Source organism: Bradysia coprophila, unplaced genomic scaffold (genome assembly GCF_014529535.1).
Source record: "Bradysia coprophila strain Holo2 unplaced genomic scaffold, BU_Bcop_v1 contig_732, whole genome shotgun sequence".
NCBI lineage: Eukaryota > Metazoa > Arthropoda > Insecta > Diptera > Sciaridae > Bradysia > Bradysia coprophila.
This window is the reverse complement of record NW_023503972.1, coordinates 1-251,330: the sequence shown is the minus strand read 5'-3', so window position 1 is coordinate 251,330 and position 251,330 is coordinate 1. Positions and strand designations below refer to the sequence as shown.

Here is a 251,330-nt window from a genome sequence, read left to right as displayed (position 1 = left end):
ACTATATATCTCTTGTAATTCGTAGCTATTATTATAAAATAGTGTGATGTGATACAAAAAACAAAAACAAAATTAATTCTTAAAAAATTAAAAAAGAAAAAAAAATTGCGTTAAAAAATTGAAAAAACGGCGAATAACACCCAACTGCATTTTTAGTGTCGCCATGCACTTCCCCGGTCGCATGATCAGTTCGTACTCAATCCGAATCGCTCAATAAGCACTGAAAGGGAGTGATTATTTTACCTGCGAATCTAGACACCTCATCTTCCAGTTGTTTTAACTAGCGGAAATACCTATTTTAGCGTTCAAATATTTATCAAAATTAACCGCTCTGACTGCCCTAATCGATACGCTTTAATCAAATATTTTATTTTATCTCAAAGTTCAAATCGAAATTCCATAACTTTTTGCTGGGGAAAAGTTTTGTTATGTTGCCATTTACCTTTGCATTGGTCTCATGTTCATAAGTGGTTTCTCGTTAATACAGTCTCCATTGACCACTTCCATTACACACTCAAACGACGACAAATAATAACAAAGTTGGAAAATTGTTTGGAAGAGTTTTGTTGACAAGCACAACAGTTTACTGGAACAAAAAAGGTGCACTGGAAAGGTAAATTTCATTAGCATCGATGCATTACTGACTTTGTTTAACTTTGTATGTTCTTGTTCTTCTGGTGTACAAAGTGTTTGAGTGTTTGTTCAGATGGGGATATAATGGCACCAGATGAAACACCTTGTAAGCTCGGCTACTATTATGTGTGGTTCGGAATCAAAGTCAGACATGCGGTCAGGCAAATTAGTTGATGACAGTTGAAAGGGTTAGAACAAGCATCGTAGGGTTCACTTCTGATTTTGGTTACAGTGAACGACATCTCAAATGTCTCACTGTCAAATTTTTCTGAGAATTTTATTGTGTCATTGCAAATTCACAATGACATTCTCTGAAAAAAATGACAGTGAGACATTTGAGATGTCGTTCACTGTAATAAGGATATGACAGTGTGGAACCTATTCCAAAATTTTCACTGCCCAATACGAACAACGTTTGTTCTACGACGTTTTTGAGCGTTAGAAAGGTCCACCCTAAGAAAAGTACGATTAGTATTTGCTGCCACATCGTACAAAATCCAAATATGAAGGTGTCGGCTCCAAATGACTGTTGAAATTTAAAAATACTTTTTTTACGGGAAAATGCGAAAATTTCACTCCCACGCTAAAGTGAACCAGATCTCTTTACATTGAGAACATTGAAAACGATATGGAACAGATAAAGCTTGAGATCCTGGAGTGATTGGAACACCGATCTTCTGATTGGGTCACCATATACGAGTATGTTGAATTTCCCGATTCATGTACTTTTCTTAGGTCAAAGAAACTACCAAGAAAATGACATACCCAAATGCCCAAATTTTTCTTTGCACCTCTGGAATAGATCAAAAAGTGGCCTCAAAAATGAACTTCGATTCTATTCTATGAAGTATTTACTCAACGACTCAATTTTGTTGCTCCATTTTTAATCTACGACTGACAAAAACGTTAAATTTTTAATTATAAAAAGTGGCATAACAATCAAATATGTAGCGAATTGAAATCGGTTCTCAGCAGTGTTTTACAATAGAAACTAGAAATCAACAAAATTAAAATTTTGATGAACAATTTCACAGACAACAACCAAAATTTTAACTCAAAACCAATTCTTGGAATAGAAAAAAAAAATTGTGAAAAAAACATAATTAAATGAAACAACGATCTGTAGAAGTTACCATCAAAAATTAGTACGTATTTGTAATACACAATATAAATTAAACAAAAAAAAGGATAAATTAAATGAAGAAAAATAATTGAGTGAAAAATATATTTTTTAGATAAAGCTCGCTTGTTGCACTAAAAAAACCGAAAAAGCTCGACTCAAAAAAACTACAATGAACAAAGAATTTACAGATTGAGAGTCGCATTAAGAAGATGAAACAGAAAAATGAATGAAAGAAAATTCGTCATTGTAGAGTATTACTTTCATAAGATATTTAAATAATAAAAAGGAAACATTTTTATATCAATGCTTTATGGTAGAAGTCAGTATATAAAATAATAAAATTAATAAGTCAACAATGAAAGCCCAACCATATACCATTCAAGTTAGTCGCTAAATTATTTGTATAGTCTCGAAATTCGATATTGGCAGGAACATAAGTATTTGTGTTATAATAAAATAAGGGTCAATTCATGCCGTAAGTGCGCCTAAAAGTTCAACAAATTTTAACTGACCTGGTACCAACATATTTTTTGATTTGTTAACATCACCGCAATTGATTACAGCTGCAATGTATTTTATGATCAGAGCGAGAAAACCGAAGACTAGTTATTATAACTTGACTTGGGGTACATGTCAAAGTATTTGCTTCTCTTTCATCATAACACTCTATACATTTTTCTGACAGCTGTCAATCGCAGTAATTATGTGGTGAGTCTGGGTGAGATTACATTCGAAAACGTTCGAATACTTTGCTTACCAAGTAACGAGACCGCAAAGCCGTTCAGTTGTCGTTGCATTGGTTTTTGCGCTGGAAAAGAAAATTTTGTAAATCGAAATCAACCCCAGAAGCTATGCATTCACGCTACTTACTGGCCGTTTAGAGAGCAATGCAAAAGTGACAGATGCGCAGTTACAACTCCGAATTTCATTTGAAAATTATAAACGTAAATTGCGCACCTGTCACATTTACATTGCTCTCTAAATGGCCAGTTACATTATGTTGATTGTTTAAATTTGGTGGAAGATCCGCAATACATAATTTGGTTACTGGGGCGTGCAATTGGCGTCGACAGCTTTGCTCAAACGACATTACTGAATGTTAAAACGCACCTGTGTAGTAACATTACGAACTTATAAGTGATCTGCGTAACCCTTCATGTAAAACTTTCGTCTCGGACATGAATTTGCTTCAGCTGTTTGTCAGCTGATCCACACGAACAATCAAAACTGTTTATAGGTCTTTATACGGTTTTACCACTACCACGCGCGTACGTGTAGCAACTTCTACCGTATAAACGAGTATAATAAACAGTTTTGATTGTTTAACTCATGACATACGTTTCCAGATGATTACGTCAATGTAAGCAAACAAAATGGCTGTCATTATATAAAAACGACAAAAATCTCAGGCGTGACTAATACTGTCAAAAACATTGCGTTAAAATGATTGCGAATTCCGGAGGCAGACACTTATGGTATGAATACTAAAACTGTATAATTTAAAGGAAAAGGAAAAGATAATTTAAACGACAAAATTGTAAATTAATTAAAATATTAACCTGCTCTTATACGAAGACAATTGTATTAGAACTTAACAAAGAAAAAAAGTATAAAATTGCTATTGAATGTTACTCGAAAACCAATAAAATATTAAAATTCATTTAATAATTGAAAAGATATTACATGGAAATTATATCAACTTTCTTTTCGCCGAGAAAATTGCGTTGAAGGACGCGCATCGACGTATATAAATGCCATGATTATTGCATTGAAAGATTCAATGATTTCACATTTTGAAAATTTTGATCGAATAAAAGTTTGTTTTAAAACTAATATTTCAAAGTTTCGTAGACCGATGTTCCATTTGTTAAAAGTTCGTTAAATGCATACAAAAGAAAATGTTAATTTTGTTTAGTAAATGCTTTAAAAAAAAACAAATGAGAAGGAAAATGACTAAAAATCAATTTAAACGACACAGAGAACCGTACTTTAGGGGTGCAACATCTTTTTTTAAATTCTATTCATCGAGTGATTACCGAGTTGGGACACACCCAGTAGCAAATATTGTGGAAATGCCATACTAAAGAGCAACAATTGTATCCATGGATCTCTATATATAGATTGACTTTGGGCACTCAACGACATTATAAACAGCAAAAATGTCACCAGACTGAGATGGGTACGATGCCTACAAAATAGTAGACTTTCCAAAAGTCATCTAGTCTTCTTGCTCTATCTTTGGATATTAAATAACATATCGAGTTTTCCTCGAAGAAGATACAAAATTGTGCAAAAAAAATCAATTGAAGCGACAATTTGTTTGCCTTCCTTCCTGCCTCGCTATGGCATTTAGGTAAAAATGACTTCCGGGGAATGTTAGCTATTTTTGGTAGTCAAGGTCTCTTCATCGCTAAGGTTTTTTCGGACACTTACCATTATTTTGAACTGAAAATATATTATGGCGCCTCTGCAGGCCAATAAGTTTCCTAGTCTTAACGAAAGTACCAGAAGCGCTGATTGCGATTCATCTTCTTACTACTGCGTTCTCACTCAGCCCTGCTACTAGCATGAACATACAAAATATTCGGAGGCTGATGAAATGACAGTAAGCACTGCGTTTCTTTTGTATAGATAGATAGATTACTTCGATGTGTGAGTTAAAACATACAATACAAATAATCGTAAGCGGTAGCTCTTGTCACTACAGCCTCCAAATTTGACACTTGTCAAATCAGTGTTTATGCTTGTAGCAACGCTGTGTTGTTCTTCAACACAAACTCACGCACGAAACTAGAACTACTCGTATTTCACGCGTGAAGAACAATTAGCAAGCGTATTTAATGCATATTGTACTTCTGACAGTGCTTCCAAAAGGCGTAGTTGGATGATTGATTAGTAGGCGGTTGATAGTGACGAAAAAGGTACCATAAATATTAACTGGATACTATATGGCCAGGCCGACACTGACTTCCGATGACAAAGGCCATGAATGTTCTGTCGCATGTTTGAATGAGGATTTTGTTTGTAAAATATTTGTAGGAAATAACGGTTAGTGTCGGAATAAGTCGGAATACATTGAGCGCCTGATTTTATTGTGCACCTTGTTTCTTTAAAAGTCATAGAAGGCTAGGAACTAATTACTCCTCTGCAGTTTAAAAAAACATTTATGAAAAAAAGAACAATGAAAAATGCTGCCCCCTAGTATCTGATGTAAAAGATATCACAAAATAAAAAATGATAAAAAAATGTCAACAAAAATGATTTGTATAAAATTTTAAAAAAATCTAAAAATTTAGTTTTTATCTCTATTTCTTAGTTATGTTTTGTTTTGCAACAATAATCTAGTCGAATTTGTGCTAATATAAATAATCTCTAATTGTTATTCTATCAATGAAAATTTTAAATTGAGAAAAAGGGAAAGTTTTTTTTTCTTCTTCATTCTGAAAAATTGAATTGGAAATGAAAAGAAATTCTTAAATAATATATTTACACCCACTCACGCTCTATTATCATTATTTTTTATCAATTAATAAGTTTAAAAAAAGCAAAAGAAAAATATATTTACAAATTTAATTTACCATTTTTAACTTCATTATTTTGTAGTGTAACAACCCCATTATCCCAGTTAAATTAATTTATTCAGAACCAATTTATTGAATCCGTTTTTTCTTTGTTTATTAGTTATTGTTATAATTGTTTTTTTTTAATTTAACGTTTTCTTTAATCATTTTTATCTTAAATTATTTAATCAGGCAACAAAAAATTGGAATCAAAATAATTAAAATTAAAAAAATTTATAATTAAAAATACAAAAAAATAATTTTATTTTATTTAAACTTTTAAATTCGTAAGATAAGAGGAAAAAAGAAAAAAATTATTATTATAATCTAATGTATCGTTACTCCCTTTTATATCTATATAATCTGTGAATTTATTATTATTAAAAACAAACAAAAAAAAATGCTATGAACATGAAATTAGAGAAGAAAAGCAAACCGTTTACTATACACCTAAGTACATCTCTTATACTATACTCAAAATTCTTATGATCTAGAATATCTTTTAGAAAAAAATAAAAATAAAAAATGGAATAAAAATATGTTTTTTTGTAGTTTTGACGCAACATCGTTCGTAGAAATTCTAAAAAGTTTTTAAAAATTGTTAAATTTCCCCAAAAAATTGGCAATTTTGGGCCTTTGAAACAACACTCCAACGAGTATGTTTAGCTCGTTATCAAAAAACTTTTCCTCGCTGGTCTATAGATCAAAATGTTAACCACTGGCAGTACAATCGTATACCAAATTTTGTGTGCTAATCATCGATATAATATACTGTAGATAATGAGACACGAAGAACGAAATTTCGGAAATATACGAGGGGTAACCGACTGGCCGAAATGATGGCAAATCAATTACTAATTCCTTTTAATTGCTTCCAATTCCTTTTATTACTTCAATTACCGGATCAACACATATAATTGCCGGATTCGCCCTTCGATTCCTATAATTCCAATTAATTTCTACAATTCCACGAATCTTCGAAATAATTCCACGATATTTTCCGTTATTATTCGATTCCATTGCGACATATTTTCTTGTAGGAAATAGTTGGTGACTCACTATAAATATAGTTGTCAAATAGAGTCTAAAGTTAAAGGAGCGTTTTGTACTCGAATACCCGAATACTCCGGTAAATAATTGTAATTGATATTAGTACAAGAAATTGTGGAGTTATAAGGAATTGAACAGAATTGACTGGAAATACATTAATACATAGTAAGAGAATTGAAAGTAAATTAGACTAAATTTACTTTCAATTCCTTACAATTTTACGTATTTACAGCCAATTCCGTTCAATTGAGAAATGCAGAGTTTCAATATTTTCAAACAGTTGCATGACATTATTTCGCGCGCTTCTCAAAACGTAAGTTACGTTACACATAAATCCATGTGATCTTTCCGCATAAAGTTGCTTTGACATTACTTATCTACCCTATATTATATCGATGGTGCTACCTAACTAACAGCAAACTTCACCAAACGGGGTAATTTTTGAATTCATTTTTAATAAAACGAATGAACTGAAAATTACTACCTATTCAGGCATACTGGACATACCTCACACGACATTTTATGCCATGGTTTGTCGATTTTGTTTGCAAATAAAGTTGCAATTTTTGGTCGAAAAGTCTTAGTCGGGAATACTGACCAGAGATACTCTGCCAGTAGAGTGGCGACGTAGATCATCAACGCTCTTATGATATTTTATAACTGGGCCCTCAGCTTTTAGCTACAGTTAACAGTAATGCCTTCTGCTCCCAAATGCCCGATGTATTAGTCAGCAAAGAGTGCAACCTCACGCTACGACATAGTACAGCCTGGAGTAAGGCCTTTTAAAATAAAAACAAAATGAAAATACGACCAACCCTAATGGATATTGCTGGTTTTTTATGTCTACCATCATACTCATTTGTTGTGAAAATTTAAACAATTGGTGTCACCGACTCGAAGGAAATGCCGAATGGTTCCTGTAAATAAGAGCAAATAAATTACTGTATTATGAAGAAATGCAATATGAAAAACCACTTTTAGGTTGGGTGGGATTTCAAGGAAACTAAACAAGTAAGGCGAAAGGAGCTGTCCACAAACGACGTTATTATATCGCAAACCGAGGAGAATTTAGCTAAAGTTTTTGAATGTGTAATCGAAGATCATTCGACTTTACACTTGAAGAAAGTTTTGGAAGTCTCGATAATAATAAAAAGTGACCATGGCTTCGCCGTATCACTGCAACTTCTGCAACCTTCACACTGAAACTGATTTTTTTAATTCTTCATACAGACATATAGATCATAAATCTCTAAGTCTGAGGACCTTTCTGTTTCTACACTCAGCGTAATGCTGATGGGGACAAAAATGGAAAAAATTAACGTCTGAGGATGTGTAATCTGAAGTGAACATTAAGAGAATCAACACAAAAATATAAGGGAAAATGTTGCAAGATAAGTTTTATCTTTGTTTTAACAGTCGATTCATCTCTTCGTATTGCAAATTGAATGCGATGGACGAAATCTTCAGATTCACTAAATAATCAAACGATAGATTAATAATTCAAGCGCAAGTCATGCAGGATATATTCACCGTGCAACAAGAAAAACGATTTCATTTTTAATGATGAATCATTATGCACTTTATAAACTCCTACAAATCACAAAGTCTGTTCGAGCCACAAAGGAAAAAAAATCATTTCATTTTTAATGAAGTAGATACAACATAAACCAACATTACCAGCATTACGCGGACCGATCGTCCAGTTAATTTTATTAATTCATTTTAAAGCTTTTTGATTTCGACTGGGTTGAACAAACAACCAGCAGATGTTTAATCTTCGTCATGAATTTTTCATGATTTCAATGACAAATAGAGAAGCAGGTGGTAGATTACCACCTTCAACCAAAGACGAACAGAAAATTTATATATTGGTTTGAGTATCGACAATAAATAAATTTTAGGTATTTTCACCTAAAGACACAAATGCGCTGAAAATTGAAAATAAAAAGTGCGGCGGCCTGATCTTATTACCGCGGCGTTGGATCACAATATATTCTCATCAGTCGGGCCCCTTGTATTGTGTTCAACCGCACGCTCTACGTTTTTCGAGCTTTTCAATAATCATACATGATTGGAAATGAAAAGTTGTGGAAACAATTTTCTTTTTTCTTAAAACGGCTTTTTTATTACATTTTTGGCAAATGGAGCCATTTTTTCTGACACAAGGGCCTGGACTACATAGTAGTCTGGTTTCTTATGTTGAAAAAAAGCGTTCTGCTCGATTCAAAACTTTTTTGATTTTTGACGATTGGATATGATTGGGGGCCAGACTTTCCTAACTAATTTTTTTTTTGTGTTTTGAACCAGTAAGTACCGGTAAAAACCGGTTTTAGTGTAAAACTTAAAAGTGAAATATCTCGGTCAAAACTGAATATTTTTTTATGGTTGGACCGGAATCTCAATACCTAAAATCGCTAGAACAACTTTTTTTTGGAAAATTAAAAGTTCAGTGAGTTATCCTGGGTTCCCTGAAAAGTGTACCGGAAAAACCGCTAACTTTGAACTCAATTTCCCTGACCAGTTCTAAATAAAATTTGACGTTAGGGGACGCGTTGGAAAGCTGGTGACTATTACTTTCAGATCTAGCCGGCCGAGCTTGTACGTATCAGAAGAATCTGAGATATACCGCTATGAAGCACCCCCCTTCCCACAGACATTTTTCTCTAAATAAAATGAGAAATTACCTGAACTTTTCGAATGTTCTTTTATCATTTTACCCGAATGAATTACTAGAGCAAAGTGTCTTTGAATGATTCCCCACAATATGACAATGAATGTCCTCTAAGTGCTCCCAAGTGTTCCCAACGCTAGAACTCAAGGATAAAGTGAGCTTCCATCAGTTTTTTTCGACTGTATTTTGTTTTTTAGGATAGTTGAAGGTCTACAGAGGTCAGTTCCTAAAATCTCATCACTACTCACTGTCCATCTTGCTCCCAACGCTAGAACTCAAGGATTAAGTGAGCTTCCATCAGTTTTTTTTCGACTGTATTTTGTTTTTTAGGATAGTTGAAGGTCTACAGAGGTCAGTTCCTAAAATCTCATCACTACTCACTGTCCATCTTGCTCCCAACGCTAGAACTCAAAGATTAAGTGAGCTTCCATCAGTTTTTTTCGACTGTATTTTGTTTTTTAGGATAGTTGAAGCTCTCCAGAGGTCAGTTCCTATAATCTCATCACTTCTCTTGTTTACTCAAAATTCAAATTTTGCGGAACGCTTATGGCGTGAATTGAAGGAATCCAAATAGTTATCAAGTCAGTAATACAGGTATTTTCTCACACTAGACGTTGGTAGTCCACCCGAGGAGAAGTCGAGATTTGTGGAACCTAATCTTGTGGTATAGCCTTGGCACACCTTGTTCGAAGAATTTGTACTAATTTCCCGCTGCTCTCCAATAAAATATTTTTTTATGAAGATACCATCAAATAGGTTTAAGTTATGGAATCTCCAACGTTGTGTTGTAATGCTATTTCAATTCGTTCTAATCATTCCACATGCGATACCGACGTACGTGATAATATAATGTGAGGTTCCAGAACTGAATTTTCTAAAGTTCAACTAAGTTGCTCTTGAGTATGATTGAGTATGTGGTTTAATCAATAAATTTTCATTAAAGTTATAACAACAATTTTGTTTGTGTCGATTCATCAGTTCCCAGTTTGACTATTTTTCAAAATGTTGAACATGCTGTAAGCTGAATTTAAAATCTGAAACCAAAATGTTACTTGGAAAACAAGCACAGTGCAATCGTGAAGCCTACCCGAGAAAATGTTTCCAAAGTCAATGGATACAGTTTACCAACCAACAATTCACGTGGTTGTTTCAAATATTCCCCGAAAATGATGATACACATCTTCGTGGATTGCGGCTGATCTGTCCAATTCGACTCAAAGAGGCTGTATGACAGTTGATTGGTGGACAGCATTATTTCGTTCCCAAAGTATGTAATTACAAACAGCTCGCAAATGTTGTAAGAGAATAAGTAGACGCTTACTAATAGTCCCATAAAATTGTCACTGACATCCTGGAAATGATTGACTGTTAATGAATGGGAATGATTTGAGAACGGAGTTACGGTAATAATAAGTGTTCTCGATTGCCATTTGTTTCTTAAATTTTTTTGCTTTAAAAAACGTACACAACAAACTCGTGTAGGAATTCGATGGAAAAACTTAGGAGACCTAAATTCATGAGTGAAGATCAGATGAAGACTTCTACCATTTTAAAATGAATAAAAGTTGTACAAAAATTTCTACCACAGAAGGTGGTAGTCATGGGCTTTTTTGAAAAGGTAAGGTGATGTGGTGGCAGAAAATGTTTAAAACATTTGTTCTCTTCCAACTTTTGGATGTCTCCATCTGGTCACTAATGAACTTCAGAAGTTTATTGGACGCTGATTGTGAAATCTGCACATCATGGGAATGGGTTCGTGAAGATGATTCTTGAAAATTCTCAAAATTGGTAAAAAATTCCAGAAATTTATGATCACTATCGAAATAAGAATTTTGAGCGCCTTTCAAGAATTTTAGCAAATTCTCAATTTTCGACAAATGATCAAAAATTTCAAAATTTCGGAACTTCCTGAAATTCTCGATAATTGTCGGAATTCCCGAAAGAAATCCTGACAGTACGTCCTGCACCAAAGCTCACAACAAAATGAAATTAAGAAAAAAATAGTTTCGATTTTGGTAGACTGCTTTTCAGAAGAGTTCATCTCTAAATCCTGAACAATTGATATCCTCGACAATTTTCAAGAGCAGCTCCCAAATTCGTTTTAAAATTACAAATGCCAAGCAATAAACCGATCCGCAAATGCATACTCCGCTGGTAGCAAACTGAATAAGAAATAAATTAGCGGTATAGGACTCCACCTCGTCGATCAATCTAAAAAAAAATCGAAAGAATCAACCATAACCGCTGTTGCATTTACACCGTACCCTTTCAAATGCAAAAAATCTTCAATCGATGTCTTCAATTCCCGAAGAAAAATGTTTTGTTTTTCCTTCTTCGACATTTTACCATTTCCAGTATTCCGGCCCATATTTTGCATCTCTCGACCTAGAACTTCACATCTTGCGGAACAATGGAACATTATGTACCAAATCACAGTAGAAGATGTGACTATCAGGATCGCAAGGATCGATTCGCTGAAGACAAATGTACTTGCAATCAGGAACAAAATGTCACTGTTTTCATAGTCGAATGGAAACGGAATATCGACAAAGAATTTTTTCTGATTTCCAACGACAGGTAGAATTCCAGCGGCGGAAGAAAAGACGAAAGTTGCAGAGATGAATGAAGATACAAATTTCATCAATTTTCCTAATTTTTTAGTGAAAAAATTGAAGTCCTCTTCATGTTGGATCGAGAAAATACAGAGTCGATCCAGTAAATCCAGAGCTAGCTGCTGTTTCCACATCACAAACCAGAGTTTGATTAACAAAACGCCATTCACAAGACCTGTTTCCGCCAGAAACATAGACTCGTCCAGAGATTCATTTGTAACAGCTCCTACCAAGAATAAAATGATTGCAAGTGAAAAGTAGAAGCAGTAAAAAAGCTTTAATGCGAATTCTCTGGGCGTAGACACGTCTCCTCGATACCAAAAGCCAATTCGATAAAATACCAAAGATATTAGACTCATCACTGGGTGAATTCGTACGGAATGCATTTTGGAGGCGATGAAATTAGACGAGTGATTTACTCAATGGTTGTAGAAATACTGAAACGGTATTACATATGCAGAATGTATACGTCCCTGGTAGCTTATGCGGGTTCGTATTTTCTTCCATTCTTCATATGTAAAAGTTAGAAAGGCTATTGCATTTTTAATGCAATGAAATTTTACAAATTACACATTATCTGACAACGCGTGTTCTGGGCCGTCTTTAGTTTTTGGCGCCAAGGGAAATTTAAATAAAATTGCACTAAATGTTAAATGTGTAGGGTGAGCGTACCAATCCTCGGACAGGAATGAGTCCTCGGACACCTATTGTTCTCTCATTCATAAAAGGACTCATTCTTGTCCGAGAATTGGTACGCTCACCCTATGCTAAGCGCCAAATTTAATCGTTTTGATAGATTAAGATTGGCTCGTTCGGTATGTGTTTTGCATGTAGATCTTCAAGTTCAGTCTTTCTATGTTGCCCACATTGCAATGTCAAACATATGTACAAGGTCTTTAATTTGTGCTAGGTGAAGTCCTTTTTCATCAAGCGATCAGCGTAACCTTTCAATTAAAATATCATTTTTTATGTGTCGATGGAAGATAAACCCAAACTCCCTCTCCGACCTGATGCATAATGTTAGACATACCACACAGAGACATAAAAAAAACCAAAACCCACCAGAAACCGGTGGCGATCTACTTCTCAACGGACAATACATAAACAAATTCCTTAATCTATTGGCTCGTTTTTTCGTAGTGTGGTTATTTACCTCAACGTCGAAGTCGAGTCGAATATTCCGACTCTACACTTGTCGAAAAGACAGCTACCGAAGTTTGTTGCTCAAAAACACAAGAGTGAGTTTGCTTTTATCACAAAATTGTTACCTCATGCAATGAATTACTTTCGCATTACGTATTTGATAATTTAACACCAGTCGGTTTTGTAACTACCACAAACGATTTATCATTATTAATAGCTATTCACCTGCTACATGCATCGAAAACCGTACTTTTCATGTTTCAAGCAATAATCTCGACGCCCTCAGCATGATTTTTTTTACTTATTGAGACCTCCGTTTGGGCCTAGACCTTCTGATAAGGTGGAATCCGAACTACCACCGTCAATGTAAGCGTATTTTACATTGGGAGTCATTTCGACCTAAACGCTGGTATAGCTGAGTTACTGTCATTACTGACAGATGGAGCTGCTGCATGTTTTTCCATCTCTCTTTGACTTCTGAATTGCAATGAGAAGTCGATGTCTTTGATTTAAATTTCTCGGATTTCTTTGTGAGACCTTACGGCCAATATAGCTCAATTAGCAGTGACTAATCATCAGAGCCCGAGAACCTCTGTGAGAAGCTGTGAGTCCGACGCCCTACTGATTGAGCTACCTGGACACCACATTACACAACTCCGGATAAAAATGAAAAGTCTCGCCTTCATGTGCTTATTGACCTCGGCTACGCCTCGGATCAACAAAAGTCACACGAAAACTCTACTGTTCATCTTTATATCCCTAGTCATGTAAAATACTGATACGAGGGGCACCCTGAAAGTTTCGGGAATCGGGTATTTGCGGCGCGTAAAAGTATTTGACATGAACATACTCGTAAATTTCTATATTTTTTTGGGTAAATAGAAGACTCAGATAAAAAAAATTATACTTGGGCATTAGGGCGTATCATCTAAAAGTTACAGTACAATTTCACGATTTTAGCAAGTTTAGACCAATTTCACTATTGTTTGGATCGCAGTATTGATGTGATACCAGCATTATTCGATGAAATAGCCCTAGAAATAATTCCCTAAGGAATTTTAATACATTTCGTTACCAATTTCTGTAAAAATCTATAGAATTAGATTCACATGACATTTCACTACGAGAGCGGCCCCACCAGATGGATCAGGTTTTTGCGAAATCAAAATTATTTTACATAAATTATGACTTTTCTGATAGCTGAGAGTCCAATGAACTAGAAAAATACTTCAAGTCATGAAAATCGGTTTTTCAGGCAGACCTGGTGGCATTCAATGGGTCAGAAGTCGATGCTTCCACTTTTCGCCATTACTAAGAAGTGTCACAATTTGAAGGCCGCGTATATCACTCATTATTATCTTGATAGACCATCCTTTACACACAAACATACAAATTAGCAAAAAAAATAATTTATAAATGAAAAAAACCCTAAACCAAACATTACTACCAAAAATAAATTCCTCAATTTTCCAAAATGGCCGACAAGCCTTTTTATAAATGTTCCTCATTTCTCACTGAAATCTTTTTTTTGTGATATTGAGTCGTCATTGAACTTAGAAAATGTTGAAATTTACGAATATGTTCATGTCAAATACTTTTACGAACCGCAAATACCCGATTCCCGAAACTTTCAGGGTGCCCCTCGTACGTCACGAGAACGGAAAAGTTGAAAAGTCGAGTTTTCGCGTGAAGTTTGTCAATTGGTTAAATGAACGGTTTTCGGTAAAAATATTGGTTACACAGTTACGATGTGATTTCTCAGATTAAATCATTGCCAGCTCGATTTCTAAGCCTTGTGGTCACATTGTAAGCATCTCCAAACACAGACCACGGTATTGATCCTATGAGATTCTTATAGTGCAATGCAACTGCTAATTGGTGCTAGATTCAAGATTTATTTATATTTGCCTGATCTTGAGAACGGTGCGGCGATGAATTAAGATAGATTGAAGTACAAGCAACAGGAAAAACGAATTAATTTTTTATGATGTTTCATTGTGAACTTTTAAACTTTTACAAATCACAAATTCACCACAAAGGAAAAATCATTTCATTTTTAATGAAGTAAATACAGTGTATAGAGTACACACAGAGTTACACAAACAAACACAAAGCTTAAAAGTTTTCTTGATTTCAAATTTGCTAAACCAGCAGATGTTTGAATTTCGCCATGAATTTTTGATCATTTAATGACAAATTAGAAGCAAGCAATAGGTTAGTCCTTTCTCAACAAGAGACTCATGGAAAATTAAATAAAATTGGTTTGAGTTACCGTCAGCGTATGTGTTATGCTGTAATAGTATTTTTCGTCACAAGTGACGAAAAGTAGAATTTTTCAGGACTAGTCTTAAGCTTAAGGATCATAATGAGACGAAAAACAAAACAAAAACAAAAACGAATCCGAGTAGGACAAGCTTAAGACATGTCCTGAAAAAATTCTGCTTTCGTCACGAGTCACGAACTACGTTTTCTGTGCCGTAAGGATCATAATGAGACTATATTTTCAATATTTTCAATATAGAAGCGTTGAAATTTATAGTTCGATTCATTTGTTCACGTCGCACTTAATAGTTATTAATACAGCCGAGTGATAAATGCTTTTTTGGGCACTAGATGTGTAGATTGTCACTCGGGGCCGCAGGCCGAGTGTGACAATACACATTGTGTGCCTAAAATAGCATTTATCATCGAGTTGTACACAACGTTTTCCTACTTTTCGTCACTTGTTGCGAAATAAACATTATGCACCTGTGTCCAAATGTTTATCGGCACATATGTTCAAACGCTTATTTTGACGATTTGGATTATAATCCACGCCTTAGGATCACAATCACCAACTCGTCAAAATAAACATTTGGACACAGGTGCATAATATTTATTATCACATACGCGCGGTGTTCGGATGTCAAAATTACTTAACTAGAAGAATAATTAAAAAATTACACTTCAGGTCTATGTTGTTGTCTCGTTTCCGCTTATGTGATAAAATAGAGTACACACTTGTCACGAAGCAGTCGAGGCTTGCCGAGTAATATATAATATTTTTATTATACCTTCTAGGGAGTTTCATTTTACGCTTAATTTTCCTTATTTATAAATAATAAAAAAAAATCAGCGACCCCAGCGAGAATCGAATCTCGATTCTCTGAGTAGAAAGCAGAAATGCACTGACTTTTCTACACTTCTGATAGACGTAAACGTTATGGTGTAGTATTGCGAGCGTAGCAGTCGGGTGCTATGTTTAGTATATAAGAAAGAAGAGAAACTAGAACGCATTGAAATTGAAAACATCAAATTAGGATATATAAAAAATGCCCAAAGTCAAATTGAAATTGCAAATTTGTTTTGGAGAAAAAAAAAGAAAAAAAAATGAATATTCACTAGATTTGCGATACGGTTGAAACTTTGTCACTGTCAAGTGTCTCCTGCAATTATCTTTCCTTTTTTTCACATTTTATTTTAGGGAATTTTACAGTCAGAAGCAGTGAAATTTCAGCACGAATTTGCTTCAGCTGTTGTTCAGCTGATCCACACATGCAATCGAAACGGATAATACCTGTTTATAATTTTACAGTTGCTATACCTGCTATACGTACGCTCCTAAGACCGTATATAATGACGTATAATAGTTATTTATACTACAAGAACTGTAAAGGGTGTTTTATGTTCGAGGAATGGTAAATGGTTCGAGACGAAGTCGAGAATATATTTGCCATTTCGAGAACACAAAACACCCATACAGCTCTTGTAGAATAAAAATTTTTTAGATATTGAGCGCTTAAACACACTTTATTTGACCAAAAACAAATCACATATTCTGTGTGTATATAAACACATCATCTATGTACCTTTACAGTTCAACTATAAAACTTATATACTCGACTATAAAGTTTTTGTGTTGGCTTATGTATTTGATGTTTATACGCGAATCGCAAAGCCTTCTTTATATCGAGGTTTGCTGTCAGATAAAGTGCGTTTTTTAAGCGAGAAATATATATAAACAGTTTTTATTCAAAAACATGGGGTAAAGTAACTGTGGATTTACATAGCAACGTAAAAGTGACAGATGCAAAAATTTTCTCATACGGCAACTCGAAATTTCATTCATAATTTTAATTTTATGAATGAAATTTCGGGTTGCAGTATTTAAAAAACATTGCATCTGTCACTTTTACGTTGCTATGTAAATCCACAGTAACTTTACTTCACGGTGGCAAAACTTTACCTCAAGTTTTGAATAAAATACCTGGAATACTTGGCAATGGGGTAAATGATGGAAATGGTACTTCTTGTGTGTTTTAAACAAGAAGTATATCATTTCCATCATTTGCCCAATTGGAAGTAATGTATGGTTAATGTATTGGTTGTGTGGATCAGCTGATCAACTGAAGGAAAATTTTGTTGAAATTTCACTAAAAAAAAGTAATTTTTTGAGAACGTAATCATCATCCTGAATATGTTTTTAAAGAAAAAGTTTCCGAAAATAAAATCGAGACTTTGCGAGCATCTACCAAACCGGAATTACTGGTGTTAGTTCTTGATGTTTTAGGCCTCATACAGCGAACTATTGAGTTATTTTCATTCCAAGTGGCGACTTGTTTCGTTTAACTTCGTTATATTAATAAACTTAGAATTTTCACTAATCACGGCAACTGTTCATATCATTTTTTAAAATGTTGAAGAGTTTGAAACAGCCAATGGTATTTTTTGGTATTTCAACAATACATCGTCCTTACTAACGATCTACGATTCACAGAAGAAATATGTAATTTCCAAATTCCATACGTTGTTTCACAGCGCCATAATCTTGCCCTTCACGGGGCAGCTTATAGTTCAAATATAATAGCAAAGCCCCATGAACGACCGTACTATAGCAAACTTTATTGGTTGTTCACTCACATAAATTCACAGATAAACTGAAAAATCGACACAGATTTGGTATCCTTTTATAAAATACAACTGGCCGGTTAATTTTTTTTATGATAAATGTACCAACAGGAAGCCATCGAGATAAGAACATTTACAATGTTTTAGCCCTGTACGTATGTGGGATATTGGATGTTGTTTTATCGTACGTGTTACTAACAATATTGTATAAGAAAGCCAAAAGTAATGAAACATTGCTTTGTAAGAGAATGTCTTAATGCCAAAAAGAAAAACCTGTCCCTCAGCGCGTGGATAACATCATGGAATAATAAGAGAATTAGAAAGTGATTCAATAATAATTATAAATTTATAGAGACGACAAGTTTTGCTTCGTTTAGATCTTTTCTAGTTCACGCCGTAAGTGCGGTCGAAATTCAAAATATAATTTCATTTTCATACAATGAAGCGTTGAAATGTATTTTTCGGTTCACTTTTTCATCGAATCGTTCACTTAAAATTCAAATTTTAGGCACACTTACGGCGTGAATTGCACCACAAGTCAGGGACAATTTCTGAGAATTTGAAAAATATTTTAGAAAATTAGGAAATTTTTGAGAAATTCGAAAATTTAATTTTTTAAAGATTTAAACACATTTTGAGAAGCCGATCTCTAAAAGAAACCCTCCCTGCCACCTACAAGCGTTGTAAACGACTTTTATCAGGCCCATTTTTTTAGTCGGTATGTTTTCAAATGGTACTAACGCTAAGCCCTTGGTATAAGAATCGCACAAATTAGTGTCTAGTAAACAAGATCTGCAAGATCTTAAAGACGTCTAGATACATTTTTGGGGTAGTTCATAGAGCCTTCTTCTTGATCGAATCTGATTTCCATTGTGTTCCGTGTTAGTCATAATTGAAGCAGATAATTTTGCTTAGTAATCCTGAACGAAAATGATAACATGCCGAATGTTTGAACAGTCATTGCATCCAATTGTTACTCAGAAATTAATTCTTTCAAATTTCATAAATTATAAAGTGATTAAGCAGAATGAATGCGAATATAGTTCGAATATTCGCCATCTCCTCAACGCACTGGCTAGCAAGCCGGCGAGGACTGGAGGAGAATTTCGTTTTGGTTTTTAGGTAGACGACCACTTCTTTGTGACATCAAAAAAAAAACATCTAACGGAAGGCATTGTCGTTCCAGTCAGGGAAATTTTGTTAATAATTTCTTCTGGTAAAACCTTTGGGTTCCTTTTAATATCCAGCACTATTTTACAATGAAAACTAATATTACCAATAAAGAGTGCAGTGCATTCCCAATCATGTGAACCACGTGAACATTTTGTATATTATACTGAGTGCGAGTAGCCACGACTTCGTTTTCTTGTCTTTTCTGGATTTATAACACAATCTCCCCCGACGAATGCAGATAAAAGTTTTATCTCAATGCAGTGCAGCTGCGCGGATATGTGTGTTGGATGGTCAGTACGTTTGACTGGTTATTTTAAGATTATTTTTTATCACATTTTTGAAAGAGAGGAATAGCAATCTTTTAGTTTGAATTTCTTTGGAATTTCATTTCAATTAAATGTGAATATGGATGATTTTGCCAAGATGAATCGTAGCGTCAAAAAATCCTAATCAGCGCTCGATTTATTTAAAACTGATATCAGAGAAGACTAACATGGAACATTGAACACATAATAGTATAAAAAGAGGATAACGCAAAAAACAAGACTTTGCAAGTGATTTTCCATTGTGAAAGTTCGTTTGAAAGACAAGGTTTGAGTTTAAGATTTCTGACCGATGATAATTTCGTCGAAAGAACAGAGAAGAAAACAACACCTAAAAGTCCTTGGAATCTTAGAAGTAACGTAAGTTTAAGTAAAGCTCAGCTTCAACATGTAGAGCCGATTCGATTATGATTACTTATTGTTTTAGCCATGATTATGGTCGGTAACGACGACCGAATGCAAGGGGAAACAATAAACAAAATTTCGTAAACAAATCGTTTCATTGGTTGTCCACACAAGCAATACAAGATCAAGGAATTGATTGCTTCGAACCAGCTAAACAAACATCCATCTTTTATGTGTTGTTTTCGACCCTGTCCTTTGATGAACTTCTGTGGCTGTAATTTCCAAGATATGACTCACACAGCTGGCGCTTAAAAATGCTCATAGCTACAAAATTGGCGACTCCTTGATCACTCCTTGATCACTTCTTTAGAAACCTAGGTCAAAAGCACGCCTTTTTGGTCCTAATGACATAATATACTGAAATATCGTCAATTTCAGATCGAGAATTTCCTTTTTCTAACCATGTGGAAAATAACTGTTTTTGCCTTGGAATGGGTCGATAAAACAATCGCCATTTTTTTTAAACTTACGCTGCTGGTTTTCCTAACTTTTGATTTACAATGTAAAGTAAAGGAAAAATTTCTTTTGTTTTCACCTCTTCGCGCATTGTCATATAATAATGTCACACTCCCATTTTCTTGGATTGATTCATTTTAATTGCTTTTCGTTAAGTGACATGACAACTGTCAAAGTTCACGATCCATCTCTATTCTCTACCCATGTCTGCGATATGTTTAGCTTTGTCAAAACTGTCAAAAATTCGCTAGTGAACTGTACCAACGCACTTCAAGCGAAGTGCGATGACTGTACGCAAAAAGAGCTGAAAATCAAAGAAATTTTCCGTTAACTTGACACTTCTATCTAAATCAGCAGCAAGAAAACTTATCGAATGTCGTACAATGTACATAATTGGGCGCACTTACAGAAACTATTTTAGGGAAATTAAATTACCGAAAATTCCCTAATTTTCCGTCACATTTTATCTGTTTCTCTAAATAAAATAACAGTAAGTAACTGATGCTTTTATGGCTTTTCAGTTGTTTTTTATGCCTTTGAGCTAAATCCGAGGCTAAATCGATTAGATTTTTAATGGTACACATAAGATAAAAACCAGAATTCAGGAATTACCAGGAATTGAAAGGAATTCTACTCTTATCATATAATATGACATTTGAAAGTGTTCGCACCAAAGTGATTGTTAAATGTGATGTAGTGGACTAGGGTGTTTTCAAGGTTTTCCCACACACATGTGATTGAGTTTTTACTTTTAAATTAAATTTAAATTTTACATCGGGGTGATAATCACAACAAAGTTGCCGATTTCAACAATTTTTAGATTTTATGTATGTTAACTGTATAAGAGACTGTATAACTAACTAATGTCTGTAGTCTGTATACTATTAGTATCTATACTACGGACATTAGTGAGGAGTTATACAGTCTTTAATAGTATACTATTCTATGTACCAGAAAATTGTGCTAAGAACTTTTTCACACCGCAGGCGAGATAATAGTCAGTTTCTCCTCTCCGCTGAAACTTGGGAATCCCTTGTCAACTTTTCTTCCCTAGATCAACAAATGACTTTTCCAAATGAGAAAAAATTGACCAAATTTCATTTACACCAATCAACCACGTCTTCATATATTTTGGCGCCAAAAGTCGGTAAATGGCCGCTAGAGTTTAATATGCACGGTGAACATTAAAAGAGTAATACTCCAATTCTGCCAAAATATTGTGTTAGGAGAATCACTTCGAAATCATCGTCACGATTCCCACCAATATTCATTAATTATAAATTAAACGAAACATCAATATTTACCCGATATGCCACTACAACCATTTATTTAACTGTACTATCCCAGCTATTTAATCCACCCAACATTATTAAACACCATCACAGCCACACCCCTTTTTATATTTCAAACAACATGCCATACTACGAGTCTTTTACGGCTACGACTATACCTATATGGTGGGGTGACATATATGTATTATGTATATTTACACGGCAAGTCAACCCTGATTTTGTAGGTCAAGTATAAATTATAACATGGAAAATGTATCAATTACTTTCCCTATGACTTTTTAAGACTTTTTTTTTGTTCTTTGGATGTAGATGAACGCTTATGACATTATGTTGAAGGAAAAAGCAGAATTTTTGTTTTTTGTTTAATGATTTAAATGTAAAATCCAATAAATTGTGCCTTGATACTTTTCAAAGTTATATTAAAACTGATGAACGGCAACAATATCTCCAATTTCCACTTAAATTAACGACAAAACAACAAAATTATTTCTGGTGAAAAAATAAACCAAACTTTCCACAAATTAAAGACACAATTTTTACGCCGATTTCCGATTGTATTTTCCGCACAACGTTTGTTTTACACTCAAGAAAGCTGCATAACATTTCGAAACTTCACCATGTGTATGTGTGTGTGTCTTTAAATATTCGATTGAACAAGCTTCGTCCAAAGCTCTTTTGTCAGAAAAATGTGAAAAGCTTTTTCCGTTGGGAAATGTACTAGATCACCTAATCGATATTCTCAAGCAATGATGGACATTCTTCGACGGTTTCATAGTTGAATTGATAGGCTTAAAATTTTCTTTTTACATTTTTTTCTTATGTTCTTCATTTCAAACAGCAGCAGCCCACATAGGGCAAAACCGCCCTTGGAAATACGCAAGTATAGAAACAAATATATAACTGCCAAAACTGAATGCTGAACGAGGTTCTCGACAGAGGGACAATAATTGATTTTCTGGTATTTTAAGGTGAACTCTGTCTCTATCAGCCCATGTCCTCGAAGAATTATTTTGCACGTGTAACGGACCATTTGTAGGCTCGAGCAATATTGTCCTTCCATTGGCATCAATTGACGTTATAATCGAACCAACGAAAGGAAACATCACGCCAATAGATGTCAATAGTTAGGGAAGACGCAGGTGAAAATAGGCTATTGTGCCTATCACAAAGCAGATGGCCCGGGTTTCTTTGTTGATTTAAAAAAAGTAAAAAACTGATGTTTGTATCGACCTTTCGTGCCACTACACTTCTGATTCGGTTTATATGACATTACCTCTACCCATATGTATACCTTGGTCTGGATGCCAGTATAATTTTTGGAAAGATGGCATGATGGCCCTGTTATCGGTAAACATGTATGTGTGCCCGTGTAATTTTTGGGTGCTGATTAGCATGCCTCTCGAGTTTAATATTAAGTGTATAGAAGGACCTTGGACCGAATAGTAATAGACTGGCCTTTCATATACAAAAATAGCTTCAGTTGTACGTCTACACACTGCCAGTCTATTTCTATTTAGTCTAAGAGAAGGACAGTTTCAACAGTTCAGTATAAAATGGAGAAGTTTCCTTTTTGAAAATTTTATTCTGGTAAAAAATGATAAATTGAAGTTCTAAGGAGATGCGCAATTATCGTCGATGTTTGTCGACTCCACCACCATTGTTTCCCGATTTTCGTACGCCCAAAATTTGTGGAATTCAATTAATATTGACACGATCGTGTCGCCTTGCCCACTGAAAATGTGAATGAGTTGCAAATCTAATTTCAAAACATTTTAGGCTCTGAAAGTCTCACCTGTTGATCAAATCTTTCAACGTAATGCGCAACGGATCGGCCGGTCGACCGATCATGTCAAAAATCTCGTCCTTGACATCTTGGAAATTCACTTTTTCCGCTCGATGTGCCAGAATCTGTTCCTGTATTCCCTTGAAGAAATAGTTCAACGTAAACGACGTCAAGTATCCCTTGTGCTCAAAGTCTAAAATTCTGCAAAAATCGATGAGCCTTAGTAACTGCGTCAAAAACCAAAAAACCGAACGTCGACCTACCAACCTGAACAAGTAATGTAAACTTTGAGGCTCTTGACGATTTTCCAGGCACAGTACGAAATCCAGATACGTTTTGTAGTCCATCTCACCGTCGTATGTATGACATTCGGAGAACACACGATCTAAGAAGACGGATGTCAGAGTTCCACTGCCGTATCTTCAGAAGAAACGAGTGAAAAATTACGATGGATATGTCGTCCCAGAAACATACGAAGCAGAACTTACCCGGAAAGTTCCGATTTGCTAAGCATACCGTTATGGTCCTTGTCCAAATTCAAATAATGTCCGTACACACTCAACGCTGACGGTGCTGAGAACCAGTTCAATTCTTGTGAATCCTTTGGCGACTCATCATCCCGTAACTATATTTCGTGTGGAAATGATTCCCATTAAACCGAATCGATCGATTCACAACTCTGTGTCACTCACCTCCAGCAAATCATCGAGGAAACTGCACGATAAGATGTCTCGAATGCGAATTTTGCCGGTTCGCAGCGGATCCAGGAAAAAGAAAAATTTTCGAACGGCCGTGCACACATAGAAACTGTGAAACGACCGTTCTAGTCCTTCCAGTTGTGGCAGTGTGGGAATCAGTTCCATAATGTACGATTCCATGTCCTTCGGTTGTATGGATTGCGTGTTTAGCAGAGCCGGGTTAGAATTGAATCTTGTTCACTTACCGATTCCCTAAGGTATCCTTGTCCAGTGTAGTCGTACAACGAAAGGCCAATTCGAGTTTGTTGTAGCCAGACCTTCCTCATGGTATAGTTGAACAACGACATGATGCTGACGCGTCCTGGAAATCCACTAACTGATTGAAGCTTAGCGAACACTGAAGCGGTCAGATAACGCCTAGGAAGACATAGAATCAGAAAAAATGGTAACGTTCCCACACTCGTCGCTGACCCACTTGCACTTATCTCCGGCAATTCTTATGACGTTCAAGTAATCATCGTAGCTGATGAATTGTTCAGCATTTACCAGTGGCGGGGTGAAATTCTTTTCCAGCAGACCCCACAGCGCTTTCAGTTCGGTATTGTCCAGCAGTTCGGTGCTTCGCTTTTGCAGAAATAGGGTGCGAGCTTCTTCGCGCAATTTTTGTGGAACGTTTTCCCCATTCTTGGGCAGTTTGTGATAGAATTGCGGAATGGTTTTGTATGTGCTCTGAAGCGTTTCCGGTTGCGGTGTACTTATTAGCTCATCGAAGAACGTCTCGAATGGTGCTGGAGTTGTCATGGAGTTGTCACTGCTGTAGCACTCTGAAAGTTATGCCATTGTTGATTGAAAGTAACACATTCCGAGGTAGGAAAGGGAAATATTCGCTTCTAATAAGCTGACAGAGTCCTCACAAGCTTTCAACGGTCAAATAGACTATTAGTTTCCTAGTTATTCACTCGAACAGCTAATACCGTATAGCAACGTAACTCAGTGAATCACACAAATTATACACGTACCGATGTCTTCCGGTTCTTTTGTCGTTGACTGTTCCATGCCATCAATTGATAAAATTTTCTTTTTTGGGGGACAAACAAAAATTAGAAGGAAAGATTCCGTTTGGTTTGTTTACAAAAAAAACTTTTTTGCTTTTGACATCTGTCATCTGTCATCTGTCATCAGGGTTGTCAGTTTTCTGCGAGAAATATTAACGAAAGAACTCAAATAAACGCGGGAATCTATAAGGTTTCTTGGAAAGATTTCAACACTTTGAATTTTTGATTTTCTTGCAGCAACAGAATCATACTGTACCCATATTCATCCGATTCGAATGTATGTCGTGAGCGTGACCAATAAGTTTTGTAGTTATCACTCGTCACAACAAACGACGCCGTACTCAAGGTAGATATAGTGTGAAGGTAATGCCCAAGGTAAATATATGGGCGTAGGTAATGACATTCAGACGCGCGGCCTAGCACAATAGTTCGTTGCCACTGACATCTTTTTTTAAAATGGTTGACTAAGATTTACTTGTGTTTCATAAAATGTTGTGCCTATCACAAAACAGATGGCCCAGGTTTCTAAGCAATTTTGTTATTTTAAAGACAGGAGAGATGGCGTTTATAGCAAACTTTCGTGCCACTGCACATCTGATTCGGCTGTATATGGCATTACCTCCTCACTATATTTACCTTGGTAATGCCATTCAGACGCGTGGTCTAGCACGTTCGATGCCAATGACATATCTTTTTAAAATGGTTGACTACGATTTACTTGTGTTTCACAAAATATTTTAGCTATCCCATAACAGATGGTCCAACTTTCTATTTCATTTTTTGCTTTTAATGAAGGAATGAGATGGCGGACCTCCACCCTATATTTACCTTGGCCATACTCAAGGTAGGTATAGTGTAGAGGTAATACCATTCAGACGCACGGTCTAGCACATTAGTTCGATACCAATGACATCTCTTTTGTTATTGGCCGTAAAAGGCTGTCAGTGAGGTCTCTAAACGAACAAATTAAAATGAACCATATGAACACATCTATTTCACTTGAACCACTTGAAAGGAAAATATGTTATGACTTATGACAGACGGTGTGACAGATATAATCTCAAAGACAAACGATGTAAATATTTCATAATTCCGCGCATCTTTTCTTCATTCTGTCATTAACGTTAAACGACTCAAAAAGTGTTTAAAATGGAAAATAAACAAAAGAAATTGTTCACCTTAGTCTTTGTATTCGATGACGATAAGCAACGTCTGCTGCTCGGATTGAAGAAACGAGGATTCGGATTGGGAAAATATAATGGTTTCGGTGGCAAGGTCGAAGCAAACGAATCGATCGTTGACGCTGCAGCACGCGAACTGAATGAAGAGTGTGGACTTAGTGTGCGTGACAGTAATGCACTTACATTCGCTGGCATCAATTATTTCGATTTCATTGGTCATCCAGTCGTGTTCGAGGTTCACGTTTTCAAAATTCGTTTCTCAGATGTGAACGGTACCGTCACTGAATCGAATGAAATGAGACCGCAATGGTACAGGTATGACGAAATTCCATTCGATCAAATGTGGCCGGATGACAGATACTGGTTTCCGTCGCTGTTCAAAACGGACGTCAAGTTTACCGGTCGTTATTTATTTGAATCAATTGAGAGTGATGTTCTCGTTGAAGAAAATTTGGTGGAAGAGAGAAACGATACAACTGTTTTAAAGAGAAAGAATACAAATGTTGAATGTATCTCTGTAAAGTACAATAATTAAAAGCATTTTTGTAAGCTGATTAAACGGACGAGTTTCTAAAAAGCTGAGTGTGGAGCATGGTAAACAATTGGGAGAGTCTTATAGTTACACTTGATGTTTTGTGCAGACTATAAGGCAAATGCACAGAGCGAAAGAGAATCAATCCAAAGCAATCCAATCAAACAACAGCATTCGCCTTACAGGAGAGAGTTTAAGCCAATCAGATGATAGTATTTTCCTTACGGGAGAGAAGTTTACTGCTATTTGCGTTCGCCTTACAAATCCTACAAACATTTTTTACATCGGTTTTTTCCACGGCTGTAAACCTTTCCAAAGTTTACAGCCTTGGTTTTTTTTGATGAAAATAGCGCATTCGCCACAAATTTAAAGTCCGAGCCGGTTTTTAATTAGGTAAGTCATCTTTAGAGTCCCTATGTTTTTAGATCATGTTACGTCTCTTATTCTTATATCCTTTGTAGTCACCGTTGCATGCGTTCATTTCGGCCAGGAAAATTAATCAAAATTTTCTAGTACGAAATTTCTAAAGCCCGAAAGGAAATTTTTAATCTCAGCAGTACAGCAGTAAAGACCTAGTGGCTGGAAGGCCCGAACTGGTTCAGAAAAAGATTGAGATCTGGTACTAGTTCCGACTTCAGTTTAAATTTGTGTTCCAATTTCGTATAAAATTTTATATTTTCTCATTTTTATCCAATAAACTTTGGATGGTTTCTGTTCCTTCAATGTATTCGACAAGGGGTTCGCTTCGAGCTGAGATTATTTCATCCTCACACTTCGGCTCATCTTCAAATCTGAAGTATTTTTCTCCGATTTCGTATCCTCTGCAAATTTAGAATAAGAATTTGTCAAAGTAATCGTCGATCGTTTTTCGTTGCAAGTAACTTACACCATCAGCAGAAACACCACAATCTGAGTGAATAAGGTGAACCAAAAGATTCCAGCCGTTCCGCCGATGGTCAATATGTAAATCTGAAAACAGCAAATCGTTCTGTTACGAGGTTTTCCGGTCTTGCTAAAATGTCCCAACCATTTACGTACCCGAGAATAAATAACTCCACTAAAGAACTGCACCGAATTCGAGAACACTGACACCCAGGCAAACACTTTCCCCTTTTCTGACGCTTCCACCATTTTCGAGATCATCGATTTGATAATAGGTAACGCGACACAGCCAAGACTGGACACTGCACCGCCGATATAGAATCCAACGGGTGTTTCAGCCAAACCGAAAAACGTTCGGGCAATGATGTGTGATGTGGCCCCAACCATTGCGATGGCCTGTAAATTGAACATTTCATTAGCCTGACTTTTTGTTGGACTGATGAGCTGCACTAGACGTGTGGTTATGTGAATGTAAGGTGTGTATTTAGAGCCAAGACCAACAGACGTGTGGACGAGAAAAGTCAGAAGAGTTTGAGTATCAAAAATATATTTCTTTGCAGGGTTCTACACTTTAGTCCTAAGTACAAATTTCTCTTCAAATCACTAGCCACTAGAAAATCGTATGCAACAGCCGGTTGTGTACAACATTTAGATTTTCGCTTTTTCCTCAGTAGCGACCGCAGGCGAACTCGAACCACTGTCGGTAATCAATTTCTTCCCGGTTGAATCGACTTCTGGTACTTCGAGTGGTCGTCCGCGAGCCGTTAAGTGTACAATGCTAAAAAGAAATGAACACACCAGTTAAACGGTATCCATCCATCCGTCGGGCAATCAACTTACAGTATTAGCACAAAGACGGCCATTTGGGTTGCAATGGTTAAGTAAAATATGCCCGGCTGTTCACCCAACGTTGCATTGTACACCTGTTTACAGTGAAATAATTTTTAAGATTCTCATCCCCATTCGCAATATCATTACGATCGACTCACTTGCGTGTAAAGTACACCACTGAGAAATGGCACTGCATTGTCGCAGCAAGCTAGTAAGGCGAACACTTTACCACGTTCGTTCAGCGGCACCACCTTCGATGTCATTGATCTGATGACTGGACCAACCACCGGTCCTAGTCCGGATATAGCGCCTCCAACGTAAAATATCGCTGGACTGTTGGCGACACAAAAGAATACCCTTGCTACCATGTGAGCTGTAGCGCCTACCATTGCTATAGTCTAGAGAAGGTGAAAAACAATCCATTTAATTGGAATGGATGGAGGGTGACTGGACACTTTATGTTAAACGGAATCAGAAAGATCGATCACGGACCAACAATTTGGGTATTTGGTTTGAGGCGAGTGTTGTGTATGTGGTTAAAAGAGAGTGATTCAATTGGATAGCTTCCGCTGCCCCCAAAAGTATTCTAGTTAATCATTCGCTAAATTAAACAGAAGACTCACCGTGTCTCTGAATCCCAGCACTTTACTCATCAACGGTATTCCCGTCAGCATAACGATCACATAAGCCGATGACTGAAACGTTTTGAAGTCGCTGTACGTTTTCGTATCCCAATTGAATTTGAACTGAGTGTACAGATAGGTCATTGGTTTCTCGTCCCGCTGGAATGTATAGAACAGCATCGCTATCATGAACATCCATAAATATGCGCGTCGATTCATTGGTCGCCGTTTTGTCATCGTTTTCACCGACTGTATGACATGCTCCTTGTCGAAAAAGTCGGGCAGCATGCCACAGCAGCCCACCTCTGTGATCGAACGTTGCTTGTCGCTGGTTTTCCACTGTAAACAAACAAAGGTCATTACTGTCCCTTTGCACTTGATGAGAATCGTTACCTTCAACTGAAACATTGAATACAAAATTGCTGCAACCAAACAGGACGCGTTGATCGCAAACATAATAATGTACGAATGATTGACGACATTGCTGAATAAGTAGGAACCCAACGCGACTCCGATCGGCATCGTACTCAGATAACACACATCCAATATCGTGACACGTATCGTTCGGTTTTCCACGGTCGATACGTCGGATATATAAGCAAATGCAGCGGCAAAAATTGCCACATCCGCACCGGTGATAGCGCCAGGAATCGATGCTGTATAGATGATGTATTCAACTGGCCAGGTATCTGCAAAGGCGATTCATTTTCCATTAAAAATTGCGCCCAGAGCTTCTCCTACTGTAGTCGTATTGTACCTTGACTTGCATTAACCATTACCATTACGGAATAGATGAGTTTACCGAATAGTCCGAGTAGTAATGGAAGTTTTCTACCCCTACGATCAGACCAAGATCCGAGGAACAGTGCTAAAATAATCGGCACCACATGACCTGCGATGTTATTCCATTGATGGAAATTCGACACAGTTATCTATGGGTGCACGTGATGAAAGCGATTTAAATTTCCATCAATTTTCAACGGACAAAGTGTTTACCTGCACTTCTTTCTTTAGATCAACGTTGGTCGATATACCGTCGCATATTTCTTGTGTGTAATTATGGTTCACCCTGCAAGCTTTGTCCAGAAAAAAAGCCTGCTCCACCACAGACGTCAACATGAAGGCCAACATGTACAGGAACATGGTCGGCTCCACTGTTACTTTTTTGTACCATTTTTCGTGAATTACTTTTGGCGGCAACTGAAACGAATGGGAATAGTAGTTTACGTCCTTGTTTAAAACTTCTTCTCTTTTTGCCAAGTTTGGCGCTTCAGCCAAGTTCCAATTATTTACGGAAGTTGTTTTACTCAAGGTAAATATATTTACCTTGGTTTTACTCACTAATCCGCCGGGCTTAAACGCTCATGTCAAAATGACTCATTTCCCGGATGCTTAGTGAGTAAAGTAATATTGATTTGTTTGTCTATCTTGGATGATACGATGTTTTACATTTGTACGGGGTAATATCGTTTCGAGTACTTACACAACGTACTGGTTTGAAGATTTTTATTTTCACAACTCTGGCGTTTGTAGCTCGAGCCGAAGGCGAGCATCCACATAATCTTTCAACCAGTACTAGGGATGGGAGGCGTTCAAAATTATCGATAATATCAATCGAAAGAAATTATCGATAATCGATTAATCATATCGTTATCGATAATTTAATAATCATCGATAATTATCAAAATATCGAAATTCGATAATTATCAAAATATCGATATTTTGATATTTATATGAAAATTCATGATAATATACCGATAAATCGGAATATATCGATAAATATCGGATTTTCGGACCGAAATATCGATGTATCGATTTATCGATATCTTGATAATTATCAAAATATCAATAATTATCGATTATCGATATTTTTTGATAATTTTCGATAAAAAAAGTCGATAATTATCGATTATCGATAATTGATAATTATCGATAATCATTTTCATTATCGCCCATGCCTAACCAGTACGTTATTAATGTACTCTTTTGCAGTAATCGACATATAAATTCTTTAAAGAAACATTTCTCTTCCCTTCATTCAAATAAACAAATAGAAAGCCCTTCGAGCATCGCCCGAATACTCCAGAACGGTTGTATACGATGATACTGAAAATCGGTTCAACTGATTAACAAATATTGGGGGAAATTTCACTAGACTATCAGTGAGATGTTAAACTAGATCGAAATCCAACAATTCCAAAATTGTAATTCCATTAGCAGGAGATAACATATTCTCGTAAAGTGCACCTCTCAGCTGATTTTCCTCGAGTCATTCATAAAACCATAGAATTTGTTATCAATGTCTGATCGTTATTGGTGAAGTACAAGGTTACATCAGCAATATGTGAATTGTTGTTCCGTCAACCAATTGAATGGCTCCGATTAAATCTCTCAATTAAAGAGCAATTAGAAATTCTATCGAAAATCTATTGTCTGAACTGATATAGTGGCGCATGTTTACTGTATTTACAATAAAAACTATTTATAGCAAATGAAATATTCAAATTAATTGAAACAAAGTCAATTTCGTAGATAAGACTTAAATAAAAGAATTTGTGTAATTGGTGTCTAGTCTGCGACTGAGTGCCACCTGATGAACGACAACCAAGGAATTGTAATGCGTTGCTCATCATTTTGTTACATAATTCTTATAATTTTTAAAATGGGCCAGAAATATATGAGATTAACTGACAAACACTTGAGAAAAAAAATATGCCAAAGCGATAGCAATAATTTGAAAATAATTTTTTTAATTCTCAAGTAATCACAATTAACAAAGATTAATTAGTCTAAGAAGAGTAGTCACAGCTTGAGCGTGGTTGGATTGTCGGTATATAGTTGAAAAAACGAGTTTTCGTGTGAATTATGTTTATCCGAGGCGAGGCCTAAGTAATAATCTCAATCGTTTGCACGAACTACGAACCGAGAAATATATTACAAACCTAGAGTTGTAACCATTTCACTCATTTGCGCGAAAATTTTAGAGCTTTGTACATATTGTTACTGCTTTTGTTTTCCCTAAGGTCGGAAATTGCTTATAACAAACCCCTTGGGATGAAAAGTAAATTGACTTTATGCTCAACAGTATGTAAATTCCATTGCATAGCTCGGTCTAAAAATGAAAAGTCCATTTTTCGCGTGTTTGTTAACCTCGACTTCGCCTCGGATCATTTTGACACACACGAAAACTAAACTTTTCATCTTTTTACCCCTTGTTATGTAATAGTATTTTGTTTGCGTACCTGCGGGAAGATTTGCTTACTCACGAGGGGGAATCCCTCAGCTACGCCTCGATCGGTAAATTTCAAACTAGAAGTACCATTTCCATCATTTGCTTCATTAGTTGGTAGGTTTCTTTGCCGGTTGATCGAAATGTTGGTTTGTTTACATAGTCAAAACCAAAACAAATTTGTTCTTCTATTGTTGCTTATGCCACGATAGTCCACGTAAACAAACCAACGATTTGCTATTTGCTCCATTGCATTGGTAAGTAATGTACTTAATAGTAAGAAAACTAACTATTAAAAGATTTTGACCCTGCAGATCATATATAATTTTACAGGCTTATGAACAGTAAAGTGCACTTAACGTCACTATTTGTGACAGTGAAAATGCACTTACAATACCCTCTCCGAAACACCGAAATGGTTAATCGAGACGTAATATTTCCAACACAAAAAATGAAGTCGTTGCTTCATTTAATTTATTTTTAAAAGTGTAAAGTTTTCTATGACAGAATACAATGTACAGTTTTACCACCTTAATTTTCCTAGTTTGGTTGCTAGAGAGGGTATTGGCACTTACCAAGCAAAAAGCAAATAAAGTAACTTACGTAAATGCTTGTAAGTTATTGTTCTGGTTTGTGTGATTACTACACTTCCCTTCGACTCGTTCCGCAAAGCTCACACTTGCTAAAACAACAAATTTACAAGCAAGGACTATACTATTTTGTATCTTGTGTGAAGGACTAGAATTTGATTTTTCTTTATTTGAATTTTAATGTTAACGGAATCAATGATGCTAATTATGGGCAATGGATTCGTTCTCTTGCCAAAAGTCGGCGTTAAAACATCTCTTGATTTTTTCCTTTCTAAAATATCTGCTTGGAACTACATTGAGTTAAGCGAATAATTTTATATATTTGAATGATACTTGAGCGACTGATAAGTAAGTTTAATAAGACGGAGTTTCCGAAGCAATCAATTTTATTTTAATCTTTAAAGAGTAGAAGGGGGAAGAAGCACGATTTCATTGTATCTTAGGCGTTTATATTTACTCGATTTTATTTTTGTTTCAATATTTTTCCATTCCATAATTCGATTTCATTGTGCCTTTACGTTGCATTTCATTTTGAAAAGAGATGTTTTTTTATTCAATACATGGATAATTCAAATTGTGTGCACGCTGCATTAATAGGGGGTCAGACCAAAGCGTGTCCTTCATACATTTTTAACATTTTCCCTGTGTATTTTTCATGCTAGTAATGCTAGTAATTACCTAAAAATGCTGATGTAAATCGATTCATATTGCTTTCTATAAGCCGTCTCAGTAAAATTTCCCGTGTTTTATTGCTTGGTACTAGTATACTATAGCAGCTCTAACAAAGTCAGGCGTATACGGGGTTTTTACCAAGAGTGTAAAATTTGGGGAGGTCATGTAAGTTATGACAACTTTACATACTCACATCCTCTAACAGAGGAAATTCTTCATCGAATTGTTGCTGAATAGTTTTCAATTTCATTTACAGACGACGGTGATTCTACGAGAATATTTTCAATTATAATGTGCATAACTGAACTGTCGTTGTAACGTTGAAACATAAATACGTTACAATGAATTTTTTGTGCTCGGAGTCTGGGCTACTCACCCTACCTAGACCTTTTCGTATCATATGCAACTAAATTGATTAGCCGAATTTAACAGAGTAGCTAAACATAAAGTACAGAACTTTCCTTAAGTGACTTCGTCGATCCTCAATATTTCACTTGATTGAACATTTGCAATTGGAACTTCAATTCCATTAAACCTACCACATTCTTTGGAACAAAATTTTGATTCTGATATACTCTACCCTACAACGCATAAAAGCCTTACAAACCTCACAAACCGGTTTTTTTCGTGTAAAAAACCTGTTTGTAAGGTTTTAATACGTTGCAGGGCAGTACTGGTATCCCACTGACCGAAAAACACAAGAAATTGTTTGAGTTTCAAATTTAAAACTTAACGAAAGACGCGGAATTAGCGACAATTATGTTCTTAACCACCAATATATGCAACATATAAATAAGTGAAGAAGTCTTAAAGTGGTTCACTTCAAAGAAAATTGCTGATGATGCAATTGGTAAGCTAGTTTCAACACACAATAATAACATTCAATTGACAAAATGCATTCATTTAACTTACTTGGTTATCACTCATTGTTCATCCAGTGTCAATGTAAATTTATTTATTTTCAGAATTTTGTTTTTCTCTATTATGAGTTTATTCAAACTCTCCACTCACTTGCACTCACTTCATCACACAACATACCATTTCTAAGTAACTAATTTGACTGATCGGATAACAACAAAGTTATCAGCCTAAATAGACTGCAAGATGGTGCCGTATACACATGTGTTGTTCCGACAGCTGATATGAGTAAGGAACGTCACGGTGATGTTGTTGTGTAATGATGAATGAGTGAATAGATGGACTGGTTGACAAGACCTATTATTGTAGTCATATCCGAATAACAACAACGATCCGAATAGGAAACGAAAATTCACGATAAGCAGCGGAAAGTAATCCGATTTCGGCTCGGGGGTTTTCCTACAATTTTTGAAAAGATATGAGTTGCTCTGTTAAAGCGCTACGATTCCCTTTTACCACCGGAAAATTGCTTGTTACAACCAGAACACAAAAGCTATGGTAACCCTCAGTAAAACGACAGATACAATCATACATTAGATAACCTAATGGTTATATAGTGCGCATGACGAATGCTCAACGAAACAAAAACAAAACATTTTAGGTCTCTCCACTTATTGTTCGTTAAGTTTTCATAATCTCTTTGCAGAATAGAAGAATCGTGTTGTGCAGTTTGAACGAATTGTGATGCGGATTAAAAGGATATTTCTTTATTAGCGGGCGATCAAGTGGTTGACTGTAATTGTCTCTCGCAACCTTTCACAAATTTTTCGGGAATTTTGGCTTCTCTCATTCCGTTGATCTTAGCTTTGATAATCGTCTGAATATTTTTCACACGTTCCCTTTCCTTTTCCTGTTCGTTTATAAACTCAATGCGTTCTCGTCGTTGCTTCTCTTTTTTTTCAATTTGCTTCTGTTTCATTTGGTTGGTAATTTCTGAAACGAAAAATTGTTTTGTTTTCTACCAATGAAATCAATTCAGCCAATTTACCGATCCGATATTTTTCCTGTTCCTTCAGACTCTTTTCTCGTTTTTCCTTTTCCTTCGCTTCCTCAAATTTCAGTTTCTCCAGTGCAATGTCGAATTCCATTTTGTCTCTGGTCAGTTCAATAGCTTTCGCTTTCTCGAGTTCTTTGAGCTGGGCAGCCCGGACACGTTCCAGCTCCTTTTCCAATGCTTTCCGTTTGATTGCCGCTTCCTTTTCTCTACGTCGAAATTCGCGTTCCTTTTCTTCTTGATTCCGTCGAAGATTCATTTCTTCCCGTTCGTTTTTCGTATCGAGCATTTGCGTTTGCAACTTCAGCAATGCATCGGCTTCCCGTTGCTGTTGCTCCAATTTCAATTGTCTTTCACGCAAAACTGCCTTGTCTCGCGCCTGCTTTGCACGCATGTATTCCTGAGATTTCATGTCGGCAATGCGTTGCTCCTCGAAGGCAACGTTTTTTAAATATTCGCTCAATTCCTTAAACTTTTCTAATTCCTCTTTGATCTTCTGTTTCTGTTTCTTGCGCTGTCTCTCTTGCATCGTCCATTTCGGCATTTGTTGCAATTATTGCCTTTGTTATCTTTTTCGCTTCTTCTTCGATGCGTTCAGCTTCCAACAATTTGGCCAGCTCCCGTTGATGTAATTGCACCTTCAGCTCTTCAGCGACTTTAGCATTGTGAATCTTTTGCTTCATTTCATTGATATCGACTAATTTCAGCGCTTTGTCTCGTTCTTCCAGCATCATTTTGTCTAAGCGATTATCTTCTTCGCGAATTTCCCTTTCGATTTCCTATTTTGGAGAAAAATGTTCACATAAAAATGGTAGAAACTAATTCGATAGAACAGGGTCGTACATATTTTTCGGCTATTTGAGCATCCCGTATCACGTGACATTTTGTCGCCAATATCAAGCGGTTCGCTCTCTGTATTTCTTCGGTCTAAGAAAATTCTTAAATTTTAAAGAGGAGCGCAAAATGGAGTGCTGGCTAACCTGTTCATGTTGTGCTAGAAATGCTCGATCCAAAATTTTCCCACGTATGCTCTCACTCTCTGGTATGTCACTGGCACATTTTCGCTTCTCCTCTTTCATTTTATCCATTTCTTTCATCAACATTTTCCTCCGTTCACACTCTTCTTCCAATCGCTTTTTGTTGACTTCATATTCCCTCACTCTGGCCAGTCTCTCTTTTTCCGAATATTCGTTGCCCTCTGTTTTCATTCGATGTATTTCTTTAGCCGGAAATATGCTCGGATGTGCTACTGGCGGAAGCGGAACCAAAAGATCTCTGACATTTTCTTGCGATATAATTTTCAGCAATTCATTTCGATCGGAACATTTTTCACGCTTCAGATGAATGGAACGGCCATTGATTGTTTTTTCACATTTTGATGGTCTAGGGGTAAATTTTCTTGATAATTATAAAAATTCAATCGATCTATTTGTCACAACGTTACGGATGCATTGAATAAGTGCCTGGAAGAATCTGCTTATCCGGTTGCTTATTTACTTTGTAGGTAGAACCTTCCTTGACGAAATTTTTCGCGGTGTTTCGAGATGAAGCTGATGCAGTTTTTGATCGTCTCATTGTGAGTAAAATACGGGTAAATGCTTTCCTTGTTACGTTATAATAATTACTCAGCCACGAAAAATGTTTTGCTTAAAAATATATTGAACAAATAGAACGGATGTTGCTATAGCAGCATATTTATTGTGTATATTATGTATATAGTCACACGTAAAAAAATGTGTGCAATGCGTGTAAGGTAGTTTATTTATGACTATAAATATTGGAATATTGGAAAGACTTTAGTTGTTTTACCAGCCGACTAAGCCTTATAATAGTACATTATGTAACTGCTTATAATCCCACGTGTCAAAATAACAATTTGCAAGCACTTACATACTATATTTTATCTGATAGTGCGAAAAACCACTTTCTCTCCCTGTAAAAAAGACACATAACGTCTACTTTACGTCTCCGTTTTTCGCGCTAGCAGATAAAAGTGTTATTGTCTCAGTATTGTATTAGGGGAACGGACAATTTTCGTGAAGATTCTCTGTTTTTCAGCTGATCCAAACAAAGTTTGTTGAACAAACACTCAAACGGTTTATAAATATACCGCACGCGTGCGTGTATCAGCTTGAACCGTTTAAAAAATTAAAAACAGTTTTGATTGCATGTGAAGCAAATTCATGCTGAAATTTCACTTCCTCTGACTGTGGAAATTCTTGAAAATTCTCGAAATCCTCAAAAAAAAAATTGGTAAAACATTTTTGGTAGTGGAGTTGCGTCACGCCCGCTTACTAACGTGCGAGAAACTACCAATTTCTGCAATTTCCTTGTATTTTTGTCAATTCAACACTCCATATAGGGTGATTGAACCAACCCCCAAAAAAGTTTATGAATGAAAGAACAATAGGTGTCCGAGGACTCATTCTTGTCCGAGGATTGGTATAATCACCCTACCCATTTTTGCTATTTCTGAAATAAAATTTTCACAGTGGCTTTTTAATCCGTGCAGCGCGTTTGGGCGTACGTGTCTTTTCGGAAGCGAAATGATAAAAAAAAAAATATTTTTGGATGTTTGCTAACTTTTTGCGACATTATCTCCTAGTCTAGGACTTCGATTGTATCGTTACTTTCACAGTTATATTTAATCCGTAAATCGCTTTTGGGCTTATGCGTCTTTTAAGCAGGCTCTAAGATTGGGAAACTTATTGTTGTATACCCTTCATATACCCATGAAAATCTGTCTATTTCCGGTGAACTATTTCACGATATCCGCACCAGAATTATCCAAAATAAGCTGATTTTCATATCAAAATTACTAGCAGCTTCATCTATGATCTTTGAATGGAAGTGCATTCATACATACCTGTCCCGGATTTCAAGATATAAATGTTTGTCCTTACTTCATTAGAATGGCTAGCTCGCCGTGTACGCTCAACAGTGCAATTGAAGGAAAGAGTCTGTTCCTGATGATACTGTCTCCAAACAAATACATACTTTGTCTTGATTCCCGAAAGAAAGATCCATGGATGACGTCACAACATATAAATTTATTAATGTGCAAGAGGCCATGCCACAAGTCTAATTCATTAATATCTACCGACAATAACAATCCCTTTCTCTTTTGGATTTCCTTACACTTAACTTTTGATTTACAAAAAATAAATTAAACAAATTTCCATCAGTCGCTTATTCGCTGGTATTTTGTGAAAAACAGAAAAACTTGCTCCAATGATGTCTGACCCAACGAATAATCCGAAATCGACAATCTATCTTTGGCATCTTCCATCATTCCAAACATATCTGACCATTGAATGTTAGCGGTTGGAATGTGATAAGTCAGCATGTCCATGTACTGTTCCCTGTTGGATAAACAAACGAAAAATTCGGAAATCTGTTCGGCATACCACCATACCAATCTCATCTTACTTCAAAATGGCATTGGTAAAATTGGAATTGACAAAATCTTTAACTTCATCAATTTGCTGCTCCGAAGGATTGATGGTGGAAGTTTCACGCTTGATTTTAATGGTTAGGAAGAATCCTTCCGAAAATTTGTTCTTTAAATGCTGAGTGCTGCCCAGACACTTAAATTCACCATTTACCATGATCGCCTGCACGTTAGAGGACAGTCAAATTGTTGGAAAAATTGGGGAAAATAGATTTGACAAAAAAGAATTTACCAGACGGGTACACAAGACTTCACACTCTTCCATGCTGTGTGATGTCAGTACAATCGATTTGCCAGACTTCATGGCTTTGATGACCATGTTCCACAATTGACGACGGGCGCCAACATCCTAACAAGATCAGTATTATCAGTCTACACATAATTTCAAGCGTTTTCGATTTTATTTACCATTCCGCTGGTAGGCTCGTCCAAATAAATGATACTCGGATTTCCTATCAAAGACTACAATAACAAAATCAGTGATTTACGGTCTGGGAAGGCCAAACATTTCCGTCTTACCAAAGCTGTGCTAAGTTTACGCTTGTTTCCGCCACTGTACGCCGAAATGCGTTTGTCCAGATGTTTGGTGAAAGCCAATTCCATGGCCAGTCGCGTCGAAATCTCATCGATTTCGTCTGTCGGAATGCCTCGCAAGAGAGCGAAAATTCGCAACGTTTCCCGGCCAGTCAAATCATCGAACAAAGCATCGAATTGCGGACAATAACCGATTCTCTGGTGTACTTTGTTCATGTCCGATTTGATGCTGATGCCCTCAACCCAAGCTTCGCCGGATGTTATGGTTTCATCACCAGTTAACATCTTGAACATGGACGTCTTCCCAGCACCATTCACTCCGAGCAGACCAAAGCATTCGGATCTACGGGTGGAAATGGATGAAATGATGACAGAAGTGTTCGCAGATTCGGGTCATCTCGACGACATAGTCAAATACTTTTTTGTTTTCTTACTTTTTAACGCCGACGCAAATCTGATTCACGGCCAGTATGTTCCCGTAGAATTTTGTAAAATCTTTTACAATGAGATTGTTACTGCTATCAGCATATGCAGTGATCGACCGGATTTTATTCTTTTCATTCATCACGTCGGAGTCAACAGTGCCGTCTTCTGACTCCGGTATATCCTTGCGACTAAAAGTATTCAATCTGCATTAAGCCCGGGTATCCGACAATGATGTTAAAACTTACCGATTGATGGCTCTCAATTTGAAATACAAATTCTGCAGCCATCGGAATTCGATGACAAATAATATGACAAAGCTGACGACACCGATAACGAATAGTGCCACCAGCTGCACACCGACACCACTCTCACTAAAATCGAAAAAGTTCTGTTCGCAACACGACTTCTTCACATCGCAAATCAATTTCAAAGTCGGATCGATTATGTTGCCGCTACAATCAATAAGAACACTGTCGCAGAGACCGGCCACACCGACAAGACTGCACTGCGGAAAGTAGTCGCATTGTGTGTTGCAAATGTTGATGGTAGATTGTTTCATGTACAAATTGTTGATTCCTCGAGCCAGTGAATAATGCGGAAAGATTAGGAACAGCCAGCCGAGGGGTTCGGCGATGTATTGAAGTCCCAATGTTTCGTTGTTGAGTATGAAAAATGCCATGTAGGTGAAAACGCCGGAAACAATGTAGCCGATGGAGAGTCGAACGAGTCCAGTTGACGGAATCTGTCGATTGCAAACGTTATGCATTAACTGGCTGATCTAACTTAGATCCTATCGACTGAATCTCACATCAAACATGAATGAGCAAATGTAAGTGAACGGAAAAGCAGCAAATCCGAACAGAACCAAAATGGCAAAGTTCCTGCCCAACTCTTCGGCTGTGCTGAACGCATCCTGTTGGTATGCTGCCAATACGGCAATTAAAATCACGGAAATGAGAACGAATATCACATAGTCGACGACGAAAGCAGTAAACCAGAAGATAATTTTGTTCACTCCACTAACGAATTGCAGTAGCTTCGCCCGACTAACACGTTCTTTGATGTAAAACACGACGTACATCGCAGTCACGAAAGCCATCGCGAAACCGATGTTGAAGGCAACATTAAATCCTGAATTGTTTCCAATGTACAACTGAGCCATTTTTGAATCTTGAGTATATGGCAACGGCTTGTTTACCAGATTGATAGCCCTGGTTGCATTTCCTGATACACTCCTAATGAGAATTCAATGAGCTATACTCACCGAAAGCTTCAAAATTATTGCAAAATTGACTCACTTCAAAATCGCATTGTTTATGGTGTTGATAGCTAGCGGTGCCGTGTGGTAAGCTTGATTGTTGAACCATGCCTCAATTGCTGTACCATTGAAGGTCACACCGACCATAAACTTTAAGTTAGTGTCGGACAACGAATTTTGGTATTGTGCCAGAATGCCGTCCTGGAAGTCATCGCTCGTAACGTGCAGCGAGTGAACACTTGGCAGTCCGTTGATGATGTTCTCGTAATTCGTAGAGATACTTTCGATCAATGATCCACTAGCCAGTGTTCCGCGTGCCACTGTCGTAACCGTCTGCAAATATTCGCCGAACGAAATTGGTAACTCCGGCAAATCTTTGTCGCCGGTGTTCATCTGTTCCGTTAACATTGTGATGACGATAAATAGTGCCGGGATGACAAATTGCAGCAGCAGTAGAATGTAATTTCGAATGGAGTAGAGAACTTTTTTGGTGACCATGGCCCTGATTTGACTCCATTGCAGTTGGAATCCGGTAACGAGCCTTGACTCGTCCTTTGTCACTGAAAATAAAATTTGAGAATTATCCTTTCTGATCGAGTCGACAATTCTTTCGAGATGAAATTCATCGATTGCCTTACACTCAATGGTTGAATGGAAACCATTTCCATCATCATGTCCATTGTTATCACAATCTCCATTCAATTCTGGTTCCGGAGACTCTGATATAGGGTTCGTATCCGTTCCCACTCTGTAACAATAAAAGCGTAACATTCGAACCATTAGACCATTTCAGTCATTTTAAGCATCAGTCATGCCATTTTTACTTTAAAAACACTTCCTCCATTGTGGTAAGCGAAACACCGAAACTAGTAAGATTCAGCTGAGCCGATTTCGTTTCAAGATCAGCAAAAATTGTTCGAAATTGGCTTACGAACTCCTCCTTCAACACATACGTTAGTTCAGATCCAACGTTGGTTTCAACGGCTATTCCCGGAATGTGACTCGCCAAAAGGCTGGTGACTTTACTTGGATCACAATCAGCGGCTTTAACGCAAACAAGCCGATAACCGACTCCGAACTTCTTCTTCAAGAAAAACGACGAGCCAACGGTTTTCAAATCCCCATCGGCCATTATAGCGATACGATCGCCGAGTACATCTGCCTCGTCCATGAAGTGAGTGGTCAACAGAATGGTTCGACCTTTCTTTTCTTGAATTAGAACGTCCCAAAGCGCTCGCCTAGCTGCAGGGTCCATGCCACTAGCTTCAGAAGTAGACAATTTTGAAATTTTATTTAGAGATTCCGAGAAATTCTGATAACTTACTCGGCTCGTCGCACAAAACAATTTTCGATGAACCGCACAAAGCAATACCCACAGAGAGTTTCCTCTTCATTCCTCCGGATAAAGTTTTACTGGTTTTCGGAAAGATAGGTTAATTTGCAGAAAAATCAATTACAAAAAGTAGATCGCAAGTTTTATACCTCTGTGCATTCAATTTCGGCGTCAACTCCAACAGATTTACATACTTTCGAATTTGTTCGTCCACATCAGCCTGCTTTTTCATTCCCTTCAACTTGCTGAAAAATACAATGTGCTCTTTCACCGTCAGTTCGTTAAATAGAACATTGTGCTGTGGACACATTCCAAGCGAGCTTCGTATTGCATTCATGTCAGTTCGGATGTCGCTTCCTTTGATGTAAGCTGTTCCGGAAGTGGGTTGATACAGGCCGGTGAGCATCGACATTGTCGTACTCTTACCAGCACCATTGTGACCAAGGAGCACAGTTATTTGATCTTCATACATGTTCAATGTCAGGTTATTAACGGCAACTTTTCTGGCGTAGACTTTCCGCAATCCTCGCACTTGAATCCCTGCGACTTGTCCGTGCGGTTCCGCTTCAAACTCGGAATTATCTTTATGCAACGAATCCAGATCGATGGGGGCAGCGTTTACTTTACCGGTCCAAAATTTCGCTGTGAATGGAAAGTAGAATTTCTCCGGCACTCCGAACTCGCCTGGCTTAATCTTTTCCACGTATAGAGCGATTAGCATTTGGATTGCTGATGCCAAAATAAACATGACCATAACCGCTCCCAGCGTAAGATTGTTATCGGGAGAAACGGTTGAAAAGAGATTGTGCCATTGAATGCCAACGCCAGCAGTTTCGTACTGGCTCATGACGGCGAATCCGAATCCCATACCGGAATTGCATAGCAATGAAGAAGCTAATTTTGCACTGAGTGCAGCGTCCTTGTTTTGACCGATTAAGTTGTATGGAAGAAGCAGCACAAACCACATAATCGCTCCGACAATACTTGCTATGTTTGCCTTGTTAAAGAAAGTGGAGAACATAAAACTGTAGGTGACTGCTGCCACGGAATATAGGAAAAAGAATATCCAAACAATCAGCCAATTTGAGTGAGTAAACACTGCCAGTCCTTTCGTCAATTGAATTTTGAACATGACGGTCAGTACGGTAATGATGACCACTTGGAACAACATGCACTTGGTGAACCTGTTCAATTGTAATCATTTCTTTAAATTCACCCCGGAGGATTGATTTTAATAATGTCAATACCAAGCTATCCAGTGCATATAAGAGGGTAGTCCCATAATTTTCATTGTTTCTTTCAATTGCAACTCCTTTTCGACCGTAATGTACTTGATATTGTTGATGCAGTTGTAAAGGAAAGCGATTAAAAACAGAAACGGAAATGCAAACTCCAAAACGAAACCGATGATGTCTTCGATATAGGGCGGATACGGAAAACGTTGAATGGTAACATCTGGAATATCACCGGGTGTCACCTCTTGGATAATTTGCCGTTCGATTAGATTTTGTAGAGCAATGAAGCCTTGCTAAAATAGGTCACACTTTACTAAAATATTATTCGCTGTGCGTTGGTATAATGAATTAGTATACGGGAATATAGCCGGGAGGCTCACCGCCATCGTTGTCGTCTTTATTACGTGGTCCAATGGTAAAATCGCTGCCGAGTTTCAAATTCGTGGCCCAATTAGTGAAAAAACCATTAGCAACTGTTGTGTTTTGCCTTAATTCAGCAGGAAATCGCAATGCGTAATTGATGATGAATGGTAATTGGTCGATTGACTATGAAGAGATCAATATGCAGTGCATCGAAAACACATTCAACAAATCGTTTTTCCGTGGGACACGGTAAGTTATGGTTTTAGTGTATCACCTTCGGTAACAGCCCACGGTGAGCTTGCAAATTTTTTTATTCGACCTCCCGTGGACATGAAATGTTTTTAGAGGTTTTTGTAGAGGGTAAGAGTTACATAACAAGAAAATATTTCGATGGGAAAATTTTTATAGATCGATTTTTCGTTTTTTTTTTGGGACCTGCAAGAAGCTTCAGGAAACCTATCATTCGCCAAAAAAAGCCCTTTTACCATGCGTTGGGAAAATAATCAATTATTTGGACAATCTAAGTTGACAAAATTTAATGTTTGTGCCTTCAACTGTACCGAAGGCCAATGGGTAAAAATGTAGCAAAATCTTGGCCTCCACTCGTTCCGCCAACATTCACACTCAGATATTTAACACACTGACTCACACATTCAAACTCGTGTAATAATGACTGACTTGCTTGACCAAGATTGTAATATATCTCAATTTCCTCAAGTGCGCAAAGTTTACCCACCTCAAATGCACTACTAAAACTTAAAAATGATATTTACAAATCACAAATCAATTGTTCGGGTCTATTATTGGCTTGGTGTGGGTGCAGTTAGATTCAATCTAATCTGTTATTTTCGGCCGAGACAATACGATTGTTTATTTTTTGATCAGACGGCAAGCACATCATTAGCATAACTATCAACTTCATTTTTTTCTTCTGATCTAAGTGATAATACCTACAAACTGATGGATTATTTCGTGTACTTCATTTGTTAAAACGCGGATTTTGCTATACAAGAGCTAGAGCACCTAAACAGCTGACCTAAACAGATGTCAGAGTCGACTTAAAGACTACGAAACAAAACAAATATGAACCACTAGCAGCGTTCCGCAGGCCGAGAAACATGAGGAATTTGTTTTTCACAAAACCTCAAACCATCTGATTAATTCAATTACCTGCAATCCATCCTCAAATTCTACACTTGCAAACGGCTGCCTAGTCTGAGCCGCATTCAGTAACTCCAAAGAATTGGGTAATCCAACGACGGGCGACGTGAAACCGAGTTTCTCCGACACATTGCCAACGATCCGTTCCAGTACCGGATTCGTCGGAGAATAAAATAGTTGATGGTTCACATCACCATTGAACCATGTCGAATCCGGAATGTTGACCGCCGATACCGGTTCGTATCGCTTGGCTTCGTCGAATTCCTTAATATCGACTAAACCTCTGATAACGATGAGCAAAGCGCAAACGAAAATAGGTAGTAAAACTTCGAAAATCGTCTGGATTGGATGACGAATCTGAATGATCCAATTTTTCCAAGACAATAGCAAAAACTTGTCCCAGGCTGTTGCTGCCATTCTGAATAAACAAAGAGAAATATTCATTCATTGCCATTTTCACATGAAGATCGTTGGTTGACGAATGTATGTTTGACCCATTCGGTACACTGAAACGAGTGCTTTAACCGAGTGGAAAGAAATAGAAGTGTTCGCACCGAGATAGGAAAAGTCGACTTTCTCAGAAAGTCTTTCTGAGCAGCAGTCCTCGCTCCGCTCGTATAAAAAATTAGGACGTGTTCTAAAAATAGTTATTTTGCGCTTGAAGACTGAAATTCGACGGATTTCGACACGCAAACTATGATCGAAAAGTTCAAGTTTTCTGTACGTCTTAGTACTTTCTAAGTCCGAAAATGGATTTTCATATATTTTTCCGGTTGCGATCCGAAATGGCTGTAGAGTGATGTTGTTGTGGTTTCGTTTCATTTCAGTTTTCAAGCGCAAAAAACGTCGTTTGTGACTCGTGATGAAAGCTGAATTTTTCATCACTCGTAACAAAATGTTCTATTTGACAACGCAGGCGAGAAAATAGTCATTTTCTCACCTCTGTTAAAACTTTGGTAGTCTTTTTCGCGAAAAACGTTAAGCTGACCTCAGGAAAAAAAATTATGAAATTTCATTTTCTCGAGTGACAACACTATGCAAACGAAATTTCCAACTTTTTTTTCTCACTCGGTGAACAAATAACCATTCCTAACCACAGACATGTTTATCGTTTACTACATTACTGTTCCGAACTACTGTAATGAATAACTGAACGAAAAGTAACTTGAACTGATGTAACCGACACTCTTTATTGACAGTCTTTAAGTAGTTCTGGTATGACTTTATTATTTTTATTGTTCAGTCCAAATAAAAGATGAATCATCCACATACCTTTACACAAGATAAAGTCGACAGTCGATTAGTCGTATATGTTGTTTTCGGCTTTTCAGCGATGTTGAACCGCGTAAAAGTCAATCTATACTGGGCTCAATTGTTCTGTTTAATCGCTCTATTGTACTGTTCGCAAAATATTCGCTTCATATCTTTATCAGCAATTAATAAATTGAGATAACGAAGTGACTATACTACAGTCAACGTCATTTTCGCGGTATAGTATATGATTTGGGAACCAATATCTGGTTTGTTTTTTAATCTTCAATGATTTATTGGCACAACAACGATTGATATGTGCTATGCGCGGAATATTAAAGTAATTAATTCGGTTTTTAGTGCGTTCACGGGATCTACACTTTTTTGTGATTAGAAGTTTTGTTGTGAATGTAACATAAACGGTGTTCCGTGAAACGAAATTTCAGCTCGAAATCTAGAGAACTTTTCTTCAAGAGTGATATCGCCAAAACATCGAACAAAATCAGACATTTTGGGACAAGGTGTCGCTGATTTTATTGAGTTATAGCTCATTCGATTCGTTGAACTGATGCGAGTAGAACGTAGTACTACGTTTGATGAAATTTATTTTGTTGTCGACGATCGAGGTAGTGAAGTAAGGGTCTGCCAAAAGGGGCCCAATATCGTTTTTTTGCTCGAGTGAAACAAAAAACGGGAAAAAAACTTTTTTAGCTACGTTTGAAGGTCTTGAAGAGACGCAAAATTAGAGTATACTTACCACCAGGTCCATGTTCACCTGACGGTGATATTAATGACTTTAGATGAAAACATAGCTAACGCGGACCCGTACGAAACACCTATTCGTATCAAAAGCCTTTATTGTGAAACTCTTCATTTCTCTTACTTCATTTTCTTCTCTGCTGAAAAGCTATTCGCGCTTTAAAATCACTTGAATTATCCACTCTTTGCCTTGCAAATAAATTGCCGTAGGCAATATAGACAGCCCCGTACGAAGTCAAATTTCATAAATTCCTATTTAAACAGCTATATTTACCTATATTTTCCTATAAATAAACATTCCACAAATGAATTTGCTATTATATAGCTCTACATGCCTGTATATTGCTCAATATAGCTGTATATAGATATATATAGAAGTCCACATATGGGATTCCTAAACCCCCCCACACATAACCAATTACTTCTCTGTTAACAAAAACTATCTAAGTACAAATTTTACCACTTTATATCGTTTTACTAAAATCCAATATGGCCGCCGGCAACCATTTTGTTAGGAGACCGGAAATAGTACCGACGCTTTACATTCGTTAATACCTTTCAAACAAAAAAAAAATCATGAAATTCGGTCAAAATTTACTCGAGATATTGTCAAAATACACCACGTTCACTGTACTTCCGAGTAGCCAGATAAGAGCTCACTCCAAGAGACCTAGCTCACGCTCCGGAGAACATATTTTCATAAAAAAAAAATTCCCTGATTGGTACGGTCAATACCTATCTAATAAAGCTAAAACAGACGAAATATGTTCAAATGTGGCCGACCTACAAGCAAAAACTGCTTGCCGCCCTGTGCCTGTTCCACACCAAGGGGTCTAACTCACGAGTCGGTCATCCGATTTCCATAAACTTTTTTTTTGTCGATCGGTATTGTAAATACCTTTTATTTGACGTATCACGTACAAGTTTAACGTTTAAATGTCCGGAGATATCTTCGAAAAACCGTAAAGCACTTATTGGGCCACAGCTCGGGAGGGGTCGATCCAAAATCACTCATCTTCGAACTTAGCCTGTCTTTTGACATTACCAAACGGGAAAAAAAGAATTTTCAAAATCGGATGCGTTTTACTCAAGTTATCGTGCAGACAGACAGACGGACAGACGGACGGACATTCTTTTTCCGCGGATTTGGCATCTCTAGACAACCACAATAGGTTTCCCCTTTCTCAGGGAGTCCAATTCGACGTGTTACAAACGTATGCGTAAACCTATAAGACCCCAGTACTTCGTACGGGTCTAAAAATTGGTGATTTTCCGAAGTACCTGAGCGGCTGCAGTGACACAAGTCAAAAAACTAGGTATAAATGGTGAGAGAGTCTAGCCTCTGTAGAACCATAACATGCAAAAACATCCTTGGATAAATTTCACTGCAAAGGGTTGGAGCGACTTTAGTGGAAGTCCATCCCAAGTCGACTAAAAATTTTATCCCTTCTTTTCGTTTGTATTTCACTTTTTTGAGGTTTTTTGTGCAGCTCTTCAACATTTATTGCTGATAAGAGTGAGATCAATGTATTCGATGTATTCACGTTGTTCTTATACTCTTGGAACCCAAATTTCGATCTATTTGGACTATTTTCTATATAAAAGTGGGATATGAAGCATTTTTGGACTTTTTTGTGGCTATTCAATATTTATTTTCAATAAAATTGTGATTTAAAGTGAGGTAAACTATAATAAAGAGTTACTTGATATATCTACGTTGGTTACGTACACTACGATTTTCGATTACTGAAAAATAGTCGAAAATATATTTCATAAATTGCATAAAACGTTCGAAATTTTGTTTGAATGAGTGGACCAGCTGAAAAACGGTGGAATTTGAGTTAAAATTTAACTGACGTCGACTGTATTATCCGGTACAAAATCATGGTTCTTTCACAACAGCAATAATTTTATTTGCTAATCTAATTATATTAGTGAGTGCTCAACATAACTTGTTTAACAAAGATTTCGTTTCAAATCGTACGAATCAATTTAACTGCAAAAGCAAACTCGTGTAAATGTCTCCAGAGTTAGCGGGTACAGTTTGCCAATCACCAGCTGTTGCGGTTGTTTCAAATATTCACCAACTATTACGATGCAATTTTTGGCTGACTGCACCAGTCCGAGTCGAATAAGCAGTAGGAGAGGCGATTGCTAGATAGCATAATCTCGTTGCCAAAGTACGTGATCATAAATAGATCGGATATGAAGTAGAAGTAGACAAGGAAATATATAATCATTCCAATGAATTGTCACCAATATTCTATAAAAGATTGTAAGTACAAGTAAAAATGTTCACGAGTGTACGCGAGTTCTATACACACGAATGCTAGGCAATAAACTGAATTACAGATGCATAGGCCACTAGTTCCCAACTGAATGAAAAATAGATTTGTAAAAAAGGACTCCACACCATTCGTCAATCTAGAAAATAAAATTAAAATTGATAAGCCAGACAGCCGATAGCAATGTTAAAGGCAGGCTAAATCAAAATGATCGATTATGAGATTTTGAGCGAATCGTGATTTAAAAATGAGTATAGAACTAAATAACAAGCTTTCGATCGATTTGTATAACATTCACAATGTTTTTTCGGTGTATTGAGCTTGCGCGCGCACGTTTATACTTCGAAGTCGAGCTTATGATTGTGCATTGGAACTGTTTACAGGTAATAAACCTAACAAATGCAATATAAACAGTTCAAATGGGCGGTATGTAAGACTGTACTGGCTTTCAAATCTGGATACACTCATAGTCGATCATTTTAATTTGCTTCCACTTTAATTGGGAATTTATTTGTTACAAATATTAATATATTCGTGTCAAATATTTATATATTTGTAGCAAAATTGAATGAGATTTACTCGATTTATGTGCTAAAAACCACTTAGGGAGAGTAGCCCAATTTTGAAACTTTTTTGCCACCATTCTATTATCGGCATTCAATTATCTCTCAAATGAAACAAAAACTCTTGCAAAAACTAGCAAATTCATCTCCTTCGAAGTACTTCATACGGGGCTGACAAATGTGTTCACGTGTTCAGCGCTCCTTCGAATTTAAGGTTTACAAATTAATCATTCGGAATACGCCAAAACATCGGCTTTGCTTACGTATAGCTAAGATTAGAGATGGTTCTGAATCTCAGAGAGATTGAATTTAATCTCTTCGAAATTGTCCAAAAAAAATCTGAATTGTTTTCAAACTGTCGCATCATATGACTCCATCTATATAAAAGACATAATATGGTTAACGATACGTACAGATTAGACAGACTATACGTACAATAAAAAATTATGTGCTCTAAATTAATTGCCGTGTCATACCTCATGACTGACTCATTCATAAAACGGGTGACGATATAAGTCATTCATGAATCAGTTTAATCAATAAATAAAAGGAGTACAATAACTGTTGGAAGTAATTTTGATGAGTAAGTGTGTTAACGTGCCATTTGTGTGTTTTCATTTCCTCATTTACCGATTAGAAGCCCGTACAGTAAAGTAGGTACGTGGTTGCGAATTTCGGGTTGGGAACCCGCTCGTCAAAATAAAATTTTTGAACCGCAGGCTGATACTGCTATAATGTGCTATTATTGCAAGTGTGATCAAAATGGTGATGTAAAAGTCCTTCCAACGCTAGTTTTACATAGGGTAGGTAAAGCACACCTCAGGCAATATGAAAAATTGTATCATCGGCAGACCGCCACTCGATATGCGTTAAATTTTTAACTAACAACAATAACCGTCTTTTGATCATGTGATTGGACTATCTACGTTACCCAGTTTCATTTCAAGTCAATTAGTCAACAATATAGTTAAATTACCTGAACCAGGGCACCCACAAGTGCCTTCCGTGGGACTGTTTACAGAGAAATTACCTGACACCTTAGATCCTACCATCCAGTCGTTATTGTTTGACTCGAGGGAAATTAATGTATTGGGATTGGAGAAGAGATGATTGACATGCAGAAGGTCACGTTTTTTCAGTTTGGCACAAGATGGATGGATTGAACACGATTGAATTGTTTTGTGGATAAATTGAGATATGCATAGATGCTACTCGTCATTCATGCTTGTCTGAACTTTCACACGCTTTGAGATTTGGCCAGTTGCGGGACTGCATGAGTAATACCGTCGTACACCCGAAATACAGTTGGTATACGGACCAACTGTGGGCAGTGGGGTTACTCTTGATGTTCTTTTCGCCCAAAATACACTGATTATAATGTTTAATTGATAAAACACTGAGGCAATCGATGATATGAATATTTTATATTTTTCACCTTCACTTCGTTTCGTCTTATTATTTACTTTGTCATTTGTAATGATGCAATGTTTTAATAAATTATTTAGCAAAAGTGTCGTCTACTTTGTAATTAAGACATCCACTTTTCCGCTGGTAAAACCACAAACTTTTCTGGTGGTAGTGTGTAATTTGTAATATTTAATTTAACTTTGAAGGGAAGTGGTGGTGTAATAGTATTTTATCTGTCTAGAACGATAATCTCGAGCTTATCCCTCTAGGGAGTTTTTGTTTATCTCGATATATCTGTTCTCGACAGATAATATATATTATGTACCTGTTGCCAAGATTGTTATTTTGACGTGTAGGACATTATTGCCAGAGCCGAAGGCGTGGGCAGTAATGCCTACACGTCAAAATAACAATCTTGGCAACAGGTACATAATATATATTATCTGTCGAGAACAGATATATCGAGATAAACAAAAACTCCCTAGAGGGATAAGCTCGAGATTATCGTTCTAGACAGATAAAATATGATATGCACCTATTGCCAGACTGTTATTTTGACGTGTAGGCATTATGACCTACGCCTTCGGCTAAGGCAATAATCTCCTACACGTCAAAATATCAATCTTGGCAACAGGTGCATAATATATATTACATGACTAGGGATAAAAAGATGAAAAGTAGAGTTTTCGTGTGAATTTTGTTGATCCGAGGCGAAGACGAGGTCAATAAACACACGAAAACGAGACTTTTCATTTTTATCCCGAGTTATGCAATGGATTTTACATTCCGAGTACGTTGAAAGAAGTGCTTGAAACATGAAAAGTACGGTTTTCGACGCATGTAAAAAATGTTCTATTACAATACATACAAATTCATGAAGTGATCAATCAATTCGTGTCTCTGTTCTATTGGTTGGGTATTTGGCATCGCGTACCTACAATCAGGGAATTTAGCAACGGGCTATTTAAACAGTTAAATAGATCTAAAAAATAACGACAGACAATAGCTTCTTTCATTTGACCAAAATTCTATGTAGATCAAGTCGTTCCTTATACAGGACGTTTGGAATCACTGAAAAATTCCCCCGCTCAAACAGAAGAAATTACATGGACGCCTAATGTTGGGACAATGTTGTTCCCCGACTATTATACAGACCTTCGGAAAAATTGAAAATTCTCCAAATTGTCATATTTGGTGAAAATATTTTTTATATTTTTCGTATACAGATTAAGAGGCATCGGTACTTTTTCCTTCCACAAAACCCGAAAAAACGACCCGAAAACTGTCGATGTATCTCTTAGGAAGTCATATAAAATGATTCGAATATGCTTCAGAGAGGTAATGTGGACTTTCGCCGTTGGAATTGCGGTCTTACATTTTCCAGAAATTAATAAAATTTTAATAAAATAATGAAATTAAAGCTAAAATTTTCACAAAACTGCTCACTTTCCTGACAACACCAAAAATATCACACAAGAGCGTATTATATGAAAAACTGTCACTGATTCGGTTGGAATTGTGGTCACAAATTTTAAATTTCACAAATGTTAAAAAACAAACTGCAATAGGTTTAAGCATCATCAATAGTATTTTACATTCGCCTTCCATCGAAAATACGACTTTAAATCGAATTCGCATATTTAGAAAATGTCAAAATGTTCACCGCTAACACATAGACAAATTTGTAATCTCTAGGGATGAAATATTGGAATTTGTAATCTCTAGGGATGAAATATTGGAAATTGTTAATCTAGAGTTAACAAACTGGAAAGCGCCGTGTATATGATACAAATCGATCATAATTGTAGTAGACATAGCAAACTGAGAGACTTCTCTCTCTTCAAAAACGAATGCTGTCAAGAATCGTTGTCGTGTTGTTGCAATATTTTTGTATGCTATTGAAGTGATCGACATATTTTGTGTTTGTTTGGTGCTTAGTTTTCGATTAAATTGATAATTTTTGGTGTTTTTCGTGATTTTCGATGAAAGGCGAATGTAAAAGCCATTAAATGACTCGGGTCGAAAAAGATTTTTAAAAATTCTCGGTGTATGTGTGAGGCTCACACACTCGGTAAACCTCGGTTCACAAACACGCATTCTCATGTTACAATACCCTCTCAGCTCACACATACACCTCGAATTTTTAAAAATCGTTTTTCGACCCATGTGATTTAAATAACTATTACATAACTAGGGATAAAAAGATGAAAAGTAGAGTTTTCGTGTGAATTTTGTTGATCCGAGGCGAAGCCGAGGTCAATTAACACACTAAAACGAGACTTTTGATTTTTATCCCGAGTTATGTAATGGATTTAACATGCTGAGGGCTTCGAAAGAAGTGCTTGAAACATGAAAGTACGGAATATAATAAAATGGCGTCACACTAAATCGAATCATTTCCGAAAAATGATTTCAAAAATGATGTCATTGCGATTAAAATGCTACTTTCAGTAAAGTGGCCATATAGGCCAGCCAAATTTTTGATCTAAATAATAAAATAAATTTTTGATAATTTAAACGATTTCAGCCTTTATTATACGCTGATTACCAGTGCATACATTGTAGATGTTGATTTCAGCAAATAGGTGACAGAAAATCTAAAATCAAAATTTTGTTTGTTCAAATTTAAATTATTGCGCTTTTCCGAATTTCCTGGTTGTTTTAAGTTGTGATCGTTGGATGGAGCAAGTATCAATTGTTAAGAAGTATCATGTTGGAGTGTGTCTTAGGAGGAACAATTATGCCTCTTAAGGATCAAGCTATCGAATGCGCCATCTTCCGTGAAAATCCGGCACCATTTTCTTTTTCAAAGTTAGTCTATTTACACTGAAAATACACAATGATCTCATACTTTTGAATAGTATGTACGAAGTCTTTTATGTGGATTGAGAAACTGTGCTATGTAAGTGAAAGGAATATAAGCTTCTAACATAGCACCTAGACCGTAAATAAAAATTCTGCACTGACCAAATTTCGATCACCTCTAACCGTTTGGCTATTGAGAAATATAATCGCTGTGAACCAATTTTTGAAGCGTAGAATGTATGTTAAAGGTAGACTAATTTTTCGCATTTTAAAAATTCATTTTTCGCAGCTGATTGCAGAAAACTTTGTATGCAACACGTTGCGAAAGTGGTAGTTTTTGTGACACGATGTGTGCATAAATTACTGTTTAGAAACAATAATCGAATCTATCGACCAGATTTTCAAAGCTAAATAAATAAACTGGAAAGCTTTTCCACCACTATATACTTGAACTTTCCAATTGAAACATCAAACAGTTTTATTCCTATTGCATTAAATGTGTAATTTGTAAACATTTAATTAAACGGAATAGAGTTGCTACATGCAGTGACGTTGTAACTGAAACTTTAATCTATATAAAATAAATACTTATTAGAAAACCACGTCAGTACTTGAACAACTCCTAGCTAGTTCAGAACAGGCTTCAGAATGCATTCCATTGGAATTCATCAAGTGATCATTTTACTGATTTCTCTCTTCTATTGGATGGGCATTTGGCATAGAAATGATATACCCACAACCAGACAGATCAAAATTAAACTCTTCTATTGGATCTATTATTCGCTTCTTATTTGTTCATTGACGGTTGGAGCAATTAAGAGTAAAAGCATGGATGAGGCTATATTCATAGCGCAAATATCCATCATGACATCAATTTTGGCGGTTAAATTTTGGATTTTGATTTGGAAACAAAAGCAGATATTGGAATTGATCAATCGAGTTTGCGCCATTTCGTATCGAAATGATGAAGATCTATCCTTTTTCAATAACAAGATGGAAAAATTTATCAAATTCGTGGTTACATTCTTAAGCAGTGCTTTCATTATGTGTTCTTGTGCAATTATAATCGTACCGTTCGTTGGAAGTGAGAAAAAATTATTTGTCAGCATTGCGTTTCCGTTGGATTACAGAAACGATGCGATTGCCTTTTGGATTGCACACATTTTTATAGCCACGCAATCATACCTATCAGTTCTAATTGTCTCAACTTCTGTCCTCATTTGGTACCTAATGTTTCATTGTTCATTAAGATATGAGATTCTAGGAAGAGAGATACGGAACATGGGAAGCGATGTCGTTAACGGAAAGATGCCGCAGAAGGAGAAGGATAAAAAATTTTCCCAAGACCTGACAGCATCGATTGAAGCTCACGTTCACCTAAAAGAGTGTGGATGATAAAATGCTACTTCGTAATCGATTCACAATCTGATTTCATTTTTAGGTTGATAGAAGCAGTGGCATCATTTACATCGACCCTATTTTTAATTCAATTTGCGACTAGTGCAGTGTGCATCTGTGGATCAGTTTACTGCCTAGCCTTTGTATCAATCGATTCAGTGAACACAAACCGACATTTCTTAACACACTCGATTAAATTCCAGGATATCGGAGGGAACTTTGTGGAGCGGCTTATTCATCTTTACACGCTAATCTATCATATCGCCGAATTGTTTATGATAACGAACTTCGGCAACGAGATTATGCTTTCCAGCAGTCGACTCGCCTATTGTCTGTTTGAATCTGATTGGATAGGGCGGCCACAGTCAACCATCAAGAGCATAATTGTATTTACTGAATATTTGAAGCAAGCTCATGTGCTGCTGATCGCCAGAGTGTATCCACTAACGTTGGAAACATTTATCAGGGTGGCCAATTGTTTGATAAGAATGGTTTGTAAGGTTTTTTTACGAAGCGTTTTCGTTACAGATTTTAAAGTCAGCCTACAGTTTTTTCAACATTTTGAAAAACGCGCAGAAGTAAACTTCGAGGGGACATAGTTCTGTGACTGCCAGACATTGTACTCTGTTAAGAGCAACCCGGCTACTTATAGTCACCAATTAATGTAACATGTAGATACAATGTAATTAGGATTAAAACTGTTTGAATAAAGTTCAGTTCTGATTGCAAATTCAAAACGACAAGTTGCATTTATTATCCCTCTCGCTGGAGTGATAAATAAATGATTTATTTTTTAAAAAATGCGCTACCGTTCATTCTCAGTATCGATATTTGGTATTTTGAGTATTTCATCATTGAAAATTAATTCCCTTCACTGAAAGTCGTGGTCTTAGATACGAAGTGATTTATTGATTTATTTGGGTGTTTGTCTATTTCAGTTATACTGTGCCCAAAACGTTGTTCGTGCTGAAAAATCGTACGAAATATTATTCTTGGATGAAATAAAACTAGATCATATGCACACAGGCGACGTAAGTATCAAATTCACCCACTGAATAGCATAAATGCATGAATGAATGACCAAAAAACTTAAATGTATGAAAATGTGTGTCAGACTTAGTCATATCCTTGATAATGCATGACTATAGGTCCCAGCTTTTGAACGGGTCAGGTCCCTTGACTAACACTTTTCTAAAAGTATTTTTGATATATTCATAAAAACCTGTCAAATTTAATACATATATATTTACTATATTATTGACAGTAAGATTCGACTTTTTTTTTAAACCATCGAGCGTAAGGTGGAATGATTTTTGACCACTTTGAGTTCTCAAATTTTCTTATAAATTTTCAATTTTCAAGATTTTTAATCAACCGTAAATCATAAATAAAATATGACTTGTAGATTACGGCACTCGCTTCGCTCTGGCGCTGGCCTTAAACTTCCCACTCGTATGAGCTGCCCACTGTTTTATTGCCTTTTTGTTACATCAGAGTAGATGCGAAGTATGTTTTGTGAATGCGGAACGAGGACCTTTTCACACAAATAAAAATTGTGATATATGATCTTCTTTTACACTTTTGCACAAAAAATGAAGTCCTCCGGTACTTAATATGCCTTCACATGGTGACATGGTAATCAATGAACTTTATCAGTTTTTGGTCGATCGTTAAAAATAACTCAGTTTACCAATATTTTCGGTAAATTGGTACCAATTTCGACTCTATAATGGTTAGGGGACTTAAAATATTTGTAAAAGGAGAAATTTACTTGTAGACCGAGAAAACATAAAATCCCTCGAAAAAAATCCCATTCACAAAACCTTCAATTGTGAATAAAATATCACGACTCGTCTGAACGTCACCCTCCTAAAAGTTTTACAATATTCTCTTTGATTCATTTAATTCCATGTATTAAACGAAAAATCTTCAGAAATTACAGTGAACGACATCTCAAATGTCTCACTGTCATTTTTTTCAGAGAATGTCATTGTGAATTTGCAATGACACAATAAAATTCTCAGAAAAATTTGACAGTGAGACATTTGAGATGTCGTTCACTGTAGTTGAGATAATTCATCTTACATTGTGTGCAAAAATTTAACTTTTTTATTAATAGTATATTACATCTGAGGTTCCAAGTTGTGCATTTGATAAGTGTATTCCCCACTTATAAAATAAGAACTTGGAACCTCGTAAGTACAATGCTTTACGTGAAAGAAATGCAACGCCTATTAAGATTAGCCTCCAAACATATCTTATGTTCATTCTAGTAACAGATCTGTGGCCTTACAAATCAAATAAAAACAATTCAAATGGTCGGTATGTAAGACTATACTGGCTTTCAAATCACGATACAATCCTAATCTAAGCAAAGGTTTGCACATACGTTTGAACGTGAACAAATGAAAGTGTTTTCAAACCTTCATAAGCCACACATATGCGACTTGGGTTGACTCGTCTATAGATACGAAGTGTATCTGCATTTGTTGAATTTTCAACCACCATATGACTAAGTCATCAATTATATGTGGTTGAATCGAATGCTAAACATTCAGCACATCAACAACGAATCCGTGCCATCAGACAGACATAATGTCGAATCGAACACGGACTGACCACGAGTTAGCGGTGATGAGTTGAAATTTCATTTCGACTATGATTCGCTAGACTTGTTCGAGTGCAAATCGGTATAGTCGTCGATAGAGCATTGGATTGAGTACCACTGTCGCCATGGCCTGATGAGAGATGGTATTTTTATTGCCTATCCACCCGGAATATTGTTGTTACACGTGCATTTCCCACCCGCCGGAAGCGGTCGTTACATGTGGGAACTTTTTCATTACATCACAAGTGAAGGAATATTCATATGAAAATTCGTTACATATCAGGAGATTTTCAATACTTATCAGCAAAAATGTATCACATGAAATATTCTTTAGCACTGAAATCGAAACAATACTCGCTATGTTATTTTAGTTTTGATATCACAAACTTTGTCACTTGAATTAAGTGCACACCAATCTAAGCAAATTCATTAAAAACTTTCGCAAAAAGTAAAATTAAAAGCGCAAAAATAAAAGTGACGGCCATTTTATCTATAGCCATAATTTCACCTTCGACAAACACCAATGGCCAAACAATTTTAATTTTGCAATAGGTTTCTTCCATCGTACGGTGAAAACGAATTTTGACAGGCCGAAAACAACCGACCGTCATCCACAGAAGCAAACATAACCGCAACTTAAACAAATTTGTTCGTTAAAACTTCAAAGTGAGGTTGTGTTGGCTTCTCTGTGGATGACGATTGACATTTTGAACGACCTTGGAAGAAACCTATTTTCACTTATTTTCAAAAACAATCAACACTTTTGTCTTGATTATCATGTATTCACTTCACTTCACAGCAACATTTATTGTAACACCACCAAAATCGACAAATATTACGCAAAATACGAATATAGCACTTCACAAAAACAAACCAGTCGAAGTAGTTTGTCAACATGTCATCAAAACAGTAGTGTTGCCAGTGATGCTTTCGGTATAGGTTTCTTCCAAGGCCGTAGGTTTGTTCCAAGGCCATATGAATTGACAAATTTCATCCATATAACCATAACCTCAATAATGCCTCTGTGTAAATCGCGTAGGCTACGTTGGTCGATTTGTACGAAATATCAGGTAAGCGACGTTGCTATGGATGAAATTGTCGTTGTTCGGGTTGTCAAAGTTCGTGTTTACAGTTACTTGGAACAAACCTGTTCAAAATGTCAATCGTCATCCACAGAGAAGCCAACACAACCTCACTTTGAAGTTTTAACGAACAAATTTGTTTAAGTTGCTTTCCGTTTTTACTGTACGATGGAAGAAACCTATTAATGTTATGAAGAAGTGTGCGCCGATTTCATGAGCAGACTAGATTCGTTTATAAACGTTTCAATGCAACAACAGATTGTTTTCTTGTATCGGTATTTTTTATGTTTTAATAGTCTGGCTGTGAATGAAATAGCGCGACATAAATGTTGTGAAATTATACATTAGAATAATCTTTTGGTATTCAAGAATCTGCTAGTGTCTTCTTGAACACTTTTAGTTTTGAAATGGCAGGTCCTTGGGTGGAAAAATGTACTCGTAACAACAATATTCTGGGTGAATAGGCAATAAAACAGCATACATCGGATGCTGCTTGGTAGTTCATTACACTCGGAATCAATTTTGTGAACTCGCAAACTCACTCGTGTGGTTTTAAGCAACTCGCTTTGGAAACGGTTATTTTGACTCGTGTAGTTGCATACCTCGCCTTCGGCTCGGATACGCAAACTCTACACTAATAAAATAACCGTCCGTCTACAAGTGTATCCGAGCCGAAGGCGAGGTATGTAACTACACGAGTCAAAATAACCGTTTCCAAAGCGATTGGCTTAAAACCACACGAGTGAGTTCGGCTCATAGAGTTCTATGGTTCGGCTCGTATCACAAAATGTATCCCTCATGTAATGAACTACCCCCGCAGCATCCAATGTAATCTACTGCATATTAATGCAAAGCGTCGAAAGACGTATTTAAATTTTCTCTCAAATCGAAACCGTGGTCGAATGTCTTATGTTCAATCCTAATCTATCATTTATTTGAATTTATTTTATTAAAGTCCTACAGTTACTATACGGCCATAAGTTTAGGACATGTTGCCAATCTGTGAGACTAAAAAATTCAAAAGACGAGTAGCCTTCAGACAATATGAAACCTTCGGATATATTAATTTCGAAGGTTATGTTGACATTTTCGAAACAGTAATCGAATCTATCGACCAGATTTTCCACCACTATATACTTGAACTTTCCAATTGAAACATCAAACAATTTTATTCCTATTGCATTAAATGTGTAATTTGTAAACATTTAATTAAAAGGAATAGAGTTGCTACATGCAGTGACGTTGTAACTGAAATTTTAATCTATACAAAATACTTATTAGATATCAGGAAAACCACGTCAGTACTTGAACAACTCCTAGCTAGTTCAGAACATGCTTCAGAATTCCATTGGAATTCATAAAGTGATCATTTTACTGATTTCTCTCTTCAATTGGATGGGCATTTGGCATCGAAATGATATACCCACACCCAGACATATTAAAATTAAACTTTTCTATTGGATCTATTATTCGATTTTCATTTGTTCATTGATGGGTGGAGCCATTAAGAGTAAAAGTATGGACGAGTCCATATTCATAGCGCAAATATCCATCATGATATCAGTTTTGGCATTAAAATTTTGGATTTTGATTTGGAAACAGAAGCAGATTTTAGCGTTGATAAATCGAGTTTGTGGCCTTTCGATACAAAATGATCAGGATTTCTCTTCAACGACAAAACGGAAAAATTTATCAAATTTGTGGTTGCATTCTTATGTGGTGCTTTCATTATATGCTCTTGTGCATCTGTAATCGTACCGTTCGTTGGAAGTGAGAAAAAATTATTTGTCAACATTGCGTTTCCGTTGGATTATAGAAACGATGCGATTGCCTTTTGGATTGCACACTTTTTATAGTGAACCTATCAGTTCTTATAGTCTCAACTACTGTCCTCATTTGGTACCTAATGTTTCATTGTTCATTAAGATATGAGATTCTAGGAAGAGAGATACGGAACATGGGAAGCACTGTCGCTAACGGAAAGATGCCGCAGAAGGAGAAGGATAAAATTTTTTCCCAAGACCTGACAGCATCGATTAAAGCTCACGTTCACCTAAAAGAGTGTGGATGATAAAATGCTACTTCGTAATCGGTTCACAATCTGATTTCATTTTTAGGTTGATAGACGAAGTGTCATCATTTACATCGACCCTATTTTTAATTCAATTTGCGACTAGTGCAGTGTGCATCTGTGGATCAGTTTATTGCCTAGCATTTGTATCAAACAATTCAGTGAACACCAACCGACATTTCTTAACACACTCGATTAAATTCCAGGATATCGGAGGGAACTTTGTGGAGCGGCTTATTCATCTTTACACCCTAATCTATCATATCGCCGATTTATTTATGATCACGTACTTCGGCAACGAGATTATGCTTTCCAGCAGTCGACTCGCCTATTGGTCTGTTCGAATCTAATTGGATAGGGCGGCCACAGTCAACCATCAAGAGCATAATTGTATTTTCTGAATATTTGAAGCAAGCTCATGTGCTGATGATCGGCAGAGTGTATCCACTAGTTGGAAACATTTATCAGGGTGGCTACTTCTTTGTTAAGAATGGTTTGTAAGGTTTTCACGAAGCGTTGTCGTTACAGATTTTAAATTCAGCCTACAGTTTTTTCAACATTTTGAAAAACGCGCAGAAGTAAACTTCGAGGAACCACAGGTTTACCTTTACAAATCACTCGAAATGTTCACTATAATAATTGAAAGAGTTATTTATGTAACACAAATCGGCTTCGCCTGAGTTTGACAATCAACATCTAGTGCGAAACAGCACTCTTTTTTGGTCGTAGGTATGAAAATAACTATTTTGCACTCATTTAGCGTGCGATAAATTTTTGTCGCACTGATTTTCGGATGAAATAAAACTGGTTCATATGCCATTGCACATAGCGACGTAAGTATCAAATTCGCTCACTGAATTGCAAAACCAAAAACGTTAAACGTATGAAAATATTTGTCACAATTAGTCATTCATTTCCTTGATAACGCACGATAAGTAATTGTCATCGTGGAAAATGTAGATGGTGATATTTTTGAAATAGTTGTTCTTATAGAATGTAGAGTATCGAAAACTCTGCACAACTGGAGTAAGTGACGATGATCCAAGAGATGTAACTGCCGAGATTGCCAAACAGCGTAAATTTGACGTTTTGCATTATGAATATTTCCTATCTAGTCAACTGCCAGAACACATGCAACCACATTTTGTATCATTTTTAAATGAACTCTTTACGAGACTCTTAACGTCGCCCACGAAGCCGGAGCGGACACAGTAACTGGTGATGGTGGAGTCGAGGACAGATTGGCCGGTAAGTATAAGCAACATTCCACAACAGTTCACAACTTTCACACAATGTATTTGTGATACACAGGCTATCGTTGTCCTAACAAGTCTCAAACTGCGATATGTCCGAAGTTGGGTGTGGAAGCCTTCTTTAATAGGTTTAAAATTTAAAAAAAAAAAAAACGGGACACGGTGTTCAATGCTATGCGAGATTAGAGAAACTTTTTCTTTTCTTAAAATAATTTTTTTCTTTTATTTACTTGTTTCTTCTGAAAATCACACAAAGATATAAGTTAATTATTTTAATTATATAATACAGACACATTATCAAAATAAACGTATGTTGTAGTTGTAGTTTGTAGTTTAGTTTTAAATTTATTGCTTCAACCAGCAATTAAAAGCGAACAATCAATAAATTTGTATTTTTATGTAAATTCTGATAAAATGATTTAAAAAAATGGCTGTAGAAAAACAAAATCTGATTTTTTTTTTAATGTTTAATTTAAATTGTCAAACAATTTCAATTGTGCAGTATTTTGCGAGATCTCCTGAATTCACCAGCTGTTCCACAAACACACTCTCGTTGTATAGTAAACTGAAACATGCGAAATTGCGTTTCAACAATGAACTTGCAGAAGCTGTAAAACACAAAAGAATTTCTGCTTCATTTACCACTTCCCTCAAGTTCGAACAAAAGAATATTTTCCCAAATGATCTATAGTTGGACGTAGAGCCAACATGCATATATCAGTCCCTCGTTAGAAAAGAGTTTGAAACAGCGCCCCATCTAGCACCCTAGACCATTCAGCTCTTTAGCACCACTTTTTATTGACCAGCATAGTTAGGCAATTGTAAAAATTATACTTTTCGTTTACACTTGATGGGCCAATTGGTCTCAATGATGGTAAAAAAAACGAAATTAATGTCAAACGAGGGCCTTTATACCGCTCAAGAATGGAACTCGTAGAAAAAATAATGATTTTTGTGTCGGATAATTTACCGATTGGGCATAGTTTTCCAACCGTGGCCTTATGACGGACTAATAAATGTATGTGGCTTTAGGGTTTAGGTGTGTGTTAGTGGACCGATACCGGCTGGCGAATTCAACTGGAAACTGCAAAGACTGTTCGTACTAAATTTTCTTTTTTTTTAAGACAATTTTGTTCGAAATACACAAACGGAAAACGAGGTAACAATGACAAACTGATCCACCACCATAATTCACCACATAATCGCAGTAAAAAACAAAATCGACGAAAAGGTTGTTTTCTTTCGTTTTATAGATCAAATAGAGGTCGAAGCACAATCGAATTTCCCGTGAAAATGAAATTATTTCAGTGCTGCCATCTATAAATTTGAATAGGATTCCGCGTTACCGTTCTCTCGCGGTCAGTGGCACAATATTTTTATTTTATTCACAAAAGACGAGCCGCATCCAGTATTATCCACTATCCAAATTTGGATATCAATCATCAGGTTTGACTTACGAATATTTTTAATTTTTGGTTTAACTTGCATTGTGATTGTGTGTGTATGTGTGAATGGATCTCGGATTGACTACAACTGTGACTACCGTCCATGGATTACTCATTCGAACAACTGTAGATCACTTGATCACTTGTAGCCGTTTACAATTTTATAACGAAGAAACTGAGTCGTTCGTCAACGATTTAGTTTTTCTATCGTCATGTGATACTTCTGGCGGAACAGGACCAAGCAATATTTTTGAAGAAAATTGTTTGCTGAAGTCAATTTGGGAAACTCTTGGTAGAATTTTTTTGATTTGTAATTTAACTGAAATGTTCCTTGATTTCGTTTTCGTATCAGTCAGATTTTACTGATACTTCACGGGTTCAGAATTCTCAAGACATGCAGATTCTGGACTTCAGAAACGATTGGCTGCCATCTAAATAATAATTCCGAATGGAGGAATTGAAAGTCCGTTGTTCTCACAATAACTTGCCATAAATCGTCGATGCACAAAATTTTCGACATGGCAGTATCAAGAGCTAATGGTAAACTAATAGCAAGCAGACGCAGAAAACTGGTACTACCAACCACCTGGTACTGGTGAAACTGCCGAAAAACACATTTATTAGAATCCGAGCTCAATGGAAGGGAGAAACTGACGATTCTAATTCGCCAAATGGATTCGAAATGACATTGATGCGGACAGTTCGCTAAGGGAATTACAGCTAGAGTCAATCGAATGGCACTGAAAGAACGTTAAATCGGAAAATTTAACTATTCTTCAGGTCTTCGTGCCTCCAAGACAGACATAAGAGGTGACTTTCACTATTTATGACGTGACTATTTGCAACCTGGGGTTCTATTGAACGGTCATATTTGGTGGAAATGATCAAACTCGCTCATCCATGAACAGATCTACTTACAGAGACAAATAACGGTGGTCATGGCCTTTATCGGAAATTATAGTCATGAGTACTATCGACCGAGTGTTAAACAGTAAAATTTAGCCATTGGCTGTGTGAAATGTTCACAGAATATAAACATCTTTTCATCCTTTCCATCTTGTGTCCTTCGTTGCGATAAATTTATATTCTTAGATTGGAATGACAACAATTAAGTAAAACTTTTTTTTCTTCATTTTTTCACTCTCTCCCCCATATTTTTTCTCATTTTTTTTTTGGTTTCTTTCTTAAATATTTCTTTTAATTTTTACTTACAAATTTCACTTATCATTCGATCAAAATTTTGTTGTAATATTCTCTTTCGTCCTTTCACTCTCTCGCTCTCTCTCTCTCTCTCTACTTCCATATGACAACACAATGTTACCGTTTCCCAAAATATTAATAATTCTACTAGTTTATACGAATTAAATTTAAAATTTGTGAGGCACTGCTGCAGTATTTTCATTTTTCTTATTTTTCATCTTCTTTTTTTTACAATTTTATTTAGTAGCTGAACACACACACACACACACGAGAGTCTCTAATAAACCAAATTTATTTGATTTTTTGTCGTGGGTCGGGTGTCGGTGAATTATTCACAGAATTAAATTTCTTTGCTGGCGATCCATTTGTCAGGGGTCGTGAATTCTCTGAACTGTCGCTAATCTCACTGGAACTGGAACGAATATCACCTTCCATCTAAAATAAAACGAAGGAAAAAATCAGTCGAGTTAAACATCGCAAATGCAATGGGTGTCATTAGCGGAATCGTTATATTTGAACCAAAGGCTCTCGCAATCAGGTCATGAACCAGATTTATGTAATTTTGACCTGATTTGAAACCATTGAAAATTCACGGAAAATTCGACGACATGAGTATCGAAGACTTGCTTGGTGAGTTACTGAAGAAGTGACGATCGACGGATGTTTCTTTAGTAACTCATCGTTACTTCAGGAAGTCGTTGTTTCATTTCAGTGTTTCTTCGCGTCTTTATCATTTTGTACAGAGAAATGATAGGAATCATCGAATACTCGTCATTTGTTCAGGAAGTTGTCGTTTCTCCAGAATAATCGTCGATCGTCGATACTCATGGCGTCGAAGTTTCAGTGCAAATCTACAAATAATTCTATGATCAGGACTCCAGGTCAGGCTTCAGATCACCGGAAAAAATTTGAATCAAAATTTCAGGCAACTTCAAGTCTGAGCTGACCACGTCATACGAAAATCCGGCTCCAGTCGATCAGATTTTCTTTTCTAGTGACCTGAACGAAATACATCATTCATTGTCGGATTCGATCTGTTCCGAGCCCTAATTTGAAAGGTATCTGTCGACAGTACTCAAGTATTACAACATCGCTTACGACGAAGTTGCCGACTGTCTTCAAGTATTACGTCATCATCGCACTCTTACAATAAGTTCAACGTAAGTCCCATGTGATATGGGATCATTGAGGAGACGCTATACGATTAACAAGTTACAAACTGTTAATGGATCATCGATCGATCACAATGACAAATTGTCGACAAATCGACTGGTTTCTCTCGAATTTGTAAGCCTCAAGCTGAGGGCTTTAGTTCAACGATTTTCATATTGAGAATGGATCCCAACGAAGCACGTAAATAGAACCAGGCACAAGAACAGTGGTGGTTAGTCTTGTTAATGAAAATCGCTTTTATCTGGGGCAGATCTAATACAGACAAACAAAAATAAACTCCGTCTCACCTGTCCTGACTTGAGTGCCGTGTGTGCAATCTGCAATATGATATATGTCCATACCACGTGCAAACACAGCATTAGAATGAGAAGACTATTGAATATGTAGTAGGCCGGAAACATTGGAAGAATTTGGGGCGCCTCAACGGAACTGCTGTAGATGATGCGTGGATAGAAACCCAATCGAGTTATGATCCATACAAGGGTGAATGCGGCGAACAGACAATCGCATACCTTTTGGTATTTTGCGTATTTCGTAATTTTAGCGGCCTGTGAAAGAAACAAACAATTTTTTGTGTCAGTGTGTACGGATGATGGACGGACAACGTGTGTTTTTACCTCTAACAGGATGTCAGCACAATCGTGAACGACTAGGACTAGTGAACCAACGCGATGTAAATTACAGACCCAACTTAAGGCCATCAATAGCAGCGTAATCATGTGGTGTATGAACATTTGCCAGAAATCTTTTCGCTTGTTGTCAAAGAACTGAGTAACCGTTAGCGCCCAATAGAATGCCATTGATATCATGTAGTACCACCAGATATCTGTCTCAACCGACTGTAAACGAAGTGTTTCCATTATTAACTGTAATCAATTTCGAATAATTGATTAGTTACCTGATGAGGATAGCCGTGCCAGCAACTTTTCACATCCCAGAACCACGGTTTGTCCCACAAAACTATTACCCCGTACACAAAACTGTATGTGTAGTACAGTAATCTCCACACATTTTCGCAAAACTTCACCAGTGTTGACGGCTTGTCCTGAAATGAGGAGGATATGTTGATAAAACGATGAGCGCGTAAAAATTGCAAATAAATTTTACCTGCGCTCGTCTTCGCCTCCACCATCGTTCAACTTGTCGCTCTGTTAATTCTGTTTGTTTAACTAATCCTGTGGTCTGAAACAATAGCATTTGCGTTACGTTTAAAGTCAAAATTTATGATTTTATTGTGCGTAAATTATATTGTCATCGTAGTCGTGTTTTATTGAATTACAATTACGACGTGCGTCGTCTTTACATCATGGACTTAGTGTTGTTTTGGTAAGATAATACTTGACTTTTATATGGCATAATAATCATCGCGTTAAATGTATTCATAAATAAATCGGTTTGACGTCGCAATACAATGTTTCTGGACAAAATATTTACTCGATGAAAGACTAGAGTCAGGGTTGGAATGGCTACCAAAAAGCCCACGTCGTATGCGAAACAGGACAGGACCTACTTTTAGCAGTTAATCTTAAAAAATTTACAAAATTCCTAAATTTCGGAATTCAAGAATTTGGGAAAATTTTGGGAAAGTTTTGTGCCCTTTTTGAAAGAATTTTTAGGATTGCAGTCGAATTCAATTCCTAAAAATGGGCCTGATGCAAAATGAATTGCAAGAGTCCGAAAGATTGAAACTTTCATGCAAAACTAGGCCCCACCACTTGGGTGGGTCATTTCCCTTGACTGACTATCAATACTTTCAATAATTCCAGTCCCAGTTGTCTTACCATTTTTAAAAAAGCTGTTGTTTTGAAAAACACAAAATTATAGTCAGATGAAAAAGCGAAACAAGAATGGTCTCTTTGCTACATCATTAATTCACGCCGTAAGTGCGGTCGAAATTCAAAATGGAAAGTGCGGAGGTCTTTCTAACGTAGCGTCATTTTCATACGATGAAGCGTTGAAATGCATTTTTCGGTTCTATTTTCGTCAAATAGTTCACTTAAAATTCAAATTTTAGGCACACTTACGGCGTGAATTGAGTATCTCTTTTATTTTCAATGGGCGTTTAGAAAACTTAAAATTTATTTAATTTTCCTAAGAGCTGCGTGAGTCAAAGGTTCAGCGAGCGATGCTTTACATCCAATAAGTATGAGTACTTAAAAACGCTTTTAAAATGGCATATTTTTTGCCTACCTTTTGAATAAATTAAACTCGTGTGAATTACGGCCCTCGCTTCGCTCTGGCCGCAAAGTTCACACTCGTTCAAATATTCATAAGCCTAAGCATGGAAAATAGGAAATTATAACACGATGTGATGAGGAGAGGCATTTTTGAGTATGTTATACATATACATATAGAAGAATACAAACAAACAAACAATATTTACAACGATTGAATATTGTCTCCTAAAAAGCGCAATGAGTGGAAGGTCTAGCGAGGTACGTTTAACTCCTAATATGAGTCTCCTATATAGTCTACTAAAAGCGCTGAAAAGGTAGCGTATTTCTTGCCTACCTCTTGAAAAAATAAAACTCGTGTGAAGTTCACACTCGTTCAAACATTTTAGGAACGAAAAAAATTCTTTTAAGAATACGGATTTCACGCAAAAATTGTCGTATATCCCAGATTACTAGTCCAATTAAATTCCAATTTTCGAGTTTAACCACATGAATTACGCTACTAGTCGAAATTTATTTTTGAAGCCTCTGAGAATTACTCGAGCTATCGGTTTCTCAAGCAAGCAAAAACTCTTTTGGGAAGTACTTCTTAATTGTTAGACCAGAAATCCAGAATTTCACAACTCGACAAATAAGAAATTTTTCTGGAAATCCGTTGCAAAAATGTCGTGGTATAACAAGTTATGTTTACAAAATTTTAAAATTGGGTAAAAATTACTCAAGTTATCGCGCGGTAACAAGAGAAAGCGTCTGTGTAGAATTTCTCCCATCTCGTTGTTCGAACGGATAATGTTCTGCAAACTCAGCCTCAAGAGTTTCAATCTTCGTCGAATAACACAAAATCTTTGAAAATCGGATAAGAATTATGGAAGTTATCGCGGTAACAAGTAAAAAAATCTCTTGAGAATTACTCCCATCTCATTACTCCAATATTGCCCATCTACGAACTTAACCTCATGATTTTCATTCTCCGTCGATTAAAACCAAAATTTTGAAAATCGGTAAAGAATTACTCGAGTTATCGCGTCCACAAGGAAAAGCGTCTGTGTAGAATTTCTCCCATCTAGTTCTTCTAACATAATCCATCTGCAAACTCAATCTCAAGAATTTCAATCTTCGTCGAATAACACAAAAAATGTGAAAATCTGATAAGAATTAGGGAAGTTATCGCGGTAACAAGGAATAAAATTCTCTTGAGAATTACTCCCATCTCATTACCCCTATATTGCCCATCTACGAACTTAACCTCATGATTTTCATTCTCCGTCGATTAAAACCAAAATTTTGCAAATCGGTAGAGAATTACTCGAGTTATCGAGTCCACAAGTGTACGGACGTTTTCTGTATTTAAGGTTTTTTGCCAATGTAGAACATTTTCAAAATATCATAGTGAACTTAGCGTTATGGACATTTAAGGGTATTTTCTTTCATAAGACCCTGACTTTCAGTCAAGGGAATAAGAATAAGCCCTGCGGACGATGCATGTTAGTCCAGAATGACTGCTGGGTTTTTAGTAATAATAGGCTAACTTAGAAGCATCAATTTACAAAAATGTGCAGAATTTTCACTTAATTTTTAGTTCCATTTGGTCTCAACTATTAACCTACAGTTAGAGGCAGTGAAATTTATGCATGAATTTGCTTCCGCTGTTTTTCAGCTGATTCACTCAATCGAAACTGTTTAAACAGTTGAAGCTACACACACACACACACACGTCCGTAGTGGTAAAACCGTATAAAGACTGTACCCAGAAAAATTAAGAAAGTTGTATAATGAAGGCTTCTGAACTGAACATCGAGATTTTTGACGTAAAGAACCGAACCGCAAAAACGAACATTTTTGTTTTTAGTGTCTGTCTATGTTCATAGATAACGAATCCGCAATAAAAAAAAATTCTGTCCGTCACGTCGACATCTTGAGTAAATCAAATCCGATTAAAAAAAAATCCCTGAAAGGTAGTTAAACAGTGAAATAGTTGAAATATTTGGAAATGTAAACGGCAAACGATAGGTATTGTCGATACCAATTAAGGAAAAAAAGTTCATTAAAATCGGTTGAATTACTACTCGGCCCTAAGTGTATTTTGCATATAACTCGAGTTTTGATCGGATTTTGCTAATTTTAGTTTTATATGAAAGGTAATTGAATACCGAATAGAATGTTGTGGAAAAACATTTTAAATTTGGCTCCTAGGACTAAGGCCGCTCCTTCGACCCTAAGTGTATTTTGCATATAACTCGAGTAAATTTGATCCGATTTTCCTAATTTTCGTTTTATTTGTAAGGTAGTTGACCACCGAATAGAAGGTTGTTGATAAAATTGTATATTTAGGTTCTTGGACTGAGGCCGATACTAGGTCCTATGTGTATAAATAAATTAAAATTTTAGGTCAATTTGAAATTTATGTTACAATTGAAAGGAACGTCGTACGGGGCTTCGTAATTGCGCTATGCGCAATCTCTAAGATGTACACATTTCATGCAAAAGGCTTACGGGCAAAGTATAGTGACAGACGTACTAGGGTCACGTACACAATAGTTATACGGGTTAGTGCGGGGCTCAGTCGCAGCAAACGCTCCGACTGTTCTGATGGCTTGTTTAAGAACCGTAACTCGTTTTTTGATATATTTTTTAAAATCTTAACCGACAACCGAAAATTTTTTTGCAATAGCTCCGAAGCCCGGAAGTGACTGGTGAGCTTAAAGACTGAAAAAAATTCGCTGACCAAAACAACCAAGATAAATTTCTAAAGCAAACCCATCAATGTTTAGCTAAGCAATTAACTTACAGTTTTATGTCGAAGTCTGTTATTTTGATGATACGCCGCTTCTAATATTGGATTTGGTGTAGCACGTTTAGGTCGTGTGCTTTTTATGCCCATGGATTTTCCAATTGGTGATATCCAATATCTGAAAACACACAAGAAAAAAAACTGCAATTAACTTTGCATGTCGTGTAACCTTCAACGAAAAATTCGATACAGTCAGAGTGTCGCCGTTGCTTAATTGTTTCGAGTTTGGACAACATAATCGATATTTACGATTGTTGTGTTATGAGTGAATTCGTTTATGTGCAGCCATGAAATGTATAAAGAAATCCTTAATTGATCCTTAATTGGGCTGAGTAATGTCGATCATAATTTTGTAGAAAATTGAAATTCGCGTTGAGAGAGTACGATATTAATCACGCAACTTGCAACCGATTGTCGCCAAAGACGGTTCTGTTTCACCATACAGAGAATAGAGTTTATATCAAAACTGGTACCAAGTATTCAATCGAGGATAACGCTCATGCTATAACTGTAAATCGATTTGAAGTGACAGAAGAGTGGAGACAGCGCGTCATCGGTCTGACACACAATACGGTGTATATGAATCACCTATGAGCTGTAAAAAATTACAGAAATACCAATCATAATAACACAATCTGGATGAGTAAAAAATTGCTCGACATAATTTACTTTACTAATCATCATAAGAGTTATCAAATCGTACCTGGTGTTTATACAAGTTGAGTCATTTAAGTATATGAGTGACAGCTCGACTGTGATATGCATAATGTTATAGACCTTTACCTTTTCATTCAATGATCCTGATTGGTTAAAACAGTAAAAATGTAGACAAAACGACAGAGTGATGACAATTACTACGGATGTCGATCTATACTTTTCAATCGATTTTAAATCAAGATGCCTAATGCTTACTTTCCTCTTACCAAAAAAGTACTCCGTGTGAGAGACAAAATTGAATTTTTTCAATTTTTTCTTTGTTCATTTGACAGCTCGCTCTCTCACGGCTCTCTCACGGAGTACTTTTTGTTGAGTGGAATGGACACTAACGGTAACTTGGTACCGGTAATGAATTTTCTAAAACGTGCCAATTCCATTAGTTTACAAAAATGATCCTGGAGAACAGCCGACGACGTGACACTTGTACATAACATAGAATCAATGATCAGCTGTGATGTAATAAAAATTCAAGAACAACGCAACATCAATCAGCAATGAAAGAATAAATTCAATCGAATGCAATCGACACAAATTAAATCCGAAATAAATTTATGCGAAATGCGTTTCCGACAGCTGATTTATATAAATTGTCAAGTCTAGTTGATGAAAATCTCATTTGAATTTGACATTCAGAAGTAATAAATATGTCAAATTCCTTCCTAAATTAAACCGTACGTCTGATGCAAACTAATTTTGACCAATAGAATGAACGTGTAGGACATAAGGCCAGAAACACAAAAGCAATTTTGTGTTGACATGACAACGCTGCGCTTTTCTTTGTAATCCGAAATTGACCACATGCTAAACAATGGAAAACGCAGCATAACTGTAGATACCATCACAACAAAAATTGCTTACGTGTTTTTGGCCTAACACTTTTGTCGACAGTTTTTAGCGCATTTCAATTAGCAAAGGAACGAAAGTTCAGCGACCCTTCCATTCAATTGATACGTAAATTGAATACTGATAATTACGCACGGAATAATATGAAGAATGTCTGTTTTCGCTCTTCGCAACTGTTGTACACCGTCTTAATATACCATACTGTCATTTGTTTTCATGCCAATAAAAATCGATTGACATCAACATCAATTCTCACTTACGAGAGGAAATGTTTTGTCAATCCAATTTTGCCCTTAAAAAAAATTGTCAACTTTGAAAACATATTTCGTTTTTGCTAGAACTCAGCACTCTATATTTACAAGAGGAAATGTTTGGTAAATCCGTTTCGTGTCAATATTTCTTGTCATCGCTACCGGTAATACGTTCAATGATAAAGGGGCCGTTCATAAATTACGTAACGCTAGAGGGGGGAGGGGGGGTATGAGGCAAGCGTTACGGTTCTAACAAAATTGGGTCAAACTTGACCCTTTTAGCGTTACAGACCCGGGGGGGGGGGTCTGAAAAATGTTGATTTTTGCGTTACGTAATTTATGAACGGCCCCAAACGGATGATATGTTGACTAAATAAAAATGTATTCATGCTGCAAATACACCCAGTTGTGTACAAGGTGAAATTGTAAACGTAATATAGCTATTCTGATGAGGCCATGTTCCTATTAGTTACATTAATCAAACAAACAGTAAATGCCGTAACGTCGAGATACATGTGATAATGGAGTTATCAGTTCAATAAAACAATAAAAATGAAGTTCTAAGGGGTCGTTCACAAATGACGTCACGCTGATTTTACAGTTGTTTTGATTCGGTAAAGGGTCAAAATTGACCCAAATTTGTTAGAATTGGTTTTTTTAACACCTTCTCGCCTAAACGGTGTGACGTCAATTGTGAACAGTCTCCAACTACTATCAGTTAAGGAGTGTTCACAAATGACGCTGATTAATTCTTGAGTGAAAAATGCAGCGATCTGTGATTGCAGCCGGTCTATTTCAATTTGTACCTTAATATTTCGTTTCGGTGGATTCCACGTTCACGTTCTACTGGGTATGTGCACAGGCACCAATGAAATGTTCGCACTCTTATCTTTCTTTTGACAAATGTGTCTGCACGGTGTATGATGTAAAGAATATATGTAAACCTAGATTAAGTCATCATGACAACAAACCTGTCAACAGCCCATTTCCGAACGATAGTAATGTTACCGATCTTCTCAACTATGAGTTGGTGTTCTTCTAAATGAAACATTTTCCATCCCGAAATAGATTTGTATATAAATTTAACGCATTCTAATTCATAAAATGTAAATGGAAAGTGGCAAAATTGTTTGAGAACTTCGAATAACGAATTTTCGTTGAGCGGAATTTTGTTTTGATGTGAAAACCCAGCTGGAAATTTTGTGGAAAGAGATGAAGAAAATGCGTAAACAAATAGTTGGAATGTGAGAACAAATACGAAGCTTGGAAAACCGACACTCTTTATGTTTATGAAACAGAAAATGTGTCGGTTTTCAAAATTCCGAGAGTGCAGAAAACTGAATTCTCTTCACTTAATTATGTATAATTAACAAAAATTTTAATTTTTTATCAATAATCTTGTACTAGATCTGCAGTCGATGAACTGACCAGTCATCGAGAGGTTATTAGAATTTTTTTTAGCGAATCTGTCGAAGTTTACTCAGATTTACCGAGTTCACATATCGATGAATTCAGTAAATTTTCGGTAAAGAAAAGTAATTTCTGACCAAATTATGAAAAAATCCACGCTTTTCATTTGGCCAAAAATATCGTGAAAAGTACGCCATCATAGAAATGTCGATTTAAAGAATACCCTGGCCAAAAATAAGTCACTGAGGGGCAATTCATAAATTACCTAGCTCTATAATCTCCTTTTTCCGATGCGGCGGAACGACTCTGGTCATTGGGTTGTGGTTTCCGCCATTTTAAGAAGAAGAAGAATTGCGATCAAGGTATATGACGCTCGTAAATAAGACATGTATTCTGGTTGTTTATGTTTTGACTCGGCCGTAGAGTTTGTATTGCTTAAGTAAAATTACAAAATTATTCCCGTTTGAGTAGAAATTACGTGTGAAATTCGAGAAAGAAAATTACAAAGTTGGCGCTGGAGTCGATTTTTGCGGCTAAATCTGTAACTTCCATCACAACCCATTATCCATGAAACAGAACGGCACTGTTGTCATGATTCACAGCAAATGTGGTGTCGATGAAAGCTGGGACTGCCAGCATTGTAGACTTAACCCGTTTAATTAAGAAGAAAATGTCATAAGTGTCTTTCGATGAGCTATGCGACAGTGTCCAAATATCAAGGAAAAACCTTGAGCTACTGTCGGTCTCTGAGTGGGCAGTTTCCAAAAAAAGTTTGCTTTGATAATATCCCTCTATTGCTACGACTACTAATAAGCTTCATCCCTCAAGTACCACGCCTGTATGACCTTTTGAAAATTATTTTTTTTTAAACTTTGGCGTGTTTCTGTCGGCTTCTTTTGCACTCATCGGACCGAATTTTTGCATTAGATTTCGAACCACTATCGATTGCGACCCTGACACGTTTTCTATAATTCTCCTTGTAGGCTGGATGGCATATGTTTCACTGACACCGATGGTACGCATGAAAATCAAAAATATTTGTGGAACCTTGTTCAGGGCTCCGAGGTGACTAATAATATCCAAAAATATTGACCGTGAAATATAACCGTGAAAAGTATTAGACTTTTCAAAAAATTGTATGGAATGTTACTCATGCCTTAGACCCCCATACAACCCCTGTGTTACGTAATTTATGAACTGAAACTAAGTTTTACGATTCTTTGAGTAAATTTTGGTCATTTCGGTAAATGAACTTACCAATAAGAGGCCCTGACTCGTTCAAATATGTATTCGTAGGACTATATTTTCGCATTCCCATCGACAGTCATATTACACTCATAGAAAGCTTTTCTGTAATCGATTGATAATAACAAATATTTACCCTGTTCTTTAATCTCAACTAATCACCGAAACCAACCGTACGCGTGGTTTGGTATGTTTCATACTCAATGTCATTATTTGTCAATTGTGAAAAACTGTAATTTACTTTTGACTGACGCCGACATATTTCTGAAAAGTCGTTATCATTTGTCTACAACTATTTGGTCGACCTAAACGTAGCGTAAACAGAAAACTATGAAACAAGTGATCGATTCATGCATTTTGGTCTATCTATCTGTAATAATATACCTAAGGTAATTCAATGAGTCTAGTTCAAATAAATTTTCATAAATAAATTATGCATTTACTTCATACATGGGTACGTATACCTAATCAACACTTTCAATTTTATTCTAATATAGTGTTGTTGCTTACAAAGTAACTTCAATTTACAGAAGACCTTTCGAAAAACAAAGACAAACTGATCTTTCAACTATTACCAATTAAGTATTCTAGTTCATATGCCGAGGCGGTAATTCTAATTTTTATCGCATATTTCTGACAGCACCGTAATATATTATAATGGGTTCCATTGACGAATATTTGAATAAAATATTTCAAGAAGACTTACTGTGTATTACACAGTGCTTTATAGTTGAATTACGACTGAATGAACCGATCAATCACAGCAAAAAACACATTAGAACTTAAAGCAAAGATTATAAAAATGAGAATAGGACAAGTAAAGCTTTGTGTTCGGTGTCGGGACACATGCCGATCATTTTTATCGGATGAAAATTCGACACGACAGAAGCTTCCATAAAAATGAGCCGGTTTCTACCCCAGCCAGGCCAGTTGTACTGTATCTTTTAAAGATTGTAATAGCGGAGTGGTTGTTTTCGAGAAAGCACCACCAGGTTCTGGTGTTTTACGACCACCATGAAACGATTTACTATTCGTTTGGTTGCGGGACAATTTGGACGGCGGAATACTTGTGAAAACAGCCTCAATGAAGTGAGACTATCCCATGTGTCTGTCGAATGGGGTACAGGGATTAAGTAAAATTCAGACCGAACCATTCTAAACTGGAGTCCTTTTTAATCGTGAAATGCAATAGTAAGACCGGATAATTTTAGATATAAGCATACTGCTTTGCCCACGTAAATAATCCCTCTTTCGCATCTAAGCTAATTCTGCTGTTCCTCTCCGTTTCACTGATTTCTTTCATTCAGAAAACCAAGAAAAACAGCTTAGATTCGAAGGTGGAACTTCTTATGTGTGCAAAACAGTATGATTTTTCATGCAAGCATTGGTCTCAAGTGATACCAAGAAACTTCCTCGTTCTTGGACCCATCAAAAATGTCTCTTGGACACCAGATTTCCATTCTATTCTCATAGATTGGTAGTCAATGTTGCATACACAATTCCACTACACGCATAATACAAATCGCGACGGCGACGTGGGTATATTAGAATGACGGTGATATAATCTTAACTATGCAACATAACAGCAAATCATACAATTCAAAATTGATGAAATTTATTGGAAGAACCTTGAGAAGTTTTGAATATTTTTTTTTTCTATTTTTCGTTCTCAATTCAATACAACAAAATATTTTTATTTTTAATGTTGTCCATTAGGTAGGTAGAAATATATTGAGAATATTATTGAAGAAATGTAAATATAACATTCGTCACCATTGTCCCCAGCGATAATGCAATATCTTTATTTATGTCAATAGATGGTATTTGTCGTATTTGTGTAGAATGTTTAATGGTTTTTATGTGAATGATGTATTTGGGTTACTGATTACAATATGTGCATCGCTTGAATAAATCTGAGCGAAGCGAAAATATATTTTTGCTTGAAATTTCAATTTTATTTGAGATGTTCAATGCCAAAGATAGTCGAAATAGATTTCTTTAAACAAAAACGTACCGGAAACGGAAGCCATCTACCAGTCATTAGTCTTGTCATTAGTTTGATATTGGTCGCAAATGTTGAGGATGAAAAACGGTGCTATCGTTGCACACTCTTTATTCAGATAGCTCGGTATTACTGGTTAATGGAAATATTCAAAAATTTCCGATTTGACTTAGCGGTAGCTACTTCAAGAAATGATGGGTAGCCTGTGTGTGCACTTCTCTGAAGTCACATCTCTGTCGTCATCGACAGTCATGGACTTTATTTTACCACTTCCCCGGTTGTATTTCGATTGAGAACTGTCAATTCGCTATGTCCAGTCAACGTACAACATTTTACTAATTACACCCCGGAAAATGAGTCATTACTTCATTAGCATGAGAGTTAACACTCATTTAGTCAAAAACTTGACGTAAAGAGAACTTTAAGGTAAATTACATCAAGTTTTTGAGTAAAATATCTTAATTGTAGTAGCTTACCGACCTTGTCTTCGCCTCGGATGGGTAATTTCCACACAATTGGCTCATTGATAATCAATGTTCTATTCCCGATTGCTTAATGACTAACTGATGTAATTATCTGGAACTTTCTATTTTATCTTGTGTGATTACAGTCGTTGCTGATTTTTTGTTGATGTAAAGTGTCAATAACTGTTAGTATCGAAACAACTCATAGATAACAGTTCATTTTGTAGGCACACCGCTGAACATAATCGATTCGACGTAAGAAAAATCATAGAAGTAACTAATTTACCTAATTCATGCGCAGATCAACGTGTCAGCATTGCATTTGCAAATCCAGAGTTATTTTAAGAACTACTAAATTTGTGATTGAGAGACACATTAAACTCGTTTCAAATATTTACTTTGTCATCTACAAATCTGTAGCAGACGTTCAAAAACGAATTGTCTGATGATTGAAATATGTATTATGAGTCAGTCAGCTTATAGGTTAACTCAAAGGACCTTATCCAAAAGTGAAAGAAAATCTTTCTAAAACAACGGAAGATTGAAAACGATAGAAAATCAGAGTGAAATTTCGGGCGTTTGACAAATTTTAAAGGCTTTTCCAAACCCACAGCTCTGCTCGGCTCAGCTTCTAATCACCGTGGCTTCGCTCAGACGATCAGGAGTGTTAGTTCCGATTTTTCAAAAATTTCGATTGAAAGATTTGGTTCAGTTAATTTGTAATTCGTTAAATTTAGGGACCGTCCATAAATCGTGTTCTCGTTTAAGGGAGGGTACGACAAAAGTGGATCATGTGTGCTATAGGAAAAGTGCATTCAAGTTAGGAGTGACAACCCAAAAATCTGCAAAGAGTTAGGACGAGATTTATGAACGGTCCCCCCTATGAAAACTCTAAAATATTTATTCTCATTATACTAAAAATGTAATAAAATGAATTAATTGTGCAGTGATATGGTGAAGCTCATTAATAAATTCATAAATTATTCCCTGACCGGCAACAAATACTCATAAACTCCAACAACTTTTGTCCGACATATTAGTCGTAATTACAACATTTGAAATAAAAGTCCGAGTAAAAATCACAAAAATTCAATTTAACGTCTCAATTATAATAAAATTAACGGCCCGTATTATAATATATGGTAGCGTCCACGCTAATGTTTACTGTCTGCAGCCCAATAAACACAAATTATTACATTATTAGAGAGAATTGGAATGAGGGGGAATAATTCTACAGCCAATGTTCTGACCTATTCCCACCAGTCGAATGTCCATTATCGACGATTTGTGATTACACTTTTTTTGTTCAATGAATTTTTTCTTTCTGTATACATTATACAATGCATAATTCATAATGAATTAATTTATTACAAATTATGAAGTTGCTCAAAGCGTTCGAAGTTTCGTTGTGATTAATTATTTACAGTCGCGTGTCAATTCTGTATTAAATTATCGGTATACATTATAATATGCCTGTCTACCTGTCGTGTTCATATGTAGGGATTCATCAAACTTCGATGATTAAGAGCAACTAAATTCATTTCACGCAAAACAATCAAAATCTTCACCCCTCTACGCGATTCCTTTTTTTTATTAATTTCAAATGCACGGCTTTAAGGGAACTTTGTATTCAACGTCCACCCTCTTATTTACAGTAATATGTAAGGTTGGCTGATTATTGATTTTGATTTCAATCGCTTTAATGCCTACACACACCCTACAAAACCACTATAAAAACAGCCCCAGAACCTGTAGTTCACTCAACCAGCGGTCATCCATAATTATTATCCATTGCAAATAACAAACTGACCAATTCAATGGGTTTCATTGAGCAATATGTCCAGTTGATTATAAGGCGACCAACAAACGACGTTTCTACTTGACTGATTCGACGTAAATATTTATGCATTTGTAACGCTTCCCAAAAAAATAAAATAGTTTCTTGTTTATTTTGCTTACGACATCAAGATCGTTGTGCCATCACCATTTCACGTAGTTATTAAGTTTTTTTTTTTGGATTAGTGTGATGTGCTCGGTTAGTTATTCGATAGTCACGTGTAATTTCAGATATTTTCTTTTTCGTATTTTTAGATCGAATGAACACACGAATTAAGTTGGTATAATGTTCCCAACAGTAATAGCCCTTGTCGATGCGATAAGAGAGTATAAATGGAACGTGTTATTTATCGTACGCCAGCTGGCAGCTGGTTCCGTTGCTTAGTAAGAGTAAATTCACTGCTCAGTGCTCAACGAGCTTTTTTTCGGATTATTTTTAATGGAAATCGAAAGAAGTTAAGTGATATTCTCGTACACTTAAAATATTTACAAGCTTAGGAGATGCATCGTCACGTGACCCCTCAACGTACTATTTATTTTCCTGGCATCATTCCCGATTAAGTTATTTAAAAAGTAAACAATGTTCGGACATACAACGGAAACATATTCAGATAAATGGCTCACTATACCTCTCGGGTAATATAAGCAATTATACTGTCACTGCTTCAACATTATTTGAGTAGATTGACGCGTCATAAAGTCGTAAAACTGTAAAGCGTAGTGGTAGGTTTTGGTAAAGAAAAAAGAACACACACCGGGAACCGGCTTTTCGTTCAACTGACTGAATGACATTCTTATGAACAATTACATAAAACAAAAAGAGGATGACGTACTAAGTCCAAGACGCAACCTAATAACCGATTCAATCAGATGTCAATATTGTGAACATCAGCCGGATGAAGCGAAGTATTTGTGTTGCGGTTGAGTTTTGAACCCACTACTGGCAATTCAATAATTCAATGTGAAGTCTCTTGTTTTTTTTTTTTCGTATTAAAATTGTCTCATAGAACGAGATGGGAGAAATCTTACTGCCCAAGGAGCTATGTGACAGGTTCCTTCAGTTCAGGAGAATACGTGACACATATAACGATACTCCGAGATAGCGATCAACTGAGAAGCGAAATAATAGATGTTGCGATAGTAGTTCATTAGATGAGTTTTGTGATAAACGCATACTCACTCGGGAGTTTATTGAGTCATAAGCTTCGGTAACTGTCTTTTCAACGAGTTTTTATTTCAGAGCCGAATGCGAGGTTTGCAACTACACTAGCAGAAAAAACAGTTACCGAAGCAAATTGGTCAAAAACACACGAATTAGCTTGCGAGTATCACAAAGTTTTTTCCGGATTAATGAATTACGTAGGATCATCCAAATATTCTGGTATATGCCCAATGCGAAAGTTGATTATAACATAAACTCACGTCAAATGAACCGGAAATATTTTTGATGAAATCGATCATTTTCACAGGGGGCAACTGCAATGTAATGGTCAACTTTCGCATGGGGCGAAATAATTTCTCATTTTGTCGTTGAGAAAAATTCTTATTGACCTTCTTCATCTCATTATCCACACATGCTATTGACATAGAGACCGAGTCCAATCATTACAAAGTGATAGAAAGGTAGAAAAGTTTAGAAACATCACTCGATTAGGTAGAGCTAATCGAAAACAAAACGACGAATTACATGAATGATCTATGAAAAGCGTTTTACTGTATCAATCTCTTCTCCGTTCTAATCTGAGACTGTGATTTAACTTGATTATGGAACATTATTCATCGCACAATTTCTGTAAATGTTTTACAATGAAACCATTTCTATTGTGTGGAATATTTTGCAAAAATTAAAAAAAATTCATTGAGTTTCGTGCCAATTGAACCCAGTTCAACTGTGTTATCGAAAAGTTGAAGAAATTTGTAAAGAAAACAAAATATTTTTGTAGAGAAATAGAACACAAAAATTCCCGGATTCTTATTTGGTGTAGTCTGAAATCGCTCACTTTGCAATAAGCATATTGTCTGCTGATAACACTAAGTGATTCATTTTCGGCTCCTTAAGTTTGTTTACATAACACAGAACAAAAATATTTTTTTAGGAAAAGAAATTTACGAGAAAAAACAGTCTGATTTTATACATTTCATTCACGAAAACGTCTATTGTTTCAATGTTTCATCAAGTTGCGGTGATATCAAATTTAAAAGTAAAAAGATGAAATTGATATGACAATCATTTTAAGCAACACATAAAACTCATGTTAATTGTGGTCAATATGCGGTTAGTCTCGGTGATTTGTATCGTTTTCCCTTATAGGAATTAGCCAAATGTACAGTGTACACTACGTTGAACACGTTAGACGTGAAGTTATATTTATTGAGAAAACAGTAGATATACAGTGCGCATTTTCAACGTACCAAAAACGGCAAATAAGTTAGGATAGTGGTAGAAATCGTTTGAAATGACTTCAAATATCGAAGGCAAACTCGAATTATTGAGTTAATATTACATAAAAACGTGAAGAGGTACCCGTACGCTGTATCTTTCAATCTCTAAATTTAAACCGTTTTTTTTAATTATCTCCCATCCTATCACGTTTTCCTAAAAATAGTCCCTGCTATATACCACCATACCGATATTTAACTAAAACTGGACATTTGACAGCTAAATGTAGCTCAATATGGCTGCTGTATATAAATGAAATGCATGAAACACGCCCATCACATGACCAATCACTTTACTCTTGACAGCAACTCTCTAAATTATCATTTTTGCTGATGACATATTTCATTATGGTACTAAAGTCTAATGTCGGCCATTTTGTTATACACTGATAACAATACCGCTGCGTTACAGTCTTAACAGCTTTTCAATAAAAATTCATAAAACTCGGTTTAGGCGGCGTTTACTATCGCAGCTGTAAGGTGTCTTAACCTGACCTTAAAATATATTGGACATAGTAAGGCTCTGAAAGGACACTTCGTGAGTGTCTTAACAAGTTCTATCGGAATCTTGGAAATAGTAGCAAAAACACTGACTATGGTTCCACGGCGGCTCAGAACGTAAATTATAGCCACTGATCACTTGAAGCGATTTTAACAAGTTCTTCGGATGATATGGTTTCATTATACTATGTTCAAAACGGTTTTTGGTTTCTGCAGACGAAAAGCCTCGAAAATCGCTCCAAAAGAGCACTTTTCGGTCCTATATCAGCAACCACCTGACGGGCTTTGCTCGTCTTTGAACTTAGACTAACATTGACCATTAGCAAACGAGTAGAAAAACAATTGCAGAAAAAGGGTCAGGTGACTTTTCTGAAAACTGTTTACTTAACTGAAGTGTTATGTCTCATTGCTTTCCATCCTTAGAGTCGAAGGCAGTGAAATTTCAGCATGAATCTTCTTCAGCTGAATTTCAGCTGACACACACACATACAATCAATGGTAAACCGTATGGAGGCGTATCAGTTTTGATTGTTTGTGTGAAAGTGTCAATTGAAAAGGTACTGGTGAGTTTAGCTTAGAAGTGGGGAGCAGGCAATTGATTTATCTTGAACACATTCATTATTTATGTCAAAATAATATGAAAACGAGTGCGTTTGAATCCTTTTTTTAAATCGTTATGTCCTTCGCGGTGACATTAGACCATAGTTAAGAATCATTGCTAAGTGCGCCTAATGGCCTAATAATTTGAATTTTAAGTAAATGTTTTCGTGAATAATAATAATAATCTATGTCTTAACAACTCCCAAGGGTTGAAAAGAACACGTAATACACACCCGCGAATGCAATAGATCTGTGTTGACCAAGTTTACACTCGAACGAATCTGCGATTATTTAAGCGAAATCAAATTCTGCTATAAAATCGAAAAAAAACTCTTTGAGAGTCACTGATCACATGCAGTACAGCATGAAAAAAAATATTATCAATCACAAAACCAATCATCAAACGTTTGAAGTGCACAGAAGCAAACATAGCTGGTATTTTGACCCACAATTCCCTGGCTCAACAATGGAAAATTGGAGCGAAAAGTGTGCATACCACTTGTTGCAATCTTATTGTCATCATTTTTCACTTTTTCTCGCAAACATTTTTTTTCTCTAACTCGTTCTCCGTTTTTTTTCGCCGCTGCCATTATTTAATATCCACTTCAAATCAACTGTGAAATATTGAAGAAGGCAAGCACTCTTAATCCACTATCAACATCGTACCATAATATTCATTTGACCCTGAGCCGAATGACTAACAACCATTTACACGAGTGAGGTGATACACAACTTTTTTTTTCAAAAAAAAAAGTCCATGTTCTAATCTGTACGAATCACACACAAAATACTCGATACACATGTTGCTAGTGATTAATATGGAACGTATCTTACAATCTTATCGCAATTGTATATTACAATATATATGTAGCTCTCTGGATGTCGTCGGCCCAATTACGTTTGTCTATGTAGAGAATTTCGACTAATCTCTTACGGCACCTGCAGGTATAGAGTCAGGTAATTAGTTTTGCAATCGGTCTATATTCCAAAAGTCATCCACATGTTTTGTGCATCATCATTTTTATGGGTAACCGTACAACAAGAACAGTATATTCATGATGCACCGATGATATTACGAAATGAATGGTGAGCGTGAGATAATATAAGCAAGAATCGGAACGAAAAGTTCACGGCAAGAAACTGGGAGCAAGAAAATTACAAATTTCTCTTTTAAGGAAAAAAAAATCGAAAATTTCTCAAATCATGCACTCACTACCCTCAACAAAATTATTCATTCATCGAAGGGCGTTTCCAACATATTTTGAGGTTATGTTTACGAACGACGAAAAAAAAAATTGTAAAAAAAAGAAAATGCAAAATCTCTTACGTTTCCAATAAATACCGAAACACAATCAATACCAGTGCCAATGGTAATGGCCAAATGAGATCTCGGTAATCGGCATGCTGTACGTCTGGCCGTGAACCTGGGGCAATATCGGCCCAAGTTGTATTCGGCGGTAACCAAACTCTAGTCGACCAAAATGTATCCGAAAAACTTCGAAACAGCTCCATTCCGATGAATTCTTTTAAATTTTATTATGGTGAAATGTGATGCACACTCGTTAACAAAAAAAAATTACTCTACAACGGCACACTTATAAAGCGCGAAAAGAATATGTACACGAAACACCTCACAATGTTAAGCTAATCTGGAAAATTATTCTCATATTCCAAATAGTAGAGACAATTCAATATTTATTATCACAATTTTTTTTTCTTCTCTTATTTCATTCACAAATTGATAACATTTTAAGCTATGCGATATCTCGCGTGGTTACTGTCTAACTGACTGTCACCGAAATCATTTTTATACAGAAATGTCAAGTTGTTTTAGAACATAATGCGGCATGGTTTACAATCCACGTTGAAGTAGGCTAAATTTTTTTAATGGCCGTTTACACTAAATCGTGTTAGAGGGGTATATCCAAAGTATGAATAGACACACCGAACGCTGTGTTGAACAACTAGAACATAGTCAAATATACAACTGTCATTTTTACAAAATATAGTAGATTTTTATGAATTTCCTTTGTTTAATTTTAATTTTTGATGTTAGCATTTTCAATTCGATGTTTAAGAGGAATCTACCCATGTCTAAGTTGTTGCTCACATTTCGGGGCGAAATTATTATTACTTTGATGAGTTAACACTTTGCCGGTTACTGTGACTTGTCGACTTTAGGCACCGTGAAAATCAGTAAAGGAGTCGAGGAGCCTCCAATTAAATTTTTTGAAAGCAAAAATTAAATTTTAGATTTTCTTTAAATTTTATTTGGAGGTAACCCTCGACTCCTTTACTACTTTCCAGGGTGTCTAAAGTTCCAACGTGCGCATTATTCTTCAATGCGAATTTGTTAGCTTTCAGTAAAACTTTAAATGTTGGTGGTGATGTAACCTCAGTCCGAAAAAACTCAATATTTCACGAAAATTGACACATATTTTGAGTTTTCTCGGAATGAGGTTAAACCCCTACAAACATTTAAATTTTTACTGAAAGCCAACACATTTTAACACCAAACGATGAACGTACCTCTTCCAAAAAGGATGCGAGTCCAAAATTATCATCAAAATAACAATAATTTTACCCCCAAATGTAGGCAACAATATAGCCATGTGTAGATTCATCTTAATTGGACGTTTTATTTATATCAAACAATTTCTACCACAGACAGATTTGAACCGATCGTGAGGTTCGTAAATAAAACTAAGCTCACTGAGTAAGGGTGTAAACTTCGGGGTGGTCACACAGATCGCCAATTTATTAGATACGCGTCAACATGCAATTTTTACGTATGTGTCTCACTTCGTCCAAGACATGTAAGAACGTATATGTAACTTTTCATGCAAAGAGTTGCAAATCCGAGTAAATTTTAAAGATGTCCTCATTTTCGGCCCCGAAACATAACAAGCATATGGACAACAATAAATCCGCAAAAACACACGGAACAATGCAAAATTATTACTTTCGGGTGAATTCACGCTGTAAGTGCGATCGAAATTCAAAATGGAAAGTGCGGAGGTCTTTTTAACGTAGCGTTATTTTCATAGCGTTGAAATGTATTTTTTGGTTCACTTTTTCATCGAATCGTTCACCTCGTCGTTCACTTAAAATTTTAGGCAACATTTACGGCGTGAATATCATGTTTTTATTGTTGCACACAAATTCGCTTTGCACCATAGAGGTATTCTAGAGGAATTATGACCAGAAATTCATTGACCACCAACACGAAAACGTCAACTTTGCTTCTTTTGACGTTATGAGTGTCCCTTTACTTTTGACATTACTAGTCCCTTTTTACACGAAACTGCCACACACATTTAAATATATGATTTTTCATTTTAATTTGTCAATTTGTTCAATTCTTAAAGTGGGTAAAGTTATCAACCACAAACCAATTTTTTTCTTTAAAAGTAAAACATTTTTGCTTACTTGTTTTACTTGAATATTTTTGCGCACAAATGTAGGCTAGAAATTTACCAAGGGGTGAGCGCTCTTAAACCGTTCTTTCAGAACCTTGCTATTGAGAGTGCCCTTGCTTTGCAACACATACCGAAACCAGATACTAAAAAATGCAGTTCCAACAACATTATTACGCCAAACGCCACGGATGCTACTTCTTTGGGGACACATACCTTTTCAATACAAAGAAATGCACCCAAAACGCATCTATATATTACGTTGTGACTTTTAGGAAAGTGGTGTGCCATTAATCTTTTACCCCTGACACAGTAAAATGTTTTGGTAATGAAAGTATCTCCAAGAGTGGAAATATAGAACCATCCGCATATGAAACTAGTATGGTAATTATGTAGCCCCAAAAACTAAGAATAAACACTTAGGCGGATGTTAAGACGCAGATTATTACTATTATTAGTCGATAGCCGTAAGTGCGCTGAAAAATTCAAAATGGAAAGTATAATGCTGTCATTCATTCACTATAAAATTCAAATTATAAGGCGCACTAAGGGCATCAATTACTTCATGTTGAATATGATGACGCGTGATAATTGGGGAGGGTCGTCAAAAAATCCGAAATTTTGCTATGACTTCAGAATTCCAAAAATTGTTTTTAGACTTACAAAATTACAACTTAAATTGTCAATCGAAAGCGAGCCGCGATATGGATAATCCGTGCCTCCCTTTATAACTCTCATTATAAACACTCCCGCGGTTTTCGTTTTGTTTGTATAAATCAGAATCAGCTGTTCATTCAGACAATATATTGTTGGGAGACAACACAATAATAATAATGTCTCCTTGCCTGTCGAAACCAAATTCCAATCTATCAGCAATAACATACTTCGCTAAATGCCATCCGAGTGATGTTTGCGGCATAAACGGCCTACCACTCATTCCGAATTCAATTGCAATTTTCGGTCGAGGACAAATTTTGAAGACTATTCGTCATGCCAACCTGTGCGAGTTATTAGATATTATTCGATCGAAACATGGTACGTAAGATAGTGTATCCGCCCCCTGAAGCCTTCAAGGGAACAGTTAAATGTTTACAGAGAGAATTATCATCGTCTCCGAATACTCGGGACGACCGCTAAATGAATGTGGCGGTGTTGGCGATGAGAGAACTGTACGGAAAATATTTTACCAAATTGCACTGGCCCTGGATCACTTGAACCAAAATGCGTTTGTCTGCCATAACTTGGAACCAGCCAATGTGCTTGTCGACAGCGAATCGAATGTGAAACTGTTCAACTATGGACTGTTTCACATGACCAATGCCGGCGAATACGTTCCGTTTCCGATCGGGTAAGCTGCTTCCCTTTGTTCCGATGTACTGAGGGTCTTTGTCCTTAAATGGTATGAAAATATGTTCACAGGAATGTTCGTTATTTACCGCCGGAACGACTGCTCGGCTCGAAAAATAATTTCAAGAGCGATGTATGGTCGCTGGGAGTGATAATAGCAGAACTGGTATTCGGTTGCACTTTATGGCCAACGACGAATATTGCACAGGTGGGTCTATAATGTATCTAACGAAACCATAACACAAACCTTGAGCCGTGCCTTGAGCAAAGATACAGCTAAAACGACTTTCAAGTGGACAAAACGTCCAATCAGTTAAACAGCAATGCCTACAGCAGGTTTATCTCTTTTGCTTTTACAGACGATGCGTAAAATATTGAGTCTTTGCAACACTAAAAATGTCTTGGAGAAAATTGCCAGGGATAACAACTGTCTGGATAAGTATCAGGTACGTAGCATGTCCCAATGTGGCTCCATTCTCCCTTCCAGCAACAAAAGCTAAATGGCACTGCATTTGCTACTCATAGAATCTGGATCCTTCCCTACGACGGCTGCTTGAATCGTGCCTAACGATTTCGACGAAGGAACGCATCTCTACCTGCGATATCTTGTCCGACCTATACTTCACTGACATGGACTCAGTGACGACAAATTCCGACGAGAAACCGTTGCTGTTCGAATGTCCATTGAGTCACATTTATTACTGGTGGCAACTGGCTGGTGGTGACGTTTACACTGAATTGAAAAACGAAGGACTGATTCGGAGCGAAGCGCCGATATTGATTATGCCCAGGTTGGAAGAGTTAATTATAGCGTAACAGAAGGCCTAGTCTTTATGTCGGTTCTTGACCTTTGCTTCAATCAATTTCAGTCTGGTTCCACTGAGTGGAAAACCAATTTGTCCGCCGAAAAGCCAAAGTTCGTTGCTGGACAATCGAATCGTAATGCTGAGTTTGACTAACCTGATCGATCGCCTTTCTAACATCAAACCGGAAGCCTATTTTCCACTCATCCATTCGCCAGAATTCCGCATCAATTACGGAACCGAAATGGAAAATCTACCGATTGTGATACGGGAACGGGACACCGAATACCAGTTCCATCGGGTCATTTTATTCACTCGATTGCTGAAGGGTTATCCGTACACTCGAGACCTGATTGTGAAAGAAGCCGAAAAGGACATACCGCCGCTGCTTCGAGGACACATCTGGGCTTGTTTATTGGGCGTCATTGAAAACGGAAGCTACGAATCAATCGATAAAGTTACGCCGACTGCGACTGATAGACAGATTGATGTTGATATTCCGCGCTGTCATCAATACGATGAGTGAGATGGTTTTGGTTTTGTTGGTTCGCATTGTGTTTTCAAATGAAATTTTTTCTCAAACAAACCAGATCACTGTCATCGCCAGAAGGTCATCGTAAACTCAAACGACTTCTCAAGGCTTGGGTAACACACCATCCTCAGTACGTGTATTGGCAAGGATTGGATTCGTTGACGGCTCCATTTTTGTATTTGAATTTCAACAACGAAGGTAGGCTGTCCAAAGAAAATGAAATCTTGTTCATCTAACGATTTTCTCATGTCCACAGAACGGGCCTTCCTCAGTCTCTACAAATTCATTCCGAAGTATTTGCATTGGTTCTTTCTCAAGGACAATTCGGCGATAATTAAGGAGTACCTCAGTAAATTCTCTCAGCTGACCAACTTCCATGAACCGGTACTGGCGAAACATTTGCGTGACATCAATTTCATCCCGGAATTGTTTGCGATTCCATGGTTTTTGACAATGTTTTCACGTGAGTAACTAGCACTCGTAAGGACATGGAACCTAATAAACGCAACGGGAACCGCACAATTAAATTTTCAGATGTCTTTCCGCTCTACAAAATCATTCATCTGTGGGACAAGCTAATACTGGGCGACAATTCGTTTCCGCTGTACATTGGCATATCGGTTCTGAAGCAACTGAAAACAACACTCCTGTCATCCGGCTTCAATGAATGCATTCTCCTATTCTCCGATCTGCCCGACATTGTAATGGAAACCTGCATGATCGAATCGCAAAAGATGTACTCAACGACACCGAAAAGTGTCGCATATCGAAGGCATGTCTTACACGAAGTCGAACCGGACGAATTTGTAAGCACAGTGTCGGGATCTCAGTTTCGTCTTTGTTAAAAACGAAAAATTGTTTCAGGATGTTTCAGGATTGGAATTGAGCGATCTACAAAACGAACTTTGTCCGCGAATCAGTGTGAAAGATACCGTTCGACTACTGGTCGACAGTCCGGAACGGATCTGCATCGTCGATCTGCGTTCATCGTTGGAGTACAAGCGAGCCCATATCGAGAACAGTATCAACATTCCGTTCACGTCGGTTGCATTGGGCGACGTTCGATTGGAATCGCTGAATGTGCCGGGTCTGGAGAAACTGTTGGCCAATCGCATTGTTGTCGTTGTCAGTTTGTTGCACGAAAATGCGATTTTATTCTCGAAGTTTCTCGTCGAATGCGGAGTGTATCGGGTGTGCACATTGCACAACTGCTTCAACATATTTTATTCGGTCGTTCCGAATGTACTGATTTCATCCTAATCGAGCCTGGCCTGACGTGTATTGATGCATGAATATAATTCTACAGAATTCCATCCAGAGTTTCGTTTCTGTTGCGGAGACTTTAAAGCAAGAACTTAAGAACAGTGGCGGATCAAGTCCAAACCTCGACTGATTAATGCAAACAACCAACCATCTTTCACTTTTACGCATGTATTCCAAGATGTTATTTAGTGTGGGAAAAAATTACACATCGAAAAATCTGTTTCATTTCTCCACCGATTTTAAAATAATGATTTCGGCTCCACTGGAACACCTTCATCATCAGCATCACCCATATCTTATCGCATTTTACAGTTAAAGTCCACCACGTCCCCTTCCGCCCGTATACTTTTCCGGGAACGTTCCGCCTCTTCCAGCCTGTCCACCTCTTCCTGGCGGTCCTCCTCGACCTCTTCCACGCGACGCTAAAATGAATAAAAACCGAATATTAGAATCAAAAACGGGAATTTGTGTCATTGTAAACCATACTTTGCGCTCGTATCATTGCCGATTTGCCTCGGCCGGCTGTACCCGATTTAGGACCCTGTTTCTTAAACATCGGGGCATTCTTTAACATGTCGGGCAGTATCATAAACCGAATTTTCGATCCGCGAATGTAAACATTTTCCAAATTTGCCGTTCGGCCATCGCGAAAAGTGACGGTTATCTGTGTCATTTGGCAGTTCATGTTGTCCTCAGCTTCGATCAATTTGCCTCGATACACTTCGCCGGTGATTGTTTCGCAGGTGACAATATGCCCTTCTGCCTCGTGCAGCACTTTAATTGGAACTCCGATCGACATTTTTTGTGATTAATAATTCTCCGTTGAAACTGAAGCGTTATCCGCGAATGGCTACAGATATTTCCTTTGTTTAATCAACAAATACTTTCTGTTCGTTTGAGGAGTACTCTGGAAAACGTTTTTATTGGTTAGCAATTGTAAGCCGCGTAAAAGGACGCAAATGATTTTGACATTTGCTTTTGTTCTAAAGTAACGACAGGCAGCGTACTAAAAAATAAATTGTGATGACGTTTAATGTTTGGACAATATTAGAACAAAAGAGACATCTGGTTCATTGTGAGGGAAATATGCACTCAATTGATGATTTGAATCTCAGAATAATGCGCGCACTGTGGGCAAGTGTATACAAGCAATAGAAACGAAGGATATTATAGATCAAGTCCAAGTGAATGTAATCCTGAACACTGACAGCTACAGAGTCACCCACAGAGAACCCTAACCACATCAACTCTGTAGTCAAAATTGAAATTGTTGAGTGTTTTGGAACAACAAAAATGTTAAATTTCATAGACTTCCAATGTTTGAAAGGAGAAATTATAATTGTCTACACGATGTGTCATACATTTTCACTTTTCGCAACATCTGCTTGACACTGTATCTGACAAATAGTACGGATATTTTCAATAGGGTATGAGACCTAAAGCACGAAACGCATTACACTTCGTTTATTCACCGTTTACGCTTTTACAATGGGTTGTGATGAAAGTTCATGGTTTGACCGCCGAAACTGATCGCCAGCGCCAATGTCAACATTTTCTTTTTGATTTTTCACTTCAATGATCTATTGAAATTGAGATATAGACTCAATAAACCAATTTATTCAACGTATGCCTGAAACATAAAGCGAACTACGTTTTCTGTGCCGTAAGGATCATAATGAGACGAAAAACAAAACAAAAACATTACAACAATTTCAGCTCTTCTTAGCAATCACTTTTCGTGCAGGGATAAAAAGATGAAAAGTAGAGTTTTCGTGTGAATTTTGTTGATCCGAGGCGAAGCCGAGGTCAATAAACACACCAAAACGAGACTTTTCATTTTTATCCCGAGTTATGTAATGGATTTTACATGCTGAGGGCGTCGAAAGTAGGGCTTGAAACATGAAAAGTACGGTTTTCGATGCATGTAGCATGTAAAATACTATTACATAACTAGTGACAAAAAGATGAAAAGTAGTTTTCGTGTGAATTTTGTTAATCCGAGGCCGAGGTCAATAAACACACGAAAACGAGACTTTTCGTTTTTTTATCTCGAGTTATGTAATGGATTTTATATTCTGAAGGCTTCGAAAGATGAATTTTAGCTAGTTTTCGCATAGTCGTGTCAGGATACAGTAATAATGTCTTAAACTCTCTGAAATCCGTACGTTGATTCTATGGACGTCTCTTAATTTTACTGTATAGTTTCACATAACAGCACAAAGAGACCTAACGCAAAAACTCTCGGATTGAAATTGGTCACATCCTTTCAGTCGATAAAAGTGGTATAAAATGGAGATGGGTGTTTCCTTTTCGTCACAGAATAATCGTCTCTTAATTTCAAATAAATAGTCTCCAAATTGTGTTATAAAATCAAGCACTTTTATTTGTAAATATCTACATTATGTAACTAGAACGCGAATTCTAATCCTTTATCCACCTAAGACGATGGCTTAAGTAACAGTTGAGGAGCTAAAATGTGTTCTCAAAAATGAAAAATTACAATAAATTTATTGAGTCTATAATAATGTCACTGGAACTGTACATAAAAATTGTTTATAACAACATCTCTACAAAATCGTTCATGTAACTGATTGGGAACACAGATAAGTGGTTGACCTTTTTTTCCTTAATAAAAATAATGGAAGATATAAATAGGATTAGAGCAGAAGATAGAGACAGGCAAGATATGTGTCGGAGGACAAACTTCCGCATTAGAGTTTTTCAGGTCGAAGCTTCAGCTCAGAGCTTCAGCTTCAAAGAGAATGAAGTAAGGAGCTGGAATTTTGAATGTTTTTATAAAAAACCGACTAACAGACACGCAGTAATAGTAATGCAACAAGTAGTGAAATAGAGATGCTTCTTCAACTTTTACAACCTCTTCATGTGACAAAAACACCTAATGTGTTGCCTTTCACCAAAACGACACATGGAAAATTTTATTGCAAAACCCTTTTTTTCACAGTACAGAGAAAATGGTCATTTACCCCACTCCATTCCGAAAGAGTTCGTTAGGAAAAGTTGGAAATTGCATTTCGAGGTTGTTTTGTGGACAGGGTGGAGCGAAAGTTCCCTTGGCAACACAGTGATGTAAATCAATGATTTCGTTGCCGGCCTTTATTGAGGAAAGCGTTCTATGCAACTCGGTGATAACTCGGCAAAAGAGCTGGAAGACTGACGACTGTGAATTCAACTTTACTTTTCGTCACAGAGTTGAGAAAAATCAAATTCTCAACAACAAGATTTGCGCAAAACAAAGTACAGAGAAAAAAGATTCATCCAACTATTAAAAGGCGCAATAACGACGAAATCCTTTTGAAGCGCAACCGAAGGATGTAATTATTACAATTTTCTCTTGCCGGAGAAAGGAGTTACTTTCCTGCCGAGTAATTACAATTGCATTTTCTTGTTATTTTATATTATTTTCTACACTGTGATTGTGTACATGTAGACCTTGTAATGGAGTTACATGCAACGATTGAAACATTAGTTTTGCCATTGAGGTTGGTGAAGTGGTTGGTGACACTTTGGAAAGTTAATTAAAGAGAATGTTTTTTGCTGTGGAAAATGTAAAACAGAATTTTACAGTTTAACGCAAAACATTAATTGGGTGTAATTATGGAAAGGTGGGTGGGTAGGTATAACGAGATTTTTCATTTAGAATTTAATTGACACATACCCGTAGTATTGTATTGATCGCATAATATATGATGATCACCAGACATAGCTTGTTTAGAACAAATTTCCGTAACAATTTTCTCGTTTGTTTTCTGTAAAATGGAATTTAAAAAAAAGTTGTTCCACGATGTCATCTGCGGATAATTTCTTCTCTTTTCAATTTAAAAATACGACTAGAATTTCTCTAATATCTAAATTCAACTTTAGTTTAATTAAGTCACCGTAAAATTCTGTAATTTTATTTAATATTCGGTTTCTGTATCTTATATACGACCAAATTAATTATAAGAGATAATGTTTGGAACAGATCAAAGTCAGGTGACAAAAAATTCACTTATTTACATTCTCAGTCATTGGACAACAGTCCGATGTATTTGTTGGTATTAGGGCTTTTCCTAGAGATGAACGGGTGCCAAGCCCGACCCGAACTCAACCCGAATTAAATTTTTACAACGCGACAGTCCAAAACGCAACCCGATTTAATTTTTTTAAACCCGGCGTTCTACGATCTTCCGATGGAAGCAACGACAGGATAGAACTTTTGGTAACAAAAGGATAATGTTCTGCGTCTAAAAACTTAAAAAAAAAACGACGCGAACCAATTCACCTTAAAATAATCTACGAGACGATCGAGTTACAAGTTACAGTTTGATCTGTTCCGACCATTAATTTAGATAAAACCAACTTAGACAATAAATCACCGGCACTTTTAATACTATTTAGTTTGACGATTTGTTCAATTTATTTCCATCTTAGGAGTCAAAATTTATATCTCCCCAGTTCAGCATATACCTCACGCTTCTTCTCTTCGATGGCTTTGTGCATGTCCGGAGTGTATGGGTCGAAAGTCTAAAGAGATTTTAAAAGATTATATTTTATCTCATTACTTCCATAAATTGTCTTTTTCTTCTGAAGCTATCCAGAAATAATCGAAGCTTTCAGTCTATTATTCAGTTTTCGAGAATTTTAGCGAATTTTGTGGTATTCACGATTCGCACAAATCGTGAAATTTTACAAAAACATTTTCATTAATATAGGTTTCTTCCATCGTACGGTAAAAACGAATTTTAACAGGCCGAAAATAACCGACCGTCATCCACAGAAGCAAACATAACCGCAACTTAAACAAATTTCTTCGTTAAAACTTCAAAGTGAGGTTGTGTTGGCTTCTCTGTGGATGACAATTGACATTTTGAACGACCTTGGAAGAAACCTATAATGGTTAAATCTGACACATGTTTTGTTCAATTTAATCTGCCAGATTTCCATACGAATTCTATTACTTCATTCGTTTAAACATACATTTCCCTACAGTCGACGTAAGTGAAATTTTGATATGAATGTGCTTCAGCTGTTTTTCTTTGCGAATTTAATGCGAATTCACGTCATAGGTCGTAAGTGCAGAATCTGCATTTACAGTGAATTGAAACGCTTCTTTACATTGAGAATATTGTGATTGAGCGTGAGTTAAGGCTGCGTTAGTTGGACCTTTGCACTTTATGTTTTGAATTTTTGGCGTGCTGACAGCGCCAATTTACCATCATCAACCCCATCACAGTCTTTAGAAACATAATTTTAGGTTTCTAAGAGTTTTAAAAGTCACCGATGTGCCCAGTCAAGCGCTTCCCAGTGTATGATGTTTTGGCGGAAAGTTTGAATTCGCTGGGCGTATAGTTTTGCGCCAAAATATCATAGCCTGTGAAGCACTTAAAATGTCAAATGAGTTTGTTTTAGAATGAACCAACTGTATTAAAATTCGAAAATCCATCCTCCTGCTTTTTTGCTTTGTGAACACTAAACTTTGAACGAAAATATTACCGATTTCCTATTTCATTTGAAATTCTATTTTTAATCAATGAAAAAATGACTGGCATTTATCTAACGTAGATAACCCTAATCGTCACTTACCATTATTCGCTTCTTTCGACGATAGATGCCCTCCTTTCGTGATAGAGCACAATTCAGCAGTTCCTGTTTCGATGAATCAATTTTTTAATATTTTATTTTCACTCAACCAAATGAGAGTTCAATTTTACCTCGTTTATTGGAAACTTTATGAATTTTAACGCCTGTCTCAACACTACTTCAACATCCTCAACCAGATCATCGTAATAAATAATTTCAACTTCACCTGTAAAATTGCGAGCCCATTGTAAGTTCATTTGTTCCCATGCCCACAATTTGTTCTATCGGTAAAAGAATAGAAAAGAATTTAAACATAATTTTTTCCATTTCCATTCTACCATCGTTTCCCTTCATGCATTACCGTAACAAACTGTTGCCAGTCTGAAATGGAAAATTCAAATTTTCATTACAATTTTTCAATCGAATTGATTGTCGGTCAAAAATTACATCGTCCTTTTGTTCTCTTATATCGATCCGGTGACGCGAATCCTACATGTCCACCGCTTTGCCGATTAAATTCTGCAATTATTGCTTTGTCCGGGTCTCGCACCAATAGAATCGCTTTACCAAAATGTTCCCAGGCATTTGGTCCCCATTCATGCGTCTTTACGATCAACACGGATGAATTGAAAATGTTTTCGGCTGGAAAACCGCTTTTCAGCAATCCAAAGTCTTTGTAGACGCTTCCTGTATAAATTCCTTGGGAGAATAATTGAAAATGATAATACCGTGAGGTAATTTGATTTCAATAAGTAGCAGTAATCAGGTGTAACATCAAAGTTTAAATTTCGCCGAGTATTCACTCAAAGCAAACTGAACTGAACTATTTTAACTGAACAGAAATTTATTAGAATTCGTCGTGACAATCAATGACAACTTGTGCTCAGTGAGAAATTAAACTCAGCGAGAAATTAAACTCAGCGAAAAATTGCATGAAGCAAGAAATTATATTCAGTGATAAGTTACACTCGGCAAGAAATTACACTCAGTGTAAAATCACACTGAGCCAATTACACTTAGCGAAGCTTTAATTAAGTGATTAAAACAGCAGAGTGATTAAGTTGAAGTACTTACAAATTGCATTAACAATACTAACCAGTAGCTTGTTGAAGCAAATATCTCAGCCACGTATTGCCACTCCCCGGAAACGACGCTAGTGCTATCAGATTATGACCTCTGAACTCTTTCAACTTTCCATTTTGCAACAATTTTTGATTATTTTGATTTCTTAAGTACTTATTGTTAGGCCATATTTTCTCGTAACTAGATTTGACTTTGTCGGTGGCAGCATCCGGTTTGGTTGCTTTTCCCATTTCCTTGACTGCATCGTCAAACAGCGGTTCGACAATAGCACCGCTCCTGCCGACTTGATGTCTATGCGCGAGATCATTATTTCGATTATTCGTGTACTTTTTGGGAATTCGAACATAATGGCCAGGAAATGTTTGCAGCAATTTCGGTGGCTTGGTAGTTATGTCTTTGATGTCACCGTCCAGATACCTCAGTGGTTGACACCATTGTAATGGCTGTCGCTTACCAATTAAATTGATTTCACGGTGTCGGAATGCATCGAACTATAAATTGCGTTGAAAACGAAAATATATTAAAATCAAAGGCGCTACCAGCCCGCTTGTACTCAGGGCCTATTTTTGGATTTTTTTTTGGAAATTTTTTCCAAAATTTCCAAAAAATTGCCAAAAATTTCCAAAAACTGCTAACGTCCAAAAACCAAATTTTTCCACCATTTCGAACGGTTTTGGCAACTGCTGAATCAGCCTTGCGTTTTAACTGACTCTCGATTATTTCTTGACACTATCAGGTTTCAAGTGAAGACGAGCATGATTAATTTGAAAGATGAGAGCGTCAATAATCAAACATAAATCATTGAGAGCCGGCTAAAACATAAGGCTGAGCTCCGGAGTTGCCAAAACAGTTCGAAATTATGGAAAAATTTGGTTTTTGGACGTTCGCAGTTTTGGAATTTTTTGGAAACTTTTTTAAAATTTTGGAAAAAAAATTCCAAAAATAGGCCCTGCTTGTACTAGTGTATATTTACTTCTCCAAATCGACCACCGCCTCGTCCACGTCGTTGATTTGGGTTGTTTAAACTTAGAATCGACAGTAATAGTATGCCAGCTACGTAGGCAAATATTGTACCGGCCAACCCAAAGAGTCGCCAGCCACGTAATGCCATGACAACATTATATATCAATCTGGAAAAAAAGCAATGCAATCGTATTGAAGAAGGATGCTGTGCTTCGGAAAAACAAACAAAAAGTCATGGTGAGGAGATTGGCGTGGGATAATCTGGCACACGGTGCTAAATTACCGCATTTTTCAAGTACGTAAAAGGTGAGCTCGCACACAATTTTTCAATACCAAAATTTTGTAAAAGTAGTCATTAAGTCGATGAGATGGCTAAAAGCATTTTCAGCAATAAACTTGCGTGTGCAAATTCGCCTTTTACGTAGTTTAAAAGTTCGTTTTTTTGACACCGTGTGCCAGATTCCCCGATACCAGGAGATTTAATATTGTTGTAAGCCATAACCGTTGCGAAATACTTATATGAACAACGAATCGAAATAACTTTGTTGTAACCATCACATAGTGTGTAGCATTAAAATTAGTCGGAATAAAAACAATTTTCATAATAAAACGACGGTGCTTGTCTTGTGTGTACCGCCAGAGAGTCTGAATAGAATTCAATTATTTCCGTTATCCCCCTCATGATTAAGTGAAAAACATTTTCAATGAAAATCGTAAGCTCTTCATTTTCCTTTGTTATGCACTTTCAACGATACACACACAACAAACAAGTATATAAGTAGAGTTAAAGTGCTCCAAAAAAAGTACACAACACAGTACAGTAGAATCAAATCTGTTTGAACCTGAACTATGATTTTGGGCTCAACCCGAACTTGAATTGAATCAGAAAATTTCGATCTCGGGCTCAACGCAAATCGGACCCGAACTGGAATTGGTTCGATACTAAAATTTTCAGGTCATATCGGTTTAAGGCCAGGTGAATTTGTTTCAAAATTTTGCGATAGTACACATCTTCACCTTTAGAACTTATAACCCGAAAATTTTCGTGAAAGTTCTAGTTCGGGTCAAACCAATTCAGGTTCAGATTGAATTTTGAAATTGAAAATTTCAGGTTCAGGTCAAGGTCAAGTTCGTGTTGAACTTTAAATCTTAATAGAAATCCGAACTCGATCCGAGCCTGAACTGGAACCGTGTAGTTTTTGGATTATTTTTTCCAGTCCTCAAACCTTCACGTCCTGAATTCTGATCAAACCCATTCCATCCAAAAATTTCAACACCAAATTTTTATCTGTGTAGCGCGGTATTGTAAATTCCCGGTGAGTTTCAATTTCCGCTTTATCATCTGAGCTCTCAATGGGTGAAAATTCCATAAAAGCGTGATGCATATTCAATTGGTTGACTGATATGTGCGATGCACATTGTGCACATCGAACACGTTTTATCGATGATATTGCTCTAAATTTTTATTTGGAAGACGATTGCATAAGAGGGATTTTTAAATCAGAGGATAATATTTTAAGGAGATGAAGGATATTGTTTGAGAGAAATTAAAAAAAAAAACTTTCGGCAACAGACTGGAAAGGTGGGGCTCGTATACTTATACTATGGTAACTTTCTCTGTTATAATATATTCCATCGATCTCTGCACTGTCGTCTGTATAAAACTAAAACATTCTTCGAACGATGCAATAAAAATAACTGCCTGCATGCACTTACGACTCATTGAACATTGTCCCGAAGAAAATAGAACAAGAATTCGGGTCACCCTAACTATCCTATAAATGTAAAACGTAGAGCACATAAAACAATTGCCCCAGAAAAGCAGCAACCACAAACCTCGCCATTTCTTCATATTTTTTTTGCATTTCTAACATATAAACGCCCACAAAGAGAAAATGAAATGTTCAAATAAAACGCAGTTTTATAATCCAATAAAAAAAATTGAAGAAAATTATAAAAGAGAAATGCTGAGAATTTCATATAAGCAATGCGATAAAACCTCCCTGCCAGTCATCATACTTAGATTAAAACAGACAAATCTTACACAATCATACCACACGTTACAGTTGAAAAACCTTTTCAAACTTTGAGTAATAGATCATTTAAAGACTAAAATCGTTTGGAATGAAGACAGAAAATCTTCCCACCTCGAGAGCTTATGTGTTCTGCAATTTGCCAAAGGAAGTGCCTGCATAGCTCATTTTCCTCAGGAGCTACATCAAAAAGTATGATTGGAAGTAACAAAAAATGTTGGTATTTTAGTGATATTCCTGATATCAACTAAGAAGAATATCGAAAATCTTTTTTCTCTCGAACTGCTCCGGCTCCCACTTGTGTTATTCTAGAATTTTGATAGTTTTACAGTTTCTTTTGGGTTCTCCTCTGGACTTTTGGGACTACGGTGGTAGGAGGTTGGTTCCTACATTTCCATCCCTCCACAAGATTCAGGACTTCAGAACTTCAGGATTTTGAAGATTTTTCAGAGTTTCTTTCTAGACTTTTAGCATTATTGTTGTGGTAGTAGGTTGGTTCCTACAGTTCCATCACGCCACATATTATTGCGGTATCTGAGCTCCAAACCGAAGGCGAACACACTTTCCATGCTATTTAACTATCCAATAAACAACCATCGATGTGCGTATTATCTAGCTGGCTCCCCGCATTCACTTAATCCTCTGGGGTGACACAAAGACAAAGAGACATAGCTGATAATGTAACGTTGCTGTCAGCATGATACTTGATACTTTTTCTCATTTTAATGCAGTAAACCGAACGGTGTTGAATGTATAGCATATTTCATTATTTTGTAGGCGTATCGGTGTCAAAGGACATTGTTTGCGTTCGGAACAAAACAACCCGAAAAATATTTTGTTTCAATTAAGTTTTTTTTTTGTTTAATGTATCATAACAATTTCCTGGTCGGGCTTAATGCTTTTTGCCATGCCAAACAGCTAATAATCGTTTTTAATTAAATTTCCATTATAATAGGTGAATCGAGATTGGAATTTCTGTTGATATAGGGTATCATAAAAAAGCGATATAAAATATGGAAAATGTGACTCAGCTCCACGTGAGCATTTCCGAAACGCAACAATTAACATTGCCAGGGAGAAAAAATTTAATGTCACATGAACGTAATTCTCATTTATTAAAAACTGTTTTACATAACGCACTTAAAAAACTCAGTGACGTTGTACTTATGACCCAATCTTCCTCAACGTGCCTATAATGGAGACCGATTAGATTTCATAGACTTATCACAAGATGTCATTGACTGGATGGAACGATTGGATGTCGACATATAAAATCTATGATGAAATTGTATACACTTTGTATAAATCCATACGCTAATAATAATAATCTTCCTCAAAATAATAGACATGGTAAGCCATTCTTTTGTTCCATTCTTATTTTCAGAGAGTACTATCTCTATTTTGAGACATAAAAATATCCTAAAAAACTTCACGAGTTACTGTAAGACGACATTAATTAGAGTCAAAAGGAAGATAGACGTGGAAAATCCCGAAAAAATCCTCAGAAAATAATTTTAAAAAAATCCAAGTAAAAATGTAAAAATCTGAAAATCTAGAAAAATGGTTACGAAAATCCTCTTAGAAAATCAAAGAAAATCTTAAGAATTGAAGATTATTATTTTTAAAGGTAGAAATAAAAAAATAGCTCGCTTCGCTCGCGTATGAACTAATCGCATGTTTCAAATTTCGAGCACGCGCCCACCCTGGAAGGTAAAAATATCCGACTCTAGATTACAGCCGACAGAACTGTGTACCCTAGAAACATATATCTGACCCAGTTAACCTATTCGATTGTTTCTTCCGTTTCTTCCAGTTACACACACTATCAACATAAGAGGTATCGATAGATTAACACAAAATGTATTGGCCTCGAAGTACTAGATTTCCATTTACTAAGTCGTGCACAATGTACGTGCTTTCGGTAAAATGTAGGTTGAACTAGTGGAATAAGCTAAAAATGAGAAACATGTTTTTCTAGTATAGGTGTACCAATATTTGATACTAAATGTGTATTGCATTGTTTCTTTTGTTTCTTCCTCTATTTCTCCGGTAACTCTTTTTTCACTACGAAACTATTTGTTCCCCCTAAGCTTATAACAACCAAAACAAAAATAAAATAACCTTTTGGTCTGTTGCAATACATGGGTATGTGGTTTGTTATATTCGTTCGTTGCCAAGAAAATTACTTAATATTTATGAAATTCATAGAAATGAAAACTCTACTAGGCATGTTGCCTGATGCCGTTTTATAAATCCCGTAAAAATGAAAACCATGAAAAACATTGAACATTAACAAAGCATAAAGGAATCGAAATCAATATTTCAAAAAAAAAGAGAACCAAACAAAAACTTCATGTTTACGCTCTTTGACTTTAGATTAAAAATAGAATTTCTAATGCAGAGGCAAATCAAACTTTTAATATTTGCTAAAATGGCAAAACGAATGAATAAATGATCCACAGTTACGGTTTAAGTTAGTACAGATATCGATTCTGTAGGTATGGTATATATACAGTTCCCATAATTAACCGGAAATTATAAATTTGTTGGTTTGTTCTTCGTGTATAGCTGCAGAATGTATAACACAACTTAGATTCAATTTCATGCAAACATTTCTAAAAATAGCTGTAAACTTTTTGTAATGCCTCAAACTGATCATCACTACAGAACATAGGGAAACAACAACAAAAAAAAGTTGAGAAATCGATAATAATAAACAAACAAAAAACCAGGAAAAAAAGTTCCCTAAACTTGCAGCAAATCGAAAACGTGCCCATCCATCAAAATTTGATTCAGAATTTTAATGGATAATTTTGACAAATTTATGCCGAAAGAAAATTTGAATTATTTCCATTGACGACATACGGTATACATATAGTCAGACATTGATCAACGTACATCTGTATCAAGTTTTTCATTTACATCCCACACAACTACTATAATGCATGATTTCCACTTACAAAAGAAGTACTTCGTGTGAGAGACATTTTTTCAATTTTTACTTTGTTTACTTGACAGTTCGCTCTCTCATGGAGGACTTTTTGTTGAGTGGAAACCATACTTAAGAGTGTTGAACCAGAGCTTATTTATGGTGATTTACCTCTGAAAATTTTAAAAATTTAGGAGAAAGTTTCAAAAAAATCAGAAAATTTGTAGTAATTTTTTGATTTTCTTTTTAAATTTACTTCGAATTTGTCTGAATTTTCAGAATTAAAGTCACAGAAATAAGCCCTATGTTGAACCCTTCGTGAAATCGCTTGATCTCAATATGAGTGCATCAACCAACATCAAAAGTTAAATGTGCAATTTAGATAACAAGAAATATTTAGAAAAAGTTATAAAACTTCGTGAAACTTCATAAAACTCTCAGAAAACCTATTTAAATTATGTAAAACTCAGTTACGTTTTCCTTTCTTGTTAAAATTGGATGTCAGATGTCACTGCTCGAACACAATAATGTAAAGCATAATCGGGTAAAAAATAATTTAAGAGAATATTTACGACCTGTTATGACTGCACAACATTTCCTTGACATGTTTTCCAACCGAAAGCATACTTATTTGTGTGTAATGGCACCCAACCACTCGTTTCCATTCACGAGCATAATACAGTTGCATGGCAAGGCATGGTTGCTATTCATGCATCGGTAAGAAAGTGAAGAAAGTCTTCGCTGCTTGGAATTAAAGTTATCAAAAGTTTCAAACACTGGCAATGCATTTAATATGTGAACTCTTGACATGGGATAGTAATCTAATCATAATTGGGTTCGGGGACGATTCAGAAAACTTTGTTAATAAAGCTACCCGAAATGGTTTTTGATGAAATTCGTCATAATATTGAGCCTTCCGAATATCACTCATAGTTTGTTTGGGCTGAATATGGTAAGTTCTTCCATTCCATGTTTGTGGCGCTAATCACAAGTCATCGAGCTGGTTCTCGATCAAAAAATGAATTACCGGTTGAACTGTGTTTGGACAGGCTACGAAATTGAAACGCTAATTAAGCCCACGTATTCGAAACAACTTCAAAACTTACTTTAGTTTCTGGGTGGGACGGGTTTCATATCCATACAACGTATTTGACAGGGTTTGTGGCATGGCGGGTAAGCAACCTGTCAGAAATACGTAACGGTTTGGGTCGAGTTTTATATTTAGCCTTGTGTGATTGCCGCATGCCGCACTTGCCTTCGGCTCTACTATTCTTAGATTACTATCATCCCGATTACGTATCGAATGATCGACCGCTTGCCGGAAGTAAATTTCACTTTTATTGGTTTAATCTTGTAAAAGTGATTGAGTTCCTCATTGAATGTGCAAATAAAGGTGAAAAGTCCGTATTTGCATAGCGTTACCCACTCTGTTTCTCCTCAAACCAAACACATTTGCGAAAAATGGAATTATTTACTAACCAACCTACTTTACGCACGTACACAAATCACTTTCTCGTTGGGCATTATTTCTATACATAATTCGTGGGTAGGTATGGAAACGCCGAGGAAAAAGGAGTGCGATATTTCAGGCTGAATGGAAATTAAAATTGAAGTGTTCCGTTCGCAATATATATTTGGAATTTTGTGTTATTTATGAACAGAATTACAGCTTCGCTTCGAATTACCCACTTCATGAGTGCTAAAGATTTATATTACTTAACCAAGTGATATTTTCAATCATTGTTATGGACCACTTTTATGGTGGTATTGGGATACTGGATCAATAACACCCAGAGACTTATCCACCACACAACCAGTTTAGACGACACCGGAAACCACTTATTCACAACGCAGTCGAGTAAATGGTTATTTTCTTCCCTCCGCTGAAACTTCGAAAGCCTTTGTTGTGAAAGACGTTCTGTTTACCTTGGGGGAAAAGTTAGAAATTGCATTTTCTTACTTGTGGCACTCGTTACGCTCTGGCCATAAACAACACCCTCGAAATGCAATTTCCAGCTTTTCTTCTCCCGTTGAACAAATAACTATTATTTCACATACTTCAACTGCTTTTCTCATTCCTCTCCTTCAAAAAGTCATTTCGCAATATTCACATCGTTTCAGGACTTTTTTTTATTATCACCGCTCTTACACACCGCTCTGCAACCATTTTTCTCGCCCATTATGAATTCTTATCATAACTTTTGATCACACCATGGTGAATGGCAAGAAATTGATTTTCATTCAGCGGTTTCATATAACCTATTATGTGTGCAGTGTTGTGTCGGTTCTGTATAAGGGTTATATCTATCCATCTCAAACATTTAGCTATCCATATCCATTCAGTTTTCATAATAAAATCAAAGTCGTGTCACTTATTTGGTGTATATTGAAATAACAATGTGATTCGAACAGAGAATGTCCTCCGACTATATATACACAATTCATTGATACGAACTAATTTCGGTTGATTGAATGCTCCGTACATTATCCGTGTTTGATGTTCGTGTACGAATGGTCAATTATCATGGCACGTTAAATAAATTGAGGTAAATATTCTCTGTGACTCAACTAAGTTTGATTGGTTTCACTTTCTGGTATTGTAATTAAAGCCAGTTTGTGGGTGGTGGTGTGTAAGACACGGTTCAGATCAGTTACAGGCGATGGAATTTAAAGAGATTCACATAGCTTTCGTTCCATTTTTTTCATAATCCTAAATTTAAGTTAGTTGTTTCAAGCCGAGCAGAACACCACGAAAATAAATGTTAAACCAGACATGATGGAATGATAAATCGTCACCTCTCGGGCGGCCCTATTGCAAGAGTATATTTATTTTTCGCTAAATTATTGATTTCCACCCGTTGAATAATAAATAAATGGATTAACTATATAGCCCGACAAACACCCATCGTCTTAAAGACTATATTCAAAAATGCCTCCCGATGTTGACGTTACACAAACAGATAAACACTGTAAGGAAGGTGGCTATTAAATATCCCATTGCCTTCAAATCAATAAGGTTTTTTTTTCTTTATACCGACACTTGACATTAAATAAAATAGAATCGGAGACATTTAATTACAACAATTTAAACGAACATTAATTGTTCAATTGATACGTTATGTTGAACATATCAATGGCACTATAGTCATTCTCATCACCCTTAAATATTCATAGCAATTACAATTGAGCGGTTTACCTGAACTCGGAAAAAATCCGGCCCGAACCCAACCATTACCGGAGAACGATCCGATTCATTTCTGTCATGTTCAGGTAATTTTTTTAACAAAATTTTTATATGAAGTACCTAAGAGAAGTCATACCATGCCTAGTATCAGTCATTTACCTGAAGTATTTAGTATTACAGTTAGAGACAGTGGTCATCTCAGCATGGATTTGCTTTAGTTAAGCAAATTAATGCTGAAATATCACTGAAATCTTTCATATTTTCATTAAGTATGGTTTTTTACTCAACAAAAAGTACTCCGTGAGAGAGCCGCCAGATAGCGAGCTGTCAAGTGAACAAAGCAAAGATTGAAAAAGTTCAATTTTGTCTCTCACACGGAGTACTTTTTTGGTAAGTGGAAATCAAGCCTTAATCATTCTTTGTTCGAATGAATTAATTTCGCGTCGGGTTTCAAATTTTTCGGGTTTAGGGTTTAAAAACATTAATTCTTGTCGGGTCAACCACGACCCGTTCACCTCTAATTCCACTATGTTCATTTAAGTTTTCGTTTTTATTGGAAATTGTATTTTTTATGTAAGCACCATTCAGTCGGGTATAAGTGTACCAAAGTAAATTTGTATATTCGTTGAATGTAACGCGTGATATGTTTATACGGAATTGATAGGGAAAAAAAACAACCACCGGCCGTGGGCATTGAATATATGGATGTAAGCTTTTCAAACATACCTTTCCGGTTATAAATGAATTTTTCCAAGTATTTACATTTACATTTTAAGTATATAATGTTATCGGTGTAATACTGATCGTATAATAACAAGGGGTCTAATTAATGATAACCTTGTCAATCGAAAGGTTTCGAACTTATTCCCTTGATTGAAAGTCAGGGTCTTAGACCAGAAAATACCGAAAAATATGGGTAACATAAAGGTTCACTGTGATTGAAAATGTATGAAATGCTATGAAAAACGTTAAATGTGTGTGTAACAGTTTTTCGTTGAGACCACGATAACTTGAGCAATTCTCAATCAATATCTGATCTATAAGCTATCCGAGAAAAGCGGGATTTTATACTGTTGATCATACCCTCAATTAATAGTACATTACTATACCAGTAAAGTAATTTGATATCTCGTATCCAGATGAGTAAAAGTATCCGAGGGCTTCAGCCCGAGGTACTTTTACTCATCGTGATACGAGATATCAAATTATTTCACGTGTAAAGTATGGCGTTTTACTTTACGAGCGAGGGAAAAGGTTTTCACTAGTGAGGGAATAGCCACTTTACCTCACTAGTAAAGTAAAATTCATTACATACCAGGAGATTTTCATTACTTATCAGCAAAAATGTATCACATAAAATATTCTTTAGCACTGAAATCGAAACAATACTCGCGATGTTATTTTAGTTTTGATATCACACACTTTGTCACTTGAATTAAGTGCACACCGATCTAAGCAAATTCATTAAAAACTTTCGAAAAAATTAAAATTAAAAGCACAAAAATAAAAGTGACGGCCATTTTGTCTATAGCCAATTTCAATTTTTTCAACTTCGACGAACACTTTCACTTTTATTATCATGTATTCACTTCACTTCACAGCAAAATTTATTGTAACACCACCAAAATCGACAAATATTACGCAAAATATGAATCTAGCGCTTCACAAAAACAAAACAGTCGAAGTAGTTTGTCAACATGTTATCAAAACAGTAGTGTTGCCAGTGATGCTTTCGGTATTAATGTTATGAAGAAGTGTGAGCCGATTTCATGAGCAGACTAGATTCGTTTATAAACGCTACAATGCAACAACAGATTGTTTTGTTGGTTTAGTTGTATCGGTACTTTTTATGTTTAGTATTAGTCTGGCAGTGAATGAAATAGCGCGACATAAATGTTGTGAAATTGTACATTAATTTAGAATAATCTTTTGATATTCTAGAGTCTGCCAGTTGTCTACTGGAACAGTGTTCCAGGAACACTTTTGGTTTTGAACTCTCGCTTTGTAAACGGTTTTTTTTACTCGTGTAGTTGCATACCTCGCCTTCGGCTCAGATATGCAAACTCTACACTTGTCAAAATAACCGTTTCCAAAGCTTGTTGCTTATAACCACACTTGTGAGTTCGGCTCGTATCACAAAATTGATCCCTCATGTAATGAACTACCTCCGCAGCATCCAACGTAATCTACTATTGTTTGGTAGTGTGGGTAAATCATATAAGTTTGTTTTCGATGTGCATGAAACTAGTAGGAAGAATAATTTCGTCATTCGATGCCCAGCTTTTAACGTGTAAACGTCTCTGCTAGTGAACTACTCACATCTTGATAGTTTACTATCAAGTTTTTTGTCATTTATCAAGTAGGTTGTTTTTTACTCCCTTTACAACCACATCTTACGCCAGCAAAATGCCTGTTATCAAATGAGCACACTTTGAAAAAGTGAAAGAATTTTTTTTAAAAAAAAAGGTAAATTTTTGAAGACAACTAATTTTTAAAGATTTTTTTTTTAATACATGGAATTAAATGAATCAAGGATAATATTTTAAAAAAATTTACAAGTGCGAAGTCGTGATATTTTTTTCACGATTGAAGGTTTTGTGAATGGGAAATTTACTAATACTAATAAATGTCTCCTTTTACAAATATTTTAAATCGCTTTACCATTATAGAGTCGAGATACCAATTTACCGAAAATATTGGTAAACTGAATTATTTTTAACGATCAACCAAAAACTTATAAAGTTCATTTATTACCATGTCACCATGTGAAGGTATATTAAGTACAGGAGGATTTCTTTTATTCTTTATTTATCTTTAAGTGTAAGAGAAGAACATATATATCGCACTTTTTATTTTGTGAAAAAGTCCTCGTTCCACATTCACAAAACAAACTCCGCATCTACTCTAATGTAACAAAAAGGCAATCAAACAGAATACTAGAGAAGGCTGTAAACTTTGGGGAGGTCACGCAGACCGTCATTTTATTAGATACGCGGAAACACACCACGTCTGATGATTTTTACATACAACAAAAAAGTGCACATTCCATATTATCCTACGAAGGAAAACCGATTAAAGATTTTCTACTTCATTTACTCATGATGATCTATGGGAGAAATTATCGAAAATGGATAAGAAAGTGATTGTGTTACCGAACCCTTAGGCGATGAACATATTCACCCGAGTAAATCTATTTTCCATCATCATACGTCCATAGATACGTATCACAACATTTCTCAACAAAACATGTTTCAGCAGCATGAAATAATGTTCTATTTGTATTTATCTCCATAGTGAAACACTATAATGTAACGTAACATTAGGGAATCCAACTATTTTCGAAATACCGGTTTCAAGTTCTAGAAGCATGAATAGTTTTACATATCGAGCGACTTAAAGTTCTCTTGCTCTACCGTAAAGTGCACTTTACAGTAGAGAGATATATAAATTGGTTTGCCACATAGTGTCATAAGCTAGTCCTCGATTATATCCATTAGCCAAATGAGAAAGTCGTCTTTAAAAGGAGTTACAGTAATTTCCAATTCCTATTTGAATAGTCGTTTTAAATGGACAAAAAAGTTTTAGCTAATGAAAACTAAAAATCACTTGACCGACACGAACACAAGAAACAATTACGGTATGACGTTATTTACACACATTTTAGAAATATGAGAGGTAGACTCTAAAATAGAACCAGAAAGAAATATTTATTACACCCACCCGCAGCAATCATCACTCCGTGTTATTGTTGTGATCGAAATGATTGATTTTTTTGCTTTGGTCAGCTATTTTATTTCGGCAAATGTTCAGGCAGATATAATAACACATATGATCTACCTGCACGCATAACATTGGCAGCAATTCGTTTATGGGCAAAATATTATACGAGAGGGAATCTTAAGTCACCACAAATAAAGTTAAATCGAACAAAAATCGTACACCTGGTCACCTCAATATCGTAGAGAAGTTTGTAACTTTGTCAAAGATTTTGCATGGATTCATCTCGAACTAAACAAAGGGGATATTTTTCCTTGGTTTTGGTTGAGTAGTTGTGGAGAAGCAGTGTGATTTGACAGTGGAGTGACGAGACTTTAATGGATTATGTTTGTTGAGTCGTCACTGTTTGAGATCGAAACCTCCCTGGGTCAGTCCGAAATTTATATTTGGACTCCTAATATATATACTCGTAAGTGGATTCAATGTCGGCTCCGAGTTTGATTATTCGACTAATTTATATGCAAACGTAACCATCCGTCTATCGTATAATTGGTCGAGGTGCCTCTTCAATTTTCGTTCATTACAAAAATTGTTTTTTGAGATGAAACTGCAAATTATAACATTCTTCGCCGACAATTTACATAATTACTCATTCGCAAAATAATTAAAATGTGTGTCAGTCCAAGGTCGGTAGGTGGGTTCAAGATTTAAATTATATTCCGAAGCTTTCAAATCACAAATTGATGGATGTAAAATACTAATAATTATACGAAAATTACCTCTAAATTTTGTGAATGGAATATCAGAATCGTGACAAATTAATTTCAAATTGAATGACACTTCCTATCAATTACAACTTTTGTACACAGCACATTTATTTAATTAGAAAATTTCGAGACCCTCCATCGACGGTAAATTGTCTTAAAATTAAATTTCTACTGCTCTGGCATTTTGTTGGTCTAATAAATTTATTGATTACACAAATTCATCACAGAATTATCCGATTCTCGTTTTTTTGTAATTATGTTTCTTTTCGTGGTGTGTTGAACCGATTTTCCACCAGCTATGCACGCATATTATTCTCCTTATTTTTAGACAACACACCGAAAACACCGAAATTGTTTATTCTCAGTGGATGAAATTAATAATAAACTTTTCACTAAACGAACTACCGTAACCGTACCACTTATTTCAAAGAAAATTTCGAAATTAAACTAAACTCTTGAAGGATTTTACCGTAACCAAATGGACACTGGAAAACAAATGGTTGTAACATTGAGAAAAGTTTTTTTTTTGCTTTGATAATTTTCCTTTGAATCGTCAAAAATGTTCTATAATGTACGCACAGGTTGAGGCTTAGCAGTGATTCTACATCTTACTGACAATTTTCCGATGAAAATGCTGCTCTTTAACTCTCCGTGAATACGTTCACACATACACCTCTCTCTCTATATATATCTCGGTGGATACGGTACATCGTATAACTCACTATACGTATGGAAATTCGCGTTTGCGCAATTTAACAAACTTTAAATTGTTATTTATGCAACAAGTAGCGAAAAGTGGTTTAATTGCCAGTCACAGACTCATTGATTCGACAAATACATATTTACACGAAATGATGCATTTTAATGCAAAAAGATTGAAAATGATTGACAAATTTCATATACGAATGTACCACACGGTGAAGAGAAGATCCTATAGTTTTCACTCGTACTTTCTCAACTACTATAATCATAACAATGGAAAACTCTTAGTCATTTCAAGCATGACAGAGTAAAGTTAACCAAGCAGGAGCGCTGATTTGACTAGGGACTTGAATAATCTAGTAGCCCTATATTTTTTGCGAATAAAATTTGTCAACTTATGTCAGTTTTCATTTGAGTTCATTTTAGGAAGCCTTGGTCCGGGTGCTCCGGACTGTACGGATGAAAATCAAAAAATTTTGTAAAACGTGGTTCAGGGTCACGAACAGACTAAGAATATCGAAAAATATCAAATTTTTGACCACATGTTTAATTAAACTCCATTCAACCACACCGTGCGTTGTATTTCTTTCATAAAGACAGGAGTCATGATTTGTTAGTGTGAACGAAAACGCACATCACATACAATCGTACACGCATACATCTTTGAAATTTGGAGGCTATTTTGATATAATGAGTGTTCGAGCTAGTAGCAGTGTTATGGTTCAGTTCATCAAATATTGCCGTTTTCATTGACCAATTTCGCATAAATATACATGATAACAGCTAATCTACTTTTTGCAACTAGTGGTAAAAAGTACTTTTAGCCACTAGTTACGAAAAGACTTGTCGCAACAAGTGAAAAAAGACCCCCATTACGCTCATGAAAAAGTTCACTTTTCGCAGCGCAGTTGCAGAAAAACATTTTATTCACGGGTGTGACGCAGCATGTGAGCAAAAAAATAATACTTCAAAATGCTCTACAGTATGCGCCTTTTCTATTCACAACATCTGCAAACATAATACTCGAATCATATAGGTATATCCACCGTGACAAATACAATATTTATACAACTTTTGTGGAAGCAAAAAACAGCACACAAATGAAGAGGAGAACACATATGAAGAGGATAGAAAAAAACATCAAAACAATGACACGTGGGGATGAGATGTATAGTGCTCATTTGTTTGAGGTATATACATAATTAAAGATATCCCCAACGATAGTTATGCCGTTTGCGTTTCAGTTATTTGAATGAAATGAAAATGTTTGTTTGTAGTGCAGGTAATGGAAAATGCAAGAAAAGACGTTGTGCAAAATGACGATGGAAAATGGGAAAATGCCGGCAACAACCATTTAGACCGGTAAAATCAACGCGTTTTTTACAGGAATATTTTTATTTTGTTCAATTTTTCCATATTTTCCTAGATTTTCTTTAATTTTCAAAAAAAATATTTTGGGAAGATTTGAAAGAATTTAGGAAATTTCTAGAGAAATTTTACGTTTTTTCTAAACAATAACCGTTCAATTCACGCACTCATCGACTAAGGTTCCATCTGCTGAGTTAAGATCTTTTAATAAAATTATGAATCACAAAGACAATATTATTTATATGATCGTCTAATTTGGGTTTGAAACGAGTTGTCTTTAGAAAATTGTACTTTGTGCGTCAAACTTTCATATTTAATATCACCAGAGTATATCACCGCATTATGGATCAACGTTTTTGACGATCAAAATGTGTTGTAATACTGAAACCAAGTCTCGTATTTATGACAAAATATACAAAATCAACGCACTTCAAGCAAAAGTGCTATTAATGACAGCTGCCAAATATAGTACTATTTTGTATGAAATTTTATCCCCACTCTTTTTACAGTGTAAAATTTTATATGGAGCACTGTCAAGTTTCAGTATCCTATTTAGAGTACCACTTTTGCTTGAAGTGCGTTGAGAAAATTCATTATTTGAACAAGCAAATTGAGCACTGATCTCACTAATTTTTTACGAGAAAACAAATTTTAAATATTCGATTTACGTATAACACATACATGCACGATACACTTACAATGTGGTCATCCCACTGATGGATTATTTCCAAATTTAACAATTTATTGTTTGTTTTTAACAAAAAAAATAGTAAAGTCAATTGAGTTTCTCATAATGTTCGTCATTGATTAACGTAATACTTGTTTATCGTATGGTACGGTGCATATACAGAGAAAAAAAATTGAGAGCGTATAATAACGTTTATCACATACACGCGATGTTCGGCTGTCAAAATTACTTAAATAGAAAAATAATTCAAAAATTACATTTCAGTTCTATGTTGTTGTCTTGTTTTCGCTTATGTGATAAAATAGAGTACACACTTGTTACTATCAGTCTCGGCAAGCCTCGACTTCTTCGTGACAAGTGTGTAATATATATTATCACATACGCGCGGTGTTTGGATGTCAAAATTACTCAACTAGAAGAATAATTCAAAGATTACACTTCAGGTCTATGTTGTTGTCTTGTTTTCCGCTATTAGGCAACGTCAGATTTTCTTAACGCTAAATGCCACACGCTAACGCTAACGCTAAATCCGTACGCTAATGGCAAATGCCGACGATAAAGGCAACATTAACGAGTTAGCCGACGTTTTGATGTAAGATTAAAGAAATCAAATGCAGTGCAATATGAAATAGAATCAATTCGAATTGGAATCAAAAATGGCCGACCATGTATCCATATTTCATAAATAAATTTTTAATTTCAGTAAATTTCTTGCAAATAAAAGGCGAATCTCATATTAATGGACCTTAGAATAATGGCAATGAATTAATTTTTAAATTTCAAACAGCGATTGCTGATATATTCAGAGATGAAAAAGTGCCTGATATTGCTGGCCTCACAGATGTTAAATTTAAAAGCAACATGGCGTCGGCTAACTCGTTAATGTTGCCTTTATCGTCGGCATTTGCCATTAGCGTACGGATTTAGCGTTAGCGTTAGTGTGTGGCATTTAGCGTTAAGAAAATCTGACGTTCTCTAATTTGTAAATTGAGAGCGTATAATAACGTTTATCACATACACGCGATGTTCGGCTGTCAAAATTACTTAAATAGAAAAATAATTCAAAAATTACATTTCAGTTCTATGTTGTTGTCTTGTTTTCGCTTATGTGATAAAATAGAGTACACACTTGTTACTATCAGTCTCGGCAAGCCTCGACTTCTTCGTGACAAGTGTGTAATATATATTATCACATACGCGCGGTGTTTGGATGTCAAAATTACTCAACTAGAAGAATAATTCAAAGATTACACTTCAGGTCTGTGTTGTTGTCTTGTTTTCGCTTATGTGATAAAATATACTCTATATCGGCAGGCCTCGACTTCTTCGTGACAAGTGTGTAATATATATTATAGTCCTTCTAGATCTGTTACTTCTTTTGTTTAAAAAATCGTCTATTGCTTCGTTTATTTTAACACACATCTTCCAGTAGATAACAGATTGGTATGATGGACAAATTAAGGTTGTCAAAATATGTAAAATGTCCATGCCGAAATTTTAATATATCTATACGTCAGAGGGTATGTTATGTTAAGAGTGATATCACCAAAACTTGAACCAATTATGGGGAAAATAAATACAATGGTACGGCCATTCGTGCGAGCTATAGCGCGTTGGATTCGTCTTTCAATTCTAAGAAGTAGATATCTTTTGTTTTTTCTGTTAGTTTCCCATTTTTGGAGTGAACACGTGAAAATTGATAGCATGTCAAAGGGTAGGAAAAGCACTTTTATAGGATTAACTCGAGATAGACGAATTCTTAAAAGTTGAAATGTTGTGCGAGTCGATCATGAAAAGATCTATCATTAGAGTATAGGCTCGCATCGGTACCACTGCACGTTCGGGAGTAAACAATGAACGTATGGTCAATTTTCGCACAGTACTGCTGGTCTAACAGAATTTATCCGCGAAACCGACTATGGGGTGTTGAAGCTGGACACACTCACTATCATCCCATATAAAGAAAACCTCAGATAAATTGCGTTGCAAGCAAGAAAGTTGCACGAAGTAAAAAGGTCACCAAGTGGACCAAATTCTTTTCATAATTTCGAGTTCAACGGACGGCGTAAACGTCTGATTGTGATCAAGAATTACCCTAAAGTTATGCTACTCGCTTTTAGTGATCATATAATGAGTCCACGAACGAACAATGCTATTCTTTGTGTACACTCACACACACATTACAAATGATAGGCGAAATTTTTGAGTTTTTGAAGAAAATGCTTCATTTTCAGACAATTCTTCGCTTTTTAAGTGTTTGAAGAGTATATATTGGTTAGGAAATGTAAATCTTTAAATTCTGATAGAATTTTAACGCAGTTGGCTGGACTCTGAACAAATCAATTTGATCGTTATGATTTGAATTTGAAAAACTGTAATCTTAAATTTTGAGTTTGTCACTGGCTATTTAGAGAGCGACGTATAGTGTCAAAATTGATAGAATTCTTTTGTTCTAATGTCAATTTTGAGACTAACTATATGTCGCCCATACGTCGCTCTCTAAATGGCCAGTCAGGTTCTTTTAAATTTGCTTGTTGTTACGTTTTACGGATATCGAAGAATTTCATGCCGGCGGCATTCACAAATGATTCACAAAATGATTTTTCCCTTTTACAAAATGTCATAAAATGACACATTGTGAATGACACCGGCGCGAAATTCCTAGAAGCCCTTGTCATGCAAACATCTATTTTATCTCTGGGCGAAAAAAAATCACCCCGTCATACAGTGATTTTAATTTTTCAGATTCCAATACTAACGAACAAAATTGATTTGTTCAGTTCCCAGCCAGCTTCGTTAAAAAATTCTTTCATTTGACAGTATACTGACAATGTACTTAAACCTCACATCACCAGTAGAGATTTGCATGTAACAGCAAATTTGAAAATAAAAATAAATAAACAATTTGCTTGTGCAAAGTGCTAAGAGTGCATGTGTAGTACTGTAGTATGCATTTTTTTTTTTTTTTTGAATGACGCAAATGCTTATTGAGAGTCTTTTATAGTCAACTAGTAGTGATTAGCTTTCGGTGTGTGATGAGTGCAACGTTCTTTTACGTTTTTTTGATACCAACATTGAAAAATGATACTTTCGCCCCGCATATGAGGGGCGAAAGTAAAAAAATGCATCCCACGGGGAGAAAGTACTTAACGAAGAGCGAACGCAACTGAACGAACAGCGAAAGTGACTGACGTCACAGAAAATGAGAGAAATGAGTCGAGTTGTCAACAAAATCCGCTCATATTATGCAGAATACTTTGATCAAAATTGTAAAACACTGTGCGCCAGTGTTCTTATTGAAATTAGCATACAAAGTTGATACTTTTTGTTACTGAATGATTTGTTAGTTATATCTTAATTTTTGTGTGTGTTATTGTTGTGATGGCTAAATTATTAAATTTTTCATATACCAGGGGGCTGCCGCCCCCTGGACCCCCGCATTTTCTGGCTAAATGCCTTTTTATTTCAACATTTTGTTGCGATGTTTGCGATACGTATCAATTTTCAATGTTGGTATCAAAAAAAATAGTATGAACGACTCGGGGCAAAAGTAAAAAAATTCAACCTGTGCGATTAGAGCCCTTGCCTTCGGCGCGGGCTCCAACTCTCGCACACGGTTGAATTTTTTTACTTTCGCCCCTTGTCATTCAATGTACTATTTATTTGTCTTGTATAGTTTCACTTCTGAAACTTACAAGACAAAAAGGCAAATTTGGTACGCACCTGTAGAGTGCGGACAAACAAACGCTGGAGTGATTTATGATGGTGAGTAATTTTTCTACAAAAATTTACGAAGTACATTGTTGTCCTTGATGTAAATCATTTCTATAGTGTTGTCTCCCTCTTTTGTGACAATAAAATTTATTTTTTTAATTGTAGTTCCCAAAACGGTGATTACTCCGCACACCGTTTATAATCAAGGATTACCTTCTTGGTATCCACGAATACAACGACCACCAACAGGTAGATTACTCAAGTCAGTCATTAAAAATACATTCGATGTCATTAAAAATTGACCCGATTCACAGATACAATTCTTGCCAGCCCTATCGATCCAAACACATTGAGACGTTGTCAACCTGATCAATTTCAATGTTCATCGCCACTACAATGCTTTGAATCTACAGCGCATTGTGATGGTATAGTCCACTGCGTTGACGGAAGCGACGAAGCAGATTGTACATGCACTGAAAAAATTGATCGAAGTAGGATCTGTGACAATTATATCGATTGTCCAGATGGCAGTGATGAAGTTGGATGCTTCGGATGTGAACATAATTTATACTCATGTCATTATAACGAGGAAGAATTCATGAACAACTCCGGTCAGTCGATGTGTTACACTGACGCTGAGATATGCGACGGAATGCGACATTGTTCTAACGGGAAAGACGAAAGCCAGTGTCTATTGTTGGTATCAAAAATAACATCAAAACCAGAACCATTCGTGAGAAGCACCGATGGATATCTATACATAAATTACGAAAACGAATGGTATCCGGTGTGTGTGGACCTATTCAACTGGACAAGTGAAGTTTGTCTAAATGAGCAGGGCTTTGAGTTAAGGTGAGCATTAATTTTCTATTGACTGACTTCGTCATCATTAAAGAATCAGAATCAATAGCAAAAATAGCGAAAAATTCGGTTGAAAACAGGTTTCAAAGGGTATCGGGGAATCTGGCTCATGGTGTCAAAAGATCGAACTACGTAAAAGGCGAACTCGCACACGCAAGTTTATTGCTGAAAACCTTTTTTAGCCATCTCATCGACTTAATGACTCATTTTACAAAATTTTGGTATTGAAAAATTGTGTGCGAGCTCACCTTTTACGTACTTGAAAAATGCGTTGTTTTAGCACCGTGTGCCAGATTACCCTACGCCGTTATAACGAGCCATCAGAACAGTCGGAGCATTTGCTGCGACTGAGCCCCGTACGAACTCGTATATCTAATAGGGTGGCTCGTATTTTCATTTTGTTTTTATTTTAAAAGGCCTGGCCCCAGGCTGTACTCAGAATTGACCAAGGAATCCGAAACAGCAAATTTTTTTTTTTTTTAAATACATTTTTCCCTTGCCTCTAGGCTGATTTTTGGGGTAGTAGCATGAAATTGCACACAATGTTGACAGATATCTCGGGCAGTTGGGAACAGAAGACATTGCTGCTAACTGTAGTGAATAGCTGAGGAGTCCAGCTATGAAATACCATAAGAACGTTGTTGTTCTTCGCCTTCACTCGGGCAGGGTAACTCTGTCAGTGTTCCCAACTAAGACTTTTCAACCAAAAATTTCAAATGTATTTGCAAACAAAATCGGCAAATGACGACATAATGCATCGTGTGAGGTATGTCAGAACAGGTCATCTCATATAGAATCCATTGCAGAGAAGTTTTTTGATTACAAGTTGAAAAAACTCACAGGAGCTTTGTTTTTGAAGCCCAAAGTTGGCAATTTTTTGTTAGAATGAAAAAGTTAAATGAACAAAAATCGACGAATTTACGTTTATTTGCTCAGAAAATTGTTATTTAGGGTGAATAGGTATAAAACTATCAATTTCACCAGATTAGAACCTTTTTTGTTCATTTAACTTTTTCATTCTAACAAAAAATTGCCAACTTTGGGCTTCAAAAACAAAGCTCCTGTGAGTTTTTTCAACTTGTTTTCAAAAAACGTCTCTGCAATGGATTCTCTATGAGATTACCTGTTCAGACATACCTCACACGATGTATTATGTCGTGATTTGCCGATTTTGTTTGCAAATAAAGTTGAAATTTTTGGTCGAAAAGTCTTAGTTGGGAACACTGACAGACAGAGCCGGATTAACCCATGGGCAAAGTGGGCCCGGCCCAGGGCGCTGGGAAAATAGGGGCGCTGAGAAATTAAATTTTTTCGACAGTGTAATCATTTCACGTTCAACATAAGTCATGCACAAATCAATGTCGATTAAAAAAAATTCGCGCTCGCTGCGCTTGCGTCTGTACATTACATTCTTGGGGTAAATGTGAGCTACAAGAAATGCATATATACATCTAACGATATTTTTGAATAATACACGCACATCGACTAACCCAAGGCTGTTCGTATTTGGTTATTTAAAGCGTTTTTATGATGGTCCTGCTTTAGAAAAGTTGGACTTTGAGGCTTCTGGCTGAAGACACTATAAATAATTTTCAATAATGACCATTCCATTGATGGAAAGCTTTTAGCTCATGAGGAATTTTCGAAAATTTTGAAAATTCCTCATGAGCTGAAACCTGCTCATGATCGCCGCACAACGGGAGTTTGGAACAAATAAAGCAGCTGGAAAAGCTGCAGAACAAATCCGTTTCCGCCCATTGAAAATTGTTCATGGCATATATTCGCGATTTTTTTTGTCGAAATCCAAGGCCAACTACCGAAATTTCAAGATCTAACACTTTCAGAGTGAAGACAAAGGATCATTCTAGTGCCCTAAACTTCAATACATTTGGGATCCCGAGTCCTAGATCCTTGAAATTGCTTCAACGCAAGTCGTTTTTTCCGAATCATGACCTTACCAAGTAGAGTAAATCTCGCAATATAATGAAACTGTAACAGTATCACAAATATTGTGTCAAAAATTTACGTTTTTTTCTTGGTTTTTCCTCACAACGCGTTCATGTTCTAACGATCTTCCAAGGGAAGATACTGCTTGCTCCGTATCTTGAGGACATTTTCATCATCGTGAGAATAATGAGAGGACATTTGAGTGTAAATTGAAAGAACACCTGAATGAAACTATAGAATTGTGATGTAAATTTGAATTCTAATGTTCATTTTTCAATGGCTGTGATTATGGAACTTTGTATTTGAAAATAGCTATTTGCTAAATAAATTTGTTTGACAAGTTGTTTGATTTGATTTGTTCTTCAAGAAGAATTTCACGAAAAAATTGTTTCGGATTCATTATACAAACTTCAAACTTAAAATAACGAAAAATACGAGCGAAACCTTTTTATAACTTTACTTGATTTTTGTTTGTGGGAAAGTTTTGCGAATTAATCACGAAAACTCGGGTTATTATCATATATCTCTCATTCATATATGGTTATATGTTATCATAAGCTTGCCACCTAGCCTCGCTCGCCGTCTCTAACTACACATTACTTAGAAAATAATATTCTTGAGGAAATGTTGAAAACATTTTATTTGATATGGTTGACAATGTAGGAAACAATTTCTTTAATAAATTTTTCATGCGGCGCTGCAAGGCTCGTTGCCCAGGGCGCTGTAAATGCTAATCTGGCCCTGCTGACAGAGTTACCCTGCCCGAGTGAAGGCGAAGAACAACAACGTTCTTATGGTATTTCATAGCTGGACTCCTCAGCTATTCACTACAGTTAGCAGCAATGTCTTCTGTTCCCAACTGCCCGAGATATCTGTCAACATTGTGTGCAATTTCATGCTACTACCCCAAAAATCAGCCTAGAGGCAAGGGAAAAATGAATTAAAAAAAAAAAATTTTGCTGTTTCGGATTCCTTGGTCAATTCTGAGTACAGCCTGGGGCCAGGCCTTTTAAAATAAAAACAAAATGAAAATACAACCCACCCTAATATCTATTGCGTATGCGTATGTGACCCTAGCGCGTCTGTCGCCCTACTTTTACCCCGAAAAATGCAGACTAGCACATCTCTAACTCTCATCAAAACTGATCGCTAAAATCCTGATCATTGGTTCTCACAACACTTACTTCATGATTGATTTGGTATCTATTCAAAGCAATTTTGTTTGGCAGTAATGACCCAACTACTTCGTACGAGCAGTCCAACTATAAAGGCAAATACATAACGAGTGTAAGACTGTTGAGTGGCGTTAAAAAACAAATAGTTGACAATTGTTCTATACCCGGAGTGGAATCTGCCAATGCTATTCTCCGTGTAAAATGTCCTTATGTCTGTGGGAAAACGTTCCATATCGAAAATAACATTCACCGAAACATGAGAATTGCCGGTGGCAAAGAAGCAACATCTGGTTCACATCCTTGGCTCGTGAGTTTACACCTGAATGGAACGTTCGTGTGTGGAGGTAGTATCATCGAACAAAAATGGGTAATAATCGATTCACCTCACCTTACTCAGTAATATTGAGTAAAAATGAATTGTCCTCTAATAATTTTTCAGATCTTAACAGCAGCTCATTGCTTGTTAGTGAATATGAAAAGGAATGTAGGGCAATATGATTATGTGGACATAAGAGCGGGAATTCTTCGTCAAAATAGCTTCTCAGCGCATGAGCAAGCTGTCCGCGTTATGAAAGTCTACATACATAGTGGCTTCGATTTGAAAAGTAATTTTTTTGAAGTATATTTGCCATGACATTTTTTAGTTACAATTTTCCTTTCACAGCCCTTGGAAGTGATATCGCTCTCTTAGAACTCGCTAAACCGTTACGATACAATCGTTGGGTTCGCCCTATTTGCTTGCCAACACAAGGAATGATCATCAACGATAGCGTTCATGATTTGACAAAGAATTATGAAAACATGACTTGTTTAGCAGTAAGACTTTTTCGACTATGTATTTGTCACGTTAATTGTGTTCTGTTTCGTAGGCGGGCTGGGGCTCATTTACGTATCGAGGACAAATTCCAGTTGACAATGCTAATGAAGTACAATTGTCAATAGTCCGAGTTTGCGATCCAACCAATCCTACTGTTTTTTTGCGCTGGATACACGAGAGGTGGATTTGACACCTGCTACGGTACGTACATGTGCTATCGTACATTCTTGCAGACGAAAATTTCGATAGAAAAAATATTCATTGATTGCAGGTGATTCCGGTGGACCATTTGTATGTACGAGTGACACAAATCGCACAAATTATTTCTTGGCCGGTATCACCAGTTACGGCTACAACCCTACTTTATCAGACAAAGAAATGGTGCGATGTGGAGAGCCAGATTCTTATACGGCTTTCACGCGAATGACAATGTTCAGTACGTATATAGACGAAATAAAAATGTATGCAAGTGGTTCAGTGGCTTTACGTGGCAAGTGCCCGGGAAGACGATGCAGGTCCAATAGACGATGCGTTCGAGCACTTGATGGCATAGTCGACTGTCTAGCGGGTGAAGATGAAAGAAATTAACTTGAGCAAAGAAAAACAATCGAGGTTGTTGAATGTTGTGCTTACTTTTTTCTTAATAGATTTTCTCTGTAAACTACAGCTCACTATATTATTTTCCCTTTCTTAACGAGAGCATTTTTTATGAAGTCAGTATCGTCAAGGAAGATCACAATTCGAACCGATTACCTTTACGCAATGAATAATAAATCGGACACAATGTATAATTTCCATAAAGTTGATCCTCTCTGGACTAGTACTCACCAGGTACTACTACATTCATATCGACGTCCGAACCATACCATCCAATATCATTCAATCTGGAACCAATGCATCTTACCTCAGCTTCAAGATTCAGCTTTTTGCATCCGTCTATCAATTTCTCTGCAATGTCGTAGTATAAGTCCTCATTAGTTTGTAGCTTACAATCTTCTAAATATTACAAGACCTTTTGGAATATTTTCATTTCGGGATCCTGGGCTAGTCTATCAAGATTATTTCAGAATTCCTAGGGGAGTAAATGCAAAAGTTTTTCACACAAATTTTCGAAATCGGAAGGAAGCACTGATCCCACGAAGGCAAATTAACAATAAAAAATTCATCGATGATTGTGTGGCCAGTAGTCGATCGAAAACCAAAACACGCACTTTTCCACAGCACTGCCCCTAGCATGAACACTGAATTGACAAGTGTTAAATTTGGAACAACGAAAACCAGTCGTCTATCGCATCTATCTTCACAAAAGAAACGCAGTGCCTACTGGACTGTCCGTTCCAAGGCCATACGAATTGTCAAATTACTGTAAAATTTCATCCATAGAGACATCAATATTTATAGAGTGTTATGATGAAAGAGAAAGAAATATTTTGACAAGTACCCCTAGACAACTTATAATAGACTGGTCTTCGGTCCTCTCGCTCTCCACGTAACATGTGGAAAGAGAAAGCAATATTTTGACAAGTACCCCAAGGCAAGTTATAATTAACGGTCCTATCGCTCTGATTATAAGAGTCTATATGAAAACCGATCTCTGTGGATGAAATCGTGTTCCTTCGGCTAGTGAAAATTCATGTTTACAGTTACTTGGAAGAAACCTATAGGAGGTTTTAATTAAAGAAGAATAATTTCCAACGCAGTTCGAATGTGTTTTGAGCGGATCAACTAATATTCTGTACTATTTTATGGTTCAAATTCCAAAAACTATAATGAATCATCAGCTGCTTTGAATAAATCTTTTCAGCTGGGAAAGAATAGATGCGCTGTCAGTTTGACATTTCACTATCTCAGTGCTCCATATTATTCTCAGTGCTCCATATTTTAATACATACGTTTACTAGAGGGAACAACTAAATCTCAATATTTTCATTAAAATTAATTACTCCACTCGACATTCTAAACAATCACTCGCAAATCTCTTACTATTAAACCGAATTAGTCGATTGACACCTATTGCTGTGCTCTGCAACATCGTTTTATGTTTTGTTTATGTTGTGATAATGCTTGGCCTTGATGGTTTTAAGTGATACAAAAGTTTTACGAATATTATGTGCTTTTCTATTAGCCAGTTTCATGCAAAACACCGAGATACATTAAGTCGACCCCTATGTCGTCAGATCAACAATTGAATGTGCACATTTCCGGTGGTAATGATTTGTGTCACAGCGAGCAGAACAACGACAGTCAATACCACGAAAAATGTTCAGTGGACAACGTTATCAATGCCAGCGTATTGGAAAATAAGGCGGTTATGAGTCGTAATGACACAAATGGAGGGAGTGGACAGAATTTGGAAGCGAATCCAAATCATGAACACTCTGCCATCGCAGAGAATGTAAATGTTCCCAGTTATTTAGAAGAGATAGTGAGTGAAAGCGGAGTCGTTCAATCACATGATAAGCTCCCACTTACAGACAACGGTAAAGTTGTGACTGACGAGCCGGACAATGTTCTTTGTAATTTAAAAAATGGATACGAGAACGCTCCCTCCTCTTTGATAGACGAAGTCATACCAATTCCAGCAAATGAAGAGAAAGTCCTTACCGCTGATTCACAAGTTAGAAGTGAAGGAACACTACAAACCAACAATTTAGATCGACCAACGGATCCGCAGGCCGAGAATCCAAGTGACAAAAATTTGAGTCTGTGCACAAAGAAAGAAGACGGACATTCATGTGTACAGCAGGAAAATACCGAATCAATTGATGACCTACCAGTTACTGAATGCCATACAAATGATCGACCTGTAGGATTTACAAATACACATAACGCAGGTGACGAAGAATTCGAAGAGAACGATGTTGATAATGATGATGCATCCAATGACGATGATGACAATTTTTCCAATGAACACGACTCCAATGAAGAATGCAGTGACGTTGAGCACTCCGACCGTACGACCGAAGTGGAAAATGATGAATACATTTTGGACACAGTTTTGAGGAAGCCACGCAAAGAACGGCGACGAATTGTTTCGGTGAATGATGACAGTGATCCGGAAGTGGACATGGAACGAGAACGACTGTTGGAATCTCCAACAATGGATGAAAATCAATTGAGTGACATTGAGGTTGAAGAAGACATTGTGCATCTGATACAAAATGAAAAGCCCGGACCGAAATCTAAGAAATTCAGCACCCAAAAGTTGAAGGAATTGCAAGCACGGGAATTACTTCGCAATGCTGTCGTCATTCCGTCGTCCAGTAAGAAGAAAAAGTGTCGAGTCATTGATAGTGAGGATGAAGAAGAGCCTTTGCCATATAGTGTGGACGTCGACGATATCGGACTTCCAGACGCAGTGGAAGATAACGAAAACGAGAACGATGCACTGGCGGGCTGCAGCATTTTACTGAATGACTTAAATGACTTCGACAAACCCGATATCTCAATCGAAAACTTAATGCAAAATTGTTCTCCAGATGTTAATCACGTGAACGAAGATACCATAAAATCAGAGGCTAAAGACGACAATACACCGGTCGAGTCGCAATGTATCCCCGATATCAAATGTGAAAGTTCAAGAGAAGTAAAAAACCAATCAACAGAAGTTGTGACTACTCTGAAAGAGGAGGTGGTTGACGGGACAGAAAATGAAACAGGAGCCTTGTGTGATTCTGGGAACAGTACAGACAGTACCAATCAGCAAAATAAAGGAGAAATCGAAAGTAACTCCGCGAAAATAGATTTCCCGCCATTTTCTTCATCAACAAGCAGCGACACTGAGGATGAATTTATTCCAAACGAAGTTTACTTTGGAACGCCGGACCATAAGAAGAAGAGAAGGTATGTAACGATTTATGTCTTTATGAACAACAAAAGCAAATGAAAATATCATTCCAGTTCGCGAGGAAAAAGCCAACGGGCTAGAGGCCGAGCAGCACAATCTTCAACGCGAGAAGTGAAAACTGTCCAAAATTTATCGCGGCCATCAAACAGAGGTCGTATAGATGGCCGGCCGTCGAGACGAGAAAATTTCATCGACAACCGGCGGTAATTCTTAAAAACAGAAATGAAGTGCTGCGTAACTCACTCGCTTGTGTTCGATTCTAGAATTTCCTCCACATCTGGATCGGTTTCTGGGATGTCGTCGGACTCCGAAGATGAGCATCGAGGTTCGAAGGCGCGTAGAAAACCCGCAACAATAACCATAGTCAAACAGTCTTCGCAGTTATACCACAAAGCCAGCCTTCCAGTTCGACCCATTCCGAGACAACATCAGATTCAACAAATTAAACGACAAAACGAGCGGAAACGCGATCGCTTTTACGACAAATCACAAGATATTCCCAATTCTGTTTATTTCGGCGATGTGGATGTACCATTACATGTGCTGCATTCGTATGGCGACTCCGATTCCGATAATGACAAACGGGATACGAAAGTCGGCGCATTGAATCGATTTGTAACGCAGGCACCCCGAGGACGTCCAATGGCATCACCCAAGCAATCGGGACAGTTACACAGGAATCAGCCGACGATGAAACGAATTTCGAATAGTCAGAAGGCTCGTGCGCGACCGAAAGTCAAAGCTGACAGTTCGCTCAGTCCGAGCAATGATCGGTCAATTCAAATGATGAAGACATACTTAAAAGCAGCCGGACTGAAGAAAGTTAAACTGAATCGATTGTGGGAAGGTGAGACAATTTGTCGATATTTATAGCAGGACGTTCCACAAATGCATTTCTTTTAGGTTGCAAATCAAATTCAGAGCGAGCCGATAAAATGTTGGAACTGTTACGTGAAAAGGGTTTGGAGGGTGAGCCGACGATATCGAAGTGCAAGCAACTGAAAGTCGATTATTTGACCAAAAAGGAAATCGAAGATTTGGATCCGAATTTAATCATTCAAACCGAAGGTAAATCGATGAATGGGACACCGCAACATAGAGAAACTTATGATCAAAGTCAATATTTCTGTAGGTCGCACTCGCCGTAGCACAAGAGCAGCAACTAAGCGTCAGTATACTTACGACGAAGAAGAGATACTGGAAACGAGAACCAAGCTACGAAAAGTTATTGACAGTGACTCCGATTTTGAATGAAGCAATGAGATGTTATCTAGTGATACGTTGGATATTGAGGGTGTTTAAGTGTCGTATAGTTGGTGAATTTTGTGTTTTGTCACCAAGGGCATTTCCAAGTTCTGTGAATAGGAAGTCGATGGAATATGTTGAGTGGTATAAAATACCGCGCGGATCTCGGAACCGAGCTCCAGGAATGAACTGGTGTTTGTAAGGTAAGGTATAGAAGTGCTGCTTACCATTCACAAATCGTGGAACTTGTATCGTTAAGCTGGTTTATTTTCAACAATTTATACAGTACAATGTTTGTGGATCTATTTTGAAGAAATTATATTTCGGTTTTATCGATGAAAAAATTTTCTTTTTTATAAGCAAGCTCACACAAACAAAGCAACAAAAAAAGCAACAAAGCAACAAAGCAACCAAAATGAAAGTAAACCCCAAGGAGTTTGTTGCATAACGAAGAAGAAACGGCAGCTATGTTCAAACATATCATCTTATTTTCTGTATACGTGTATACGGGTGCACGAAAGTCTGCTTTAAAAGGTGAGATATGCACACAAGAATCGTCGTTCCATTTTTTTTTCGTTCCTAGCACAACTCAAGGTGGTATAACCATGACTTGCGCCATTATCTTTCATTTTGAAACAATTGACCGTCCATTGATTATTTCAAAAATGATACCATAACCCAGGCAGCTCTCCTTTTTCGTTTACACTCCTACGTGCTCTAATGGTACTCTTACACTAAAGCGTAAGACAGTAGTAAGTTCAAGAATTGCCTTGCCCCAGCATTCCATTTACATTAAGCGTCGTCTAAATGTGTCTCGGCAATCCACCTCACTGCCATCTATGCTATACCCCGAATCACATCCATATTGTTTAGCTACCATATTACAAACCTGTCGAGAGCAAAAGACTTCACCTGTTTTGAGAAAGTGTTGTATGCCCTCAATTCCGTTCTAAAGCATAACACCACTCTGTAGCATGAACAGAAAGTATGCATCGTTGTCTTAACGAAAGAAATGAAAAGTCGATTCTAATACCATCCTCCAAATGTTTTTTATTTTAATGCTAGGAGTAGTGCTATGTCTTAAGTAACTGTACGAAATAGTGTTGATGAAAAATTAATATAAAATAGTAGGTATGGCCAATACCAACGCATAAAGAACTAAATTTATAGGAAATGGCGTTGATTTTTTGCATTACTAGATAAATAAGACGAATAAAACGTAATTGCTATATTGAAATGAATTGGAATGTAATTGTAATTTCTTATTAAAACAAGCGAAATAGGTAAGTTTTGCGGCTTGTACGAATCAACCATACTAGTGTTTTATAATAATCCATTGTTGACAAAGACAATTCGCATCACGGCAGAGTAAAATAAACCAGGCAGAAGTGGTTCATTTTTGAAAAGTCAAATAAGGGACCTGAGACAGTGCATGAAAATGAACTCAAATGAACTCAGACATAAATTGAATTATTTTTATTCACAAAATACAGGCACCTAGATAATTCAGATCCCTAGTCAAATCATCTACTCATGCCTTCTCTGCCGAGTTCACATGCAAAGTCATATTTTTATAGTAAGTTAGCCTAGAGTGAATATTGATAAATTTAACGTTATGCTTGTTACGATAATGTCGTTATCGATCAATTTAGATAACGCTGTGTAATTTAAATAAACAACTTAACAAAGCAACACCTTTTTTGTAAATAAATGAATCTTTCGAAATGAAGCAGTAAAATGATATCGACAACAACTCACATTGCTCACTTCTGTCATTTTGTAAACTTCAATTTTTTCGCATTTTTAACGGAATTATTTGTTTTAGACTTAGGCTTGATTTCCACCTACAAAAAAGCACTTTGCCTCCGTTTAGCTAAACCTGGCCTCTTTTCTATAGTTTAAAGTAAAAACGAAGAGAAAACGTAGTGTTTTTTTCGTAAGTGGAAATCAAGACTACAACTCAAATAAGACACTAATCTTTAATCAGTTTAATCGTGAAGCTACAGATTACACCTTTTACCTTTTACTGTCTTTCTGGAACACATTTTTTGTTGAGGCCTGTGGAAAGTTTGTGTTTCCAGTCGAAGGGGAAGAATGAATCCTACACTCCTCTACAAAAAATGTAACAGCGGGACAGTACGGTATTTTGTTGTCTTACGTCCAGAAAATGTCAAAAACTACTTAAAAGTTATTCATACTGCAACAGAAACAACATTCGACAATGTCGAATGGACATGAAGTTAAAAGTTAGGCCATTTGCCGTTCGTTAGTGATACTGTATCACTGATACAATTACCGTTCTTACTGCAGATGGTAGGAGTATGTTTTCTTTTTTCTTTTTTAAAGAAAAGTAAAATCACGAAATTGTTCAAAAAATGCTAAAATTTAATGTTGAATTTCTCAGTAATTTAAAAAATATTCCGCCTTCGTGAGGTTAGCTCGGTTCCAAGTGCAACATCGAAATGCCAAACGTCATCCACAGCCAACATAACCAAACAAAATGTTGCCGAATGTATGGAGAATTGTGAGAATTGTTTAGGTTATGGCTCTGTGGATGACATTTGCCAGTAAACTGAACTTTGCCACCTGCACTTGGAACAGATCTCAAAATAGTCAAAGTAAACTATGTAATGCTGATGTAAACTGATGCGTTTCGCCAACTGAAGAGATCTATGGGACAAGTGGATTGGTTCTGAAAGAACAGGTTAAGACACTTACGAAGACGGGTGAAACACAAATCTTGACAATTCAGACATGTATATTGTTTAAAAAGTCAACTTGAAAACAAAATTATTTTTTTTGTTAGTTGAAATCGTCATATAAATATTTCCAAACCTAGTTGGCGCTACAGGAAAACGTTGATCACACCGCCTTCGTGATCAACTCGAAAGTGTCTTAACCTGTTCTTTCAGAACCTTGCGTAGATACGCAGCTTATTTTCATGTGAACCAACTTCACATTCGTCATTACAGAACAAATGTCACCATGTGAAGTTGGTTCACATGAAAATAAGCGCAGTGCAGCAATACTTTTATGACAGTATGCACTAAAACATGGGAAAACTCTATTACATTTCTTCTTAATTTCTAAACATCATTCTCCTATGCAGCAAAATATTTGAAATTTATAAAATATTTGTCATGTGTCGGGGCAGAAATTGAGGGAGTTTTGAGATTTTTCTCTGGTTTTCGACCTCTTACATGAAATTTTTTTTCACTTCGTTCGGACTACAACTCGCGAAATTGCCGAAAAACAATCGTCCAAAACAGATACACAAATAATTATTATTTCAGCTCTACCGAAATCGAGTAGACACAGAAAAAAATGACAAAAATCCTTCCAATTTATTCGAGTCCATTTTTTCAAATTATTATTATTTTCAAATCAACCCGATGACCGCTTGCGATTAAACGTCTGATATTCTACAAGTATAATGGTGGGAAATCTTCATTTTTCAAAGTATAACTTGTATCCCGCCTGATATTTAAAATTGAAAAAGGAAGGCGAAACAATTGCTGGCTGAATATTTCGCGACAGCTTCGATTTGAATAAAATTGTCATTGTGAATTGATCGTAAACCTGTGACTGCTGTGACTATAAACAAAAATGGTGAATGTGTTTTTATTTACATGTTGAGTGAAAGTAACTGGTTTTTCCTTTTAAAATGCGTGCAAAATATTGATGATAAAGGGAAGTGTACTAAAATATAAGAATTACAAACTGTTGTGTTCAATGCGTTAAATTTAATGTGACACTGACTTCGATCAATTTGTTTCTTTAATTGTTTTGATGGAAACATTTTCAACGGTCAGTTTGAGTTTTGAGTGCAAAGAAACTTCAGCATTCCTCAGCAATTATTTCATTAAACATAATCGGTAAGTAGCAAAATCCGTGTGAAAATGCTGCAGAACATATTCCCTAATAGTCACAAAATTGATTGACAATCGCATTACCGCAAATCTTCTCAAATCTTATTAGACAAAATATAAATATATTGACAATCAACAGGTGTATTCTCTATGTGTTGCATGTCTGTACAGATACACAACATTCTTCTTTCTTTTTTTTGTAAGAAAATATTGAGTAATACAATTATATACCGGAATTGGAATCTCACATTATATTGCATTTATTATACTCGGCTGCTTCAATATATCATAAAAAATATGAATTATGAATCGGTAGTTTCTGCATACAAAGCCATCAGACATTTATTGTTTATGTGCTGCAGCATACTATGATATGCCCAAGTACATTTTCTAATAATTACGTAACGTATCACACACTGTGCTGTGCTGGGTACATGTGCACTCTAGAAAATACATACATTGTTGTGTTGTGTCTGCATAAAACGAATCAAAAGTATCATTAATCGGTTAATAATTCATTAAATGGTGTTGTGAATGTAGTAATATGGTTTAACTGATTTGTTTGATTGACTTGACTTTCTTTGCTGACGTTAAAGACAAGAAAATAAAATATTCAGAAATGCTGCAATTACGTTCCATAATTTCGATAATTTCGATTTACTTATATCACCCCATTAGGTGTAGTTAAAGTTAAGTTGTCGAAACGATCGTGACAAATTTCGACCAACTGGAATCACTCGCTCACAGAGTGAAAAATGTGAGTGAGTGACAAGGACATGAAGTCTGAAAATTGTTTTCATACAGTCATGGGCAGTGAAATTACAACATGAATTTGCGTCAGCTGTTTTTCAGCTAATCCACAAATATAATCGAAACTGTTTATTCTTATTTATATGGTTTAAGCTGCTACACGCACAGTAGTGGTAAAACCGTATAGAGTGTTTAGATAGAATGTCAAAAAGAGAGTCGCCCATCGAACTTAGATAAATTACCATGCAAAATTCGACGTATCACCCATCAAAACGAATTTTCTTTTTTCTGTCTTTTTTCACTCTTTTAACACTCTATACAGACGTTACGCTGCAGATACGGTTGCAGTAGAAATTGACACACCAAACGAACGAAATATGGCGCTGCATTCAAATTGGCCCAAAAGAATACTATGTTCCGTATTTCTTATGATCCGTTTACATCACCTTCATTGTAGATACGTTTTGGCGCCCAGCGGCAAAGACAGTATTAAAAGACATTTACTTTACTAGTGAGGTAATGTGGCCATTCCCTCACTAGTGAAGACCCTTCACGATGAGTAAAAGTACCTCGGGCTGAAGCCCTCGGATACTTTTACTCATCTGAATACGAGATATCAAATTATTTCACGTGTAAAGTATGGTGTTTTACTTTACGAGCGAGGGAAAGGGTCTTCACTAGTGACGGAATGGCCACATTACCTCACTAGCAAAGTAAATTAAATTAGCTGGTTTTTTCCCCTGTTTTTACGCTCTTTTAACACTGTATAGTTTACTAAAGGGACAAATTCACCACTTTCAAAAAAATTCTTCGCAGCTTTTGTGGCTGGTGATTGGTGAAAGATGATGAAAAACCGAAAACTAGCACTTTTCTTACATAAATTTCTCCAGTTAGACGAGCCTCACAGGGTTCATTAGAAAGGTAATAACATGTACTAGTGAGCCGAATAGGGACTTATTGGTTTCAAAATTCATCATCACTGGAATATGTGCAGTTAAAGTTTTCAACCGAAGACTTACACTGATCTTACAGAAATTTCTAGAGGTACACAAAACGTACATGGTCGTGTGAGGTATCATTTGAAAGGTAAATTTATTCAACGTAGGTATAAAATTCATTTAGTTAGCGAGTGTCTAGCTAACCTGTAGAAAGAAAAATTTTCCCCTAATGCAACAATCAATTCTCAGGCGAATTTGTAGAAGGAAAACTCAATTTGCCTGTGACGTAACACTTAGTTGTCAAGGTAACTTGTACAAGGAAAAAACAATTTTCCCCTAATGCAACACTCAATTGAATTCGACAAATTATCAGACCCATTTGTAGAAGGGCAAATCAATTTGCCCCTAATGCGAGACCCAATTCTCAGGCTAATTTTTAGAAGGAAAAATCAATTTGCCTGTGATGTAATACGTCATTTTTGGACAGGATGCAAATAGTGTAATAAAGACAATTTGCACCCGGGTGCAATTAATTCCTACGATATAACTTTCTGCCGTTGGGAGACGGGAGAACACTAATTTCGACATTTCCGCCTAAGATATGAGGATTATCGTAACGTTAACTGGATCGACTGCGATTCCCCATTTGAAGTAATGTTCAATCACCACGGGCTCTCGAATTTCTTCGAAAATCGATGCAGCCTACAACTAATAATTGTGACGATCGTTATAGGTGATTTTATCCCCCTTCAAAATCAACAAATCGTCATTTATTATTGAAACAGTAATGCGGCTATTCCTATTCGTCTGCTTCGGACAAAACATCATCGTCAACATTAACAATAATATGTACTTTAGTTCCGTATCGTATCCAAACCCAGCACTTACTTGTGTACACTTACACTTAATCCGTCTCTTGAATATAGTCTACGAAATATGAATTATTATTGATTGACGATAACAAATCGTAGATGGGTGGTGGGGTTGTGTATTACGGTAGTTTCGTTGCGTTTAAAAACAATCGTCAATGTTGTTCCGGAACCAATTATCCACCACTGGACCATGGTATACAATAACTGGTTTTGTTGGCGTGATATAATGAGAAACAATGAATGTCACTTTTTGCTACTGTATGCAATCGGTGGGTTGTTAATATTCAATCATATCAATCAATGACACAGGCAGAGCCGGATTAAGGTTTTCAGCGCCACGGGGCTATTAGTTTTCGAGCGCCAATTACAAAAGCATGACTTTTATTTTTCGTGAACGTATTAAACGTATTAAAAATAATATTAGTGACAATATCCTAACGATCGGTTCGGAGGAATTATAATAAGAACGTAAACTGGGTTGTAACATTCTGTAGTCTAGCTAAGTTTTGCTTCGGTCGTAAATAATTATCTTGACTGAAAGTCATTGGTCTGACGGATAATACACACTCTAAAATGATTGTCATACTTTGTTCATTCCTATAAAACGATAACTTAAGTAATTTGCCACGGATTTCCAATTTTTAAATTAATTAATTAAATTTTTGAGGGTAATTTTCGAAGATAGGTTAAAACGGATGGGCGATGCGATCTCTATGATACTCCCAAAAGATTTTTTGTCTCGTCTATTGATAACAAGATAACTTGAGAATTTCCATTTTTTTATCGTCAAGAAATGAAATTCCTGAGGTTAAGTTTGAAGATGAGCTAAAAAGGAATGGGTGATCTCTATGATATTCTTAAAAGAATTTTCGTCTCGAGTAATTCTGAATGTATTTCCAAAAGAGTTTTTGACTCTAGAGGACTGAAATTTCTGAGGCTAGGTTAATTGGAGTAATAATCCAGAATTCATTTCGAAAAGATTTTTTTCGAGTGATTTCGTGGTAAGCTGTTTGTAAAAAAAATTGAACGAGTTTCATTTTTGTTCAAAACATAAGCAAGAAATCTTCTTCGTATTTTCGTTACTTTAAGAATTCGTGACTTGAACTTATCATCTTATGGGATTTTATACACGCAGCTCTCAAGTTACGAATATTTATGGTTACGATAACATGAGAATCGATGGACAGTTTTATGATACAACAATCGATATAACGATATAACAATCGCAAAAATTGATTGAAAAATTCAGTCAGTGAAAGGACCTGACCTACCCGTAGGGTGGGCCTAGTTTTTTTCATTTTGCTGATATTCGTTTAAAACTGAAAGGAAGGAGAAAGTAACCGCGAGCGAAGCGAGCAAAGAATTTGTAGATTCTTTCCATCAAGAAACTTTCAAGACTATACATTCCGTGTGCAACTTTATTTTTCTTTCATGGTTTCGTAAATGAATTCTTAGACAAAATTCGTCGATACCCTGGATTGATTTTGAATAACAATTTTACATCTGCCATCTGCCATGTTATTACCTCTAAATGATTTTTGTAGGACATATGCTACTACTAAACGAGTATGCTGAGAGCTGAAATTTCCCGATGATAAAACTGATTTTCTTATCGGAAATAGATCTCTTCGTTTGGTGAAACTGATGACGGAAACGTGAGGAATGGTGGGGAAAAGTGTGCAAACTAATTGAAACCAACTTCACAATTTCACATAGTAATGAATAAGTGAGTACTTCCAATTCTTTGAAATGAATGTAAATGAACTAAATACGGGGAATTCCCTTAGAAGCAAAGTTGGTTGTCATTAGTTTGCACACAAAACCGAACCGTCGATCGTCACGCCAGCGGTCATTTTAGTGATCTATAAAATGCCAATCAAGAATTTGAAGTTTAATTTTCCTGATTTCCCAGTATTCTGGATACAGTGGATATCAGGAATTTCCAAACAAGAAAATGTAAAAACTGTGATGCCATATCTTTTTAATTGCGCCGCAGGAATATTTTTTTCAAATATCGGTAAAAGTAGTTTATTTTAATGAAACCAGTAAACTTAACACGATTCATTATTAATTTTCCAGCGCCACTTTTATCCAGCGCCAAGGGGCTAAGCCCCTAAAGCCCATCGTGTTAACCCGGCTCTGGACACAGGGTTGTTTATCGAGCCGATTTTGATATTGGAAGTATAATTTCCGGAAGATCATTAAAAATACAATTAAATGAGTATTGTTTATTGAATACTACCAACGGTTGGAAGGGCTATTATTGTGAAGGATTTTTGTTCCGATGGTCACATAGTTCAGAAACGAGCATTTAGTTCAATAGCTAACATAAAATGTCGGTTTGAAATGGTTGTGAAAGGAATAGAAAAAAAGATTGACGAGCCAATGTAAGTCTACCAACGATTCGTTTTGAAATTCTCTCAAATTCCTTTTGAACGTGGCATGGTATCTATATGTACATAATGCAAATGTCTAGGTAGGTGTTGTTCTCTAGATAGGTGAATTACGCCCGCTTTAAGGAAAGAGAGGGAGAGAGAGGTTTGTCAAAAATGTACGCTTCATACAAGTTCCTAATTTTCTTTATACTTTTTTGCGTACGCAGGGAGAAGGAAGTCTGAAATTCGTAGTTTTTTGCGTGCGTATTTCGTGAATGTCCGTTAGATTAAATTTTTTAGAAAACTAAAGACTTCTCGGTAATCAGGTTCCCGGGTTCGTTTTCCATTAGTGAATGCACATTTTCTAGACTAACGCTGAATGTTGGGGATTTTAGCGTTACAGTTGCACCCCATACGTCGCTGTGGTGAGCGTCATGTGAAGTTATTGACAATATTATGGTTTACAGAACCTTTACTAAGGTCGTTCGAGTTGAACAACAGCCTCTTCTAGCTTGCCGAGAAATTTTCGTTTCCCACTACTTTTGAGTATCGCACAGTCATTTGAAAGAATTTTCAGAGTATTTCGAACTGTGAAGGGTACTGCTGCTGCGACGAACCATCTAAAATTAGTAAAAGACATAATGTCCTAGGCGCAATTTCCTTCCCCTCTCCAATGATACCCCACAGCCTATGTAGTCATAGCTTTGTCACAAGTCTCTTTACTAAGTAGGTATGTTTCGGTTTCCTGAGAACGCCCTCAGATCGCTCAAAGCGAAATTCAACTCAAAAAAGTTAAAAATTAGTGAAAAACCTCAATCGATGATATTTGCATCTGGTGCTGCCAAAGCCCATGCAGTTTTGTACATAGAATATGGTCGTGTGATATTTCCAATATCACATATCGCACGTTTCGCTATTAAAAATCTAATATTATTGATTCTTGTACTTGATAAATATTTCAGACCATCCTTGACTAAAAATGTACTACCACAAATACGGCACATAAAAACGGTGCATTCGTACTTCTATCGTATATGTCATTTCTATGTTGCCAGGGTTGATGTTTGAACGACAGTGAGAAGTAATAACAATGATATCTTCGGTGCAAGTAACCTGTAATACTCCACTTAGAATCTAATTGTTTTGGTGTTCAATTTTTAAAGGTTTCACAGTATTTGAAAATTTACTGTAAATCGTTGAGTTCTTGGAATCACTTTTGTGTCTCGAATAATCTGAAAACGAACTTTTTAATCATATAGTCCGGTTCTATATCATTGGCATATTACATGTTACGAGACAATCCTTTCTAACAGTTCTCATCAGAGGCATTAATTTTCGAAACTGACTAAATTGCTCCCCGTTAATAAGTTAATAAATAATGTACGCTGTTTGACCTAGTCGTGTACCTATGGGTATAATATTAAAACAAATGGTGAAATTGGATGCCCATAATCATTGGAAATCAATTTTCCTGCAAAGAATGTTGTTTTTCTGTTTGTTAGTCGTCTTCACCACACACGGTTTGTTTTCAGTTAAACACAGTGCCGCCATATACCGTTTAGGCGCCACTGGCACTTTGAAAAATAAAAACATTTTTGTTCTTGACATTGTAGGTGCCAGTTTTCAGCCTGTTTTATGGGGCAAGTTTTTGTTTGGCCATCAATCACTTTTGGGCGCCACGGGAACTTGCCAAAAGTGTTCATACGGAAAAGGTGGCACTGGTTAAACATTTACTCCGGTGAAAATCTACATCATTTATTCATACGCACATGGGATACGATTATTTTGTTCGATGATTTATTGGTTTTCTTTATTTTTTCGTTAATTTTGAGAATATTTTTTTTCCTCTACTTTGCTTTCTGAGAAATATCACAGCGTATGTATGTCAAGTTTAAACCTATTCTAGTAGTGGTAGTGAATCTCTTTGGTACATTCATCGTCCTACTACCCGTGCGTATTTGGTGTCATTGAAATAAGCTGAAAACTGAGACCTGTCAAGATCGGGTGAAGAGGGATTTTTGATGTTTTGGTTGCGTTTCAGTGGTTTTGGATGCAGAGAAACCGTCAAATTTTTACCATATTTTCAAATGCTCATACCTTAGAGTAGATGACCCAGTAAGACCCTATCTACCCCGAAATTTCATACAATACAATGCAATTAGCAAGCTAAGACACCCCTCACGACCATGAACCTTTCATATATCATACATCCATAATTAATAAGAGTGTATGTTTTTGACACATAGCCTTACCGAAAGCACAAAATCTTCGAAAGTTGTTCGAATTAATCGAAAGTTTAGAGTAAAAACAAATCTCCTTAAAGGAGAAAAAGTAAAAACATCGTTTGGTGTTGAAATGTGTTGGGTTTGAATGAAAAATAGAAATGTTTGTGGTGAAGTAACTTAAGTCAGAGAAAACTAAATAGTTCATAAAAATTGACACAAATTTGGAGTTTTCTCGGACCTAGGCTACATCACCATCATTACATTCAAAGGTAACACAAATTTGATTAGTGAATATTCTTCTTAACAGAGTTGCCCACTATATTTTATAGCAGTTGCATAAGTCTAAGCATAACACTGAATGTAATGTTACTACGTTACGGTGTGACTAAAAATGATCTCAAAGGCCATCATCGCTTCTGATTAAACGAACTTTATGATAAAGTAAATTCAAATTAAAATGATCGATTCTGAGTGAATCGTGATTTAAAATCCAGTATAGTCTTACACACCGACCATTTGAAATGTTTTTATTACATTTGTAAGGTTTATTATCTGTAAACAATTCCAATACACACGCAACAACTCGATTTCGGAGTATGACTGCGCGCACGCAAGCTCAATACATTGAATAGACATTGTAAATGTTATACAAATTGTTCAAAAGCTCGTTATTTAGTCCTGTGCTTGTGACGATGCGCTAAAAATCCTTATTATCGATCATTTAAGTATACACTGCCTTTAAAAATGTTCAGAAATTATATTATGTCTCCACAAAGGAATAATAAATCTTTTCGTCAAAAATTAACTAAGGTCGGTAAAGTGGAAATGGACAGTCATATCGCCTAATTATTTATTACTAACCTAGAATGACTGAGTTTGTCAGTCGGTGATTTAATTCGGCATTTAAATAATTTCTGGAGGACATACACAACTTTGTTAAAATATTTCAAAACGAATCAGTTGGAGAATACCGAAAATACTTGAACTTTTTGTTATAGATATCAAACCAATAATATTCAGTCGTCCTGATTACTGTATGACTAATCGAAACTAAAAGTTAATTGAATAATTAAATGTCCTTAACCTTGGGTCTTTGATGTTGTAATAAAACTTTTTTTTTTCGTTCGAATTCTTAATGTCTGACATGAATTTTTCTCTTTTTACTGGTTAAATGGCCTAATTTTTTTGGTTAAAAAATTTAATAACGAAATGGTTTCGAGTTCAGGGGAAGTACTTTTGTACCATGTCGTGATTCGATATGCTACAATGCTACATACATAGTAATAAGGTTGTAGTTCACGCAACAAGAGTCAAACTGTATTTTTTTCTTTTTCAAGCAACAAAAGCAATGTGACATTAGTTCAATACGCACTTTACTTCGCCTCAAGACTGTCAAAACAAGACATTTGTGAGCAATTATACTATACTTTACGTTCTTGCGAGCTTACGGTAAATTATGTCCCTAACATCAGTTTGTATAATACATCTTATTCGTACGATTTCGTACGATTTTACGTAGAATTTTACACCAACACATGTACGCGATGACATTTTTGGTAGTTGTCAGATTAGTATTTTGAAAATCGCGAATGTAAATTTTTGTTTTTATTTAATATTCGGGACAATTTATCTTTAATTTACTGTGAAAATATTGTGTAGACGCATTTTTTCGAGTGTGGCTTATATTAGGAGAAGAAAAAGCTTCTCAACTTTCAAGTGTTTTTTTATGAACTGTATCAAAATTGTGCTAAAATCGCTAAAACGAACTGGTGTGCATATGTTATTTTGCACCAGCTGGTCCCATTTGGAATTGTATGTGACCAACTGGTGCAAAATAACGTATGCACACCAGCTCGGTTTAGCGAAAATATTTTTCACGGAAACTTTTTGCAAATATTTTAATCAATTGAAATAAATCACTCTTCTTAGAGTAAATATAAAAATCCTCAGGACGTTGCAACTTGCATTGAGACACCTCAAACATTCTCCTTATGGACTTTTCTAAGTTTTCCAACCTGCCTGCTCACCAATCGCTGCAAAACAGATCTCTTTATCCACATTTTCATCAATAACCGAAGAATTTCAAAAGAGCCTCATGAAATAAAATCGTTCTCTCTAACATTTCTACATTAGTAAGTGAAGGCAAAAGGTGGGGGAACATAGAAAAGACCATAAGGAGAATGTTTGAGGTGTCTCAATGCAAGTTGCAACGTCCTGAGGATTTTTATATTTAACAAGAAAAATTAACAAACCCCTCAAGGGGGAAATAGGCTCCAAAATCCAAAAAACGAAAAAAAAATCTTGATTTTTCGAAAGTCTACTGTTACTGTAGGGTAATTAGGTACATAAAGGGGTCACAAAGTGACATACTGATGTGAAAAATAGATTTACGATAGTGGAAATAACGGTTTTGAACACTGTGCCAGTTTGACTGTACAAGTGATGTTTTATGTACACGTTCACGTTCACAATGACAATCTTAGTAAAGGTGTTCTATCGAAACCCTGAAATTCAAAGTGTTCTCAAAATATCGAGAATATTTTAAATTTGTAAATGTTCTGGCTTTAGAAGTCCCCAAGTATTCTCCCAGCTTGCTGAAATGCTACAATAGATTTCTGACCCTTGATGAAACGTCAACTCGTCGAAGATTCAACTCGCGAAATTGCCTAAAACTTATCGTCCTCAACAGATACGAAAATAACTACACAAATGAAACGGTCTCACTATATGCCCACTTTAAACACTCATTCAGCGACATACCTCACGTTCGGAATACTGTAACAATTTTTGCTAATTCTTTCGTAAATCTTTTTAATAAAAATTTATTTAAAAAAAAAAACAAACAAATATTTCAATCTATCTCTGCGGCACTCTTATACATTGATCGACAATTTAAGACGAAAGATTTTTTCACCAGTCGCATCAGCCACAAGAATAACCAACCATAAATACATAAAATACGTAATTTTAAACGAAATGTTTTTACAATTAAAGTACCAAAATACTGTTACACAGCGTCTTCGTCAAACAGTTGTTTCCGAAATATCTGAATCTACATTTCAAGTAAAAACAAATTCATTGATCAAGATCGTGGCATGTTAATTAAAATTAATTCGTTTAATGTGACGTCATCCGAAAAGTAAGGCACAATATGATGCCAAGCACAATAAACTCCTGACAACTAGCTCGAAAACACACAATTTCTCACACGCATGACTAACCAATTATTAACAATCAAATCGTTTGTATTTATTCGAATTGTTATTTAAATGTGATTACGTAACTTTTATGATGTAAACTTGAAGCTACACTAAATGATCCAACAATTACATCTTTTATTCTAAGAAATGTCGACAAAAAATATTCTTTTAAATTTGAATAAGTGTTCTGCTCTCTCTCTCTCACTGACTTTTATCAGACAGATCAAAAAAACCAGAACTTGACTAAGTAATTAGTAGGATTTTGTTTGGCTAAGCAAATTACTTAGAGAAATGACTTAATTAAACAATCTTAATAATTCTTAATAATGTTTATTGTTAAATTGATTTACTGCTCTCGACAGTGAGTAAGGTTAGTCAACTGACTGAAACTAACATCAATAGGCATACTAATATAATAAACTCACGTAAATATCAAAATTTGTATCTTAATTTCGCCTTTCTCCTATTTTTCTCAGAATTTTGCATCACATACCTTCAACAATTTTTAATAAAACAGCAACAATGTGTCGGTTCTTGTTCGTTCAAATGCAAATTTAAGATTTAAAGATCTTCCTCAGATTTGATGCTGTTCGGAATTAATTTTGACAGCATGAAATAACGTCTTATTTATCTCCCTACACTCCGTTGAGTAATATGTGATAGTATATTATTTACATGCCGAAATTGGCTTGCCGAGATTTCCCTTCAAATGTCAATACCATACTTATTGCATATAAGCGTAAAAGATAAAACTGATTTTGGGGAACAGTTCTCCTGTCGCTTAATGTTCGCTTAAGCAGCCTAGGACAATAAAATTGAGAGGAAATCATCGCACGTATGCAACAAACCTCTATATAACAAAAATTGCGCCTATCCTAAAGAGCTTTGGGAATATAATCACGTATACCACAAATGGGTTAAGAGACATCGATGCTTTGCTGAAAATTGCCGCATAAATACCAGATTTAAGTTTCCTTTTGATTTTGATAATATCATTCCACCAGAATCCTTTTTCAAATATATTGGTCCGCAATAACGACCACGAATGTGTTAGCTTTCAACAGAAAATAGATGTGATTTTAGCAGTGTGACCAGCTCTGAGAAAATTGCGCAGTTTATCAAAATTTTGTTAAACTACTGACTTTTCTCTTTGCTGGTCGAACGACTACAACAAAAAACTAGTTTTTATTTAAAGCTAACACATGAAAAGATATCATCAAAAATGAAATACGATGCATACAGAACAAAAATTGACGAAAGAATCTAGCTACAACATAGCGACACGAAAGACACCTACTTCATTTTGCAAAGACCTAATGATATTAAAAAAGACCTAATGCGTTTTAGGTAATTTTACATTGGGTGGTTTTCGCATTGTTATGTGAAGCTACAGGGGCTAGAGTTTTAAAGTGTGGTAAATTAGTGATGAGGGTTTAATAGCCAGATTAATGGGTACTTGTGTCAGGAATAAAGCTCGGAATAGGACAGCGGTCAAAAATTACCTGAAAGGTACTTAGTGTCATATATTTGGCCGTGACAAACTGTTAGCTTATGTGTCTAAAAAATGATTTGCAGAATGTCTCGGCCAAAAATGGGTCTTTGAAAGTTCTAAGGGACAGGTCAGGTCACTTCAGGTAATTTTAGAAAACAAACCTGACCTAGTTTCAATCAAACCCCTCAAGTCAGGTTGCAGGTAACCTGAATTTTTCCAAATTTTCAGGTCAATCGGTCAGGTTTCACGTCAGGCCAGACCACTATAATGAAAAGGTTTCAGGTAAAATCAGGTGAGGTTAAAATTAGTTGATCACGTTCAGATCTAAATAGATTGAGGGATTTTCAGTTAAGGTTCAGGTAAACCCAACCTTTTCCGAGCCTAGATCAAGAAATAATTTTGAATCGGTGTCTTTTACAAACATCTGGTCTGTTTTACGTTCGGTGATCGTTCTATGCAGGGCTTTTAAAGTATTGTCAAATACAAAAATATCGGCCCACGACTTTTAGAACCGAAACTCTATTACTGGTATTAAGTTACCCCGTTAGCTGTTTGCCCTTTGAATACTCAACAATTATTTTTTTCTCAAATATTTATGTTGACATGTAATGATCAAGATCAATGTTGTCATTGCATACACATAGTGTCCAAATGTTTGTTACTTTCACATGTTAAATTCGTGAAACGTTTTCTCTGTTTGATGTTTTTAACGAAAAAATTAACATCGGTGCTCTCAAGGTTGAATTTAATTTTTCTTTTCGTTACTTTTGTATTCGATGCCAAACACGATTTTATGGGAGTATTATCATTTCAAATATTAAAAACCAATAAAGCAAATTGCTTAGATTATTCATAAAATTTCGACAAGTGATATGTATACAAAAATGTGGTGTTGAGCGAAAATTTGTTGTGTTTGTTCTAAACTGTGAGAACGTAACAAATTGCTTAACAAAACAACAAGCACCGAAAATTAACAGTCCCATATTTTACAGACCACAATTTACTGTCTGGATAGACGCATGTTGTTCGGTATTGGTTGAGGCCATTTGATTAGACGAATAGACAAGTGAAGCAAGGTTTCCATATGTATGGAAATGGAATAGCTAATCAATCAATTTACGTAAACTTACTCAATCCAAATATTTTTAGACTCAAAAATTACTTGTAAAATGTAAATGGAAAGGTTCAGCTTCTTACACTTTTCGACATTACCAGGATCTAATGAAAATCACACAGTAACAGAAAAGAAGATCCTAAATACCTAATGTACCACATAATAATGTAGTATCCTTACTAAGATATGAAATGTTGTTCAGAACATTCTGAACAGTTTTATGTTACACGTAAAGTTGGTATAGTCAATGATTGTTTATAGTAACGTAACTTCATTGTTATCATCTGTACAAGAAGTTTTTAGTTCATATTATAACGTTGAAGAACAAACACACCAGTCTTTAATTCGTAATTGCCCGATATTCCATAAACAAATGTCAAAAACCATCATCAGAAATGGAATGATTCAAACACCTGTAGGCAGGACACAGATTTTTGGAGAGCTGCAACGCGGAGAGTACAAAATTTCTGTTACGCCTAAGCCAGTTTAATCTGCGTGGTTTAATTAGGATTCAAACAAAACATGATGTAACACCTGCACAAGATGAAGATTTCTAGGACATGCAGGGTCTGTAATTCAGAACCGGAAACTGCAAGACATGTTGCATGCAGTTGGCCAGCGCTTAAAAGCCTCAGGGCAAGGTTTTAGGGTGACAGATTAAGTTAGAGATGCCCAATTTACTATCCTTTATTATAAGTATCAAATGGCTAATCGAGGCCTAGAGTAATGGATGACCGTGGCCTAAGTGTGTTTAGGTGTCAGCGATTTCGTTCTTTCTTGTTAGCTTAATGTAATTTTGCCCGACGATATCTCTGGTAGCTCTGTACCATTATTTTCGTCAAAAATGGTGCCAGGGTTGGACTCCAATTGGAAATTTACCGCTTCACAGAGGGGTTAAAAGATTGTTAACGTCTAACCAAAAATTAATAACGTTCGTTAATTACTATCCGTTTAAAAACAGCAGGAAGCCTTAATAGCCCGGATTGTATTCACGAATTTAAGATTTTCTCAGTTGGGTAATTTCTTTAAATATTTTCCAGTTGATGTGTTGCTAGAACCGAAACTGGGAAAGAATCATAAAACTTACTGATATATTTCTGGCCAAGACATTCTTGAAATCGATTTTTCAGCATGAAGCCATGATGGCTCACTTTTGATCAACTGGACAAAAATGCAGACCACAACCAGATCTACATTTTTCTTCATTTGGTCAAAAATGAGCCATCATGGCTTCATGTTGAAAAATCGGTTTCAAGAATGTCTTGGCCAGAAATATGTCAGTGAGTTTTATGATTCTGTAAAATCATATTGTCTGTAGCGAGTAGTGACGACGGATGTTTCCACTAATTGAGTCAATAGGATCGATAGTATTAACAGATTTTCGCTTGGTATCAACGATCAAAAATCTTCAGAAATTCATACAGGTGCTTGTAGTGCGTGACTGACCGTAAATTCCTAAGCAATCGTAACACATGGACAAATTCTCAAATAAACAATTCATAGTCCTCTCAACTAGCTAATATTTAAAACAAGGCATGGAACATGAAAAAGTTTTCGTGAAAAAAGGGACATATGGAGGTGTGTTTCATGTATTGAAAGAAATCAATTCTCAAAGATTCTTTCAAAACTAAAATTCAGAAAGTTCGCAAAGCTTTTTAGAAACTTTTTTGAAAAGTTTTCTACCTCCACCACTTCGTCAAATGGGTTTCATAAGCTTCGTATGAGAAAAGTCTTAAGCTTTTTCCTTATCAAATCAGCCAGGAAATGTGAATGTATTCTCGGATTCTTTGAAACAATATTTTTAGTCATTCAAGTCGTAGATGCCTCATGACTATTAGTCATAATTTGACTTACAATACTGTTAATTGCACCACTTTTTTCATTGCCCAATGCTTAGTGGATAATAAAGCGGGTATACAATATACCTTCTCTGTATCATCCAAAATCAAACACACGAAAAGTTATTCATCAACAACTACAGCGACAAACAACGTCGTCATCAGACTGAAATGCCATGCAAACGAGTCATTCCTCCTCTATGTTTCGTTTTAGGTTAATTTAAATTTTTGTTTGCATAAGATTTAAAGTACATTCAAGTACAACAATTCAATGTGCGAAAGCCGAATGTGAGACATATTATGCCATTGCTGCCACACATATGTATTTTGTACAACGAAAGCTCTTAGAAAAATGGTTATGTGTGCTCATGCACATAACAACAAATCGAGTTTTATGTCACCGTGTCACTCATCTAATTTATAATAATTGCTTCGTATCACGCTCTTAACAGGTCGTTAATGCACATGTTGTTCGTTCAACGATTTGTAATTTAATTATGTGACCTTAGAAAGAACAACCGAAATTTTACGGTCGTTTCCATATATCTCTTTTTATGTAATCGGCAATTTTATGCATGGAGCAATGCCATGAAAACATTATTATTTTGTAAGTTAGGACAATCGAATATTGTATGAGACGGACATACATACTTTGCATGTTGATTGATGAGATTCTGATATCATTGATGCGGTTTGTATATGGAATGTACAGCATACTGCATACACGCCTTTTCCTCTGAGTTTCCTTATTTCATTTAAATTGTAATTAACGACAATTCATTGAAATCTTACGCATGCGTGTCATAGTGTCATACAAATCATTTGGCAGTTTTCCCTTTCCTTATTAATTGAATAAGATTTGAGATATTGGATATTTGATTCGCAATGTTTCCTTCATAATGAACGATATGTATTTAAGCTGATCGTAAGAAAAAAGAATTGATCGTAACAAAAAGACAAATTGAAAGCAGAAAAACAGGAAATGATCGTAAGAAAATAAAATTTGATCGCAGTGGAAAGAAATCTTCTCTTTCTTAATAATTTTGTAAAGGGAAAATAGTTCTCTGGTCACAGGAATGCAGGAACTGCTTTTCAATTTTATTCATTTTGTTTTTCTTGCTATTTATTCTTCCTTTTCTTGCGACCAATCCCTTTATTCTGCGATCAGGAAAGGGATTACGGCTTTAGTTCTCTTTTCACAATTCCATCTCAATTCTACCGATGGAGTACTCTTTACTATAAGATGTCGCAGGAACACAGCCAACATCAACTGAAAAATAAATAATTTTTTACTCGACAGATTTTAGTGAAAGAACTCAGGACTCCTCAAACACTTTTGGCTGTTACTCTTCACTATGAAAATCGAGCAAAGCCCCATTTACGATTTCTTATACTTTGGTATTGGTGTGTACTGGTTGCATACAAACGCACGATTGCACGATTTTAAGTGTATGTGCTTCTTCCCTTCAATTCGAAGAGTCCAGTATGTGATTAACTAATGCCAATGAGGGTCAAGTGGGCGGTCAAACTGACAATGTCAGAATGGGCGTACTATAAGAACCGCCGCTCCTCTAGTAACTATCCATTTTGAACTGATTTGAACTGAAAACATTTTCGCTGTTGACCTCATTAACTTGAACTTCAACTTTATGTTACACTAAAACATTGTTGAAGTTTTTTGGCTCATAAAGAATTCAAGCGGCTAGTCTTCATCAATTTAAATTGAGTAACGCACGGTGTTTCATTGCCTTACGGTATTTCTTACCGTGTTATGCTTTCTCCTTTGACTTACCTCAATGCGCTGTTCCTATTCAATTGAAGTGATGAACTAATAAAAATATCAAAGGCTTATGCGTGAAATTGTTTACTTACTCAATCCACGTTTAATGCTACAAAAAAGCGACTGATTTTTATGTAACAATCGATTTTTGCTCGCTGCTCACCATAAACATGTACATACGTACAATCAAAATGTTATGATGTTATTACCTTTATTATGTAAACAAAAAATAATCCGTATGTGTACACACGTACAATAATGTACATACAGCGTACATTCCTTTCAACCACATGCGCAAATTTATATTTTCAGCTGAAACGATCGTACATTTAATTTCTGAATGGTTATTTTTCGTGCCATTGAAAAATACATAAAGTTACAATTTCAACATCTTCGACAATATCGTGTCGACGGTGGATACTTGTATTCATATTTCGCACAGATGAAAATGTTTGATTCTAATAAATTCAGTGAGATTATTTCTGTAGTCGACTTCATATACATTCATTTTGAGAGATCGCTACACCTTACCAAGAGCCTTTTATCGCCAATTACAAATTCAGTCTGGTCCTCCGGCTTCATCAGATGCTTTAGGCCGAAAACGCACTAACAGTTTTCAATTGCCGAAAACGATTAATTACGCTGCGCTTTCCATTGTTTTTAGTCTGTTTATCAGATTACAATGGAAAGCACAGCATAATTGTCGGTTTATGTAATTCAAAATGGACAGTGTCGTTTGGGGGGTCCTACTGCAGCTACGCATAGCAACGCGAAAGCGACCTAAATCAATATTTTCTTTTATACTGTCAAACTTGACAGAAGAAGAAAACAAAAATTTGAATTAGGTGTCCTTCGCGTCGCTATGTGTAGCTAGAGTTAGGCATAAATCATAAAGTATGTCACGCGTCACAATGACTATTTGCATCTTTTGCATCTCTTTCTATCACATTTCCAACCATATTTTGTATCTCTTTCGAGCGCCCGACATATTTTATAAACGATCAATTATCATGCTTTCTATAGGAACTGAAGGTGACGTAATTAGTATCTAACACCGTTAATGTTACAACCGCAACCAGTATTAAGCAACGGCCAGGTAGTTTGTATGAACATTTGACACATAACAACCCTAGTACAAAGCCGACAACACACGAACAATATTTTCGATGTTAAGGTTGACAATTATACCACGTTTTCCATTGTAATCCAATTTATAGCATGCGTTAAACGATGGTGAACGCAGCATAATTGGCATTTCGCATATTTTCCCAGTTTTTCCAAATTTGGAGAAATGTAATAAAATCTAACAAAATGTGGGAAAAACTAGGAAAAGTGTTTCCCGGACGTAGTTCTTGTTAGCAACTCGATATTTTATTGGAAATCAAATGAGATCGTAGGAAAATGAGGGAAAATCTCTTAAAATGTAGGAAATTCTAGGAAAAATGTAAGAAAATTCCTAGATTTTGTAGGAAAATCTAGGAAAAATGGGAAAAATTTTGGAAAAGCTCTTGTGCTGCCAACCACTTTTTCTATTGAGCTTTGTTCCTAAGCCGAAATTAAAGGGATGTTTTACACACACGATGTGTTTGTGACCTCGTCTTCGACTCGTTTCGGCAATCTTTACACCTTGTTCGTAAAACCAAACATTTAGCCACTTGCTATGGAACTATGGAAGTATCTATTCAAAGATTATAGACACACATGCGTCACATTACATTCAACACCATTTCAACTCCACATTTTCCTCAGTGCGTCATTTTTGAAGGTAAACAATTTTTATGCTATCTTTATGCTGTATAGTTAAAGGTAAACAATTTTTTTTGAATAAAACATGTCACCATGAATAATCTTTTTGCAGCGTAAAGAAAACGTTTTCGGTACTGAATCTGTTACCGATTGTACAACGAAAAAGAGTTCAAAAATGACTCTCTTATTTTTCCTGCTTCGTTTACCAATAATGTTTCTGTACTCAATCATATGCACCGCACATACAGCCGCATAAAAACCATTCTTCATAGTCCGGTATATAACGTATCATCGAGCATGTAACCGTACAAAAGTATAGGTCTCGCAGCGATCATACCCGCGTATATCTGTATAAAACTGTACATAATAACAAATCGGCTCCGCGGTTTTATTGTGTCAGTATTTTTATGACAATTCAGTTTTTCGCGGTATGTTGAATTGAAAGGAACGTTTCCAAACAACAGCAACAAACATGAAGTAATAATATCATGAATGACGACGATGTTGCTTTAAATTAAAATTCTTTTTTTTTTGTATTTCGCTGTAATGTTACACGGTTTAATGGTTAAAGTGTTAACTTAAGACGTTTGAGATTGGGAATAAAATTTAAAAAAGAAATTCCGATGCAAATAAACATTGATGTTGTTGAAACTCTAGACTCGATCAGCATTTCGGTGGCTTACAATGTGCTGCACATTAGTTTTGTTTAGACTTATATGCTACCAATAAATTGAAGAACCGTTTTACTCATGAGTTTGAGTCAAATAAAAAACAACAAAAAATTGAAAGAAAAATCAAAGTCGAAATCGTGAATGGAATTTTTTGCATTTATAAGTATTTTTTTGACGTGGCCATTGTATGTACACAGTACAATGTAATACAAATAAAAATGACAAAAGAAAATTTATTGTAAATGATGGAAAAGCCATCAACGAAAATAATGTGAAATTCAGGAAATTGATATTGAATCGTTTTGTCTGTTCAAGTAATTTGATTTTATGCGTTCCACCTAATATCGAATCAAAAGGAAGCCATATGAACCGGATAAATGACAAAAGGTAAGACATCAGGGATATAATATTGTTAGCCAACCAAAAAGGAAAACTTTCAAAAAAAAAACATCTTTCCGACTTCTTATCAGTGAACGGAAACGCTAAAAGTATATTTTTCCCCGCTTCATTATTCATATAAATGCAAAGGTATATCAACAGAACATGTTAAAAAAACGAACATAATGTTACCGAACGGATTTACAACAACGGCCATATCTTCATTATACGACATTATTATTTGACTTATGAGTCTTAGGTTTTACCAGTCAATCCCGTCCGTATAACAATAATTATAGTGCTGACGAATTTTTATTTACTCGTGGGCAAATGTATTGTGTATTGTGTAGCCACTATCATTAATTGCCAAGTTTACAACACATATGGAGTATGTATGCGGCGGCGGCATGGCATTGATTTATAAACCTCTTTGAGGATTAGATTTTAATTGACGTTATCCATTGATAAAACACATTATGAACGAATAAGGTTACGTTGTGTTGATTTAACGGACTTATTACCGAAACATCAGTACTTTGTAATCGTAATTGTACTGGGAATATACATACATGTAAATGACCTTTCACACAGAATGTACAACGTACATTGTACGTGCCGGGGAAACATTTTTCCGAGTTTTCCATTCTCACAGTTTCATAAATGTCGTCTGCTTGGAATCGTGTGAAATTATCAATTTGGCCAATTTTAAGGGCGACGTCAGTCATGAATTTCTTTTGCTCAGAGCATAATATCAATCAATGTTGGCAGACCGATATTGAATAAAATGATGAAAGAGAGCTGTCTGACTAGTTAAATTAAAGTTCCTTTGGGTTGGAAATTGTTTTTAATGTGCACGTTGTGCCTTATTCTCTCCCATCAAGAGGCCATGAGAGAATTGAGTTTTCATACCTAGAGGACCCGAAGAGTGCGACTTTGCCTTCGGCTCTGTCTGGAAACCTCTTGCACGCTAAAAAACACTTTCAGTCCTAGGTACGAAATATACTTTTTCTTGACGATTGCTCGAATGACATTTCTAGTGAGAAAAGTGCAGCACTTTCCTCCCGTGGGAAGAAAATAGAACTTTTCTCATTCGAACTGTCCCTTTGTCTACGTTTTCGAAATTGTATGGCGAATTGATGTTTTCGTTCCGTCGACAAAAATGACAAAACACAACATGCACGCATGAAAAACGTTGTGTTCACCTCTGGGAGAAATAGGAAATTTCAACTCGAGCGAAACTACGGCCCTCGTTTCGCTCTTTTTGGAATTTCCTATTTTCTCCCCTTGATAAACAAATAACTATTGTGCACCGGACAACTGAAATACGATTTTTTTTAAATCGCAGGTCGCATGTTTTTGTCGATATTATGTCTCTGCTACTGTAAATACTATCTGTTAGGCTAAAACTGTAAGCAGGTCAACTTTAGTTTGAAATTACAAATTACTATAGTTGAATCTGTTTCGATCCTCAGTATCAGAGACTTGACGACATAATTAATGGTTGGCTTTGACTAAAACTTCCAGTCTGTTTCCATTCATTACCGTATGTTTATCATGTAAATTCTGGTAATTTCAAATGCGCCTGTATAATGGCCATGGTGTACCTACAAACCCGGCTAATATGTTAATGTACTGAATGTCAAGACTTATAACCACACAGCTTATCAAATTTCCGAACAAAACTGGAACTAAACTTTTAATTTGAAATTTTAATTAGTTTAAAATTTGGTGAGGAATGGAAATTTTATGGGAAGCCGCAGCTGCTTTTTGTTTTATTTTGCTCGTTTCGAATGTGAACTTGATTAATTAAGTGGTTGTCGTGACACCAAAATAAACCAATATAGATTGAGGAGAATTGATTGGCTTAAATTAAATCTTGTCTTGGTTGGCTCAACGCATCCGAATTTGTCATCTGTCAGACGCGTCGCCTTGCTGTACAAGCAGTTTATTATTTCTTATAATTTTTTTTTGTTCAAAACTCCCAAATGAATATTTTCTGGAAAAAAATTGTGACGCACATCATGACTGCCATTCCAATGAATATTATTTAAACCATACTACTACCACAAAAGCGGTAGTCTTCGAGTTTAGATCATCTCACTTATTTGTGCTGCATATACTGGATGTATTCTAATATTTTCTGATTTTCGGTATAATTGCCATTCATTAATATGTCGAATGGATGATGTTTATTGCACGAGAATCCCATTGAACAGCGTTCACTTAATTAACATGATGTGGATCGTCATAAAAAAAAGAATTTTTTTGTGTAATTTTTGTGACGATGGTGCTAATTGTTGAGGTCAGTATGTGAAGTTTAAAGCTGTTTCTCTCCCATAAAGCAATTTATGGTAGTGGTAGACATTTAAAAAGAAACTGGCTCCTCTGCCGAATTATATTTAGAATGATGTGTCGCAACAGCTCTGTGTATCTATGGAACTTTTCTAATGCAAATATAAATGACCCACCCATGGCCTGTAACGAAAAACGACTACAAATTTATTTAAAACTATAAATGGAACATTCAGTTAGTTTTCTATAGAAACTGTGCGATTTAACGGATATTTGTTTCCAATAAAATTAAGATATTGAAGACGATAATAGGTCAGAGACGAATCAATTAAGTTCAGTTCGAAATGTTTACATTTTCATGTAACACAATACGCTCCGAAGAAAATCTTCTATTTTCATTTTAAACATCTAAACGTAATGAGAAATGCATTAAGAATTAAATGGAAAATGTATAAGTAACTTAAGACTTAAGTTACATTTCGTTCGGTTTTGTTCATTTCCTTTCATTTTTCCTGTTTCTTTCTTAATTTTGTTTGAAGCAATTGCAGTCAATCGTAGTCGAACACATAAATAGCGCTGCAGAAATCGTGTAGGAATTGTGGAAATGTTAGGTACTAATGGGACGTTATTCATTGCTTGCTTAATTTTAACATAGTGACTATTCGCAGGCGCCTGCCAATAGCATCTCCCATATACAAAATGCTATTGGCAGGCGAGCTTGCCTGCGAATAGAATGTCCCCTTTTACGGAGGCTACTGACAGGCGCTTGCCAAGAGCATTTTCTCTCTTACAAAGACTATTTGCAGGTGAAATGGCCTGCCAATAGCATTTACGTAATTTTAAAGTTTTCTGCAAACACTGTAACCGATTAGTCGGTTATCCGAAAAGCCACAATCTTTGGTTCGGTCAGAAACTGCAATTTTCACGTAAAGCAAGATGAAAACAATCAGGCTCGTCGAAATCAGAGCATATTTAAAAATTGTATTTTTCGTACCAAGACAGGAAATGACGATTTTTTCAGCACCAGTCCTAAGTTTTCCTTACGAGCGAAGCGAGTGCATCCGACAACTGAAATACGACATATTTTGCCATGATTTTTCATTAAGAAATGTCAGTTTTTCCCGAACTATATATCGTGCGGGAAAAAACTTCATTTCTTTACGATTTATAGTGCGGGAAAAGAATTACTCAGACTCAGACTCAGACTTCACATGAATTTTTCTATGACTATACGATTGATTAAATTTAATAAGGTGAATGTGAAGTGTGTATGTTTTCAAGTAAATTGATGTGTTTTGTCTATTTCAGTTGTCCGATGCACAAAACGTTGTTCGTACCTCGACAGGAAATGGATTTTTTCAGCACACGTCCTAATTTCCTCAAAAAATCGTCATTTCCTGTCATGGTACGAAAAATACTATTCTCGAATTTACTTGAAATGCGAGAAATTTTCAAGAAAATACTAGAAAATAATTTCTCAAAAATAGGCTCTGGTCAAAATATCTGATTGAAAATAAGCGAATGGAGCGCTTTTGCGTATTATTAAGAAGGATCACGATCCTCAAAAACTATTCAGATTTAATTAATTGAATATTGATTTCAATACAAAGCTTATGCAATTCGATCAGCTTACAGTCGGCGCCAGTGAAATTTAGACATGAATTTGCTTTAACTGTTTTGTAGCTACTCATACAAACAAAGTATGTTGTTTATACTGCTGCAATAGTTTCATTTCACGGCCCTCACACGCCAAATCCAATACAAAATTGGGGAAAAAGTCAAAAGACCTCTGGTATCGCCCCGGATCAACAAAATTCACATGAGAATTAGATTTTTCAACTTCTTGTCTCGTGTTCTGGAAATGACTTATAAAGACGTATAAGCAGTTTGTATGGGGACACCAGCCGAAAAATAATTGAAGCAATATTTTTTGACGAGTCCAGCTTCTTTTTATCTTGTCTCATGTGAAAAACTAAAATTTCCGGTCTGAAACGAATCGAAAAGTTCGGTTTTCGTGAATAGCGGTTTCATCTCTGACTATGACACATTATAACTTGATTGAAAGTCTCACTGTTATAGCATTTTCAATGCATTTTACTCGTTTAGTTAGATAATATCTTAGAAACAATATAAAAAGTAATAATTTTCTTCTTAAAAATACGAACGCAAGACACACAGATCCAATAGTTATTTCTTCACCGAGTGAAAGTTGGAAGTTTCATTTTAGGACGTTGTTTACAAAAACTCGAGTTTACAAAGACGCCTGAGGTGAGAAAGTAACCATTTTCTCGCCTGCGATCCAAAAAAAAAAAAATCGCCCGACACGACATGTGTACAATAGTGTTTTACAAATGTCAAGAGGTGGGAGTTGAAGCGTTTGTGAATAGACATTTAGTGATGTGTGCTTTGAACAATATCAAGCAGAACGAAAAAGGGTGATGACTCACAATCGTGCCAAAATCCTCACTTCAATGTTCTCATGGGAGCGCTCACAGGAGCACGTTTTGGTTACTCAAGTCAAGTCAAGTCGAAAGCTTTTCCCGCTTGTTGTATTACTCATACGAAAACTTTTCACTTCTCGTGTGAATTTCTATACATATAAATCTGAACATCGGCGCACCACGACGCCCCTCGGAGCACCTCGGGGCACCACGGAGCACCTCGGGGCACCACGGAGCACCTCGGGGCACCTTGGAGCACAATTGGGCCTCACAGGGGTCGGCCGGTAGCCCTCCGAGGCCATTTTCAAAAATCGGCTTCCGACGGATCATCCGGTCAGTGCTCCGAGGCAGATTTTCAAACTTGGCCTCCAACGGATCAGCTAGACAGTCCTCCGAGGCAATTTTTTAAAATCGGCCTCTGAGAAGTCAGCGGGTTAGCTTTCTGAGGCCGTTTTTCAACATCGACCTCTGACAGATCAGCCAGTCAGCCCAGCGAGGCCCTTTTGAAAATTGGCCTCCGAGAATTCAGTGGGTCAGCTCTCCGATGCCGTTTTTTGAATCTACGGATCAGCCGGTCATTCCTTAGATGCCGTTGTTCAAAATCGGCTTCCGATGGAACGGCATGTTAGGCAGTGTGAATGGTATGCACAGGTTGAATTTCTTTACGTCGTCCCGTGTGATCCACATAACTTTTTATCACGAGAACTACGAAAATTGTAATTGAGGCACATAGACTCGAAGAAATGCGTTATCGTATGATGATTTAAACCAACATATGCTGACATTTGTGGAGGTGCAGGGGGTGGCATCCCCCTGGTAAAAGAAAATATTAATATTATCAACCATCACAACAATCAGACGTAAAAAACAACAACAATATCCTCTGAATAATTCGTCATCAACTTTGTATGTTAACATTAATCAGAGCACTGGCGCACGGTCTGTTCAATATTGATCAAAGTAAACATCTTGACAAGGTTTGACTTTCGCATTATGTACATCGACTTTCGCATTATATTCATAGACTTTCGTATTATGTATTAACCGATATCGATACATAACTTGCATTTTTTAACTTTCGCTTCCCGTTTGGGAACCGAAAATTACAATTTTCGTAGTTCGTGTGATGAAATTTCTTATAAACAAATTCTCTGTATATCTTTTAAAGGTAATCAATGTAAAAATAAATAAATATTCTCGAATTAAAGGCAAGAGACAAATGAATACGATGGCCTTTCATTTTTGGCAGTCCGGTGTTCAGGAACGAGTTAATATTCGAAGCGATTAACACCGCAAGGAATTGAAAACTGAATTAAAACCCAGTTGGTGTTGTATCGCTGGTCGCAAATACAGAATTGATAGCTAAAAAGTATAAAAATTGATCACTGTGACACTTTTCGATCACTTATTCTATTTTATATCGATCAATTCTTTAATTTTTGCGATCCATTTTTATGTTCTCGCGGCGATAGGTGACCCACTTCTAGATAAAATGGATTAAACGGAATAAAAATTGGATTAAATGGATTAAATAGGAAAAAAGTTCATTTTACCAAATACTGTAAAAGTCTTAAAAATGGTTGATTTTGATCAAACCACGTACTACAACTCATACTACAATATTAAAAAGCGAAAAAATCCACTTTTAGGAGTTTTTGGTGTAAAGTGGATTAAATGGATTAAATAAATTTAATACCATTTTTAACAAAAAAATTTTTTTCCTATACCTCACGAGTATCCTGGGGATCGTGCAAATCTAATTTTCGTAATTACACATTTTTTAGGTGGGCAGCCTAATTATTTCGGTACAGTTACCCAATTATATTCTGACTACGGTTGTGGGATTCATTCCTTTTACATCCTACACACTTCCCACATTCAATTGAATCAACGAATTCAATTTCATTTTTGATTTTGTCGATTGGCACCATTGACATACAAGTGGTTAGTTCTCATTATCTGCTTGTGGTGGCACCATATACTTCGCGTGTCCAAGCAGTTAAAGAAGTACTAGGTAGCGTCAATCAAAATTCTGAAAGAACAGTTTAGATCACATCTGATTTGATCGCAAAGGCAGTAAGCAATTTAGAAGGTTTTTTTTTGTGCATTATATGTATTTTACATGCTACATGCGTCGAAAACGGTACTTTTCATGTTTCACGCACTAATTTCGACTTCCAAAGCATGCAAAAACCACTCGGGATAAAAAGTTGAAATGTCTCGTTTTCGCGTGTTTATTGACCTCGGCTACGCCTCGGATCAACAAAATTCACACGAAAACTCTACTTTTCATCTTTTTATCACAAGAAATGTAAAATACAAATGCTTTTCTGATCTTTCAAACGTGAGAAGCAAGTTCGTGTGAAATGGGAGAAATGTAAAACGCTAATGAAATACATGTATAGAATGAATGGAATGAATTGGATGAAAAAAACCAACAAAAGCGGTAAAAACGTATGTTTATTGTTGAGTTTAAATTGGACAAAAGAGCAAAATTCTAATCATAAGATGTTGTGCAACAAAATGACGATCGGCTGTACCTCCACCGTTTTTGATATCCACCTTCTTGGTACATACATATGCAAAATTCTTTTCATAACATTTTCATTGTTCATTTGTCAACAGATTGCGAAGTGACATTTCAGTGTATTTTTAAGCTTTTCGTGATATCGCAAAAACTGCAGGTTATTTCATTATCTTTGGGAACACGGGTTCTCCAATTCAAATGAGTGATAGATCGTTGGATTCGTCTTTCAATTCTAGAGAAGTCGCGTCTTTAATTTTTTCGATTATTTTGTTTGTTTTCGGTGCAAAGCGTTCAAAAGTGAAGGCTTGTCAGAGGGTCCCGCGAACAGTTTTTCGGAAATTACTCAAGAAATAATTATTTAAAACCATTGTTATGCTGTACTAATGTCGGTCTTGGGAAGACCTACCAAAAATATAGTGCTCGCCTTCTCAGCAAAATTGATGTTTCACGGGACTGACTGTGTAGTGTTCTAGCCTGCCTCATCCACTATCGTTTCACATATATAAGATCCCAGGTCTTCTGTGTGGCAAGCCTACAGAAACTGCAAGTCTTCGGAAAAAGGAAAAAAGTAGATAAAAATGACTGCACTTCCAGACGCTGTTGCAGTAGTAGAGCCCTAGAAAGAAAGTTAAAATTTTCAACTTTATAGCAACCTTTTTCCGAAGACTTGCAGGTTTTGTAGGCTTGCAACACAGAAGTACTGGGATCTTATATATGTGGAACAATAGTGGGTGACATGCTACAACACTACACAGTCAGTCCCTTGGAACATCAATTTTGCAGAGAAGGTGGACTCTCTGAACACTATATATTTGGTGAGCAGTCTTTTTTTTCGCTTGTCAATAAAAAGAAATAAAACGGTAAAACGTAATAAGGTCCAAAAAAATGTTTTTGTCATAACTTTTGTGGATGTACTTGCACCAACCAGTGCAAGTCCTGTAGTACGTCTTCCCATGACCGACATTAGTACAGCATAACAATGATTTACAATAATTATTTCCTGAGTTATTGCTGAAAAACTGTTCACGGGACCCTCTGACAGCCTTCACTTTTGAACACTTTGCACCGAAAACAACAAAATCAATCGAAAAAATTAAAGATGTGACTTCTCTAGAATTCAAAGATGAATCCAACGATCTATCACTCATTTGAATTGGAGAACCCGTGTTCCCAAAGATAATGAAATAACCTGCAGTTTTTGCGATATCACGAAAAGCTTAAAAATAACTGAAATGTCACTTCGCAATCTGTTGACAAATGAACAATGAAAATGTTATGAAAAGAATCTTGCATATGTCATGTACCAAGAAGGCGGATATTAAAAGCGGTGGAGGTACAGCCGATCGTCATTTTGTTGCACAACATCTTATGATTAGAATTTTGCTATTTTGTCCAATTTAAACTCAACAATCAACATACGTTTTTACCGCTTTTGTTGGTTTTTTTCATCCAATTCATTCCATTCATTCTATACATGTATTTCATTAGCGTTTTACATATCTCCCATTTCACACGAACTTGCTTCTCACGTTTGAAAGATCAGAAAAGCATTTGTATTTTACATTTCTTGGGATAAAAAGATGAAAAGTAGAGTTTTCGTGTGAATTTTGTTGATCCGAGGCGTAGCCGAGGTCAATAAACACGCGAAAACAAGACATTTCATCTATTTATCCCGAGTGGTTTTTGCATGCTTTGGAAGTCGAAATTAGTGCTTGAAATATGAAAAGTACCGCTTTCGACGCATGTAGCATGTAAAATACATATAATGCACAAAAAAAACCTTCTAAATTGCTTACTGCCTTTGCGATCAAATCAGATGTGATCTAAACTGTTCTTTTAGAATTTTGATTGACGCTACCTAGTACTTCTTTAAATGCTTGGACACGCAAAGTATATGGTGCCACCACAAGCAGATAATGAGAACTAACCACTTGTATGTCAATGGTGCCAATCGACAAAATCAAAAATGAAATTGAATTCGTTGGTTCAATTGAATGTGGGAAGTGTGTAGGATGTAAAAGGAATGAATCCTACAATCCCATAGTCATAATATAATTGAGTACCTGTAAATCTAAAAATTTTTTTTGGACTAAATGGATTTAAATGGAAGTGCGTCACCCCTCGTCTTGCGGTCATTTCTTATTTTTCACCATCGAATCCAAGCTTGAGTATTCGTTGTTTCGATTATCATTTTTCATTGTCAATTTCAATGAAACTATAGCCTAGATTTGGACGTTTTGTACTTTCAGTGATTTTTATATTTTTATAATCCTTTTTCCAAAATGCAAAACAATTATTTCTACAGCATATGTGTCAAGGGATTCTTTTGATAACGGCCTTGCCGAAGTCAGACGCATTTTTCAGTGGACCTATTTTTATGCGCCACGTTAGGTGTTAAGCACTAAAAGCCGAATGCATTTTTTCATTATTTCTTTATCAAAAACAAAGAAAACCAACATGGGCGAACTTTGACACTCTGTCACACTATGTGACACTCTGATTCCTAAAAAGTAAGTACAACACGTATTTTGGCCAAATCTTTCCTGTACACGAAATTGTTTGAGTGGATTAAGCAAGTCTCAAATTTTCACCCCAAAGGTCCATTAAATGTGTGTCACTACCCATGTATGGTTGGTGTTGTTGCAATCCTGATATCAGTAATTATCATAAGAAAGGATGTTGTCGTTGTATTTTGCGTGAAGAGGAATCATTAAGAGTTCGCCGAAATAGAAAAATGTTTACCCATTTTCCAACTGCTCATATCTCAGTTTAAATGAACTTTCACCCCACAAGACCCTTGATGCCCCAAAACTACTTACATGTAATTATATTTCCAACGATATGTTCCACGACCTTGTCGGCTTTATGTATTTTGGAAGTTTTCCGCAAGTAAAGTGCATCTTTTCGGCTTTGTATTGGTTTTCTCGTTAAATAAAAATAGAATAGTTTGTCTCAGATATTTTTGTTAAAGAAAATAATACAATTCAACTTGTAATTTTCCTTTCTAATATTAGAGATATTGATCAGATGCATGTGATACAACACTTTGGATTGATAGTTTCACAAGTAACGAAACTTTATTTTGAGTAATACCCCTGGAATCAGCACGACCCGGCCGAAGGCCGGGAAACAGTGCTAGTCCCATTATAAGGGTTATATATCTAAGAGTTAAGATACAATAATAGACATAAAATAGACAATTTAGAGTTTTGTGTAATAATTTACATTACCAACGAAAGAAGTGCTGGAAAGTACGGCTGATTTACGTATGCTTCGCCTCGAATCAATACATGAAAATTCACGAGGAAACTAAACTTTTCAAAGCTAGTTTATGAAATTTCATCTAATGATGTACAATTATTTTATCAATCACTGCGACTGTAAAGTGTAGCACATAACTCGGGTGTTGTAAGTTTAGCTTTCGTGTAATTTATGACCTCGGTTTCGCCGCGGATCAACAAAGATCACATAAAAATTTTGGTCTTCAGTTTTTGAAATAATTTATTATTCATTCGGTTGAGACGTAAAACTCAATAGGTTCTTTTAATGTGGTCGTTTACACGAAGTGCGGTCGTATGTTTGTTTGCCTAGAAAACATTGCTTATTGAATGCTTTTTCGGTTGAAGAACATTTATAAGTTACCAAGCTCTTTTTTAAGGAATAATAAAGCCAAAAATGAATACATAAGCATATCGATGGTTATCACTTTGCCATACGTCGGTCCCGTATTGAGTTGAATAAATAATCATAAATAATTTACGTTTCCCTGTCATCGTATGGTTATACCACGATATACTTTGCCGTGGTTATACTTTATTCAGTCTCATAGATTGACAGGGGCAATGTAACATAAAAAATAAAATAAACGAACAGAAAAACTGTGCCTTGATTGGTTACGAGTTACGGTCGTCGAGTTAGCAAATTTCGTCTTTATGAATAACAAAAAAATGATGAATATGAGTTCGACGGTGTAAAGGAAAAATTGAGAATGTGAGAAAAAAAAATGTAATTAAGAACAATACCCGCAATTGACCTCCTCATAGACAATTTGCATAAATGGAAACACGCCATTCTAATACTTATATTAGCACTTACACCATGTTGACACCTTAAATATAGTAAACAAAAACAGAATTTCCTAAATAACACGATATGAGTCATATATACCCCAGTTTAGTCATGAAAAGTAAATTTTAATCGCTTGGCTTTCTTAACAGCGTCCAATTTCGGTTCGCTGAACCCATGAAAGTGTCAAAGTATTGGCAAATTTTGTTTACAATTTTTTCTAACATAAATCTAATGCAGAACGAGTAATTGGAATATGGTGAAATTGTAATTCCTTGTAAACGTTGTGTATTCCAATCAACTTTTATATATTCTAAATTTCCACAAAGCTTAAGAGTGAATCCTTAAACTGATTTTATTGACGGGAACGAAGGTGCTCTGATTTAATTCAATGCTAGACCGATGCTGGATCCTTCTATCAAATCTCAAAAATACGTAGCAGGTAAGGTCAGCTATATCACCATTATAGTCACTTTCGCGGAAGAGCCATGTTGCAGACGAGGCGGAACATTTACCATATTTTTGACCATATCTTCTTAAGGTTCGCCTTCACCGAGTGGTTCATATACTCCGCCTGAAGGTCCTTCACCGCCCGACATTCGTACAACATTCCAATGTCTAAAAATGCTTCCATCTTGAGTTATCACTAAAAGAAACTGTTCTCTCAACACACTGATATTACTTCACTTTTTACCATTTTACACCGAAAATACAGTTAAACCCAGCCAAATTTGTGTCGCAATTTGCTTCAGCTGTTTTTCAACTGGTTCAGTGACACAAACTCACTATCTCATACGTGTTTATTCATACGGTTGTTTTACCACACCACACACGCGCATAAATATCTATAAGGCAGTGAGGTTGTTTGAGTAAAACACCTGAAAAACAGCTAAGCAAATTGCGTCACAGATTTGGTTGAAGCTAACTGTAAGAAATTAATCGAAACACTTCTCGGATGTTGGGATATTCAAAAACACAATTGGCTCTGCTCTATATATTCTACGAAGGACCGTTACTCGGATATTGTCTTTACCCATATTTTTTAACTAAATAGTGAGAGAACTTACCTCCATATACTTACTTCGTAAGTACACGACAATTTCTTGTGTAAACACCAGTAATGTCTCAATTTTCTAATGCTTTTTATCGGTTTATAATCGTGGCATAAATTATTGAAATAACCCGATTGACCTTTCGCTGGCTACCCGAACATATTAGGCACAAGATTTTTCATATTTTGCACCCGAACCAAAAAAGAAAAACTGAAAATGACCAAAGCTCCGCAACAAAAATCAATTTTCTTTTCAATCAATTTCCTTCTCGACACGCTATGTGTATATAACGTACCCGCGACCTATTGTAATCTCTCATTTTCATTGTCGATTTTATGTACTACTTTCCCTTATAGACACTGAAAATTGTGGTATACACGTCCAGTACATATGAACCGTCTGTTTGGTCATCGTGCATGAATGAAATAAAACTTTAGTCCATATTGATCTTATCAGAACGATAAATTGTAACTGTAGTACAGTTAAAACATTACGGGTTATACTTGTTTATTGATTAAGGTTCAGTATATTCAATTGATTTGAAGTGAAGGTGGCCAGTAATTATTATTGTTTAGCTCAATTGGCTATTGTTGGAAGCTAAAACGAATTACAATTAACGATGTTGTATATACGGTATAGATGTGTTCCGAATGATTATCCGATTTAGATAATGGAAATTGGAAAAAAAATGTGCGGCTTAAAAACATCATATCACGGTCAGGCTATTGATTTTCGTAATATTTTTGAAAATGCTGAAATCGAGGCTCAAATCCAATTTTCTATTTAGAAAATAGAAAAAGATTCTTTTATCACTGCGAAGGCACGTCCCATCATATTGAATTGAATGCGTTGCATATTTGCATATGCATTTTGCTGGTAAATTTAAAATTAAAATTTCTTCGAAATGTCATTGCCACAATTAAGTATTTATGAGTTAGACGTACACAACATACAACTGGATAGTCATTAAAATGATAACCTAGAAGTGAGTGGTTTTGTGTCTTAGTCATTACGTTGATTCCAACAGAGCTTTTTGCTTCCACCCTTTCCGCTTTTTCACGCTTAATTATAGAAGCAAAGATACTGGAACACTGGAAACTCATAGCACAGATAAAAATATGGACCAAGATTTAAATCTTCTAGGGATTCACAGTACGCGTCCGAATCTTTTTTGGAATTAAAATTTCAATCCCTCAGAGATTACTTGAACTTATCGCCAAAGATGTAATCCCTAGGTGAATTAAATTTTAATCTTTTGAGCCTACTTTAAACACATTTGAACGAGCGCTGAAGATTTCAATCAGATCGACATATTGATACTGAAATCAATAGTTATTGATGACATCGAGTGCGAAGAACTTTATTGGGCTCTAGATGTGTAATTACGATACGAGGCCGCAGTGCCAATTTTGATCCCTAAAAGATTTGCATTTGTCCAATTCCTTGCTGGTTTTGAAATTATTTTTCGAAAGTAATCCCCTTGGACCTAAAAATTATAATCTCATATTTTTATCTATGAGTGTTAACAATCAGACTTGTTTTAAGGCCTGTTATCTCGTTAATAAAATCGTCGATGACTCTCGCGAGTAGTGATAAAGTGAGTCTTCAGGGGTTATTATTCGGATTTTTTGAAACAACTAAATTCAATCATAAAACCTCTTTTAAATTCCTAATTTCTTATAAGTTCTTTAACTTAAAAATTTGTAGGAAATTTTGGAAATTCTAAGAATTTTTAGGATTTTTTTTAAAATCAATAAAAGTTAAAACTTCGAGTAAGGTCCATTTAAGTTCATGAAGGCAGGTCCTTTTTCAAGTAAATATTTTTATAGTGAATTTTTAGTATGAATTTGCTTCAGATGTTTTTCACTTGATCCACTCATGTAATCGAAACTGTTTATATTGTTGATTCTGCTACACGCACGCGTATTTGTGTGAAATAGCTGAAGCACAGCACCGCTCCTAGCATGACCTTTAAGTTGTCAAGTGTCAAATTTGGATGCTCTATGGATAAAAGCTACCGCTTATGATTGCTTGTATTGTATGTTTTAACTCATACAACGAAAACAAGTCATCTTACTTTACAAAGGAAACGCAGTGCCTACTGTGATTTCATTAGCCTACGAATATTTTCCATCTTCATGCTAAAAGTAGTGGCTGTGACTGAAGCAAATTCATGCATGACATGTGGATGTATTTTAGCTCCTAAATTTTCTTTCCATCTTTCTCGATCTCGATCTCGAATTTCGGTTATCCGAAAAAATGGGTTTTAAGAAAATTCTATTGAAAATATTCCCTGCCCTAGAGGTGTGCGCCGATCTTAAAATAGTCGGCGGCGGTGCGCCGACTGGTAAGGGATCGGCGGCGGCGCACCGAACGAAATTTATAGTCGGCGGCGGTGCGCCGATCGGCGCGCCGATAAATTTACAAAAAATCTAAACTTTCGAAAATAATGCAAAAACATTTGAAAAAGCGTGCGCAATCCTTTTTCCGAACACTGAATTCTTACTATCTTGCGATCTGAAGTATCAACTACTTATACAAGGGGAATCAACTGAGACGTATCTCACCTTTTATATTTTGAATGTACAATTACTGACCTATTATCTTAAAAACATCTAATTTAATGAATCCAAGAATGATTAGTGAGTTTGCGTAAATGACACATAAGCTATAAGTCAACTTATAAGTTGGAAATTTTAAGTCACATCGTCATACTAGATGTTTTGCAGGTTTCTTATTTCTAACTTATAATTTATGTCATTTACGCAAACTCACTACTATTATCTTTCGATTTATGCAATAACCGTTCCCGTTGCCTTTAGTCCATCTTCGATGTAGGAGTGAGATCGTAGTAGAAAGTTTTCGCAAATAAGAGAATTAGATAAACTTAAATTTATAAGTAATAAGTGTATAGACTACGGTGTTACTGCCAGCTACAATGTGCAGATGGCACCAGCTTGTTCATCACAGATGACACGTCAAATATAAACCAACGTCACGCTGAATTCACGACCCATAAGCGATTCATTTGGAAATTTCTATTGAACAAATCGTCGATCACGCAGCGAGCCGTACTTAATAGTTCTTTCGTATCGAATCATAGCCGGAGAATTCCGTCTGTAAAGTAGATTATGTGTCGCATAGTTGTCAAAGTGTAGTCAACCACAATATGTGAGTTTTCATAGTTTAGCTGTGTACTGTGTACATAACCTAATTTCGTGGAATTCAGAATTTGTAGCTTTACATCAAGTACATCACTACAATAAATCGTTTCGTATCATGACCGCTCGATTGCTTACTCAATTCCTCTGATTACATCCCGATTAGCAAGACAAAAAATCGACAGTCTCTTCCCCGTGGAATCAACATACGGTAATAAGGTTTTATTTCCCAAATTTTGTACATAAAGCAGCTAAAAATTGAAAATAAAGATATCCGTGTCTCGTCTTTTGACGAAAAAACTTGAAACCGGAAAGATTTTCCACTTTATAAATTCCTGAAGCATGTGATTTGCGCCATTTTCCACCCAAATTCTACATAAGGTCTTGAGTTTGCCACTTTACAATTACAGTAGTATTCACCCAGTTTTGACTGATGCACTGAATTTTGTTCTCTTTCTTCTTCCTCTTATCTGCATCAACAGGCAATAAGAGAAACGTCGTCTGCCGTCTGCCGCGCTCCATTCCATTGCACAGGAAATAGAGTAACGTACCCAAGGGTTCACGTTAAGTGAGGATACAGAAAAGACAAATGTTGTTTCGACCTCGGGTATCGATGGCGGTACCAGGCCAGCGTGATCTGACCATCCCCAGTTGTATGTTTTAACAAAAAACTCCTTTCTACGCATATAGAAACATAGCAGCATATAGAAACCTGACTTATAAATTAAGAAAGATAAACATTTGCTAAAACCTTGTACTCAGGCGAACACTTTTGTATAGATTTTTCAATTTAAGTTTATATTGCCGCCCATTAAAATGGCTGAAAGCACTAAACGTATAAAATTTCGGCGCGACGAAAATACAATCGGCGGCGGCGGTGGCGTGAGCTATAATCTTTCGGCGGCGGCGCGCCGAAAATTTAGCAAAAAATCGGCGGCGCGCCGGCGTAAAATCGGCGGTGCACACCTCTACCCTGCCCTCATGTGTAGCTGGTTGCAAAATTTAATAGTGTCATTAAAAAAAACTGTTTTGTTACAATTAGTGACTAAAACGAAACATACAGTTAATGCGAGTTAATGACATCCAGTCGACAATTAGTATCCCCAAGCTGTTTAAAATTTACTTCCATTAAAACTTAGGCATGCCATTTCCTTCAACTGTTAATGACGCACATAATATTATCATCCTCACCTCACACCAACACAGTCTACTTTACAGACTGACCTTCACAGGAAAAAAAAAACCGGCTTTGTTCAATATTCCCACATTAAGTATTTAAGTGAATTTTACATTACGTCGAATTTGTCATGGCTTGAAATGTGATTGAAATATTGATTTGAAATAGGATTGCATGTGCGGCCGGTGTGGTATGGTATCGTTTATAAATTGTGCCTTTTTGTCGTTTACCGTTTTCTATTCAACAAGTTGTGTTAATTTTTGTTTAAATTGACCATTTTGCTGGTACAATTACCCTATCATATTAGCAGTATTCCCCATCATTCGATGGAATTACGACGAACAGGCAAGAATATTTTCGGTTTATGAAAATGTTGGCCATGTTATGAGATCCCTTAACTTTATTAAGCTGAAGAGAGAACTGATCCCCGTAACGCAATTTTTGTTAGAGAATATTTATCCGGAAAACCAAGATTTGAGGTTGATGTCTCAAAGAAAAATTGATTTTAGAAACAGAGACAATGACAAAAAAATCGACCCATCTTAACCTCCATCAAAGTTCAAGTGAAAGTGAAGGATGTTATTGCCGAGTTAGTCACAAGTCTGTGTAAGTCTGTGGTACAGCTCAAATTGGAGGTTCAACTTTTTTTTTAGTATCAGCAACGGGTTAAACATTTGATGTACCTGATTGAGACTAATCAAATCAAACGCTTTCAGTTCTATGACGCACTCGTTTGTTTTAGGTGATGAAAATACCCTTAACAACTTATCTCCATCTCTAATTCCATATAATTACTTACATGACGTTATAAATTGTATCGTTCCATTGTAATGAGGTGTCGAATGCATGATAACATGCCATCATTATAAAGTTGTAACACTGACCCGAATTAGTATAATTAAACTGTCGTCTACAATTACAAAATTCAACTGTATATGAACGACTCGTGACATTAAGTATAATTGCTTTGTCTGCCGACTATCCGCATATCGCTAAATAATATTGTGTGTACCACCCACATATAACCCATCGTCATAGTGATAAACTGGAAAATAACGATTGTAATATTGTCAGGACGCATATAGCTGATGCGACAATTTGCAAATATTAGTTCACTCGTTTCCATTCCATATTGAAAAGTTTACATAACTTGTGAAAGGGTGACACTGACATATCATCTGACTAATTGTATTCAAAATTAAGTGCCAGGGCCGGACTGGCTATCAAATACATAGCAAATACTATTAAAATTAAAAAAAGGTCCAGATGTGATTTTCCAAGTCGCCACATACGTCTGGCAATTTAGTCCATACAATGATACAATCCTTGTTGGTGTTATGAGTTTTTTTCATCAATTTTCCTTTAACCCGAAGTTCTAAGCAAAAGTCCACGAAAAAGCCAATCTTTAGAAAACGCTGCGGGTACCAAAATTTCGAACAAATGGGATCACTTGGTACCCACTTAGAATTTTTATATTTGGTCTATGTTTCGATTTTGAACCGCTCAAGATCATATCATTGGATTCTGAAGGTTTAATAAAATCAGTCTCGCCTCACTTCAGCCTTTGGCCTTCAAGAAAATTTTCCCTGAAGCAGGTCGCACCCTGTGGCGAACTGAGTTCAGGTCCATTGATTTTGTAGAATGTTTCGTGATAAAAAATAGTAGATTGGACACACTCAAATGAAATGATAAAACTGTGTATCGTCCACATCGAGACATTCAGACACTACTTGTGAATTCTGAAAAGTCTAAAGTGATCAACGATAAGTTTTTACTTTTTATTCGTTCTATTTTCTATTTGTTTCATTGGCTCGATTTGTTACTCAATCATAGATAAGAGTATTGGCTCTCTTCACTTTTATTCCATTTAACTCATTGATAAGATTTGGAACGATGTGAAACAAATAGCCCTAGGAACAGCACTGATTCTAGCATGAACATTGAATGTAAAAAATATTCGGAGGCTGATTAAATCACCAGTAGGCACTGCGTTCCCTTTGTAAAGATAGATGACTTGTTTTCGTTGTATGAGTTAAAACATACAATAGATCAAGTTCAAGGTTATGCGGCTGTTCGACCCTAACCTGAAAATATGTGCGGTGAAAATGGGCGGGTACTTTCTTCACATTTGAAAATAGAAAAAATGTTTGAATGGTTTTCAAGGCTTTCTTGTAATATATTGAACTTAAACACTTACGCCATACAAGAAACATTTATAATTTCAACTTTTTTTATACAATCTATTAAATTTAATGTTTTCATTGATCCGGACAAAACACAAAATTAAACAGCAGCCTAATAAATCCAATTTTTTCATAGAGTTGAGGTTAGTGTTCTCTATGGATGATAGTGTTCGGGTTTCCAGTTACTCCGACTTGATCTATAAATCATCTTCAGATTACGGTACTTTCAGACGTAACCTCACTTTAGTTTCGTTGAATGTTTCGTTCATTCATTCGTGTGAAATTTTCTGACCGTTGGCATTTCAAACGTTCTTGAAGATGATCTATACATAGAATCCCAGTAATCACAAAGGAGTTTGCTCTCGGATTGTTCTAGAATTTTAGTTTTTCCAAAAATTATTCGTTTTTTGACAAACATTTTGCAGCTTTGCCTTAAAGAGATCTTAATTAATTGGATTATTTTTGATAATTTCCAGACAATATTGTGCTACTAAAACTTCTGATGGACGGGTCGTTCTCATCAACACGTCTAGCTCCGTTAACTGAGCTGAAGCGGAGATCGCCACCATTAAAGCCGCGACCACCAGGATCGTAAAGTGAATAATGAGTAGATGCAAACACAAACGAATGAAACATTTTTCCGCGACGAACTGATAAGAAGTGTTTAATGTGTAATGTTAATTAAGTGTAATAAATTAGTGAAATATTTTTGCCAAAAAAGAGAGGAAATAGCTTATAAAGCGAAATAAAGGAAATTATTTTTTGTAATAAAGAAATGAATTTATTAAATAAATTTTGTTAAATTTAAGTAATTCCATTAAAAAATACCAAAATATTAGTAATAATAAATGTGCATTAAAAAGTGATTAATTTATTGAAATAGAAAGAGAGAAATCTTTATTTTTATGCAGTCGAAGATATATTAATTTGAGTGTACGAAGACAAGTGTCCTTTTTGAAAAATTTGAGATTGTGAAACGAATCTATATAAACAACAATTTTTTGTGAAGTCATATCAAGAAAACGAAATTCAAAATCGTTTTGTTGCTAAATTTTCCTTTTTTTTGAAAATTTGTTTCGTTGAAAAAGTCGTTATCAAAAAAAAGCCAATTCACATTTATGAATTCTATATCCGCAACATGGGAAAAAAGACACACCCCGAAGAATTAATTCGTAAGTATAACACAAATAATTTTCTTACAAGTTTATAGACAATTTAGGGTCGATTTGATAATTTTGGTTGAGAAAGAGCTGTAATCATTTCAATGTTTTCTAATGTCAAGGAGCATAAAGTTCAGTTCTAGAGTGTTTTTTGACTGTATGTTGAAAAAAAATTCTACTCACCTAAAGTAGAAGAGGTGGAGGAGGGTTGAAGGATTCCGAAAATATTTGTCAAAAAAGATAAATGACGATTTAGTGGTCGAAAAAGCGGTTTTCAGACCCATGTCTTGTTTATTTTTTAGTGACTGGTCGTATGACGTCTCTAGGGAGAAATGTGCGGCACTTTCTCTGCTGTCGGAAGAAAAGAAAACTTCTCATTCGAACTTTGTTTATGTTTTCGTTTTGTAGAGAAAAAGGGCAAAACACAAGTTGCACGCGTGAAAAACGTTCACCTCTGGGAGAAAATGGAAAACTCCAACTAGAATGCTAAAAGGCGTTCACGGTGAGCTTGAAATTTTTTTTATTCGACCTCTCGTGGACATGAAATGTTTGTAGTCGTTTTCGTTTAGGGCGGCACCACGAGTAAAAATAACATAACAAGAAAATGTTTCGATAGGGAAATTTTTAATTAGATCGATTTTTCATTTTTTTGGGACGAAGACTGTTTGGACCCTACTGGTGACTCATTTGATCACAAAAATATAGCTGCTGTTTAGCCTGAGGTCTAAGCTTTACAGCGTTACCAATCATCATATAAATGACTTCCAACAAACTTCTTCTATGAAGCAAAGTCATTAAACTAGGTCGCTGCGAATTTGAAAGTCTCTATCACATGTGGATGATTTCTATTTTGTCTCAAAAAGTATGTTTAGTTATTTTACATAGTTTAAAGGGTTAATAAAGGTCGAAAGAAGATTTTTGACTCGAAATATGTTTTTTTTATAAATCGCAGCGATGTGCAAATTGCACTATCTCAAGTCATAAATCAAAAAACCTTCTCCAACAGCCATTCTAAGCTAACTCTGCAACATTTTAAATGTTTCCCCAAAAAATGAGACATTATACGAAGAAAATTTAATGGCCGTTCAGGTCTAACAACAAAGATTATATCAGAATGAAATACAAATTAATTTTCCGACCTTAATTAACCCCCAAATTATGTATAATAACTAAACAAACTTTTACATATTACCTGAATACAGACTTCGTTTGACCTTATCCTTGCGTGATCTTCGGTATCTCACACAACGCTACGCTGTTCTTGTAAAATGACTAACTTTTATTTTAATGTATGAAAAAATGAGGTGGGAAAGAATGCGAGCGGAGCGAGCGTTTTTTTTTGTGATGAAGATTTCGTTGTATTACCGTTCAGAGATTCTCTGACAGAGAAGATTATCAGTTAAATCCGCGCAGCGAAAATTTTTCGTTCTTTAGGTATGAGCTGCATCAAATTTACTTAAATAAGAAGAAGAATTGAAAAAAAGAGGACAAAGACGAAGTCTTCTTCAAAAAAGTGATGTTCTTAGAATTTTTGTAAAAAAGAAGAACGAGATGAAAAAAGAGGACATGTCCTCTAAAAAGAGGACGAATGGGAACCCTAGCCAGTGTTATTAAAAAACTGTTTACAGATTTTTAACATTTCACTATACTCACACATATATGAAACATCTATGACATCTCCCCCCTGGATAAGGAAACTAAAATATCTCGTCTAATAGATTCTCTTAGAGCATCTTAATTTTTTTTGAATTCCGTGCACCAATAGATGAGATAAAATTCTACGTACGTTACTCCAGCTAACTTGAGCTTGAAAATTTCTTTCATTACGGGACAGGGAATTCACCATAATGAATAGCTGTTGAGATACTAGTAGCAGGTGTCATATCATTCGAAGGTAGCTCGAAATTTTGCGAAATTTATCAAACATTTATTTAATATTCCGAATATAATTACTAGGGTGCAGCGTTTTCCAAAAATTATTTTATTTTTCCAATCCTGGGGTTACGTTTGATCAAGAATTGACTTAAATTGGTTCTTTAATAAATTTTAACTGAGCATTTCGATGAACTTTTGATATTTTTGGATATTATTAGTCAGCTCGGAGCCCTGAACAAGGTTCCACAAAAGTTTTTAATTTTCATCCGTACCGTCGGTGACATTGGTACATAGCCTATCCTGTCTACAGAGAGAGTGATGGAAAACTGGTTGTGGTTTCAATCGATTGTGCCAGAAATTCTAATAACAATTGTACAAAAATTTGGTACCCTAAGTGCAAGTGAACCCGGCAGAGACACGCTAAAGTTGAAAAAACGGGATTTTCAAACAGTCATAGAGGCGTGGATACTTGAGGAAGCTAATAACTTGTTCTCGCAGTTGAGCAACATTCTACCAATGACCAAAAAATTATTTTTGGAGACCAACTACATAGAGGCCGACAGTAGTTCAAAATTTTTCCCTCATATTTGGTAAAGTTTGCAGGTTTCAAAGGCACCTGAGACGCACTTATTAAAATTTTTTGTAATTAAAATGGTTAATTCACGTTTATTCAACGTTAGCGTGTCTCTGCCGGATTCATTTGCACTTAGGGTACCAAATTTTTGGACAATTGTTATTAGAATTTCAGGCACTATCGATTGAAACCACAACCAGTTTTCCACCACTATCTCAGTAGACAGGATGGGCTATGCACCAATGTCAACGACGGTACGGATGAAAATCAAAAAAATTTGTGGAACCTTGTTCAGGGCTGCGAGCTGACTAGTAAGATCCAAAAATATCAAAAGTGCATCGAAATGCTCAGTTAAAATTCATTCAACCGCACCGTGATCTCGTTCGTTTCCCGTTTTGTTTCTTACTTATACCATGCGTATATGTTTGATAAATTAAGATTATTATTTTTCGGGTAAATTGCTCACGATTTATATCGTTTAAAATTTATGAATGGGTGCCGGTGCGATATAATACATGATGTTGATATCAACAACTTAAACATTGCTCCGTTCATCAGCATTCTTAGTCTACAAACCATCTATTTTCAACGTTCCAACCCTGATACGAACGTAATGAAAAAAGTATAGTCGATTCAATGCGAGACATTCAATTTCGTATGACTCATGACATCTAATTCTTCTGTTCATTTTCCACTTTTCCGACGCTGAAACGAAACGAATACAAATTTCACGTCGTCGCAATCGAGTCCCAATCATTTGTTGTATCAACGAAAAACAATTGGAAGGAAAAATATCTCAATTTTCGAACGGGACGACAAACATTACGAAAAAACAGTCGAAAAACGGTTAACAATCCGTGGAAATGATTTAGAAAAGTCTGTGGTTAGTGTCCGGTCACATCGTGTAACAGCTGTACTTGGGAATAATGTGATATTTTGTGAGAAAAGGCGATGTAAAACATTCGGATTTTGGGAGAATAAATATTGATATTATGAATTGTCAATGGTGTCGAGTGTGTGTGTCCGTGTATGGTTGGTGTATTAGAATATAATTTTTTTATCGATCAAAGGAAGTGTTTTTCTCGGAAAATATGTGGAACATGGTAGTGTCTCATTAGCTGAAGAGGACAACTTCATTCTGTTAATATTACATTGTGATTTAAATGGAATAATGTTGGGTATTCCGTGCTTATTAACTATTACCGTAATGTCAACATTTGACATAAAAGTCTCAGTGAAAATATTCGATGTCGTGTGCAAAGATCACATCATTAGTGTGAGATCATATCGAAATATTGCCACTAAACACACATATTCTCAGACAGTAAAACACACTTCTCTGACTCCAATTTAAACTTTGGCATTATGGAACCAGACACGTTATTGCCTGACCAATTAAATGTAAATCATTCGACTTCACTGAATAAATGATTTAACTCATACGGTGAAACAAATAGAATAAATATTTTATTCGTCAATTTTGTATTAACTTTTACTGTTAATCATATCCGTGTCCTCGTATGGATCAATTGTGGTTTCACTTTTTATTCTTAGAAACCGAGGACGACTGCTTGACGTTGATATTGGTACCATATCAATATGATTTGCTCGACTTTTTCTCTTCTGATTTATTTACAATGGTAGACGTTAACGTCGACACCGATTCTAAGGCACTGTTCGATTGCAATGTGCATTTTAGCCGACCATAATTCCAAACGTTGACCATGAGATTAAGCAACAGACACCGGTAAAATGATAAACGATTGCTGAACATGATTTTAACGTTCTGGCTCAAGTTTGAAGCGTGTGTCACCTTTCGATAGTGTGAAGCACACCCTTAAAAAGTAATCAATTTACAATAACTTGTTATGATCGCACAGATCTGTAGAAATATTCTTTGTCGTATAGACTATCATCCATTGCAGCTCTTCTTACACAAGTAGTACGACAACCAATTTTACTTCATTCAACGTAACGAGTACTCCATTTCTGCATTCTAATGTGCTAGGTTGGTGCAACAGATGTTAAATTTTTCTTTCATCGAATGCCCCTTAGTGCTAAGGATCTTCGTAGTAAAGGCAAAGCCAGTCATTTGAAAGATACCTGGCTGGCATCACTGAGGTCAATTTAAGTAAATTTACCTCAGTTTTGTCAACGAGTGCGACACCTTAAAAGTTACGAATCGTATGGACCACTCTTAACATTAAGGTGATATAACTGTCAAGTTGCACATTCTTAAAACCACGAGAATCGGCGCCCAGGTCCCTTTCAAAGTACTCCTAATTTTAATTCTGTATCACGACTAATCTATTGAAAAGAGGCATCGATGCTTAGCTAAAATTGTGGCCTACATTTGTGCGTTTCGTATTTTATTTTTGCCGATGCGTTTTCATCAGAATCCTTTTTGAAATAAGCAAGACGACAATAACGAGCCTGAATGTGTTGGCTTCCAATAAAAGATAGATATGTTTGTGACAGTTTGACCAGTCTTGGGAAAAGTCAGCAGTTTAGCGACATTTGCATAAACTGTTATAATCGTTCTAGTGTCTTGAACTGACTACATAAGAAATGTGTAAACTAAGAATAAGCTCAGTGTGACAAACAATAAACAAATGAAAAACTGTAATGTCTACATCTTTCCACTTACTACGCTCAAACTAATAACAACTCACGTCGACCAGTCCACATTCCGTCAGAATGTCTGATATCGGGAAACCTTTAACTACAGTCGATCTAGAAGTGGTTGAAGGAGCTTCTGAATCCGATGATGAAGAAAGCTTAGCGAACAAACGAAAACGGTATCGTCGCAGTAAAACAACTCCATCCAGAGCGCATACACAAAGCTGCAATAGTTTGTCCCGCTTTGCATCTTCCTTTACATCAACAAAAAGTGAACAGAGATCCGAACCGAATGTCAACTATCATACGGATGACCAGACTGGTGACGTCGTTGATCTACATTTAAATGTGTTGCCACGAACTTTAAATGATAATACCGATGCAAGTTGTTCGGGTAGTGCGAAAGATGGTGCGGTAGCCGATGTGCCGTCCGCAGGGTATAATAATTCAAGTGGCTTGAAAGAATCGTTGATTAATGTTCTGGGTAAATTGGGTGTATGGAAAAATAATTCTAAGCTAAATAGAGTGCCTCAAGGACAATGGGAGTCTGATGTGCCTCCCGACAAAAAACCATCTCAACCAACTACGTCTAAGTATTTTCGTGCTTTTAGTTACGTTGGTAATAATTCATGGACAATGAGAATAATTTTAATTTTTTTGATCAAATTGATTAAAAAACATTTTACTTTTCTATTTTCAGAAAACGAACGCAAAATTCGAGCTAACAATAGAGAATATAATTCACAATTTAAATACGCAGTGAGTACCGGTTTTTATTATTATTTTAATGAACTTAGATTGCTAGTATATTTGAGATTAAATGAAATTAGTTTTGATATCTCATTATCGTTACAACGACCGCAATATCTTGCTCGTTATCGTTCTGTTATCGCATGCAGTTAATGCATGCGGTTAGGCATTAGAGCTTTAATTTGGATTATGATAGTCTGGCCAAATTATTTTTTCGATCCAACAATGTATATTGGAGACTGTGGACGTGAAAAAATGACAGTAATATATATTATGAGTCGATGCAAAGATAAACACATACTCCCTCTCCGAGCTGATGCATAATGTTCATTTTAGCACACAGAGCCATATAAATTGTTATTTTGCCACGAGGAATTAAAGCCCTTGCCTTCGGCTCGGGCTGCAAACCTCCCTCTAGGCAAAATACAAATGTCCAAACAAGGACGTAATGTACTAGTCTCAACTTAGTGACAAAAAGTAAAGTTTTCGTTGACTTTTTTGAGAAAAAGGTATCGGGTAATCTGGCACACGATGTCAAATGCTTCAAATGCTTCAAATGCTTTTTAGCCATGTCATCGACTTAATGACTTCCTTTACAAAATTTTGGTACCGAAAAATCGTGTGCGAGTTCTCCTTTTACATAGTCGAAAAATGCGTTGTTTTAGCACAGTGTGCTAAATTACCCCACGCCAGAAAAACGATGTGTGCAACTCGGTCGGGCCATGTGTCCAATCATCAAAATAAAAATTCATTACCGCGGACTCTAACAGGTGCTTCATATCGTTTTTAATCGATTTGTAGAGAACCGAAAATATTCTTCATGTAATGATCATTTTCGCAGGGCGTAAACTGCTATGTAATGGTCAGCTTTCACATGGGGTAGGCAATAAAATATTCGGTACACGCATCCTCTTGTTAAAATACTCTCGAGCCTTGTTATTTAAAAGAGTATTTTTGGCACATCATAGGTATTATCACGCTCGAGCAGCGTCCTCGAGTCAGAGTCTACACATCCCCTTGCCAATTGAATAACAAAATTTTCAATTTTAGATGGAAATTGGCATAAATCAGCATAAGAGTTTGCGCATTTTTGTTTACCCTATACTCAGCTCTATTCTACATCATGTTTCTCAGGGATATTCATAATTATTGTTGCGTTTCTAGCTTCTAAAATGTCAGTTAATGTCAACCAGTCTGGACAGTCTGTTAGAATGTGTATTGGTGTTTCCTCATCCTTGTAGCAGCGAATGCACATTTCGTCCTGGGCGAAATTCTATCCCATTCTACAAGCCATTCTATCATTCTCTAAATGTTTGTTTAGGTTGCAGTGACGACTTCCTTGTAACTATCTTTGTAAAGACGTATAAACAGAGTGTTTGTGTGAGTGTTCCAGCTGGTAAAACAGCTGAAGCATATTTTATGCCACATTTGATGATGTTGAAGTGTTTCCAAGTAAAACTGTTATTATTATTATTATTATTTTCAATAGAACAACTACATCAAAACGTCCAAATACTCGTGGCTAACATTTTTACCGTTCAATTTACTGGAACAATTTCAACGTATTGCCAATTTCTATTTTTTGTGTTTGCTGTTACTGCAATTAATACCAGCTATATCGTCGTTGACTCCTATTACCACAGCGATACCACTAATTGGTGTATTGGCATTAACAGCGGTCAAAGATGCCTACGATGACATTGTAAGTATCATTATTGGAATCGTTAATTTATATGCGGCCCCATAATTTATTGTAACATTTCCGATTGTGTACATTTGACAATAATTTTTTAGAGAATTTCTTTTTTAAATAATGAAAAAATATTCGATGTTTCAGCAACGGCATATGTCCGATTCACAGGTGAATAATAGACGATCGAAAACGCTTAGAAATGGAAAATTAATCGATGAAAAGTGGTCAGGTGTTCAGGTAATTTTTTTCTTATATTTTTCTTTTAATGGTTGAATCAATAAGTGTGTGATTTCATTGACATACTACTGTGTTGGAGTCATTTTATGGAATAACTGAAATAATTCGGAACCCGTGGAAATAATAACCTTGTAATTAACACTGAAAATATTTATTTTTATCTTTAACTGTTGAAAGTAGGATTTTCTTGTTAAATCTAAATTTGACTTATGCCAAGTTAATCGACGAGTTGTGATGAGTTTTAGGTTTCTTTATTGAAACTTTTCCTTTCTTGAAACTACTTTTTATTAAACTTTCTTTATCAAGAAAACTCGAAAGGTTTCTCAAAAATAGATCCTGCTAATGCTTCGTCATAAATCTAGGGAATGCAATCCCGTACCGATTTTTGAATCCCGGGATTCGGGATTGAGAAACTCAGTACCGGTACCAGTACCGGGATTTCCGGTACTGAAAAGATATGGATTAATTATCAGTAAAAGAAATTATTTTCATTTTATTCTCATTTTTTTAAGTTTTTTAATGGTACAGTTAAGTGTGCTTACTCACAGTGAAACACGTATCGAATTTATTTTGTTCTAAATATCAAAGTTGACACCACGACTAAAGAAATTCGATACTTACGTCGCTGTGTGAAGGCCGGGTAACTTTAACTTATGTTTGCAACAGCGTAGATGTCACATTGTAAATTCAATTTTCTCTTTGGAAAAATGCTCACAATGCACTTAACGTATCATCGTTCAATCTTGAACGTATAAGTTGTGGGACTTGTTGTCGTCACAATCACAAATTTTTGTGCTTTGTGATTTAAAAATTAATTGATTTGTTAGGTAATGTAAATTTTCAAGCACGCTGCCTTTGAAAATATAAATCGTGTGAAGTGACAGAAGACCGACTTTCCGACAGCGTCAATTAGTGGCAGTTTTGTGAAATATCGCCTAAATCCACAATATATTTTACTACGCAAGGAACGGCAAGCCGGAAATGCACGTTCAGATTCAACGCTAGTTGGCTTGATGAGCAGCAGACACTCACCAGAAAGATTTTAAACACTTCAAGCATGGATGATACTCTAAATAGAGTACTGAAACTGGACAGTGTATTATACAAACGTAGAACACTATAAAAATATTTCCATGTAAAATAGAGTACTTTCTGCAGCCGACCACTATGATCATGCATGCGTGAAGTGCGTTGCTAGCCATCGTAGTTTTAAAAACGTCTTTTTCTGTGTTTGCAAATAATACGACATAAGAGAAAAACGTTAATTAATCCTATGTTTCAATGTTTGTCTTATATTGCCATAGTAGTTTGAATCATACAAGTTGATCGATTTCAAAATTTTATAAAAAAAAACACTGACAAAAAAGATTCGAACTCACCTGTTGCAGGTAACTTTGTCTCCAGGTAATATACAATAGCTGCCACAACTGTAGCGCCCCATGCAAAAAATACAGCTGCGGCAGATAATGTAGATTACCTGTAGACAAAGTTACCTCCAACAGGTGAGTTTTTCGAAACTTTTTTGTCAGTGAAAACTGGATTTTAAATTTCGGTACTAATCTCGGGATTTTTTGATCAATACCGGGATTCGGGACTGGGATTTTCCGGTACTTGTACCGGGATTGGTACCGGGATTGCATTCCCTACATAAATCCGTTCTATTCACAAGCGACGACGTTGCCGGTTATTGCGACTTGTCAACTTTAGGCACACCGGAAAGTGCTAAGGGAGTCGAGGAATACCTCCAAATAAATTTCTAAAAATCAAAAATCCCCTACGTATTAATGAGCCCTGACTAATGCGATTTTTTTTTGTAGCAATATTTATGCTATGAATTATAATGGTGATTATGCTTGTCCTCTGTCTCTGTGCAATGTTTTTTCTAGGCGATAATCGCTAGCTATGCAAACATAACATCGACGGATTGAAAATATATTTCGATCCAACCCCTTGGTGGCGAGTTTATTACAATTTTAAAATTAATGAATAATTTAAGATTTTAAGCACGATATTCAAGGTAATCATAACCGGTAATAACCTTAGCGCCTTCCACATTATTTTAGTGATATTCACAAGTTCTAAAAAAATAAAAAATAAATTTTTTTTCCGGAAAATGTACGTTTTATGTAGAGTAACACATTGGGAGAATTCTTTGACACTAGTGCTGAAATAAGACTCATTTCGACACCAGTGCTGAAATTAAAATGTTTCTTTCGAAACTAGTGTTGAATGCTATAAATGGTCATTTCCCAAACTTTGAAAAATCTCAGGAAACACGAACTATTTTTCTGTCATTTTCTTCCATATTTTCGCAAATTTTCCAGAATTTTCTTACATTTTCCAAAAATTTTCTTTACCAAATTTTCACAAAAATATATTTTGGAATTCAAGAAAATATGGAAATTGTTTTCCCAAAAATCGTTCCTTATTTGGGGTACTGAAAAACCCATATCTATTGCGAAAACTGACCCATCTCGTTTCATGTATATGTAACATGTCAATCATAATCATCCGAGGTGATAGATAAGGGTTCTAGACCATCATGAAAGTCCAAACATTTTTTTAAAATGTTCTTATATTTTATGAAATGTCCCTAGTCAATTCTGCCTTCATCCTACACTACAAAAACCACGGCTTCGTACTTGGTTAGGCCAAAGTGCTGTTATTGATTCAATATTTCAAAGCAATATTCCACCAACATTCACACCATTTTCATTTCATTTGTCAGGTGGGCGATGTAATCCGAATGGAAAACAATCAGTTCATTGCCGCCGACATATTACTTTTGTCATCAAGCGAACCGAATGGCTTGTGTTTCATCGAAACAGCCGAACTGGACGGTGAGACCAATTTAAAATGCAAGCAGTGTCTCGTCGAGACCGCCGAAATGGGCCAACGCGACGATTTGCTGTGGGATTTCAATGGTGAAATCAATTGTGAACCGCCGAACAATTTGCTGAATCGATTCGATGGCACGTTATTGTGGCGAAATCAACGCTATTCGCTGGACAATGAGAAAATTCTGTTGCGTGGCTGTGTGCTACGGAATACACAATGGTGCTATGGAGTAGTGATATTTGCGGGCAAAGACACGAAACTCATGCAGAATTCGGGGAAAACAAAATTTAAGAGTACCAGCATCGATCGGCTATTGAATTTTATCATCATTGGGGTAATGAATGTTTTAAGACTTTGTTATCAGTTAGCTTTACCGTTGGCGATTATGTTTTGCAGATTGTATTTTTTCTGTTGTCAATTTGTGCATTTTGTACGGTTGGGTGTGCTATTTGGGAAGGACTTGTAGGACAATATTTTAAGGTAAGCCGTTAGCTCTTTGCATTCATTACTTTCACTTAAATTTAAAAAAAAATGTCCGACCTGCAGGTGTATTTGCCGTGGGAGAAAATCATTCCGAGCGGAACATTTCAAGGTGCAACCGTTATTGGTTTGCTCGTATTCTTTTCATATGCAATCGTTTTAAATACTGTTGTGCCAATATCACTCTATGTCTCAGTGGAAGTGAGTGTTGCCCAACCAAATCACCTATCACACCGACAATTTTCTAATTTTTCATTTTACGAATTTTCATCAGGTTATTCGTTTCGCTCAATCGTTCCTGATAAATTGGGACGAGAAAATGTACTACGAAAAGACCAAAACGCCGGCCAAAGCCCGTACAACAACGCTGAATGAGGAACTCGGCCAAATTCAGTACATTTTCTCGGACAAAACCGGAACATTAACACAAAATATTATGACTTTTAACAAGTGCAGTATTAATGGCCGAACGTATGGAGATGTGATCGATTTGCGAACGGGAGAAGTAATCGAAGTGACGGAGGTGAGTGCTAGCGTATAAAGAGTTGAACAATTAATGGAAAATCATTATTTTTTTCACCCAAATCATTTTTGTTTGATTGTTTTAAAAGAAAAAAAGATTTTTGTTTTTGTTTTGTAACTAGAACTTGTAATAATTTGGTTATCGGTAGACGTATTGGCTATGTGAATTGATTGAAATTAACAAAAACAAACTTTTCTTGCATCTTCGGAACATCAGTCGCGTTCAAGCAGTGTACAGTGGGTCTTTTTCAGTTTTAAACAGAGACATTTTAGAGCTTTAAAAGTAATTGATGTTCACACTTCCCAGTCAATTATGAGTGTTTTCAGTTTATGTTTTATAGACTGTGACTTTCAAAACTGATAAATCAAAAATTGTGTCTTCTTAAGGTGAATACATTGTAGACCAAAGTTTTAAAATTTCGCGGAAAACTAGCGAAAAAGTGAAATCCGACATAGATTCTGATTAAGGAGTTGTAGGAGTAAGGAGTTGTTACCAACAAATGAAAGTCTAGATTAAGTGTTTCGACATTTCAATGCAAGTCGCGTGCACGTAAATCAGAAAATCTAGATTTTCAATTGTTAGGCGAATTTTATGTGGGAACAATTACAAACCACAACAACTCTCAATCAGGAACCATGTCAAATTTCACTTTTTCGCGAAAACTGAAAAATGCAGAGTGGGTCGCGATTCTGTAGTCTCAGGTGTCAGTTTTTTTAATGAATCATGAATAACGAACTATCCAGCCGAAAAGCAATTTTCTTCAGAACGCAAAGTTCTGATAAGTTTTCAGCTTAAAAAAAATTCTCTGAGGAATAAGACGAATTAAAAAAAGGATTATGAACGGCAGAGTTATTGACGCAGTTCCTCTTTCCTAAAAAGAAAAAGAAAGCGACCAGCGCTATCGTGATGCAATTTTTTGTCAACCGAAGTTTTGTTTAAGATTGCATAAGCTGTTTTACCAACTGGTCCAGCTATATAAACGCACTGTACAGCGTTTATACGTCTTCATACAGGGTTCGTGGTATAAGTAATGCATGTAAGCTTGTAAAAATCTAAAGCAATCTTAGACCCAAACTTGGTTTCAATGACACTACAAATACTTTTCCGATATAATTTCGGGACCATTTGACTGATTTCGACTGACTTTTAAACCTGTTAACGTTTGCATCGTGGAATTATTGACACGAAGGGGATAATGCTCGAGCAGTCACTTTGAGCACGCCAGAAAGTGCTAAGGGGGTCGAGGAATACCTCCAAATAAATGTCTAAAAATCAAAAGTCAAAATTGTCATTTTTAGAAATTTATTTGGAGGTATTCCTCGACTCCCTTAGCACTTTCCGGTGTGCCTAAAGTTGACAAGTCACAATAACCGGCAACGTGTCATAAAACAAAACGAACAGGTCGATACCCATTCTACAGAGAATCCGTAAAATTCGTTATTACCTGCCCCATGTGAAAGTTGACCATTACAAAGCAGCTTGCTCTCTGGGAAAATGATTTATTTGTTACACAAAGAATATTTTCGTTTAGTTTTACGCTATATTCTTAATAATATTCAACTTTCGCATGAGGAAGACATTAAACCAGAATACATTGCTTGCTGCTACGTAATTCATTAATTCGGAAACAACTTTGAAATACTTGTAAAGTGACTCGTGTGTTTTTGATCAACAAGCATCGGTAAATGCCTTTTTGATAAGTATATCCGAGCCGGAGGTGAGCTTTGCAACTAATAACTACGCTATCATAACCTTATGTAATGAATTACGTTCGTAGCATCCGATGTAATCGACTATAAATGACCACCTCAATAAAAGAAAAACTTTTGGATCCGCAAATTTTAAGTAAAACCTACACTGATTGAGTGCTACTGATATACCGATTTAACAAAAAAATCCTAAATTATACTCTTGTTTCACTGCACCAACACTAATTAAAACACACCAAAATAACATCATCCTTTTCTGTTTTTCGTATTGTTTGTCCTATTTCGTGAGTGTTTTTCTTTTACTTTTTATAGCAAAACACATTCAACAATCACACAACATCAATTTTATTGAATTCCGAAGAGCCACCCGGCCAAAGTACACCACAATCGACGATTCATTTTAAAGCAAAAGCAAAAAAACGTTGCACATACGATCAGCTATCATTTTGTAATGACGGCGACGATGAGCACGATCATCATCGGAATGTACAGCGACAAGAGCAAATTCAATCATCACCAAATACCACACACAAAACCAAAAAGAAATTGCATTTCAATATCGATTCAAATGATACACATCACAATAATTTGAATGCGTCGCACACATTTAGCAGTGAACAACAAGGAAATGTGATGCATGTAATGCATGAGTTTTTATTTAAAATCTTAAATATTTTGTTTTAATTTAATTTGTATTTAATTGTTTCCTATTGCTTGTTCTATTGTTTTGGCTTTGTTTTTTGTCAACCCTCGTTTAATGCCCCCTTAATGCCTGTAGGTAAAAAATGGTCGATCATCACTTACACAATTTTTATTCGTTTGTTGTGTCTTCAAGTCATTTCGTGTGATACGCTTAAGGGGAAACGCACCTGAATGTTACTTCATGTTCTGTGACTACACCATTACAAATATCCATAGAATCATATTGCCAGAACCTTGTCTGGTTCATAGATTTGGGGAGAGTTCAGACTTTCTGCTGTCTTAAATGAACGAAAATATTGCAAAATTTTGAATGATTTGGTAGTTCGCACGAAGAAAGTTCTGCTGATTAACAGCATTACTTTCCTTTACCTGCTATATGTGAGAAAAGCCTCAGAAACACTTCATTACTAGGGAATTGACTTCAGCGTAATTTGTGCCAAAATTACATGCACTTTTGATGTCGGTTTTAGCGACTGCATTCCTAAAATACAGTTAAAGTCAATCAGATTTGGGCTTCATCTGCTTCAGCTGTTTTACCAGCTGATCCATCATACAATAACACTGCTGATAAGTGTTCATTCAGTTCTACCTCTCCCACGCGGGTATATGTGACTTTAACATCCCTGTAAACAGTGAGTTTATATGAGCGGACCAGCCTGAAGCAAATGAAGGTATCAATTTGGCTGACTGTAACTGCCTGAAAAATGAACAAAATTTAAGAGTGATGGAAATTCAAAGGAGTCTAGTAGTCACAAGCATTGGACATTTTTTCCATTCAAAATCGATAAGTTTTTGCTCTAGGGAAGAAAATCGGTTTTTCCATCAGGGCTTCACGTACTTTTAAAAGTTTTTACTGAGCTTACGCTTTGGTCCTATATCTTAGTATTAAAGTGGTGTTACTTGTGTCGTGTTCGTGAGAAGGATTCATAATTTTACAGTTGCTACTCTCGAGAGCTTAGACATTTTTCCTAATTTTAGGGCTACAAAAGTCTGCGCAACGCGAAGTTTCTAACGTATTTCGAACAGTACTCGAGTCAAAACATCTTGTCATTATCCCACCATTTGAAGATATTCAAAGAGTTTTAGTACAGTCGATGTCAGTGAAATTCAGACATATTATCAGCTGTTTTTCATCAGGACCACTCTTATATACAAAACTGCTTGTACATCTTTTTTCGAGTGAAGTATTTACACACACACACGCGTGGTAGTGGTGCACACATTTGACCAAATTTATGAGTGGACCAGCTGAAACACCATCTGACGCAAAGCGATGTCTTAATTTTACTGAAAACGATAAATAATAAGAGTTTGGAATGTGAGCATTTTTAGGCACTGCTAAGATTAGATGCTATCTTCTGTTGTCTGTACTCCCTGCTCGAAAGTAATGAGCCTTCAACCCCGTCGAAAGTTTCTTGTGCATGATTAAGCTTCGTTCTAACTCAGAACTATTTGCAAGTCTAACGACACAACCAACGCCAGACAATTTTCTTTTCCACGCCACGTTCATAATCTTTCTGCTAACAAGCAAAATGAACCAAAAGAGCGCAGTTTATACGCTATTTTCTCTCTCGATTCGTCCGCACAGATTTTCTTTTATGGCGCCTCTCAATTCGCTCTTTTTCTCCATATTAGGACTTTGAAATAGTTTTAACGCCGAACTTCGAACCATTTTTAGGGCATGCAACCGTTAGACTTCTCCTACAATCCGGAATTCGAGCCAGACTTTAAGTGGTACGATCAAACGTTAATGGATGCAGTGAAATCGGATGAGTCACATGCGCATAGCTTTTTTCGTCTATTGGCTCTGTGTCACACCGTAATGCCGGAGATAAAAGACGGAAGGTTGGTGTCTTTTGCTGTGTGATTTTATGAAGAATGGAAAATTGTCATGCTAAAATTTCAGATTGGAATATCAAGCTCAAAGTCCAGATGAATCAGCTTTGGTATCGGCGGCAAGAAATTTCGGTTTTGTCTTCAGACATCGCACCCCCAACACCATAACAATTGATGTTAGAGGCAGAACTGAAGTAAATCTAACAAATTGAACCGAAATTTTGAATGGAAAAATTAAACGGATTTCCGGTTTCGTTGCAGGAATATGAACTTTTAAACATTTTAGATTTTAACAACGTTCGGAAAAGAATGTCGGTCATCGTGCGACGAAACAATAAAATTGTGTTGTATTGCAAGGGAGCTGACAATGTGGTATACGATAGACTGGGACCAAATCAATATGAATTGAAGCAGCGTACGCAAGAACATTTAAACGTGAGTATCGACTAAGTCAAAAAAAAATTTAGATTTTTTAACGAAATTCAAGCCGAGACGTGAACGAGTCAGGTGAACCTAGAATTATCAGGTCTCCCCTCCGCTGAGACTTGTTGTGAAAAATAGTATGTTTACCTCAAGAAAAAAGTTAGAAATTGCATTTTCTCGAGTGACTTATGGCACTCGCTACGCTCTGGTCATGAACAACAACCTCTAAAAGCAATTTCGACCTTTTTTTTCCCTCGTTGAACAAATAACTATTGACCTGAGAGGTATCATGTTGACCTGAAACTGTTTTGACGGGATTTTTGCCATGTAGATGATGCACAAAAACTTAGATTTGGCTTAACTCTGTTACATCGAAAATTATTTTAAAATTGTCACTCAGGTTGACCTGACAGATTTGAAGTAAAAATCTGAAAATTCATGTCTAAGTCAACTCAACTGTCGTTAGTCTAAATTTTAACCCCGACAAAATGCTCATTCACAACAGAAATTCGCCGGCGAAGGTCTACGAACGCTTGTCCTTGCCGAACGTGTCATCGATGGTGAATTTTTCAATTCATGGCGACTGCGACAACAAGAAGCTGCCTTATCGCTGGATGGCCGAGAAGATAAACTGGGCACGCTGTACGATGAAATCGAATGTGATATGGAATTGGTTGGTGTGACTGCAATCGAAGATAAATTGCAGGATGGCGTTCCACAGACAATAGCAAATTTACAAATGGCTGGGATTAAGATATGGGTGCTTACGGGTGATAAGCAAGGTACATGATGATGATGATTTGAGTTTGTTCTTTGTTGTCTGAAATTCAAATTTCTATCAGAAACGGCAATAAATATTGGCTATTCGTGTCAATTATTAACCGATGATCTAGTCGATGTCTTTGTGGTTGATGGAACCACATTAGACGAAGTGGAGAAGCAACTTAGAAAGTTTAAGGAATCAGTGAAAATAGTCAATACCTACCATCCGCCAAGTAAATAAATCTTTTTATTTTTTGAATTTTGAAATTTTTTTTAAATAAAAAAAAAACTTACCGCCACAGATATGCAAACCAACAATTTTGCGCTGTCAACGAATGGCTCGCATTCAACGTCATCGGCACCAACAATCAACATAAATAGTCCCGCTCCGCCTGCCATATCGGTTGTAACATTTAGGTGGGACACAAAACATATTAGGGGTGCACCAGACAGGTAGAGAGGCATCCTTACGTCAACGTTTCTCTTTCTTTATTTTTTTTTTATTTATTTCTTTCTTATTTTACCTCCCAAACTAAGAACCATGATTTCCTTAAATTTTTTATTTTATTTTTGATTTATAATTTTAGTTTTGTAAACTACAATGTCAATTGCATGCCAAAGAGAATGACGCCTCCTTTATGTAAATTTATTCGAATTTTGGTGTTCCCTTACCTTTTTATGTTCTATAGTCATACAATAATGCAAGTAAATTCCAAATTCAATAGATCGTAACGACTCCATCAACGATGTATAGTCGAACTCATTTCATATTTCATCCGCTCGCCAGCTATTATTCGCTTCCAAAGAGAATGATATCATTTTTGCACAAAAAGAATTTCTCATTTCATTTCTTCAGTTAGTGTCTGGTTGTATAATAGACAACTTATCCTCGTAGTAATTGAATGTCCTAAACAAATGATTGACTGTGTGAAGAGTTAATTTGAATTAAAAAAAGGCTCTGCACAACAAAGAATTAAAAATCCAATCGAACAGTTTCATTTGCCTTACGTGAAAGAGTCTGAAAACAAATCAGATAGATTAAGAGGAGATAAATTTACTGTTATTTGCACTTGCTCTGTAGGACAAAACTATTAAAAGATAGATGTATTTCAACGGGTAGAGCTTCACATCAGTTAGCGTTTTTTTCCAAAGATAATAATCCGTACTGTTCGTTAACCATGCTTTCAGTTCTCTACCCCTTCTAGTCATCCAAGTGTTCCGAGTTCTAAGTTTCATTATCTCTTCAGGAAACTCGGATGAAAGTATTCGCTGTCATCAATGAAGCATAGACACTGGTTCTACTCCTTCAACTTAGTTCGTTCTGTTTCCCTCCGCACATAACCGATCTACTTAACCTAGTAACAAAATTGTAGATTAGATTTATCAGTTTAAGGTCTCGAAACACAGATCTGTTGATCCTTTGTTTCCATTCCCGATCATCATGTAAATCATGGCAGCCTTCCTGTTGCCGATAAGAACTTGTCTAAGTTGTCAGGTCCTATTGCAGCAATTTCCGAAGGAACCACCTCGTAGTCTCCGAGCATCCTGCGTCTTAGTTGAAGAAACTTGCGGCAATCGTTCCTACTACCCTTCTAATAAGATTTCGGTCCATTTTGAGCAAATCATTGGCCCATTTTTTGTTAGGCTTAGGGAAGAAGCCTTTCGTGTGAAAATAGTAGATAACTTTGGATCCCGCGAAAGTGATTCATTACGTGAAGTAACAATTTTGTGATAAAAGCAAACTCATTCGAGGGTTTTTCGAGCAACAAGCTTCGATAACTGTTTTTTTTCGACACGGGTAGAGTTTGTATGTCAGAGCCGAAAGTGAGATAAACAACTACACTTGGCCAAAAACAGGCAAAAACAAGAGGCATCGGTTCTTTGCTGAAAAGCATACATTTGGGCGTTTTTTAAATACTGGATGTTAGCCTACTTTTGATGATATCTTTCCACAAGAATCCTTTTTCAGAAATGTGCGACCGCAATAACGACCACGAATGTGTTAGCTTTCGACAGAAAATAGACTTGGTTTCAGCAGTTTGACCAGCTCTTAGAACAATGAGCAGTTTATGAAAATTCTTGGTCGTTATTGCGGTCCTACATTTTTCAAAAAGTATTCTGATGAATAGAAATCATCACAAAAATGAGATATGAGACACGCAAATGTATACTACAATTTTAGCTAAGCACCGATACATCTTAATGAGGTACGTAGCAGCATCCAATGTACTCTTGTTTATTTTCTTTCCCATGCGAAAGTTGAATATTTCAAAGGAATCCATGAAAAATTAACCAAAAACAATTTTCATGCAATAAATCATTTCTTAAATGAGTTAAACTGCTAAGTAAAGGCCAACTTTCGCGTGCCACTGGCAATGAATGTTTTTAACGGAATTTGAATTAGACAGGATAAGGTCAAAGTGTGATCAGTAACGTGAATACATTGACCACACAATAGAGCTATAAATTGAAAAAAAAACGAAGGCAAATCTTATTCGCTGCACTCGGCGAAAATTCACCATTACTCGTTGATATAATAGCGTTAAATCTCAATCTGACAGGACCAAAAATGTTCATGCAAGGACCAACTATTTTTCGATAAATGTAAAGGAGGACAAAGTGGATTTTACCGTTTCGTCATTACATAAAAAACAATTGTCTGCAATTCACAACAGCGACACAAAAAATGTACTAACTACGACAACACACAATACACACTTTTACACACCGTAGAGTAAATTGAAAATCTAATTAAATATTTCGTTTTATTGTAATATAACAATCAATTGGAACAATTTTAATTCATCTACACACCACTACTACAGAAAACGACGTTACCTTTTTTGGTTAAATTAATTTTTTGTTTTAATTTCGAAAATTTAAGTAATTTTGGATTACGGAAAGGATTTTGGGCAAATATTGATATTTTTATTATAAGATGTATTATTACTCTACGTAAAATATTTATCGTGTACAAATGGACCTCTCTATTACGTCTGCTTTTCACACCCTTTATTGAAATCGTATCGATAGTTTAAGTATTTTTTTTTTTTGGTTTGGCTTTATCGCAGAAAACTGTTGTTACCGCTTTCTAGATTGTTAAAATTTATTTTACATGTTACATGCGTCGAAAACCGTACTTTTCATCTTTCAAGCACTACTTTCGACGCCCTCAACATGTAAAATCCATTACAAAATTCGGGATAGTAATGAAAAGTCTCGTTTTCGTGTGTTTATTGACGCCTCGGATCAACAAAGTGCACACGAAAACTCTACTTTTCATCCCTAGTCATGTAAAATACTATTTTTTGTTTCTGTGTTCAATGGATGTTCGTACAGTGTTTGTGTGTGTAAAATTGTCTGTTGCTTTTTCAAACTTAGCTGATCTCTGCTCAGAATTATTTTCGTACCATTTTTCCATCCACAAAATAATTTTATCAAATTGTCGGTGCTCATCATGCCATTTAAACCGAGGGCCACCTAATAAGGCTACGGTTTGAAACGTATATTATTACACTAACCGATACAGTAACAGTTGCTCTACGACTTTTACTTTTGTGTGTTGTGAGGGCCCCTTAACCTGATACAGACGGCAGGCATATGACCAGTACTATTATCGGATCAAAGTATTTTTAGTCTGTCGATTTCAAATCTTGTACTTCAATTTTTTTAAACATTCATTTGACTATATAAAGGACCATATTACCCAGAGCTGGTCATTATTTTTGTCGTCATTATAGGTAACAGATGAATATGTGATAGAACATTAGAATAATTCGCTGCGTCAGACTATAGGTTTCGAGCAATCTTCAAGTTTTCTTTTCGTTGTCATGAAGACTGACAAGAAGGAACTACCGTTTATCCGCTGGTAGCTGTCTGGTTTTCTGATGGGCCGTCAGAACAGCTCTTCAGACGCTAGGCAAATTTGTCACTGTTTTTCTGTCAGACGTATCAGGCTTGTTGGGTAGCTGTCCCAAGTGTAAGCGATGAAGTTGAGCCTCTTCATATCTTCACAGACAGCCAAGCCCCCCTGAATGCCCTCAGAGGCTGCTCCTTCTTTGACATCCTCACATGACACTGTGCATTAAACTGTGTGTAACCCTAGTTGCGCCAAATGCGTAGAGATTGAAACAGCTGAGCACTTCCCGTGCAACTGTTTGGCGTTTATAAATGAAGACCCGGAGGAAGTCGCTCGCCTGAACCACATTTCGGACTGGAGCATTCATCCAAGGCATAAACTAGTGATTATAAGCAAGTACAGCTGATCGTGTCCAACTCCTTGCGGATTCTATCCAATTGTCCTATCCTATCCTAAGCTCAGTAATATGTGGTTCAGTGGACCGTTTATTGTTTCATAACAAACTAGCTCTCTCCGTCGTACTTCACCTCGATTGATATAATAATGTGCTTCCGCGTCTTCATGTTTCATATCTTTTATGTTTTGAGCCTGCCTAATGAATAAAGTATATAGACGAAATTCGACCGGCTACGGAAATTTGCTTCTCGCGAAATATTTTTTGTCCATTTCCGCAATCAAACTGTAAGTTGTAGAGTGGATCACTGAATTACACAGTTTTTTTTAGCTCTAAAACACACAGAATTTACTGATCGGAGACTTTACTGTAATCATTAACCAAGTAATTCTCTTGTACGGAATTCGTCTCACTTCTTTCACTGAGCACAATTTTAATCTTTTTTTTTTAAATTAGTCTACAGCATTAGTAGTGGGAATGGTGCATACTGAAATGTTTTCTGTGGCTTGTACAATCACTATTAAACACCCTTAGACACCATAGCTGAAAAAATATTTCCTTTTCTTCCATTCGATTCGACTTTAGTGCTGACATCGATCAAATCTATGAGAATGAAAAAGATCCGGAAAAGCAGACAGTTGAAAACGGTGCCACTGGCGCTGGGGACGATGTCGAAGAAAATACCGGATTTGCAATCGTTGTCAATGGTCACTCATTAGTTTACTGTTTATCGTCTGAATTAGAAAATAGGTAAACCCATCGCACGATGGCTACGAATGATCGGATCGTCTGACCTTTTTTTTCTCATTTATTAAATAGGTTCCTAGACATAGCGTCACAATGTAAAGCTGTCATTTGTTGTAGAGTAACTCCACTTCAAAAAGCGATGGTTGTAGAACTGATAAAGCGGGCTAAGAACGCTGTCACATTGGCTATAGGTGATGGTGCTAATGATGTGTCAATGATCAAAGGTAAATTTTGTTCCAGAGATTTCAAAGTCTTGCCCCGTTTTGTGATAGGCAGGAACATATTTTCAATTATTTTATGTCATTTCAGCGGCTCACATTGGTGTTGGTATATCCGGCCAGGAGGGCATGCAAGCAGTTCTTGCCAGTGACTATTCGATAGCCCAATTTAAGTATTTAGAACGACTGCTTTTAGTACACGGTCGATGGAGCTACTTCAGAATGTGCAAATTTTTGCGATATTTTTTCTACAAAAATTTTGCATTCACACTGTGCCACTTCTGGTATGCCTTCTTTTGCGGTTTCAGTGCGCAGGTAACGATCGAATACTTTCTTTCATCAACAACTCAGTCGACCAATTGAGTCTTTCCTTCTTCTAGACGGTGTTCGATCCGATGTACATTTCCGTTTACAATCTATTCTATACAGCACTGCCGGTGCTAGCGCTTGGAATATTCGAATGTGATGTTTCCGATAAATTGAGTATTGAATATCCGAAATTGTACACACCAGGATTGACCAATGCCCTGTTCAATACAACGGAATTCATCAAAAGTGTACTGCATGGAGTGTTTAGTGCATTAGTTTTGTTCCTAATTCCTTACGGTAAGTGATCTTTGTCTGTAGAAAGTGATAATTTTACTCGGCTACGTGGACTAGTATTCCTAAGATTTGCTGGGATAACATAGAGTCACAACTGGTGTCAAAATGCTGATTGACCAATTCACTAAAAAATGTTTTTCCTATTAGGTACATACAAAGATGGTATGTCACCGAATGGCTACACCCTCAGCGACCATATGACATTAGCATCTGTAGTAGCCACAATCCTAATTTTAGATAACACTGCCCAAGTATGTTACGCAACTTTACGACCGTACCAAATTGATTGAAATTTCCTAATGAAAATTCTCCCATCAGATTGCACTCGACACAACATATTGGACAATATTCAATCACATCACCATTTGGGGTAGCGTACTCACCTATTTTGTACTGGACTATTTCTACAATTATGTAATCGGTGGCCCATACGTCGGTTCGCTAACGCAGGCGATGCGAGAAGCGACATTTTGGTGTACAACCGTCATAACCGTTCTAACGCTAATGGTACCTGTAATGGCATCGCGATTCTATTTCATTGACGTTAAACCGAGTTTAGCTGATAAGGTTTGGGATGATATGATCACCATCGACCGGATGGTCAATTTGATGTAAAATTTGCGATTTCGATTTTCAGATCAAAATGAAACAACGACTAGCCCAGATCAAGTCCAGACAAAGCACAGACGTACTTCGTACACCATCAGCACGACGTACACGGCGTTCACTACGATCGGGCTATGCGTTCGCTCATCAGGTAAAGCTTTGCTTTCATTAGATTTTGTCATTTACCGCACAAAGTCAGTTGTCGAATTCCCAACAAATAAAATTAAACCCATTCCAGGAGGGATTCGGTCGCCTCATTACGTCCGGCAAGATTATGCGAAAATTACCGCAAGATTTTGCCTTTCCACTTGGTTTGGGCGGTAAGAAGCATAATACAACCGATCATACTGGTGACAGTCATAAGAGTAATCACAGTACATCTACGATGCCGGCCGGTAGCTCGAACGACGGTGACAACAGTCCGAGAGCTCCATGTCAGGATTTGGATACGATTAATTTGTAGAGAGTGTGTGATGATGAAGTGTTTGGGGTAGCCCTTTGTTATTACGCGTGTGGTGGCTATGAAGTATATTAACGCATCAGGATGTGAGGCATGATAATAATTGATTTCAAATTGTGATTTTAGTTTCTAAATTACTTTTACGTTAAATTAAGTTGCTGTTGGATAGAATGTCATTAGTTTAAGTGTTTTGTTCGCGGGAACTTTCCGATGATTCCCGTTTTTACTTTGTTCATTTCATTTGTTCTTCAAGCAGAGTTGCATACATTTGAAGTGATTGAATTGTCATCGACCGTAAGTGTTTTCTATCTTTCCCGTTGAAATTAACTTGGTTTAGACTAAATGGTTGTCTTAGGTTTACTTTTTGCCGCTCATCATGACTTCGATAAGAAACTAAATCGCTGCCTGCGTAAGCTCCTTGATGACTATAACGGTTAAAAGCACAAAAGCAGTATTTTTTTCTCGTTGGTAGATTGACCGTACTCCCATCAATTTATACAGTTTCGAAGTGAGGCAACCATCGAAAGGAAAGAAGAAGTCTGTTTAGTTAAGTAGATCGGTGCTGTAGGCTTTTTAGTTATAATTCAATTTCCTAATTCGGAGGACTCATTTTTTTCGAGCAGATTGGCCTTCATTTTGTGTGGAAGTTAACACAAGATTTAACTCAGCGCTATGTTTTGACTCAGAGTGAAGTCTTGACTCAAGGCAAATTTTAACTCAGAGCGAAGTCTTGACTCAAGGCAAATTTAACTCAGAGGGAAGTTTTGACTCAACGCAAAGTTATAACTCAGCGCAAGGTTTAACACAAGCGCAAAATTTAATGCAGTGCAAGATTGAACTCTCAGTGCACGATTGAACTCGCAGTGAAAGATTGAGCTCTCAGTGCAAGATTTAACTCAGCAAAAGAATTCAACTCAGTGCAAGATTTAACTCAGCGAGTTATTTTACTGGCCGAAGGTTGAACTCTTCGACAGTATGATCTCATACCCTTCCCAAATGCAGCTTGATGTGGATGCCTTGACTATTTATCATTAAAGAATGGTATTATCAGTGCCCCGACGAGATACAAATGAAAACGGTCATCCGATACGTGGACCAATCAATCTACTTGTCTAATTGTTCTACTTAGTGAAACTGGTGAATTGTTGCGAATGTCGTAATGCGACACCAATCTTCGCGTATAATTTACTTATGGCCTCTCAATATGTATAACTAAAAAATAAAATTTGTTTCTTAGAGATGGCATCACATCTTCTCAGACATCGTCGTTTTGTTACCTACGAACAAAAAATGCACTAGGCTTATTCTCAGCGGCTGGTACCGCAGAGTTTGTGTTTTAATGGATAATTACATAATCGTCGAATCGTTCGAGTAAATTTAAAGAGTAGCACTCAGGTCTTATGCTGGACGCATATGGCATGTATCCATCATTTTCCAATTTTTAGACATATACTGAAACTTCTGCCGACTAACTTTGTAACTAAGATTTAATAAAAAAGTCCGTCGTAAATTGACAATATATTTCATCCAAAACAACTTTTTCTATCCCAATAAACGGTAGCGTTCGTTTTAAATGTCCGTGTTGTGTAACTGACGGTGTACATTATGTACATCATTAACTGTATCAAAAGAAAAACTCTATTTATTGCATCACATACTTCATTAATGTACGCTGAATAAAAAAAAAAAAAAATTGAGTTCAAGTCAAAGAGCGATCTTTATGAAAATCTCAATGATTCAATCAAAAAAAGAAAAAGTATTTAGGGCATTACATGATGAGACTTCAGTCAAAGTGTTGATCAAAACAAAACGTATACGTCGCCCCGTCGTTAAAAGAAAACCATCGATCAAGACGACTTAATATAAATCGATATTCTCGTCGATGCCTCTGTATATTTCTAATTGTAAGACTGGTAACCTAGGTCGAAGAGACACAAACTTGACATTCTCTTACTGTTCCGCACACATAAAATGAAGCAGTTTGTTTGTCTAAGGTTCTTCGTTTCTATGATTGATCTCTTTTTTAATGTTAATGTATGGCATCCACTCAATAAAAAGTACTCAATGTGAGAGCCGTGAGAAAGCAAACTGTCAAATAAACAAAGAAAAAATTAAAAAAAATTCAATTTTGTCTCTCAGATGGCGTACATTTTTGAGAAGTGGAAATCAAGCCTTATTCCAAATGACAAAAGAGAGAAATGTGAATAGAGAGGAATAAACGAAAATGCTACAAATTATACGAATGGGCCAGCAGTGAAGCGAGTTTCATTAAATTCGATAAATTTCTTGTCGTGCTCGTAATTAACTTCTTGTTTCAAGCAAGACTTCTACCAGAATTTTTATACTGTGTTATGTGAATAGGATATTTGAAACGCAACGTTGCGGGAAATGGTAACATATCAGTGCATGAAATATTTGCTGGCGAAATTAAAAATAAAACCGGATACCATTGTGGAGAATGACGTTGTTGATATCGAAAGGCAAAGAGATTGCTATTTGAATTATATCAATTACATCAACTATTAAATGTATTTCAAGACAAAAAATTAACTGAATGTAATTCCTGGCTTTGTGTAGTCCATATCATATTAGAAACATTGAGCGATATCATTTTTCAATCTCAAGACGTTGCTTATTTCACGTCGTAAAATTAGCGTTAAAATTTGAATTTTCAATAAATGAGAGCAAAATAAACAAAAGACTTGCATTACAAGCAACGCATGACCATTTCCCGCAACTCACTCGTTGCTATTGTGACCGAAGACTAGTCAAATTTATGTACTCGCGTTGTTTTGTCTCGCGTATAATATGTCTATTTATACGGTTTATCACCTTACGCATATTTGGGCAATAAATAAATCAATCAAAAAGTTTAAGACGTCATTTTATCACTTATTGGGATTATCCATTAATGCCGCCCTCACTTTCTGTAAACATTAAGAGTGTTGGAACCCTTGCAAATTTGTAACCTATATTTAGGCGGGAAAATATTCGTTTTTTTTGTTTTTTTGAAATCTTTTTTTGAAAAAGTAAAACCCACTTAACCCACTTGGAGAAACCTTTGCAGATTGTGTAAATTTATGTAATCTGCAAAGGTTTATCCAATTGGGATAAGTTATCTCCCACAAACCAATTTTTCCTTTAAAAGTAACACATTTTTGCCACGGTGTCCCTCAACCGAAATAAAGTTTTGATGATGGATCGAGTCAGATTCAACCGATACCTGGATTCGGTTCCTTGTGGATCCCACTTTTCATTTATGTAAAACTTTTGTGGATCCTTTCAAAATTCATCATTTTGGATAGTGAAATGGAGACGATGTTTCGAGTATTTTACATAGGAAATCGTAGAAAATTCTTTATAATGAAAATTCTTGTACCAGGAAGGATCTGATCAAACTCAACCGAAGCCTGTTTTGAGATCTTTGGGATGTTATCTATTCATTTCTGTAGTAACCCTGTGGGTAACCTTTCAAAAAACTTTTTTTCGATTGAGGGACACCGTGTTGCGTGCTTTAATGGTTTTAATTTTTCAAAAAAAGATTTTGGTTCAGAGAAATCATCAAAAAATTAATATTTTACCGCCCAAATGTAGGCTACAAACTTGCAAAGGGTCAATTCCTCTTACGATCCCCTCACCCGTCCGGCCTTTTCCTATAACTTATAACACGCATGTCACACTTTCATCGTACCACTCCTTTTCCATCTTCAAAGATGCAAAGAGGACGGGATTTATAGATGGTCCCAATTGATTTTTGACTCGGTTGTTCGTCTGTAATGTCCAAAATACTTTGCAAAATGGCCTTTTTACACTTAAAATTGTTTAGAAATTTAACAAAAATTTGATGTTATAAAAACCTAAATTTAAAAAAATTTAAAATTTAAGGAACATAATACGTGTAAAAAATTGTTTTTTATAAAAAAGATAATACCTGAATTAAGGAGAATAATTTAAAAGAAAATTTATTTATATAAAAATGAATCGAATATTTCAGAAGATTCGGAGGCACTTAACAATTTTTATTTTCCCCCCTTGTTATTTCATTTCTGATTATTTATTTTTATGTTTAAGTAATAGGGGTATTCAACGCTGATTTTATTGCGACAATTTTCGACAAAATACAGTGTGCATAGCTTTGTTGAAGCGCTGAAAAAAGCCCGCAAAAAATTCGAATCGGAATCTTTATCCACTCCACATTAAACATAAAATGGCTATCATACCGTGGCTCTGGGAAAAGTAGCGCTTTTATTCTCTCTAGTGTAAGCAATTGATATCAAATTAAATAAAATATCTACAGTGTGATTCAACATTAAGGTTACGGTTTAATGTTTTCGCTTCGTCATTGTTCTCATACACATCATGGGCATATAAAGGACGTATGTCAGATGTCTCAGGAACTACTGAACAGATTTTGATGAATTGTTTGTTCTCTGAAAGCTAGTAAAAAGTATTGAATTGCGAGCCTGACAGCATGGCTCGGAAGAAACTGTCAAAAAAAGTAAAAATTCAGATTTCTTCGAAATGTTTGTCCAAGATATTCATTACCGATTCTGGCATATGGCTTCATGGATTGACTTCATGTCGGGCTCCTAATTTATTACCTTTTCAGGGAAAAAAGTTTATTTTAGTGCAGTGGTTCCTGACATATCGGAGTGATGTTGCCCACGATGTGTAAATGACATTTCTATAATCTATTATCTACACGATTGAGTAAGAACACATGCCTACACACTCATGAATGGAAATAGATCCAATGAAGTCGAAGTTGAAGTCGAAATTAAACAGTGTCGTCCAAATGTTGATTGGCACTGCAACGACTCGGAAAATTTCATAGTATGTTACGTCACTGTTTGTAAATAATTGTTTTGGCAAGTGTGAGCTTTGCGGAACAAGCCGAAGGCGAGTGAAGTAATCACACGAGCCAAAATAAGCATTTATACATGCTAGTGAATTTTCATAATCACAAACAGTGACGTAAAGTGCACTTTACCGCCCGATAGCATTTCATTGAAACTAACTTAGTCAGGAAAATGGAGCGAAAAATTTGGAAATTCTATTGCTTCGGAAATTGGGAACCATCATTCGGCCCTGACTATCCAAAATGAAAACAAATCTCGACCTGGATTCTCCGATTTTTTATGCTTTGATCAATTTACACTCCGATTTCAGTTTGATATTTCGCAACTTGATGGAGGATTTGTTGTCCAAAATAATTTGAATAAAATTATTATTCTTCATTAATAAAGCATCAACGTTGAAAGTGCACTTCCGTGCAGATGAATTCTGGATGCACAGTTTTTCCGTTTGTTTCAACATGATGGATGTTATAGATGTGTTGAATACCCTAATATAATTCGTGATTGTTTTCTCAATAAATTAACATACTGAAGCGAACAATATTCGAATAGTGTTTATTTACGACAATTTTCTGGCTATTTTTTTAAGAGAGAACATTTAATGACTGAATTGGCAGTACGCAGTATCTTAATTTTTATTAAATGAAGAGAAATTGTTTGATGGAATCGCCCCCAAACCAAAACTAAATTAGGCAAAATTGAAAAAAAAAGAAACAAAAAATAATAATTTATTATATAATTGCCTTGAACTAATTTGCCTTTTGCATACAAACATGGAAAGAACGGAACATGGAAAAAATGTACTTTAAATATACCAACTTATACGAAAATGTTACCAAAAAATTTGTTTCATTTTTGTCCTTTCAACGAGCCCTAGCGCGTACATAAGTGTCTAAAACGTTGCTTTGGCGTTTATATAGTGAAAAAAGGAATCTTTCGGCGTCGGGATTCACATATATATTATGTATCTATGTATCTACACAAAATAGAGACTATTGTAACAGAACGCCCAAAACCACTTACAGTGGAGGTGTGACGCAAGTCCTGTTATCCACTTACAAAAGAACTGATATCGGTGAAGGTGACGCTTACACATTCGACACGCAAAAAGTTATGCGTCACAAATGGCAGCTGATGAGGAAAGTTCGCGAAAGTTTTGTCAAATAAACATTTGACGAAAATCGAAAATTTGACGCACTTAAAACGCTCATAGCTCCCAAATAAGTGACTTTTTAGGGAAACCATGAAACATGTATCGACTAGAATCTAAAACTCTATAACTTTGTCTTTTACACGAGGTTTCTATCTGCCGTATTTTCCGAGTTATGGGTCCTACATCGATGTAATATAGGGTAGATTGGTACACACGAAGAACGTTTGTGCGGAAAGAATGTAAGAACAGAACCGGATTATAAGGCGGGCCAAGCGGGCCGGGCCCGGGCGCTGGGAAAATTAGGGGCGCTGAGACAGTAAGACTAAAGTACACAAGCAAAATGTACACCAATCAAAGTGAGGTTTAGATCTCGGTTTTGATTCAGTGTTCTTGCTCAGTTATTATCGATTAACGTCATTTTTTTCTGTATAAATGGAATTCGTTTAAAAACGGTCCTATTGAAATCGGACGCATTTATATGTGCCTAGATAGGTAATAATCCATAGAAGCCACAACTATTTTTTTTAAAGTACTAAACTCTTATCCAGTGGTATAACTGATCGAATACTGAAAACATTCCTTTTTCTTGTGGAGGTATCTCCATATACATATTATTTGGTTTAAACTTTATTTGAACTGAGATATGAACGGCTGGAAAAATGCTTAAAATTTGACTACACCGGTGAACATCTGATGGTTACTATGCATACAAAAAATAACAAAAACATCAAAGGCTTTTGCTACTGGTCTTAGCTTTCCAATGACACCAAATCGGAGACTCAGTTAATCTACTCGAATATTTCCTGGCATTGTCAAAATTGTATCAAAAAATATTTTTTCTGTGGCAGTAACAGCTGCTGACTTACGTTTGCGATATCAGCGAACATCAACAAATTTAAAACTGTTTTAAGTAACAAATTTCTGTTCACAATTACCTTTCCAATGACATGTATCTGGAAGAATGTATGTGTAACGTAACTTACGTTCTGAGAAAGCTCGCAGAAGAAAGTCATACAAATATTTCAAAATCCTAATGTCCCCTTCCTTTTTGAATGTCCCTTCGCTTTGTTTTGTGTTGTGATTAAAAAATTTTGTCGTTGTGTGTGTGAATCACACACTGTGTGATATATTTCTGAATTTTCGTTCTTCGTGTGTACCAATCTCCCCTATATTATATCGATGGGGTCCTATAGATCAATAGCTTAAAACGCTCGTAGCTACGAAATTATAAGCTGTCATGAAAATTCCTTCAAATTAGTTTCTTAGAATTACGTCCTTGACATACCCTGAAAATTTCAGCCAAATCCACCGGTAAATTCAAAAGTTTCGTTGTAACAAAGTAACAGAGTGACAAAGGTTGGTAAAATTCATCAATTTCAAAATGTATGAATAGTAAATTTCGTACCTAGGACTAAAAGTCTTTTTTAGGCGAGGTCTGGAACCGAATATGCTAATAAAGACTTTTAGTCCGTGGTACGAATAGTATTTTTCATATTGAACGGAGAAAAAGTGCGATGAAGTCGCACTTTTCGGGTCCTAGGTATGAAAAATCCTTTTCTTCATACAAATTTCTACAATTCCAAGTTTTGAAATTTAATATCTCGGCTAAATCTTAACCTTATAAGGCGTGTGATAGCTTGTTGAACTCGTATGGTCGCCCATATTACGAATAAAATACTTTGGGGGTAGTAGGAGCAAAGGGGAAAAAGTTCGTACATAATGTTCCTCAGTCCTGCGGAAATTTTGTTTGTCAAATTTTTCAGTGTGAACGGACTTGCGTCACGGCCCTTCAGTAACGTAGGGCCATGATGTTACTCCAGCAGTATGTACTGAGCTCTCGTACATTCTGAACAAAAGAATTGCAAACGATAGAAGATCTATTGTTTACATGTACGGCGACTTTTCGACTGCTTTATTGTAGTTAAGCGATAATAACAACACAGTGTAATTTGTGAACATCTAGTGGCTCCTCCAATGCATGTTTTGTGTACTAAAAATTTGAAAAAACTGAACTTTTCTTGAATGCTGATAAATAGTTATTTTGTTGCACGAGGTTTATATGAAAAACGCAACGTAATAAAAACAAGATAATGAATTTTCCTAAAAAACATTTTCTTCAAGTTGGTTTCACACACAATCTGTACTGAGTGCGTTTATTGATTTCGGTGTCACCCGCCTTCGTGGGTGTCTTAACCTGGTTCTTTTAGAACCTTGCGTAAACCGACTTAGAATATTTATGCTTTTAGCCTAGTGTAACGCAAGGCAGAGTAAAACATCGGAAGTCTCATTGAAACATTTTAATACCAAATGAATTTAAGTTTCATCATGGCCCTACGTTAGTGAAGGGCCGTGACGCAAGTCCGTTCACACTGAAAAATTTGACAAAAAATTTTTTCCGCAGGACTTAGGAACATATATACACGAACTTTTTGACTTTTCCCCCTTTGCTCCTACTACCCCCAAAGTATTTTATTCGTAATCTGGGCGTCCATACGAGTTCAACGAGCTATCACACGCCTCATAAGGTTAAAATTTGGCCGAGATATTAAATTTCAAAACTTGCAGATTCGGCTTTCTTCCGTTTGAATTCCATTTTTTAAAGGAATATATTTCACAATTTTAAAAATTTTCCTTCCTCAACATCTGCCCCTTGTGACGCAAACTTTTTTATTATAATTTTCTTCCTAAAATTTTTCTGGTATGATTTTTGTTGATAAGCCTTTCGCGTACTTTCCTCATCAGTTGCCATTTGTGACGCATACCTTTTTGCGTGTCGAATCTGTAAGCGTCACCTACACCGATATCAGTTCTTTTGTAAGTGGATAACAGGACTTGCATCACACCTCCACTGTAAGTGGTTTTGGGCGATTTCAATTTTCTCACAAAACCGTATCTTGTTCTTAAATCGTGTTCGAACCAAATTAATTCAAAAGTGTGATTTCAACACAATCAAAATATAGACGGAAAATACTTAGCAACAGTAACATCGTTCAATACCCAATATTATTGTTTCGTCCTATTTTTAATCCCTGAAGGAATTACATTTTTTCAATTTTTAGCGAAGATCAAAAATCTAATCCCGACAGAATTACTTTTTTAAAGTAATCCCCTCGGACCTAAAAATTGTAATCCCATATTTTTATCTGTGCGGTGTGAGTTTGTAGAACCTGTACACGACATTACCTTCTCACAATATTATCTACCTTGGCAATATTATCGATATTAAGAACGGTTGATCGCATCGCACAACCATTAAGCGGCAACTCTTGCGTCATTGTTCGTGACTGTCAAATTAAATATGTCAAACAGCGTCAAAGCCGTCAATCAAAGCGAATAATTTGATATTTTTGTGTATTTTTATTTTAATTACGACAACAAAGTGCTAACGCTTTGCATACAAATATAGTTATCGTCTCTCTGAGGTGCATCTCGTGGATAACGATTAGTGAACCGCGCCATTCGTAAACGCGCGAACCAAATAAACAAACAGTAAAATTCGAGTTTCAATGAACTCTAACCTAACAAATACAATGTCATGAATTTGGATTTTACGCTAACGAAACGTCTATTATGCGCTGTTTTGCTTCTCTCAATAATTTATTGGTTCAAAAATACATTCTCGTCGGACGATGAGTAGAAGGGTCTCTTATTTCTATAACCCGGACGTGGGCAATTTTCACTATGGCCCCGGACATCCGATGAAACCGCACAGATTATCGATAACACACAGTCTGATTATGAACTATGGGCTGCATAAGAAGATGAAAATATACCGTCCGTACAAGTGAGTTGTTTGTCTGTATGCGGCTGAATGTAACCGGTGTTAACTGTATGTTCTTGATTGCGTACTATAGGGCTTCCGCTCAAGATATGCTACGATTCCACAGCGAAGAATACGTGGAATTTCTCCAACAAGTTACGCCGCAAAACATCCAGGCCGTGGGATACACAAAGTATCTGTGAGTAATTTGCCGTCATTCCAAAACAACGGAACTTCTCTGTTCATCGTGTGCCTCTCATTGCATGTTACAGATCGCATTTCAGTGTCGGCGATGACTGTCCCGTATTCGACGGGTTGTTTGATTTCTGTGCTATGTATACGGGCGCATCGTTAGAGGGTGCACAGAAGCTCAATCACAATCACAGCGACATTTGCATTAATTGGTCGGGTGGTTTGCATCATGCCAAGAAATTCGAAGCTTCTGGTTTCTGTTATGTGAATGACATTGTCATCGGCATATTGGAACTGTTGAAATATCATCCGCGCGTATTGTACATTGACATCGATGTGCATCATGGCGATGGTGTGCAGGAGGCATTTTATTTGACCGATCGTGTGATGACTGTTTCATTCCATAAATACGGAAATTGGTTCTTCCCGGGCACGGGTGATATGTACGAAACTGGTGCGGAGGCGGGACGATATTATTCGGTGAATGTGCCGCTGAAGGAGGGAATCGATGATCAGAGCTACTTTCAAGTAATTTTAGTTTTTCTTTTGCGTTGTTTTATGAACATTTGTGAATATGAGGGGCGCTTACAACAGTGAAACGTTCTGCTTACAGGTATTCAAACCGGTAATCTCAAACGTAATGGAATTCTATCGCCCAACGGCAATTGTCTTGCAATGTGGTGCCGATTCTTTAGCTGGTGATCGTCTAGGCTGTTTTTCGCTTAGCGTCAAAGGTCACGGTGAATGTGTTAAATTCGTCAAAGAGCTAAATGTGCCCACCCTAGTTGTTGGCGGCGGAGGGTAATATCAACGCTTCGAAATCGCACAAACAGTCGGTAAATTAATCGCACCAATTCCTCTCACAGCTACACTCCACGAAATGTGGCTCGCTGCTGGACATACGAAACGTCCCTTCTGGTCGACGAACAAATTTCGAACGAACTACCGCTGACCGATTATTTGGAATTCTTTGCTCCCGATTTTACGCTGCATCCGGAAATTCCGACACGCCAAGAAAATGCGAACAGCAAACAATATTTGGAGCTGATCTGGCGACACGTCCATGACAATCTGAAAATGTGTCAACACGCGCCCAGCGTTCAAATGTTCAACATACCGGAAGATGCACTGCCCGAAGAGAATCGCTTGAAGGAGGAACCGAATCCGGATATACGCATCAATCAATCGGACGATGATCAGATGGTCGAGGCGAAAAATGAATTTTTCGACGGTGATCAGGACAATGATAAAACGGAAAATGAGACTTGATGGTGATGACAGTGTAAAGTCAAAAATTGAACTTTTGAAATGAAGATGAATTAAAGTAAGTTACAAGTTATGACATTAACACTGATTCTTTTTGGAAATATTCACTGCCGTCCCCGGCTACTTCCTGTGCGTCACTAAAAGGCCAAAGATACACGAGCAATTTTGCGTTGCGTAAATCGACAATTATTCATGGTTCAAATCGGATTACAATGGAAAAGGTACGATAATTGTCGATCTCAGCAACGCAAAATTGCTCGTGTGTTTTCGATCAAGATCTGCCAAATTAAATAAGTCAGCAAAATTTGAACAAGTGGAAATTTACATCATTGAAAACTGTGTCGCGGAATGTGGTTTAGGGATCCGGAAAAGTCTAGAAAGAAGTCCAACTCGGACTACTTTGTGTTTCCGATGGTGATACCTCGAGAAGTAGAAAGTATTTTTGAAAATGATATTCTAGTAGAATGTTGAGCATCGGAAACTTTGCAAAACTGTAGAGGGTGCTGATTGTCCAGTAGGTGTACATACCTGTCGAAAAAGCCTTACATCTAAAATCCGACCATTAAGATTTCTATTGATATTTCCTGATACAGTTGATTATGTTTAGGTTGCAAAAAGAGTACTGCCAGGCATGCCCTGGACCTGGTGACTGGTCTACCAATTACACCTTTTTTATAAATAATTTTTTATATGGACCATTTAAGTGCATTCAAGTTGCCAAGGATTCCGGTGCGGAAACTGCAGTCAGTGCTGGTGGGCCTGACTTGTGCAGTAGCAATTCCATGACAGTAGTTGAACTTAAATACAATATGTGTGATTTGAATGCGTCAAATTCGTCCACAGTCCACACAGTCCTCTTACTCCACAATTTTAGCTTTTCTCAGACGCATGAACTTTAAACTGGCAAGTTCTTGTATATTATGGACAATACAGTCAGAGGCAGAGGCAGAGGCACACATGTAATCAAAAGTGCTGATACCTTTTGAAGACGCATAAACAGTGTTGATTGTTTGTGTGTGGATCGGCCGAAAAACAGCTGCTGAAATTTCACTGCTTCTGACTGTAATTATGGACAATAACGAGACAAATTCGGAAATAAATTATTTTATTCTAATTCGAGTGAAAACGTTCAAAAATTACGAATAATTCAACTGTGTAACAGAAAGTGTGACAAACGCAAACAGTAAAGTAATCTTAAACGATTTCGTGGTAATGTTGTCGCCGCCCGCACAAACATTTTCTTCAACATGCTCTTGCCTTATTTCCGGATATTGCACCGATCTAACAGACCCCAGGCACCTAGTCTCATGTGTACCATATCTTAATTGGTGTTGAAGTCGATCCTTCAAATCATCCGTCCAATCATAAGTGTTCAAGTAATCCGAATATCGTTTGCCAGCAATCGAATCTGGCTTCGTCAGAATTGGTTCATCGTTGAATTCTGACCTGCACGATTTTACGTTTTAATTTTATTTAGTGGCAGAAAGTAGCTAAAGAATCTTACGCTTCGTAGTCCTCGATTCCGAACAGTTCTTTTAAATCTGGATTTGCCGTTGAATCGCAAAAGATGACCGATTTCGGATAATGCCAGAAGAAACTCTGACACATTTCATACGATGATGGATGTCCGCCAATTGTAACATTTGGTCGAGACGTCGTGTCATAAGTACATTCTGGAAATGAGCATTATGAAATGGATGAGTGAATATACTCTGACTAAAACTCATCAATTGACTTACCGGTAATAATATGGTCTCCCGGTAATACTTTCCGATACTCTTGGAACGGCCTGTTAGCCTGATAATCGAAATTGTAATGATTATCAACAGCCAGCCAAGGTAGCTCAACGCCATTGCGAATGATTCTGGTTTTCATTCTCTTTCCCGCCTTGTGAGCATGGAACATAACGTTGATGAGATTGATTCCTTCCTCCGGAATCAGCGCTTGAGTGCATTCCGATGAACAGTGTCCCACGTTTATAAAGTTATCCGTTCGCGGTGGAACGATTTGCAAATGATTTACAGTGTGTGCAATACCGAACACAGACGCATCAATATCCCTTAATTTGCTTGTGTAAAACAGATCAATTCCTGTTTCGAAAGTGCCAGTCTCAAGTCCAGGATTGTCAATGTGAACCTCGATCATGAAGTATTGACGACCGTGTTCACCAATCGGATATCCGGTTATTTCAGGCAATACAAGCATTTCACCGCCGACTGCCCATATGTAGAGAAGAGAATCACAGTATGGTGTTGACATGCCAGGAATGTCGGCATTTTCCGAAAAACACTCTCCACCGGGATGATTCACAAGTTCTTCGAAGTAATCGGTCCACTGTCCTTCCGGTGGAGTGCAAGCGTAAAGAACTAAGTGATGTGTATGCCTGATTGCCAATTCGGATGTCAGCGTAGTATTGAACTGGGGAATGGAGAAGCCAAATTTATTTTCTGAACCCATCGGAATTGTCGACATTGATTTCCTTACCGCAACTAAATGGTGTTTAGTTCCATTAAAGTCCGGCGCTCTGTGAACTGTGCACCAGTACGAAGTGTCCTGTGGTAGCATCTCATGATTCCTTCTGATGTGGAAAATGTCGTACCTGAAGGAAAATGGATTTCGATTGATTGGAAATCATGGTTCCAGCCCTTGCGACTTAGGGAAACGTTTTCAGTCGTTGTATCGAATATGTAATAACTTACTGAGTCAAATCAGCCGCTGGTGCAGGAGCATCCAGTAGATTATTTATTCTCGGTCCTCTTTTATTGGGATCTGCACCATGGTAACTGACGTCGTCAGAGTCGCCAATAGCCCAAATTAAATATTGTGTATCTTCCTGTAGAGACGCAAACATCGGCATTACATTTACATATTGAACAGTTGAAGTTATGCTTCGATATAATATGTTCGGAGCAGGTCATATGTTCTGATTTTAATCAGGTTTCATATTCAACCTGAACCCGAAATTTAGGTCTGGTAGATCAGGTTCAGGTTCACCTTTTCAGATTGACCTGAACCTGAAGTGAGAAAATTAAATCCGAAGTAGATCAGGTTGAACCGGAAATCTTATATTAAGTTTCAGGTCAAGCTAAAACAAATGGGGTCGACCTGACCCAGATCCGAACCTTATTCGAGAATAATTCGTGACTCACAGTTATGGCTACATCTCCAACATCATCGCAAGTGTTTAACTTCCGTGAAAATTTCAATTGAGTACGATTATTCGATTCGCTTGCACTTAATAATTCCCAATCTTGTGAATCATCACGCTGAGGAAGCCCGTTGGCTGGTGCATAATAATCCTATAAATCGACAGAAATTTCATTAAAGTCGGACTTGGGTCACATATTGTTTAAGAGAGATAAATAGTTACATCAAAGTACGGTTCACCGTTCCGAACACCTCCAATGACAATATCTGCTCCTGCCATACTTGGATTCATTGATATACCGAGCCCAACATAGCCAGTTGTCTCTACATCTACACTAAACACAATCATTTCTGTGTCGAAATTCACTTCCCATTCGGCCGAATATTTGCCGTTGTTGTCTAATGTTAAGGACCGCTTTAGCGTGTCACTGAAACAACCAGCAAATGATGCTGCTACTAGGTAAGCAAGCACAATTTTTCTAATTGACATGATTAATTAACACCGAATTCAATGTCCAAACTTAAATGATTGTTGGAATACAACGCTGTTCGTTTTATATATTCATCTTTATCAAACCTATCAGCATTATTGGTACCTCAGAATGAATCAAAAATTGGTATCTGTAATTATGACATTAGTCATTACTACTTCAATTTCGGCACTTGTATAGCAGTGGTTACCCTTGCCATTGTAAAACATTTGACTCATTTTGTTTATGCTACCTGAGATTATCATCTAACTACTAAGTTGCTTCAATGGCGATATCATTTATCTGTGACCGACAACAGACACTTTTTAGCTATTGAACTTTTGATAGACATAGTGTAGTAATCTTTTAAGCGATAGTCACTCAAAATTTGCTTTCTCATCGACTAATAGTTGCGCAATATTATAAATAGGCATATTATGGAAGTGGTGCATCTTCAGAATGTCCATTATTTGACCCACAGGAATGATAATATTTCATAAATTATTGTGCACCCGTCAACCTCGTCTTCATAAAGAGTATTAGTAGATTACGTCCTTGTTCGAAACTTTTAAATAAGTCATTCCTTGGTGTGAAAATAGCTACTTTCGCAACCCTCGGCACGAAACGTTTTGTGGGTACGTAACTCGCGAATTAGTTATTTGCATCATTGGAATGAAACCACGAAATTACAGTATACGTTTGAATTCGTATACCGGGAGAATAATTTTTGCATGAGTATGTATGTGTCGTCGAGACGCAACATACATACGTATGCAAAAATAATTCGCGTGGGATACGAATTCACACACGTACTGTGATTGAGTGGTTTCAATCCTGTGATGCACAAAATTTTACACCCGTCACACCATGAAATACACAAACAACAAATACAAAGCATTTTTATCACATTGTTACACATCGTTCAAGGTTAAACTTAAATGTATAGAAGAAGTATAAGAATAAAGACGAAACCGAAAATACGCGATACAAAGCCGAACGAGTCGATCGTTCGATGTGCATCACACTACTCGTTGATACGGAGAGTAAGCTCCGCCTTCGTATCAAATTTCTCTCTTTGACGAATAACATAAACAAACTCCACCATTAAGCAAAACATCGTCTGAATCCCTAGACCTGTTTGCAAGGTCTGCTGAGAGAGAACTAAAAAAGTGTGGTTTCCGATAACTTTTGACGCGTGTTCAGTGTTTTCATGGTTTGGCGAGTGTAAATTTATTTACGTACCTGTTGTGGCCGGTAAATTTTAGGTCGTGTTTTCCTTTACCGTGAAAACAATGAATTTGGATTTTAGTTTTCCTAGATTTTCCAGTTTTATTTTCGTATCATCAGCATCTATTATTTACATAGAAAAACCACTAAACTTAGCCTTTAATTCACAATATTCTAAATCAGAGTCTCAATACTTATGAATCAACCCTTGAGTTGCAATGTCAAAATAGTAAACAAAACGGTCGAGTTAATGATGTTCTGTTTTTGGATAATTAATTAATTCGCTTTTGGGTTATTATTCGTAGAGACTCTGATTTAGAATAATGTGAATTATAGGCTAAGCGTATCGTTTTTTCGGTGTGGGGTAATCTGGCACGCAGTGCTAAAACAATGCATTTTTCAAGTACGTAAAATTTGAGCTCGCACCCAATTTTTCAATACCAAAATTTTTTAAAGGTCATTAAGTTGATGAGATGGCTAAAAAGCATTTTCAGCAATAAACTTGCGTGTGCGAGTTCGCCTTTTACGTACTTGAAAAATTCGTTGTTTTAGCACGGTGCTAAAACAACGCATTTTTCAAGTACGTAAAAGGTGAGCTCGCACACAATTTTTCAAAACCAAAATTTTTTAAAGGTCTTTTTTTGCGAGTATGTATGCCACTCTTGCCTTCGGCTCGGGTGGCAACACTGCCTATTTGTGAAAAAAAAAATCACTGTTCCCTTTATACACAAATAAATATTGTCAAGTGCCGAAGGCGAGCTACAATCTCGCTACTCAATACAATTAGGCAACTGCATAAATGAGAGAACTTCAAGAATGTTTCAATTTCTAATTCGCTTTTTCCATCTAAACTATCGAAACTGAAAAGGAGATCATAATTTTCAGTGAACTTAGCAGAGTTTCAAGTGGCTATTTCGTTTTTGACACTTTAACGTATGAAGTAAAAGACGATTTTTAGACAACACCCACCACACCCCTTATTTAGGTACTAATACGCAAAAGTGGATTTGTTAAAATAAGGATCCCACTTCCATTCATAAAATGAAACTTTGTGGATACGATGTGCTCTCAATCTTCGGTTGACAATTTTCATATCTTACTTCCATTAAGTTTCACCATGTTGGGAAAAAATAGAGTGTTGTGCCAGCGACATATCTACAATACACACTTCAAATAAAATTATCTAATTTTGCAAGTTTGATTATCAATTTATTTAAAAGAAAAGTTACATTTGAAGAAAAAAGTTATTTGAAAGAACAAAATTAGTAAAACGAAATCCCAGGTCGTCATATGAGCCCAAACATCTCTATACGGCTCTGTATTTTCGGGTGCACACCACTTTTCCAATCGTCATTATAGCCACCAGTTCAGTTGGCGTAAATTCACGAGTGATGGTAGTCGGTTTGTCACCACCTTGCTTATGTATCAGCTTGTTACCTTCCAGCGTGACAACGCTCTTCACATTACGATCGTCCAATGTGACCTCGTCAAATTCTTTGCCCAATTCGAATTCGATGACCGATGTTTTGAATGTCGATTCGGTGGTCAGTTTGTATTTGTTGCCATTTTTCTCGAGGATAATGGTGGGTGTGACGGCATTGCCGATTTGACGAGTGAAAAAGCCGACACCTGAAGGTGAAAATCATGATTTGTGAAAAATAGAAGTGGAAAAATTTGGGAAACTTTGTTGCTACACAAAGAATTGATAAGTGAAATGTTCTACATTTTAGTGGCACCAGGTGCACCCTCTCGCCGTTGTAGCAATTTATCAAATATTTTTTCTGGAATTCTTGGCAGTAAGACAAAATCATAATGGATATGTCCTTCGCAAGGTAGATATAGATGGGACCACTTCCTACTATATCTGTCTTGGTCATTCAAACTATCTTTACTAGACACACATATTCCTTAATGGTCTACATTCTTAATCAAAACGGTTTTTGTAAAGTATCCTTACCGAGCTCGTACATGTAATCGTTGAAATTGTGCGATTCGTACATTTCGTAGCGTTTTCCTTCCCAAACTTCTGGCATTTTGAACGGTTTTCAAATTAATTCACGTTTAACAAAGCAAAAATTAACTGCAAAAGCAACTGTTTGTAGTGTGAACAAATCACAATCTGATGTTATTCATCGAATATCCACAGTATTTATACACAAAAAGCGACCGTTTAGAAAGAACGGTCTTTCAAACGAAATTATCACATTAAGTGAAATTGTAAGGAGATAGCGGAGAAACTGTGGTTTTGTTAAATTTTTTTCTTTTGCGGTTACGACTATTCGATTATACTTTTGGTAGAATGTTTTTCAGTTAATCGAAGTCTCGATAAATAAGACAGAATCGTATGTCTCGTATAGATATCAGGCTTATCGAAAATTCTGAAGAACAATTAATTTTCTAGTAAATTATATAACGCACGAAATCTTTAAATGGGAAAGGACCCTTATTATCAGCTCAGTGAACTTACCATTGCTCACACATTGAAAATGAAACAAACTTTGTTCGGGCGTCGTACACCTACTATCTACTTAATTTTGAAGGACTCTCCAAAATAATTGAAATCTCTAGATCAAAATTTGTGAAAGGGAATTATCGGTCAAACTATGATAATCCGAAGTGGTCGCGAAAATAGTTTTTTATCAATTACTCCAACATGCGAGGTGTCAATAATGTCAAATTGTGCACGTTTATAAAGGTCAATGAGCTGAATATTATTGACCAACAAACGCCGATGTTCGGCCCACCCAGCCGCCGCAACAAGTGAAAACAGAAATTTTTGAAGGGCTCTGGGCGGCTGGGAATGTTAGTAGCAGGAAGCTCTAACCCGGAGTTTTGTAGCTTACTTCAAGCTCTATACATTGACCATACCCACCGTCCCAGTTAGAAATGGAGTTAATTTTTCACAATGTATCTCAACCCATCAAATTTTGGAGAATCATCGAACTTTAAAGTTCCCGAAATAACATTTTTTCGAGCGAATTTTATTATTTATAGGTTTATGAGATAATAATCAGTAAAACTAACGTGATACAGCCAGAAGATGAGCCATAGAATTTGTTTGTAGAGGACAGACTGACGAAACGAACCAAAATTCTAAAATTTTACCTCATCAATTATTTGAAAATAGTAAATCGACCTCAAAATGGTTTTCATAAACCTTCATTGACCTTCATACGAGGGGCACCCTAAAAGTTTCGGGAATCGGGTATTTCCGACGCATAAAAGTATTTAATTTGAACATATTCGTAAATTTCAACATTTTTTAAGTAAAATGACGTCTTAACATCGTAAAAAAAAGATTTTGATATGAGTTGAGAAACATTTATAAAAAGGCTTGTCGGCCATTTTTTGAAGTGCTGTTCGTTTTTTATTTTTTCTTAAATAATTATTTTTTATTAAAGTATTTTTATGTTCTCATGTAAAGTATGGTCCATCTAAATGGTAATAAGTCATATACGCGGCCTTCAAATGTTGACACTTCGTAGTAATGCGATAAATTAAAAACACCTACTGCTGACGGATTCAGAGCTCCACAGATCTGCCTCAAAAACAGGTTTTGATAATTGAAAGTACTTTGCTGTTGCATTGGACTCTCAGCTATCAGAAAAGTCATAATTCATGTGAAATAATTTGATATACGCAGATAAAACCAGTTTGGTCTTAGTCAGTGTCCCTTGGCAAATTGTGTAGTCCTAGAACAATTTCGCTAAAAACTTTCCGAGAACTTATATTTTTACTGTATTTTTTTCGATTATAAATTCCTCACTTTTACTCAAAGCAAATTAACCAAGAAACAGCCACGATATAGGCCTTAAGGCACAAAAAATTTGATCTCAAAGCGAGACTTCAGTATCAGGCTTTTTCGTGATTTAAATTTCTCGGCCTTAATATCTCAGAAGCGGAAAAACCTTCTGCCTGGAAAGGGATGGACTTTTATAACTGAAACATAAGCTATTGTTTCACTAGGAAACAGGTCATGTTACATCTCAAATTTTAGTAATAAACTGATCCATTTTGTAGGGCCGCTCTCGCATTGAAATTGCATGTGAATCTAATTCTTTCGATTTTTCCCGAAATTTCTGATGAAATCTGTTAGGATTCCTTAGGTACATATTTTTAGGATTCTTTTATCGAACTATGCTGGTATTACATCGATACTGAGACCCAAACAACAGAAACCCTGGTCTAAACTTGCCAAAGTCGTGAAATTTTAGTTCAATTTTTAATGATAAGCCCTAATGTCTGAGTACACCCTCTTTTCGAACTGAGTTGGCTATTTACCTTAAAAAATGTTGAAATCTACGAATATGTTCAAATTAAATACTATTATGCATCGGAAATACCCGATTCCCGAAACTTTTAGGGTGCCCCTCGTAAACGTGCACAATTTGACATTATTCACTTTTTGTATGTTGGAGTTATTGATAAAAAACGATTTTCGCGACCACTTCGGAGAAAATTTTTCTAAGGGCCATGACAGCCCAACAAAAATTTTTCTGGAAAAAAGTTGTTCCACGATATTCTCAGAATTGAACGACGATTCATTTGAGCCATAGCTCGATTGGATCGCCATCGGCTTGAATCCCTATTCCACATAAGCTGTTCGAAGTTTTGGCGAATTGACTCTTAAGGACACTGTTGCAAATAGATATCCTAAACTTGACCACTTCGAACCAAATGTATGTAATAATGCACCGAAAACAGTTCATTGGAAAGAATCAAATATGAAAAGTCACGTTTTCTCGTGGTTTCGGCATTGCCTCGGATCAACAAGCTTCCTGCTGAAACTTGACTTTTCAGCTTTCTTGTTCTTTTGACCCACGACAGAGTAAAGTTATTAAAGTTTATTTTACTCTGCCGTGTTTTGACCTAATTGTTTGGAAAAATTTAGTAAATTCGGTCAATAATAGGCCCTGCCGATAAATGCATCAGAGGAAACCTTATTTATTGTATAAAATTATTTCAAATATTCATTTAGTAACGGATAGTCGTCTTTCATCTACAACGACAAGTGCTAATGTTGTCGAGAACTAGTGTTGCCAATAAGTATTCATTGAAGAAATTAGTTAAGTAAACATGATTTTGTAGCAAACACAATGAGTGAAAAGCCTGAAAGCCCGATCCTCTGGTGAAAAAGTCCGGTCTTTGAAGTTTAAAAAACGCTTACTCATATCTCAACAGACAATATGTTTCTCGAACTTTTGAAACCAGACTTTCCACCGGGTACGGGTATACAATTTACTGAAATCGAAAAACATTGATGAGATAGGGCTCGTCATGTAAAAAGGGTTGAATCACATAACACTCATCTTTGTTGTTGCATATCAATTAACAATTAAAATTCAATTCGATCATATTACGACTCGCTTATCTCTATCTCCGAATAGAGCAAACGTTATTCCGTTGACTCAAAGTCAGGGTCTTACACCAGAAAATACCGAAAAATGTGGGTAACAAAAAGGTTTACTGTGATTGAAAATGTATGAAATGCTATGAAAAACGTTAAATGTGGTTGACAGTTTTTCGTTGAGGGCGCGATAACTTGAGTAATTCTCAACCAATTTGGATGATTCTTTTTTTTAAATGTGTGGAATGAAAATCCCTAGGCTAAGTTCGAAGATGTGCTATGTAGGACTAAGGATCTGGAAGCTATCCGAGAAAAACGCGATTTTATACTGTTGATCATACCCTCAATTAAAAAAGATTACTTTGATGAAATTTGATTTGGTTTGGTAGTGTGAGTAAATCATATAAGTTTGTTTTCGACGTGCATGAAACTAGTAGGAAGAATAATTTCATCATTCGATGCCCATCTTTTAACGCGTAAACATCTCTTGCTAGTGAACTACTAACATCTTGATAGTTGACTTCAAATTTGATAGTTGACTAACAACTTGATAGTTGTACAAATATTTTACAAATATTTGTAATCCCTTTACCATTATAGAGTCGAAATTGGTACCAATTTACCGAAAATATTGGTAAACTGAGTTATTTTTAACGATGAACCAAAAACTAATAAACTTCATTTATTACCATGTCACCATGTGAAGGTACATTAAGTACCGGGGGACTTCCTTTTTTTACGCAAAAGTGTAAGAGAAGAACATCTATCGCACTTTTTTTGTGTGAAAAAGCCCTCGTTCTACATTCACAAAACAAACTTCACATCTACTCTGATACTCTGATGTAACAAAAAGGCAATCAAACAGAATAATAGACAGCTCATACGAGTGGGAAGCTTACGGCCAGAACAAAGCAAGGGTCGTAATCTACACGAGTCATATTTTATTTATGATTTGAGGTTGATTGAAAATCTTGAAAATCTTTGAAAAAAGTGGTCAAAAATCATTCTACCTTACGATCGATGGTTTCCAAGAAAAAAATTTTGTCAAATTTTACTGTCATTTGCGTGGAGTCATTAATATAGTAAATATACTATGCATTAAATGTGACAAGTTTTTATGAATACGTCAAAAATACATTTAGAAAAGTGTCAGTCAAGGGACCTGACCCGCCCAAAAGGTGGGACATAGTATTTACTATCTTCAATTTATTTAAAATTAGCGTTTTGCTCTACTTTGTAGAACATCTGGTGGCTTTTTTATGTCAGCCCGGTATGCATTGAGTGATATTTTGTAGTTATATTTTCGTTATCGCATTAAACAATACCACAGAGTTATGGTCGAAATTTGTTATCAATGTTATTTTGGATGCTTAATTTGGATGATTTTTGAATAATTAATGTATTGGTTATAGAATTTCAATTTAACCAGTCAAGGAATAATTACGAGTGTGAAGAAACTGACATCATTCTATAATCAAGTTACCTTAAGTACCTATGCTTACAAATTAATCCCTATAGATTGATGTCAAGGATCAGGGACGAATATCATCCACTGTTTTTCTCTTTATCGTTTTCCGCTTGTAAACCTCCACCGAGATGCGACAATTTTTTGCGTATTCTACAATCTTGCGTAATAGAGTAAGGAATTTGTTCTCTCATTACTCGTTCGTCAAACGAGTCGCCAACGGTCAGCGGTGAGTTTTAATTTTTCATTTCTACAAGTTGGCACACGTGCATTGGTACATTATGCCCACTGAAAACCTGCGCTTCCACCCAATGAAAGTCTAGAACAGGTATGGTCGATCGGCGAATTCGTCCGCATTCACTTGAAATGTGCCGAAACCTGACATTTCATGTCAAAATAATATGAAAATGAGTGCGTTTAAGTGCGAAAATCAAATTTTTATGTCCTCCGGGCGGACAATAGACCATACCTGTTTTACACTTTCATTGCTTCCGCCTGCGTAAAAAACACATACAAAACGAGATAACCTTATTTTATTACTCGTTCGACGAGGTTTCGAATTTTTTATATTTTTTACGTTGGCACACTCATAGTAGTATATTATAGGTCTCTTGGTCTCTTTCATCGTACTGTAAAATAGATTTTTGAGAAGCCGAAAACGAATGAGAAACGCTTTCGTCAACAATATTTTTTGGTTATGACTATATGGATGAAATTCTGACAGCGGATATATCCTTGGAACAAACCTATACCCACTGAAAACCCGTGCTTCCATCTACGTAAAAAATATATACTAAACGAGCTAACCTCATTCTATTATGGAGTCCGAATAAAAGTCTTAAACCCAAATCAAACGCAGCGTCGTATCTGAGCATTTATGGATGCTCATTATCATAGTGCGTTGAAATTGAATTCAAATTCATTTGTTTAACCACTATTTTGTCCAGAATTAGAATTCGGATTATGACACTTACGGAGTGAATTCCAAGGAAAGGAGATTTCAAACCTTTGGAGATAAGAGAAATCCATTTCAACTGACCTGTAATTGCGTTACAGTCTTTGCATGCTTAACCTCCTCATACAACCTTGGCAAATTCTAAATCCAAAATTTTCAAAAAGAAATCTATTTTATCCACAATGAAAGCGGCTGCTCCCTATTACACTCATGTTGCTCTGTGTCCTCTGTGTGCTACCCTCCGGGCATATCGTAAAACTGTCATAGGTTTGGCCTAATGTCACACGAACATTTTGTTTATTATTTTCATCTTGACACTCGCAACCGGCATTTCACAATTATTTGTCCATCGTGCCTACGATGGATGCAGGAGAGAATTATTTGATATCAAAGGCGAAACTGTCGCAATCTACAGATCCGTTTGCTGCAAAAGCTTGGATTTTAACAGCGAAAACTCTGTATCCCAATAACTTCGGAGTGCAGGTATTTTCTGGCTTAAAAGACAACTTAGCCGGAATATCCTCTCAACTTACGTTTTTTTTTTCTTGTTACCTAGTTCGAAGCGTATCTGATCGAAAAGTCGGCAAACAATTACGAAGAAGCAGCGAAATGTCTCAGCTACATGTAAGTATAGTCGATGACAGGCCTAGTGTGTACGTTATTGATGTTGTTACAATTTGCAGAGTGATGACATTCCAAAACCAACCACCCGAATTGTGGACAGAGGTGACTCAATTAACTTCTGCATTGCGAATACTCGAAGGTGGCACCACGCCGGAACAGGAGTTTTATGTAAAAATGTTCCAGCACATTTCGTACGAAGTGCAGCACAAAATCCTTTTGCTAACAGTCAATCATTCCGACAATAATTTGGATCATTGCAAGTTAATGCTGTTGTTGCTGAAACGGTTTCCGCAGACTATACAAACACACTCGGTAAGTGGAAAGATGGGAAGACGTGAAGTTGTTTGTGTCACTAATAAATTTGTTCTGATTTTTTTTGCAGCCTCGTCTCCTCGATACTATCATGCTGGGCATCACCAACAATCACAGTCAATTCCGTGAAATTCTGATAGTGGAAGCCCTGCCACTGATAAATGCAAACCCGCCGGAACTGCCAAGTAGTTTGGTTAATCGAATAATGGCCATATGCTTCGAGTACTACATCAGTCAAATGTTCAAAGATACACCCGATGCAACGTCCATCAACGACTATTGGACGAAAATCTTTGAGGCAATGGAACTGTGTGGACGGATTCTGAAGTGGGAACCATTCTTGCCGTACAATCGAAATGTGAGCAAGGACATCTACTGGCAACGGCTAATTCTTATCGTATCATCGACGCCGCCCAGACCATCGGAGAATAAACAAATCTTATTTTGCGCGACCATATTGTTTGTCATGGCGTTGCAGGAGTACATGAAAAGTGTGAAGACGAAGGTGGATGATTTTGAGTTGGAATATGCGCTTGTCGAAGGATTTAAAGGTCAGTCACAACAACTTAATATTCTAATTCCATCTGAGTAACACATTCATCCAGTAGACAACGATTCCAAGCGACGCAAAGCGGATGCACTGCACGAACCTCCCAAAATAACTGTTGTTTATCCGTGCAACAAAGAAACGCCCATCTGCTTCGTTACAGCTTCGCAATGCTGGCAATTAATGCATTCGAACGAGGTGCTGCAAGTAGATTTCGGCCAATTGCTGATGAATCTACCCATGCAGGTGAAGTCTTGGCTGAACCGATTTTTAGTCGATCTGGCTGTGTATTTGGGACGCGGCGATGAAGCGCTCAACATATTGAAAGACACCAAGCTATCGAATTTGGAGAAAAATTTACGTAATTTGAGTCTGACCGTATCTCAGCCAACGTTTAATGTAAGTCGATTTTATGGATTTTATTGATGGCAATCCGAACCGTGCATCGTTTTCCCGTTTTTATAGATCCAAGCGTTTGATTTTCTGATGAAAATTTTGGGCGATATGCCGAAATACAGTGGACAGTGGGTGAAAAATTTGTCAGTCAATTGCCCGGGTCGGCATTTGGTGGTGTTGCCGATGAGTCGTCGGGCCATCATTCAGTATTGTACGAAAATATTGGTGACTGCAATGAAGGTGAGTCGCTTCTGATCTTCGAATTACTAACTTTTGCCCAGCCTACCCACTTGTGACGTCACCTAAATATTCGTTTTGTTTTCTCCTTAAAATTACAGCAAAAAGTTATGACCGATCCTACATGTACCGATTCATTACTCGGTAATTTACTGGTTTTACTGCAATTAGATTGGCCGGAGGAACAGCAACTGGCCGAATACATATTCAACATCATCCAAACGAAGGGCCATTTCATTTATCTACAGTTCACCAATTACATCATTTGCGTCGACATGATCGAAGAGTTCATGAGCATGTGGTATTCACATGGCGGCGAAGTGCATTTGGAATTTTCGCCGACGCAGGCCAGTTTGCCATCGAAACGCATCGGAACGAGAGGCGCCGACAAAGGTGTTAAGGACGATTTCAAACAGATAATCAAACAGCAAATACTGAAGTGTAACGATGACATTGAATCGCTGATTCAGCATTTTATTACGCAGGAACATATGCGACTTGTGCAGAATATTTTTGAAAAATAAAAAGTTCAATTTGAATATTGAAGGAAAGACTGACTTTACGCTGGAAAAATCGGTTAGTGGAACGTCATGCCATTCGGAATTTGATCTCTGCGTCGTTGTATCATGGTATCATTATCGTTACAAACAGATGACTGGGGGAAGAAGAACGAATTTTTGTCGGCCTACCACTGATTGTGTTGGCGATGCAGATCTATTTCCTGATCCTAGCAAAATTTTCTTGACGTTGCACTCAAGACAATTGAAACCAGGTATCGTAGATCTTATATTTCTTGTCGTTGTAATTCAACAAAAGTCGTCCAGGTCAACACAGTTTCAAATTTCAACTGCTCAGATCAAAAAGATTTCGGTATTCGCACTGCCCTAAACAACGAAATCTTTCAAAATTAGTACTGCGCTCATTAGGTTAAGCCCAACGTCTCGCTAATAGCCTTTTACAATCGATAACAAAGCTCTGGAACACCGGCTACTTCGAAGCATGCATATCAATGACAACATCCTTTAAGGGCGTAACTTCGGTATCTCTGGAATAATCAACCAATTTTGGTAAACTTGGGCTAAAAATCAAAAATAATTCTATCTTTCAGGGAAGAAAGTTTATTTCAAAAACAGTTGAGTAGTTCCAGAGATACCGGAGTTACGCCCTTTAGTGATGTTGCCCTTGATTTGCTCTATGAGTATGAGCGACCATTTCACGCGTAATACTGATATCTCGCTTCAATGTAGGCATAAATTCATCATATTTGAGTTGGATTATAGCAACGCACTTCAAGCATGAGTGGGACTCCAAATATTCTAGGTATTAGCGTTAATTCAAACGATTCATTCAGTGTGTAAATCGTTGCATAAATTAAATTTTCTTAAAAAATGGCCTTAGCCGAGCTACAACTTTTAATTTTGCATGCAGCCGATCACTGACACCTTCAAAAGGTGATTCACCTAATAATTATATCATCTTAGGCCGATTAATAGAAGCACTCGACTCTCCACTCTGAAACCGACCACGTATGTGGTAGCTTTAAGATGCACCAATACTTAGCTAAAATTATAGCCTACATTTGTGTGTCTCGCGTTTCTCAGAGATTTTCTCTTAAAAAGCTAACACATTCGTGGTCGGAATTGCGGTCGTACATTTTTCAAAAAGGATTCTGATGCAGGGCCGGATTAGCATTTACAGCGCCCTGGGCAACGAGCCTTGCAGCGCCGCATGAAAAATTTATTAAAGAAATTGTTTCCTACATTGTCAACCAAATCAAATAAAATGTTTTCAACATTTCCTCAAGAATATTATTTTCTAAGTAATGTGTAGTTAGAAACGGCGAGCGAGGCGAGGTGGCAAGCTTATGATAACATATAACCATATATGAATGAGAGATATATGATATAACCAGAGTTTTCGTGATTAATTCGCAAAACTTTCCCACAAACAAAAATCAAGTAAAGTTATAAGAAGGTTTCGCTCGTATTTTTCGGGATTTTAAGTTTGAAGTTTGTAGAATGAATCCGAAACAATTTTTTCTTGAAATTCTTCTTGAAGAACAAATCAAATCAAACAAATTTATTTAGCAAATAGCTATTTTCAAATACAAAGTTCCATAATCACAGACATTGAAAAATGAACACTACATTTCAAATTTACATCACAATTCTATAGTTTCATTCAGGTGTTCTTTCAATTTACACTCGAATGTCCTCTCATTATTTTCACTTTTCACTTCCCTTGGAAGATCGTTAGAACATGAACGCGTTGTGAGGAAAAACCAAGAAAAAAACGTGAATTTTTGACACAATATTTGTGATACTGTTACAGTTTCATTATATTGCGAGATTTACTCTACTTGGTAAGGCAGTGCGTTGGGTAAGGTCATGATTCGGAAAAAACGACTTGCGTTGAAGCAATTTCAAAGGACTCGGGATCCCAAAAGTATTGAAGTTTAGGGCACTCTAGAATGATCCTTTGTCTTCACTCTGAAAGTGTTAGATCTTAGGTAATTGGCCTTGGATTTCGACAAAAAAAATCGCAAATATATGCCATGAACAATTTTCAATGGGCGGAAACGGATTTGTTCTGCAGCTTTTCCAGCTGCTTTGTTTGTTCCAAACTCCCGTTGTCCGGCGATCATGAGCAGGTTTCAGCTCATGACGAATTTACAAAATTTTCGAAAATTCCTCATGAGCTAAAAGCTTACCATCATCCGACTATCACCGGCGGCTGACGAAAATGAAGCAATGGAATTGTTATTGAAAATTATTTATAGTGTCTTCAGCCAGAAGCCTCAAAGTTCAACTTTTCTAAAGCAGGACCATCATAAAAACGCTTTAAATAACCAAATACGAACAGCCTTGGGTTAGTCGATGTGCGTGTATTATTCAAAAATATCAAGTTAGATATATGCATTTCTTGTAGCTCACATTTACCCCAAGAATGTAATGTACAGACGCAAGCGAAGCGAGCGCGAATTTTTTTTAATCGACGTTGATTTGTGCATGACTTATGTTGAACGTGAAATGATTACATTGTCGAGAAAATTTAATTTCTAGGCGCCCCTATTTTCCCAGCGCCCTGGGCCGGGCCCACTTTGCCCATGGGTTAAACCGACTCTGTTCTGATGGAATATCGTATTTTCTAAGATGGACAAAGGATCACAGCATCCATATCAGGTTCACATCAACGACCTTCTTATACTCAACAAGTATACTTCCGATTGAGAAACTGGCAGCTGTTGAACGGATCACCTACGTCCACAAAGTCGTCAATTCGCTTACCAAAAAAAACTTCGACATTTGGTTTAACCATGAGATCCATTCACACCGCACTCGTCAAGCTAACCAGTTACACTGCTCCGACAAACATCCAGCCTTGAAGCATAATAAATTTCGTTGTGACCTCCGGCATTTAATGTACATTAAGACTTTTAAAGCTAGGCTCAAGACTGCGGTCATGAAAGACAGTGCTCACAAGTTCAATGTGATATCGCCTTACGTTTTTCTTAACTGATTTGAGTTGACTGGTTTACCGTTGTGATGATTTCTCTCTGTGATATCTTTATAAGGTAAGCGAGGGTATAGCTGACCGTGCTGGTGTACCTGACCAGCTACATTATTTATCAGTTTTGGAAAATAATTACAAATGAAAATACACAATTTAACGTTATAATTAATCTTTAGAGCCTAAAGATTAATTTTTTCATGAAAATAATGCGATTATTATGTTTACTTATTTGATAAAACCATAAAATGAAACCAGTGAACCATCTCAGTACAAAGTTGCACATTTCTTAAGAAAATCGTAAGATCGGTGTGGTCTAATTTATGGTTTTTATTGACAAAAGAATTATTAATGGACAAAGTTTTGGTGTTTTTAGGTAGTAAATAGTTCGACAATTAATATTATTAACATAAATAGCGTCTAAAAGTTAATATTTGATTAATTACATGGTGGTCAAAACATTGCATCAAAAATATGCCATGTTTGTGTAGTTGACCGCACCAAATTCCGTACATTTTTCTTCATGTGACAAATTCACCTTCCCTGTGCATTGTTGTGTACAAAATGATGTGATTAAAATTCGTTATTATTTTGTGTTTTTATGAGTTTTTATCATTGAAATTGGTTAATATCAGTGAATTAAGAGTGAAAATGTGTCGAATAATGCGAAATTATTGCGAAAAATGTGAAAAATGTCTTAATTTTGTAGCGGTCAACTACTGCAACAATACTGGTCAGGTATAAAAACATCCGTTTTTTAGTGGTCAGCTACTGCATCGAAAACAGTGCTTCAGTAATATCAGTTTTTTACAATAAAAATTAATTAATTGTCAATATTTCTGATATTCTACGGAATGGGAACAGATCAAATTAAATTCTGACGAAGGAAAAACTTAGCTTCATCGAAATCATCCTGAGATACTGATGACCAAAGTTGAAAAATTGCTTAGCCGGTCAGCTACTACCTCGCTTACCTTAGTTTTATGGTCGTTTTGAAGTTTAACTTTATTTGCCTTTTTTGACGAATCTCTCTTAGAGAATTTTACCTGTTGAATCAAGATTATTTGTTTTTTTACTTTTACTTTTGATTGTACTTTTTGCATGAATTTTGGGTCGTATCCCACGCACGCTTGTATAAGGGATGATATTAAACGGATTTATTCAAAAAAAGGTAGATTTACCTCAATCGTAGCAGAAATGGATTTTATAGAGCCAAAAAACCTTTTTTGGCGGCAATAGCTCAGGCACACTGACTATGGCGTTTTCGGCTGGGCAACATTATTCATCTGATCTGGTACCAATTACCTACAATAATCAGCAAAAAAGATACTAAGATATCATCAAAAGTAAACTAAAATCCAGTATTTAAAAACGCCCAAATGTATGCTTTTCAGCAAAGCAGCGGTGTCTCTTAAAGGTGGTCGGAGTGAAATTGGGATTGTGGTTTTACTTTTTTTAAATATGATTTTTGTGTGGTATCGTCATTAATACGCACAAATGTAGGCTATAATTTCAGCATAACATTCATCGGATTTATAAGAGGTGTGGGTGCTTCACTGAAGTAGTTACATTTGTGCGTTTTCCATTGAATTTTTGATGATCGTTTTACAAAAATCGTTGGAAAATGTTAAACGAACACAAATGCCGGTGAAAAATTAATTGAAAAACGCACAAATGTAGGCAACGATTTCAGCGGAGCATTAATTTATGCATTTATTTTGTGATTGCTTTTAATGAATCATTCCCGCTTCTGAAGGTCATGTTCCCGTTCAAAACATTTATTGTAATTCAGGTACAGAGACTACCCTCGGTACTCCTTCAATTCTGTCAGCCGCAGAACGAAAGACCCTATTCGCTAATATTTAAAACAATAATGTTTTCTCATAAAAAATTATTTTTCTTTATTTCTTATTTCTTTCACCAAATAAGAACATATATATTAAGGCAGTTAGCAGTTCAAGTCACATCTTAACAATAAATTTTTTCTGCCAATATTTTGAAGGCACACACTGGGCACACATATCCTACGAAACGAAAATTAAAATTTTAAATGAACAGTAGAAAGTTTTTTGAAGGTTGGAGTATTGACCAAGGTCTAGGTGCAGCCACAAGTGGCATATATCTTCTGCCTTCTAATTTCATTATTCTCAACTATTGCCACGTTTTACACATAAGCGACATAAGCAAAGGGCAGGGCTGTCCATAAACGACGTCTGCTGTTTTTTCAGATTTCCAGTCTCCCGCATCTTCTACTTAGTCGTTCCTGCTTTAACATGGCGTGTGCCATGCCATCGTCCCCATTCAAAGTGGACGTGGTTTATGGACAGCCTCTGAATACATCTGTCGCTTATAAAACGTTGTTAATGGCTGTCAATTGATCAGCAACATGATTTTCAAGACACTGGGTTGTTCATTGCCCTAATTACACACTTAGTTCGAGTAGTCCACGGTTCATGGTATAGTTTGTGACACCGAAACAAATATAAATTAATTAACAAACCAATCACCCATTAAAACCGACCTAACGTTTTCGATTCAAGTCAAAAAAAGCTCGAAGAACAAATTCAATTTTCGACTGAAAATCGTCCTCGAGCTAAACATTCATGGTGTTCTGCTTGGTATCCTCATCCATATCCATGAAAATCTTATCATCCGTAAAGAATCGCCGAAATGTGAACTCATAAAAGCCGTGCAGCGGCTTCTCCGGATCGTTACTGAAATCAAACGAATTCGACGACGAATTGTGCAGTTGATCCGGATCGATTGTATCGAAATTGGATGTGTCCAGCGGATGCGCAATTTTCGGGATATACGGCGCTTTCTGTTGCCGCAGATCCAGCGAGAAATCGATTTCGTTGAAAAATGGATGAGCTTTTACTTCGCCGGAACCATTCTTGCCGAGTCTACGGTCTGGTGATGTGCACAAACGTAGTATTAGGTCGGTCGCATTTTCGGATAGATTGGCGGCTGCGGGTATGTGTAACGTTTTACGATAATTGATCACTTTCAGTTGTGTTTCGGCGGCAGTGTTAGCCAGGAACGGAGTCTTGCCAACAAGCATTTCGTACAAAATTACACCGACGCTCCACCAATCACACAGTTGAGTGTAACCACTGCGTTCTAGCACTTCCGGTGCTATGAAATTGGGTGTACCGACTAAAGAATGAGCGAGGTAGCGTTGGCGTTCTCGCTGTCGACGCCGTTCTAGCACAGTTGGTTTATTGTTTCCATCTTCCGTTTCCCACGGTTCCATGGAATGTTGTCGTGCGTGACCTAGAAATAAAAGTCGAAGTCGAAAGGTACCAATCAATTGCTTTGCCTAGAAACGTTCAATGCAGACCTGTCTTCTGATAGTATTTGGAGTCATGAGTCCATCTGAAGCCCGTACAAAGTCCAAAATCCGTTAGTTTTATGTGCCCGTCAGCATCGATCAATACGTTGTCGGGCTTAATGTCACTGGAAAATTACAGAAAACATTCACAGTTGGATCGGCGGCAATTTATGTCAGCAATTTGATCAGTTCTTACCGGTGAATGAATCCCATTTTGTGAACACTTTCAATGGCACAAGTCAGTTCGGCTATGTAAAATCTGGCAAATGGTTCGTCGAATATTTCCATTTTGATAAGAAGGTTCATGAGATCGCCGCCTGGAATAAAGGGATTGGTTTCATGAATGTGTCAAGATAGCAACAAGGACTTAAACGTCATCCCCTCTGATTCAATAGTCCACATTCTATGTAGAATTGGGGTCAGACGCCTCAAGGAGTCCCAACGCGACGTTTCACTCACCGGGTATGTAATCCATGACGAAATACAAATTGTCATTGTCCTGGAACGAATAGTACAATTTCACTACCCATTCATTGTCCGCTTCGGCTAAAATATCACGCTCAGCTTTTATGTGCGCCATTTGGTTTCGCTTCAGCACATCCGATTTTCTCAACGTCTTCATTGCATACAAATGATTCGTTGCATCGATTTTCCTCACCAAAGTTACTGAGAATCAGGAGAAAAACTTAATTTCAGTCATCGATATGGACATGGGGAAATGGCACTCACCTTCTCCAAACGCACCGACTCCGATATGCTCGACTTTCATGAACATCGACTTGTCCATTTTGGCACGCTTCAGTCGAATATAGTTGCTTTCCTTTTGGTTGAGCATTTTACGCAACTGAACCTGTGCCTCCTCGGACAAATTGATCTTCGACATTTCGCGTTCCAATTGTTTCCTGCGGAACATTCGTTGCTTATACGATTTCAGTACATTCTCCACATGCTGTTCCATGTAAAATTTGAACGCTTGCGGTGAATACTGACGAATTCTGAGTGCTTTTCGTTCATCCTCCTTCTCTTTGGAAATTTGCTTTCGCTGAGGAATCGGCGACTGATGTTTGATGGTAGTTTCGGTTGTGTTTGTCGCAGTGGCAGTGGTGTTGCTTTCGTTCTTTGGCACATTTTGTGACTGTTTTGCCGGTTCGGGTTGGTCTTTCACATTCTGGACTTGGCTGGCGACAGAAGAAAAGCCGGGATTTGACGACGCTTTGACAGAGCCTGGACTATCGTTTCGAGTTGCAATGTTTTGTGGTTTGACGATTAAAGGTGAGCCAGTTCGCTGTATTTTGCTTTGAATTGATGACGCATATGAGGGTGGTGGTGGAGGAGGTGCTAAAGCAGTCTGCAGAACAGGCTTCTGCACTTGAATGGATTTGACTGATTGCATCACAATGTTCTGTTGTTGATTCTGTTGCCATCGTTGAACATCTGGTATGGGTGGTGGTCGTGCAGGAAGTTGATACGGCGACAAAGAGTGTTGTGAAATGGTGATGGGGCTGGGCGAACTGGTGGCCGAATAGATGCCAGAACTGGGACTTTTTCGATAATCTGAATGCGATTGACACGGACTCTGTCGACTTTGGATGTGAGCAGCGTAGCTGGGTGGTCGTGATGATGACAATGTTTGAATAGGATAAGGCGGAGGTGTCGTTTCGCTTTGATACAGGCTCAATGCTTGCATATGTGCTGTGAAATCGTGCACAGAGCTCGCACCATTTTGATAGACAATGACACGCTGATCGTTCAATACATCTGGAGAGGCACGTGGAATGGCTCTCGGAGGTAATGGGGGTGGAACTGTGTCACCATTCACTGGGCTGCTCTCAGCGATACGTTGATGAAGGTTGATGTCTAAATCACATTTTCGATTCTGTCTTGGAGGAAGAGATGGTGGCTGGACCTGTAACCGAGAATGTAAGTTGAGTACGACAGACAAAATTTTTTGTTCAGATGTCAGTTACACAACCTCGAGTCTGTTGCTATGGACCTGTTGTTGCATTTGCGAAATGAATGACGTTCCGCGTAATTTTATGTACAGTGACCAGGTCCATTGAATGGAACAATTTTTATTTCTGCGAAAAAAAGATAAGAAGCACTTAACGTCAGCCTCTTAATTTTAATTTAATTATCTGATTTCACTTTTGATGATAATCAACAACAACAACAACAAGACGAAAAAGAAGGAATTATTTATGAGAAAACCAACCAGAAAACCGCTTTTAAACATTTGCCTTTGCAGTCAAGTTAACAGCTCATTATACACAACCGAATTATAACTTTTCCAGCGCAAAAATAAAATTATAAAACGATCCGAAAACAAAAATGAAAGTAAATTCAGTAAAGTGCACTCTTTTTATCACCACTGACGTTTCATGCAACTTTCAATCTGACATCTCTGACATTTAAAAATGGCCCTTTTCGACAGTGACGTTTCACTTCAAAAATGTAGTAGCAGAGGCTCTATGAAATTTTCATGCATATTATTTAGTCCAGGCTCTTTTGTAAAGATGTAAATTTTGACCACTTGCAGTGTGATCACATTCTACAATTTTTATGCGCAAACTAAACATTGCCAACTTCGCAGGGCAATGGGATGCAAGAGGGATGTCAAAAAAATGGAGAAAACAGTTAAATAGAAAATGCTAATAGAAAACTGAATGAAACAGTTTTAGTAATCGAGAAATGTTTATATTTGAAGGAAAATAAAACATTGAATTTCTCGAAGGAAATTAAATAAAACTCCGCTTTTGTGAGGTTGGCTCACACAAAATCATCAGACTGAGCTTTACTGTCATCAGTTTCGCAAACCACAGCTAAGAGTTTTCTGTCTATAATTAATCTCCGTTGACCTCCGCGCCACCTTTTTTTTTTTCAGCACTTTAGCTTGAAGATTCCATTTTCTAAATTGAGAATATTGTTGCAATGACTGCAAAAAGAAACATTGAACGGACAATTTTTTTTCTCATTGCGAAGGATTCTTCTGAAAAACAGCAGACCGAAATCGACCCATTTTTCACTGGAATTTTTTATATGTGCCCAGTGAGGTATTCAACCCTAGAAACCAAAACCACTTTCAAAGAAATTCTTTGTCAGTCTGCTGTTTTTCAAAAGAAATCCCTTTGCAATGACTTTTCAGTTATATTTTAAGTCAACTGCACCTTATCTAAATAGGGAAGTAATTTGGTATTTTGTATACAGATGAATAAAAATAAAAAATATCCGAGAGCTTCAGCCTGATGTACTTTTACTCATCGTGATACGAGATATCAAATTATTTCCCGTGTGCAGTATGCTATATTTTACTTTACGAGCGAGGAAACGGTCCCATTATCTCCCTAGTAAAGTAATATATATTACACACTTGTCACGAATAAGTCGAGGCTTGCCGAGACTGATAGTGACAAGTGTGTACTCTATTTTATCACATAAGCGAAAACGAGACAACAACATAGAACTGAAGTGTAATGTTTGAATTAAACTTCTAGTGAAGTAATTTTGACATCCGAACACCTCGCGTATGTGATAAAAGAAGATTATGCTGGTTATTTAGATAAAATAACTGTAGAAATGTACTATTGCTAAAGCTTGGCTACGCTCTGTATAACGAACCACAAGTATTACCGCTTGTGTTCTTAGAGAAACCTCTCCTTGTAGTCTTAACAATCAAAGTATATACTCAAGCACTTGTTACTCTTGCTAAAATGAGTTTCCATGAGAGCGTCAAATGTTTCCTATGGTTTTGAAATCAATTTTTAGAAGGATTTAGTTCATTGGAAGGAGAGTTCTTTATAGAGAAAGTATTGTGAAAAAGTGTGACTTCCTTTAAAGTTTTTAATTATATATTGTGTCGATACAATTAAAATATCACAGCCAACTTCCACACGAAATGTGTGACTTATAATTTGTCGACCCATTTCATGGTCACGTTTAATTGAAATGCTATCAAAAACTGTACCAGTGAACATGTTAGGAACGTATTGCCATGTAATTTTATAGATATGTTAGACGGTGGCGCTACATTTCCTGATCGAAGAAAATAATCTAGTAGTTTTGGTGGTGATGTTATTTCATCTAAGAAAAATAGTTGCGACACCGGTTATTTTAGATACAAATTCTATGCTGTCCCTGTGTGGTCATCCCGAGCGAAAAAAATGACTCAAAACGTATAAGCATATACGTATTTTTTCAGTATATGTAAGGATATGTTGATATACTGTTAGCATTCAGCATATGATATATACGTTTATATACTGCTATCAGTAAATATATACGGTTTTATACTGTGACCAGTATTTAATCAAATACATTTGTGTACTTACTAATGTAACAATCAGTCTATGATGAGCTTTTGTCGGGGCAACATATCTGTCACATAAATTTTACGGAGTAAGAGTAATATTCACCTTAACATTTTAAGTTAGTAACATTAGTAAATTCATGAAACAAATTCTACTTATCGCTTTCACATTATTGTTGATTTCTCTAGTTAGGTCTCGGTGTAGGTTCATTTCTCGTTAGGTGTCTGTGTAGGATCTGTTCTCGTTAGGTCTCTGTGTATTGTTTCTCTCGCTAGGATATCTTCTGTATCTTCTTAGGTCTTAGGAATTAGCAAATAATATGACAATGAAAAGTAGAATTTGTTTCATAATTTCCAATGATTTAGTCGCCTTTTGGATTGACTTGAAGCGTGTTGCGTTGGTTTACTAAAGAGGAACCCTTGATGAGGTAAGATCTTTCGGGCGAGGCAACTAACGATATATATGATGAGTTAAAAGCTGAATCAAGACTGTACGGACACGTACACTCATTTCCTTGAAACGTATTTACTTTCTTCAAAAATTAAATAAAATTAAATCAGAATTTTATTACAAAAGAAATGATTAGAAGAAATTACATATTAGAAAGTGTATGGAGATATACTGATTACGGATATAAACGTATATGCTGGTATACTGATCACGTATATATACTGAAATTTCATATACTGCCATATACGTATTTTGTATGGGCTTAAGTCGAAAAAAGGGTAATACCCTGCAGTATTTGTAAGGAAATTCTCATATACGTTTTAATACTTTTTCTATCATTTTTTTTCGCTCGGGATGCTCTCTAAAATCCATCACATAACTTGGTATAAAATAAAAAGTCTCATTTTTGTTTGCTTATTGTCCTTGGCTACGCCTTGGATTAACTAAATTCACATGAAAACTCAACTTTTTTTTTATTCGTTGACATATACTTGCTACTGGTACACTTAGGAATTTTACGTATAATAAGTACAATGAACCATTGGTCTCACCGTCGTTGATGAAGTGAACATAAGATCAATGGCTCACTCATCCGTAAATTGTACATGTTACACGTAAAATTCTGCAAAGTACAAAGTACGTATCAAAATTAAATGTTGGTTTCACACGTACAATGCTTACGTCTACAATGTACATATTAAATTTTATCTTCCTAGGTGAAATAATAGCAGTGAAAAAGTGCTATTATTTCGCTGTCGGTAGATAAATAGCGTATTCACCTCTGTCCAAATGTTTATTTAGACACTTGGGGTTATACCATTCGCCTTCGGCTCATGCAATAACTCCCCAAGTGTCTAAATACACATGTGGGACAGAGGTGAATAATCTACTATTACTTTTATGTGTGTATATTTAGTAAGATTTTATAAAACCTAATGATTTGAGATCAATCATTGAGCCTTAATTTAAGGTTAATATTTAGTGAACAAGGAATACTATCTGCTATCCAAATTTTCGAGATTTCGAGACTTTGTTTAACAGAATAGAATTCTCCTATGTAGGACAGTAGTACAAGTTGGACGTTATTTCCAAAACGTAGGACACTGAGGGAGGAAATAATACAGCAGGAACCAAAGAGGTTAGAAGAGGATGCATAAATATTGAAAAAACCATGATGTCGTTCAAATTTTGTTGAATGTCTCAGCGTGTTCTTTCAGAACCTATGAATTTTCATTCAACATTAACACATCAGTCAAAAACCCTTAAAAGGTAAAAGTGACCCAAATGTCGGTATTAACTTCCAAAAGGACTAAAATCGTTGAACGTGCCACTTTCCGCTGCATTACTCCACTAGGAAGAGTCATTGATGTTATAGAAATGATAGAATCCTTAGGGTGGAACTGGGCCAGATAATATGCTATCAAAAGTGCGGCAAAATGGTAGGCCTACATCCATGGCTCATATGGCTCAATATCATGATTAAGAGTATTTCGATCACTGTCTCGAAATTCAAGGAAACAATAGCAAATCAGCTTCATTGAAATTTCGTGCTGAAATACTTGTCATTGTGCTCGTTGCAAGGATGCAGACTGGATAAAAAGTAAAAGACGAAAACAATGATCTGCTTCATGTTCTTTTAATTAATTTTATGTCAACTGATTGCAAGTTTTACTAAATTTTTGAAAATAATCCAGACATTTGGAACACGATAGCAGGTGCCCTCATGTAGTAATTTGAGCTTGCGATTTATCGTTATAACTCTTTCCATTGAAATTATTCACCTTCAATTTGAAAAGCACTCATGCCAAAATTGCAGTGGCATTTATATTGACTAGCGTACGGCTGAGGATCATCGGCGGAGGTGATCTTCTCACATCTCTTGAACAAACCGCAACCGACCGATGTACATCCAATCGTACACTTCAAGATGCAAGTTTTCTGACCAGTAATCAATTTACCATGAGCATCGCAAGATAGTAATTCACTTTCATCACCACTGGCCAATTGAATGAATTCTGGATTTTCCGATTCAGCTGGTAATCCTGCAGCTAATGTAGCCGCAAATAGGATGAGAACAATCTTTGCTGAACACATTTTTCGGTAGTTTAACTTTATTTTTTGTTTCAATGAGAGTCAAAGTCTTACTGTGCTGTCGAATGGATATACAGACTATTTTATACACGCTGATAGGTTCGAGCGTTACAATAAACACTGAATGAAGTTATTATGATTCGTTAAACATGGATGTAACGTAAATATATAATAGAGAGATTGCGATTTTCACTTGTAATGAAGTGAACGTAACACTTGATGACTCTCCTCCACATATACTTTGTATGGAGAATCTATAACATAACATTTAATGTTTATCTGTTTGTTGGTTTGTTTGTTTGTCTCTCTATAGCAGCCTTTCATGAGTTGTTTGACGCACGGTTTTTTGCCTGTTTACGTCAATGTAGAAAAATCCGAGTAGCTTACTAGTTTACTTATAAATTTCACTTAAACGTCAACTTGTAATTATAAGTGAAAATTGTTATCGCTATTCGTGCGCACTCGTAAAAATATGTAGATGGAAAAGTTTTGAGACTGACTTTGCATACATATATGTGAATCAGCAAAGCACCTAACAGGGTAATAGAGGTTTCTATTCCTATTACCATGCTAGGTGCTTTGGAATCAGTCTTTCAAAAAATAGATTTTGACATGCCAAAATTCAAAACAATTTTTCAAAGTTGGTTCCAATCATCACTTAGAGTTTGCGTTACATCTGGTGTTGTTACGAATATTCTGTAATGTGTAAAGTTCGTCGCTTAGAAACACGTTCGTGATTCTACAACATAAAACAAGTTTAAAATTTCACTCGTTTTTCTTGTTGATAATGATTTGGTTTGATATTGAACTTGAAATTCGATAATTAAGACGTAAAAATAGTTTGTTTGTTTTTTTAAATAATTTATGACAAATTTTGATTTCTTCAGGTTTGGTCTACTACAATCGCTAAAACGAACTGGTGTGCACCAGCTGGTCACATACAATTACAAATGGGACCAGCTGGTGCAAAATAACGTATGCACACCAGTTTGTTTTAGCGTTTGTATTATTGTTTTTTTTTTAATGAAAGCAGTGAGATTTATAGCTCATCCAATGCCCTTTGAACTAAAACACACTAAATAAAGTTCTGAAAAATAAATACAAGCTAACGCCGCCCTGTACGAAGCACCTATCCGTATTAAAAGAAATTGATCAGTGTCAAATAACGGTTTCTTCTCGTAAAATAGTGTCAATTTCACAAAGCTAACCTCAAACAATGACAGTTCCATATAAATTTTTGTAACATTGTTGTTAGCTTTGTGAAAATGACAGCTCATTTGACATCTCAATCGACGTTGACAATTCATTGTCACACTTACGACGTGCCTAAAATTTGAATTTCAAGTGAACTATTCAATCAAAAAGTGAACCGAAAAGTAGCTTTCAACGCTTCCTTGTATGAAAATGACGCTGCGTTAGAAAGTATTACGCACTTTTCATTTTGAATTTCGACCGCATTTACGGCGTCAATAATCTATTGCCGGAGGCAATATCGACAGCCCTGTACGAGGTCAAATTTCTAATTAAACAGCTATGTGCCGCTATATTTACCTATATTTCACTATAAATAAACATTTTACAGATGAATATGCTTATATGCCAGTATGTAGCTCAGTATACGTATACATAGATGTCCATATATGGGATGCCTGAAAGGACCAACACACATAACCAAAGGCCCGTAGCTACGGGGGGGCTAGTGGGGGCTGAGCCCCCTATGGAATTTCCAAAAAACCGTTTTTTTTTCCCATACAAAATTTTTTTTAACGTCGTTCAGCCCCCTCTGGGATGTCTGAGAAATGGTTTCTAGCTACGGGCCTGCATAACCAATTACATATCTCTAAACAGAAACTCTCTAAGTGGCATTTTTCCCAATATATTTTATACTTTTACTAAAATCTAATATGGCCGCCCACGGTTGGTTTGAAACGAGATTAAATAGGGACCGCCGACCACCAATAATTTTTTGTCATATTTTTAATGAGTAATGGACAAGAACTTCACACAGGAAAAAATTAGCCCGAACCCCTGGGCCGTTTCTAAGAACCAGTGGATGCGACTACCACAAGCAGTCAGGTACAGTCTAAGCACATATTTTAATGGGGATCGGTAGAGGGAACGATTCTAACATATACTGTGGGCTCATGCCTTTTTATCAGAGAATGAAGTGAGAGAGATGATGAGTTTCACATTATAGGCTTAAGAAGAAGAACATAATCTAGTTTATGATGTTTTTTGATGGTATTTTATCCAGGAAATTATAATGGGACACTCCTTCACACTATATCCGAGACTATATCTGCCTTGATTTCATCGAAGCGAAGTAGGGGTGCCGTGGGCTATTTTAGATACCCTCCTAAAATATGTTCAGTATCTATGATACAGACCCGTCCGTCATATATACCGCATCCAATTGTTTAAGGCACTGAACGTTTTAAATGACCAAAATCCACTGTATGATTCAAATTTTGTTTATCAACGGCCTTTCTCTTGAGACAATGAAGACAATAAGTATGATCTGCTTCGTGTTTTTTTATTGATTTAAATCTACTGATTACCGATGTATACAGTGTCATAACCAAGTTGATAAATAATGAGGAATGTTTGAAGAAAAAACTCCAACCATAAGAAACACGATAGCGTGTATGAGGTTGAGGTACCCTCATGTGGTAGTCGATACATCGTTTTAAAAAGACTTTCCATGGAGACTACGAGCTTTCGGAAGCAAAAGCATTCATTCCAAAGTTGCAGTGGCATTTATATTGACTACGGTACGACTCAACAGCATCGTCAGAGGTGATCCTTTCACATTTCTTGAACAAACCGCATCCGACCGACGTACATCCAATCGTACACTTCAATATGCACGTTTTTTGTCCAGTAAACACTTTGCCGTGAGCATCGCAGGACAGTAGCTCAGTTGCATCGTCAAAATTGTCCCATTCAGCTGGTGATCCTGCAGCCAATGCAACCGCAAATAGGAGGAACACAATCTTTATTGACAGCATTTTTTTTTTCGAACGTTTAAGTTTTTTGAACTTCAAAGTGAGAGCGTAAAACTCCTACTGGGCTGTCAAGTAGATTAACAGACGATTTTATACCCATTAATACTAATCAAACGCTTCTTACCACTAGACAATCAACGAATGTGAATATAACTGTAACAAATTACACAGGATCAAAATAAGTAAGTTATGCCACGACCAGAAATATTAATTAAATTAAACATTTTAATGTAGACGTATTCGTAAATTGATCAAATATGTGCAGCTGTTTTTGTTTGAGTTAAGTATGTAAGAATCTACGACTTACATCAATTCTGGAGAAATATTTTTGGATCTGTTAGAATCACTTGGTTAAACATTTGAAGAATTTTCTGACAAAAACAATAACTTTGTGGTTTCAAAAGATTAAATTAGATTAGATTAGCGATGTCCATTGAGAATTATTTTTTAATTCATTTGCTCATTCTTTGATTCACCCAAAGGTTTCCGCTTCCAAGGTTTTTCACTTGAGATAACTTTCGATTACACCGAACTTTCTTAATCACGAGTAAGCGAGCAACTTTCTTGTAAACTGCCTTTAACGCCCAATGTCCAAGAGGTGTCCGCTTGTAAATTTCATTAGACTTCTAAAGAAACGAAAGCCAGAGGAAAGCTATAGGCCTCATAAGTTTGAAGCAATGTTATGCTAGAAAGCTGCCTTGGTCCCAGCGATTGGCGTAACCTTTCAACACACAACCTTCAATCTGACAATACTCTTTGATATTACAATAGCACCCCATTTTCTTAAAACTTTCGCATAATTAAGTAGTATCCAGGCACCTTCAAAAAATATTGGCGATTTTGACATGACCAAAACTTAAGAGAATATACCTCAAAGTGTGTTCCAATCAATTTAGAATCTCATTTAATGTTATGTTACAATAATATAATTTTTTGTCAATTATTTAACCAAATCGAATGTGAATTACTTTTGTCACGACTTGGTTGTGAGCCTGGGTTGGCTATGATGATGTAAAATCAAAGAAAAATTAAAATTGTTTTCAATTAAGAGGCATTGTTGCTTGCTGAAAAGCATACATTTGGGCGATTTTTAAATACTGGATTTTAGTTTACTTTTGATGATATCTTTCCATCAGTATCCTTTTTGAAAAATGTACGACCGCAATTCCGACCACGAATTTGGTAGCTTTCAACAGAAAATACATTTTCGTCGTCTGCTCCTGCCTGGTTTACGTTACTCTGTCGTGCCAAATGTATACAAGTTCGAAGCAGGCAAAACAAATAATTTTCAATAAATTTTCCGCCGACCAGCGATACAACGAATAACAAATAAACTAAAGTGCTTCCGTAATTTTTAAGATTGCTGCCGACATTTATGTAAAATGTAAAAATATAAAACGTTGAACACTTCTTGAATTTGATTCTGTAAACGATTCCTTTCCGAATCATCTTCTTTGTTATGTTACATCTGTTATTGTATGCTGTTCTCTCATCATGTTGTGTGGTATATTACCTATCTTTCACTTTGAACAAAGCTTGTTATTTTCTGGCTATAGATGGTTTTGTATTTGTTTCGTATTTGCAGATGTCTGGTATGGTCTTAGCCCTTGTTTGCATCTATTTTCGTACGAGTGTTGTGTAATAACTAACTAGCACTTTGCTTAGACCGATTTTGTCATGTTGTTTTCTTTCAATGTTGCGTGTAATATTATCTAATTCCAGGAACGGACTGACCATCCTGTGAATTGGGGCGACTCCCCAAGGACCTTTAGGATTTTCGCATGTAAAATTTTAATTAACTTTTAATTTTTGGGCATTTTACAAATGTTTGAGAGACTTTTTCGTGTTAGTCAGGCCATTCCTGATTCTTTAGCTTGAATAAGTTTGTTCTTTTGTACCGTAGTTTGTGCAATGCAGCAGGTTGCACATATCGTTGATTTGCTGACATGTGTGAGGTGTAAAAATTTCTATTGACTAGAGTTAATAGCTGAATAATGTAGCTTTAAAATGGCACTAGCAAGTTGGAAATCGACCGAGAAATCATGTTATGGACCCGTAGACTGTATACAAATTAAAAGACGGATGATTTGCTTCGTGTGTTTACCATTAATTTTAAATCATGACTAAAGCTGTGGACTGTAATAACCAATACTAAATGCCTGAATAGAATCCACGCATTAGGAACACAATGGCGTAAAATTAGGAAACCTTCCGTAGAAGCCGATTTTTGGTATATTCCGCCGAAATTATTCAACTCCGGCGATTGCTAAAACGCTCATTCCAAAGTTGGAGTGGCATTTATATTAACTAGCGCACGGCTCAACAGCATCGGCAGAAAAAGTCATCTTCTCACACTTCTTGAACAAACCGCATCCGACCGATGTACATCCAACCGTACATTTCAAGATGCAAGTTTTTTGACCAGTAATCAATTTGCCATGAGCATCGCAAGACAGTAACTCACTAGCATCACTGTTGGCCAATTGAATGTGAAGCCAATGCAACCACAAGTAGGAGGTAAACAATCTTTACTGAGAACATTTTTTTTCACTAAACAAAGCTCAATGTACTGAATCACATGGATGCAAGATAATGGGTAATGACCTTTCTGCATCTAAATTAGCCATTTTAATGTATTCTTTAGTTGATAAAGATGGTCAATTGCTTCAATTTTTCGAATAAATATATTAAACAAATGATAGCAATTACATACCTACGACCTACATCAATACCAGAGAAATGTATTTGCATCGTTAAAAATCATCTGATTAAATATTTGAAAAACAAGTGTGTGATCAAATGTAAATCATTTAAAATGCTTTTTAGCGTTTTGTCTTTGATTTTAGAACTTCCGAAGATTCAGAAATAGGACAGATTAAGACACCCAAAAAAGCTGGCCGAGTGTCTAGTTTCATTGTCATGTACGTACATAGAACAGGTATTCAAATTTTTATTTTGACGATGGGCGAGGTTATAGGCCGACCCTAATAATATAAATTTGGAAGCCCGTACGTACTGTATTTTAGGTGATTAAATATGAGCAAAACCAACGCACTGTCTAGCACCGAAGCTGACTTTGACGTCACTCAAATAGAGGACTGAACCGATCAAAGTTGGCCATTCTTTTTCATACAATGGCTATCAAAAATTTTAAAAAAATAGTCAACAGGTGTGTTTTTGGCCTTCTAATTGAGTGATGTCAAAGTCAGCTTCGGTGCTTGACAGTGCTTTGGCAAAACGAATGTAAAAAGCATCTACCTATATATGATTTATAACATGCAATGGTTATTTGGATCACAAGGGACGAAAGTAAAAAAATTCAACCGTGTGCGAAGTTTGCAGCCCGTGGCCGAAGGCCTGGTAAAAGAAATAGTTATTTGTGTATCTGTTTTGGACGATTGTTTTTAGGCAATTTCGTGAGTTGTAGCCCGAACGAAGTGAGGGCTACATGCGAAAGTGCCTAAAAACAATCGTCCAAAACAGACACTCAAAAAATTTTTCATGTAAGGGGTCGAAAACCAGAGAAAAATCTCAAAACTCCCTCATTTTCGGCCCCGACACATGAAAAATTTATAAATTATTGGCAACGTTCTTTTCTATCACAACAATCACAGTGATCACAACGACACCAGACGGAACACATGTTGTTGCTGTCATTTACTTTCGCATCCTCGTTTGAGGGGCGAAAGTACTTTCGCTCCTCTGTTGGGAGGCGAAAGTATTTTCGCACCTCTTGTGATGTCGTGGCTAACTGAGAGCTGAATTTTCTCATTCGGGAAGCGAAAATTACAACTTTCGTAGTTGGTGTAATGAAAACATGATTGATCCACTAGTCAACGCTTCAAGGACGCTAAGACGGACGTAAATACGTAGGTTTATCGCACTGCTCACATATATCATTTTACAATCATAAGTCGACGTTTTTCGTCACTGCACCTACGATCGAAAAATTAAATTTTTCAGTACTTCTCAGTTATGCAACCGAGGTGCCAAGTCATCGGGAATACGATATTTCTATTGTTTAAATTAGCTAAAATCGTTCAAAACCGGTTTTAACAATAGAAATATCATATTCCCAACTGACGCTAGATGCTAGTGTTTGTTGGCCTTCATCACTGGCCAATTTAATGGATTCAGAATTTTTTGAAAGCTTTCCGATTCCGAACCTTCAAGTAATTATATCGTTAAGCTTATTCCCTTGACTGAAAGTCAGGGTCTTACGCCAGAAAATACCGAAAAATGTCTGTAACCATACATGTACACTTTGATTGAAAATGTATGAAATGTTATGAAAAACGTTAATGTCTGTAACCGTTTTTTTCTTGTGGGCAGGATAACTCGAGTAATTCTTAACCAATTTCAACAATTTTTTTTTTAATCGATGTGGAATTAAATTCTCGAGGCTAAGTTCGAAGATGAGCCATGTGGGATTAAGAATCTGGAAGTTATTCCAGAAAAACCTGATTTTACACTGTTGATAACTTCTCTATTAAATACGATACGATTACTTTGATGAAATTTGATTTTTTTTGGATGTGTGTGTAAATCATGTGAATTTGTTTTCGCCAACGATTGATATTAGAATTTATGGTAGACTATCAACTTGATAGTTGACTATCAACTTGTGAAATGTTATGAAAAACGTTAAATGTCTGTAACCGTTTTTTCTTGTGGGCAGGATAACTCGAGTAATTCTTAACCAATTTCAACAAATTTTTTTTTATCGATGTGGAATTAAATTGTCGAGGCTAAGTTCGAAGATGAGCCATGTGGGATTAAGAATCTGGAAGTTATTCCAGGAAAACCTGATTTTACACTGTTGATAATTTCTCTATTAAATACGATACGATTGCTTTGGTGAAATTTGATTTTTTTAGGGTGTGTGTAAATCATTTGAATTTGTTTTCGCCAACGAATTATATTAGAATTGATGGTATACAATCAACTTGATAATTGACTATCAAATTTGACAGTTGACTATCAACTTGCTTGATAGTTGACTATCAAATTCGACAGTTGACTATCAAATTTGATAGTTGGCTATTTGAATATCAATTATGAATTTATGTATAAAAAGAACGCATTAGCTATGTCTTTTGTCACTCCAGAATCATCTTATAAAGAGTACACATCGATCTAATGATCTATGATCTAATACCATAAAATGTTTGTCGCCTAACAATGTACAATTATCAAAAATTAAAAAGTATCACATTTTTGTTTTATGTGTGTTTTACCTATTGAAAACGAAAATGTGATACTTTTTAATTTTTGATAATTGTATGAAATGTGAAGAAAAACGTAATTGTTTGTAACCTATTTTTTTTTTGTCACCACGATAACTTGAGTAATTCATAACCGATTTTGATGATTTTTTTTTAATCGACGAGGAATGGGATTCCTGAGGCTAAGTTCGACGATAAGCTATGTGTGATCAACGCTTCGGAAGTTATGCCAAAAAATAGAAATGTAATAAATGAACAATATAGTTGATTTTCGATAATTGGTATTTGATAATTGCTATTTTATATTTTATTAATTAACAAGCAGCATATACCTAAAATTACATATACACTACAGTGAGTATATAGTATTACAAAAGTCAAGCAATTCTAACATTAGACAACTTCGACGAGTTACGGTATCGTAATGCAATATTAGACAGCTCGGACGAGCGATAAGTTTGATATTAGATCAAACCTAATATTGGACAACTCTGACGAGTGTGAAGTTTGCGGCCCGAGCGAAGCGAGGGTCGTAATTCACACGAGTTGCAGTATCGTATTGCAATATTAGACAGCTCGGACGAACGTTAAGTTTGCGGCCAAAGCAAACCAAACATTAGACAACTACGACGACTGAAGTTTGCGGAGCGAAGCCTGGGTTGTAATTCACACGAGTTGCGGTATCGTATTGCAATATTAGACAGCTCGGACGAGCGAGAAGTTTGCGATTAGACTAAAACTTATTATTAGACAACTCTGACGAGTGTGAAGTAATTCACAAGAGTTGCAGTGTCGTATTGCAATATTAGACAGCTCGGACGAGCGATAAGTTTGCGGCCAAAGCAAACCAAACATTAGACAACTACGACGACTAAAGTTTGTGGAGCGAAGCGAGGGTTGTAATTCACACGAGCTGCGGTTATTCCCTTGACTGAAAGTCAGGGTCTTACACCAGAAAATACCGAAATATGTGGGTAACAAAAAAGTTTACTGTGCTTGAAAATGTATGAAATGGCATGAAAAACGTTTAATCTGGGTAACAAAAAATCGTTCAAGGCACGATTTTTTTTTTAAATATATGGAAGTAAAATACCAACGCTAAGTTCGAAGATGGGCTATGTGGGACGAAGGATCTGGAAGCTATGCCATAAAAACAGGATTTTACACTGTTGATTATAGCCTCAATCGAAAAAGATTACTTTGATGAAATTTGAATTTGTTGCGTAGTGTGTGTAAATCGTATAAGTATGTTTTCGATGATGTGCATGAAACAAATAGGAAGAAAAATTTCGTCAGTACATGCCCAGCCTCTAACCGGTAAACATCTCTTGTTAGTGAACTGCTAACAACTTGATAGTTGACTAACAAATTTGATAGTTGACTAACAAATCTGATAGTTGACTAACAAATCTGATAGTTGACTAACAAATCTGATAGTTGACTAACAAATCTGATAGTTGACTAACAAATCAGATAGTTGACTAACAAAAATCCGTCTACTAAATACCAAAGAAAGATGTTTTTACTGTCTTACGGCAGAAAAATGCCTGCTTTCAAATGAAATGTGGTACATGTCGCGAGAAGGCGTTTTGTTCGTTCCTAGGGAATTCATCCTTCTACGAAATGTAATGAGAAGGCGTTTTGTTCGTTCCCAGGGAATTCATCCTTCTACGAAATGGGTTTTTTTTTAAATTTTTTACCAAAGTGAAAAGGCCTCTCATCGTTCCATATTCGTTAAACTTCGCATCTACTCTGATTCAATTCGACAAAATGGCAATCAAACAGAATAATACATAGCTCATACGAGTTTGATTGGTTGATTGAAAATCTTGCTGCAAATTTATAAGAAACATAAGAACTCAAAGATCATTCGGTCTTACGTTCAAAGATTTTTTGAAGAATTTTGTTGTAATGTATAGAGTAATCGATATATTAATGTTCTAAATTTGACAATTTTTTTAGGAATACAGCATATGTAAAAATAAATTAGGATCAAATGTAGGCATTTGTATCAGTGATGCTTCGGAAGTTCAACAATGAAAATGATCAAAAAGATATTGAAAAAAATTATCAGTCAAGGGACCTGACCCGCCCAAAAGGTGGGACCTAGTTTGATAATATATTTCTGAAACATTTGATTGATTTTTCAATAGAAAAAATGTTAGAACGCTCAACCATCTTGACACTATCAAAATTGTTTGAAGCTATTAGTATTTGAGTACTGTTGCAAAACGTGTTAGAATCAATAAAAGTCTCGAAGACTACATGCAAAATTCTTTTTGCCATCGTAAGACTTCACTGTGACGATGATCGATAAATAAAATAAACATTTTTTAACCTTTTTTTCTAGTTAATTTATTAATAAAACTAAACATGTGAAAAAACGTAGTTTACAAAGGGGTAACTATTCCTTTACTCTGATAGCGAATCTGGAGTTGTCGCATTGCAGCAGTGTTCACTTAAGCAGATTTTCTAAAAATTCTAACAGACTGGGAATATCCGGGTTTTCGGGAGCTGCCTGATTATCAGGAGTATTTAGATTTGTAGGATCTGCCGGTGTTACTGGAGTCGCTGGCGTTGCAGGAGTTGCTGGCGTTGCAGGAGTTGCAGGAGTTGCTGGCGTTGCAGCAGTTGCAGCAGTTGCTTCTTGAGCAGATCTTTTCACTTTTGCTGCAGGTGTAGCCGGAGTTGCTGGGGTGGCTGGAGTTGCTGCAGTGGCTGGTGTTGCAGCTGGTCAACGTATGTTCAATTAAATTACTTTGGTTTGAACCCATTGCAAAAAATTCGGACTTACCATGCACCACAGATACCAAAGTATCACGGCAGCGAACATTATTATTGTTGTATTCATTTTGAAGAGCTTTGGAATTTGGTTTTCCTTTTAGACGTTGTCGTTTCACAGTTAACAAATTTCTTAAAGTTTGGCATCGTTGCAGCCAGCTTTTATACAAAAACTGAACCTCTGGTTTGTGCTGTAGTATTAGTAAACAATTTTACAAAAAATAAAAAATTTACATTGCAGTCTTTTAACTTTTGAACAACAACAACATATTTGTCACGGTACTAATATAACGTACAATGATACATTTTCCACAATTATTTCTAGTAGTGGTTACAATAGTTTTAGGGGCCGTACACAAATTACGTCACGCTATTTTATTGAATTTCAAATTGGAATTTCTTATTCTATCCTGAGCTGGGAACTTTTTGTCAATTCTTTACAAAATGTTTTTTTGGTAAACGTTTTTGTTTGCTGAATGAATCATCAGTTATATCAGTTACTATGCTAATAACCTATATATTTGTTTCTCAATTTGTTATTTGAAGAAAGTTTACAGTTTAAATTAAACCTGATAATTGTAATTGTAACGGTCTGACATTATTCAAAACAAAAACTAATGACGAGGTGAACCCGGGATGAAAATGGGCGCAAATCGAATATTTTGGGAAGTTATGTAAAATATTTTCGTTTTCCAAATTTTCCATCAGACCATGAGACACGCGTATCTTTGTTTGCAATTTTAATCCAATTTATGCAAAAACAAGTGTAAGAAAATTGTTACACATTAGCATAGTCCACTGCTTAAGTGGCAATATATGTTGATTCACTCAGCAAACAATACTTTTTCTAAAAAAACACCCATTCTTTGCAAATATCCCCAGCTTTTTGATCATTTTTGTTGATGACACAATTGGAAAATGTATCATTCCACGTTGTATGCTAAAGTACCGTAACAAATGTGTTGTTGTTGAAAAGTTAAAAAGCAGCAATGTTTGGATTTTTGTGAAATTGTTTACTAATACTACAGCACAAACCAGAGTTATAAAAGCAGGCTGCAGAGATGCCAAACTTTAAGTAATTTATTATCTGTGAAACGACAAAGTGTTAAAAAATAGGTCTTCAAAATGAATACAACAATAATGATGTTCGCTGTCGTGATAATTTTGGTATCTGTGGTCCATGGTAAGTCTGAATTTTTGGAATTCGAAAGAAAATAAATTTAATTGAACATGAAACGATTGTTTTGAATAGCTGCAACTCCAGCCACAGCTGCAACTGCAGCAACTCCAGCCACCGCAGCACCCGCAGCGAAAAGTTAAACGATCTGCTCAAGCTCCTCCAGCCGCACCAGCAGCTCCTGCAAATCCGGCAAACCCTGCAAATCCAGCTACTCCAGGATTGTTAGGATTGTAAGAAATCTGCTCATATAGGCATTGCAGCAACTCTGTTCTCGCTATAAGAGTTCAGAATATTTATATTTATGCCTCTGTAAACTACGCTTTTTCATATGTTTAAAAAACAGACCCCTACTCCGACTGTTTTATTAATATATAAACTAGAAGAAAATTTTTATTTTATTTATCGACATCGATCATCGTCATTATGAAATTTAACAATTGTCAAAACAACTATTTGTTTTTACCTTAAATTCGCCGTAACTTCGTCACACTCATACTTTAAGGTTGTTGAGAAATTGTATCTCACAATCACTCGTGGAAATACTAATCTAGACGGCCATTAGAAATGAATCACATCAGAGTACACACGAACGGAGGGAAAGAAAGTAAAAGGTCAGTTACAATTGTACGATCGATCAATAAAAGTGAATTCACGGGGACAGTATCCCCAATCGATAGTGTTTCAATTCATTAGTGAAGTAGAATTCCCAACAAGTGGCGCAGCCTGAAAACAACAGTAAAATAATCCTGTCAGTGAAGCTCCGAACAACTACAATTTGTGAATGTTTAGTGAATATTTAGTTGTGTGTCGAGGACGATTTACACTAAAGCGTCGCCGCCGATGAAAAAATTTGGTCGCCATCATCGCTTGTGAATACCGAAGCAAGATGAATATTTCTATGGACGAAGCACCAGGATACAATTTTTGAAATGGATTTGTTGAAAAAAAAAAAGAAAAGAATTACGCGAAAGCTTAAGCCAATGGTGGATAAGGCGTCAGCATTTTGACGGAAAATATAAGGAACGTCATTACAGCTAGTACAGAAAGAGCCTTCCCCCAATGTGGTTACATCAGTCGTTGGTTTGTTGGTTGCTTAAAATCCAGTCGTGGTCGCAACAAAAGTGGAATCGGTGATTCGACCGTATACGTTGGTTGGTGGCTTATTTCGAATCAGTCGTTGGTTCGTTGATTGCTGAAAATCCAATCTTTACAATATGGGTTGAGCGTCGCACTATGCATTTGTTGGCCATGATACAGCATAGAAAGCAATCTACATTATTGGCTGCAGGATAAGTTGTGCTCGGAGGTTTCGCTGAATAGTTCATTTTCGACCAGGTGAGTGACTCTAGGACGTTATTGGATTTAGTTTGTGGCTACGGTTGAGTTGAGATGTTCCTGTTGAGTAGAGTCTGGGGTGTTGAGGTCGGGCCTTTGAGAGAACGTGGAGCTGCTTGCTGTTTGAGTTAGATTGCTGTTTTTCCAGTTGCTTTCAGAGAAATGGAAAAGTTCATGCTCACTTCACAGCGGTTTTTTTTGTAATTTTGCTGAGCTCATTTATGTTCCGTGGATATTGTTTTACAAATCTGTAACTTGAGCGGTGAACGATTTAGACATTTCTTAGGTGGAGGGTTTGAGTAGGGGAAATCGGTTAGAGAGGATGAGATGTAGACAGCTTGCAGTTGATGAGGACGACGTTTTCGTGTGGGAGTTAGCGCCTAGGAGGCTGGGGAGTGGACGTTGTTAAGGGAGAGGTGTTGCTGTGATTTAGATTGACAGTGGACAAAGACAAGCGGTCGAGAATGAACTGTTTTAGCGTTGTGGCAACGCGTACAGTGATTATGAACATTAACTGGTGCGAGAAAGATTGTATGCGGAAAACAGAGCCACTGCAATGAGATAAGTTTGTAACACACAATGGTTACAAGCGGGCAACGGACACGAAAAGTAGCAACTAGTGCATCAATGTGATTGAGAAAGGCAAATTGGTAAAGTTCTTGAAGGCCTGACCATTGATACTTGGAAGTCGAACAATGTTTGATAAGAGTAGAGGTGATAATATTTACTGGGGATGTGGCCGGAGTCAGCTCACCAGAGTGTGGGATTGGACACAGGCAGTAAATATTCTCTCAAGAAGCCTTGAAATTTATCTTAGCAGATCAAGCGGTGGATTCCAATGACAAATAATTTTGAAGCTGAAAATCGATAGCAGAGAATGCTCAGTAAATCAATGATTCCGTTATGCATAATCGACATAGTTGAGCGGCACTTATTAAAGCAAAGATTGCCACTTGAGCTGGAAGATGACGAGCTAAGGTGTGGAGGTGACAGCTGTTTTGAGAGAACTGTTTATGGCTACAGTCAACTACACAACTAATGTAACGTAAAGGACGGACGTTCAAATGGTTATCGCTGCTGAGTAGTTGTTGTTGTATTGAACGACTAGTAATGAAAATGGAACGACGGAGGCTTACAAAACATCAAGTCCAGATGGTCTCAACGAGATTCGTAGTGAACGACAGCTGCAGGAGTTACGACTAGGTCGTTCGTGGCGGACTTTTCAATGCATTGGGTGGAGTTTGCTAGAAAACCAGTCGGCGGTTGCAACAACTTGAGCGTTTGTGTCATACATTTCGGTACAATGGATGGTCGAGCCGTAGTGGTCGACGTCGAGTGACAGCGCAAGTTTTCACAGAAATGTATCAAGCCGTAGTGGTCGACATCGAATCACAACCCAAATTCACACGGTAATGATGATCAAGCTGTAGCGGTCGATATCGAAATTCCTTAGTCAGTGGAGACTAGCGACATCCGATAATGGCAAGCCAGTGGAAATGTGGATAGTTTACCAGTGGTTAATTCTGTCCTGACAGAATACCAAGTGATTTCTCAAATTGCTAAAATTTTTGAAGATACTTCATCTGAAATTGGTTTGGTCAGTAGCGGTCTGACAACATGCAGAGCGAAATCGACGATGTCTATGTCTCACGACGAGAAGAATGGTGATACTAAATCAAGTTGGATGGTGGGAGCGACTGAGTCAGCGAGAGAGAAAATGCAACGAAACTCGAAATTCGTTAGTAGCGTACTGGCAGCATGTAATGATTAGAACGAGCAACGTACCCGTAAGAAATGACTTAAGTTAACACCATGGTCGGTCAAACTGTAGAGGTACATAACATATGAGAGAGCAGAGAAACAATTCACGTGATAATGTAAGGTCGAGCCGTAGGTCGGCAGCGAAAGATGGCGCAGAGGTACATTGCGCACAGTAATGGCCTGCTGGTCAAGCAGTAGTGAACAGTAGCGGACTGGGAACATCTGACGGTAGAAAGGAGTTGGCATCAACAGTGGGCTGAACTGACAGCATTCAGTCATGCAGAGAAACACAACGTCGAAATAAGTTCAGACAGTGGTGGACTGTCAAAGAGTGGCAACATTCAAAGCAGAAATAAATCGACAGTATACAACGATCACAACGATGAAGAGAAGCGCAACACCAGGAGTAGTAACAGTGACTAGAACAACTTTAAACCTGAATTGGTCAGTGGCAGACTGACAACATGCAATAACAAACAAGCCGAGAAATTGCTCAGTGGAGTAGTGGCAGCAGAGATGAGATAAAAGCAACATGTAAGTGTACTGGACGACATCGAAATGGAAACGCGCTGATGCAATCCACACCATGTATGATCGAGACGTAGCGGTCGACGACGAATACTCACAGATACGAAATTCACGTGGTAATACATGGTCGAGTCGCAGTGGTCGACAGCAAGAGAAAGTGTAACGATACACAACGCACGGTAAATGATGGTCAAATCGTAGTGGTTGCCATCAAATTGGAAGCGCGAATTCACGCAATGGGTGAATGGTCGAGCCGCAGTGGTCGACATCGAATGAACACAACACATTCAACGAAAAAGCTAGTAAATTTCATGAATTGGTTGGTCAATGGCGGACTGAGATGGTGTTGATGAACAAAATTCAACACCGAAACTGGCTCGTCAGTAGCGAACTAACTGGCAACTGTGACGAGGGAAGCTCCCAATTGGTCAGTATCGGACTGGCAGTAATATCGACAAGAAATCTTGGCAGCATGCAATTACAGAAATCATGATTGTTTTGGTCAGTGCAACATTCAATGAAGACAGTACCGCAGTGGGAACAACGAAAAAGCGAGGAACATGGAAGTATGTTGAGTAGGTGAACATTTTGGAATCAGATTTTCTCGTACCCCTGGTGAAATGAACAATTTGGTTGTTGACAACAAGGTTATGGAAGGTCAAGGTGGGAGTATGTTGAGAATTGTATCTCACAATCACTCGTGGAAATACTAATCTAGACGGCCATTAGAATGAATCACATCAGAGTACACGAACGGAGGAAAGAAAGTAAAAGGTCAGTTACAATTGTACGATCGATCAATAAAAGTGAATTCACGGGGACAGCATCCCCAATCGATAGTGTTTCAATTCATTAGTGAAGTAGAATTCCCAACAAAGGTCATACCCTAATGATATACGTTAACTGCAGAAAACGACATTATTCAGTGTACCCATCTTCACAAATACCGTCTAACTTCTTGCCAAACATGATGATCAAGCTTTCTGACTATACTGCGAAAATGTTGTCATAAGTCATATTTAATAATGAA

The 251,330-nt window shown here is 36.5% G+C and overlaps 18 protein-coding genes and 5 long non-coding RNA genes across 30 annotated transcripts; 10 read left to right on the top strand and 13 right to left on the bottom strand.

Moving 5' to 3' along the window:
* Window positions 1-5,499: 5,499 nt before the first annotated feature.
* LOC119084153 (serine/threonine-protein phosphatase 2A regulatory subunit B'' subunit gamma-like) lies at window positions 5,500-24,975 on the bottom strand. 2 transcript variants are annotated; one of them, XM_037194003.1, is made up of 9 exons: window positions 24,829-24,975; window positions 24,285-24,633; window positions 24,055-24,226; window positions 23,804-23,992; window positions 23,600-23,736; window positions 23,379-23,531; window positions 23,121-23,312; window positions 22,922-23,059; window positions 5,500-5,518 (listed from the first exon to the last, which is right to left on the bottom strand). In XM_037194003.1, exons 1-8 carry the CDS (start codon window positions 24,863-24,865, stop codon window positions 22,939-22,941), a joined length of 1,350 nt encoding a protein of 449 aa, XP_037049898.1. In that variant the 5' UTR covers window positions 24,866-24,975; the 3' UTR covers window positions 5,500-5,518; window positions 22,922-22,938. The 2 variants fall into 2 exon arrangements, with proteins under 2 accessions (XP_037049898.1, XP_037049897.1); XM_037194002.1 differs by lacking the exon at window positions 5,500-5,518 and having other exon boundaries at window positions 22,897-23,059.
* A 927-nt stretch (window positions 24,976-25,902) lies between these two features.
* On the top strand, window positions 25,903-26,600 carry LOC119084125 (7,8-dihydro-8-oxoguanine triphosphatase-like). The gene has a single exon (XM_037193975.1). It carries the CDS (start codon window positions 26,014-26,016, stop codon window positions 26,578-26,580), a length of 567 nt encoding a protein of 188 aa, XP_037049870.1. The 5' UTR covers window positions 25,903-26,013; the 3' UTR covers window positions 26,581-26,600.
* Window positions 26,601-27,210: 610 nt separating this feature from the next.
* On the bottom strand, window positions 27,211-34,551 carry LOC119084465 (proton-coupled folate transporter). Of its 2 annotated transcripts, none has more exons than XM_037194449.1 (8): window positions 34,317-34,551; window positions 29,910-30,113; window positions 29,671-29,845; window positions 29,307-29,602; window positions 28,914-29,252; window positions 27,616-27,855; window positions 27,464-27,546; window positions 27,211-27,398 (listed from the first exon to the last, which is right to left on the bottom strand). In XM_037194449.1, the coding sequence occupies exons 1-8, from the start codon at window positions 34,329-34,331 to the stop codon at window positions 27,248-27,250; spliced, it is 1,503 nt and encodes a 500-aa protein (XP_037050344.1). In that variant the 5' UTR covers window positions 34,332-34,551; the 3' UTR covers window positions 27,211-27,247. The 2 variants fall into 2 exon arrangements, with proteins under 2 accessions (XP_037050344.1, XP_037050345.1); XM_037194450.1 differs by lacking the exons at window positions 27,211-27,398; window positions 27,464-27,546; window positions 27,616-27,855 and adding exons at window positions 27,990-28,237; window positions 28,300-28,382; window positions 28,449-28,688 and having other exon boundaries at window positions 34,317-34,546.
* Window positions 34,552-35,007: 456 nt separating this feature from the next.
* On the bottom strand, window positions 35,008-37,099 carry LOC119084144 (cilia- and flagella-associated protein 45-like). Its single transcript, XM_037193990.1, has 6 exons — window positions 36,761-37,099; window positions 36,297-36,699; window positions 36,160-36,243; window positions 35,859-36,095; window positions 35,311-35,824; window positions 35,008-35,255 (listed from the first exon to the last, which is right to left on the bottom strand). Exons 1-6 carry the CDS (start codon window positions 36,889-36,891, stop codon window positions 35,044-35,046), a joined length of 1,581 nt encoding a protein of 526 aa, XP_037049885.1. The 5' UTR covers window positions 36,892-37,099; the 3' UTR covers window positions 35,008-35,043.
* Window positions 37,100-38,346: 1,247 nt separating this feature from the next.
* On the bottom strand, window positions 38,347-46,468 carry LOC119084165 (ATP-binding cassette sub-family A member 3-like). Its single transcript, XM_037194020.1, has 17 exons — window positions 46,350-46,468; window positions 45,087-45,495; window positions 43,911-44,099; window positions 43,566-43,846; window positions 42,468-43,502; window positions 42,310-42,398; window positions 41,810-42,248; window positions 41,624-41,733; window positions 41,026-41,545; window positions 40,536-40,962; window positions 39,973-40,469; window positions 39,736-39,915; window positions 39,287-39,644; window positions 39,176-39,229; window positions 39,000-39,116; window positions 38,746-38,930; window positions 38,347-38,678 (listed from the first exon to the last, which is right to left on the bottom strand). The coding sequence occupies exons 2-17, from the start codon at window positions 45,492-45,494 to the stop codon at window positions 38,498-38,500; spliced, it is 5,070 nt and encodes a 1,689-aa protein (XP_037049915.1). The 5' UTR covers window position 45,495; window positions 46,350-46,468; the 3' UTR covers window positions 38,347-38,497.
* Window positions 46,469-54,679: 8,211 nt separating this feature from the next.
* On the top strand, window positions 54,680-56,214 carry LOC119083974 (odorant receptor 43a-like). 3 transcript variants are annotated; one of them, XM_037193778.1, is made up of 3 exons: window positions 54,680-55,532; window positions 55,589-56,012; window positions 56,074-56,214. In XM_037193778.1, the coding sequence occupies exons 1-3, from the start codon at window positions 54,796-54,798 to the stop codon at window positions 56,125-56,127; spliced, it is 1,215 nt and encodes a 404-aa protein (XP_037049673.1). In that variant the 5' UTR covers window positions 54,680-54,795; the 3' UTR covers window positions 56,128-56,214. The 3 variants fall into 3 exon arrangements, with proteins under 3 accessions (XP_037049673.1, XP_037049672.1, XP_037049671.1); XM_037193777.1 differs by having other exon boundaries at window positions 55,589-55,688; window positions 55,749-56,154; XM_037193776.1 differs by having other exon boundaries at window positions 55,589-56,154.
* An 8,966-nt stretch (window positions 56,215-65,180) lies between these two features.
* On the bottom strand, window positions 65,181-85,450 carry LOC119084431 (ceramide synthase 6). Its single transcript, XM_037194410.1, has 7 exons — window positions 84,978-85,450; window positions 71,340-71,460; window positions 67,485-67,559; window positions 67,276-67,422; window positions 66,995-67,216; window positions 66,665-66,925; window positions 65,181-65,639 (listed from the first exon to the last, which is right to left on the bottom strand). Exons 1-7 carry the CDS (start codon window positions 85,160-85,162, stop codon window positions 65,496-65,498), a joined length of 1,155 nt encoding a protein of 384 aa, XP_037050305.1. The 5' UTR covers window positions 85,163-85,450; the 3' UTR covers window positions 65,181-65,495.
* Window positions 70,620-81,779, top strand: LOC119084432. Its single transcript, XR_005089061.1, has 4 exons — window positions 70,620-70,835; window positions 75,789-75,797; window positions 81,252-81,253; window positions 81,769-81,779. It is a non-coding gene; the product is annotated as an uncharacterized LOC119084432 (long non-coding RNA).
* A 2,238-nt stretch (window positions 85,451-87,688) lies between the features above and the next one.
* Window positions 87,689-91,061, top strand: LOC119084442 (TBC domain-containing protein kinase-like protein). The gene is made up of 10 exons (XM_037194423.1): window positions 87,689-88,101; window positions 88,162-88,414; window positions 88,486-88,621; window positions 88,773-88,859; window positions 88,939-89,204; window positions 89,283-89,738; window positions 89,807-89,946; window positions 90,005-90,211; window positions 90,283-90,554; window positions 90,613-91,061. The coding sequence occupies exons 1-10, from the start codon at window positions 87,900-87,902 to the stop codon at window positions 91,006-91,008; spliced, it is 2,415 nt and encodes an 804-aa protein (XP_037050318.1). The 5' UTR covers window positions 87,689-87,899; the 3' UTR covers window positions 91,009-91,061.
* Window positions 91,062-91,163: 102 nt separating this feature from the next.
* On the bottom strand, window positions 91,164-91,998 carry LOC119084443 (small nuclear ribonucleoprotein Sm D3). Its single transcript, XM_037194424.1, has 2 exons — window positions 91,498-91,998; window positions 91,164-91,433 (listed from the first exon to the last, which is right to left on the bottom strand). The coding sequence occupies exons 1-2, from the start codon at window positions 91,808-91,810 to the stop codon at window positions 91,324-91,326; spliced, it is 423 nt and encodes a 140-aa protein (XP_037050319.1). The 5' UTR covers window positions 91,811-91,998; the 3' UTR covers window positions 91,164-91,323.
* Window positions 91,999-93,368: 1,370 nt separating this feature from the next.
* On the bottom strand, window positions 93,369-111,903 carry LOC119084119 (WSCD family member AGAP003962). The gene is made up of 8 exons (XM_037193972.1): window positions 111,280-111,903; window positions 98,648-98,804; window positions 97,688-98,165; window positions 97,039-97,290; window positions 96,953-96,972; window positions 96,723-96,872; window positions 96,595-96,657; window positions 93,369-95,535 (listed from the first exon to the last, which is right to left on the bottom strand). The coding sequence occupies exons 2-8, from the start codon at window positions 98,783-98,785 to the stop codon at window positions 95,446-95,448; spliced, it is 1,191 nt and encodes a 396-aa protein (XP_037049867.1). The 5' UTR covers window positions 98,786-98,804; window positions 111,280-111,903; the 3' UTR covers window positions 93,369-95,445.
* On the top strand, window positions 93,460-236,207 carry LOC119084123. The gene is made up of 3 exons (XR_005089007.1): window positions 93,460-93,562; window positions 152,293-152,295; window positions 236,163-236,207. It is a non-coding gene; the product is annotated as an uncharacterized LOC119084123 (long non-coding RNA).
* LOC119084118 (serine protease nudel-like) lies at window positions 117,630-123,205 on the top strand. Of its 2 annotated transcripts, none has more exons than XR_005089005.1 (8): window positions 117,630-117,790; window positions 117,905-117,988; window positions 118,054-118,591; window positions 121,761-122,089; window positions 122,162-122,327; window positions 122,387-122,538; window positions 122,592-122,740; window positions 122,811-123,205. XR_005089005.1 is itself a non-coding variant. In XM_037193970.1 (8 exons), the coding sequence occupies exons 1-7, from the start codon at window positions 117,676-117,678 to the stop codon at window positions 122,727-122,729; spliced, it is 1,506 nt and encodes a 501-aa protein (XP_037049865.1). In that variant the 5' UTR covers window positions 117,630-117,675; the 3' UTR covers window positions 122,730-122,740; window positions 122,811-123,205. The 2 variants fall into 2 exon arrangements, 1 of the variants encoding a protein (XP_037049865.1); XM_037193970.1 differs by having other exon boundaries at window positions 121,777-122,089.
* On the top strand, window positions 124,384-127,964 carry LOC119084113 (dentin sialophosphoprotein-like). The gene is made up of 5 exons (XM_037193965.1): window positions 124,384-126,382; window positions 126,440-126,589; window positions 126,650-127,233; window positions 127,290-127,454; window positions 127,519-127,964. Exons 1-5 carry the CDS (start codon window positions 124,707-124,709, stop codon window positions 127,638-127,640), a joined length of 2,697 nt encoding a protein of 898 aa, XP_037049860.1. The 5' UTR covers window positions 124,384-124,706; the 3' UTR covers window positions 127,641-127,964.
* On the bottom strand, window positions 135,931-157,784 carry LOC119084122. The gene is made up of 3 exons (XR_005089006.1): window positions 157,774-157,784; window positions 147,639-147,650; window positions 135,931-136,197 (listed from the first exon to the last, which is right to left on the bottom strand). It is a non-coding gene; the product is annotated as an uncharacterized LOC119084122 (long non-coding RNA).
* LOC119084112 (phospholipid-transporting ATPase ID) lies at window positions 175,815-196,332 on the top strand. 2 transcript variants are annotated; one of them, XM_037193964.1, is made up of 23 exons: window positions 175,815-176,624; window positions 176,706-176,764; window positions 178,245-178,457; window positions 178,593-178,685; window positions 181,414-181,857; window positions 181,920-182,003; window positions 182,070-182,204; window positions 182,278-182,526; window positions 184,548-184,874; window positions 186,616-186,782; window positions 186,844-186,967; window positions 187,035-187,208; window positions 187,702-187,978; window positions 188,039-188,191; window positions 188,261-188,375; window positions 192,797-192,961; window positions 193,031-193,182; window positions 193,268-193,491; window positions 193,557-193,782; window positions 193,927-194,030; window positions 194,098-194,346; window positions 194,417-194,536; window positions 194,624-196,332. In XM_037193964.1, the coding sequence occupies exons 1-23, from the start codon at window positions 176,084-176,086 to the stop codon at window positions 194,846-194,848; spliced, it is 4,620 nt and encodes a 1,539-aa protein (XP_037049859.1). In that variant the 5' UTR covers window positions 175,815-176,083; the 3' UTR covers window positions 194,849-196,332. The 2 variants fall into 2 exon arrangements, with proteins under 2 accessions (XP_037049859.1, XP_037049858.1); XM_037193963.1 differs by having other exon boundaries at window positions 188,261-188,411.
* Window positions 204,137-206,154, top strand: LOC119084120 (histone deacetylase 3). Its single transcript, XM_037193973.1, has 5 exons — window positions 204,137-204,638; window positions 204,709-204,813; window positions 204,887-205,334; window positions 205,420-205,607; window positions 205,673-206,154. Exons 1-5 carry the CDS (start codon window positions 204,484-204,486, stop codon window positions 206,073-206,075), a joined length of 1,299 nt encoding a protein of 432 aa, XP_037049868.1. The 5' UTR covers window positions 204,137-204,483; the 3' UTR covers window positions 206,076-206,154.
* LOC119084117 (DBH-like monooxygenase protein 1 homolog) lies at window positions 207,161-209,766 on the bottom strand. The gene is made up of 7 exons (XM_037193969.1): window positions 209,443-209,766; window positions 209,222-209,371; window positions 208,772-208,905; window positions 208,557-208,671; window positions 207,812-208,490; window positions 207,577-207,745; window positions 207,161-207,518 (listed from the first exon to the last, which is right to left on the bottom strand). Exons 1-7 carry the CDS (start codon window positions 209,707-209,709, stop codon window positions 207,209-207,211), a joined length of 1,824 nt encoding a protein of 607 aa, XP_037049864.1. The 5' UTR covers window positions 209,710-209,766; the 3' UTR covers window positions 207,161-207,208.
* LOC119084121 (fatty acid-binding protein, heart-like) lies at window positions 212,146-213,050 on the bottom strand. The gene is made up of 2 exons (XM_037193974.1): window positions 212,874-213,050; window positions 212,146-212,545 (listed from the first exon to the last, which is right to left on the bottom strand). Exons 1-2 carry the CDS (start codon window positions 212,947-212,949, stop codon window positions 212,223-212,225), a joined length of 399 nt encoding a protein of 132 aa, XP_037049869.1. The 5' UTR covers window positions 212,950-213,050; the 3' UTR covers window positions 212,146-212,222.
* On the bottom strand, window positions 217,980-218,548 carry LOC119084124. Its single transcript, XR_005089008.1, has 2 exons — window positions 218,492-218,548; window positions 217,980-218,024 (listed from the first exon to the last, which is right to left on the bottom strand). It is a non-coding gene; the product is annotated as an uncharacterized LOC119084124 (long non-coding RNA).
* Window positions 218,937-221,326, top strand: LOC119084115 (integrator complex subunit 10). Of its 2 annotated transcripts, none has more exons than XM_037193967.1 (7): window positions 218,937-219,166; window positions 219,240-219,307; window positions 219,367-219,619; window positions 219,690-220,170; window positions 220,225-220,565; window positions 220,632-220,802; window positions 220,901-221,326. In XM_037193967.1, exons 1-7 carry the CDS (start codon window positions 219,044-219,046, stop codon window positions 221,321-221,323), a joined length of 1,860 nt encoding a protein of 619 aa, XP_037049862.1. In that variant the 5' UTR covers window positions 218,937-219,043; the 3' UTR covers window positions 221,324-221,326. The 2 variants fall into 2 exon arrangements, with proteins under 2 accessions (XP_037049862.1, XP_037049863.1); XM_037193968.1 differs by having other exon boundaries at window positions 218,938-219,166; window positions 220,228-220,565.
* Window positions 226,191-230,035, bottom strand: LOC119084114 (serine/threonine-protein kinase Warts-like). The gene is made up of 7 exons (XM_037193966.1): window positions 229,853-230,035; window positions 229,613-229,718; window positions 228,370-229,546; window positions 228,100-228,306; window positions 227,837-227,957; window positions 227,650-227,765; window positions 226,191-227,582 (listed from the first exon to the last, which is right to left on the bottom strand). The coding sequence occupies exons 2-7, from the start codon at window positions 229,643-229,645 to the stop codon at window positions 226,903-226,905; spliced, it is 2,334 nt and encodes a 777-aa protein (XP_037049861.1). The 5' UTR covers window positions 229,646-229,718; window positions 229,853-230,035; the 3' UTR covers window positions 226,191-226,902.
* A 440-nt stretch (window positions 236,208-236,647) lies between the features above and the next one.
* On the bottom strand, window positions 236,648-250,410 carry LOC119084146. Its single transcript, XR_005089015.1, has 3 exons — window positions 250,399-250,410; window positions 240,095-240,098; window positions 236,648-236,683 (listed from the first exon to the last, which is right to left on the bottom strand). It is a non-coding gene; the product is annotated as an uncharacterized LOC119084146 (long non-coding RNA).
* Window positions 250,411-251,330: the final 920 nt, after the last annotated feature.

Bases quoted from the DNA above. Each gene is read 5' to 3' on its own strand.
- LOC119084465 (XM_037194449.1), bottom strand. The intron at 29,846-29,909 runs GTAAACACTTTG...GTGCACCCATAG, and splicing joins ATCTAAAGAAAGAAGTGCAG to ATAACTGTGTCGAATTTCCA. The intron at 29,253-29,306 runs GTAACGATTCTC...GTTTGTTTACAG, and splicing joins ATTCAATGTTTCAGTTGAAG to TGGAAAACCAGCGACAAGCA.
- LOC119084121 (XM_037193974.1), bottom strand. From the start codon at position 212,949: ATGCCAGAAGTTTGGGAAGGAAAACGCTACGAAATGTACGAATCGCAC. The intron at 212,546-212,873 runs GTAAGGATACTT...TTTCACCTTCAG, and splicing joins CGATTACATGTACGAGCTCG to GTGTCGGCTTTTTCACTCGT.
- LOC119084120 (XM_037193973.1), top strand. From the start codon at position 204,484: ATGAGTAGAAGGGTCTCTTATTTCTATAACCCGGACGTGGGCAATTTT. The intron at 204,639-204,708 runs GTGAGTTGTTTG...TGCGTACTATAG, and splicing joins AAAATATACCGTCCGTACAA to GGCTTCCGCTCAAGATATGC. The intron at 205,608-205,672 runs GTAATATCAACG...TTCCTCTCACAG, and splicing joins CTAGTTGTTGGCGGCGGAGG to CTACACTCCACGAAATGTGG.
- LOC119084442 (XM_037194423.1), top strand. From the start codon at position 87,900: ATGTCTCCTTGCCTGTCGAAACCAAATTCCAATCTATCAGCAATAACA. The intron at 89,205-89,282 runs GTTGGAAGAGTT...AATCAATTTCAG, and splicing joins CCGATATTGATTATGCCCAG to TCTGGTTCCACTGAGTGGAA. The intron at 89,739-89,806 runs GTGAGATGGTTT...CAAACAAACCAG, and splicing joins CGCTGTCATCAATACGATGA to ATCACTGTCATCGCCAGAAG.
- LOC119084118 (XM_037193970.1), top strand. From the start codon at position 117,676: ATGTACTATTTATTTGTCTTGTATAGTTTCACTTCTGAAACTTACAAG. The intron at 117,989-118,053 runs GTAGATTACTCA...CCCGATTCACAG, and splicing joins AATACAACGACCACCAACAG to ATACAATTCTTGCCAGCCCT. The intron at 122,328-122,386 runs GTAATTTTTTTG...TTCCTTTCACAG, and splicing joins TAGTGGCTTCGATTTGAAAA to CCCTTGGAAGTGATATCGCT.
- LOC119084443 (XM_037194424.1), bottom strand. From the start codon at position 91,810: ATGTCGATCGGAGTTCCAATTAAAGTGCTGCACGAGGCAGAAGGGCAT. The intron at 91,434-91,497 runs GTATGGTTTACA...TATTCATTTTAG, and splicing joins GGCAATGATACGAGCGCAAA to CGTCGCGTGGAAGAGGTCGA.
- LOC119084115 (XM_037193967.1), top strand. From the start codon at position 219,044: ATGGATGCAGGAGAGAATTATTTGATATCAAAGGCGAAACTGTCGCAA. The intron at 219,167-219,239 runs GTATTTTCTGGC...CTTGTTACCTAG, and splicing joins CCAATAACTTCGGAGTGCAG to TTCGAAGCGTATCTGATCGA. The intron at 220,803-220,900 runs GTGAGTCGCTTC...TTAAAATTACAG, and splicing joins TATTGGTGACTGCAATGAAG to CAAAAAGTTATGACCGATCC.
- LOC119083974 (XM_037193776.1), top strand. From the start codon at position 54,796: ATGCATTCCATTGGAATTCATCAAGTGATCATTTTACTGATTTCTCTC. The intron at 55,533-55,588 runs GTGTGGATGATA...TTTCATTTTTAG, and splicing joins GCTCACGTTCACCTAAAAGA to GTTGATAGAAGCAGTGGCAT.
- LOC119084113 (XM_037193965.1), top strand. From the start codon at position 124,707: ATGTCGTCAGATCAACAATTGAATGTGCACATTTCCGGTGGTAATGAT. The intron at 126,383-126,439 runs GTATGTAACGAT...ATATCATTCCAG, and splicing joins GACCATAAGAAGAAGAGAAG to TTCGCGAGGAAAAAGCCAAC. The intron at 127,455-127,518 runs GTAAATCGATGA...ATATTTCTGTAG, and splicing joins TTTAATCATTCAAACCGAAG to GTCGCACTCGCCGTAGCACA.
- LOC119084165 (XM_037194020.1), bottom strand. From the start codon at position 45,494: ATGGCAGCAACAGCCTGGGACAAGTTTTTGCTATTGTCTTGGAAAAAT. The intron at 42,249-42,309 runs GTAAGTTATCAG...CTACTTCTGAAG, and splicing joins TGTTTTGTGCGACGAGCCGA to CTAGTGGCATGGACCCTGCA. The intron at 41,546-41,623 runs GTAAGGCAATCG...TTTTATTTTCAG, and splicing joins TTTCCATTCAACCATTGAGT to TGACAAAGGACGAGTCAAGG.
- LOC119084119 (XM_037193972.1), bottom strand. From the start codon at position 98,785: ATGGCATTACGTGGCTGGCGACTCTTTGGGTTGGCCGGTACAATATTT. The intron at 96,973-97,038 runs GTAATTTTTGAC...TTTCCATTTCAG, and splicing joins TAAGAGAACAAAAGGACGAT to ACTGGCAACAGTTTGTTACG. The intron at 96,658-96,722 runs GTAAAATTGAAC...TCATCGAAACAG, and splicing joins TAAAGTTTCCAATAAACGAG to GAACTGCTGAATTGTGCTCT.
- LOC119084112 (XM_037193963.1), top strand. From the start codon at position 176,084: ATGTCTGATATCGGGAAACCTTTAACTACAGTCGATCTAGAAGTGGTT. The intron at 188,412-192,796 runs GTAGAGAGGCAT...ATTCGACTTTAG, and splicing joins ATTAGGGGTGCACCAGACAG to TGCTGACATCGATCAAATCT. The intron at 194,031-194,097 runs GTATGTTACGCA...TTCTCCCATCAG, and splicing joins TTTTAGATAACACTGCCCAA to ATTGCACTCGACACAACATA.
- LOC119084144 (XM_037193990.1), bottom strand. From the start codon at position 36,891: ATGAGACGATCAAAAACTGCATCAGCTTCATCTCGAAACACCGCGAAA. The intron at 36,700-36,760 runs GTAACGTTGTGA...ATTTACCCCTAG, and splicing joins GGCACTTATTCAATGCATCC to ACCATCAAAATGTGAAAAAA. The intron at 35,825-35,858 runs GCCGAAATGGAC...AGACAGCGCAAG, and splicing joins AGGCAATAATTGCAACAAAT to AAACAGAAACAGAAGATCAA.
- LOC119084114 (XM_037193966.1), bottom strand. From the start codon at position 229,645: ATGCAACAACAGGTCCATAGCAACAGACTCGAG. The intron at 229,547-229,612 runs GTTGTGTAACTG...TCTCGGTTACAG, and splicing joins TCCATAGCAACAGACTCGAG to GTCCAGCCACCATCTCTTCC. The intron at 227,766-227,836 runs GTAAGAACTGAT...GTAATTTTCCAG, and splicing joins AAAATGGGATTCATTCACCG to TGACATTAAGCCCGACAACG.
- LOC119084117 (XM_037193969.1), bottom strand. From the start codon at position 209,709: ATGTCAATTAGAAAAATTGTGCTTGCTTACCTAGTAGCAGCATCATTT. The intron at 209,372-209,442 runs GTAACTATTTAT...GTCGATTTATAG, and splicing joins ACGGTGAACCGTACTTTGAT to GATTATTATGCACCAGCCAA. The intron at 207,746-207,811 runs GTAAGTCAATTG...GCTCATTTCCAG, and splicing joins GGGAGACCATATTATTACCG to AATGTACTTATGACACGACG.
- LOC119084431 (XM_037194410.1), bottom strand. From the start codon at position 85,162: ATGGAGCTGTTTCGAAGTTTTTCGGATACATTTTGGTCGACTAGAGTT. The intron at 71,461-84,977 runs GTAAGAGATTTT...GTGTGTTTTCAG, and splicing joins TTTCGGTATTTATTGGAAAC to ATATTGGATATCACCAATTG. The intron at 66,926-66,994 runs GTAAAAACACAC...TTTCTTTCACAG, and splicing joins GTGCTGACATCCTGTTAGAG to GCCGCTAAAATTACGAAATA.
- LOC119084153 (XM_037194003.1), bottom strand. From the start codon at position 24,865: ATGGAACAGTCAACGACAAAAGAACCGGAAGACATCG. The intron at 24,634-24,828 runs GTACGTGTATAA...CATAACTTTCAG, and splicing joins AAAAGAACCGGAAGACATCG to AGTGCTACAGCAGTGACAAC. The intron at 23,993-24,054 runs GTAAGTGAACAA...ATACAACCGAAG, and splicing joins AAGGATACCTTAGGGAATCG to GACATGGAATCGTACATTAT.
- LOC119084125 (XM_037193975.1), top strand. From the start codon at position 26,014: ATGGAAAATAAACAAAAGAAATTGTTCACCTTAGTCTTTGTATTCGAT.